Source organism: Leptidea sinapis, chromosome 24, assembly GCF_905404315.1.
Source record: "Leptidea sinapis chromosome 24, ilLepSina1.1, whole genome shotgun sequence".
Taxonomy (NCBI): domain Eukaryota; kingdom Metazoa; phylum Arthropoda; class Insecta; order Lepidoptera; family Pieridae; genus Leptidea; species Leptidea sinapis.
In genome coordinates, this window is record NC_066288.1 from 3,612,260 (window position 1) to 3,900,617 (window position 288,358).

General features: G+C 35.8%; 6 protein-coding genes and 1 long non-coding RNA gene across 15 annotated transcripts; 4 read left to right on the forward strand and 3 right to left on the reverse strand.

The window, feature by feature from the left end:
• Window positions 1-13,941: 13,941 nt before the first annotated feature.
• LOC126971635 (acyl-CoA Delta-9 desaturase-like) lies at window positions 13,942-59,995 on the forward strand. The gene is made up of 8 exons (XM_050817998.1): window positions 13,942-14,019; window positions 40,607-40,740; window positions 43,208-43,320; window positions 45,727-45,889; window positions 53,665-53,838; window positions 55,270-55,455; window positions 56,544-56,704; window positions 58,311-59,995. Exons 2-8 carry the CDS (start codon window positions 40,655-40,657, stop codon window positions 58,514-58,516), a joined length of 1,089 nt encoding a protein of 362 aa, XP_050673955.1. The 5' UTR covers window positions 13,942-14,019; window positions 40,607-40,654; the 3' UTR covers window positions 58,517-59,995.
• Window positions 59,996-60,302: 307 nt separating this feature from the next.
• Window positions 60,303-66,644, reverse strand: LOC126971676 (uncharacterized). The gene is made up of 2 exons (XM_050818065.1): window positions 66,297-66,644; window positions 60,303-62,479 (listed from the first exon to the last, which is right to left on the reverse strand). Exons 1-2 carry the CDS (start codon window positions 66,574-66,576, stop codon window positions 61,956-61,958), a joined length of 804 nt encoding a protein of 267 aa, XP_050674022.1. The 5' UTR covers window positions 66,577-66,644; the 3' UTR covers window positions 60,303-61,955.
• Window positions 66,645-102,067: 35,423 nt separating this feature from the next.
• Window positions 102,068-160,023, forward strand: LOC126971560 (glutamyl aminopeptidase-like). Of its 6 annotated transcripts, none has more exons than XM_050817861.1 (18): window positions 102,068-102,151; window positions 104,526-104,684; window positions 105,350-105,705; window positions 109,979-110,114; window positions 111,303-111,579; window positions 111,877-112,047; window positions 113,212-113,309; window positions 115,007-115,141; window positions 116,156-116,322; window positions 117,894-118,034; window positions 119,075-119,160; window positions 120,458-120,588; window positions 127,868-128,068; window positions 130,466-130,542; window positions 132,744-132,901; window positions 133,623-133,752; window positions 134,680-134,902; window positions 159,858-160,023. In XM_050817861.1, exons 2-18 carry the CDS (start codon window positions 104,526-104,528, stop codon window positions 160,011-160,013), a joined length of 2,802 nt encoding a protein of 933 aa, XP_050673818.1. In that variant the 5' UTR covers window positions 102,068-102,151; the 3' UTR covers window positions 160,014-160,023. The 6 variants fall into 6 exon arrangements, with proteins under 6 accessions (XP_050673818.1, XP_050673817.1, XP_050673816.1 ...); XM_050817860.1 differs by lacking the exon at window positions 134,680-134,902 and adding an exon at window positions 158,068-158,290; XM_050817859.1 differs by lacking the exon at window positions 159,858-160,023 and adding an exon at window positions 136,501-136,666 and having other exon boundaries at window positions 102,076-102,151.
• Window positions 143,536-153,151, reverse strand: LOC126971709 (uncharacterized). Its single transcript, XR_007730959.1, has 5 exons — window positions 153,016-153,151; window positions 149,394-149,594; window positions 146,762-146,838; window positions 144,391-144,548; window positions 143,536-143,668 (listed from the first exon to the last, which is right to left on the reverse strand). It is a non-coding gene; the product is annotated as an uncharacterized LOC126971709 (long non-coding RNA).
• An 8,428-nt stretch (window positions 160,024-168,451) lies between the features above and the next one.
• On the reverse strand, window positions 168,452-196,422 carry LOC126971697 (odorant receptor 85c-like). The gene is made up of 6 exons (XM_050818094.1): window positions 196,297-196,422; window positions 177,511-177,670; window positions 175,083-175,182; window positions 173,665-173,766; window positions 172,162-172,320; window positions 168,452-168,534 (listed from the first exon to the last, which is right to left on the reverse strand). The coding sequence occupies exons 1-6, from the start codon at window positions 196,358-196,360 to the stop codon at window positions 168,481-168,483; spliced, it is 639 nt and encodes a 212-aa protein (XP_050674051.1). The 5' UTR covers window positions 196,361-196,422; the 3' UTR covers window positions 168,452-168,480.
• On the forward strand, window positions 196,374-242,679 carry LOC126971643 (acyl-CoA Delta-9 desaturase-like). Of its 4 annotated transcripts, none has more exons than XM_050818007.1 (6): window positions 196,374-196,523; window positions 196,658-196,827; window positions 221,783-221,996; window positions 233,274-233,404; window positions 238,530-238,735; window positions 241,965-242,679. In XM_050818007.1, exons 2-6 carry the CDS (start codon window positions 196,804-196,806, stop codon window positions 242,434-242,436), a joined length of 1,047 nt encoding a protein of 348 aa, XP_050673964.1. In that variant the 5' UTR covers window positions 196,374-196,523; window positions 196,658-196,803; the 3' UTR covers window positions 242,437-242,679. The 4 variants fall into 4 exon arrangements, with proteins under 4 accessions (XP_050673964.1, XP_050673965.1, XP_050673967.1 ...); XM_050818008.1 differs by having other exon boundaries at window positions 196,658-196,740; XM_050818010.1 differs by having other exon boundaries at window positions 196,381-196,529; window positions 196,658-196,740.
• Window positions 242,680-267,796: 25,117 nt separating this feature from the next.
• On the forward strand, window positions 267,797-274,232 carry LOC126971891 (neuropeptides capa receptor-like). The gene is made up of 4 exons (XM_050818406.1): window positions 267,797-268,544; window positions 270,629-270,726; window positions 272,539-272,646; window positions 274,109-274,232. Exons 1-4 carry the CDS (start codon window positions 267,797-267,799, stop codon window positions 274,211-274,213), a joined length of 1,059 nt encoding a protein of 352 aa, XP_050674363.1. The 3' UTR covers window positions 274,214-274,232.
• The last annotated feature ends 14,126 nt before the right edge of the window (window positions 274,233-288,358 follow it).

A 288,358-nucleotide genomic window follows, 5' to 3' on the forward strand; every position in this document is an offset into this window, starting at 1 on the left:
AGTTTGTTCCGCCCATTCTTCTCAGGTCTGAGGCATTCATTTTGGAATGGGTGGTAGTTTTTTGACTTTCAATAAGTGACATCCTATTTTGAATAAAAATATTTGAATTTGAATTTCAATATAAAGTTGGTCCTAAAGAATCATTACGAGAATAATTATACACTTCAACTTTAGCATCACAATATATTCCTGATAATGTTCCTTTTAAAGTTTGTGTGGTAAAGATTACTATAACATAAATGATACCACAGAGTGGGAATGGAGCAAACGCCGTCAGGCTATTTAAAATAATTGTAGTACTCAATATTGTGTAACTAAATTAAGAAAAAGCTGGATAACGGCTGGATCACTTGGCGTTGCGTAGAGACGTCGCTTCATTGTGTGTCTTCTACCGCATTTATCACGGGGAGTGTTCCGAAGAGCTGTTTAACCTGATTCCTGCCGCCGAATTTCACCTTTGCACGACACGCCACAAGTTAGGATATCATCCCCACCATCTGGATGTGTGGCGGTCCTCCACAGTGCGATTTTCAAGAAGCTTTCTCCCTCGTACTACAAAGCTGTGGAATGAGCTTCCTTGTGCGGTGTTTCCGGGACGATACGACATGTATACCTTCAAAAAAAGCGCGTACACCATCCTTAAAGGCTGGCAACGATTCTGTGATTCCACTGGATATTTGATGATAATAAAAATATAAATTCGAATATTGTATGTTGTAAATACTTAATCCGCTTAACTTTTTATAGATTTTTGTCCTCCTATTCCATAAAAAAAAAGCTCCCATAAAAGGTACCATTACTTTAATGGAATGTGTGTGGATTGATGAATCTACTGTCATTAATAACTCGTGGTTTTTTAATTAATTTACGTGTAATTTGTGACGTTTCATTATTTTTGTTACATCGCGTCACATAGATTGTAATTACGATAATTTGATGATTGAAAAGAGTGGCAATGAGTTTCTTGCCACTTATTTTCATAAACGCTCAACCTTTAAGCTTTACCACTGGAAGGCTCCTTTGCACAGGATGCCGGCTAGATTATGGGTACCATAATGGCGCCTATTCCTGCCGTGAAGCAGTAATGTGTAAGCATTACTGTGTTTCGGTCTGAAGGGTGCCGTATCTAGTGTAATTACTGGGCAAATGAGACTTAACATCTTATGTCTCAAGGTGACAAGCGCAATTGTAGTGCCGCTCAGATTTTGGGTTTATCAAGAATCCTGAAAGCCACTGCATTGTAATGGGCAGGGCGTATCAATTACCATCAGTTGAACGTCCTGCTCGTCTCGGCCCGTATTGGCATAAAAAAATAAAAACCTTTTCTAAAGTTTTGGACATTTAAAAAGTGTAATTTTGACCTTATTGAAAAAATGTGATTTGATTAGATTGTTCCACCTGTGACTAACGCCATTGCGTTTTCGATGCTTTGTACGTGTCAGTACAAAGCATTAAAAATAATTATTATTGTCGTAGACCTATGATAAAAGAGTAGCACTGACTTTCTTGCCACTTCTTCTCATTAAAGGTGAACTTTTGCGTAGTGGCGTTAAATGGTAAAATGTATAACTTTGAAATTCATAAGTGTAGTTTTTTTGATCTACATCAATAAATAACTTTTGATATGTTCATACAAATACATATAAATGATATGTGTGTATAAAATAGTGTGCAACGAATATGCAAAACATAATATTTCCTATAAGCCTTTCCAAATCCGCAGTTCCCCAGGGCACTAGATTTTTCGGGTGCACCGAAACCGAAAGTGCCGTACGGCACCGTACTCCCTCACCAAGTTCTGACGCTTATTTTGTTTATAAGATGGTTTATTTTGCATGGTCTTATAGCTTGTTTCAATAGCTCTCTGATATATTCTAATCTATTGCTACACGTAAAATAATACACATTGACAGAACGCTGCGCGAGCGGCAAAATGAATGCACGAAAATGAGGCATATCGCGCTATCAGAGTTTCCCGAAACAGAATGGCTAGAGAGGCGTGTGTCGATCGGTGTTTCCTGTTGGCAGCTTCGCTCACATCAGATATATAAGACACAAGTAAAGTTCTATGACTTTTTAATACCTTTAAAATAAAAAGGCACTAACGTTTTACAATTTACATTAACACCTACAAACATACATAACAGGAAACAATAATAATAATAATATTGACACACACAAATTATCTTGCCCCAATCTAGGCTTAGCCTGTACTATGGATACAAGATAACGATATATTTAATACAATGTACTTAGTTAAACGTACATAAATACATATAAACATCCATGACTCGGAAACAAACATCCAAATTCATCATATAAATGATTGCACCTACCGGGATTCGAATGCGGGACCTCTAGCTTTAGCAGTCAGGGTCACTAACCAACCGTTCGGCTATATCGTCAATGATATATATAATGATTATTTCAAAATAAATTTGACTTTAATGTACCTATTTGAAAATAATTTATAATTAATCAGTAACAATTCAATAGGACAGTAAAAAACAAAATTATTTTATTATAATAATTTACTAAGTGATCCCCGGCAAGCGTCTTCTGCCGCCACCGCACCGTCCCTTTCTACTTGTATAGCCTATGTTTTACTTAAACATATTTTAATTTTCCGGCACCGCCATCTGCCGCCATGTTAGGCCCACGAAAACGTAACAAAAGTTACTGACCTCACAGTATTCCCTACTTAGCATACCATTCTCAACAATTATTTATTTCTTGCACGAACTCACAAAGATATAATTACCAAATTTTCAAATTAATAGAACCTTGATATTAATCATCGTATTTATCACTATGTAGTGGATCATGCCTAAGAGTGAAAAATTTTATATTTTAGCCAGTACGGCGAAGCAAAACGGACAGTTTTTTTTATTTAATAGGAGGACAAACGAGCGTACGGGCCACCTCGTGTTAAGTGATCACTGCCGCCCATATTCTCTTTCAACACCAGAAGAATCAAAAAAGCGTTGCCCACCATTAAGGAAGTTGTATGCGCTTTTTTTGAAGGTACCCATGTCGTATCGTCCCGGAAACACCGCACAATTCCGCTCATTCCACAGCTTTGTAGTACAAGGAAGAAAGCTCCTTGAAAACCGCACTGTGGAGGACCGCCACACATCCAGATGATGATGATATCCTAACTTATGGCGTGTCGTGCGAAGTTGCTCTTCGGAGCACTCCCCGTGATAAATGCGGTAGAAGACACACAATGAAGCGACGTCTTAACGCAATGCCAAGTGATCCAGCCGTTCACAGAGCACTGGGTCCTCGACAATTCGAGCTGCTCTGCGTTGCACGCGGTCAAATGGATCGAGCTGATACTGGGGTGCGCCAGACCAGAAATGACTATGACTACTCCATGTGTACTAGAATGTGGGCCGGCTTGAATTATTGCCGTGCTCTATTAATGACGCCCAGCTTCTGTTAGTCAAGTTATGATTTTGTCCCGAATCTTCTGTCATAAATGGGTGGGTGGCGCAATAGTTAGAACCGTTGCTCCACACCACGGTGCACTTGTTCGATACTCGCCCGCCACGTGCCAATGTGTATTCGGTTTTAGAATTCATATATACGTTTATGTATGACTTTATTAGGTCGGCAACGCTATTGTAATTCTTCTGGTCTTACATTATGTATGTTGGTTTGTCCTCTGTTAAAAACACATTATTTGTCAAATGAGTTATTCTTGGAAGTTTCTAGATCGTCGGCTGGTAGATGATAAATATTAATAGAATATGCATTACAATTTCAGATGAAAACATTATCTTGTTTTTTTATATTTAGAACGTGTTCCTTCAGTAGTTGCGTTATAGTTTTGACCGTACTTCTTTCTGTCTGTCTGTTTCACTTGTTACCAAATTATAATACTGTGGAAATACGGTTCACGGATTTGGACTCTAAATAAATAAATTAAAACAAATAAATTACCAGGGGAGTCATTCCATCACAGAATGTCAACCACTGATCTATATAAATACCACTGGACAGGCTGGTCCATATTGTTTGACAGCAAATTTATTGTGCCTATTTGAAGCGCCACTCGCGAGCGTCCAGAGAACTAGTTTTGACGTATCACACAAATGACTGCGAAGGAACGTACAATAATATGAAGTATTTTTGCATTTTGAATTACTTTCGTTCGTTTTCTGTGCTATTTATACTTCAAGAATCAACGTAATAAAGTAAACATTTTTTTTTGTAAATAGTTTCCCACCATCTATCGATGTTTGCTGAGGTTGTCATCACTAGTTTTAGTACCGCAGACTCTTGCTACATGGCGCTGTTGCCAAAATGGCAAATATCAAACAGGCACAAAAGTACTTTGACAGCCGCCAGTCCAGTGGTATATAGTTGAGGTAGAGGGCAGTGATGTCAATTAATCTAGCTAGATGGGCATCACAGAGGCGCCTTTTCTGGCGCCAAGCAGTTCTGTTCAAGGACTTAGGCTGAGATCTATAAAGCGTACTTAGACTTTGCTCAGACTTTACTTACGTAAAACTTAGCTAAGTGTGACAAAAAGCACTTTTGCATTGGGCTGTCTTTTATTATAAATGAAAATAAGGGACGAGACGAACAGGACGTTCAGCTGATGGCAATTGATACGGCCTACCTATTACAATGCACACTGGGCACATGAGACTTAACATCTTATGTCTCAAGGTGACGAGCGCAATTGTATAGCCGCTCAGATTTTTTGGGTTTTTCAAGAATACTTAGCGGCACTGCATTTTAATGGGCAGGACGTATCACTTACCTTAAAGATCTTAAAATTAATAATAAGATGAAGCCACTGCCTGAGAGTTGAACAAGTCATATAAAGATATATGCACGTGGCGTCACTCGAACAGTTGGCTCAGTGGAAGAGAGCTCGCACGAAACGCTAGAGGTCGCGGGCTTGACTCACGCATCGTTTATAAATTTTATTTTTCAAATTTAGTTTGTGTAATAATCATAATATTGCACACTTTAAATACAAACTATCTCGCCCTAAAATAGGCAAAGCCTGTACTACTATGGACGCAAGACAACGATATATTTAATACAATATATTTACATATAAACATCCATAACTCCGAAACAAACATCATATAAATGTTTGCACCTACCGGGGTTCGAACCCAGGACCTCTGCTTAGTAGGCAGGTTCACTAACTACTAGGCAATAAGCACTTCATTAAAAACTTTTTTATAAAAAAAACCTTATAACAATTAAACTTATTTAATAATTAATAAATATAATTTGTTAGTAATAGTCGGTGAAATTAATTATGATTGCATTTTATTATCTTTCGGAAATTTCTGTATTTTTAGAAATTTCGAGAATTATTTTAAAATAGCATATTATATTTTGTTTTACTCGATATGTATAAGTAAGCCCCTTATACTGTCCAATAGATAAAGTTGTTTCAATTAACTTTGCTGTAATAATTTATCAGGCGTTATTTTTCTCTGTTACACCAATTGAAATGCATATTGGGATTGCATTTAGAAATAGCATTCTAGTTGTAAAGCTAAGACTTTGTTGAGATGTATTTGTGAACCACCATATAAAACCATAGATAATCATAGTTGATTAACATGAATGAAAAATATCGAATTTACCTAAATACCTGTAGGCCTGAGCTGTCAGCAACAGGTTCAGGTTGGCTTTGAGCCTTCCTCCTTCATTGAAAAACTGGGAATCCAGTGGTACCCTCAAGATTTATTCTTTGAGGGTGAACAGAATAGTTCATCCTCAATGGTAATTGGATATTGTGGATTATTTTAATTGTAACCATTATAAGTCCCACGAGTAGTGGGAAGATAGATCCACCCCTGCAGGGCCTCTTGGAGATGCCTGATTTTCGTCAAGAGGTTTTGGTTAGTATTAGCCATCGTGCACCGAAGAAAAAGGAATAAAATGATCCACACCCATGTGCAGTTCTCAAATCACCGAAAGATCGGCTTCTAGATCATCCAGCAAAAATGAAATCTCGGTTAGAATGCAAACAGGACCACATTTCATCCCAATTTCTTAACTTACAATATCAAGGCCATTCATATCATCCTCACCATCTGGATGTGTGGCGGTCCTCCACAGTGCGGTTTTCAAGGAGCTTTCTTCCACGTACTACAAAGCTGTGGAATGAGCTTCCTTGTGCGGTGTTTCCGGGACGATACGACATGGGTACCTTCAAAAAAAGCGCGTCCTGTGATTTCCTCTGGTGTTGCAAGAGAATGTGGGCGACGGTGATCACTTAACAACAGGAGACCCGTACGCTTGTTTGTCCTCCTATTCCATAAAAAAAAACTAGTTACAGCACTACATTGCTTCAGGCTTCATTATACCTGAGAAGCTGTCCAGATTTGAGATCAACAGAATATCCAACAGTGAATAAGTGTGATGTTCCACATCTGGTAGTTGTTGGAACAGTAACCAGACCATATACTAAAGAAAAGTGGTGTAGAAATCTACAGACATGTGATAGTAGCTCAGCCAGGGTGCTGAGCATTATACATGCCAATAATCACGATCTCTGCGGTGCGAATCTGCTCTTACCATTATATTAGGCACGAGTAGTCCTTGCAGTCTGCGCGCAGTTATAGAACGGATAGGTTAGGTTAGGTTAGGTCCTGTTTTTCAAGTACGGCGTCGAGAAATTAAGCATAATTAAGCACCCGTTGCACGTAGCCTGTTGTATAAAAGAGTAGTCCAGTTTATACCCCGGGTAGGAGAGTTAGGAAGTATTATCAAGAGTAAGGCTGGTTTCACCGTTTAAGATAGCCTAGCAAAAGTCCACCGCAAACATGGAGGGGGTAGTTTGATCCACCTGCTCGGATTGCCCCGAGTCACCGCAGTTTCATCTCTCAGGAGTACACGGGGCATCTGTTTTCTAAAATACTTGACTGGCAACACCCTAGAGTACTCGGGCTTGTTCTCCACGCCAGCTTCTAATCATGCCGGTTCTAGCGTCAGACTTAACGAAACAACAAAAACTAAATAATCACAAAAAATAGAAACATAATAAATTAAAAAGGTATAAATTGATCTACAGGTGAAGTATATAAATAAATAATGTCTTCAATGTAATGACTATTAACTAATACAAATAAAATATAGATTGGAACGCTACTTGACAATATGACATTGTCAATATGCGTATCACTCCGGATAGGTATAAAACTGAATGAACCACATCAATGTAGATGTGGCGTTAAGGTCTTGGGCGTCATGAGTTATCCTGCCTAAAATCAGCAGGCCGTATCAGTCGTCACGCCAGCATTAATGAAGTCATCCGCAGAGCATTTGCCGCTCTTAATATACCAGCTGTTTTAGAGCCAAATGGTTATGACCCGCCGCGATTGCAAGCGTCCTGATGGAATGACGCTGGTGGCTTGGGCACGGGGAAGGGCACTGTGTCGACACTCTGGCTCCTTCTCATGTCCAAGTGACGTCAGTTGGTGCTGGGGCTGCTGCTTCGACTGCTGATGACAGCAAGCGTCGCAAATATGTTGGTCTCAGTGAATTATACATCTTTGTGCCGTTTGGTGTCGCGAAACTTGGCCCGTGGGGCCCTGAGGCGCGGAGAATGTTCAAAATACTATATTCGCGCCTCAATAAGGCTACTGGAAACCCAAGCGCTGGCAGGTATTTCGGTCAACGGATCAGCCTTGCTATCCAACGCGGTAATGCTGCCAGTATTCTTGGTACGCCACGTAATGATAGTTTTAATTTTATGTAGTCATAGTATTGTGAATATTGTTATATGATTTGTTTTGTTTAAATATAGATAATGTTTATTTTAACTCTTATAGTAATTTTTCTGTATCTTCACAGGACATATTTTTTATTTTACTGGAAAATACATAGGGTGTTTTATCCCATTTTTTTAGAAGCTAGAACCTTGCATGGTATTTACTTGTATAGCGTCCATATGCGTCATATCAGATGTGTACCTAGCAATGTAAAGCAAACAACACTGTACGTATATGGCTACTTCCTCCATGACCAAGCGGTCTATTTGTTCCCGTTGAAGAACTCGACCTTCAGAAGTATTTATTTTTTTAAATAATACTTCAATTTCTGCTTAAGTTATTAGACCTTTACTTAGGGTTACTTTGTTGTTAGTTTTTTTGTATTTTCTATCTGTCGTTCTGAAGGAACCCCTTCTACTTAGGCACGTGAATTTGTGTTAAGTTGAAAGTATTGGGAGTTAAAATGTTCAGACGGTTTTTTTTTGGCTCATAATTATGAGCATCGGCAAGGAGTAAGGTTGCATAGCACGAGAAAATCTATCTCTATTATATATTATAGTATCTATTTTTTTATGGATTTTCCTAACTTACTCGTCTCGCCATCAATATTATTACAAAATAGAAACTCCCTGAATTTAATTTTCTTATTATAATTTGGAATCATTATTAATTTAAAAAATTCGATCATTTCCCACCATTTTAGATTTATTATTATCATTTTTTTTTATTTATGGAATAGGAGGACAAACGAGCGTACGGGTCACCTGGTGTTAAGTGATCACCGCCGCCCACATTCTCTTGCAACACCAGAGGAATCACAAGAGCGTTGCCGGCCTTTAAGGAAGGTGTACGCGCTTTTTTTTAAGGCACCCATGTCGTATCGTCCCGGAAACACCGCACAAGGAAGCTCATTCCACAGCTTTGTAGTACGATATATAATTACAAACTTGTACAATGTATTTATAAGACAAAGAGGCACCTTTAATGTGTTAAATTCCTCTGGATCTATCTGTTTCATATAATTTTAATATTGTAATGAAATAAAACTATAAAATAATTACCTATCTTTACAAATAAAATCATATGAGTAAATTAAGCTAAAAACAAAACAGTGATTACTCAGCACACAGTAGGCAAAGAGACATGGGTCATTTAAGAAGACACTTCAAAAGCTTGGTATAAGCAGCATGTATCGTACTTAAGTATAGACGACCTGTATAGCCGAGTGGTTAGCGATCCTACCTACTAAGCTAGAGGTCCCGGGTTCGAATCCCAGTAGGTGCAAACATTTATATGATGAATATGGATGTTTGTTTCCGAGTCATGGATGTTTGAATGTATTTATGTATGTTTAAGTATATTGTATTAAATATATCATTGTCTTGCAACCCATAACACAGGCTATATATGCTTAATTTGGGGTAGGATAATTTGTGTAAAAAGTTATATAATTATATTAATATTATACTAAGTCAGAAAAGCTATTTACAAAATTGATTCCTGGAGAATTATTTTGAAATTAACAAAAAGGCATCCACTTTGTGAACAGATTAAGCTCTGAGAGAGAAGAAACGACACAAGAAATTATCGATGGACATACCCACTTTTTTCAAGATTTATTAACAACAAAGCCTGTACATGCGGTTAAAGCCACAATTATTGAAAGCCTTACAAGCAATAAAATATTATATCACGGGAAATGAAGATTCCCGCTACATAAAACAGTATCTAAGCCACCTAATACTGGCTGATATATGGGACGACCTAAGTCAAATAACAAAAGTGAAAAATAGGATCGATAGAAACTCCTCTCTCCTCCTTATCTCGATTCAATTTGCCACCGTAATCTGTTTTATTCTTTAAAATCCCTAACCCCCAGGTTAATAGCACCTTTATCAAAACACTACCGTATTTTCTTCTGCCACATATATACAATAAACTTTGCCGTATTTTAAACCTGAAAAAGCTTACTACCCCCGATTCAAAACGAAAAATTGAATTATACTTAATGAGTCTAGATTATCACGAAACTGAAAATATCATTCAGACAATTTTATAAAAAGGATTGACAACTTCCTAGTATATTTACAAATTAGTCTTAATCATACGATTTTATGATAACATAGATTGATTAATTTATGCAAAGAGTAATACAACAAAATAGTCAAGCGATTCTAAAGTAAATTTATTCATGTTTTTTATTTATGAAAATAATTGACGAGACGAGCAGGACATTCGGCTGATGGTAATTGATACGGCCCGCCCATTACAATGCACTGCCGCTCAGGAAAACATTCTTGAATAACCTCAAAAACTCTGAGCGGCACTACAATTGCGCTCGTCACCTTGAGACATAAGATGTTAAGTCCCATTTGCCCAGTAATTTCACTAGCTACGGTGCCCTTCAGACCGAAACACAATAATGCTTACACATTACTCCTTCAGGGCAGAAATAGGCGCCGTTGTGGTACCCATAATCTAGCCGGCAACCTGTGCAAAGGAGCCTCCCTGTGTGTGAATGAAAAAAAAAATATAAAGTAAAAAAATCCTCAAGCTATTACTTATTATTACTATACCTTTCATAAAAATTATATGAAAATCGATTATTAATGAGTAAACTCCAAAAATTTCGAGGACAGGATCCCTTTCCCCAGGATTTTGTCACTTGTGCCTATAAAAAAAAACGTTACTTACAACGCAGTCTTGGAATTTTACTGGAGGTCATCAAAGCGTATTAGTAAAATTATGTATTTAGGGAATCTCTCACGGTGAAACAATAGGCTTCGACTTATAATAGGCTTAATAATAGTACTTTAACATGTAGGTACTGATGTTGTAGCTACGTGACAAACACGTCCAAAGGTCACGTCATATAAATAATCACTGTTGTAGGGGTAAAGGCCAGAATGATTGAATTTGAATTTATGCGAATTCTCGAATAAATTCAACATTAGTTCCGCGTCGTACCAGTACTACATAATATGAGGGAAAATTAATTGAAGTAGGCGTTACTTTGCGGGAATCCATACATCAATGCAAATCCAAATATCAAAATGCACGAGTGCCAGAGTTTGGCGAGCCAACATCTCCTGAGGATGCCTCGTGTCGAATTGTTCGAAGACAAATATTGGCGGAATTAACACTAAAGAAAACTCAAAACATTTTGATACTACAAAATATTATAAGACACAGTGCTCTGTCGCTTCAGTCTGTTCGCGATAAACTCAAAAACAGCTGTACCAATTTTCATGCTGTTTCCACCAATGGATAGCGCGGTTCACGCGGAAGGTTTTAGTATATAATTTATTATTTTTTTGTATAAGTTAATGATATTTATGTGTGGGAAAAAAATAAGCCGTCTCTCAAAATTTTTTTCGCGCAAAGTTAGCGAGTATTTTTTTTGTAATTAATTAAAGATTATTAAAGATTATTAAAAAAACAGCACAAAACTATTTTTTATATGTTATTAATTATTTCTATCTTGTAATATTGTTTAATGTGTATTTATCATTGTGATAGAGACAGATTGATATTTAATTTTCCTTTTATGATAAAAATCTAAGTTTTACTATTTTTTTTTTAATTAAAATCAAGCCGTAGGCTAGTAACGGCCGTTCCCAATATACTACCTACACATAGCCATAAATTACTATCTTCTATTTCCTTAATGGAACAATAACGGCCGTTCCCAATTTTCAGTCTATCTCTTACTTGAGATAAAAATCGTAACTATCGTTGACTTTTCTGTCCCAATAAACTTATCGACGGTAACTCACCTTATCCGTACACGCTATCTGTCAATGAGACGACGTATAGCTTACCAGCGATAGAAGTTTGTATGGAAATTGCAATTCACGCGTCCCAATATAAGGCGATAAGAATGACTTATCGGGTATATTGGGACAGCTTCAGATTATTGACAGCTAATTACTGACAGTAGAAGGTAGTAGTTTATCTGTATCTGTAGATAGTATGTTGGGAACGGCCGAAAATGTCTTAAACCAGAAGGGTAAGACTCTACGTTCTTGTGTTCTTTACATTCAGTACATATTTCTTTACGGCGCCTTTTTCTGCCGTGAAGCAGTAATGTGTAAACATTACTGTGTATCGGTCTGAAGGGCGCCGTAGCTAGTGAAATTACTGGGCAAATGACATCTTAACTTAACATCTTATGTCTCAAGGTGTAGTGCCTTTGTAGTGCCGCTCAGAATTTTTGGATTTTTCAAGAATCCTGAGCGGCATTGCATTGTTATGGGTAGGGCGTATCAATTACTATCAGCAGAAAGTCCTGCTCGTCTAGTTCCTAATTTAAAAAAAAAATACATTTTAGTTGCACTACAATAGGTTTCATTCTTCTTCTTCTCTCTTCTTCAACTCAAAAGGTTTAGTTCTTTTGATTCTTCTCAATAGATTCGTGTTGTCGAGGAACTGGATAGCGTCTACGTTCACATGATGGTGAAGTCTTAGCTCATGAGTTTATGAAAATTTTTAAAATATTTTTTCGATTAATGTCTAATTTAAACAACGAAGGCCGAATTTTTATAGTGTACCTGATTAATGGCAATAAAAAGTAAAAAATAAAAAACACTACGTTTAAAGAAAACCGGCTTCAAAAACCGAAAAGTATAAAAAAACTTAATAAGGATTTAATATAATACAACTCTTATGCAAATCCTATATCTTCAATTTTAATAAAATACTATAACTTGATAGGCTTGAAGTCGGTGCCAAGCCAATTGTAATAGCAGGTACTCGCCACGCGTTACTTTGAGCGGTATAGCTTCGTCTAGAACCAAACAACCCAAGAGGGCAAGCACTGAATTAAAACCTATCAATAGGTTACCTACTAATAGTATTTTATTAATATTAATTGTATAAGATTTGCTTAAAAGCGTATAAAGTTAAATCTTTATTAAGTAATTTTATACTTTTCTGTTTTTGAAAAGGGGTTATTTTAATCGTAGTTTTTTTATCAAGTAAGTGTAAATAGTGATCCAGACTACATGATCCAGGGGTCTTGGGTTCGATAATCGTTGGGTGCAAATATTTATATTATTTTTAATGTTTGATTCCGAGTTATAGATCCGGCATCCATAGTACCAGCTATTGGGGCTGTACCAAACTTTTAATTTTATTTTTAAGGTAGAACAGGAGGACCGGTTTATGGTCACTGTCGCAGAACAACAATATACCTAAATATTAGCTACGCAATGTGCATAAAATTAATTAATTATCTACCTCTAGAAATAAAAACAAACATACAGCAGAAACAATTTACTGGACTCCTGTTTAAATGGTTAATCGACAAAAAATTATAGTGTAAAGGATTTTTTTAAATTTTAAGTAATCTTTTTGCATGTTAATTTAAATTAGCCCAATAGAAGACACTACAATAAATTTAAGATCTATAATGTATACTGTACTTGACGCAATAAATAAATTTCATTTCATTTCAGACAAACCTGAAAAAAGGAAAATGTCACCTGAAATTAAGTGATCACCGCGGCCCACACTCTCTTGTGGCATCAGAGGAATCACAGGAGCGTTGACTATTTTGTAAAGCGTCCAATAGGTATACATATGAATTCAAAAACAGAAAACATATTGGTAGGTGATAGGCGAGAATCAAACCTGGTATTCCGTGGAGAGAATCAACGGTTCAAACTATTGCGTCATAGACGCATTTTTTATGAAAATAAGGGATGAGTCGAGCATGACGTTCAGCTGATGGTATAGACACAGCCCATAACAGTACAGGGCCGCTCAGGATTTTTGAAAAACCTCAAAAATTCTCAGCAGCACTACAACTGCGCTCGTCACCTTGAGACATAAGTATTAAGCCTCATTTGCCCAGTAATTAGCTACGGCGCCCTTCAGACCGAAAAACAGTAATGCTTACACATTATTGCTTTATGGCAGAAATAATCGCCGCTGTGGTACCGAAAACTTAGCTGGCATCCTGTGCAAAGGAGCCTCCCACTGGCGAGCTTCAAAATTTGTGTGAAGAGCTTCAATTATTATCATTAGCGGCAATGATAAGTCGCGCCAGCACTTGACCGCGAATATATTTGTGATAAGCATTTAACGAAAAGAGAAATTACGAGATGAGACGTTGGTGGGGAAAGTGTTACGAGAAACCGAAGGTATAAGTGTTGCGGCGAACACGCGGCCGCGCAAAGCTTATCTTGGTGTCTGTCGGTCTGTGTACTGTTGGCCGGCTGTATGTGTAGTGAGTGGTCTTAGCGAAAGTGCTCTCGAACTAACACAGGTAATAGAAACTCAATCATTTATCACACGTCTTATTAACGATTAAACAAAAATATAACAACATTAATGAAATTGTAATTTTGTAGAGAACCGGATGCTGGATAGAGTTATTAATGTTAAAAATAAAAAGTTTTCCGAAAAATGTATATTATTACAATCAATCACAAAATTATTTTTAAATATGATTTGAAAGTGTGTTTTAAACGTATTGTTTGCTATTTGTTGGTACCGAATAAAGTAGAGTTCTCAAATTTAAAAAAAGAGAAGTAACAAATCCAATTTATTTTGAACAACGAAAATTTTTAGTAATATATAAATTTATCTATGTCTATTAATAATAATAATAAATTCAGTACTCATATATGAAATGTGTCAAACAGTAGTTATTATGATTTGGGACTTTTTATCTTCTAATATATTAAATTCTCATGTCGCGGTGTTTGTAGTTAAACTAAACATGCCGTTTCGAAGGAGTTTAACTACACCGATTCTCATGAAATTTTGAGTGCATATTGGGTAGGTCTGAGAATCGGATAACATCTATTTTTCATCCCTCTAAATGTTAAATGTGGTCGCCAATTTTTTTTTAAATTTATTGGACATTTTTTTTTAATTTGTTTGATTATGAGACAACATTAAAAAATATATACAACTTCAAATTTTCACCGATCTACGATTAACAGTTACTTTTGTATCGGAAATACAACGTTTGCTGAGTCAGCTAGTAAATCTATAGAATTACCTACAACTCATATTATAAGGGTACACCTATTTAAAAATGTCTAAATAGAGATTAAGATTGAAAGCCACCAAATTTGAAGAAACCTAATGATGATGATTGTGTTACTGAAGCCGGAAGGATTATATCGAATCTTCTACAGAAACAATGTTTTTCATCTATTTTCGGGCTTTCTCCAAATTATACTGGTAAATAGTCTGCGATTTGATTTAACTACTTGAGCCATATATTAATGGACTTCTTCGGTTCCTAATGACAAGTGGCCAAACAATATTGGTCTCTTTGAAATATCAATATCTCAGGATATATTTGAACGCAAATATCGTGTATAATGTCTATTAGATAACTACAACAACGTTTAGTAAAATATATTTCCGGATACGATCTATTAAAGTTCTTTTCGAAACGCGTATGTGATAAGAATGGCTGGAGACAAATTTTGGAAGCTGCTGAATATTATGTTGATACATTTTCATAACTTTAACGGCCGTTCCCAATATACTATCTACAGATAGAGATACTACTAACTTCTACTGTCAGCTATCAATAATCTGACGCTGTCCCAATATACCCGATAAATCATTCTTATCGCCTTATATTGGGACGCGTGAATTGCAATTTCCATACAAACTTCTATCGCTGGTAAGCTATACGTCCTCCCATTGACAGAAAGCGTGCACGGATAAGATGCGTCACTGTAGATATAAGATTATTGGGACAGAAAACGATGGTAACGATTTTTATCTCAAGTATACTGGGAACGGCCGTATGTAAATACAATTCTTAGATTAGTAATACCATATTAGTAATTATTAACCTGGGTGTCATTCTGTCAACATTGCAGTACTGCACTTATGATCTAATAATAATAATAATAATAATAATAATAATAATAATAATAATAATAAAATTTATTGCCTTGAACTTAATTTAAGTATACAATATCAGCTTATTACAAAACATACATTAAGACAAAAGGGAGTAGGCTCAGCTTATGCTGCCTGAAATAATATTTTCATGCAGCGCTGGTTTTCAGCCATTCCCATCTCCCTAAGATGTAAGGTGGGATACATAGTAAAGAGGGCAAACTAATAACGATAACAATGCAGATCTAAACTTTTTCTAAATGTATCAACCTCTGTATAAATTATGAGTGTGTTTGTGAGTGTGTGTGTTGTATAAATATATGAGTGTGTGTGTTGTATAAATATATGAGTGTGTGTCAATGTGTCAGTTTAAATGTAATATGAAACGAGTTGCAAATATTATGGTTTAATCATGAAAAATATTTATATAAGGGAAGTTCTTTCCATACACAATAATTAAAATTTTCAGCTTCCTGTTGTTTTTTTAACAATGCCATTTTATATTTACCCTTAAACTGATTTATATTTTTTATCATTCTAAGAGGTGGTGGTAAATCATTCCAAATACGGGAAGCCATGAATTTGAAACTGGATCTATATCTTGTTGTTTTGTAGTATGGTATATTTAATAAGTTTTGAGAGGCAAAACGTGTACATTTTAAAATCTACACATGCACACTCAAATCAACAAAGCTCTTGTGAAAATAAAACAAAACGTGTTTGTAAAAAAGATGAGATTTAGCAAGATTGGACTTTTTGTTTCCAATTTTGAGAAAATCAATGCGTTTTTATGCTGGCAGTCCTGGAAAGCAACCCGAATTTTTTGCTGCATTTAACGTCCGTTTCGCGGTCACGTGCACCTAGTAAAACATAAAGATATAGGAATATATAGATATGTCAGGAAATCATAAAGAGTACCATTTTTAATAATTTTGCCAGCGATCAATATAACAAGTATAAGTATAACAAACAACATAAACTAATAAGAACACAAATATTTACCTATATAGATTAATTGTTGATGGATCTGTCCAACACTGTAAGTGAAATATTATATTTTAAATATTAACATAATACCTACTATAGCATCGAGTATTTTATATTATTTTCATAGTTTAAAATTCTGATTAAGTAAATCTTTCAATGATTAACACAAAAACTCACCAACAAATATTCAAGATTCAAGACGTTATCTATACATATAAATAAAATTGGAGTGTCTGTTTGTAATATTGAAATAACCGTTTTTAACTACATGTATATATGAATATAAATACGGTACCAAAATAAAGGTCTGTTTGTTCCGGCTTATCTCTGAAATGGCTGGACCTTTTTTGACGGGACTTTTGTTGGTAGGTAGCTGATGTATGTAATAAGGAGTAACTTAGGCTATGTTTATTTTAGAACAATTCTTTTATTTTACAAAAATAAAGTAATGTTGCAATGTCCAAGAAACGGTCTAACTCTAAAAATAATTTATATGGCAAAACAAGGTTTGCCGGGTCAGCTAGTCATTTTATAAAAATATGTAAATCTTTTATGCATTGCCGGTTGTCGATTGTTTCGTGAAGGCCGCGCTCGGGAGTACTTGTGTGAAGGTTTCTCATGAATGGGATGTGTGACCACAAAATAGCCACCATTCTCAACTGCCAACTGTATGCATGTGTGCTATGGCCCCATGATAAACACCGACTTCACACAACGAAACACACAAACGGCTTCAAATCGTTCGTTAACTCGTTTCAATTTAAGACCGGGAGGTATAATTATTAGAAATATAATTTGACCGGGAAGTAATCCAATTGAACCAAATTACTTTTCTCTATATTTAAAACAAGTATGCGACAATTATTTTATTGAAAAACGATGTACATAATAGTAGAATCTCATTATTGAAAAAATGGAACTGGAATCGGAAACGTGGGTTTCTCGGGGGGTAAGAGAAAGACTTTTCACAACTAAACACACAGAAGGCCTCATATCGTTCGTTAGCTCGTTTCAAGTTAAGTCCCTATTAAGACCGGGAGGTAAAATTTCCTGCCAAGATATATGAAATAAAATGTGTGACTGTACTTATGTATGCACGCAAGAAGTTATACTTCTTTGGCCTAACGATGGATAAACCATTAAAAATAATTTATTCCTCGTGCTATTCTACGTTTTTAGAAAGAACAATTTTGTAAAAAATCTCGCAAAGATGCTTTTTACAATTAATTATTTAATAATGAATACGGCTGTATGGGCTCGAACCCTTTGCCTGTCCTAATAATGGACGGAAAAACCAAAAAAAAAATAACGAATGACACAAACGTCAGAAAATCTTAGGAACCAACTTCACCCTGTTACTTTTGTGTTACAGTGATGCGCGCGCATCTTAAAATTTCACTCTCATAATTTTTTCATAACGCGCCTAAAGAAGTATAATGATTTCGATTACTGAAATGGCAAACATATACACAGTTTTATAGTGTAGATTTAAAATTTCTTATTTGGTAACTTACTTCAGAATATTTAACCTTTAAGTAATAAGACTATGATAAAGTACAAAGTGGTTGTTTTTCAACAAAATATTCCTAGTACCTAAAATCCCTTTAAACTTGTACCTGCAAAACAAAAGTGGCTTTTGTAATTAATCAAATGCTTCATAAGATTGATAATTAATGGCTTCTTTACCAAATACCGATATAAATCTAGGTCAACTTAGCATCTAAGAAAACCACAAAGGTTAACAACTAATGCTAATAACACTTAATAATAATAATAATAATAATAATATTGACACACTTTTCACACAAATTATCTTGCCCCAAGTTAAGCATATATAGCCTGTGTTATGGGTTACATTACAACGATATATTTAATACAATATAGTTACTTAAACATACATAAATTCATATAAACATACATAAATACATTTAAACATCCATGACTCGGAAACAAACATCCATATTCATCATATAAATGCTTGCACCTACCGGGATTCGAACCCGGGACCTCTAGCTTAGTAGGTATACAGGTCGTCACAACTCACAACTTATGCTATAAATCACATGAACAACAGAGAAAATATTTTAAAAGACATAAAAACGAATAAATATAACTTATAAATATGACTTAGCACGTTCAAATTCTCTTATTTTCTTGGCATAACTCTAGATTCCAAATTACAATGGGGCCCCCATATTGAAGGATTGGCGAACAGACTTAGTTCTGCAGCATACGCGGTTTAAAAAATTAGACAATTAACTGACATAGATACGGCGTGACTAGTATACTTTAGTTATTTCCATAGTATTATGTCCTATGGTATATTGCTATGGGGCAACGCTGCTGATATTAAAACAGCATACATAGCACAAATTGCTGCAGAAGAGGGCTATTCGCGCTATTTATAACCTAGGTCCTAGAGAATCATTGAGAGCAAAATTCAAAGAAATTAACATCTTGACTGTTGCTTCTCAATATATTCTTGATAATGTAATGTATGTTCATAGGCACATAAGTGAATTTGCCAGAAACTGTCATAACCATAATGTTAACACCAGGAACAGACATAAACTGATGATGCCTACTACTCGGCTTAGTCGAGTTAGTAAGTCTTTTGTGGGGCGATGTATATGCTTTTACAACAAGATCCCAGAAAATGTTCAAAACAAAGGTGTTACGTTATTCAAAAGAATTGTTAAAAAACGTTTGTGTGGTAAAGGTTACTATAACATAAATGACTTTCTTAATGATACCACAGATTGGGAATGGAGCGACCGCCCTCAGGCTATTAAATAATAAGTTTAATTGTACAATATTACTTTGTAAATGTTACTTTAATTGTAAAACATATTTTTGATGAAAAAAAAAAGCCCGCTGAGTTTGTTGCGCCCATTCTTCTCAGGCCTGAGGCATTCACTTTGGAATGGGTGGTAGTTTTTTTTTTGACTTTCAATAAGTGATTTCACATCCTATTTTGAATAAAAATATTTGAATTTGAATTTGAATTTGAATCTTAGCTGCTATAATTTTTGTAATATATAATCTTAATATATATAAATTACGTGACACGTTGTTTGTCCGCGATGGACTCCTAAACTAATGAACGGATTTTAATAGGGATTACTTCATGGAGTACAGTTTGGTCCAACTTGAGAGATAGGATAGTTGTTATTTCGATTTGGGATCCATAATTATTTTTATTTTCCATATTTATTTTGTATGGACATTTTTCTATGAGAGAATTTAGTGACGCACGGTTTGACAGTTCCGCCGTGAAATAATTTGATTATAACAACAGGGAGCATTTATTACGAAATAATTCTTGATGTTTTGAAATATTATTGGCAAATTCCTATACAACACATTTTTTTTTTATTATCTACAGAACAACGTCTGTCGGGTCAGCTAGTCTTATATATAAATACATATGTATAAAATATGTATGTCGCAGGGATATGATAAAAATAGAGATTTGGTCAATATCCTTAGTGATTTGATCAAATCACGGAAGATGTTAAAATAACAACAAAATTTTATCATTTCTCTTAACAAATCAAGTGATTTGATCAAATACCAGAATTGGTTCCGTGAAATGACAAAAAATCATGACAGCGTTTGTTTTGGTAGCGTCCGCGCATGCTAGTTAATGAAACGATTGGGATAATGTTAGAGCGGCGGCAAGATAAGGAAACACCATTTGGACTCAATCAAATTGAACAATTTAAATCAGCTGCAGTAATGTGGGTAAAGAGGACAAACAAGCAATATTACTACGGAAATAAATATGATGTAATGGAGGTAGGTACTACAAAATATTTAATTTTGAAAAGAAAGTGTTCTTGACGTGACTCTGTGGTGAAAATTGTGCCTCCAGATGAATATTATGTTATACTTCGTGAGAATTACCAATCGACGAGCCACGGCGGCGAGATAAAATGCTGCAAAATTTTGAAATCCAGATATTTAATTCCCACTTCTGTTTTATTGGAATTTTTGAAACTGTGTAACTGACACATCGTGTCAATCCAGAAAGAAATTCCCAAGTAAAGGTATCGTTGCCAATTTTATCTAGTGATTTTAACCACCGCGGTCAGGCTGATTAACTTACAGTCAACCCCCGACATTATTATCATTATTATTTATTAATTAATTAATTAACCCCCGACAAAAGTTATAAATAGCTTTTACATTATCAGGATCACCCAACAAAATTCAGTTTTCGCCTACTAATGATTTCAAAAAGAGCGGCTGAAGTAGCAATCTAATTATTAATAATTTTCCTGAAAGTTGGTTGTCCTCATACAACGTTGCTGTAATGATAAAAATTATGTCAAGTCTTACCAGATAATTCTTTTAAAATATGCCAAAGGAAATATTTTTTGTTATTTTACGGGACCAATTCTGGTATTTGATCAAATCACTAGATTTGTTTAGAGAAATGATAAAATCCTTTTGTTATTTTAACATCTTCCGTGATTTGATCAAATCCCTTATGGAATTGACCAAATCTCTGTTTTAATCATATCCCTGCGACATGTATATGTAACGCACACATTATATTATAAATATTACGCACCTAGCTACAATATTACATATATATATGTACGAAAAACTCGAACGTTTCGTGAATCAATATTATTATATTTCAAAATGCTAATTCCTAGCGTATGAAATTCTAATTAATCGATATGAAGACTACCCATAATAACAATGTTTTATGAAAATAAGGGACGAGACGGGCAGGACGTCCAGCTGATGGTAATTGATACGCCCTGCCCATTACAATGCAGTGCCGCTCAGGATTCTTGAAAAAACCCCAAAAATTCTGAGCGGCACTACAACTGCGCTCGTCACCTTGAGACATAAGATGCTAAGTCCCATTGCCCAGTAATTTCACTAGCTACGGCGCCCTTCAGACCGAAACACAGTAATGCTTACACATGACTGCTTCACGGTAGAAATAGGCGCCGTTGTGGTACCCATAATCTAGCCGGCATCCTGTGCAAAGGAGCCTCCCACTGGTCTCCAATAATACATAGGACTCCAATGTATTATTATATTATTTACGTTTCTATTTTGGTAAGATTCCTGAAAACAGTTTTTTTTACTTACACTCTGTTTTTCCATTGACGGCATAAATAATTTATTAATAGTACCTAATATTTACTTTTTGCCTCATCCATTAATTTAATTATACAATTCCATTCAAAATATATACAAAAAAGTGTCCGCATGAACAAAATAAATATCCATTAATAGGAATTCAATACCTTAGCTACCAAAAAAAGCAGTGCGAAGGTCAACACATACCTACTAAGGTAATAATTTCTAATTCATTCTGAATAATGTCACTACTTAAGATACTGCTAATATATTCATATTAGCAGTATCTTAAGTAGTGACAATAACAATATGTTAAATAGCTAAATTCATGTTGAATTAATGAATAACGAAAAACTAAATGTTTTGCGTAACTTACAAAAACAACATTTTATAACGAAAATATAATGTTTATTGTTTTTCAAAATACTGTCCTTTACATTTTAAACATTTTTTCATGCGATTGAACCAATTTTTTAAAACGAGATACACACATGATTGAAGACTGAAGGCATGATTTCTAAGTGCTGATTGAACGCTATCACTATTCGGAATTCGTGCTTCTCTCCCAAAAGCATTCGGCACAGTCTTGCGGAGAGAGAGAATTTTAAAATAATAAAAATCATCCCCGAAAATCTTTTCGACTTAATTCCATTTTCGTTGCGTCACAGAACTTTGATGTGTGATAAAAAACAATTGACAAATGATTTCCCGCCAATTGTTTTTGTTATTACTAAGAAAATTGGAACGTTTCAAAAAATATAACATTCGAAATAGTTTCGATTAGCTAGAAGTACAAAACTTTTAGTGTGCCCCATGAATTACATGAATTTTTCACTTTCTGCAAACTTAACTTCCATTATTGAATGGTTTTGGGCATGACAACAGTATTAATGAATCAAAGAATAAATTCAATGAAGTAAACATATAAAAAAGGTAATCGTCCTTGTAAACTGACACATGAATGACGTCAGATCTCAACTATCATCCCTGCGTCCATGTTTTGATTGTTAAAACATTTATTTCTGAGGTGTTACTTAATAATCGGCCACTGTGAAGCCTATGCGCGTTAGGTTCGTAAAAACCATTAATTTGAATTATGAATTATGTGGACTTTTCGCGAATTAGGTATTCAGGAATACAGTACGTAGGTTCGTAAAAAACCATTAATTTGAATTATGAATTATGTGGAATTTTCGCGAATTAGGTATTCAGGCATACAGTACGTAGGTTCGTAAAAAACCATTAATTTGAATTATGAATTATGTGGAATTTTCGCGAATTAGGTATTCAGGCATACAGTACGTAGGTTCGTAAAAAACCATTAATTTGAATTATGAATTATGTGGAATTTTCGTGAATTAGGTATTCAGGAATACAGTACGTAGGTTCGTAAAAAACCATTAATTTGAATTACGAATTATGTGGAATATTCGCGAATTAGGTATTCAGGCATACAGTACGTAGGTTCGTAAAAAACTATTAATTTGAATTATGAATTTTGTGGAATTATATATGAATTTATTGGTTAGTAATTTATCTTCGAAAACAATAGAAGTGCTTCCACAATATAATACATAACAAAATAGGATAAATTCTATTTTTTGCGATCGTTGGTATTCGCAATTCTATCGGTACAGTTTCATCGCTTATTAGTAGACGTATTCGGAATTGTAAAGAATCATATTACGAAGAATATATCATATCTATTTCATAAATAATAAAACAATTTAATCGTAGCATGTTACTCAGCTATATGTTTGTTAGGAAAGTTATCTGGTACAAAAGATTGTGAGAAACTTTGTTACGAAATGTGATAATATATAATATACCTATGGAAGAAGGAAAACTCCTCTAGTTCCTCCTTTAAACCTTTATCTTTACCTGCAAAATAGAAGTGGCTATTGTACAATTAATCAAATACTTCATAAGATTGATGATTTAGGCTTCTTCACCAAATGACAATTGGCATTGGCACCTAGTACTTCTGTAACTGACTTCAAACGCAACAAAAAAAATATAAAGTGACCGTTTTCGTCGTTAAATATCAATTCCAATACGATTTTCAAAATTCAAATAATAATAAAAATCTCGCAAGTTAAATGGTGACAAGAGTGCGGGTTTCAATATACTTTTCTCCCAATCTGACATATTTATATAGATACTAACTGACCCGGCCGACTTCATACTGCCTCAATCAATAAATAAAAGAAACAAACAAAACGAATCCTTTTTTTAATAAAAATAAATATTCGGTGTGAATGAAATTATATTATTATTTTCGATTTTTCCTGAAAGAGGTACTGGCATTTTATAAGGGTTCAATTTGATATTGTCAGACACGCAGTTATGATCTTTTTTTTTTTTATGGAATAGGAGGACAAACGAGCGTACACCTGCTGTTAAGTGATCACCGCCGCTCACACTCTCTTGCAACACCAGAGGAATCACAGGAGCGTTGCCGGCCTTTAAGGAAGGTGTACGCGCTTTTTTTGAAGGTACCCATGTCGTATCGTCCCGGAAACACCGCACAAGGAAGTTCATTCCACAGCTTTGTAGTACGTGGAAGAAAGCTCCTTGTAAACCGCACTGTGGAGGACTGCCACACATCCAGATGGTGAGGATGATATCCTCACTTGTGGCGTGTCGTGCGAAGGTGGAATTCGTATACCAAGAGCTGGCGGCTAATTATGCTCTCCATGTTTTTGGAGAGCAGGGAGGTAATAGCAATAGGCCTGTAGTTTGCCGGATCCGAACTGTCTCCTTTTTTTTGGATCGGATGGACAAGGGCTGACTTCCATGAGTCAGGGACTACGTCTTCTAATTAGTTATTCATTATAAACTATTATTTTAATATAATTTCTGAACGACGGGGAAAGAATAAAAATAATTCTAAGGTTTTATATATTTATTCACCTTTCAAACCTTCTCTGGACTTCCACAAATAATTCAAGGCTAAAATTAGCCAAATCGGTCCAGCCGTTCCCGAGTTTTAGCGAGACTAACGAACAGCAATTCATTTTTATATATAGATGTGTGGTAAAATTAGCATTGGTGATACCTACTTATGAATATAATACAAGTGCGATGTTCAGAAAGAGACTCATCAAAATTAACAAATTCAAATATTTTTATTCTAAATCTTAATATATATAAATTACGTGTCACGTTGTTTGTCCGCGATGGACTAATGAACCGATTTAAATGGGGATTACTTCATGGAGTGCAGTTTAGTCCAACTTGAGAGATAGGATTGTTTTTATTTCGATTTGGGACCCATAATTATTTTTATTTTCATTATTTGTTTTGTATGGACATATTTTCTATGAGAGAATTTAGTGACGTACGGTTTGACAGTTCGACTGTGAAACAATTTCATTATAACAATAGGGAGCATTTTTTACGAAATAATCTTGATGTTTTGAAATATTATTGGCAAATTCCTATAAAAGTTTTTTTTATTATCTACAGAACTACGTCTGTCGGGTCAGCTAGTAGGATATAATATCACTTATTGGACGTCAAAAACTACCCACCCATTCGAAAATTTATGCCTCAGACCTAAGTAGAACGAGCGCAAGACACTCAGCGGGCTTCTTCTCTCCTTTAATATTCGTCGTAATATAATTGCGTAAAGTAAAATTATTATTATTATTAAATAGCCTGAGGGTGCTTGCTTTATTCCCAGTCTAAGTCACATATATCTAATAAGTATATAAAATTCTCGTGTGATGGTGTTAAACTTTGAATTCCTCCAAAACGGGTTGACCGATTCTCATGAAATTTTGAGTGCATTGGGTAGGTCTGAGAATCGGACAACATCTATTTTTCATCCCCCTTAATGTTAAAGGTTGTCCACACGAAATTTTTTTAACATTTTTTTAACATTTTTATTTAAATTTGTTTGATTATGAGTCAGCATTAAAAAATACATACAACTTCAAATATTCACCCATCTACGATCTACAGTTACTTTTGTATCGCGATTTTAATATCGGCAATACAACGTTTGCTGAGTCAGCTAGTTATTGTATAACCTTTATAGTTATTGTATAATCTTGATTCCAAATTGCAGTGGGGCCCCCATATTGAAGGATTGGCGAATAGGCTTAGTTCTGCAGCATATGCGGTTAAGAAAATTAGACGGTTAACTGACATAGATACGGCGAGATTAGTATACTTTAGTTATTTTCATAGTATTATGTCCTATGGTATATTGTTATGGGGCTGTGCGGCCGATATTAATACTATCTTTGTGCTGCAGAAGAGGGCTATTCGCGCGATTTATAACCTAGGTCCTAAAGAATCATTAAGAGAAAAATTTAAAGAAATAAACATTTTGACTGTTGCTTCTCAATACATTTTTGATAATGTTTTGTATGTTCATAAGCACATTGAGGAATTTTCTAGAAACTGTGTCATTCATAATGTTAACACGAGGAACAAACATAAACTTGTTGTGCCTACTACTCGGTTGGGTCGAGTTAGTAAGTCTTTTGTTGGGCGATGTATATGCTTCTAAGAAAATGTACAAAACAAATGTGTTACGAAATTTAAAAGAATTGTTAAAAAACGTTTGTGTGGGAAAGGTTATTATAGCATAAACGATTTTCTTAATGACACCACGGACTGGGAATAAAGCGAACACCCTCAGGCTCATTAATTATAAATGTTTATTGTAAGATATTACATTGTAATCCATATTTTATATTAAAAAAAAAGCCCGCTGAGTTTCTTGCGCCCATTCTTCTCAGGTCTGAGAGGCAGTCTCTTTTGAATGGGTGGTAGATTTTGTCGTTCAATAAGTGATTTTAAATCCTATTTTGAATAAAAATATTTGAATTTGAATTTGCCACAAAAAAAGCTACTTAATATAACAAAAATAAAAAGTTAGAAATCGATATTAACAGACATAAGAAAATTACAATAAACTTAAAATCGGTTGACAATATAAAAATACAAAAAATTGTTAACGATAAGTTAAGCTACGTATTAAAAAAAACTAAGAATTATCAGATTCTATATTATGTGACGCAACACACATTTATGTTGACAATAATAATGGAACCATACATATATAATAAATAAACAATACTACGTAAATTATAACAATAGAATTTGCATCAATTGTTGTGGTATGTTTGTCTTTAAATCGCTCGAGTGTATAAAATCGTAGTTAAATTCCCTGTTCCATAATATTATTGCCATTAAGATAAATATGGAATTGTAATCTTACATAAACTACATTTATTTAAATACTAGCTGTACGCTGCGGTCTCGCTGAAGAATCATTAAAAAATATATTAGCTAGATTGTCTGCGGTTAAGCAGTTAGTTTCGACATTATATTATATATTTAGAGTAGTAGTGTTCGTAATAAATATTGTTTGTTTATTATTAGCTAATTAGACGTTCCAAAGATGGCTTTGACAATAAATTATTTAATAATGAATACGGCTGTATGGGCTTGAACCCTAGTAATGGACGAAGAAACCAGAAAAAATAACGAATGACGCTTAGTCTTTGCGTAGGCGTAGTCCCTGACTCATGGAAGTCAGCCCTTGTCCATCCGATCCAAAAAAAAAGGAGACAGTTTGGATCCGGCGAACTACAGGCCTATTGCTATTACCTCCCTGCTCTCCAAAATCATGGAGAGCAACATTAGCCGCCAGCTCTTGGAATACCTAGAGGTTCACCAGTTGATCAACGACTGACAGTAAGGCTTTCGCCATGGTCGGTCAGCAGGTGATCTTCTGGTATACCTAACACATAGATGGGCGGCGGCTATTGAAGGCATGGGGGAAGGCCTGGCAGTTAGCCTGGATATAGCGAAGGCCTTTGATCGTGTATGGCACAAGGCGCTCCTCTCAAAACTTCCATCATTTGGGCTTCCCGAGAGCTTGAGTGGACCTCCAGCTTCCTCACTGGGCGCAGCATACAGGTCGTTGTCGACGAATATTGCTCGAACCCGAAACCCGTGAACGCTGGAGTGCCCCAAGGTTGTGTGCTATCTCCCACACTCTTTCTTCTGCATATCAATGAAATGTTGGACACCTCTAACATACATTGCTATGCAGATGACAGCACTGGTGATGCCGTATACACGGGCCATGCAGGTCTCTCTCGGGAAATCGTCGACGAGTGCCGGGAGAAACTTGTGTCTTCTATCGAGTCCTCTCTCGAGAAGGTCGCGGAATGGGGTAAGTTGAACCTTGTCCAATTTAACCCCCAAAAGACTCAAGTTTGCGCGTTTACTACTAAAAAAACCCCATTCGCCGTATCACCGCTCTTCGACAACACTTCCCTTAAAGCCTCGCCTAGTATCGGAATACTGGGTCTCGAAATCTCGAGCGATTGCCAATTTCGTGGCCATCTGGAGGGCAAAGCCAAATTGGAAGTGAAGTGAATTCGAAGAAGCTGGGCGTCATCAATAGAGCACGGCAATACTTCAAGCCGGCCCACGTTCTAGCGCTGTACAAATCGCAGGTCCGGCCACACATGGAGTATTGCTGTCATCTCTGGTCTGGCACACCCCAGTATCAGCTCGACCTATTTGACCGCGTGGAACGTAGAGCAGCTCGAATTGTCGGCGACCTAGTGCTGTGTGAACGGCTGGATCACTTGGCGTTGCGCAGAGATGTCGCTTTATTGTGTGTCTTCTACCGCATTTATCACTGGGAGTATTCCGAAGAGTTGTTTAACCTGATTCCTGGCGCCGAATTCCACCTTCGCACGACACGCCACAAGTTAAGATATCAGCCACACACCATCTGGATTTGTGGCGGTCCTCCACAGTGCGGTTTTCAAGGAGCTTTCTTCCACGTGCTACAAAGCTGTGGAATGAACTTCCTTGTGCGGTGTTTCCGGGACGATTCGACATGGGTACCTTCAAAAAAAAGCGCGTACACCTTCCTTAAAGGCCAGCAACGCTCCTGTGATTCCTCTGGTGGTCACTGGTGATCACTTAACACCAGGTGACCCGTACGCTATTTGTCCTCCTATTCCATAAAAAAAAGACGAAAATTTTAGGAACCAACTTCAACCTATTACTTTTGTGTTACAGTGATGCGCGCGCATTTTGAAATTTCACTCTCATCATTTTTTCATAACGCGCCTGAAGAACCATAACTTCAAAAAATATAGGTAGTGTACGTTGTGACCTTTAGGGCCTGTGCCTACACGCTCACCCACTTAAAACCGACAAGAAAGGCAGAACCGTTCTGTTTCGGTTGGTCTGTGGACTATCCGGATGCCTAAGTACTAGGTACGAGAACATTTGCATATTTAGTTCAAGATAAATTAGTTTTCGTATGTATATAGATACACATGTAATGTGTCCATTGATCTCACATCATTACAAGTACCTTAATCCACCCATTTAACGCAATTGGCTTATAACATTACCGTAGAAATATTATTAAGAAGATTATAGAAATGAAGTGCTAATTTCTTGTGGTACAACTTCCGTCTATTTAAATTATATTACTCCTTATTTTGACAACCGACAATATGATGCAATAATGGTGTGAAAAATTACGACAATACGATTAAAGTAAGAATCTCACAGAGAAAGATGACCAACATATATTTTATTTGAAAAAAAAAAAGTAACAGTTGTTCGGTCAAATTCGTAATATTTTGAATGGCAGACTATGAAAGAATTGTCAAGTCTTTGGGTATCACGTTAGATAAAAATCTCCAGTGGGGTCCACATATGGCCCAACTAACAGATAGACTCAGCTCTGCGGTATATGCCGTTAGAAAGATTAGAGAGTACACGAATGTTGCTACCGTTAGATTAGTGTATTTTTATATTTTTATTTTCACAGCATCATGACGTACGGTGTTATGCTGTGGGGTTATGCTGCTGAAATTAAAATAGTGTTTGCTTTGCAAAAGAGAGCTGTTCGTGCTTTATATTAGCATGGTTATAGACAGTCTCTGAAAGAAATATTTAAAGAAATAAATATTATGACTGTTCATTGTAAGAAAATTCATGAAAATTTAATATACGTTCACAAAAATTGTCACTTTTATGCACTAAATAGTGATTTTCATTATTATATCACTAGACATAAGGGATTGCTTGTTGTTTCACGTCCTCCGTTCCGATGTATACTAAATCACTACTGACTCTGGTGGTCTTAAAGTCACCTGTGAGATGATTTGATTAGGTTTATATAACTTTATTCTAACCTATTGTCACTTACATGAGAAATTAACATTTTATCAATTAAAGTAGGTACTAACAAACAATGATTTTGGTAGGTACAGAATGCAATACAATGTTAGGCAAATAGATAAGACATAAAACAACCTACATATTATGTTATTGAAACGTTTCATAATTATTGACTATACGCCTTTGAAGACTCGCTTTAAAAGAAGTCAATGTTTTGACATTTCTTATTTCTGAGGGCAGGTTGTTATATATCTGAACTCCCTCAAAGGTTATTGTCTGTTTTCTATAATTACTTCTCACCATTGGCAGCTCAATATGACTAGCTCTTCGTGTAACAATTCTGGTTAAATCCTTTTTCTTAAAGAAGGATGTGTTAGTGTGAGGTTTTTATTTAAAACCATGTAACTGAGTAAGTATGTAGTGTGTGATCGTCATAATTTTTATTTCTGTGTAGATTTTTTCAGTTGAAGTTTTTTATTTATTTATTTTAGATGTACCAACAATACCTCAACTTAACATTAACAATTGATTTGCACTTACATACTAATTCTAGGTTGGTTATTCTAATTAGGTACATCCAAAAGTTTAAATAAGAAGAAATTAAGTAACTTAGTAATAAATCTTAATTCTAGAAACTATACAAGGTAAATAATTATAATGTGTTAAGTGTGAAATTACAAAAAATAAATGTAAAAATTTATAAGTCATTAACAATCTAATACAAATTATTATCTACCGTGGTTGTTATTTTTTCTAAAACTTTATTTCTAAATGACTTAAACGTGTCGTGAAAACTGTCAATGCCATGATCGTTGATATCACTGAATGTTGTAGATATTCTATTATAAGGACCGTATTGTTTCACATTCGTTCTAGAGTAACTATTTAAAAATATTTTATTTTAAGTAGGGATAATGAAAATGTAGATAATTATCACGGCTATGTCCTTTCTGGTACCTTTTATAACTCCACACATAACGACGAAGACGAAGATGAAATGTCACTAAATATTCGACACTTTGAACACTCTTCGATGACCTTAATCACTCATACTTTCACCGTACAACAAAAGATCAGCTAGTTATTGTTGAATAAAATGTGGCTTCTCTGACAATTAGGACATGAATAATCAAATAATAACTACTATTTAACTATCTACTTATGAACATATTTTTTCTTCATTCCCTCTATAATTATTAGTTTTGTTGGTCCCAATTTTTATCTGTATATTAGAATTTAAAACATTTTACATCTAAAAGACTTAGGTTGGGTTAACATGTTAAAGTACCGGTAAAGCAAAAATGTGTTGCACCATTTGACAATTTTTAGATGACGTCATAACTTTAACTGTTAACCGTGACTGTTCAATCGTCGCCTGTTAAAGCTATTGTAATGTTAAATAGCGACCTGTGAAAAGTTTCAAATAATTATGCGATATTGACTTGATATTTCACTTTTTAACTTTAACTAAGTATGCCAATTACGTAATACGATGGTGAAACACATTCCGCAGTCTATGTTAAAGTCAGCGTTACTGATAAAGTTAAAATTGACTTAAATTTTAACTTTAACAGCTAATATGACGCAAACCAACCTTAGGCTGGTATTTATTTATTTAGAAATTCCAATATTTGTTTACATTGATGCGTTATATATTTATAATACAGACTAAATATAAAGTACTTAATATAACAAACAATTACAGGTATCTACCACATGCTTTAATAATTTTCACAAAGTAAATATTAGTTTAAGAGGAAAAAAAATAATATATAGTTGAAGTTATTCGCAATTTTTTATCGATGACATCTATTTATTTGTCACTATTTTGTTTCAATTGACTTCCTCTTCAAATATTAAAGTATTAAACGAGCGATATTAAAATTCTAAATAATATTAGGATTATCGCATCTCGGAGATGACTCTCAAGTTTTTGATAAAATTTAGGTAGGGAACCTGTTGTACCTGGGACAGTTTTTGAGATATCTATTTTTTATTTCTATAAGCCTTTTTAGTGCGAACAGCACGCGAGGTACACAAAGTATGTGTTGATATATCTATCAATAGTAGGCACGATATAAACTACTGACAAATAGATTTTGAAGGCTCTTGAAAATCACCGATGGCTCCATACCCACTTTGTTCAAATTAGCTGGCAATCACTGTAATTATGTTTACTTTATGACCCTATTCCATTATAACAAGTTAATGAATATTAACCTTGAAAATAATATAATATGAAATGGCGTGCAATGATCTAAGTTTCTAACCCATTAAGCGCGTTCCAAATTTGAATTAAGAAAAAACTATGTTTCTAAGCTGTAAGAAAATTTTATGACCAGTTTAGCTATAGGTCTTAAAAAGCTTTTCTTATAAGCTTATCTGAGTGTTTGGGCATAACAATAAGTATTGAATTTTGTTATAAAAAAATTACATTATCTTATGGATCGTAAACAGAAAAATTAGAAAAAGCTGGCTTTACACGAATAATTCTTATTACAAACCTACTTTAGGTAGATATTTCGAACCAGATCATACTTCAGCTAATATAATGTGTCTGTCGTCTAAGAAAGCTGTTGGAAGTATGACAAAAATTTACTCATTTGTTAAAATCAATAAGTAATTTCTAGGCCTTTCTCAGTACCCATACGTAAATATTGTTAATGTTGCTAAATCTACATAGACTAAGAGCTAGCAAAATCTAACGTCAATATAATTTCGACGAAATTCATTAAATTCGAATATTTTGAATAAGTTTAGGTTATGACAACTATAAATAGAGTTGTAATAACTGGTTAGGTGTTTTGATTTTCTTACACATTTTTGTAGACATTGCAGTAGATATTACTACAAATAGCATAAGCTAAGACTGGAGATTATATGAACTTCGAACACTGACATATCGGTCTAATGTTAACACTACCTTAAGTTGATAATATATTATTTATGTTTGCATCAACAGTAATAAATAATAAAAAATATATTAGAGCATCAGATGTCAAAGATGACAATATCCATAAGTTATACGACTTTAAGCATAATACATCAAATTTATTAAACAAAAATCAATCCACGCGCTTAAGGTAGTTTTTATTTCTTTTTTTTAATTTATGGTTGAATTGCAATCCCTCGGTGCTCCAACTCAATGGATGTTACCACATATTACTTATTTCATTTCAATAAATATTTTCTTCAGCTCTTAAGCTATCAGCCGTTTTCTAGCTCTGACAGAGTACACTTTACGACCGTACCTACGTTTCTAGGACAAGAAAACTATAAAACATTCGTAAATCTTTGACTATAACATTGTGAATGCTTTGAGATTCATTGGTACGCATAATAAGTCATCATATTTGAATTCTGAATTTGTCTTTTCCATTTGTACATCATGGCATTTAGGATGTTTACATCATCAAATAGCCTCTTCAATATTTTAATAAAAATACATTAAATTCTTGTTTTTTTTAGCATTGATAAACTCTATATTTTGTGTGCTACATACACTTTGCTATTTGTATGATAATATTGTATAAAAAAATCATGAATAAAAATTATATTATGTGCTTAAAAGTACACCATAGAATTGTAACCTTCGTAAAGAGGAAGTTAATAATACTAAATACAACAATATTCACAAAGCGAGACTCCCTTAGGCGACTAGAGCCCAACTTACCGGAATACATTCAATAAACTTCTTTCATGGAAGAGGGGGCAACGTTAACGAGCGTACAGGGCACCTTATTTTAAGTGATCACCGCCGCCCATGAGCTCCTGTAACACCAGAGGAATCACACCGTCCTTTTAGAAAGGTGTAAGTGCTTGATTTGAAGGTATTTAACCCATATTGTATAGTCGTGAAAACACCGCGCTAGGAAACTCGTTCCTCTTTTTAGTTGTGCGTTGCTGAAACATAGTCCTTGAAAACCGCTCTTTGAGAAACGCCACACATCCAGAGAGTGCGGATGATAATCTAGTTTGTAGCGTGTCGAATCAAGGTGGACTTTGAAGGCAGGATCGGAATAAGATTAAACGTCTCTTCGGGATAATCCTCGTGTCAAATGAGGTAGAATACAGCAATGCCCACAAAATAAAGTGTCCAGCTAGCCCAAAGAATTTTTCACTTAAACAAATGTATGACGAACTTGGACACAAAATTCAAATTCAAATATTTTTACTCAAAATAGGATGCGAAATCACTTATTGAAAGTCAAAAAACTACCACCCATTCCAAAATGAATGCCTCAGGTCTGAGAAGAATGGGCCCAACAAATTCAGCGGGCTTTTTTTTTTTCATCAAAAATATGTTTTACAATTAAAGTAACATTGTACAATTAAACTTATTATTTAATAGTCTGAGGGTGGTCGCTCCATTCCCAATCTGTGGTATCATTAAGAAAGTCATTTATGTTATAGTAACCTTTACCACACAAACGTTTTTTAACAATTCTTTTGAATAACGTGTTACCTTTAACAAATTATCTTGACCAAAATAGGCATAGAAAGCATACCCAGCAAAACAATCGTCGATTAACACTATAATCGTAAGGAATTATTATAATCACTAACTAATTACAATAAGTATTATTCTAAATCAAAGTGTTATTGCACTTACAGGCAACGACCACATGCAAAAGTAAGTGTGTAAGTGTCTATACATAATTTTTGAATTTTAATTGTATAACATAAGAACGAAAACTAAGATACAATATAAAATACAATAAAATTATATAATAAGATATGATGAAATAAAATTATTTATAAACAATCTATTCGATTTATCTGAAAATGTCACAAAATGAAAATCTCGCCATGAAAAAATCTCTCGTGTACCGAAGAATAACTCAAAGATGACTAATAATGGGCGAACACGTACCACAAAAGAACACGGATGTTGTTTAAACCGACAGAAGACAGGAGCGATTGCTTACGATATATTGTTATAGAGACTACTGGGCTATGAATAACAATAACAATGATTTTGAATTAATTTATAGATTAATTAGTTATTAGAAATAATTATATATAATATAAAAAGGTTTATATAATAATATATTAATTACAGTACACAGTAAAATGACATCTGACACGAGAACACACTGTTGCTATCAATATATTGAACTAGTAAATAAAATTATATTTGACTATCACAACAACAATCATTTTTTTTTTACAAGTATATTTGTTGTGTACGCAGAGATGCAAATTTGTAACGTACGAATAAATCTAATCATTCTCTTGCGAATCGTAAACCAACAATTCTTCGTCGTCAAATGTTTTCGTTTTGATTTTGTTACCCGGAAACTTTACCACGAAAAGGTTTTTGCGTTAGATTAAATTTGCTATAAAATTTAATATCATAAAATCGCTGACCCTATTTTTATCATCATCACAGCAGAACGGACGGAAAAGGAACGCACAAATAAATACTCAGATAATCATGTACTTGAAACTACTTGTGATAGTAGAAAAATATAAAGATTCAAATGTACAGATAAAATCTTACCATAGCATGGTTCCATTTAAATGCAGTTTTAGAAACTTTGTTTTCATTAGATTGGAAATATCAAAGCCAAGTGTCGAACAAAACAAGCAAACAGAAGCACAAAAAGAAAGTCCAATCCCTCGGCTAGTAAATATTTGTTTTTGTCAAGAACCTAACGCAAATTTTGAATATATTATTGTAGAATACAATCAGATATTTACCGTTATTGTGATCGTACGGAACGCCCAGAACAAGCGAGCATCAATGTACGCAAAGAAAGATAATAATCATTGCACAAGTGCCGCGGTGAAAGTGGCATTGAACGAGAGACACTGATGTTACCAGCAGAGGTTAAGTGTAAAACAGGTTCTGTTCTCGTAATTCACTTTTCTTTCAGAGGAAGTAAAAGTTTTCGTCAATTTGGATGTTTTTGCAAGTTTACTGTGATGACATACAAATTGTAAATGTTAATTGATTTGCGTAAGGCCTGGTTAACATATACCGAACTAAGACGATAAATGGAACGAAAGAGTAGAAGTGTGGGTGACGAGTGGAATGAAAGAAGAGACAGATATTTTTCTAGCTTTCGTTAACCGTCGCTCCTTGTATAAAGATAAGGCCTTAGATTAAGGATTGGTCTCCGCTGCTCTCCAACTATGTACCGCACTACCTTAGAACAATAGCTTTTTATTACGGCAATTTTAATATTGTACTGAGTATTGGCTATTTGTTCAGATGCTTGTGTGCATTGCATCTTGACACTCAATGGCATCTTTCAAATTTTGTAACTTATATACGCTTCGTGTTATTTTACATTGAAATTAATAATTTCAAAATACTTATTGATGGTATGTGATCCCAGAGTCTTTCTTATTTCTTGTAGTATTATTTTTACAAATATTTTCTACGCACTCCGTCATTTTAGTTTCAATTATTAGCAAAGTTAAACAGAACATGTGGCACGTCAACGTCATAGATACTTCGAGTCTGGCTCGAGTACGCATACTTGGGCGTATTTCAGTATTAATTGCCGCACTTTGCGACTACGCCTGCGGTATCTAGTTGGAGTGCTACTATATCCACATATTGACAGTTTACAGCTGTATGAAAATCTATATCTAACGGGTTCTTATCAATTTCGATAGGTATAATATTCGTCAGTTTTTAATTTATTATCATATTTTACACTAGTTATAATGTACAAGTCATGTGAGTCAACCTCTTTAATCTCTTTAAAGGATATCATAGATACTTCATGTAGCTTTCTTCGTTAATTTCTTAATTATTATCTAGAAAAACATTTTTTTAATTTGTAAGTAGGTAGTATAACGCACTATTTGAAAATATTCGATGAAGAAAATACGATTCCCTCACTCATTGTATTGAGTGCACTAAGTACATCAAAGCATCGCTAAGGGAATTTTGTACAATGTACTATTTTGACTTATATGTTGATATTGTTGCATGCCATATGCTCGTCACTTTTGCCATGACTTTTATAGTCGTTATATATTATGGCCTTTTGTTTTATATTTATTTACAAGCTGTACCCCGCAGTGTCCATATCCATGTATAATTAAGTTTAGTGACATTTTGTCAGGCGGCCAAGATCTAAGATGCAGTGGAGAAGAATCCAAAAACCATTGAAACCTATTTGATAGAAAATGTAAATTTATTAAAAAAAAATGGAAACGATTTTTTAAAAGCTCAACTTTTTTAATTTCGTAGCGAGTCAAATGTCAATTCAAAAATTTCATATTTGAATTGAATATTTTAGTTTTTTATTGCTTTTGTTGGTTGGTACACAGACCCTACAAAGTTGTTAAATTATCAGATTAAAGTAGCTCTCAATTATCTAATATTTTTTATTATTTATTATTCTAAAGAGACATATAACTTCAATAATTTAGTTATAAGGTGCTCTAAATGGCAGCGATACGCATTGTAAAATAAATTCGTTTATTGGTTCCCATAATGAACAGATTCACTCTATAAATCATACAATGTCGAAATATAATCATTAGGTATTTTCTCGTTATCCTATGTTATGACTAAAAAAATAGTAAAAAAATAAATAAGAAGGTAATAAAACTTCGTGCAGGTTACATCTCTAATAACCTGAACCATGTCTCCTTCCCGTTTTCGTAAAGCGTTCGCTAGAAGCTCGGTGCCCTAATCAACTACAACGTAGTAGTAATATTTATAAGTTGAACAACGTGTCTCTAGTCACGTAGGTAGAAAATAGTTAGTATTTTCTTTTATTTATAGGGATAAGCAAACAACTACAAGTTATATAATACAATTTAAGAATTAACAAAATCATTGTATTAAATGTAGTTAGATTTGAATTTTGCTATGTATGACATTCAATTATCCAATTCTAATTATTTTCAATGAAGAAGTAAATAATGTGAAAATCATAAAGTACGCGACATACAAAAAAGAATCAAAGGTGAAAATAACTAACACATAACATAAACTCATAATTATATCGTTATTTCGGGGTCATGGCTGTGTTATGGCGCTTTAGACAATTTTGAGTTATTTATGGTGTTAAGCTAATCGTCAACATATCTACTATTATAATCTGTTCTTGTCAGGCGGACATCTCCCTGCCTCTTCTGCCTCCCTAAATGCAAAGACCTCCCTGGCTATATTTGCTGTATCGCTTTTGTGATCCTCACACCAGGGAACGCGTTCACTACAGATACAGGCTGCTTCGAAAAATTAGAGCAGTGGTATCCTGCTTAGCAGTGCGAGGCTCCTTTCCACATGATGCCGGCTAGATTATGGGTACCACAACGGCGCCTATTTCTGCCGTGAAGCAGTAATGTGTAAACATTACTGTGTTTCGGTCTGAAGAGCGCCGTAGCTAGTTAAATTACTGGGCAAATGAGACTTAACATCTTGTGTCTCAAGGTGACGAGCGCAATTGTAGTGCCGCTCTGAATTATTGGGTTTCTCAAGAATCAAGAATGGGTAGGGCGTATCAATTACCATCAGCTGAACGTCCTGCTCGTCTCGTCTCTTATTTTCATAAAAAAAAAAAACGAAATGGTTTGCCCAAATTTTAGGCCTAATGAGTAGTAATAGGCAATAGTTCTAAATACGATGATAGCTTGATCCTAGTAGAGACGTAAATACAAACTTAAATTTTACAAGAACAACATAAAAAGAAGCTAAACTAACAAAAACACTTTCTAATAGAAATTTACAAATAGTTTTGATGAATCCGGCGCTGTATTCAATACCTACGGTGTTATTTGTGCAACCTCACGGCTGTCTCGGACTGTGAGTATGTAATCAAATAGAGATGTCATGTCGATGAGATACCAATCAGTTGAGGCAGGTATCGAGGAGCAGGTTAATACGTTTGACGGAATAAGGATCTACCATTCACAATTATTAATTAATAATAAATCAAAAGTCGCTTTAAAAGATACTTCCTGAAAAAAAGAATAGAATTTGAAAAAAAAAAGATTTGCATGGCTTTTGGTACCCAGATAAACCCGTGAGGTTTTCGTGGTACTTATTTCATAAAAGTGTATGTATTTGTTCTGTATTGGCCAATAAACAAAAAAAAACTGACGCTCTTTGCAGAAATCATCGACGCCAATCTAGCCTTATTTATGGGTATCAGCTGTTTATCGATATATTTAAATTTTATACCTTATACATATTTAAACATACATAATGTCAAAATAGCCAAAACTCCGAAACGGTTATTCAGAATTATCATTAAAATGTTTTAACTTAAAATGTTAATAGCAAGATCAAAACAGAAGTAAAAATAAATAGATATATACCATGAAAACAAGTCTGTAATGTATGTGAAATTAATATCGTCAATACCGTCTTCCCTTGAGTAAATACTCAATGGTCTCTATGAACGATTGACACTGACGGCTGAGTGTTGATTGTCACATCCTAGCTAATGATTGAGGCTTTCACTAACATTCTGCGGGGTCTTACAATGGTTTAACTTATAATTCGTAAACGTCAAACTTGTCTAGATTGTATGCATTGAAAACTTTTCTTATAGTTTAATTTTTTCACACACTTTTTATTAGCTTCACCTGTATGTATGTTTGTTTGTAACCCACTCGTTTGGGTGCGATTTATGATCGACTTTAAAGGGCCAGATTTAGTTCAAACCTCGTAAATTTATCGAGGTTCGATGACAATACATTTTTCAATTTGCAAAATAAGATTTTTGTTAATTTATAAAATTTTCATCAATCGTCTATAAGGCAGAAATTGATGTTAATTTTAAATTTCTAAATACATTTTCAAATAGTTTAGTTCGGATTTCTATAAGAAGCGTGTTTTTTAGTTTTTTTTAACAACTATTTATTTGAAATAGTCAGTAGGCGTCCGCGTCGTCGGCTTAGACACTATGAAGCCAGAAAATACTACATAATATTATGTCTAGCGTGACCCACATTCTTATTAATATTCGTGCAAAATTATAATTACTTCTATTCAGTAGTATATATACAGACAAACTGGTAAAAATTTAAATTTAATTGGTAACTATAGTCTACAAATGATTCAATTGAGAAAATTATGTCTTACGTAAAAAAGACCCGCTGAGATTCTTGCGCCCGTTCTTCTCAGGTCTGAGGTGCATTTTTAATGGGTGGTAGATTTTGATGTTCATTAAGGGATTTGCAGTTTTCCAATTTCATTTGGGACAGCAAGGTCCTCGATGGGCAACCACGGAAGACGCAGTGTTGGTAAGCCCCCTACTAGATGGACCGACGATCAAAACCGCCGTTAAAAGTTGGATGAGGGCAGCGCATGACCGATTGTCGTGGGGATCTTTGAGGGAGGCCTTTGTTCAGTAGGGGGCGTCTTTCGGCTGATAATGGGGATGCTTGCAATCTTATTTTGAATGAATATTGGAATTGAGTGGTGGATGACATAACATCTGGTTTTTATATAATCCGAAACATAAGATACATTAGTTATTGTAGGCGCTAGTAATGCAATAAAATTAGTTACAATTTATTGCAATATAGCTCGTATGACCAAAGGGGATTGATCAAACGTGGTTTCATTTTGTATCAGATTAAAATTATTGTCAAAAATTTTCTCTCGTATTTTCTCTCGTATTATATTGTCTCTCGCTTCCTGACATAGGCTGTCTACATATGTGACGAAATATAGGACGGATAGGAAATATCAATTTTTGATATAATATATTCAATTTATATATTTTTTTTTATTCCAGATAGCGATAAACATAACTTCGAAGATTGCAACTAGAAATATTGAAGCAATGACTGTTGACACTCAGACGTATTCGTCGATCACAGAGCATCAGGATACGCACATTTACACATCAGGCAAACGAAGAGATTATGAGTGAGTATCGGGAAGTTAAAGAATTACAATATACTGGCGAATAGACGAATAAAGCGTGCAAGGGAGACGAACATCTGTAACGGAGATACAGCAAGATGGAAAAGCAAAGCGAATCTATTTTTACTGTAACTGATTTTTATTGACAAGTTTTAAACAGTGAGCCGAACTTGGCATTAGCTCCTTAGTATTTTTGAAGTGCAAACTTCTTTGACGGCTTTGAGCACTTTTCTTGTGATGGATATAAAATGTTAAACTCGTGTCTCTGAAGATATATGTTTGTCTTTAATTTTCCTAATTAGTATGCAGGTTGTTGTGGTTTTTATAACTGTAATATATTCATAAATTTAGTTTCTTTATAAACTTTCTCTGTAGGTGTTAGAAACGGATAATGGATTATAACGCATAAGTATTTTAATTACTTTGTTTTGTATTACTTGTAATTCTTTTAACTTAAATTTAGCGGCGCTGCCCCTTACTTCTACTACTACTAATATAATAAATTGAATTTTACTAATGAGATGTATATTGTTAAATGGAGCTGCTTTGGAAGACACTGAACAACTCTACGAAGTAAACCAGATAGTGATGATATTTTAGATTTGACGCGGTCGATTTGAGATTTTCAAGTTTAGTTACTTACCAAGGTATTTTTCTTCTCGTTTCTGCTGCAGTTCTATGCCATTTATGGTCTGTGGAGAATGAGACGAAATAATCTTGTTTCTGGCTTTAAAGATAGGCATAAGATATTTTTGAGACGTGAATTGTTAGAAGGTTGCGCATGTGAGGTAATGTCATGAATTCAGGATCCAAAATAAAATAGACATGTGTCGTCTGCGTGTTGGGTGACCTGGCCATGTAAACCTATATCGTGGATGTTGTTTACATAAATAAGGAACAGTACTGGTCCTAATACTGAACGTTGTGGAACTCCACAAGTAAAAGGCACCGACTAACTTTGAATAGCGTTTATTTTTACTAATTGAAATCTATTACTTAAGTAAGATACGAGTGATAAACATATTTAGTGTTGTACCAGTGTTCCCAATACATTTGAGTTTTTTATTAATTGTTTACTGAGTCAAATGCTTTTTTAAGATCTACGAATACTCCTAAAACAATATTTTTACAGTTTATATTAAGTTTTATTTTTGTCTATAGTAGCTGAAAGTATGTTTGATCTTGACCTGAATCCATATTGCCCATTTAAGAGCAAGTTAAGAGAATCTAAATAATTGTATAATCTAGTATTCTAGTGCATAGAAGTTTGTGGAGTATTTTGGAAATCAGTGGCAATACTGACGGGACGATTTTACTTTCTGATTTATGAATGGCACTTTAGCAGTATAAAGATAAATATGTATAGAAAATAGAGATAAACTTTTTAATTTCAAATAATTGTAATAGTTCTGAAATGTTAAATTTTTTATGTAATTTAAATTGTAATTTTTGTGTACGATAAATGTTAAATGGATAAATGAATATTATATTTAACCATATAAATGCTAGTACTTTTATTCTGATAAATACAATTCGTGTGAAATTATTATTAACCATTCCAAAATATTCAAAGATGGACAACGTTAATGTTAAAATTTTCTCTTCTGCCGGCACTCCCATTATTTTTTAATATTAAGCCCTAGCTAACGCACACATTAAGAAATTCAAAATTAGTCACTGAACGTCCTGTTCATCTCGTCCCTTATGGTTATAAAAAAAACCAGAAAATGTTTCATCAGAAATTATAAGAGTAATGCGAACCTTCTAAGGTCGAATAATCGTAGGCATTTATTTTCTCAAAATTTACTCCTTTAGATCTATTTTTGATGTCAGTTCAAGCACTACCACTTACCGCTTCGAAAACAAATGGCGCTCTGAGAGAGAATAAACGGCGCAAGAAACTCTCCCAGCATTCTTTTTTGCGCTCTTTTTAATAAAATATAGAATATTGTAATGTCGTTGTTATTGCTATAAAATAATCATAATCTAGTCCCAAGCCAATATCTAATCTAATAGCTTAGATATTTATCTGTGGAGTAGTAAAATTTATGACAGAGACATTTAATGTTAATGCCTGAACAGTGACTGGGACTTTATTATAGAAGTATACATTTACCCTTAAAGCTACTATGTATCTTATGAAGCCTACTAGAATAAGTTACAAGCAATCCCTTATTTCTTGTGTTACAATAATGAAAATCACTATTTAGAGCAACACATGAATTGAAAACCAAAAAAACTGGTACGTGGCGGACAAGGTTGGAACCCAAAGCTAGCTGGTAAGGTCTATTACGCCATCGTATTACGACCACCATTACACATACCCATAACGGACCCCTAATTTTAAATTTAATGGTTTATTTACGATTCAATATTTTATGATTGAACATCCAAATAAACTACAAAATGTAATTGAAACTATGATGTTACGATATTATGATTACTAACACATTAAAACTTAATGTTTCAGATGGCAAATAGTTTGGCGAAACGTGATAGCATTTATATATTTACACGTTTCAAGCTTCTACGCGCTGTATCTAATATTCACTGGACAATGCAAACTGTCAACTTTTTTCTTCGGTGAGTTTCTATAATACCTTTTTCAAGAATCTATATATATATAAATTAATTGCTGTTCGTTAGTCTCGCTAAAACTCGAGAACGGTTGGACCGATTTGGCTAATTTTGGTCTTGAATTATTTGTGGAAGTCCAGAGAAGGTTTAAAAGGTGAATAAATAGGAAAATGCTGCTAAATTAAATAAAAATAACAAATTTGTTTTTCCTTGATGTGTCCATACATAATTTCTATGAGAGAATTAATTGACGCACGGTTTGACAGTTCTGCTGTGAAACAATTTCATTACGACAGCAGGGTGCATATTTTACGTAGTAATTTTTGATGTTATGATATATTATTGACAAATTCATATAAAAACATTAATTTATTTATTATATACAGAACAACGTCTGTCCGCTCAGCTAGTCTATATATATAAAAATGAATTGCTGTTCGTTAGTCTCGCTAAAACTCGAGATCGGCTGGACCGATTTGGCTAATTTTGGTCTTGAATTATTTGTGGAATTCCAGAGAAGGTTTAAAAGGTGAATAAATATGAAAATGATCGGATTTAAAAAAACAACAACAATTTAGTTTTTCCTTCCCCGTCACTTAGAAATCAAATGGATAGAACAGTTTAAAATGAATAAATATTTGTATCGTTCTAACTTTCTCAGGAGGTAAAAAACCAACTTAATTTTAGCCATAGTTGGTAGAATAACTACAGATGTTAACTATGATGGCAATACAACGTTTGCTGGGTCAGCTAGTATAATATAAGAAAAGTATTAAATTGTGATTATTAAAATGTTGATATAGAGAAAGTGATCCATCATTTATGAACATTTTTGAAGTTTCCACAGCAGTGCTGATGCTTTTAAAATATAACTGGCGTTTGAGTGCAATTAATAATAGCCGTAAACATTTAAATCAAATCATGGTTTCATCTGAATTAAATACCAGAAGAATCAGCAAGAAGAATCTGAAATTGTTACTGCACATAGAGTACTAAAAGATCTCGGAAAATCTGTAACTGTGCGTTACATCGAGAAGTCATTTTTGATTAATAATGTTCATCTGTATCTTCATTGGCGTCTGTGGTAGGCAAACAGTACTTCTTTTTTTATGGAAAAGGAGGAGAAACGAGCGTACGGGTCGCTTGGTGTTAAGTGATCACCGCAGCCCACCAGAGAATCACAGGAGCGTTGCCGATCTTTAAGGAAGGCGTACGGTAGTCAGGCAGTGACAAAGGTGTACTTACAAAAGTGCCTTATCCGTTTTTATGTCTGGCATATCTTTAGTCTCCTACGGCGGTTGATCCATTTTCTATCAGATTATCCGTTAATTAAAGAGTTAACAAGATAACATTTTTAAATAACTGCAACCTAGCCGGCATCATATTCAAATATTTTTAGTCAAAATTGGGTAATCACTTATTAAAAGTTAAAAATGACTACCCTAGCTGCTATTAAGTGACGAGGAGTTAATCTCTAGGAGCCAAACCTGAGCGCAGATGAAGGGTACTCATGTGTAGTTTATCCTGGATACTGATATTCTCAAATTAAATCTGTTCTCAAATTTGCAAATTGCAAAATTTGATTCGATCGAACACACAGTCATTGCACGTTTGGTAACAGTTTGTCAAAAGTGATCATCTTAGCCTAATCTCTATCACAAGACTATAGAAATTACTAGAACAGATCTCAGGTAGAATTAGAATATTATAGTTTTCCTTGTCATAGTGTAGTCAGTAGTAGTAATAAAAACTTGATGGTGCATTTCTCAACTCTCATATTTGTCTTACATTGTTAGAAGATATAGTTACGCTAGTTTCGGGGTTCGGGTCCCCCTTAAGCCAGGGGAAAAAATTAACAAAAACCCACGTAAAATACATTATGAAGAAATGAAAATATAGTTAAAGTATTGTCCGATGTTGCCCACAATCCCTACTAATATTATAAATCAGAATGTAAGTTTGTTACGCTTTTACGCCTAAACCACCGAACAGATTCCGATAAAATATGAAAAAGGATATAGACTACCTTTTATTGCAAAAAAAAATAAATGGAGGGGTTGTTGTAGGCGATGGCAGTTTGCATGAAAATTCGTCATTATCGAAGATAAAACCATGAAACTTTGTATTAAGTCATTTGATAAGAAATAACTTATAAACATTAACCTACATTGGGATGAAATAGGAGTTTAAAGTTCTCAGTGAAATACTTTTAAAGAGACTGTGCACTATGACAGCAGCTGCCAGCAGCGGAAAGAGCAGTTTGTAGGTGTATTATTAGAAAAGTATACTAAAAAATTAAAATAAGATCCCCAAAGTAACCATTCAACGCGGACTTAGTCGCGGGTAAAAGCTAGTAGACCATATTAAACAGTTAAGTTTTCTAAATAATTAAAATACTTCCTCTTCCTTCAGCTATATTCTTCGCATCAACGTCAGCAATGGGTGTGACGGCAGGAGCACACAGACTCTGGGCACATCGAGCGTACAAAGCCAGGTGGCCGCTCAGACTGTTCCTAGCTATCCTGCAGACAATGGCCTTTCAGAATCATATCTACGAATGGGTCCGAGACCACAGGTAACCTTGGAACTCTGAAACAAATAGTATTAATACTTATTATGACATATTTCCTAGTTGTTTTGACTAGGGATGTCGACATCGTAACTACGAACTAATTGTCGATATTTTTGTTCGTACCTTCACTAATTTTAAATCTGTATTAGTATATATTAGACAAATTCACCGCATTAAGCTTCAACTACATTGCAGTAGCTTACAATATTCTTGGGCAATTTGTTATGTTTTTAAAGTGATAATCCTTACTTCTAGGATTAATACACAAATAAAAATTTGAAAAACAAAATTTTATGAACGATGCGGGATTCGAACCCACGACCTCCGGCGGTCCGTGCCGGTGCTCTAACCAACTGAGCTAACCGTTCGAGTACCGCCTCGTTATAAAATTCTGTTTGCTTTGTTCAACTCTCAGGTTGTGGCTTCATCTACAGCACCGGCACGGAACGCCGGAGGTCGTGGGTTCGAATCCCGCATCGTTCATAAAATTTTGTTTTTCAAATTTTATTTGTGTATTCGTGTGCAATACACAATTTAGGAGAAAAGTGTGCTTGCATTGTCTTTAAGCACACTTTTGCCGTTCCGCTATCAGACTGCGAATGATAATGTACTTATATAATACTAGCTGACCCAGCAAACGTTGTATTGCCGATATTAAAATCGCGATACAAAAGTAACTGTTGATCGTAGATGGGTGAAAATTTGAAGTTGTATGTATTTTTTAATGCCACATTATAAAAAAAAAAAACAAAAAATTTCGTCCAATAATTAAAAAAAAATAAGGGTGAACAACCCTTATTACTTAGGGGTATGAAAAAGAGATAGATATAGAGAGAGAATAGAGGTTTGCCGATTCTCAGACCTACTCAATATGCTCACAAAATTTCATGAGAATCGGTCAAGCCGTTTCGGAGGAGTACGGGAACGAACATTGTGACACGAGATGTATATAACGTCATTGTCACGTCTTGTGTATATACTACATATAGCAAGCTTTCTGCCAATAAACTTTAAAATATTTCTTAAATTTTTGCTCAGTGATACCTCTTATACGGTCTTTTAGTTTTTTGTAAAATTGAATACCAAGACCTATCAAGGAGCTCTTAAAACTAGTAAACCTACTACATGGTATTGGTAGGTATAGAAAGAGAAAACAGCTTGTTTGATCATAGCACAGAATAGGGATAGATACTTAGGTATAAGTATATAAAAGCGATGGCAACCTGAAGTCATGTCTCTTATCCTAATGTCATGTACCAGGACTTCATATTTAGTTCAAAGGTTAATCCTAAGCTTGCTATTCAAACCTTTAATTATATTACTATGCTACATAATTACATTCTTTTATTTTGATGAAAATACGGGATGTTCAGCTGATGGTAAATTAATTAAATAAAATTTAGTAAATTCATAAATTTCTTTTCGTTCTTGTTTCTACCTTGTGTTACGGTGGGCGGTTAATGTCCGTCTTTAATAGTGTTTAGTTAATTTATACCTAATTAGTAAATTAATTAAATTATTTCTTTAGTTTTCAAAACAAATGCTTTCACAAGCTCAGTCCCTCACGGTGGGGGGTAGTATTGTATAAGTTTATCATTGTTCCAATTACTTATGCATTATGTATTATCTATTACAGTTTGTTATGTTTAGTTGTAAGCTGTAACTCGTATAATTTAAATTCTAATGTACATTTGTAGTCAAGTTCCATATATTATAATTTAATTTGAAGGACTCGTCCTTGGTGTGCGGGATGTTGAAATTCGTGTCAGGTAAATCTCCAAACAGTTCACAGACTCTGTGAGTCTGTCAATAAAGTTTACGTCCTAGATGCCTAGATGGCGCTAGCTATAGATTAAAACGGACTATGATTGTGCTTTGTGTATTGGGTGTAAGGCTTAGTATTACTATGTTAGGTGTTTTGAATTGGTCGACAGTTAGGTAAGTTGTTTGTTGATTGTTCGATTGTTGTTGTTTTTGTTTGTTGTTTGTTATCGGTTGATTCTGACTCACCGTTTATAGTCGTGTTCTTAACATCTCAGTCTTTTTATGAACTCTCTGCACCCTACACAAAACTAATATTAGCTCACTAGATTAACAATAAAAACAATAAAAAAAATCTTATAGCATTATTTATGTAAGGAGTGCTATAAGATTTACCGGTAGTGTCCGACTTTTGTTGTTTCATTGATTATCTCGGGGGCCGCTACATACATTAGAAACCTGCCTGTCTGCGACTACTCTCACTTCACGAAGTAACCGGATCCCGTCAGCGGGATCCCCCGGTGAAATGTGGTTTGGGGGGAAGTTGCGAGAGTAGAGAGGCACGCATAACTTGCCAACATGGAGCACGAATCCAAAGGTCCATCTGAGGGCAAAACGACAACACCCGCCACCCGCGCTCCGCAAACGCCCAGCGCCGCGACTGTGACCGCGTTCCGCGCGCCCAATGATGCCACGCCATATACCCACGTACCGTGCGCGATCGTAAGGAGCCGCGCTTCATCCAAGTCGCGAGCCGAGCGACCTCGCTCGATATCATACTCGCGACCGAAAACGCCGATCGCTGCACATGCCACCACGACCTCTGAAGTTGGCCTGCCCTGGGTCGACAACAGTCCAGCCACTTGCGAGCGCCCAGAGGAGGAGTCCCCGCATACATCAGCGAACAACAGTATGGTGTTATTAGCTTCCTTACTCACCTCTGGAAATCTGACGACACCTCTGTACGAATACCTCAAGCTGTCTGGGCCTGTGCTCGAGTTCTTCGAATACCAGCAGAGTATTGGCCAACCGCTGACCATGCAGGAATGCACGAAAATACTGCATTCGCAAGGCCCAAGAATGCCTATTGCGCCTGAGCCCGTGACCAGAGCGTCACGCCGGCCACGCCCCTCACCGAGCCCGGAGGCAGTGGAATCGAGTAAGAGGCATTGTGTAATACCTCCTCCGATTGCGATCCTATCCGAGAGCCAGCAGCAGGGGTACGCCGCAACACCAAGGGCACAGAGATACCCCTGCACATTCCGCAGCCAACGTAGCATCGACGTAGAAGCTACGGCTACGCTTACGCCTGCTGTCCCGGTGACATACGCTGCCGTCGTCACCACACCGCCGGCGTCTTCAAGTGCGGTGAGCCCACAGCAACCGTCGACAGCCGGGTCAACAGATACCACCACATTGACCACCGCCGCGCCATCCAGAAAAGTGCCTCAGCCGGCAAAAAGATTCCCGCCGCTCATTTGTGAGATCCTCCCAAACTGGGTGCACCACTTCCGTGCACTGAAAGAAAAGTTGGGAAGGGCTCCTAACGCCCGCCCCTTTGGGGAAGGGTACAGATTCACCCCGGCAGATGAAAATGAATACAGAACCATCCAGAGATACCTAAGCGAACTGGAGAAAAGTAGTAGGATCTCTTGGTTCAGCTATTCGCTGCCGGCGGAGAAAAGCGCGAAGTTCGCAATACGAGGGCTACCTGCGACAACTGAGCCCAATGAAATTGAAGAGGAGTTACGCGGGCTCGGCTTCGAGCCCGAATATGTGAGGAAGATACGGGCCAGACAAGGGCGTCCGGGCTGTATATTCTTCGCAATAATGAAGAGGACGCCCAATCTTACGCCCGGCATATTTGAGATTAACGAGCTACTGTGTATGCCTGGTGTAAAATTCGAAACCTGGAGATCAAAGAGGGGGCCGGCACAATGCCACAGGTGCCAGCAGTTCCGTCATTCATCGCATGGGTGTCACAGACCACTGGCCTGCGTGCGTTGCGGTGGGGAACACACAGCGAAGGACTGCCCCCGCTTACTCTCGGAACCCGCAACCTGTGCAAATTGCGGGGGTCCTCACCCCGCAAACAACTCTCGATGCCCTGTTTTCAAGGAAGAATTAAGAAATAAGAAAGCAGGGCCAATCGCCAAGACTGGCAAAAAGGCCAAGCACCCCCAGCCAGCCCGGGAGCCAGCTCCAGCGGTGGAGCAGCCTAAGGAGGCAACAAGCCTTATGGCCCCGGCAAACGAGGCGATACCCAGGCGCCAAGCACCACCCACGGTTGCTGGGGCCAATAAGAAAAAGAAGAAGAAGGCCAAAAAGAAGGAAAAGAGGAGCCTAAATGAGAAACTGGCAAATGAAGAGGCCAGCTTCGGGACAAGGCCTCAAACTACGGCCACAAAGAAGCCAATGAAGGGCAAGAAAGACCTAATGATCAAGGCCGCTATGGAGATCTTCCAAACGGTCATTCTTGCCCTTCAAAAGGAAGATGATGTGGCTTCAGTCATCCTCAGCGGGATGAACAAACTAATGGATATAATAACCGCATAAATGGACAACTCGCTGAGAATTATCCATTGGAATATTAGAGGCATTAAGAAGAAGCTGCCATTGCTGAAGAACCTCCTTCGAGACCAGAACATAGACATCGCCCTCATCAGCGAAACACTGATGTCGAGGGCGGACACACTTCGGGTCTCAGGCTTCATCACTTACCGCAAGGATGAAGTCGGCGAGCGTGGTCCGTACAGGGGGTTGGTCGTGCTCGTCAGGAGGGGGTTGCTTCACCAACCGCTCCCGATGGTGGACCTGAATAGTCTACAAGCCCTCGGTGTTGAGCTCCAGATCAGCGGCCAGGACTTGCACATTTTCACCATTTACAGGCCGGCAAACGGAAGGCTCGTCCCCGGAGACGTGCGGCAGTTACTTAACTCCCCGAAAGCAACTCTCGCCGCCGGGGACTGGAACTGCAAGCACCCTGCCTGGAATGCCAGAATGGCCAACACCGCGGGCAGAACACTTTTTAACGACTCCTTACAACACGGATACGAGGTCCACGGCCCGGAGGTTCCAACCCACTACCCAGACAACCATGAATACCTTCCGGATGTGATTGATTTCACTGTCCTCAAGAACTTGGACTGCCAGCTGACTCAGGAAACTATTGTCGATGAGCTTCTGTCAGACCACCTTCCAGTACTTCTTACCATAACCGCCACCGCAACGCGAGCACCATCACGACCATCACGCCGGGTCACTGACTGGAAGGTGTTCGCGGAAGAGTTGGCAGCCAACACTCCATCCCGGAAGTTAGAGACAGCTGCCGACGTCGAAGCCCTCGACGTGGACCTCACGGGGAGTATCCAGCGGTCGCTGGCCACCGCGACAAAGGAGACCGAGTCCAGAAAGATGCCGGAGTTGCCCGCAAGACTGCGGCAACTCATCCTCGAGAAACGAGCTTTACGCCGCAGATGGCAGGTGACCAGATGCCCAACACTCAAGACTCGTCTTAATAGGCTGGGCAGCCTAGTCAAGAAAAAGCTCGAAGAGGATGCCGCCGAGAGCTGGGAGGAAACGATTGGCGAGGCCGCAGATGATGTATCAGTTCTTCATCGTCTGTGCCGCCAAATCACAAATCTAGCGCCCCCAGCTCGCCCGCTGCGTCATCCCGACGGAACCTTGAGATACGCAGCGGCAGAGCGTGCCGACATCTTCGCCGAACACCTTGAACGCCAGTTCCAGCCGAATCCAACTGACGACGTATCGCACGTGACAGCACTTGAGAGAGAGATCGCCGAATATCTAGAACGGCCGGTAGAGGCACTAGACGATGCGGTGTTCTTCTCCCCAACTAAAGTGAGAAGTTGCATCCTTCGGACGAGGCCCAAAAAAGCCCCGGGCGCGGATGGTATCACAAACGCCGCCCTGCGTCATCTGCCGCGTCAAACCATCGCGGCGATGACGCGACTCTTTAATGGCATCCTGCGCTCGGGGTACTTTCCAAATATCTGGAAGGAAGGCCTCGTCATTATGATCCCGAAGCCGGGGAAAGACACCGCACTAGCACATAGCTACCGGCCCATCACTCTTCTGGCGACCCAGTCTAAGATATTCGAATCTCTCCTGCTGTCACTCCTAAGACCCTACATAGAGCTTAGGGAAGAACAGTTTGGATTCCGCGCTGAACACAGCACCACGCTCCAGCTGTCCAGGGTACTGCACACCCTCACCGCTTCTCTCAACAAAAGAGAGAAAGCTGTGGCAGTATTCCTGGACATGGAGAAGGCGTTCGACCGTGTTTGGCATACTGGACTCGTGCACAAGTTAGCTGCAACCTCGACACCTCCCCGCCTGGTGAGGATAGTCGCCAACTTCCTTGAAAACCGTCGGTTTCGAGTAAGGGTAGACGATGCCATTTCAGCTTCCAAGATTATCTCTGCTGGCGTACCGCAGGGGAGCTGTCTCTCTCCCCTGCTGTACGCAAAATACACAAATGACATCCCGCTCGAACCGTCGGCGACTCTGGCGCTATATGCAGATGACGCGGCGTATATTACATCGTCACTCAACCTAACGCACGCCGCCGTGAAGATGCAGCGCCAGCTGGACACCCTGCCAGAATGGCTCAAGAAGTGGCGGCTATCGGTGAACGTTGGCAAAACCCAGGCGCTCGCTACTGGGAGTGTGCACACTGGCCAGCATAGGTTGCAGCTAAACGGACAGGACATTTCGTGGTCCCCGACGGTAAAGTACCTCGGGGTCACCATCGACCGCCGGCTCAACATGAACGAGCACGTCACGAAGACCATCGCGTCGACAAACGTCGCGATGGCCTTACTTCGTCCAGTGCTCTCCTCAAGCCTCCCTCTGAGGGTGAAGGTCTTGGTGTACAAGACCCACCTACGCAGCCGACTCACGTACGCCGCGCCTGCATGGTACGCGCTCGTGAATCTAACTAACCGGAAAAGGTTGCAAACCGTGCAGAACAAGATCCTCCGCCGCATCACGGGCGCACCATGGTACGTGAGGAACCAAACAATCCAGAGGGACCTAAGAGTCGAGGGCTTGGACGACTTCACTCGTCGTCTCGCCGTCAACATGTTCGCGCGTGCCGACTCGTCCGATCTCCATCATCTGCGAGATCTGGCCCCCTGGCACGCGCGGCCACCTGACAGCCGCCGCTACCCGCGTGATCTCGTGCGGGACGAGGATGTAGAGTGACGTGTTTGCGCGCGGCTCGGCTGATCGCCCTCCCTCTTCTTCGGGGCTGATCGTCAAGGCCCGCGCAAACCGGCAACAATCACCGGATCTCAGCTGAGGGAACAGGCGCTCCCTCAGCTCCAAAAAGATGACCACAAAGGGGGGGGCGCTCCCCCAACCATACCATAAATTAAAGAAGACGACCGCAGAGAGCAACGACTCTCACCCCCAATGACCCGCCCGTTTCAACGGGCGGCGAGTGATCCTTGCTGCAGGGGACGAAAAGTCCTGATCAGCATTCCCCCACCGCGCCCATGTGGGCGCGGCGAGAGAAGACCACGAAGTAGTTAGGTGTTCGCTAAATCTTTGCCACGGCGGTGGATAATAAATAAATAGAAGTGTTTGTGTGTGTTTCATTGTGAACGTAGATAGTGTATTCAACAAAAATTTGGTATATATATATATATATATATATATATATATATTTGATACGCCCTGCCCATTACATGTAGTGCCGCTTAGGATTCTTGAAAAACCCAAAAATTCTGAGTGGCACTACAATTGCGCTCGTCACCTTGAGACATGAGATGTTAAGTCTCATTTTCCCAGTAATTTCACTAGCTGCGGCGCCCTTCAGACCGAAACACAGTAAAGTTTACACATTATTGCTTCACGGCAGAAATAGGCACCGTTGTGGTAACCATAATCTAGCTGGTATCCTTTGCAAAGGAGTCTCCCACTGAAGCCACACATACACACATATTTTTTGCCTTTAGAAGCTAATAATTCATTTCATTCATGTATTTATACAGGGTTCACCACAAGTTTACTGAAACGGATGCTGATCCTCACAACGCCAAACGGGGGTTCTTCTTCTCTCACATTGGTTGGCTCATGATAAGAAAACACAAGGATGTCTTCGAAAAGGGAGCGACTGTAGATATGTCTGACCTAGAGAAAGACTCTATTGTTATGTTCCAGAAGAAGTAAGTTATATTACTTTCTAAGTATACAAATGATTTAAGTTTTCTTCAGTGTTAATTCCGCCAATATTTGTTTCTAAAACAATTCGACACGTGTTTCGCCTCTACACGAGGTATCCTCAGGACTCGTTGTCTCTCCAAAATCTGGCACGAGTCTCATTAATATTACTTAACACTGAAGAAAACTTAAATCATTTGTATAATTATGGATTTCCGCAAAGTAACGCCTAATTCAATAAATTTACTTTCTAAGTTCTTAAACATATCATTCAAATAACTTTGTGTGTTCAAAAAATCAGTATGAACAATTTGACCACGTCCAACGGAGTACCGCTTGGTTTGTCAATGTAATAAATGTCAAAATACTGGATATTTTGTAAACGGCTTCATCAGCTGGAGTTGCGTAGAAACGTCGTTCATTGTGTATCTTCGACCGCATTTTTACGCGAAAAATTCTACAAACTATAAATTATATAGATGTGTGGCTTTCCTTACCCAAGCTTACAACCAATCTGTAGAATGAGCTTCCATGGGCTACCGTATAAGGGTTTACTCCGATGAAAAGGCCGGCAGCTCTCTTATGAACATGGGTGACCGTGTTCACTTAATCAGGTTCGTACCCGTTCTGTTACGTATAAGATACAAAAGAATAGCTTTAGATATTCTAGAGCTTTATCATTATATCCTAGTGTAGTGCCCGTAAGTGTGAAAGAGTGCGAGATATCAGCAATACCATTTTCTAATCGCGTACTTAGAATGTTACTATAATGCATGCTGTAAACATTGAACCAAGAGGAAAACAAGGTTAAAAGGTGCGAAGATGTGTGTGTGTGTGTGACACTTGCGCGATCCTGGAGCCCTATAACCAAAATGGAAATACGAAGTTTCGGTTGACGGATGGTACATTTTCCTATTTTGAAAGTGTTTCGGATCCGAAATTATTATGATCCCAACTACAACTTCACTTTTTATGGTTATGTCTATGGCTCCCAAAATAAATCCATCCGCACTATTCGTTTCGGACCGAAACTTCGGCTTTCGATTTTTGTAATAGACCTCCTGGACCGTTTTCGCTTTGACACTTGAGGGCTTCATTCACAACCACTGCTTGATAAATAAATAGCGCTCTGAGAGCGAACAAATGGTAGAAGACTCTGCCAATTAATTTCCGATTATATTACATTATTTATTGCTAAAGACAACCACAATCTAGTCCCAAGCTATCATTAGGATAATCTGCAGTTGAGGAATAACCCGAAGGAAAGATATCCATTGGGACAGTATTCAGTAAAGTTCTCGTATAGCGATCACGAACCAGATGACACAGTGCTGGTATACCCCCCAGAAGATGGACTGATGATGTGGTCAAGATAATAGTATAATAGTCTTTCAACACAGCATTTAATACATTTTGGAATCTGTTTTTATTTCCAGAACTTATTTGGTGGTGATGCCGCTACTTTGTTTCGTCATACCCGCTTGGATACCAGTGAAGCTGTGGAGTGAGAACCCATGGTCATCGTGGTACGTCGCTTCTATTCTCCGCTACACAATATCACTGCACTTTACTTGGCTGGTTAACTCGGCTGCTCATATCTGGGGGAATAGACCTTTTGACCAGTAAGTCCTTGACCTTTCTAATCTCTAACTAGCTGATGTTTAGTAAAGCGGCTTTTTTTGGAGAGGGGAAAATACATTTAGACTCCAAAACGGGGCCCATACTAAAATCTTATTTAAGCTGGTAGCCCTTAAAACTACGGCCAGCGTCATAGGACGTTGGCCGTGGAGGCCGCAAATACCAAGCAATAATAATCGCGAATCTTTTTTAAGGAGACTCGAACCTAGGACTGGCTGCGTGCTTAGCGTAAGGTTCAAGACAGCACTGTTTCACTGCGACTTATGTGATCTCTTGTGATAGCCACTGTTAAATATAGCTCACTCATAAGATTGATTCTTATCAGTAATCTTATTATATCTCATGCAGCGAGCTGACGTATTACATATATTGTATTGAAGAATTTGTCTTCCCAAGGAGACTAAAATATAGAATACCATAATGGTATTTTAGTCTTTGACTACTTTATATAATATTTGGTATGTGTTGTTATATGTTCTGTTTGGTAAATATTAATAAATAAATTCCATTGCCACATACGGTATGGAAATACGTACATGCCATATACGTTATGGAGGGCTCTGATAAGTGAGAAAGAGATAATATGTTTACCCATTCTAGGTTTTAACAGACATCATGAAATTTAACCCTGCTCCTCCTGCCGTACCTAAAATTAGACCAAATACACGTTATCAATACCTTAACGTTTGATCTATTTGTACCCTGCCTGCCTAATATTTGGCCAATGCAATTGCAGCAGTGTTAACCTCCATTAGGTTCTCCAGTGTGCAGCTGAGTATTCGGGTATGGGTATTTTCTTATGGAAGAGGGGGATAAGCCTGGTGTTAAGTGATCACCGCTGCCCACATTCTCTTGCAACACCAGATTAAACACAAGACTATTGCCAGCCTTTAAAAATGTTTCAATGTATCGTCTTGGAAATACCGCACAAGAAACCTTATTTCATAGATTAGTTGTGAAGAAAATGCAACATGGACTGCGCTATAGTTGGACTCATAGTATGATTACTCACACCATCCTTCCTTATATAGTTAATCAGTAAAATCAGTTCCCGAAAATTTTGCTATTACAGATATATAGGCGCTACAGACAACAAAACTGTCGCAATTCTCGCGTTCGGTGAGGGCTGGCATAACTATCACCACGTGTTCCCTTGGGATTACAAAGCAGCAGAACTGGGCGACTACAGCACAAACCTATCAACTGCTCTTATCGACTTTGCTGCCAAATATGGTAAGGAATATCCCATTACTAATATATTATAGATCTTTTTTTCCTAACACCCATCATCATCGTCATCATCAGCCGGAAGATGTCCACTGCTGGACAAAGTCCTCCCCCAAAGATTTCCACGACGATCGGACCTGCGCTGCCCTCATCCAACGTATTGGACACCGACCAACATTGCGTCTTCCAGTACGTGATCGCCATTCGAGGACCTTACTGCCCCATCGGCCATCTGTCCGTCGAACTATGCCCTGCCGACTACCACTTCAGTTTCGCAATCTTTTGGACCATGTCGGTAACTTTGGTTACACCCATATTACTTTAATTTATATATTTTTAAAAAAGTGTTACGTTATTATTGTTAGATGTTATTATTGATAAAAGGACCGTCATTTGGGGTGAAACCGTAAAAGCCTCCTCAATTATGTTTCATTCTTCCCAAACTCTTCTACAGCTGTTTCTTCTATATCATCACTCCATATGCCTTGATTTCATTTTCTATTTTTTATGGAAGAGGACAAAGGAGCAAACATAATATGTGATCACTGCGGCCCATCTCTCTTGTAATACCAGATGAATCTCAAGAGCGTCGCTTACCTTATAAAAGACCAGTAATAGGTACTGTTTAGGCCGTTTTTATTAGTATTAGTAAAAACTGCATTGCCCGCGCATACCCGTGCGCAGGACAATGAAGAATATAGGCATTAGGGGTAGGCGAAAAAGGAAAAGCGAAAGAGAGAGGAAGCATTGTGCGTACTAAGCAGGTAAGAGTCAACGGGTCTACCAATTGCGATCTGCTCGTGGGACTGAAATTTACGCTGGTGTAATGACGGGCGGACATTCGGGCGATTTTTAATTTAATGATTATTTTTTATATCATCTATAAGCGAATGAGACTTGACGCATATTTGCTATATTAATAAATTCAGGTCGAAATGCGATATCACCAGTTCACAGTTCTTTCATTTGTATACGGTGTTTCGTTGTCCCGTCGGTAACTAGTAGCCTGTCTTTGAATAATGCCATTTAGGTTCAAGATAACATAAACTATTTGATGGCAAATAACGTTAGTTTCTTCATCTACACCCATGCTTTATTAAAGTTTCTAAAATAGGTAGCTTATTGCCAACATTAAAACACCCAATATCTTAATAACCATTACACGATCCAAACGAGTATTGTAATGAAATTCAGTACAACATTACATCATCCGTTTTCATTACAGCACTCATTTGGATGATGAGGTTACTAGGAATGGCTTTTTTAATGTTAGCAGTAAGCTAACTGTTTCAGAATCTTTTATAGAGGATTCATATTATGGGTGTAGATAAAGTCTTGTATGCAACTATTGATAATTAGGTATTAAAACACTCATGTGATACTATTATCACTGAATCCACATACGCGTTTTAATACCCCTTATTACACAACAGTTGCTTGAATAACTATTACAATACGTCATAACTTTTGTTCTGATCGTGGAATCGCACCCCAAAGGTTCCCTTTGACGTCAATATGTGTTTTATTACAAATATATTTGATTTCTACTTTCGAAATATATTGCTTAACAAGTTAATAGTATTCAATAATAATAGTCTAATGTATATTACAGGTTTGGCATATGATTTAAAAACGGTGTCAATGGATATGATCAGAAAAAGAGTGCTAAGGACAGGCGATGGCTCTCATCCAATGGGAAAAGCGAAAGCTGGCCTTGAAGAACATGAACATCCAGAAAACCCCGTATGGGGTTGGGATGACACTGACATGCCAGAAGAGGATAAGAAAATGGCTGAAATTGCTCACAAACTTGACTAGTAATAAGAATCCGACAAATTCGATTGGAATGCTGGAGTATTATATACTACGACATAGTTTCAACAGAATACTGCAGATGATGACCTGGTGTTAAATGCATGAGAGTCAAACTGATTGATTTTATGACCAAAATGTGCCGATATAATTTATATTTGACACTATAAACAGAGCATTTTAATAAGTTTGCTCCTAGCATTGTTAAGTTTTAAAGTACCATGCATAAAGTACAAAAGGTATATTAACGTTAAGACTGTACTATTAAATTAATGGTGACTCTTCTGTGTTTATATTATAGCAAATTATAGCTCTTATATAGCATAGCAAACGACCATAGACGGTGGCTATAGACATTATAATGTATAGTGCTATATATTTTTTTATAGCACAACAGATCTTTTTGACTGAGATAAATATTAAAGCTACGTATGTTGTCACTCGAATATTTTTATGGAAAATATTATATAATATGTCTTGCTATAACATATTATAGTGCCGATAGTGAAAGCTCAGTGGGAGGCTCCTTTGCACAGGAAGCCGGTTAGATTATGGGTTCCACAACGACGCCTATTTCTGCCGTGAAGCAGTATTGTGTAAACATCACACTGTGTTTCGGTCTGAAGGGCGCCGTAGCTAGTGGAATTACTAGGCAAATGAGACTTGACATCTTATGTCTCAAGGTTTTTCTAGAATCCTGAGCGGCACTGCATTGTACTGGTTGGGGCGTATCAATTACCATCAGCTGAGAGTCCTGCTCGTCTCATCCCTTATTTTCATAAAAAAGTACTCTATACTATTTTCATGATATCAAAGACGATGCTTAAATTCTTTGTAAATATTGTTAGAAGAAAACTATCAGGATGAAGTACAATAAAAGGTATAAATATAACTTTGGTATTAATTAAATGAATGCAACATGTCTTCTTAACCTTAAAATAAATTACTTTAATGAAAAGAAAATTCTAGGTTCTGTGGTAGAGTCTGTGGTTGTTTTTTTATTCTAAGTCTTAAGGACTGGTGGTATATTATGACTGCTTGTACTATACTAAATATATTTTTGTGATATAATTATACTAGTAGGTTTTCCCTTATTTTTGGGTTTCTAGGATAAAGCAGAAATAGGTTTAATCAAATATTAATTATAAAATTAACAGAATTGTAACAGGAAGGATTTCTGAATTTAATATGGATAATAAAACGGTGGATTAGCTTTTACAATTTTATAATTAATTAACACAATATTTTAATACTTATACAAGATATTTAAATGGGTTCTATTTATTGATAGTATTACATATAAACCTTTTATTTATAAATGACTTAATTGAGTATTATATCTATATTTCATTGTCTAGAATCTACTAAGAGTTAGAGTTTCCTCCCATTTTATTTTTAAGGACATACTTATTTTTGTGGAATTGTAAAAATATTTATTCTAGTTAGTAAAAGTAAAGTGTAAATAAAATCAACTTTTGTTTGAAATTGTCTATTATTTTTAATTAAGTAATCATAAGCTCATTAAGTAAATGCTACAAATACTGATAAATAAAGTAAATTAAAAAAATCGTTCTGATTTCGGGCAATATTGTTTATATAATAACATTAATTTATAGTTAGTAATTAAATGTGTTTTTTTTTAATAGGGACAAGATTTTTCTCCATCCTAATTATCTTAATAACTCACAACTTTAAATTTTAATAGCAGTCGATGATCCTGAGCTTACATATTTAAGCACATAGATAAATATGGATAAAAGCAATAAATAGTTGACTATAATAAGAGTCAATAACAATAAAATACACTATAATTTGCAATTCTCGCGTCAGTAGTCTTTTTATAAAAATCTTAATAATTTTAGAATTCGACTAGAAAATCTTGAAGTCCCCAGAAATATGCAGTCCAAGAGGCAATCGAAGTATGAAATATAATTCGAAGTACATTCAGTTCCCCATGGCTTATTAAATGTACCTAAGCAATATATAAAATACGGCTTATCAAACTATCAACTTATAGGTAATTACTGATAATTATAAATGTATTTTTTATTCTCAAATAATAGGCACTATATTATGCACCCTAGCGAAACTCTCTAACGGCGGTTCCCAATATACTATCTACAGACAGATATAAATTACTACCTTCTACTGTCAGCAATTAGATCACAATAATCTGAAGCTGTCCCAATATTACCGATAAGTCATTCTTATCGTCTTCTTCTTCTATCTTCTTAAACTTCAATCGCTGGTAAGCTTATACGTCGTCCCATTGACAGACAGCGTGTACGGATAAGGTGAGTTACCGTCGATAAGTTTATTGGACAGAAAAGTCAACGATACTTACGATTTTTATCTCAAGTAAGAGATAGACTGAATACTGGGAAGAGAATAAGAGAAAAGTGTTTGTATGAAACGTGAAATAATTGATAGATTGACAGATGACGGCTATGTTCTTGTAAAAATCGGACATAGCCACTACGTTTTAAGCAACTGTTCGCTATCAAACTTAGCCGGATTATACTTTGTCACAATGTATTTACTATTTCAAACTAATCTCAAATCACTATACGTTTCATACTAAACAAAATTTCAATATTTACTTATGCAGTCCCGCCCCTTATTATGTAGTATTTACATCCTCTTAGACGATTTGATTTGAAAGAAATATCATCTATAAATGAACTACCAACCAAAGAGGATTCACTACATGATAAAATATTACTGATAGCCGACCTTCGCTGGCCTCAAGAGAGTTCATATTATTGTATCAATTTGGCTACACTTTGGCGTCTAAAGATCCTATAGAAATCTTAAATTCATCAGAAATAGTGAATTATCTATTACGCAATCTCCTCAAAATTATCAATTTAAATATAATTAGTCTAGCCATAAATTTGTAAGGAAAAATTGTTATTTTAAACTTCAATCATTTCCCGACATTTCTAATTATTTAAGATTTGTATTAAATCTCATAAATAAAAAAGAGTGTAAAAGAAAGCAGAACAGCAGCGCTTGACTTGCACAAAATCGGCATGGAGGCAGCGATCATCTTCAGAACTAAAGCTTGTTTTAAGCCGCGGAATTTGTCAAAAAATTCCATTGCTTTTCTACCAAAACATTGATTAATAAGAGCATATAATATTTAGTGAGATTATTTGGATTACTTTACAACTTCCTAACATTTTATGGCCATCGAGTAAAAATAAATATCCAATTATTTTTATTTTAGATTGATTAAATTTAAATTATTTCAATTTTCTGGTGAATTATCAGCAAATGTACTATAGATATCATTTTCTCAATATATTCCATCTACAAAATTGATCAGTAAACCATATTTTTAAAGAATATATCCTCGTTTACGCCACTTTAGTACTGCTACTGTTAATTAGTTTGTTTTCATAAAGTATGCTTTAGGTTCAAATAAAACCTGGATTATTCATTATCATCCATGCATCAGGTTCCAAGCACTTCTCCAATCCATGCCATTGCTTACTTCACCCATTATCTGCACATTTTTAACTTTTCCTTTATTCCCGCTGTTATCTTTCAACCAGTCTTCTATGGCAGGGTAACTTATTCCAGTATTTTCTATTTCAATAAGACGATGATCTTTATTTTTTGTATTTACTGTGTTCACTTTTGAATCAAAATTAATGCTAATGGGATCATTCACTGATCCTTCAGGAAAATGATCATAGTCGCCATAGCCATTGTTGATATAAATTATTTTTCTCCTAGATTTATCGTTGAAAGCATTGTTCCTGAGAAGTGTGAAGACTGCTCCAGTCAGTGCCATGTTATTGAGCATTCCTGCTGCAAGGGTCATCATTTTGAGTCCAGGCAAAAAGAATGGCAGAATCGCAGACATAATTAGTCCCGGTAGAATGATGAGCGGAAAAAAATTTTCAATCATCTTGTCCAATTGTTTCATGCTGCTGCGTCCTGAGGCTTGCTGTTGATTGTTGGCTGGAAACAAATGAACACGATAAGTATACTATAAGTTATTATTTATTTAATCAAAACAAATCTTATTACTATATTTACAATACTACGACTACATAAAATTAAAACTATCATTACGTGGAAGCGTACCAAGAATACTGGCAGCATTACCGCGTTGGATAGCAAGGCTGATCCGTTGACCGAAATAGCTGCCAGCGCTTGGGTTTCCAGTAGCCTTAATGAGGCGCGAAGATAGTATTTTGAACATTCTCCGCGTCTCTGGGCTCCAATGGCCAAGTGTCTCGACACCAAACGGCACAAAGATGTATGACTCACTGAGACCAACATATTTGCGACGCTTGCTGTCTTCGGCAGTCGAAGCAGCAGCCCCAGCACCAACTAACGTAACTTGGACATGAGAAGGAGCCAGAGTGTCGACGCAAGTAGCGTCCCACACCAGCGCCCTTCCCCGTGCCCAAGCCACCAGCGTCATTCCATCAGGACGCTTGCCATCGCGGCGGGTAATACCATTTGGCTCTAAAACAGCTGGTATATTAAGAGCGGCAAATGCCCTGCGGATGACTTCATTAATGCTGGCGTGACGACTGATACGGCCTGCCGATTTTAGACAAGATAACCTGTGGCGTCCAAGAGCATCTACCTGAACGCCACAGTATACTATAATATATATACTTTCTTACTTTCGTCATTCATGGAAAATAACTTTCATAGGCAGAGTTATGTGATGCCTGTTTTCACAAACCGGTAATGAGGATTTTATATGTATACCTAAATATAATCCCTTTGAAGCCTTCACTTACCAAGCAAAGGCTTGCTTGCATTTCCCGAAAATAATCAAGATTTCATCAGCCTTTACAGGTTAACGGGTGTTATCAAGATCTTCATTGTGTTTTATGAAAATTGGTGATGCGACGAGCAATATTATGATACAAATATTGAATTACAGAATCATTTTAATTAAAGACACACTCGAATCTCACAATATTAAATAAATATATTCTAAAATTTTATTGTTAAGGTAATCGTAAATGTTTCAATTTTATTTGATTTTTTTTTTATAGAATACATTTCTTAATATTTATTTATTCAACCCGACTTTTCGCGACCTATGTAGGACACGTTTTCATCCTTTTAAAATGTATTTTATTTAAACATATCACACTCGTGTTAATTAAGGGCGCCGTAGCTATTAAAATTACTAGGCAAATGAGACTTAACATCTTTACTCAAGGTGACGAGCGCACTTGAAGTGCCGCTCAGAATATTTGGGTTTTACAAGAGTCCTGAGTGGCACTGCATTGTAATGGGCAGGGCGTATCAATTTCCATCAGCTGAACGTCCTGCTCATCTCGTCCCTTATTTTCATAAAAAAAAAATCAAAGAAAATGCTAAATTCTAAAATGATTTAAGTACTTTTTTATGGAAGAGGAGGACAAACAAGCGTATGGTTCACCTGATGATCACCGCCACCCATATTGTCCTGTATCAAAAGAGGATGACAGAAGTGTTGCCAGCCTTTTAGAATAGCTGTAAAGCTGAAAAGCTTTTTCAAAGACTGATGCCTTCATACCTAACGCATATATCATCCACGTATTTGACAAATATTGACAATAATATGTCAAGCTCGAACCAATCACCGTAATCATATCATGCCGAGAACCAATCACGAAAATCAAATCGACCTAGATTCAATAACAATAACATTCTTTCTTTTATGCATCAATAATTTATTGACTAGTGACTTAATTGATTGAATTTTTGGCGCTAATTACAAACGGTAGATAGTATGACAAAACTGCTTCCATGTTTTATATGCGTTCAATGACTACACGTTTCATACAATAGAGTGAATCGCTTTTTTCTTAGAGAGTTTCGCTACGCTGATTATGGGAAATGGCGCGCAATTTTTTTTTGCACGCGCCAAATGAAAGGTGATAGATAACATATAGCCATAGCCTACTTCAAAATTCATTTAAGTGATAAAATGCATTGATAATAATGTTTTTTTCGTCTTAATTACGGACACATATATTTATTTCAAAAATGAAAAAAGATTTACAGCGGTATAAAACCTCTTTGTTGTTACGAAAAATCCATATTACCCGGTTAAATTGAAAATGCTCTGTTTACTCTCATATAATTTGCAGTAAGGTACATCTACCTTTGTAGTGATAATTCTATGGTGCACTAGTGTGTAATATTATTACGCTCGTATGTGTTATAGATCGGTTAATAGCCCTAAAAACGATGTAATAAGGCTCACTTTAGAAGCAAGTGTGTTGAAATAGTATATTTCATTACGAGTGCGGAAAGCCTGTCATTGCAAAGAGTTCCGACAAATGTCTACCCGAGCTAAGGCGCAGCCGAATGTGAGTGTTGACGGAACAAGTATGCAATGATAGCTCCGCACGTGTACTGAACAATTATTTTTAATACAGTTGCGTAAAAATAAAGTAATTTAATAGAATAATAAAAACACAATAAGCCCAACGAACTAATCATGGAAAATGGCGCCAACCGTAAAAGAATATAAGCAGAGATTTTTTTTTTGTTTTCTTCACCCATTCTGGGTAGGCAAAGGGAACTATGCCCATACAGCCAAGTCTTCTGTAGACAGAAAATGAAATTTAATGAGATGAAATTAAATGAAACCTCACCTAACTCATTGAATCAAATCATTAAATTTGATATTGAAACAAATTAGTAGCTTATTTTTAGAAATATTTACATGAATCATAAAAACTTCTATGATTTTTTTTTGTAAAAACTTCGTGGTTGGTTTTATCTTTTTAATAGACATTAGTTTGACAGTTGGGAAAGAGAACGCACGAGTTCGGACAAGGTAAAGAAAAAGCACGTGTATGTAATAGCCCACATCCCGAACGATATACGTCCCTGCAATACGTCACTTTTTGAGCCACTGTATTAAAAACTTCTTTATAGAATAATATCTTTGATTATTTACAGTATGTCAAGAGCTCCAAAACACCCGAAATGCAATGTCACTCGCTTGATAGTGGAAAATTGATTTATTTTTATTTTTGTTGAACACAGAGTGCTATTTGTAGTCTGTTTAATAGGCCATTTAAAAAAGAATGAAAATGAAAAATTGTTTGTTTGTAAATTGTAATTGGTCAGTCTTGTAAAATAACAAACATCCAAATAAAAAATAAATGAAGACAACTTGAGAAGGATTTTCATAATTTTTTTCTACGCATTATGATTAATAATTATTTTACTAAGCATGTTCATAGAAGGTTGAATATAAAATTATTTATTCATTTAGCTTCGTAAACAAGCTTGTAAAAGTTTGTTAATATAACACTTTTAACTGTCTACCACACCGTTGGAAAACATATCAGAAAAAAAAATGAAATTCTTTCATATAAAGTAAATATTAAAAACAATTTAAGGAATTTACCTTGGTGAGTCTTTGATCACTACGGAACCCTAAAAACTGTATTCACAACGTAAAAACTTAGCAATTATTTTCATTAAAATAAAAGATATTAAATTAAATACATGGTTATATAAACATTACGTAAGGGCAGCGAACCATGTCTAAGAATTTCGGTTTTATTATTTTTTTGTTTAATAAAATATAATAAACAGTAAATATTACGGTTAGCTTGCCACAATATATCAGTGAAAACATTTCAACTGTTTCTGAGATTAACGTGCACAAACAAACCTCAAACAAAGACCATTTTCAATATATATATATATGTGACAAATTTAAAAAGACAAAGTATCAAAGATTTTAAGCAACAATGAAACGATAATAAGTTTAATATATGATAGTATTAGAAGGTATAATTACCTTTCGAAAGATCCAAGTTAAATTTTCCATCGCCTGTAGACTTGAGCTTTAGTTGGTAGTCACTTAGGTTCATAGTGAGTGAACGCCGCCGGAGTAACATCTCAGTTTCCAAGCAAAGTCTCGAAAACATATCCTCTTGAGTATTATTGACGAACCGACGCCATTGAAATGGGCGATTCGCTTCAAATTCTAGAGCACTTTGCGCCTTCCATAAACCGTAAGCTGTTATACACCTGGACAGGTCAAGATGCTTGTAACAGGACGTGATCTGGCTAATCATTGTATCCGTGTTTGGTTCGCGTTTCGTGTTCACCAGCGAGTAACATTGTGAAAGCGTGAGGAACAGAATCGCGATGCCTGCGCGCATTGTAACTATGGACTGAACTCACGCTGGCAACACAGCGAATGCCCCACCTTTGATCGTAAACACTTTTCCAATAAGAAAAGATTCAACTATTGCCATTATAAAGATATCCTTTCTTTAATATGGTAGATGTGAGTTTAAGTTTGTTTGTTACGCTTTTACCGCGGAGCTACTGCATTGATTTTGATTAAATTTGGTACAGCGATAGACTAGAGCTTGGGAAAAGATATAGGCTACATTTTCTTCCGGAATATTCCATGTATCCCACGGGGTTTGTGAAAAAGTGAAATTCAAGTTGTTGAGCTATAACTATACCAGGTTTAGTTGGGATCAGGAGCGAAAACCTGAACCGAAACTGGAATAGGACATGGGATAGTCTTTAATTCCAAACTTAATGAACTATTGTTTTGAAAAACCCTTAATCTACGCGGATGAAGTCGCAATTCTGCAAATAGAAAGTTAAAACTAGTTGTGAAAATTATTGTAGATATAAATACAAGTAACAAAGAATATCTTAAAGTCAAGTAAAAAATCTTAAAACAAACACGCAAAGTGAAACTGCAATGAATTTGGTAGATGCATTGTGCATTCACAAATTACTTACTTTACGTAAACGTCAAACATTAATGCAGAAATTAGGGGAAAGTTTTCATTGTACTCGGGCAGGAAATGGCCTATATAAATTGCATTGATAAGCGTTGTTCGAGCGGTCACGAGCGAACGACCATGTTCATTCGTTTCACTCTACGTGCGACGACTGCTAACTTAAGACTCACGCCAACAAACTAATTTCTCTAATTATTCAATCGTGGTCATATTATGTGTGGTGAGAAAATATTCAAAGTCATTAAGAATGTCCGGCCTTTGTAAAAAATATTCATCGGAATTGCATTGGTATACTTGAAAAACGCTTGCCTTTATCAACGCAAGTTATACATGTTCTTTCGATTCCTCTACAGCTATTATCTGTGATATATACAGCCACGATCTCTCATATGAAGCTCACTTATTTGAAGTTCTATAATTTATTTATCCAAACAAAACAAATCTTATAACTATATTTACAATACTATGACTACACAAAATTAAAACTATCATTACGTGGAAGCATACCTAGAATACTGGCAGCATTTACGCGTTGGATAGCTAGGCTGATCCGTTGATCGAGATAGCTGCCAGCACTTGGGTTTCCAGTAGCCTAATTGGGTGCAAAGATAGTATTTTGAACATTCTCCGCGCCTCTGGGCCCCAAGTATCTCGACACCAAAGGGCACAAAGATGTATGACTCACTAAGACCAACATATTTGCGACGCTTGTCGTCGTCGGCAGTCGAAGCAGCAGCCCCAGCGCCAACTGACGTAACTTGGACATGAAAAGGAGGCTAAATGTCGACGCAAGTAGCGTCCCAAACCCACGCCGTTCCCCGTGCCCAAGCCACCAGCGTCATTCCATCAGGATGCTTGCCATCGCGGCCTATAATACCATTCTGCTCTAAAACAGCTGGTATATTAAGAGCGGCAAATGCCCTGCGGATGACTTCATTAATGCTGACGACTGATACGGCCTGCCGATTTTAGGCAGGATAACCAGTGGCGCCCAAGAGCATCTACCTGAACGCCACATTGATGTGGTTCATTCAGCTTTATACCAAAATTACCTTATTTCAATAGTTGATCTAGCCCAACATTTACATTTATAAAAACGTTGGTCAAAGGTAGAAAACTATATTAGTTTAAAAATATTTCAGGCCTATCGAACGTTAGATAAAGTCTTGTCATAGTAGTCGTTCGTTAAAACGTGTTTAATAAGTACGGAATATGACTACAATGATGATTTTGGAGAAAAAACTTGATTTTAATCTTTTTATCGAGTGTCCCAGTGTTTCTGGGAAGATACGACATGGGTACCTTAAAAAAAGCGCGTACACCTCCCTTAAAGGCTGAGAATGCTCCTTTGATTCCTCCCGTGTTGCAAGAGACTGTGGGCGGCTGTGATCACTCAAAATCGGATGACCCGTTTGTCCTACTTTTCCATAAAAAATGGTTCATCTCTGAGAATAGAAAACTCACTATGTCAAAATGTTGTCAAATAAATTACCTAATTGTCAAAAATGTGAAATTTAGGCGGGAATCCTCAATTATGTAGATGCGGCTGTCAATTTTACGTTCTCTTCGTAGAGTAAGCATGAGTGATATTCATTTGAAAAGGATACATAAATTAGTAAAATTTATGGATGTGTAACTTTGAAAAGCCATCTCGTGTATATTAATGAGGTAACCGTCACCTACTGACTTAAAATATAGAGCATAGACGACCCGATAATGACCCCACCAATGTGTGACAGTGATGTTATCAATGTGTGCGTTAGCTAGTTGGCTTAATATTCAAAATACGAAGGAGCTAATTCCAATCGTTAATGGCTAAGGTTTTTGCTGACAATTTACGACTTGTCAATCAAAAGACTTGTGAATCATAGTTGAATTTGCTAGAAACTGTCATAACCATAATGTTAACACTAGGAATAGACCTATAATGACAATTACTCGGCTAAGTGCAGTTAGTAAGTCTTGTGGGTCGTTGTATGCCTTTTACAACAAGATCCCAGATAATGTTCAAAACAAAATATGTATTACGAAATTCAAAAGAATTGTTTATAAAAGTTTGTGTGGTAAAATGACTTTCTTAATGATACCACAGTATGGAAATTCAAATTCAAATTCAAATATTTTTATTCAAAATAGGATTTATAATCTCTTATTGAACGTCAAAATCTACCACCCATTCAAAAGAGACTGCCTCAGACCTGAGAAGAATGGGCGCAAGAAACTCAGCGGGTTTTTTTTTTTAAATTTATATAAAATATGGATTACAATGTAATATCGTACAATAAACATTAATAATTAAAGAGCCTGAGGGTGTTCGCTTTAATCCCAGTCCGTGGTGTCATTAAGAAAATCGTTTATGCTAAAATAACCTTTCCCACACAAACGTTTTTTAACAATTCTTTTAAATTTCGTAACACATTTGTTTTGTAAATTTTCTGGAATCATATTGTAGAAGCATATACATCGCCCAACAAAAGACTTACTAACTCGACCCAACCGAGTAGTAGGCATAACAAGTTTATGTTTGTTCCTCGTGTTAACATTATGAATGTCACAGTTTCTTGAAAATTCCTCAATGTGCTTATGAACATACAAAACATTATCAAAAATGTATTGAGAAGCAACAGTCAAAATGTTTATTTCTTTAAATTTTTCTCTTAATGATTCTTTAGGACCTAGGTTATAAATCGCGCGAATAGCCCTCTTCTGCAGCACAAAGATAGTATTAATATCGGCCGCACTGCCCCATAACAATATAATGGAACGATAACCTTATTTTTATAAAAAAAGAAGCCCGCTGAGTTTGTTGCGCCCATTCTTTTCAGGTCTCAGGTATACCTTTTGGAATGGGTGGTAGTTTTCGACTTTCAATAAGTGATATTATATCCTATATAAAAATAATTAAATTTGTTGAAAATCGTTTACCGTAACAATAGATTCGCTTTTCTATCTTTCTGTATCTCTGTTAGACAAGTTCTTCTCTTTTGCATGCATTGTTCGTCTATACGCTATCAGTTATGCTAGTATTTTGTAAGTCAATGACGTCACTGAACGCGCTACAAATTCGTGTCTAATAGCTGTCACTTTCATGTACATTTAGAGATTACGATCGCAAGTGTCTACTTTGAAAGGACGACCAAGGGTCCGTTAATGAATGTACATTAGGCCTTAACTGTAGTGTATAACTGTGTCAAAATTTCTACGGCCCAATCACGCACTGCTTTCTTTCTTTTAGATTTGCCGGCTATTGTCTTCGTCAGGACACTTTATATCCTGCCAATCGATCACACGAAAATCAGTCATACGCAATCACTCGTGCGAGGATCATTATTCGGCAAATTTTATCGTTCGATTAAATCAAACGAAAATGTGTAGAATGTTCGGTGTTCTAAGTTTGGCGTACGTTGTCATTTTCGCGTTTACGGTTGTTAGTTGTGAGAATGTATCAGAGAACGCAGAATTGGATTATCTAAGCACAGGTGAAATATACATACAAAACAATTACTCCTGTTTACTAGTCTACCGTTTGCGAATGTCCTCTTTTTTAATAGAACAGAAGGCAAACGGGACACATACGGGTAACTTGAAGGTATGTTTTCACCATGGCCCATACTTTCTTAAACCATTGGGAGGCTTCTTTGCTAAGGATGCCGGCTAGATTATGGGTACCACAACGGCGCCTATTTCTGCTGTGAAGCAGTAATGTGTAAACATTACTCTGTTTTGGTCTGACGGGCGCCGTAGCTAGTAAAATTACTGGGCAAATGAGACTTAACATCTTATCTCTCAAGGTGACAAGCGCAATTGTAGTGCAAATCAGAATTTTTGGATATTTCAAGAGTGGCACTACATTCTAATGGGCAGAGCGTATCAATTACCATCAACTGAACGTCCTGCTCGTCTCGTCCCTTATTTTGATAAACAAAATCTCAAGATCGTCTCATTCTCATCATCTCTTCCACACCTACATGACCAAACTCAATTTTTTTCTCAATTACTTTTATCTCTCCTACAACAATCTCTAGTTATGTATCTAAATCTGATTCCAAAATTAACTGCACACACATTTTTCACCGCCATTTATTTTGCTTTCTGTATAAAATTAATAACAGAAAATTTTATCACATTATGTAACATTTGCATAACTTCTCAATTGTATAACTATATAATAAGATTTTACTTAAGAAAGTACTTAATTATAGTCATTTTATTTAAATTAAAGGTACGTTAGTTCCAACTGCATACGTTATATTTCTGAGTTTGTGTTCAAGATGTTTTCATCTACCTCGCAAATAGTTTCCGCATGAGATGTTCATGATTTCCACTAATACATTCTTGTAGCAACAATTAAATCATGCATTATTGTTAGTTGCTCTATTTGCGTGCCACTATCCGATTATTTAAATGGTCTTACTTTCTTAGTCAGCCACATTGAATGTCAAGATATAAATCTTGAAGTATTTGAAAGGCATAAAAGGTATTTATTTTCTCAAAATTGATTCCTTTAGAATTCTTTTTGATGTCATTTCTAATATACTAGATACTACTATCGCTTCGGAAACAAATGGCGCTCTGAGAGAGATTCTTCTCTCGGCGCAAGAACCTTTCCCAGCATGCTTTTTTTTGCGCTTTTTTTAATGAAATATACAATATTGTACTGTCATTGCTATTGTTATAAAATAATCATAATCTAGTCCCAGGCTGTCCGATCACTAAGATATTAGTAGTAGGACTTACGACAGAGCCATTTTTAATAAAACAATTAAACAAATGTTTTGAGTGTTTCTTTAATGTTAATTCCGTCAATATTCTCGTGCCAGATCTTGGCGAGTCAACATGTCCTGTGGATGCCTCGTGTAGAGGTGAAACACGTGCCGAATTGTTTAAAAGACAAATATTGGTGGAATTAACACTAAAGAAAAACTCAAAACATTTGGATAATTATGGATTTCCGCAAAGTAGCGCCTACTTCAATAAATTTTCTAAAAACAACTAAATTTTGTTTGTAAATAATGCCTGAACAGTGGCTGGGACTTTATTATAAAAGTGTATACATTTACCCTTAAAGCTATTATGTATCTTATGAAGCCTACTAGAATTAGTTACAAGCAGTCCCTTATTTCTAGTGTTATTATAATGAAAATCACTCTTAAGTTAGGTTATTACAAGTAAAAGAATATTTATTTAATCAAAACAAATCTTATAACTATATTTACAATACTACGACTACATAAAATTAAAACTATCATTACGGGGAAGCGTACCAAGAATACTGGCAGCATTACCCCGTTGGATAGCAAGGCTAATCCGTTGACCGAAATAGCTGCCAGCGCTTGGGTTTCCAGTAGCCTTATTGAGGCGCGAAGATAGTATTTTGAACATTCTCCGCGCCTCTGGGCCCCACGGGCCAAGTGTCTCGACACCAAACGGCACAAAGATGTATGACTCACTGAGACCAACATATTTGCGACGCTTGCTGTCTTCGGCAGTCGAAGCAGCAGCCCCAGCACCAACTGACGTAACATGGACATGAGAAGGAGCCAGAGTGTCGACGCAAGTAGCGTCCCACACCAGCGCCCTTCCCCGTGCCCAAGCCACCAGCGTCATTCCATCAGGACGCTTGCCATCGCGGCGGGTAATACCATTTGGCTCTAAAACAGCTGGTATATTAAGAGCGGCAAATGCCCTGCGGATGACTTCATTAATGCTGGCGTGACGACTGATACGGCCTGCCGATTTTAGGCAGGATAACCCGTGGCGTCCAAGAGCATCTACCTGAACGCCACATCTACATTGATGTGGTTCATTCAGTTTTATACCTAGCCGGAGTGATACGCATATTGACAATGTCATATTGTCAAGTAGCGTTCCAATCGGCGCAGAAGGCAAGGCTTGTAACCAAAAGCCCGACTCATTTTGTGTCACGGCCAAAAGACGAGCACGCTCTGTTATGTCAGTAGATGAGATCAATAGATCATCAAAGGCTGGCTTACAAAGAAGTGCGTCCCATGCTTTTTGACACTTTAAATCGTCTGGAAAATTTTGAATGTTTGCAATATTTAGCCAAGCATTGTTAGCTTCGTTCAAATACACAATCTCTGAGTTACCTGGTACATGATTTACAATTCTAGTAACCAAAGGCTGCGCACTATGAACTGAAGATAGAAATGCTGGTAAGGCAACGCCCGAAATTTTGCGAGTACCCAAACCACCAAACCGTATCGGTAAAGAGGCTTGAGACCATGCACGATCTGTAAACGCGCAATTCAAAACGGTTTCTAAAATATTTTTAAGTGAAATATCAATCACATCAAGCAAATTTGGAAATTTCCATAACGGGCTAGACCTTAAGAGGTACGTAAATTTTGGAACAAATAAACAAGACCGAATAATAGTTAAGGCCATATGAGAATTAATTTTTAATAATCTGTCCGAAACATTATTAAATTTTTTAATGTGATCGTTTAAGATCGTTGGAATTGGAACAGGAAATAATGGAGCTCCAAGAAGGTCAAGTGAATTCTTATCCAAAACTTTAATATTGGGGGCCAGAACATTAAATTTATTGATAATATCAACCCGGTCTGAAATTTGGAAATTTTCGCCGATAAAAAGCTCGCATTTTGAAAAATTTAACTCAAGGCCGATTGAGCTAAAACTTTCTATTACAACTTTCAAATCATCTAAAACAGAGTCCACTTCACCACCCAAAGTACCATCATCCAAGTACCAAACATTAAATTTTGATTTTAGTTTTGTTATGGCGGAATGAATGGCAAGGCTAAATATTGCTGGACCAAGAGGGTCGCCTTGCTGACAGCCAACAGAAGACCAAATATTATGATTTTTGAATAATAATTTGGATGGTTTACTATAACATTGCCAAATATAATGATATATTGAAGGAATTGAATTTTTAACTTCTCTCAGCAGAGCTCCCCTATCAACAGAGTTAAAAGCATTTTTCACATCTAATTTTAAAAAGACATCACCAGAGTTCTTCTCCAAAAAAGTTCGCGCAGCGTGGACTGCAGCTTCGCAACCACTTTTGCAGCCGAAACCCAACTGAGTTGGAATGAATTTAGTTGATAGGAAAGGAGAAATATGTTTACAACAAATTTTAGAAACAAGGCGTCGAAATGTGCAGCCCACGGCTATAGGACGAATACCACCATCTTTTTTCTTAAGAGCACATATATTCGCACCATATAAAATTTCGGTAATTTCGGTATTAACTTTTCCAGAAAGCATGAGATTTACTAAGAGAACAATGTCCTCAAGCAACGCTCTACCCGCATCCCCTGTGGAAGGACATACCAGATCTTTCAGATGCTGGGGTGTCAGTCCATCGGGGCCGCCGGCAGAACCAGTCTTAAAGGACATTATTGCTTTTAGTACATCACCATCATTAGCCCGTAGATGATTATCGGAAAAAGATGGTTCCGGAATAACACAATTAGCATCTGGTGATGGGTGTTTACTTTGTAAAGCCAAAAGTGTTTCATTTGAGTCGGGTGCCAGGATATCATTTGAAAAAAGTATAGATGCAGCACCTTTCACGTCACCGTCATTAACTTTCTGTTCTACTTTTCGAAAAATGTTGAATTTTGAATTTTGGTTACTATTTAAAATATTGCCAAAGATATTTGGGTCAGAACAATTTGATTTTATTTTCTGTGTGAGTGAACTGTGGTCATCTTTTTATTTACAAGTAATAAATTGAAAACGTTATTTATACTGTACTAGCTGACCCGACAGTCGTTGTTCTGTCAATAGGCAAAAATGATGTAAGTGTTCGGGAATAATGAAGTCTAAAGCCATCGGAAATATAGGTATAATCAAAGTTAATGAATTAAAAAAGAAACAAAAACGTATTTCTGAATGATTTTATAATAATATGTAGTTATAAAATGATAAAGATTAACGTCGTATCTGTTTAAATAGTTTTAACATTGCCGCTTTATAATTGCCAATTGTTTAAACTATTACGATGGATAAAGTGATAGAAATATGACATCACGGACTTATCTGCAGACCTTTATAAGATACATAATTCCAGCACACATTATTTTGTTTTTGCTCAAAGTGTTTAGACAGCGTTTTCGTTGAAAGTCCCAGACGGCTTATTTTTTCCGATATCTCCAACAAATACCGTTAATGTTTACAAATAAATATACAAAAACTTGACAAATTATATACTAAATCCTTCCTCGAGAACCACGTTATCCATTAGTGGAAACAGCATGAAAATCGGTGAAGTAGTTTTTTAGTTTATCGCGAACAGACAGACGCGGCGGAGGACTTTGTTTTAGTAGTATGTAGTGATATTTAGTTTTAATTTAGTTCACATATTAACATAACATTTCCATTACATAAAACAAAAAGATTGCAGTGAAGCTAAACATAATGTCGAGCGAATATATTAGTATATCAAAAATATGTTGCAAGAAAATTTCTGACATTGTTATAATTTATTAGAAATCACCACATTTATGTGTTCGTAATGAAAATAACATGCTCTGTTATTTTGGTATCTGTTTGTTTGGGACATAGTCCGACGGACAGATGGCCGTTGGGGCAGTAAAGTCCTCCAATGGTGACCACTATTGATAGGCCCCTCACAAGATGGACCGACGATCTGGTCAAGATCACCGGAATACGTTGCATGAGGGCAGCGCAGGACCGATCATCGTGGAAATTTTTGGGGTAGACCTTTGTCCAGCAGTGGACATCTTTTGGCTTATGATGATGTGTTTGTTTATGCATATTCGAACGTTATTTTCGACCGCTTTAAATTAACATCGGATTAATTAAAAAAAATTATATATTATAAAATTAATTTAATAGTAGGCTGTATAGGTCTGGAGCCCAAGCCTAATATCAATGTCGTAAGATTTAAAAAAAAGCGGCGGGAAGCAGGTCTTCTTTTTCCGTGCGTTTATTGATTTCGTCAATTTTGAACCATTGAAACCATTTTATCCTCTGGTATAAAATGGTTTTGTGGACGAGTTATAAACTCTGCTTTTCATTTCGATTGCGAGGAAATAAAACAGTAGTATAACATGGACGTTTTTAAAAATTTTAGAAAATTTCAATTGGCTCCAGACCTACACAGCCTACTATTAAATTAATTTTGTAATATATACATTTTATTAAATAAATAACCTGCAGTATTTTATCTATCTCTGAACTTTTTATTGTGTTTGGCTGTATTGCTCATTACCTTCGCCTTAATATAGGAGACATTTATTAGTACTCGTAGATACGCTAATGCACTTGTGCACAAAAATCGATTTTGTGCAGCCTATATCGTGCACAAATAAGCAATTTCAGAGCATGACGAGTGAAAAAAAAAATATTCTTAAAACCTATGCTAAAAAGGAAAAAAAAATTTGGTCCAGATCTGACAATGGCATCCATGAGAAAACCATAAGTCTTAAATTTGCTATACATACGTATAGCAAAGTGGATGATAAATTTACGAATAACTCAATACTTATATTATACAAGGAAAAACTTCAAGGATAGTTTGGTTAGGTTCTGATTACGGAATCCATGACAAAGTAACGGAACCCTTCAATTATTAGGTGTAGGCCAAGTAATTGTCGTAGTCGAATATGATGATCAATGGTTACAGTTAGGGTGCGATCTGTGGCAGAATTTCTTACTGTCTGTAATCAAATTGCGATTATCGTAATTTTTGGAGTCGGTGACATCCAAGATAGGTTTGTAACTACATACATAGTTAAAGGTGAGATGTGCTTGAGTTGTGAGGAAGCGAGAGGCGAGAGCGAGTCGCGGCGGAAGGACTCCAAAAATGACAATTATCGTAACTAGAATTATATTAATTAATTAGATTGTATAAAAATACTCAATTATTTTTATAGTTTTTAGTGCATATTATATCTATTGTTTTGAAATAGTGTTTATGAAGTCGGTTGCTTTTTTGTTAATTTTTATGTTTTTTATGAATACAATATATCGAAATTCTTCAATTTTATAAATATTTCCAACTGAACAAAACATAACAATATCAAAACACATTGTTATTTCCTTCCAGAGAGCGGCGTCGGCAGAACGTTCGGTCACAATGCCTTAAAGCGATTGTCATTTATCTTTTTGCCTGTCATGTTCACACTGGGAGTTATATCGACATTGCTGATGGCACTCGCTGTTATTTCCATCAAAAACCTTGCCATTGGAGTTGTTCTGCTCATCGTAGCAGTCAGTCAGGTAAGACTTGTTAAAATTTCCGAGGCATCTATATTAAGATTAATGTTTCGCTTGCACAATATATGGATTCATGGTTGGAAGCTTCTGCTAATGCTTTGGATTGGTCAAGTAGAAGAAGATATATCACAAAATCATACAAATGTGTGTGAAGAGTTTTTTTACGACAACAAGGGATGAGACGAGCAGGACGTTCACCTGATGGTTATTGATACGCCTGGCCCGTTGCAATGCAGTGTCGCTCAGCAATCTAGAAAAACCCAATCATTCTGAGTGGTACTACAGTTGCGCTCGTCACCATCAGACATGAGGTGCCAAGTCTCATTTGATGGTAATATATAAATATAATTGATACGCCCGGCCCGTTACAATGCAGTGCCGCTCAGCATTCTAAAAAAGCGAACCATTCTGAGCGCTACTAAAATTGCACTCGTCATAGTGAAACATGGGATGTTAAGTCTCCTTTGCCCAGTAATTTCACTAGCTACAGCGCGCTTCAAACCCAAACACACACTGCTTACACATTACTGCTTCACGGCAGAAAAAGGCTCTGATGTGGTTCCCATTATATAGCCGGCATCCTGTGCAATGAGCCCTCCTACTGTTAAATGACCTTAGTCGCCTCTTGCGACACCCTTGGGCCTGCGATTTCCCCAAAAATTTTTTATGCCCCGCGAAGCACAGGACATTACATACGCAAATAGCATACAGAGACATGAGACATTCAAGGCCCATGTCGGAGTCCATAAATTACCAGAATTTCATTCCTTTATAGAGGAAATAGCGCATTTTGTGTGATTATATTCTATTATCATTCGATATAGATTGTATATAAACTAATATTTGATACACAGCAGACTAGACTATTCAATACTGTTACTAAAACGAGTGATTAGCATTTTAACTTAACGCACAATAACGTGAAGAAAACTACACCAAAGACTTGGGTAGAAGTAGAGAGATATTAGTAGGAACCAAACTGGTTGAGAACGGGTGAGACACTCTGAGAGAGAGTATTCACACCACTCTAAAACCGGTCGAGTACCTAACATTTTAATTACCACAGCATTTTCCAACTTCACACCGGCGAAAAGTAGTGTAGTCTTTAATAATATGAAGATTAAAGTAATTGCTTCTAATTAGATCATGGTAATATACCCTGAGAACAAAGAAAGTTAACAAATTTAATGTCTTAAGAATGTGAAGAAGACTATATGCCTCATTAAGATCAATTTATAACTTGACTAGCTGGCACGGCAAACGCTGTTGATGATGATGTAAGTATTCGGGAATAATGTGTTCTAAAGCCATCCGAAATGTGCAATCAAAGTTGATTTTTGTATTAAAACATAGTATGTTATCCTTAAAAGATAGACATATGCCATCGCGGACTCTTCTGTAGACTTATTTAAGATACACAATTCCACGATAAATTAACTGGTTATATCTCAAAGGGCTTAGAAAGAAAATCAGACAGCGTTTTCGTTGAAAGTTCCCAAACGTTTATTTTTTTCCAACAATATCGTATACATATATTAACAAATTATATACTTAAACCTTCCTCGACAACCTTGTTATCCATTGGTGAAAATAGCATGAAAATCGGTAAAGTAGTTATATGAGTTTTTTTTTATAATAATAAGGGACGAGACGAGCAGGACGTTCAGCTGATGGTAATTGATACGCCCATTACAATGCAGTGCCGCTCAGGATTCTCAAAAAAACCCAAAAATTCTGAGCGGCACTACAATTGCGCTCGTCACCTTGGGACATAAGATGTTAAGCCTCAATTGTCCAGTAATTTCACTAGCTACGGCGACCTTCAGACCGAAACACAGTAATGCTTACACGTTACTGCTTCACGGTAGAAATAGGCGCCGTTGTGGTACCCATAATCTAGCCGGCTTCCTGTACAACGGAGCCTCCCACTGGTCCATCCACTAGTCCATCGCGAACAGACAGACAGACAGACGTGGCGGAGAACTTTGTCTTATATAGTGATATAAATTTCGTTCTTCTAGATTTGAAAGAAATAAAATATATCAATGTGCGATACAAAAACAATATAATGTTATATATTGTTGTCTATCTACGATATTATGTTATAATAGATATTGTGAGAGGGAAAACGGGAGAAAGCTTTCATTAGGTCCAAGACTACGTAATAATCTTACTTATTACACGCGTCTAGTCAAGAGATCAATTTTCAATTTGAAGAGAATTGTATATAAATACTAGCTGACCCAGCAAACGTTGTATTGCCGATATTAAAATCGCGATACAAAAGTAACTGTTGATCGTAGATTGGTGAAAATTTGAAGTTGTATGTATTTTTTAATGCTGACTCATAATCAAACAAATAAAAAAAAAATGACAAAAAAAATTAAAAAAAATTTTTCGACCACCACTACATTTAGGGGGATGAAAATAGATGTTGTCCGATTCTCAGACCTACCCAATATGCACTCAAAATTTCATGAGAATCGGTCAAGACGTTTCGGAGGAGTTCAAAGTTTAACACCATGACACGAGAATTTTATATATTAGACATTATACATTACCTATCTTCTATACACATTTAAATAAAATTGGAGTGTCTGTTTGTAATATTGAAATAACCGTTCTTTACTACATTTATATGAATATATATACGGTACATACACAAAAATATTTGTTTTTTTACAAGTCTGTCTGTTTGTTCCGGCTAATCTCTGAAATGGCTAGACTGATTTTGACAGAACTTTTATTGGCAGGTAGCTAATGTAATAAGGAGTAATTCTTAGTAATAAAATTCTTTTATTTTAGAAAAATAAAGTAATGTTGCAATGTCCAAGAAACGGTCTAACTCTAATAATAATTTATATGGCAAAACAATGTTTGCCGGGTCAGCTAGTCATATATATTATAAATCCAGTGTCCTGTTTGTTTCCCGTGAACTTCGAATGCAATGAACGGATTTTGATGGGGATTATTTCATGGAGTGCAGTTTAGTCCATCCATCTTGAGAGATAGGAAAATTTATAATTCGATTTGGGACCCATAATTATTTTCCAATACTTGTTTTGTATGGACAAATTTTCTATGAGAGAATTTATTGACGCACGGTTTGACAGTTCTGCTGTGAAACAATTTTTTTATAACAATATGTTGTTACATTTTGTAAAATATTCTCCCTGTTATGACAGGGAGAATATTTTACAAAATAATTCTTGATGTTATGAAATATCATTGGCAAATTCATAAAAAACATTATTTAATTTATTATATACAGAACAACGTCTGTCGGGTCAGCTAGTAGGTACTATTTTAGGTTTATCTAAATTAAAATGCACAAGTTGGCTAACACAACAATTAATAGTTTTAATGATATCCTTCATTTTTGGGATTAAGTATACAAATTTAATTTGAACCAAAGTTTATGGACGATGTGGGATTCGAAACCTCTCGAGTGAGACGTACCCAGCACTCTACCAACAACTTATTTGCATTGCTGAATTAAAAATTCTGTTTAGTATTCGAAAATTCACCTAATATTAGATAAATCGGTCAAAGATAATGGTTGAATTAACATCAAGGCAGGAAGCCTTATAGTATAAGACGATAGATGACTTTTTTTTATGAAAATAAGGGACAAGACTAGGCGTTCAGCTGATGGTAATTGATACGCCCCGCTCATGACAATACAGTGCCACTCAGTATACTTGAAAAGCCCAAAAATTCTGAGACGCACAACAATTGCTCTCGTCACCTTAAGACATAAGATGTTAAGTCTTATTTGCCCACTAATTTCACTAGCTACGGCGCCCTTCAGACCGAAACACGATAATGTTTTATTATTACACGCGTACCAACTAAGCCAACCGTTCTGAGATAAGAACAAAAAGAGTTGAACTAAACATAACAATATTGACGGATCATGCGGCATCCGGACAGTTGGATTCGTTGGTAGAGCACTGGGGTGTAGCCCGAGAGATGTGGATTGGCAACCGTATCGTCCATAAATATTGGTAAAAAATAAATTTATATATAACAATTATTAATAATAGTTTTGTGAACTAACATTGTACGCGATAAGTATTTAATTAGATATGACTAGTAGTAGTTTTTTATTTAAATATTTCTTAATACTTACAAAATATGTCAAGTTATTTTGATATTATAAATGAATACTATAATGATAACTTTGACAGCTTATGATGGTTGGATTTATTTTTAAATTTGTTCCAGGCTGTGTCAAGGCTGTTCTCGGCGGCAATCCCGCCAGCTCCATTAGTGTTCCATCCCAGAGCTGAAGTGTTCCCTCCTGCGATACCTGCGGCGTGGCCAGCCACTGGTCCCCTGCTGTCACCCTGGGCAAGATCTGACAACGATGCTGTCATATCTGACTAATCCGTACCAAAGTTTAAGACTCATATTACACTAGTATTGTAAAAAATTTGAGCAATGTACCGAAAATTCCCAATATCTTTATGATATAATGAAATTTTTGGGAATTTTCCATAAAAATATCTCGACAAACAGTTAAGCGTTGCAAATCCCACCTTCGTCTGTCTTTCGTGAAATTGTGCGAAAAATAGACGACGTTAAAGATTATTATTTATAAGTAATTTATTTGTATTTTAGATTAAAAGTATTAATATACAATTTGATTTTTATTTTATACAAAGACGATTATTTAACAATGATTAAGATTTATTGGATTTCAATCTATTATGTCTCTAAAACCTTTAAACAAGGTAGTTGCAGTGATTTACAGAGACGCTTGAAATCATAAAGACATAAAAGACATTTATTTTCTCAAAATTGATTCCTTAAGAATTCTTTTTGATGTCATTTCTAATATACTAGATACTACTACCGCTTCGGAAACAATTAATGGCGCTCCGAGAGCAAAGAAGCGGCGCAAGAAACTCTCCTAGATTTTTTTTTTATCTATAGTATATTATAAAAAAAAGCTATTCATATTTTGAGTATCCGGAATCGGCTCTTGCGAGTTGCATGAAACACTTTGGTATTTTCAGGGGTAAAATACAAGACAAAAATAGTATTATCAAATGTACAGCATTTGTGGACTGCATTCTAATAATCTTTTTTTCATGGAAGAGGACGTCTAATAACCGTTCAGCTAATATTAAATGGTTCCCACCGGCCACTATTTCTTGCAACATTAAAGGAATAACAGGAGCGTTATAATTTTCAATAAATTCTATTCCATGAATTTTCTTAATGGAGCGTATAATCGAACAATGTGTCTGACAAGAACAGACTGAGTTATTTGTCTTAAGTCTGAATCCTTTTTTTTGATAAAAACATGATGAAGGTAAGTTATAATCCCTCCCCCTCCTCCTCACAGCCATTATAAATTATAATGCAGAACCACTCAGAATTCTTGAACTCAAACTCTGAGCCATAGCGACATATAACTTCACAGCTTCCCGTTGATATCCATTGACAGTATCAAAAATTGTACAACTCAGTCAGTTATTCATGAGCATAACATCAGAATCTACAATGACACGGTACAGTGGCTGTATTGACAGTTGTAATACCACCAAATTACAGAGAAAGGAAAACTATTTGTCACGTACTACAAACTCAGATAGATCATATCGGACCGTGTAAATACAAAAGTAGACAGGATTGTTTCTGGTTATGGAAAATTTAGATTAAAGTAAAACCGTGAATGCATGAAACCTTAGTAAAGGTGTAAGAGAGGTGCTCTTTATTGAAATATCATTAGATCTATATTCCTACTTATTTGCACATAAATGCTAGTAACATATGTAATGTGAGGTTAATGTGCATAAAATTAATAAGCAGATTGTGAGAAAAATTAACATAAACATATATTTTATAAAAAATTGAAATGAAGAATCACACTTTTGCTCTTAAAACTTGAAAGTGCTATACGGCCCTTGTAAATGAATAAATAGTAAAAAGAAAACTAAAAACACACTAAAAAAATTTTAAATATTTCCTACTTTCTAGTTTGGTCTCTTTATAAAACCGATTTTTTTAGTTTTTTTGAACTCTTGTTTGCATTGTTGAATTAAAAATTCTTTTTAGTATTCGAAAATTTACCTAATATTAGGTAAATCGGTCAAAGATAGTTGAATTAACATCAATTCCTGCCTTATAGTATAAGACGATAGATGATTTTTTTTATGAAAATAAAGGACAAGACGAGCTGGGCGTTCAGCTGATGGTAATTGATACGCCCTGCTCATTACAATGCAGTGCCGCTCAGTATACTTGAAAAGCCCAAAATTTCTGAGCAGCACAACAATTGCGCTTGTCACCTTGAGACATAGGATGTTAAGTCTTATTTGCTCCGTAATTTCACTAACTACGGCTCCCTTCAGACCGAAACTCGATAATATTTACACATTACTGCTTCACGGTATAAATAAGCGCTGTTATGATACCCATAATCTAGCCGACATCCTGTGCAAAGGAACCTCCCACTGGTAAATTATATAAAAGAAACAAAAATCTTGTTTTGAAAATTGAAAAATGGAATAATTTCATCAAATTAATGTATAGTCATCGGTCCTTGATAATTCTACGAAGATTGAACGAAATCTGGGCGTTTAAAGTGGGTCGAAATGGCGCCAAAATGAGTCGGTTACAAACAAACATACATACAGGTGAAGCTAATAAAGGCGTGTCAAATCAGTTCGTCACAGAACTCAATGTATATTTTAAAAATAAAAAGTATTTCTACTTTCTATGCCCATTAAGTTAGTTTCCAGTTCTAGTTATGAAATGCACAAGAACCAATGAGACGTGTAATACGCATCTCTGTGACACGACTTGAATGGTTTCCCTTGAAAGTGATCATTGCGCCCTTAAGAGGAGATATTGGCTGAGGACTTTTTTGAGACTTACGAATTCTAATATATGTGAATGTATGTGTATAAGTGTGTGACTATTTTTGTGTAGTGTGTGATAGCAATACACAAAAATAGTCACTAGTCATAATAAGAAACACACATATTTCACCGCACTCGAAGGCGAGTGCGAAGTCTCTTCAAACGTAGAGTCCATTGGACTAACAAATATAGATCGTTAGTGATCTTCTCTCCATCTAGCTTTGCAAATGGTTCGTCCGAGGTTACAGTCTCCTTCCTAGACGCCCCGCCTGTGAACTACATTTTCGTCCCCGCCCGGCTTCGCTGTATGGCTTTAGGAGTGACAGCACAGAAGAGATTTTAGTCGGTATGTTTACACCCGAGCCCGACATATGCTTGACATGAGCTCCTCTCCAAAAAAAATCGAATTCTAAAACAACATAGGTACCGTTACGCTGTCTTGGCTGCAGCTCCGAATAAAAATCTAATGTCTTATATGTCTTTCGATAGTCAAGCAGCAAGTAGCCTATCAGGAACTTTACTGAGACATTGTGAAACAGCCCCTGAGTATAATATGCGTATAGATATGAAAATAAATATGGGGACAAGTTATTGAAGCTGACGATCGCAAATTAACCAATTTCTATTTACTAACCGGTTTATTTCAGGCATCGAATAACTATTATAGCTTGTCTATTATTAACACACTTTCTAGACTTCATAAATATTATGGGAATTCAAGTTTACATTAAAAGGTAACCAGCTAGTCATATTGTACTTTATACATACATATATCTCCTCTTTCTAAATACATTTGAAATAAATAAACATTACATTATCAATGTCAGAAATAAATCTAAATAAAAGCAAAACTTTAGTGGATACTCGTAGTACTCCGAAGAAAATACGAGACATTCCAAAGCAGTTAATTTATTGCGGTGTATTTATGTATATACATAATATTATTTGTGTTGTTTTTGAAAACGTTTCATCTTACGTAAAGATCAGACATAAAACATTGATGTAAAAGACTAGCAACGGGGTTTCTTTCCATTTTGAAATAGATAGTAGGGATCATCAATTCAAGTAAATAAATTTAATCTAAATGATAAATACTTATATGTAGTGATATAGCAACCTATTTATATTTGGTAGGTAATTAAGTAGTAAAAATTTTAATTAGACAAGACAGTAAAGTTGATGGACTAAGTTTTTATTAGGTAACTAGCTGACCCGGCAAACGTTGTTTTGCCATATAAAGTATAATTCACGCGATAGTTTTATAAGTAATAAAATATTGCCTATATTATAGCCTGTACATCATTTTATTCTATTGTCAATAGTTTTTGCAGCGCACGCAAAAATAGGTTTTCGATTTTACACCTTGTGTTACAAAATAGCAATTTTATTACGGATCCCTAATTTTGAAAAAAAAAAACATAGCCTATAGCCTTCCTCGATAAATGGACTACCCAACACTGAAAGAATCATTCAAATCGGACCAGTAGTACCAGAGATTAGCGCGTTCAAACAAACAAACAAACACTGCAGCTTTATAATATTAGTATAGATTAATAAAATTAATATTTAAAAACAAAAAAGGAACACATTTCTTTTAAAGGTTTTATGCATTTTAATCCTATTATGATGTAGTAATACATCTGTGCTATTATATAAAATACTTCACGGGAATGCTAAAGCAGGTAATACAGTGTCAATGACACCAAAACCACCAGGGTGGGTGATTCAATTCAATGAAGAAGGAGCCCACATTGGCAATGGCCGCCACAATGACCGGACCACTCGTTTCCCGCCTTTTACTTTTGCTAACACTAACATGTCTGTGTGCGTTCGTATCCTGCGATAAATCCGAAGATAGTGAACGAAAATTACAACTTGTTGATGGAGTAACAGTGAACATTCCAGCAACGGAAAACGAGACAGGAAGTCTGCTTTCCTTTGACATAGATTTGAATGAGAATGTAGAAACGGGTGAGTCGCTTTCATGCATTTTGATTGAATCTATGATAGTTCATTTGATTAATTAGGTTTGTTTAAATAGGTAATATAATATTATGGTTATAAAAGTTATTTGTACTATTAAATGATTATTGTATTGTACTTTTTAACTGTGTAATCTACCAAACTTAAGTATTAACTGAATGTTTCAATTTTTACAATATTGGCAAGTGAAATCGTCATAAATATTGTATGTATTGTAATGGGCAGGGTGTATCACTAAACATCAGAAACTTTAGTCACTTTTTCTCAGAAAGTGGCTTCCCCACGTAGGTTGAATTTCAAAAAAGAGATAAAAATATCTAAGTCGTCGTCCATATTAGTAGTTCTTGCAAAATCATAAGGAAAACTCCGCGACACCATACCTGTTACAATTAACTCACAGTAACCATTTCTTCCAATAAATCTTTAAATAATATTTCTGTTATTCACGACGCTATTGTCTCGTATTATAAATCCTTGTTAAAAATATATAGATATCTTAAAATCAAAGACACTTAATATTTTCAAGTGTTTTTCTTTCTATGTTATGCTCGTGCGAAGCAAGTACGGGCCACTAGTCTTACTATAAAAGACAAAATTGTTTAATTAAGTTAGATATATTTACAAAATGACTACTCTTACTAATACAATATATCTGTCTATAAAATATTTATAGCAAATGACGTCAAGCACCTCACATTTTTTAAAATTAAAATACCTTAGATAATTTATACATCTAGATCTCTTGCTGTTAGACAACCGATAAAAACAGGTCAGGAATATTAGTTTAGGGTGCGTGACAAGCTTCGTCTTACACTCGCTATTTGTATGACACTTGGTGTAAGTGTGTGTGAATTGCTCAAAACAGATGTTAGTTCATAAGTCTATTTTTTTTTCGAGGTTTTCTCAGTCTATCTAGATGTGTAAATGATCTAAGCAAAATACATTTTTTTATTTCTCATTCACCATTCCTCATTTCAAGTTACTCAAATTTATTTTCTACTTTTTAGTTTATTTTCAAGTAAAGCGTGTTTTTTAGTTTTATTTATGTATTATTTCTTCAAGACATCAGTCAATTCATTCCATTGATGTAAACAGGTAGTAATTATAATTTTGTCGATCAAACAAGATTACTCTCGCACGGCTAATCTGAAGGTAACTTGAAAATTTCAAACAATCTTCAGACATTTCGTTATAATGTGAAGACATTTCACCGGAATCACTTTGATGCCTAGCATTCTATAAAACCGCGCGTTTCTGTTTTTTCGAATGAATCCCGAAAAACAACATTGTTTTCGTTTTTCTTTCGTCGACGATAACTCACGAACGAATCTACCTATTTTGACAGGCTTGGTGTCGATTGACATGGTTTTTTGAGTCTAAGAGCTGATTAGATTTTGGAATCGATCGGTAAAGCTGTTTAAAAGTTATTCCAAAAAACAGCGGGAATACTCAGGCTTCCTAAAACGTAGAAATCTGATAGAAACTCGATTTTCGAAAAACGGGGTGAAACCAATATGTTTCCGAATTTTTGTAAATTTAAAATTTTTATAGCGTGAAAGTAAAAAATTGCCAAGCATTTCTTTTCAATTTTAATGCATTCTATTTCGACTCCATAGAGAGGTCATTATAGATTTCGTTCGTTGGTGAAACTTTTTCTGTTGGTACATGTTGTGAATAACTGAATAGGTTTTGCAATTTTTTGTAGGAGCACAGTTATTTCCTATGCAATATTTTATAAGATACTAGTTGACCCAACAGAGGTTGTTCTGTATATAATAACTAAAATAATGTTTTTTATTAATTTGTCAATAATATATCGTAACATCAAGAATTATTTCGTAAAATATGCTCCCTGTTGTTGTAATGAAATTGTTACACAGCAGAACTGTCAAACCGTGCGTCAATAAATTCTCTCATAGAAATTATGTATGGACACATCAAGGAAAAACAAATTTGTTATTTTTATTTAATTTAGCAGCATTTTCCTATTTATTCACCTTTTAAACCTTCTCTGGACTTCCACAAATAATTCAAGACCAAAATTAGCCAAATCGGTCCAACCGTTCTCGAGTTTTAGCGAGACTAACGAACAGCAATTCATTTTTATATAATATATAGATTATTAGGCAGCACAGATTTTGTTTAAATATGCAAATTAAACAAAATAACATACTTGATATAAATACACATTTATTATAGCATATTAGAGTGAAAACACTTAGTACGCATAATACTTTTGTTTAGTTTTGTGTGTGCGTGTGTATGCGAAAGAGCGCGTGGATGCGTTGTGTGTGTGTGTTCTGGTGAGTGTGTGGGTATGATAATGAGTGTTTGGGAAGTGAAAAACATGGGAGTGTGGCGGGTGATAATATATTTCCTCCCAAATCATCCCTATATCTTTATAATACGATTCTTGTGGGAAGAATTGTCGGATGCGATATCCATATTGATCAAAATGTTCAAATGTTCTCGAGGGTGCAGTGAACGAATTTGGGATAATTTTTTAAATAAAAGATGTTTATATTTGCGGCGATCATGGGATCGTTTTGAAATCTAAGATGGCCGCCGTGCAAAATTATGATTTGAACAATCATCGCATCTCGGATGCGATATCCATATTGTTCAAATCTATATTGATCCAAATGTTCATATTTTCTCGAGGGTGCAGAGAACGAATTTGATATATATTTTTTTAAATACAAGATGTTTATATATCATATTTTGATTAGTATAGTTGCTAGTTGGTTGTAATAGAAGAGTTCCCCAGTTCGAAATACTGAAATAACAGTGTATAAGATATCCATGGGCCGTTGCTTACCACTTCGCGTTTGCTTTAAAAAAGAATTATCGCATTTTTCACCAATAAGAGAAGTTATTTATCAAATAATAGTCTCCGGTCTTCCAGATACTTTGACTTTCACCTGCAATTTATAATTGCACTTATTACGAAAATGATAATAACAAATGTTTGGCCAAATAAATATATAATAAAAAGCGTAATATTATTATTATCTTCGTTACGGCCAGCCTTTGAACGGTACTGATTTATATAAGAAAATTAACAGTGAATTTAATCCAACTCGTAGAATAAAATTTTCTCAGGGTCACGATATCTACACCGTTTCACACAAGTCTTACATTTATTATCAAAGTAGAACTAGCAAACAGTTATAACTGTACTAAATAGAATAAAACATAGGGTAAACCACCTAATATCGGTCATGTCATAACTGAACTTTATGCAGTCTTAAATTATTTGGCTTGTCACATGAAGGCGATACTTATTTTAAGATATAGAAAAATTTCTTCCATGCCACACACATAAAGATACGATCTAAATACATACCCCCTTATTCATAATAGTCTGCTAACTTAAAGCATTGCTTATTCTCACTCTGTCTTCTTCTATTGACAGCTCTCTTAGCAGCTGTTTTAAGTTAGCGGACCATTATGAATAAGGGAGTTAATATATATTCCTAATCTTAACTTAACTAAATATGCTGTGTGGCAAAAGAAAAGGCCGATGCTCAGCTAGTGCTGTAAACCAATACTGGCTACAGTGCTGATTTTCAGCATCTACCTGGTTCACTGTTGGAGTGCCAGTAAACAATAAAATTTAAAAAACGAAAAAAAAAAACACATTAAAACACTAAAATGTCTGTCTATCTATTATATAAAAATAATTTTGTAAAGATATTATATACGTAAAATACTATAAATATAATGATTGTGATATAACAGAATTATATTTTTATTAAAGTACTAGCTGACCCAGCAAACGTTGTATTGCCATCATAGTTAACAACTGTAGTTAATCTACCAACAAGCATAGGTAGCTTTGAGTTTGTTTTTTACCTCCTGAGAAAGTTAGAAAGATACAAAGAATTCTAATTAGTTATTAATTTTTAACTATTATTTCAATTTGATTTCTGAACGACGGGGGACACATCAAAGGATAAAACAATATTGTTGTTTTTATTTAATTCTGAACACTTTCATATTTATTCACCTTTTAAACCTTCCCTGGACTTCCACAAATAATTCAAGGCCAATATTAGCCAAATCGGTCCAGCCGTTCTCGAGTTTTAGCGAGACTAACGAACAGCAATTCATTTATATATATAGATTGTAGGCAATATAGGCTATACCAATTTTTTCCACTTAAATTACATACATATAGAAGCTTGCATGTCCTCCTTTTCCATAAAAATAAAAATAAATGTTATTTCATTATTGTATGGTTGCCTGAAGATATATAATCAACGTGGCCCATATTCTCTTATAACAACAGAACAACCACAAGACCGTTATGACAAACTTATAAATCGTAAAAAATATAAAATAATTTTTAACAAAAAACAACCGTCTTCAAAAGCACTATTCCAAAACAATAGATATAATATGCACTAAAAAGTATAAAAATAATTGCGTATTTTTATACAATCTAATTAATTAATCTAATTCTAGTAACGATTATTGTTATTTTTGGAATCGCAACAACCACACGGGAAGCACTAGCTTTCAAATAAAAAAATAATTAACAAAATCGGTTCACCCAGTCGCAAGTTTTGAGGTAACAAACATAAAAAAGAATACCGACAAATTGAGAACCTCCTCCTTTTTTGAAGTCGGTTAAAATTAAAAAAAAATGTTATTTCATTATTGTATGGTTGCCTGCAGATATGTAATCAACGTGGCCCATATTCTCTTATAACACCAGAACAATCACAAGACCGTTATGCCAAACTTATAAAGCGTCGAAAAACACATACATACCAGTGGGAGGCTCCTTTGCACCGGATGCCGGCTAGATTATGGGTACAACAACGGCACCTATTTCTGCCGTGAAGCAATAATGTGTAAGCATTACTGTGTTTCGGTCTGAAGGACGCGGTAGCTAGTGAAATTACTGGGCAAATGAGACTTAACATCTTATGTCTCAAGGTGACGAGCGCAATTGTGGTGCCACTCAGAATTTTTGAGTTTTTCAAGAATCCTGAGCGGCACTGCATTGTAATGGGCAGGGCGTATCAATTACCATCAGCTGAACGTCCTGCTCGTTTCGTCCCTTATTATCATAAAAAAAAAACATTATGTATTCGAAAACTAAAAATATTGGTATGTCAACCAGGGGCAACGTAGTGAGAGTCAGTACTACCCATTACGTCACCGACTCTAGAATTCGCGGGCAGAATATATACTGCTCATAATTATAACTCTTTTCGTATGAACGCATGCGTATGTATGTTTGTACCAAAATATAATATTACTATCACGGATAGACACCTATGTAGTTCTTACATTATAAGCTTATGACAGTGACGTCGTTCGACTTAAATAAGAATGGCGCTCCTTCGGGCTCACAGAAAGCTATAAAAGTAATACATAATGGGGTAGATACCCTAAATCGTTTTCTGCAGTACTCTTTCCTCCCCTTGAGGCTCCTTTGCACAGGACACCGGTAGATTATGGGTTGCTAGTGAAATTACTGGGCAAACGAGACTTAAGTTACTTGTAGTGCCGCTCGGATTTTTAGTTTTTCAAGAATCCTGAGCGGCACTGCATTGTAATGGGCATGGCGTATCAATTACCATCAGCTCAACGTCCTGCTGGTCTCGTCCCTTATTGTCAGTAAAAAAACAAAAAAAAAACTCTTGACAACATGACGTGTGCAAAATAGCATATTGATCAATTAAGGCGTGAACGCGTAATAAACAAACACAAGATCGTATTCAAAATTTATTAAAAATACTAGCTGACCCTACAGACGTTCTGTATATAATAAATAAAATAATGTTTTTATATGAATTTGTCTATAATATATCATAACATCAAAAATTACTTCGTAAAATATGCACCCTGCTGTCGTAATGTAATTGTTTCACAGCAGAAATGTCAAACCGTGCGTCAATAAATTCTCTCATAGAAATTATGTATGGACACATCAAAGGCAAAACAAATTTGTTGTTTTTATTTAATTTAGCAGCATTTTCCTATTTAATCACAAATTCCACAAATAATTCAAGACCTAAATTTGCCAAATCGGTCCAGCCGTTCTTGAGTAAAACTCAACGAGCGAGACTAACGAACAGCAATTCATTTATATATATATATTAAGTTTCACAAAATAACACTTACTTCCATTTGTTTCAGGTCGAGGAAAACGCAAGAATCTGATGCAGAAACTAATGCCAATGTTTATTTTACCCTTCGTGATCCAATCCACGATAGTGCCGTTATTCTTGGGCATGCTCAAGTTCATGTTGGTGAAGTCCCTGATGATTGGGAAGTTGGCTCTGGTTCTAATCATTATCAACGCTTTTAGGAACAGCAAGTCGTTTAGGAATAGAGATAACATAGCGTCGATTCATTACGGTTTTAACGGTCAAGGAATGGAAGAGTATGGTGCTTATATAAATAAATAACTTAATTAATTATTGTGTGATTGTATTGTATCTCTCATTCCAAACAAAGGCACAGTGGATAGGTATGATCAGGGGCGTGCATACTATCGGCCGTTTTCAATAACGTATCTCTAGTTACGGATACATTTCTGTCACTGTTTTATGACAAGATCTTATCTATACATAGTTATGTCTGATATAGTTATAGTCCAATGCTTTATGTCGATAGGTTATTGAAATGTAAGTAAGCGTAAAAGGAAAGATTTATATACTTCTAGTAAGTTAAAGTTTTAAGCTAAGGATAACTAAGGAAAAGGCTGGTGATGATCTTGTTACCCAGACGTCTGCTTGATGTGTTTTTTTTTTAATTATTATTTCCTTTATTTAGTTATCTTAAAGTTAAAGTTATTATATATTTTATTTTATTAAATGCTCACATAATGCCTCTATTTATTTACGGTATCTGTGGATTGATGCATCTACTGTACTCAATGACTCTTGTGTTTATAAGCATTAATTTTTTTTTCTTTTTTTACTTACTCGTGTAAGCCTTTCAGTTTTTGACATTTGAGTATTTTTGGTTGCGTCATTTTGCATATATTGTAATTGAAATGATTTGTAAAACAATTAAAATGTAAATCTTGATTTAAAAGAGTGGCAATGAGTTTCTTGCTACTTTTTCTCATTAGCTCAACCCTTTACGAAGTAGCGGTAAATTCAATAAGAAAAAATATTTTTATTTTTTGACATTCATAAGTGTCATTTCCGTGACCTACATGAATAAAGTGATTTTGAATTTGAATTTGAGAGATAGGTTATTGAAAACGGCCGTAAATCGGCAATTAGGCAGTGCCTACCTCGTAAACTTTAAGTTTAATTTGGTTCCGTTATTTTTTACCCAAATTTTTATTGAACACCCACTCATTAAATTTTACCTTACGCTAGATACTAAATACCTTCTGTATGCAGACTCTAGACTGCATGATCGATATACAACTTGAATATTTAGACCTCAAAACTTAGTATAGTCCAAAGAGTATAATAATATTATATCTCCTCCTCCTCTCTACGCATTATGAGCTGTCTATTTGTAAACTAGCGCCACCTGGAGATTGGCCCCGAAAATAACTATATATAAGCTCCAAATTATAAAATTCATTTTTAATGTTGTGACGCAATAAAATAACGAACTCTACTTTTTAATGTAGGTATTGCAATTTTTTACCATGTTGAAGTTGCGCGTAGAGTTAGTTATTTAATTTTGTCACAAAATAGAACATAAAGATTTAGTGTAGTAAATATTTAAAATGGAACACGAGAGCTACATACATGCGCAAACGCTAGAAGTAGCCGCCATTTTATGACCAGTGAGCAGTGACACAAATAAAGAAAAGTTGAAAGGTTTCAATGCGAGTGATACCCGACAAAGCTTTCATTTTCGGGCCAACTAACAGATGGCACTACAGTCTTCTGAAAACGTCACTTTAAGGCGTCTGTCCCACCCCTGGTATAGTCCATTTCATAAAAGAAGTCTCTCAGACGCGGCGCAGCAATCATATTTTTGTGAAGAAATGTTGCTGGCCTAGTGACTATATTACACTCTTTGGTCTCATCAGGTTTTGACTCCCTTAAAAATTCTGAAAAGTGGTGCACTTATGGGTAGATATATATAGTGGTTTTATGGTAAAAATATTTATTTACTTAAGGTACTAAATTAATCTATGTCATAGATTAATTTAGTACCTTGTTAAATAACTAGAATAATTAATGGTTCTACTTGTGAGTACGCGGATCTCTACTATTAATTGGTTAAAATGGTAAAAATGCTTACTCGGACCAGTCCTGTAATGGTTATAGACGAATGGTTAATGGTAACTGGGACCGGACCGATCAATGGTTACCCGAGTTCTACCTTACTAAAGGCAACACATGCTTATAAGTAATTTATTTTATCTACTAAGCAATATTTGTAATATAATACTGTTCGATGGATTTACTTCGAACAAAATCAGTGATAATTTTAACATTTATTTTTCTTGATTTGACAATCTACGTAATGGAATAATATTTAATTAGTTCCATTTAATAAAAGGCATAAAAGGCATTTATTTTCTCAAAATTGATTCCTTTAGAATTCTTTTTGATGTCATTTCTAATAACTATTAGATACTACTACCGCTTCGGAAACAAATGGCGCTCTGAGAGAGAAGAAGCGGCGCAAGAAACTCTCCCAGCATTCTTTTTTTGCGCTCTTTTCAATAAAAATATACAATATTGTACAGTCATTTCTATTGCTATAAAATAATAACAATCTAGTCCCAGGCTATCCGATCATTTACATATTAAGCAGTGGAGTAATAGGATTAACGACAGAGCCATTTTTTTATAAAACATTTAAATTTATTTATAGATAATGCCTGAACAGTGGCTTTGACTTTATTATAGAAGTGTATACATTTACCCTTAAAGCTATTATGTATCTTATGAAGCCTACTAGAATCAATTACAAGCAATCCCTTATTTCTAATGTTCTAATAATGAAAATCACTATTAAGAGCAAAAAGGTTAACTGAAATGCCACGGGACTACCATCATGAGATTGACTCTACCTACTGTTGAACTAAAGCGTAACTATGACTAGTTAGATCTACAGTGCCTTTGTACTTTGATAGAAAACCATTGCACGCCTCTTCAGTATTAATCAAACTTAGCTTATTCGATGTTTATTTATAATAATTTCTTATTAACATTTTCACATTATCTGTAACGAAACCAAAAAAACTATTTTTAGAATTTTTATTCGTTTGTATGTTCACGCTAATGGTAGAAACGGCTATGATTTGAATGTAGGTTTGTATTGTAGCGATTTTTTTTACAATTAGCCTGAGATCTTTAGAGTGTAAAAAGACTTTGCTCAGAGTTTTCTCACGTAAAACTCAGCTAGAGTGTGATATAACGTGAAATTGATTTTTGCATTGGGATGTCTTAGCTTGAGTTGAGCATAATTTCAGCTGTAAAATGACTATAAAAAAGAAATCAAAGGTTATTCTGAGCCTCTACTATATACCACTGGACTGGCGGCTGACAAAGTACTTTTGTGCCTGTTTGATGTTCGCCATTTTGGCGCTGTTGGCCATGTAGCGAGAGTCTGCGGTACTAAAACTAGTGATGACAACATCAGCAAACATCGATAGATGGTGGGAAACTATTTACAAAAGTGTACTTTATTACGTTGATTCTTGAAGTATAATTAACACGGAAAACGAAGGAAATTAATACAAAATGCAAAAATACTTCAGACTATTATACGTTCCAGTGGTATTTATACAGGCTAGTGTTCTGAGCTTACACTAAGCAAAGTCTGAGTACGGTCTATAGATTTCAGCTAAAGTATTTTATTTTAAACTAATCGTTTTACTAACAAAACAAATGCGTCACATGAGATTTTATGTCAAAATATGTGCGTGCAAAGTCGCGGGTGTCCGTTAGTATCGTAATCTAATCTAAGTTGCACGGTCTGTCAGTCATTGACGGATGTGCATGGGGCTCATTCGATGGTAGGCTATCACCTCCTTCACTTTAAACTAGTATTGTCACCCCGCCCACCGCCGATCGAATAAAATGTTAACATTGTTATAATATTTCCTAGTAAATCATTTATAATTTATTAGTAATCTAAGCAGTATTAGTGTAAAATGTAAGTTATTTATTAAATATTTTTAAGTGTAAAACTGATTTGTAATTGTAAAACGCCAAATTGTCAAATATTAATCGTTTAAACATCTACGTATTATTTATTTACTTAAACTTGTAAATAAAACAAAAATATTTACCCTTAAGCTATGTTTTGATGATAATGTTTGCGTCATAAACGATCAAGAAGGTTACCTGATAGTAAATGGTACCCTGCCCATTGCATTCTTATTTTTTGAAAGAAAGAAAGAAAGAAAGATGCGAAGAAGGCGCCCTGTTTTACTAACAAAATTCACTAGCGACGATTTCACAGTTTATTAAAAGTTTTACGGTAATGAAAGGCATAGGCGCGCAGCGTAGCGGCATTGTGTGTGCAATTTTTACTGCCCCCGCGCACACCTGTGCGCAGGACAAGGAAGGATATATGCATTCGACGAAATAAAGAACACACTGAAAGAATCTAAGAAAACATAACAATAATATTACCGCATTCTAGAATCTAAATTAAAGTTATGCTGAATTAACAATACAACAAATTAGATGGTTATTATTTTTTTATGAAAATAAGGGACGAGACGAGCAGGACGTTCAGTTGATGATAATCGAGACGCCCTATCCATTACAATGCAGTGCCGCTCAGGATTCTTGAAAAACCCCAAAAATTTTGAGCGGCACTACAGTTGCGCTCATCACCTTGAGACATAAGATGCTAAGTCTCATTTTCCTAGTAATTTCACTAGATACGGCGCCCTTCAGACCGAAACACATTAATGTTAACACATTACTGCTTAACGGTATAGGCGCCGTTGTGGTACCCATAATCTAGCCGGCTTCCTGTGCAATGGAGCATCCCACTGGTAAACTGAGCGGTATCTCGTAATTAAGTAAGTAAAGTCTCATTGGTCCGGCATGGTCACGAACTACGGCGGCCTTCATACCAAAATACATTAAGTTCTTCCACACTCAAGCTTGATGATATGAAAGGCGCCTCTGTGGTACCCATCTAGCTGACATCCTGTGATAAAGAGCCTCCCACTGGGCATTTAAGGCAAGTTTTTTCAAAGGAAGGCCTATTTATTTTAGTAAATATCATATGGAATTGTTATTATTGTTTACATTATAACAAAGTAGTTCTATTGCGTGACAAATTTAATATTTCACAGTTTACTGACTGTTCTACTGATTTTAATATAATGTTCTACCGATGTTATAACATTAAATTATTTATTTGAATTTTATTTACACGTGTGACAGCAAAACAATTGAATTGCGATATATTGTTTAAGTGGCAGTGGGCAGGGCACATATATAGTTCGACGGACAGATGGCCGTCGGGGCATTAAAGTCCTCGAATGGAGACCACGTACTGGAAGACGTAGTGTTGGCGGCCACAAGATGGACCGACGATCTGGTCAAGATCGCCGGAATACGTTGGATGAGAACAGCGCAGGACCCATCGTCTATGTCCAGCAGTTGACGTCTTCCTGGTGATGATAATATTGCTTAAACTTTTGCTAAATAATTCCAAACTATTTTCAATTCAATTCAATGGGTGATTTATATTAATAATTGGAGACCCAGTTTGTTTGTTTGGCAATACCGCGAAAACTACTGAACAGACCGTAATAATACTTATACCATAAGATGCAGCGTGATTAGGAGAAGATATTTCCGCTATCTATCATCAATACTACAAAGTTCAAATATAAATTCAAATTCAAATATTTTTATTTAAAATGGGATATGAAATCAATTATTTAACGTTAAAAACCACCACCCATTCGAATTATTATGCCTCAGACCTGAGAAGAACGGGTGCCAGAAACTCAGTAGGCTTCTCTTTTTAATAATTTCGATACAGCATAATTTATAATATAACTAGCTGACCCAGCAAACGTTGTATTGCCAATTAAGGTAGTAAAAAAAATTCAATAATTGAAATTTTTGGGTTATAAAAAATAGGTGATGACCAATTCGCAGACCTACCAAATTTATCGTACTACAAAAACTGACGACTCATATAGCCGAATGGTTAGTGACCCTGACTACTAAGCTAGAGGTCCCGGGTTCGAATCCCGGTAGGTGCAATCATTTATATGATGAATATGGATGTTTGTTTCCGAGTCATGGATGTTCATATGTATTTGTGTATGTTTAAGTAAGTATATTGTATTAAATATATCGTTGTCCTGTGCCCATAGTACAGGCTATGCCTAGTTTGGGGCAAGATAATTTGTGTAAAAGTGTGTCAATATTATATTATAGTATATAAATAATTATTGTATTCGATTACCATCTTGTAACCCTATTGCTGATCTCTGGATCAAACAGAATAATATAAAAATCGCGATACAAAAATAGGTGTTGTTCGTAGATGGGTGAAAATTTAAAGTTGTATGTTGTATTATCTTTTAAAGTTATTAAAAATACATGTTGGCCGATTCTTAGACCTACCCGATATGCACACAAAATTTCATACAAATCTGTTTACCCGTTTCGGAGGATTTTGGTAACAAACACCGGGACACGAGAATTTTATATATAAGATATAACCTGACGGCTAACGCTGACGGTGGACGCTGACGGTGGAAACATAGTACCTATCTAGAAGTACCGACTAGTACTTCTTCTAGGTAAATATATAATAGAAGAAAAATAAATATATTTCGTGAAATCAGTGATGCAGAACAATATGAAGGTAACTGCACGACCTCATTCTATTGTATTCGTAATCTAGAGCACATTGATCGTTTTTCCAATGATCACAACACATTTCACCAGTGGGATGCTCCTTTGCACCGAATTCCAGATAGATTATGAGTACCACAACGGCGCCTATTTCTGCTGTGAAGCAGTAATCTGTAAGCATTACTGTGTTTCGGTCTGCAGGCCGCCGTAGCTAGTGAAATTACTATGCAAATGAGACTTGAAGTAATGCCGTTCAGAACTTTTGGGCTTTTCAATTATCATGAGCGGCACTGCATTGTCATGGGCAGGGCGTATCAATTACCATCAGCTGAACGTCCTGCTCGTCTCATCCCTTATTTAAAAAAAAAAACAATAAACTACAGAGTCTGTGCAATGATTCAACTGTCTCCTTTCTAGAGATCCCTAATTAAGGCTGGGGACTGAGCCAATGGCCTTGAGGAAACGAGCGGAGCTAGGTTACCTCTCTTGTACAAGATCGCCGTAGTCTTAATTCAGAATTAGAAGCATTTTTAATGTGGAATGGTCATTTTTAGATTTAAGTTTTCTATTTTATTGTTTTATTGCACCTTTGTACATAGCAGTAAGTATTGTTTTCAAAAGGTTGTAAATAAAGGGATTGAGAAAAATTCCCAAATAACAGATGTTTAGTTAAGATATTTTAGAAAGCGTGAGAATGTAAGTATAGTTTTGTCTCGTGTACGAAACGCAAAAATGTACCTTATAAGTACTGAGAGTGTAAGAACGAAGTATGACTGATGCGGGGGTGAGAACCCAGGTAGTAAGTAAGATATAATTGTATGGGACTCAAGCGGGGAGTTCCTACTTAACTTCGATGTACGACAGACCTCTGTCCTTTAACTCTGTCAATTTTTTCTAATAAATATAATCACTTTAAATTAACCACCCCGTGATTCCTTAATAATAACATCTTAATAAACATTTAGTATCCTATCCAATAAATTGCGATACTACATTAATTTATTACAAATAATACTAATTTCTATACAAAAATAACAAAACTATGTCATGTTAAATAGTATTGGTAAACAGTTCATAATTTTTGATGAATTAATGATTAACATGGTGTATCATCATATAACATCAGTATGACATGCGCATCAAACTTGAGATTCAACATGAGAGAGGGGGTGCCCTTACCCGGGGGATGCACGGGAATTTAAAAACTCTACAAATACTTTTTTAACCGACCGTGCGCGGTTGTGCGGGAGTTACCCAACTCTGCGGGATCTCGACTAAAAGGCAATGAGACAATATAACATCCCATATCGTCACGTGAAACCATGGAGGCATAATATATTTTCAATATTTTTCTTCAGGAGAGAAGAAGTGTTTATTAACAACTTCTTCCAATAGCCAAAATTTGTGCAATAAATCATTAGTATTATAAATCATGATAATTAGTAAGGTTATCTTCCGAGTTTTCAATATTGCTAATGATGGTCTCTTCTAGAGATGAAACGGATAGCTGTTTGGCCCGATAACGGATACCGGATATTCGGCCAACCACGTGGCCGAATAGTCGAATATCCGGCCGCCGGATATCCGGCGGAACTTAGCCTTTTTGTGTATCGCACACACAAACACAGACTTGCGTAGGCGGCGCGCGAACGATCGAGTAGACTCGGTTAGATTCGGTTGGGGGAAGCGAAACCGCTTGCTACCTCTCAATGCAGAGAAATTAGTATTTATCCACTATAATTTGCCTTTAGTCCAGTATGAGTACTAATTAATATTTTTTTTTCTATTACATTCATTTACTATGATGTGATTAAAAATCTACATCTAAAACTCATTATATTTCTTAAGTGATACTAAAACTAACTAAATAAAGCAAATAATTACTTAAAATATATTTTTTATACAGATTTTTTTTAATTCGGCCTGATGCCTATCCGGCTGAATAGTAGGTAGTTATCCGGTATTCGGCCGAATAGTATTAAGGCCGCCGGATAGGCCGGATACCGGATAGATACCGGATATCCGTTTCATCTCTAGTCTCTTCCAGGTCATACATAGATTGTTATTTTGTTAAAGTTAGAGTACGGTGATTTCCGAACTGAAATTTTAAAGCACATATACTGAAAGATCCGATAAACTGAAGATTTAATAAAAATAACATGGGTACCTTTAAAAAAAGCGCGTACACCTTCTTTAAAGGCAGGCAACGCTCCTGTGTTTCCTCTGGTGTTGCAAGAGAATGTTGTGTTCAAAAAAATGACTTCCATTTAAAAAAAAGAGTATGAATTGAGCAGTGATTTGATTAAAGTTTGAAATAGTAGTAATTACAGTATCGCGATTGGCCACGAAGTATAATCCGGCTTAGTATGAAAGCGAGCAGTTGCTTAAAACGTAATGGATTTCGGCTATATCTGTTTTTTACAAGATTATAGCCGTCATCTGTCAAACTATCAATGACTGCACGTTTCATAAAATCAGTTTTTTCTTAGAGAGTTTCGCTAGGCTGGAAAATCTATTATTTTAATCTTATATATTATATTCCAGCTTTACCAACCAGAATTCACTATTTCGACTCCAAACAGTTTGTATCTGATCTCAATTTTTATTGATCGCGCCTTCTGAAACACAATATGTCACTTAACATCGTCGCCGAGCCGCCGTCCCATCCACGCTCCTTAGGTAGGATTAGGATAACTTTCGCAAATAATTTTACCACAAAGTAGAGTGGATACTTAAGTATTAAATGGTTTTAGTGAAATGAAGTTAATCAAAATTTGTAGGCAAGTTTTGTCTAAATCAAAACACGCCTCTTTACATAAGTAATTGCCTTGTACCACGAAGCGAGATTTCTTTTCTCCACGTGACTCATTGAAGTTGTGTCACTTACTTCTATTGCTGACCGTTTGTAAAACGTAACTCATTTCACAATTCGCCGTCACAAGGTGGAAATGTGTCGAATAATATTTGGATTTGAAATAAGTACTTAATGTTCTGTGAAGTGTAACTTATGCAACTGTAAGTTTATTATTGTTTTAGGTCGCATTTTAATTTAACGCACGCTTATATTTATTACGACACACCTTATAAATTCAGTCTGAGTTATAAATTAACTCAAAATCACCTTTACCACTACAGAAATACATGGCAAAAAAAAGGCATTTATTTTCTCAAAATTGATTCCTTTAGAATTTTTTTTGATGTCATTTCTAATGACTACTAGATACTACTACCGCTTCGGAAACAAATGGCGCTCTGAGAGAGAAGAAGCGGCGCAAAAAACTCTCCCAGCATTCTTTTTTTGCGCTCTTTTCAATAAAAATATTCAATATTGTACAGTCATTTCTATCGCTATAAAATAATCACAATCTAGTCCCAGGCTGTCCGATCATTTAGATATTCAGCAGTGGAGTAATAGGATTTACGACAGAGCCATTTTTTTATAAAACATTTAAATTTATTTATAGATAATGCCTGAACAGTGGCTGGGACTTTATTATAGAAGTGTATACATTAACCCTTAAAGCTATTATGCCTTATTTTCTAGTGTTTTAATGAAAATCACTATTAAGAGCAAAAAGGTGACGATTTTTGTGAACGTATATTAAATTTTCATAAATGTACTGACAATGAACAGTCATAATATTTATTTCTTTAAATTTTTCTTTGAGAGACTGTCTATAACCAAGCTGATATATAGCACGAACAGCTCTCTTTTGCAGAGCAAACACTATATCAATGTCAGCAGCATGACCCCATAGTAAAATACCGCATGACAGGGAGAAGTAATTTTAAACTTGAAGTAATTAAACATTGCGTTTATTAATAAGACACATTAGGTTTATCAATTATTTTCCCAATGTTTAAAGTTAAGATAAACTCGTTTATCTGAAGTACCTAAATATTTACAATATATTCTTGATAATGTAATGTATGTTCATAAGCACATAAGTGAATTTGCTAGAAACTGTCATAAGCATAATGTTAACACCAGGAACAGACATAAACTTATAATGCCTACTACTCGGCTAAGTCGAGTAAGTAAGTCTATTGTGGGTCGATGTGTATGCTTTTACAACAAGATCCCAGAAAATGTTTAGTACAGAAGTATTTAAAAAAATACATTTTAAATTATCGTTTGGTCTATTTGCAAAAGTTTGCTAGTCGAATTGCCTGTACGGTTCTACGTATCATGATCCTAGTAAATACCTACCTATCATAGCTGCATCTATTAGGTACGTAACATTAATAGACCAAAATTTGTAGATAAATTTAATAAAATAATTTTTAATTTATCAACAAAAATAAACCAAGAAAAAAAACCGCATTGAAATTTAAAATAAATAGATGTATCTGAGTTTGTAAACTATCTTAATATTTATTTAAATAAAAATATACAAATTTATCGTGAAATTTCAGAGAGCCGCTCAAATCTTAGAATAGCGACAGTCTCTGATCGTTTTAAGTATATTTTTCATCTCAACGAAAACTTTATAATTGTAGCGCATTAAAAATTGTACCTTTAACAACTTGTAAAAGGAAAGTAAAAATGACAATTATCAGAAAGCTATAGAGCCTATACTTATACATAAGCCGAAATACTTCCACTGCTGGACTAGGCCTCCCCCAAAAAATTTTCACGACGATCTCCTGTGCTACCCTCACCCTACCTACTCTGGCGATCTCGACCAGAGACATCGCTCCATCTTGTGAGGGGCCTACCAACACTGCGTCTTGCAGTTCGTGTTCTTCGTGTTCGAGCTAAAGCTCCTGCCTACTGCCACTTCAATTCAGTTTTCTTACGGTTCTCCTCATTTCTGATTCGATCTCGCAGGGAAACTCTGGGCGTAGCCATTGCCCTCTGAATGACCATGACCTTTCTAATAAGCCTATCTATTACACTAGAATTATGTAGGTCAGTATTCCAGAGGAGTCTCAATTATACGTAATGTACGATCTGTTATCAATACACTTGAGGTACAACTTAGATAAGATTTGTCTATTTTAAGCACAATATTATGAAGACGGCGACAGTACAAGTGTATTGGTCTATGGATATTGATACAAATATTAAGACCTTCTAAAATAGGAAAGTTTTATTACGTGCTCTTTGCTAGGCTGAGTCTGGTGTTGTAACAGAAAGTGAGGTAAGTGCTAGACATACGCTCTCAAGTGAAATAGCTTTAGCAAAAATTTTGTTAGAAATTATTAATGGACAAATTTCACAGTCACAATAGGTACTTCTACACAACTTGCGAGCCACGAGGCGAGCTTGCTTTGCCGACGTTATGGCCCACTCACGGATTACCTTTCCTTTTGTTCCAAATGGTTACATCTCATATGCGGATGATAATATTAAGGTATATTATAGAGATATTCGTATTGATTACAGATGACACCGAGAACAGTTCATTCTTTATCAAACAAGAAAATATGGATAGTGTTCATCGCAATCACGTTTTTAACTGCGTCAACTTTTGCCTCTTCTAATCCAAATTGCAATAGCAGCAATGCTAATACCAGTCTCTCATCAGAGACATGCAGCGTTCAGGTTAGTACTTAATTTATATACATAATATATTCTCATGTACAATACATAGAGCTTAGATCATTTACACGTCTAAATAGACTATGACACCTGTGAAAACGTTGAAAAATTGAGTTTAGAGCTATCCTCTATTTTGAGCAAATCACGCACAAAGTGTTAAACAAATCGCGAGAATAAGACTTAGCTTGTCACGCACAATAAAATAATATTGAATGTATCTATAATATAATATGGCTCTATCTATATATAATACGTATAAATTATCTAAGACGTAGAGTACCTACGAATCGTAAATGAGATCCACCACCTTGTGTGTGATGTGTAAAATTACAATAATTATCGGAGATGATTAAACTGCTTAACGTCTCTGGGATGATGGACGTATCTATATCGTAACCTATACTGTGCCTATACTAACGATATAGACTTGGTAGAACGTAGTGCTTCGCAGCCTTTTAGATATTAAAGCCATTGAAAATAAGCGAACAACAGCTCCTATTCTAAACAAGTTCGTTCGCAGACACACATCTATCAGAAACATATTATCACGTGCACTGCAATCTTTTTATTATGTTATTATTATCTTATTACCAGACTATATACTACCAGAAGCTAACACTCTACTTTTATTTTTTCATACACATTGTATCTTTGGCCTTATTTTTCAGCAGAACTATAGACTTTCAAGAGATGTCAAGCCCTTAAATTACAAACTGAAACTATGGCCAAATCTGGCAAATAAAACATTCAAAGGTTTCCTGACTATTAAAGTACAAGTTATGAAACCTAAAAGAATAATCTCCCTACATATGAAAAACTTGGATTTATTATCAGTTAAAGTACGGGATATTGAAAATGACAATTTAATTCTAAAGTCCACCGAAGCAAACGAAAGTCTGGAACAGCTGCATCTGAAATTGACACGTAAATTAGCAAAAGGTTCATATTTCTTGGATTTTAAGTTTTCTGGAAGTCTAGACAAGGGGTTGGTTGGATTTTATGCTAGCTCTATACGCAATGGAGAGTAAGTATCAACTTTTTAACATTTTAAATAACACAGATGTAGATAAGCCAATTTTTTTCTATTATCATACTATGTTATTTCCTTTTTTTTTTATATAATACAGCTGTCCCAGAAATTCAATATTTTTGGGCTTTAAAAAATACATGACTACCGATTCTCAGACCTACAAAATGTATCGTACATAAAATTTATCGTACTGCAATAATTATTATATTCGATAGCCATCTTGTAACTCTATTGCGTATCTTTTTTTTTTGTTTTTTTTTTTGTTTTATGGAATAGGAGGACAAACGAGCGTTCCTGTTGTTAAGTGATCACCGCCGCCCACAATCTCTTGCAACACCGGAGGAATCACAGGAGCGTTGCCGGCCTTTAAGGAAGGTGTACGCGCTTTTTTTTGAAGGTACCCATGTCGTATCGTCCCTGAAACACCGCACAAGGAAGCTCATTCCACAGCTTTGTAGTACGTGAAAGAAAGCTCCTTGAAAACCGCACTGTGGAGGACCGCCACACATCCAGATGGTGAGGATGATATCCTAACTTGAGGCGTGTCGTGCGAAGGTGGAATTCGGCGGCAGGAAGCAGGTTAAACAGCTCTTCAGAACACTCCCCGTGATAAATGCGGTAGAAGACACACAATGAAGCGACGTCTCTACGCAACGCCAAGTGATCCAGCCGTTCACAGAGTACTGGGTCCCCGACAATTCGAGCTGCTCTGCGTTGCACGCGGTCAAATGAATCGAGCTGATACTGGGGTGCGCCAGACCAGAGATGACAGCAATACTCCATGTGTGGCCGGACCTGCGCTTTGTAGAGCGCTAGTATGTGGGCCGGCTTGAAGTATTGCCGTGCTCTATTAATGACGCCACGTTTCTTTGAAGCCAATTTGGCTTTGCCTTCCAGATGACCACGAAATAGGCAATCGCTCGAGATTTCGAGACCCAGTATTCTGATACTAGGCGCGGCTTTAAGAGAAGTGTTCTCGAAGAGCGGTGATACGACAAATGGGGTTTTTTTAGTGGTAAACGCCCAAACTTGAGTCTTCTGGGGGTTAAATTGGACAAGGTTCAATTTTCCCCATTCCGCGACCTTCTTAAGAGAGGACTCGATAGAAGACACAAGGTTCTCCCGGCACTGGTCGACGATTTCCCGAGAGAGACCTGCATGGCCAGTGTATACGGCATCACCAGTGCTATTGTCTGCATAGCAATGAATGTTGGAGGTGTCCAACATATCATTGATATGCAGAAGAAACAGCGTGGGAGACAGCACACAGCCTTGGGGCACTCCAGCATTCACGGGCTTCGGGTTCGAGTATCCATCGACAACGACCTGTATGCTGCGCCCAGTGAGGAAGCTGGAGGTCGACTTGCACAAGCTCTCGGGAAGCCCAAATGATGGAAGTTTGGAGAGGAGCGCCTTGTGCCATACACGATCAAAGGCCTTCGCTATATCCAGGCTTACTGCCAGGCCTTCCCCCTTGCTTTCAATAGCCGCTGCCCATCTATGTGTTAGGTATACCAGAAGATCACCTGCCGACCGACCATGGCGAAACCCGTATTGTCAGTCATTGATCAACTGGTGACCCTCTAGATATACCAAGAGCTGACGGCTAATTATGCTTTCCATGATTTTGGAGAGCAGGGAGATAATAGCAATAGGCCTGTAGTTTGCCGTTTCCGAACTGTCTCCTTTTTTTTGGATCGGATGGACAAGGGCTGACTTCCATGAGTCAGGGACTACGCCTTTAGAATAAGAGTGCCGGAATAAACGCGTTAGCCCCGGCGTCAACTCAGGGGCACACGTTCTAAGCACGATTGGAGAAATGCCATCCAGCCCGCTCGACTTCCTGACGTCCAACGAAAACAGAGCTCGCCTTACAGTTTTCTGTCTGAACTGTTCTTCAGGCATAGAGCTCTGACACCGCGGGATGGTCGGCGGTGTTTTTCCGTTGTCGTCAAGAGTCGAGTTGGAGGTGAAAAGAGTGCACAAGAGATCGGCTTTCTCTTTTGCCGCATGGGCCAGGGTGTCATTCCTCATGTGCAACGGCGGCATGGACGGCTGGCTGAAGTTACCAAGAGCAGCTTTCGACAACGACCAGAACTTGCGTGTTCCGGTCAGGTAACTGGAAAGCTGCTCGCCGATTTTGAAGACGTGTTTTGACTTTGCACGGGCGATTTGCCGCTTAAAAAATCTGGAGGCACGGTTGTATTTCCTCTTAAGAACTGTGCAGTTCGGATCCTTTGTGCCCAGCGCCGCAACCCAAGTTCGATACGCCTGTTTTTTGCAGTCAGATGCTGCTTTAACAGACGCATCGAACCAGGGCTGTGATCTGCCACCGATGGGTACTACAGAGTTTGTTATAAAAATATCCATACCCTGTAGTATCACATCGGCTACTGCAACGGCGCAGGTACTAGGATCATCCGAAGGGAAACCCGGTCCTCGACACTAACCTATGCGAAACATAGCGGCACTAGGCCGCTACTTCACGCCGGTATTCTGTGCGAGTGTGGTAATTAACCCGGACGAGTCTGGCCCGATTGTGCTGACGTCAAAAGACGGCAGCGTGACTCTCCCACTTCTAAAAAGCCCTTAGTCGCCTCTTACGACACCCATGGGCCTGGGACTCCCCTATTCTTTTTACGCCCCGGGAAAAGTACAGGGCAAAGTATCTGTGGATGGAATAGAATAATATTAAAATCGCAATACAAAAATAGGTGTTGATCGTAGACGGGTGCAAATTTGAAGTTGTACCTATGTATTATTTTAATGTTGAATCATAAGAAAATAAAAATAAATTCTCAAAAAAATAAAAAAAGATATTTAGGAGTGGGTGTTGTGGAATTTCCTATAAGGAGTAAGATCACACTGCTCGATTCTGCAGGTATCTATTTATTTTGATAAAACTAATAATTATGAACGCTGAGGGAGTATGTTTTTTTTTTCTGCGTATAGAATGTCAAAGTCTTAAATAACTGAACTGTCAAATAATATGAACCAACAACTTTTGAGTTTTGAAGTTTGAACTTGGAAATTAGAATGTTTTGATAAACATTTGAATAGTGAAAACTAAAACTTTATTTACTGTTTAATTAGGTGTAGGTACTTGGTAGTTTTGATGAGTTTGCTTAGTTATTCAAGAAAAGCTCTCAGTAAATTTTTAGTTGTTGATGTCAAAAACGTATTTTTTACTACTCAAAGTAAACGAGAATTGATTCAACAAGCCGTAATGGAATTTGGCAAAATTAAATGCTCTGAGAGACTCTCTTCGTTAATTCGCCCTGTTCACTATGATTTAAAGCTATGTCCCAACATGGAGACAGGAAAATTTAGTGGAAATGTTTGTATCGATATTGATGTCAGGCAAGAAACCAATAAATTATGTGTTCATACGAAATTCTTGGATATAAACAATGTCCAAGTATTCAGCGGTAAAGATGAACTACTTGTCTTAAAATATTTAGAAATACATTCTGTGGAACAACTTTACATACAGCTAGAGAAAGAATTGTTACCTGGAAGTATTCAGATCAAAATGAACTTTGGTGGTGACTTAGCCCGTAATATTGTTGGATTATATTCATCTAAACTCAAACCAGAAGGGTAAAATTTACTTTATAGCTATGTGCCTCTATTTTTTTTACCAAATAATTCAACTAGTAATAAATTGCTGTAGATTTGGGGTTGAGGTTATGGGCTTTTAAAGAACTTAATTTACATAAGTATAATAAATATTAAGCTCATTATATATTATGCATGTTCCATTGAAAAAACAAGATTTAGACAAATCTGTGAATGGCTGGATCACTTGGCGTTGCATAGAGACGTTGCTTCATTGTGTGTCTTCTACCGCATTTATCACGGGGGGTGTGCCAAAGAGCTGTTTAACCTGATTCTTGCCGCCAAATTCCACCTTAGCACGACACGCTACAAGTTAGGATATCATCCCCACCATCTGGATGTGTGGCGATCCTCCACAGTGCGGTTTTCAAGGAGCTTTCTTCCACGTACTACAAAGCTGTGGAATGAACTTCCTTGTGCGATGTTTCTGGGACGATATGACATGGATACCTCCAAAAAAGCAGGTACACCTTCCTTAAAGGCCGGCAACGCTCCTGTGATTCCTCTGGTGTTGCAAGAGAATGTGGGCGGCAGTGATCACTTAACAACAGGTGACGTGTACGCTCGTTTGTCCTCCTATTCCATAACCAAGAAAAAAAAAATTTACTCTTTAAATTGATTTCCACCTGATAATTAATCTAATTTCCAGAACAATGGTGGCCAGTAAATTTGAACCAACATATGCTAGGCAAGCATTTCCTTGTTTTGATGAGCCGGATTTTAAAGCTACATATGACATAACATTGGTTAAGCCTGTTGACTACATTGCACTCTCCAATATGAATGTAAGATCTCTTCTATAAGGTAATCATCATAACAACTAACCACAGTTTGTCTCAAGCCTTACTTGGTTTAACTCCCTTTTTAATATAAATATATATATTCTATTACAATCCTTGAAGTATACCAATTTTCTGATAGCACATATCCCTGGCCTGGCACAAAGCACTGAAAATATGTACCTGCAAGCAATATGCAGCACAAATTGTGTATGGCTCTTCATTATCCTATGAGTTATGACTGGTAGCAGTAGAATATTTTGTATGTGGTATGGTTATCCAGGGTAGTGCCTCTGTAATTACTTTCTGCTGCTAAATAGTGAGTGGTCAGGGTTGTATTAATACAAAATTACCAAGGCCTATATTCCAGAAGATATATCAATGTCTAAACTGTGATTCAGTGAATTTTGTCTCTTACACACAGTTTTCAAGAATCCTGAGCAGCACTGCATTGTAATGGGCAGGACATATTAATTACCATTACCTGAATGTCCTCCTCTTAACCTTATTTTCATTTAAAAAATGTATATATTTTTATACTGGGTGGCCGAGAAGTTGACGTCCAAAGTTAAAATTTGAATTTGGCTCATTTTAATGGCCAACGTTCTGGGAAGTTTTTAAAAATAGTTAGGAGCCATAGGCTCCTATTTTATTTATTTTTTGATACCTTGAACATTTTGATGAATTTAGCTGGAGCAGTTATCTTGAACTTATGACTCAATTCTAAACTAGTTCCTCATTGTCTAAACTATACAAAGTTTCTTATGTGGTTATTGCAACTGTAGTTAATAATTATCAACAATAAAATTAACTAAAAGTGTACAAAAAAATTAGAAATAAGTCCAAAACCACAATTAGGTGAAAAAAGAGGATAAAAGGGGAAAAATCTTATTATCTCCTAAACTACACAAAATCGTAGAACATACATAGGAGTGATTTAAATACTCATCACCATGAGGCTTTCAAATTTTAGCTTTGGATGTGAACTTCTCTTCCACCCTGTATATCCCCATTATGATTCTTAATTGAACCTGAAATCAGATCAGCATCACTATTATGTTTGTCAAAGATTCTTACTTTCACCAGCTGTGGTGTCCACCAATCCATATTTTTATATTATGTGTGATTATATGTTTATCACTGATGAACAATCCCATTATTTTCATTAAACAAAGATAAATTTATTAATTGCAGGAAGTTTCAAAGAAATTGGATAACAAAACCAAAACTGAAGAAGTGAAGTTCGCAACTAGTGTGCCTATGTCAACGTATTTGGCGTGCTTTGTGATATGTGATTTCGATTTCAAAGAGACCAAAATATTGGCAAATGGAATAGGGCATGATTTCAATTTAAAATGCTTTGCTCAAAAAGGCCAGACCAATAAAATTGAATTTGCACAAGATATAGGCAAGAGAGCAACTGAATTTTATATACAATATTATAAAGTCCCTTACCCTCTACCTAAATTAGGTAAGTTTTATACTATAAATCAATTAAAAAGAGAATCTCTCCAAGCACCTTTATTTCCGAAGCGGTAGTAATATCTAGTATATTAGAAATGACATCATTTTGGGAAAAGAAATGCCTTTTAAATTAAAGACTGTTTCTATCAATAGCATTTAGAATACATTGAAATCTCATTAGATTGTTTTGTGCTTACAACTGAAGCACCAGATAAATTTAAATCAAATTTTTGTAGCTATCAATCAATCGTAATTTGATTCATCATTTATTGCAATTACAAGAAAAGTAATTATTTTCCTGTAGATATGATTGCTATCCCGGACTATGTATCCGGAGCAACAGAACATTGGGGACTCATCACCTATAGACAGACGGCATTCCTTGTTGATGAATCCACAGCATCTTCAAGAAACAAAATCAATGTTGCCAACACAGTTGCACATGAACTAGCACATATGTGGTTTGGAAATTTAGGTGAGTAGTTATTAAATTGGGCACTTATGCAGTCTTGCCAACAATGGTATTTATTATTAAATGACTCAATTTATTGTTCTATTATATTTAAACATTAGATTAGAGTATAGAGATTAGATTGAAGTATTAACCCTCTTTATTAACATTTTCATTCTGCTATCATACAGTTCATTTATGGTTTTGCTGTAGAATTCTATGGACCTATAATCAAAGAAATTTCTAAAGGCATTTTGTAGTGCTTCTTAACCCTTCCGATCATGGACTCTGATGTATGCCTCACATTGGAGCGATTTTGGCATTCGCGCAGCGTTCTGTCAATGCATATTATTTTATGTGTAGCAAAAGATCGCTTAAAATTAGGGTGATTTGTGTGCATGTATCAGAAAGCTATTGAAACAAGGTATAAGACCATGCAAAAATTATATTGTGATTATATTTTATTTTACTTTTTATTTAGATCGTTCTTTCGACAAAATATAGGAAATTAGTTGTATTTTTAATGATAACTCCTTGTTTTGTATATGAGTTTTTATGTTTTAAAATAAGCTTTATATGTTCGGTCTTTCTAAAACAAAAAATAAGATATACATGCCTTTATAGTAATATTTTGATATATTCATATAGAACCATACCCACTAAATCCACAATCAACAGAAATTGCATGCATTAGCAGCCATTTTTCATGAAACCATTTATTATAATATAATTAATTTAATATAAATATAATAATAATGGCTTAATTTTCACTCTTTTCACTCAAAGCAACGGACTGCTTCAGAATGAATTTATTTCGTTATAAACCCAGTCAAATTTCACGTGGCTTAATTTTCTAGTAGAGCATATTTTCTCAACCTTATTTTGCTCACTTTGAGAATATGTTTTTTTCTAGAGTATTTTCGTGTATTGTTTTGCCTTTTTAGACTATATTTTTTAATCTACCCAAGCCTGATCTGCGCCATCTCAATGCCCCCTAATGTTCTTTGGGTCTTCTACTGCCCCCCCGAAAGTCTTAAACGCCCACAAGGGGGCGTTATCGCCCACGTTGAGAACCTATGTAGTAGAGTTCTTGCCAAAAAAAAACTTTGTTGATCTAATCATTATCCAACAGGGCCTCTCTGACGATTGCCTGAAAATAGTTTTTATATACATCATTTATTATTTCAGTTACAATGAAATGGTGGGACGACATTTGGTTAAATGAAGGATTTGCAACATATATGCAGGTTAAAGCCTTGAATGCTTTGGAGCCGTCTTGGACAATGGTAATACTTAACAAGATTTTATGAGGAATTCTCTTTTCCATTCATATTTATATTTTATTTTTACTATTTTAGGAAAATATACAGCTACAATTATTATAAACTACTTAACTAAAACTTTTGAAAGCCAATTTCAAGTTTCTGTGGTTAGACTTTCTAGTATACTGTGGTACACTAATTTCAGAAGTGTTCTTCTCAATAAACTTTCATGTATTATGTGAGCACCAATACTGTGATAGCCTTTTAAAAATATTACAATAATGATGAGACAGAGAGAGAGAGAGTACAGATAACTTAGTTCTGATTTATTTATTAAGTAAAATTTTAAGTAAGTCTAAATATTTGTCCATATAAAAACTTATGTTAATAGCATAAAAGGCATTTATTTTATCAAAATTGATTCCTTTAGAATTCTTTTTGATGTCATTACTAATAACTACTAGATACTACTACCGCTTCGGAAACAAATGGCGCTCTGAGAGAGAAGAAGCGGCGCAAGAAACTCTCCCAGCATTCTTTTTTTGCGCTCTTTTCAATAAAAATATACAATATTGTACAGTCATTTCTATCGCTATAAAATAATCACAAGCTAGTTCCAGGCTGTCCGATCATTTAGATATTCAGCAGTGGAGTAATAGGATTTGCGACAGAGCCATTTTTTATAAAACTATTTATTTATAGATAATGCCTGAACAGTTGCTGGGACTTTATTATAGAAGTGTATACATTTACATTAAAATTTTTTGTTACTAATGAATCCATACAAATAACATTATAAAAATTTAAAAGTAATTAAGTAATAGGTATTTAAGTATGACAATTATAAAAAAAATCTAAATACAATTAACAGGGTCAAAAAATGAAGCTAATATTTATTTCTCATTATATCTATCTCACTATATTATCTATCGTGAAATGACAATAATACATTTTCACGCTCCTGATGTTTACATATTTACATATTAATAAATAACCAGTGGGAGGCACCTTTGCACAAGATGCCGGCTAGATTATGGGTAACACAACGGCGCCTATTTCTGCCGCTAAACAGTAATGTGTAAGCATTATTGTGTTTCGGTATTAAGGGCGCCGTAGCTAGTGAAATTACTGGGCAAATGAGACTTAACATCTTACGTCTCAAGGTGACGAGCGCAATTGTGGTGCCGCTCAGAATTTTTGGTTCTTTCAAGAACCCTGAGCGTCATTTAATTGTAATTGACAGGGCGTATCAATAACCATCAGCTGAACGTACTGCTTGTCTCGTCCCTTAGTGTCATAAAAAATAACCATCTCGTTGTATTGTTAATTTAGCGTTACGTCTTAGACGATTCTAGAATGCGCTAATATTATTTTTTTCTTAGATTCTTGCTGTGTTTTTTCGTTTATTTCGTCGGAAAGTATTTCCCCGTGCCATGGTGAATAATTATAATCTTACAAATGATTTAACTTTTCTTTAGTGTTAATTCTGCCAATATTTGTTTTTAAACAATTCGACACGTGTTTCGCCTCTACACGAGGCATCCTCAGGACGTGTTGTCTCTCCAAAATCTGGCACGAGACTGAGACTTAGTCAGACTTAGAAACAAATATTGGCGGAATTAACACTAAAGAAAACTTAAATCATTTGTATAATTATGGATTTCCGCAAAGTAACGCTTACTTCAATAATTTTTTTTTAAATTAATAATCTTCTTTTTCAGCTGGATCAATTCCTCATACAAACACTACATCCAGTCCTGGTGATAGATTCAAAACTGTCCAGTCATCCAATTGTCCAGAAAGTAGACACACCAGACCAGATAACTGCTATATTTGATAGGATTTCGTACAACAAGGTGAATAATAATATAGTTTCCACTAGCTGAACCAGCAAACGTTGTATTACCGATATTAAAATCGCGATACAAAACTGTTGATCGTAGATGGGTGAAAATTTGAAGTTTTACGTATTTTTTTAATGCTGACTCAAATCAAACAAATTTAAAAAAAAAATGTCAAAAAAATTAAGAAAAAAAATCGTGTGGACCACCCTTAACATTTAGGGGGATGAAAAATAGATATTGTCCGATTGTCAGACCTACCCAATATGCACTCAAAATTTCATGAGAATCGGTCAAGCTGTTTCGAAGGAGTTTAACTACAAACACCGCGACATGAGAATTTTATATATAAGATAAGCGCTTATTTATTGTACATATATATTTCAGTTTTTAGTTGTTTTTTCAGTTACTGGTATCGTATTATTTAATTTATACATTTTGATCTAGATGCTAATATATTTTTCCCTGTTAAATTTACAAGACAATACAAATAGTTTATAATATTATCATAGGCATGGCTTCTACTCACCCCAAAAACTTCATAATTATTATTAATTGACTTAAGATGTCGCTAAATAAATTAATTAGAATTAGTACAATAAATCCCCTACCACGAAGAAAATACATTTTAAACTAGTTTCGGGATTTCAATCTAAACACGCATACGAGACGGGATCTATTATAAGAAATGTTCATATAGTCGTAATTTTTGTATGAATTTTTGTAACGGTAGATAGTACCCTAGGGTTATTATAATTTCATGGTTCTTTTATATTTATATTTAATACATAGTTACTAAATTCAAATCAGTATTTATCATTGCAATATAAAAAATGTAACACAGTATCACCTCCAAGTGATGGCATAACAGGGATCTGAATTTTTTTTATAACCTTGGAAATGATCTGCGACGATACTAAAATTATCATAATATACATATAGTTATGTTGTAGTCAGTGGCCCAAACCTTGGCCTGGTTTCGTGTCTGGTCACTGGAAGCACTAGATTAAAATATTAACATTAATTCAGGGTTCGTCAGTTCTAAGAATGTTGGAAGGATTTATTGGTGAAGAAAACTTCCAAAACGGTGTGTCGGACTATTTAAAGAAGTACAAATTCAGGAACACTATCACTCAGGACCTGTTGTCTTCTTTGGAACCATATTTCAAAAAATCTAATCCAGATTTGAGTTTAAAGTAAGTTTCTCACTAGAACAGCAATAGGTATAAGTCCCACAACATGAAAATGAATTAACATTTATAAGATCAATGTTGTTAAAAACAGATTTTTAGAATTGTAACAAACTTAAATACTATTTAACCGTATTTAAATAAATTTCCGAAAATATTATATATTAACTAATACAAAGTTACTATATATGTCTATAAACACCTATATGGAGTATCTAAGGGTATGTTCCGATATGCACTGCGACCACTATACAGTGTGACGTCAATTTAGTTAGTTAGTTATACTGGTTACCATTTAAAACGGAACGCAATCTCGTATACTGTCAGCCGCATTTTTTGACGCAGCATTCAAATGAGTGTATTAAAGTTTTCTAGTTCATTAAAAAAATTATTGTTGGAGTACTGTCAAATTAAAAATATTTGGGGGTAACTGTAGGTATTGTTTATAAAACGTTAGGCACTCTAGTGGTTTTGACTGATCACGTGCTCAAAGTACTGCGAGTACCTTACCTCCATTACGCCAGTGCTCACAGTAGAATATGGCGGCGATTTATGACGTCATATTCCCTGCGGCAGTATACTGGCAGTCCATAACGGAATGAATTTTTCTACAGTGATGGCACTGTGCAGTGCTCGCAGTGCATATCGGAACATACCCTGTGTGTACGATATTTGACAACTAGCATTCAATTTATATATTTCATTCATTCAATATTTCGATATGTCATGTTTAATGGCGTTTTTTTATACTTTCTACTGCACTCGTGTCTCTTTTGTTTTTTTTTTTATGTCATATCACTTTTGTTTTCTTTTTTTTAACTTACACAAGTAAGTCAAAACTTTTGAGTAAGTTGTTGTAAATATAATGTAAACAAATGCTGAAACTGTAAATATAGGTAGTTTTAAAAGAGTGGCAATGAGTTTGTTTCCACTTCTTCAGATAGAAGCTCAACTTTTCCGAAGTGGTGATAAAATCTTTGTCAGTTAGAAGTATCATTTGACCTAAGTGAATAAATTATTTTTCTATGTTGCTTTTTTATGTAGACCAAACGAATATGACAAATATCTCAAAAATCTTTTTAATTTAGTAAAAAATATATTGTTTTGAAATAAGTATTTACAAAACTAAAAATATCAACTGTCTGTTATTAAGGCTTGTAGACGAAAGGTTCTCGTTGGGTTAGCCTTCGGGTGCGGGCCTTTAAAAAATGATTTCTGCACCCGCATTTTATGTCATGTAGTCATATCATATGTCAAATAGAAATGAGACCTAAAAGCCTAACCCACATTTTTAGTTTTAAAACTAACTATAAAAATATGCATTAATTTGCCGTACACTCACAATCTTTCTCGTTTGTTCGTAAGATTTCGTTCACCTTCGTTCGTTATACGTATACGCGGCATTAGTATCTTGTATATTTTACATAATATCTAAGAGATGTATTTTATTGATCAAGTGATGGTCTTCGTCTATTGAATACCGACATAAAAAATATATACAGTAGAATATTAATTAAACATTTTATACGTACTTACAAGATTACTGAATTTTTTTTTTTAAATACGTTCTTTTACAGATATATAATGGATACATGGACAAGGCAAATGGGATATCCCGTCGTATCAGTAAAGGAAGGAACCTCTAACAGCTACCTCCTGACGCAGACACGATTCCTTTTAGACCCGAAAGCCACATATGAGAATGACACGGAATTCAAGTACGCATATTATATATTCTTAGATACATATTAACTAAATATTTTTAATTGGCAGTTACTTTTTTATTTTTTATGACAGTTAGGGACGAGACTAGAAGGACGTTCAGATGATGGTAATTGATAATCCCTGCCCATTAGAATGCAATTCCGCTCAGGATTCTTGAAAAACCCAAAAATTCTGAGCAGCACTGCAATTGCGCTCGTCACCTTGAGACATGAGATGTTCTAATTTGCCCAGTAATTTCACTAGCTACGGCGCCCTTCCGACTGAAACACACTAATGTTTACACATTACTTCTTCACGGCAGAAATAGGCGCCGTTGTGGTACCCATAATCTAGCCGGCATCATGTGCAGAGGAGCCTCCCATTGGTAAATTTTTCTATAATCGCTTTCGCTGAGACTGGAGTCGAGCCTTCATCCCGGGGGATTTGTTTTCTTCTTTGTCCTCCCCTCACTGCCGAGGATCGTTACTCCGTAGACTGTCAGCAGCCCACCTCCATCTGTTATAGTCAGTGCCCTGGTGCAGTGCTACGTTGACAGGGATATCCAGATGTTCGGATATCTGATACGACCATCTTTTCCACCCCACGGTCTTTTCCTCTCTACCTACCCTGTCACCATCAGTCATTACCAGTGGGAGGCTCCTTTGGATGCCGGCTAGATTATGGGCAGCACAACGGCGCCTATTTCTGCCGTGAAGCAGTAATGTGTAACTATTACTGTGTTCCGGTCTGAAGGGCACCGTGAAATTCCTGGGCAAATGAGACTTAACATCTTATGTCTCAAGGTGACGAGCGCAGTTGTAGTGCCTCTCAGAATTTATTGTTTTTTCAAGAATCCTGAGCGGCACTACATTGTCATTACAATGCCCATTGGCAGGGAGTATCAATGGGTCTTTCGGGACTCATTTCGCTTCTGCGAGCAATGTGCCCGAAATATTTCAGGTTTCTTCAGGCGTCTGTTTTATCCCTGTCATATACCACTATTCCGAGTTCATATAATAATATACATTAATTATATCATGTTGCATTATTTCAGATACCGATGGTTCGTACCAATTACATATACAACGAGCAGGGGTAAACAGGAGCATATTGTGTGGTTCCCGGACTCTTCAGAAACTGGTAAGAGCATAGAAATCTACTTAAGAAGGTATAAGAGTAGCTTTTGCCGTTGAAAATCAAGTCAAAGTCAAATAAAATTTATTCAATTAGGCTTAAATGTTTCTACCAAATTACTGAATTTGTCATATGTTTGGAAATAGTTGAGCATAGTTTTCAATCGAATAGTTTTTTTTACAATGGCTGTAATAATACATAACAAATTAGTTTGTAAGGTGCTGCATCCAATATATGATATAAATTAAATAATACAAATTGACACACTTTTTACACAAATTATCTTGCCCCAAGTTAAGCATATATAGCCTGTGTTATGGGTTACAAGACATTGATATATTTAATTCAATATACTTACTTAAACATACATAAATTCATATAAACATACATAAATACATTTAAACATCCATGACTCGGAATCAAACATACATATTCATCATATAAATGCTTGCACCTACCGGGATTCGAACCCGGGACCTCTAGCTTTGTCTACCTACAAAGCTCGCTAACCACTCGGCTATACAGGTCGTCAAAATTAGTTCATAAAAAGTAACTAATAATTTTTTTTATGGAATAGGAGGACAAACGAGCGTACGGGTCACCTGTTGTTAAGTGATCACCGCCGCCCACAATCTTTGCATCACCAGAGGAATCACAGGAGCGTTGCCGGCCTTTAAGGAAGGTGTACGCGCTTTTTGTGAAGGTACCCATGTCGTATCGTCACGGTAACACCGCACAAGGAAGTTCATTCCGCAGCTTTGTAGTACGTGGAAGAAAGCTCCTTGAAAACCGCACTGTGGAGGACCGCCACACATCCAGATGGTGGGGATGATATCCTAACTTGTGGCGTGTCGTCCGAAGGTGGAATTCGGCGGCAGGAATCAGGCAGGAATTTACTGTATATTAAAAATAAATTATCGTATATTGGATGCATCGACCCAATTCATTGTTTGTGTAAGGATGCTTCGTGAACATGATGGTCGTGATTACTGTCATATTAATAACATCCAACAAATGCAATGATTTATTAACTATAACAGGTCGACCTGGCACCATAAACAGCACCCGTTCACGAGTTGACACATGGACTAGCCATCGTTCTCTTTGCTAGAAATATGGCTGATCTCAGTTCAGCTCATATTTCCATAGCAATTATGTCTTCGGTTTGTTGTTGTTGGTTGCTTTGTGGTCTAAAAGAGGTCTAATAGAGGAATTTATACTTAAGACCAAGAGACTCGCTTCGTGAAAAATTTTACCTTCCCTCACAAGCCATAATATTAATTAATATTAATTTATTCAACAGTTGAAATAAAACTGAAGGAGGATGAAGAACTGTTGAAGATAAACAACAACCAGGTTGGATACTATCGAGTGAACTATTCGCTGGAGATGTGGGACACGTTGAAACATGAACTGAGCGCTCGGTCTGAACTGGTGAGTGAACGAATTAAGTTACTTAGTCAATGACGTTCTATACATATAATAATTTATTTATTTATTTATTTACTAATAATCCAACAGCTTTATATACCATTACAATAGACTTACAAATAATTTTACAAATATGCCAATTTAGGATTAAGAATAATAGTTACAAAACTTTAATAGGTATACATCTGTTATTTAATGCTAATATTATTACATACGTTAATAATAATATTATTTAAGAGGTGTGTGTGTGTGTGTGTGTGTGTATAGTGTAGGTGAGTGAGGGTGTAGCTGATTGAGTGTTTTCGTGTTTATGTTATACAATTTTATTTTCGTGTGTTTTAAGTATTGAGATTTCGTGTAAAAAGCGTTGCTTAGACGTCGCAAAAATGTCAGTACCTGCGTACTCGGTATTATATAAGTATGTTATACGTTTTAAAATATTGTTCTGGGCATAATTTGTAGTTACTTGGGGGACGTGAAACAAGGAAGTGTGACGGGTTCTGTAGTCCGGTACGCTTAGATATATAGATTCTAATAATTCCGAACAGTCTATAAGGTTATTCCATAACATATGGAGTAACAGTATATCGCTTTTTTTCCGCCGTATAAACAGAGGTTCCATTCCAAAGCGTACACAGACATCGTAATAGGTGTCGAAATGAGAGTAATCCTTGAAGCACAAGAATCTGACAAACTTCTTCTGTATAGACTCAATTTTGTTTATATGTACTGCATAGTGAGGTGACCAAATACATGATGCATAATCAAGGATACTCCTTACGTATGTTGAGTAAAGAGTTTTTATGCATGTTATATTTGTAAAAGAACTACATGTACGTTTGATAAATCCGAGTCGTTTAAGAGCTCCATTAGTTATAATTTCAATGTGTTCAGACATAGTTAATTTAGAGTCCAGTGTAACACCAAGATCCCGAACTGACTTTACTTCTTTTATTAAGGAGTCTTGTACGTAAATTTAATCGGCCATTTTTGCCTCGTGAATGTTATTTTTTGGCATTTGCTGCCATTTATACATATTTGATTCTTCGTGTAATATACTGTCAGATTATTCAAATCCTTTTGTATGAGATGACAGTCTGTAGTTGAATCAATGGCATAGTAAATTTTCTTATCATCTGCATACATCAAGAAACGTGCGTGTTTAAAACAGGTAAATATGTCAAATAATTATGCGTTATGCAGCAATGGTCCTAAAATAGATCCCTGTGGAACTCCAGATAACGCATATATAAAATCACTTTTGGCACCACCCAGAACTACAGCCTGTCTTCTGTTTATTATGTAGGAGTAAAGCCATCTATGTAAATCACCTCTTATACCAAGCGCATATAATTTTTTTTGCAGAATAATGTGATCCACGCGGTCAAAAGCCTTTTCAAAATCCGTATAGATAACATCCACCTGTTTTCCTTTACTCATTTTATCGACAGTGTAATTAACAAGCACAGACAAGTTTGTAACAGTAGAGCGCCTCTTCATGAAACCATGTTGTTCTGGTGGTATAAATTTATGTACGAGAGGTGTAATACGCTTCTGTATTACAATCTCGAAAATTTTTGCCATCGAGTTGAGGATTGATATAGGTCTGTAGTTAACGATCTGGTTTCGTTGTCCAGTTTTGTATATTGGCACAATGAGGGCCTCTTTCCATTTTGCAGGGAACTCTCCGTAACGATTAACAGACAAGGTAAATATAATTGATAAAGGTAAAGCTAAAGTATCGGCACAATTTTTAAGAAACACTGGAGGTATTCCATCACTGCCCGCGCCCTTATTTATTTTGAGTGATTTCAGAATGCGTTTTATTTCATGTGCATCTACTGATATTTTCGATATAAGTTCGTTGTTTAGGCAACCCGATGGAAGTTCATAATCATCATAGGAATCTGCGGGATTTTCAAAAACACTTTTGAAGTGTTGACTAAAAGCAGAGCATATCTCGGTCTCATTATTGAAATCTTTTCCGTTGTATGACATAGTGTTAGGATGACCTATATTACCCGTTCTTAGGGATTTAACGTATGACCATAAACGATTAGGATCTTTATTGATATATTCTTGCATACGATCGATATAAAATTTATAACATTTTTTTTGTAAAAGTTTTTGTCTTGAACGAAGTAAGCAAAATTCATCGAAATCTAGCGGATTTTTATATTTTTTCCATTTTTTGTGAAGTTTTAATTTATCTTTTACCACGTGTGTAAGTGCTCTACTATACCAGCATGGAAATTTTTTTGATGATTTATTTGTAATTCTAGGTGTGAACAGAGCTATCAGATTATTAATCTGCTTATAGAATATATCAAGTATGTCGTTGATGTTGTCTCCTAGTAGAGTGTTATGCCAGTTTATTTTGGAAAGGCCTTCATTTATTTCAATAAAGTTTGATCTATGAAAATTAAAGCGAGAAATAGATTTATTTTTCAAAAATTTTATATTAAGATTAGTTGTGTCTATTTCTAAGGACGGGTGATAATTATCTTCTGGAACGAGTGACTGCTTAGCTCTCAGTATATCAATTTGGAAATTGCAAAATATTAAGTCAAGAGTATTATGTGCTGTATTAGTAAGAAAGTTGTATTGCTCCAGCCCAGCTATGCTGCACATATCCAAAAATTCTATGGCAGCATTTTGAAGACCTATTGAACCTTTGTTTAAGTGAGTTACCCCCTGTTGAGACCATTTCACGTGAGATAGATTGAAGTCCCCACATTTGTTCGTTTTGATTGTTAACTAAATAATTAGAGAGTGCTGCTGTAAATGTCACAAGATTTGTGGCCTGATTTTTATCAGGTGGCATATAAACAACACCGGCATGAAGCTGACGATGATTACGGGATCCCAGTGTCCTAGAATCACTTTGGATTACCATACCGAGTAGTATGGTAATCCAAAGTGATTCTAGGCCAATACATGACCATTCCGATTTCTCTCGAGCAAGTAGATTTCTTTTACAACAAATCATGACACCACCGCCAGTTTTCTTTGCAGTTGCACGAAAATCACGATCGCACCTAAAAACGTCATAACGGCCATCACATAATTCTCTATTATGAAAACCATCTGTAAGCCAGGTTTCCGTAGCAATGATAATGTCATAGTCATTACACAAAATGTTAAGTTTAATAATATTGACGCACTTTTTACACAAATTATCTTGCCCCAAGTTAAGCATATATAGCCTATGTTATGGGTTACAATACAATGATAAAATTACTACAATATACTTACTTAAACATACATAAATACATTTAAACATCCATGACTCGGAAACAAAACTTCCATATTCATCATATAAATGCTTCCACCTACCGGGATTCGAACCCGGGACCTCTAGCTTAGTAGGTAGGATCGCTAACCACTCGGCTATACAGGTCGTCAACATATTGACATATCATTCGCATTCTGATAACGGAACGGCAAAAGTGTGCTTAAAGACAATGTAAGCACACTTTTCTCCTTAGTCGTGTGTCAGCTGTGTGTCAATCAACAAGCTATAAAAAGTGCTTTAATAATACATTAACGACTCAAAAAAAAGATGGTGTGAGTTATCATCGTTAAGGTTATTTTAATTATATAAGATTGATGTGCAAAATGCGGAAGTAATTTAATGAAACGAATATTTTGTTCATTAAATATGGTACAATATTATTGACAATTCCCCAGACAAGACTAGCTTGTCGAATGGGTCGAATTCGAAGTCTAATGTCGAATTGTCGGGGACCTAGCGCTCTGTGAACGGCTGGATCATTTGCGGCGTTGCGTAGAGACGTCGCTTCTTTGTGTCTTCTACCGAATTTATCACGGGGAGTGTTCCGAAGAGCTGTTTAACCTGATTCCTGCCGCCGAATTCCACCTTCGCACGACACGCCACAAGTTAGGATACCATCCCCACCATCTGGATGTGTGGCGGTCCTCCACAGTGCGGTTTTTTCAGGAGCTTTCTTCCACGTACTACAAAGCTGTGGTATGAGCTTCCTTGTGCGGGACGATACGACATGGGTACCTTAAAAAAAGCGCGTACACCTTCCTTAAAGGCCGGCAACGCTCTTGCGATTCCTCTGCTGTTGCAAGAGAATGTGGGCGGCGGTGATCACTTAACACCAGGTGACCCGTACGGTCGTTTGTACGCTCATATTCCATAAAAAAAATGGGACATTCGAGTTCTAAATTCAAAATACGCAGCTGAAACTGATATATTGTTTACATTGCTGCCTATTGACATAATATTTTAAACAACTGAGTGAACGCAGCAATGTATAGACATAGCTGTCGGAGGTTATTATGGTGTCATTTGTGGCGTGTGCCAATATTTCAGCTGCGATTTTGTATGAGGTGCATTGTCTATATTTATAGAACGTCATTGTACTGTAGTAGTACATGACTTATGAAAGGTCCATGAAGTAGCCGTTAAGGTCTCTTTTTTTAATCTTTATTAATTTAGGGGCTTTTATACGTATGTACATGTCAGCTCTATTATAATCTAAGTATATTAAAAAGACAAAAGAAAAACAAAATTCTTAACTTAACAAACTAAAAAAAAGTTAATAAAACGAAAAGCAAGTTATATCTATGGTGTTCAACAAATAAGACTTATGGATTCAAACAGACTTATGGCATCCTTAGATGCAGGGCGGGCAAGTATATTTACAAACATGCCCGTATTAAATCTGTTCAAACCCATAAGTCCTACAATTTTGTCTCTACTAGACTGAAATCGGACACATTCCTTTAACAAGTGCTCAACATTCTCAATTGTTCCACATGACTCATATAGAGGTGACTCCGCAATTTTCATCAAAAATTTAAACTTATTCAAAGGCATGTGTCCGGATCTCAGTCTGTGAGCAATAGCAATCAACCTCCTTTTAATCTTTACATTAAAAAACCACGGTATATGAGGAGGCTGAGACTGCAAAGTTCTATACCAAATTCCTTTCTCTAAAGATCTACGATCAAAGTGCTCTTCCCATAAATCCTGACATTTCCTTTTATATTTTGGTAAGAATTCAGTAAAATCCGGTTTAAGTTAAGGTCTCTGTTTGTGAACCTTCTTATCAATCCATATTATTGCTGCTACAAAATAACATGTATGAATTCTCTATGAAACGCCTTTTGATGGGCTTAAATTTTCCGAACATTCACCATTGTAATTTATATATTTTTTGCATAATCGGAAAGTAGAAATATTGACGAACAGAACCGAACAGACCAATTTTTTGAAAATAGGTGATATTTTGACGGGTACATAGCTCGGCGGAGATATGACCGTTGGGGCAGTAAGGTCCTCCAATGGCGACCACGTACCGGAAGGCGTAGTGTTGGTAGGCCCCACACAAGATGGACCGACGATCTGGTCAAGATCGCCGGAGTAGGATGGACGAGGGCAGCGCAGGACCGATCGTCATGGCGATATTTGGTGGAGGCCTTTGTCCAGCAGTGGACGTCTTCCGGCTCAAATGATGATGATATGTCAATAAACAAAAGTTGAAGATCTTTTTATTACCTACAACTTTGCCATTTGACTCATTTCCATAGGACTTGTAGGTTTTCCGGAAATCGAGATAAACCATTTTTACCCTTACTCACAACTAACCGCCCGTAATTTATTTTTCCTTTCATTTTCGTTATATTCTCTTCCATTTCCAATGGGTTTCATCCTACTATTATTATTTTGGTTTCAAAAATTATCGACACTGGTCTAAAAGTTTTACATTGTCTTCCTCATCCAAGCCCAACTTTTCTGATTTGTTTTGGCAATTGTGGCATCAGGTAATTAATTATGATTGAATTACATGATCTATTTTTTATATCATAAAATTCCGATTTTTATCTCTATTAACCTTTTTTTTGTAAACCTGCTACTTTAGAGACCTGTTTCCTTCAAACAGTAACCCAATGTGCAAATAATAAAATCGCAATCTTGTGGAGCAATCCTCATTTTTTTTTCGTCTGCAAATCTTGTCACTAGTTTTGGTATACTATTTCTTTTAGAACGAGATAGTCTATTGCCATCTCCCTGCAGTTCAGAAGCTAACTTTTTTATAAGTAGGTCGTCTGACTCGATATTACTTGCGGTTTTATAAATAGTTACTATCATCATTACTTATTATCCTTGCGTTTCAAATCTTTGTATTGTAATGTATTTCTTGTAGTAGAAATCTATAAAAATAAAGTTTTTCGTCCAATCCATCCAAAGTCTCTAGCAGCTAGTTAATGTGCAAACCGTGTACACTATATCTGTATAAATACCTTTAAAATACGAACGCAAGCCGGAAGACCAATAGTCACACGATAAACGTTTAGGTAAAGAAAGAGAGAAACAAGGTCATCTATTTCGTCATGTGGCATAAAAAACAAGGCATGAATGGTATTTATTTTTCATTACTCATACTCGGAAAGTAATGTTGTTTTGATCTGATTATTGGGTGGAAAATGCTGCTTCCCTCCATAGAGAGGGAAAAACTCATACAAAGTACTTCCCACCTAAGGGCCGGAATGAACTTTAAAAATGGAACTGCTGTGAAGAGTTTTATGTAAACAAGAACTAATTAAAAAAAATGCTGCGGCCAAGTGACTTTCTAAATAGCCAGTGTGAAGTTAGCGCAAACTTCTTTGAGCGGAATAAACCGCAACAATTACGCGGTAAGTTCCATATTTGAAATTTAAAAAGACGACATAAATTGGCGGGATACTAATCTGTGCTTAGATAAACAACTAGTTTTATTTTCCTCATATTCGAAATGAAAAGTAGAGTGTTAAACTCGGGTAAAAGTATCAATTCCTACTCGGACTATAGCCGACCTCGCTGCGCTTGGGCGTCTAAATACCTCGGGAATTGATTCTTTCGACCCTCGATTTTCTTCTTCTACTATTCTTGAAAATTGATTCCTTTAGAATTCTTTCTGATGTCAGTTGTCACACTACCACTGCTTCGGAAGCAAGAGAATAATCGGCGCAAGAAACTCTCCCAGCATTATCTATACTCATAATAAACCTATAGAGATCAAATTTCTGTACAAAGAAAAATAATGACCAAAACCAAGTCAGGGGGAAGTAAGAAGAGAAAAAGAACAAGTCCCGATTTTTTTGAATTTTTTTGTTTTTCTGTCTATCTGTTTGTACGGGCTAATCTCTGAAACTACTGGACCGATTGAATTGAAATTTCGCATGATGATACCTTATATCCCCGGTCAACATCTAAGACACTTTTTATATGTAATAAAATGTAAATTTTGTACTGTATTTGTTATTGCAGCTATCCATATCAGATCGGGCCCACATTCTGAATGATGTATTCGCACTGGCAGAGGCCAATCAGTTGCCGTACCGAGTAGCGCTCCAGATGACCACATACCTCACCGTGGAGACAGACTTCGTGCCCTGGTTCAGCGCAGGAAGAGTCTTTTATGCTTTGGACACCAATCTCTTCAACACACCTGCGCGCAAGGTTTTAATGGTAAGTTTTACATTATGTACATTAATTTTACTATACTTTTTTTACTATATAATTAGGAAATAAGATCAAAAAGGGTTTTTAAGCTTCTATGAATAAATTTCAAACAACACAAAGACTAATATTCGAATAGAAATCGGGCAGAGTAACGTACTAACTAGTCAACGGTTGCAGCGAAAATGTGTCGACGCAAAAAAAAATTTCAAATTCCAAATTTCTATATTTGATATTAAAATATATATACAAAATTACTTAAATCTACTTACTAAAGCAATTTACAATTAAGCCTTATATATGTAGCGGTCTGTCGGCTGCAAGTGGGGAGAGGTGACGTCACGTCTTTAAAATTTTCTTGTGTTTCTAAGGATATACATTTTATTTGTGTATTAATCCTAGATGTGAGGGTTATCACTTTAAAAACATAACAAATTGTTTAGATTTACAAGGGGGACATCTCAAGTCAATTTCCTAATATGCAAATATTGGGGTTGAGCAGGTTATCAACTGTTAAGTAGATCCTGTAGAGTGTAGATGAAGCCACAACCTGAGAGTTGAACAAATAATACAAGATTTTATGACGATACGTCACTCGAACGGTTAGCTCAGTTTGTTAGAGCACTGGCACGGAACGCCAGAGGTCGTGGGTTCGAGTCCCGCATCGTTTCTAATTTTTTTTTTAATTATTTACAATGTTTTATATTTTTCACTTTTTTGGTTACATTGCGCTTTCCCAGTAATTTAGACAAACTAATAGTCATAGGTAAGGTGGAGGGCAAAAGACCACGCTAACGATCAAGATACTTACTCTCCTACCACTTACGACCGCGATAAGGAAGGCCGAGGACCGAAGGGAGTGGAAGGCTTTAGTAACCAATGCGTAACGTTACTAAAACCTTTAATAATGGACACGACCTTCACAAATGAAGAATGCGACCAAGAAGAAGATGAGACCAGTGGGAGGCTGCTTTGCACAGGATGCCGGCTAGTTTAAGGGTACCACAACGGCGCCAATTTCTGCCATGCTGCCTGAAGGGCGCCGTAGCTAATGAAATTACTGGGCAAATGAGACTTAACATCTTACGTCGGTTGCGCTCATCACCTGAGCGCAATTGTAGTACCGCTCAGAATTTTAGGGTTTTTCAAGAATCCTGACTGGCACTGAATGGTAATGGACAGGGCATATCAATTACCGTCAGCTGAAGGTCCTCTCGTCTCGTCCCTTATTTTCATTAAAAAAATAATTTACTATTGCTATAACACCACAAAATATTGCATTTGTTCTATCATATTTTGTTGTTAAGTTTGCCGGTGTCATTACAGACACAAGACACACTATGCTATCTAGGGTAAAGGTTGTAGCTTATTAGATCCACCCAGCCTCAAGCCGCATCGTACCATTTCTGCCGTGAAACAGTAATATGTAAACATTACTGTGTTTCGGTGTGAAGGGCGCCGGAGCTAGTGAAATAACTGGGCAATTGAGACGACAAGGTGACGAACGCAATTGAAGTGCCGCTCAGAATCTTTTGGTTTGTCCAGTATCCTGAGCGGCACTGCATTGTAATGGGCAAGGCGTATCAATTACCATCAGCTGAACGTCGTACTCGTCTCGTCCCATATTTTCATAAAAAAAAATATGAGAAGATCAAGAAGATAGGGAAAACCAGAAGAATCTCGCGCTAATCAGAGTGCGGTGGAAATACCTTGGGTTCGATTTTTTCTTATGTAAAGGAGGACAAACGAGCGTACAGGTCACCTGGTGTTAAGTGATCACCGCCACCTACAATCTCTTGCAACACCAGAGGAATCACAGGAGCGTTGCCGGCCTTTAAGGAAGGAGTTTGCGCTTTTTTTTGAAGGTATCCATGTCGTATCGTCGCGGAAACACTGCACAAATAAGCTCATTCCACAGCTTTGTAGTACGTGGAAGAAAGCTCCTTGAAAACCGCACTGTGGAGGACCGCCACACATCCAGATGGTGGGGATGATATCCTAACTCATGGCGTTTCGTGCGAAGGTGGAATTCGGCGGCAGGAATCAGGTTAAACAGCTCTTCGGAACACTCCCCGTGATAAATGCGGTAGAAGACACACAATGAAGCGACATCTCTACGCAACGCCAAGTGATCCAGCCGTTCACAGAGCACTGGGTCCCCGTCAATTCTTGCTGCTCTACGTTGCACGTTGTCAAATGGGTCGAGCTGATACTGGGGTGCAATGTTTATATTATAATTTGTTTCAGGGCATATTTTAAATTAAACTACTTATACCTTTAAAATACAGTCTGTACATATTTCGATTGTACCCGTCTTGTAGTGAAATAATGTCACAGCAGAACTATCAAATTGTGCGTCATAAATGTATCTCATAGTATTATTAAGTACCGATTTTTTCTTTCCAGAATTATGTTCAACATCTTGTGAAACCGTTGTACGCAAAGCAAAGTTGGGAGAAGAGTAAGCTTGATATCATTGAAGGGTAAGTTAAGTGCTCACTATAAGTAACTTTTAATTGTATCTACTATTCAGTCGCGGTTTCATGGTGGATTGTAATTACAGGCAAAATGGGATCGTGACGGTTTGCGTCGCCTTATATAATTTTCTGATGCGTGACGAATATAATGATTTAGTCACATTCATTAGAATATCTGCTCGTTTCGTCATTTACTCCCACATGACCTAAATCTCATTAGTCTATAACATAGTTTCTCAATCTTATTTTGCTCACCGCCCACTTTGAGAATATGTGTTTTTCTAGAGTATTTTCGTGTATTTTTTTGCCTTTTTAGACTAAATTTTTTAATCTACCCACGCCCCATGTGCGCCATCTCAATGCCCCCTAATTTTCTCTGGGACTTCTACTGCCCCCCCGAAAGTCTCAAACGCCCACAAGAGGGCGTTATCGCCCACGTTGAGAACCTATGGTCTATAATATACACCGGTAATCTAAAATCTAAATTACCATCACATTTAAGAGAAAAAAAAAATGCAAATCATTAACTGCTATATACTGCAGGATTATAGAATTCCCAGCTTTATTAATAAATCGCTAGGCAAACTTGACATTGTGTCCAATGCGCATTCACCGCCTCGTGCTTTTCACTCTCTGCAGAATTTTTGAGCTTATAATTTTTGAACAGTTTAATATGACATAATTCTGTTATGTTTTAGAACAAATAAATACTGACAACTTATTGACGATCTTTTTTAGAACTTTTTGGTAATTAAAATTACTAATTATCTATCATAACATTATCTTAACAATTGTAAAGAGCGGTGTCCTCCAATATTGGCATTAATTGCTTACCGAAGGTCATTACTCATTAGCATTAGAAGAAGAGGACAATGGTACACACGTATCATCCTGGAAACAAGGATGCTAAATCCACAGTTGTAGTACATTGAAAACCGCACTGTAGAGGATCGCCACATATCCAGATGGGCAGGACGATATCTAAGCTTGTAGCTTGTGCTCAGTGAAATTCAGTGGCTGGAATCGTGTTAAGCAGCTCCTCGGAGAACTCCCCGTGATAAATGCGGTTGAAGTCACAAAAGCCGTTTATGTATGTTAAACGGCATACATGGCTAGTGTGGCGTTCCTCCACAGTGCGGTTTTCAAAGAACTTTCTTCCACGAACGACCAAGCTGTGGAATGAGCGTCCTTGTGCGGTGTTTCCAGGACAATAAGTCATTCAAAAAAAGCGCGTGCTGTTTTCTAAAGGGCTGACAACTCTATTATGATTCCACTGGCAGGAGAATTTGGGCGGCGGTGATTACTTATCATCAGGTGACCAGTACGCTCGCTTGGCGTCTCTTCCATAAAAAAAATCATAAAGATTTTATTTTATTTTATTGTCTGCGCCCCACAGCACATATTTAATTAAAAAATTTTTAACAAAAAAACAACCGACTTCAAAAACACTATTCCAAAAAAGTAGGTATAATATGCACTAAAAGGTATAAAAATAATTGCGTATTTTTATACAATATAATTCTAGTTACGATTATTGTAATTTTTGGAATCGGTTGTTTTTTTGTTAAAAATTTTTTATTTTTTGATTTTTAGTGAATTTGAAGCACACTAACTAACAACTTGTCTAAATATGTGCAGATATACTATTTTTTTCAATGCACGTAAGCGCTTAATTTAAGAGTTCCGTTACTTTGCCATGGATTCCGTAATCAGAACCTAACCAAACTATCTGTGAAGTATATTCTTTCCCATAAAAAAAATCATCGAAATCGATTGGCGCAATATTGAGTTATTCGTAAATTTATCATCCAATTTGCTATACGTATGTATACGTATGTATAGCAAATTTAAGACTCTTCTGATTTTTCTCATGGTGCCAGATCTGGACCAAATTACAATGGGACCACACGGAAAGCCCAAGCTTTCAAATAAAAAAAGAATTATCAAAATCAGTTCACCTAGTCGAAATTTTTGAGGTAACAAACTTAAAAAAAAAACATACCGACGAATTGAGAACCTCCTCCTATTTTGAAGTCGGTTAAAAATACACACATTTAGATCATAAATAGTAAACTATACGGATTTCGCCTATTGAGGGTAATTAGATAACATGCCAATGGACGTGTGTGGCTATCTGAAAATTTTGCCGCATGGTTGCCGATAAAGTAACGCCAGACATAATAATTGAGTATCGTATGAATTTCTAGACTTCTACGGACAAAAATACTTTCGTTGTCGACGTACTTTGGTCTTCCTGACGCGAATCAAAAAGTGAGGCAACTGTTCCTGGGCTGGCTCAACACTCACAACAGTTCGGACGCTGCCAACATCGAGCCAGACCTCCGGGACTTTGTATATTTCTATGGTAAGCACTTCCCCTAATCACATTCATATCGACAAATTACATGTTTTTACAAATTACCCTCAATCACATGAAATACTTTTTAAAGGAATAAAGGTCCTTGTCTGAATTTATTTATTTATTAAATTGGAAGCTAACGTTATACACAATATTAATCCTTATTTTCTTTATTGCACACTCTAAGTATCTATAATAGAAATTGTACACCTCTATGGCTACCACAATGGCGCCTATATCTGCCGTGAAGCAGTAATGTGTAAGGATTACTGTGTTTCGGTGTGAAGGGTACCGTAGCTAGTGAAATTACTGGGCAAATGAGACTTGACAACTTATGTCTCAAGGTGACGAGCGCAGTTTTGGGTTCTTCGATAATCCTGAGCGGAACCGTATTGTAATGGCCAGGCCGTATCAATAACCATCAGCTGAACGTCCTGCTCGTCTCGTCCCCTTATTTTCATAAAAAGAAACCTCACAAGAAACAAGCATAATACATACATTCTTGAAAGTAGTTATTTCAAAAACTTACATTACCAAAAAATAAAAAATATCAACTTTAATATAATATATATTTAAATGTGAGAATAAAAAATAAAACAAGAAAATAAAACACAAGCAATACAACATTAAAACTAATTAATTTCATAAGTGACACTGACATGTGTCATTTTTTACCATAAATAATGTATATAATTTTGATTTTATTTGAAATATTTCATCGCAACAGGTATGCAATCTGGGTCAGAGGACGAGTGGGATAAACTGTGGCAGATATATCTCCACGAGGATGATGTCCAGGAACAATTGAAGTTGAGAAGTGCGCTGTCAGCACCCTATGATACAGCGATACTCAGGAAGTATGTACCTACTTCTAATCTAATATATAAAATTCTCGTGTCATGGTGTTAAACTTAGAACTCCACCGAAACGGATTCACCGATTCTCATGAAATTTTGAGTGCATATTGGGTAGGTCTGAGAATCGCACAACATATTTCATCCTCCTAAATGTTAAGTGTGGTCCACACATTTTTTTTTTATTTTTTTTTAAATTTGTTTGATTATGAGTCAGCAATAAAAAATAAATACAACTTCAAATTTTCACCCATCTACAATCAACAGTTAGTTTTGTATCGCGATTTTAATATCGGCAATACAACGTTTGCTGGGTCAGCTAGTATTTATATAAAAATCTTGCAGCCTAGGAAACCCTGTAAGAAAAAAGCGATTTACTCGATTGTATGCAGTCACAGATAGATTTACAGATAACATCTATAATCTTTTAAAAAACGGAGACAGTCAAAATCCAGCTCGTTTTAAGCAACTGTTCGCTTTCAAATAACAAGAATATGTAACCAAATGATTGAAAATATAAGATACGGAGTTGGAACTAATAAAAACAATTTCAAATCTTATTCGTTATAATATTGACACACTTTTTACACAAATTATCTTGCCCAAAGTTAAGCATATATAGCCTGTGTTATGGGTTACAAGACAATGATATATTTATTACAATATACTTACTTAAACATACATAAATTCATATAAACATACATAAATACATTTATCCATGACTCGTAAACAAACATCCATATTCATCATATAAATGCTTGCACCCACCGGGATTCGAACCCGGGACCTCTAGCTTAGTAGGTAGGATCGCTAACCACTCGGCTATACAGGTCGTCGGTGTTATCCGTCTCTTTTTCACTGAAATCCTCCTAGACGGCTTGACTAAATTTATTAAATTTGAAAGCATATTTGTATATTTTGTTTTTCTAGGTACTTAGATTTAGCGTGGGATGAGAAGAATATCCGAAGCCAGGATTACTTGAACGTAGTTCAGCTGATCAGTTCAAACCCTGCCGGTACCCAACTAGTGTGGGGCGACGTTCGCGCCCGCTGGCCCCAGCTCGTGGAACGATTTACGTTGAACAGCAGATATCTGGGCGACCTCATACCGGAAATAACTTCCACTTTCAACACAAATGATCAACTCAAAGAGGTATTTACTTCTTCATACTTATCATCAACTGCTATATGCTTATATAATGCTTTTGTGGGGCGATGTATATGCTTTTACAACAAGATCCCAGAAAATTTTCAAAACAAAAGTATTACGTTATTCAAAAGAATTGTTAAAAAACGTTTGTGTGGTAAAGGTTACTATAACATAAATGACTTTCTTAATGATACCACAGATTGGGAATGGAGTGACCGCCCTTCGGCTATTAAATAATAAGTTTAATTGTACAATATTACTTTGTGAACATATCTATTCGATGAAAAAAAAGGCCCACTGAGTTTGTTGCGCCCATTCTTCTTAGGTCTGAAGCATTCATTTTGGAATGGGTGGTAGTTTTTTGACTTTCATTAAGTGATGTCACATTGTATTTTGAATAAAAATATTTGAATTTGAAAATATATTGAACCTAAAACTATTTCCCGCCACGAGTTATGACCACGGATAGAAAAACTGATGGAGGAAATTAAATTTCAAATGACAACAATGCCCATTAGAGTACAGTGCTCCCAAATTAATAATGCGCATACAGATCTTCGCCACTTTTCGGCAACGGTCGTATTTCCCGACCGTCGGGAGACGAAATCTATATAGAGTGGTAAAATGCATTACTTTTGCATAATATAGTAGAATTATATTACAATAATAATAACAAGAGGGGTGTGTAATAGGAGCTCTATATAATTCCACATAGACTGAACACGTGCAGTCGGCACCAATACTTAAAGACGACTGACTGACTGACTACCACAGCCGACCGCCCGATTTGTTTTCGTATTGTGAACACATGATTTGACTCTTATTTCTTTCGCACAAGGTGCAAAATGCAAGAGCATTGTTTAGGGCTCTTACGATTGAATGATTCGTGTGTTTTTAGGAACACGCCCATTAGCGAAGATCTGTATGCGCATTATTAATTTGGGAGCACTTTATATGGGTCTGAAACTAAACTACCTAATAGGTATTTTGTCGGCTCCACGTGCGCTTCGAAACGACCAATGAAAGTCGTGCTCTCGACCATGGCCGGTATCTGTACTTTAATGTTACTGACTTAGTTCTTACAACTGTTTCCAAATATGTTTTAATAATTGTTGTACCCAGGAGAAAACATTTGATCTTCTTCTTCTTTGTGAACAACTAGTTGGTGTCAGATATTATGTTGCCACCACCTTACCGACGAGTTGCCGTCAACTTCTGAATTTACAACCGTTGGCGGCAATTTTTTGATAACTTGGTGAGAAAGTGGGTGTAACATTTCACTAAATTCCTTGATAATCTTGTCGTTAACTTGACATGAAAAAGTTTCAGATAATTATATTTTTATTTAAACTTAATAATATAACAGTGTTAATAAACGAATGGTTTGCTGGTCCACAGTTGAAGTGAAACTTCAACGGACAAAGTTTAAAAACAATTATTTCAAAGAAAAATATTATACAAAAAAAAAACATTCAGTAAAATTTTGATTAAAAAATATATTCAATACAATGTTGTTTTAAAATATTAAAAAAATATCAAAATAGACTACACATTGAACATAATATTATGTGCTCTTTTGTGAAAAAATATTCTTATTTCAGATGGAAAGTTTCTTTACGATGTATCCACAAGCAGGCGCGGGAGAGACTGCCCGCAAACGTGCGCTGGAGACGGTTCGAAACAATATCGTGTGGTCGCAAACACACGCACCGCAAGTGTCGGAATGGCTTCACGAATATGTTAATCAATTAAAATGATAAATCTATATACGATTTGTTTTATTAAAGTACTTAACAGCATTTTCATGATTTTTTCTTGTTTTTTCAACAGAGATTAGATTTCACTCATCTGATCATCTCCTTCCAATACACAAGAGCAAGAAACGTGCTTCCAGATGTTTGGTTTTAATATATATTAAACTAGTGGACCCGACAGACGTTGTCCTGTACACACGTCTTAAATTTGAAAAATCGGTCCAGCCGTTTGGAGGAGTTCACTAACATACACATGAGCAGGAGAATTATATTATATGGACGGAATTGAGAATCTAAACCAATCTCAATTTCAAACAGGAGGGTTCCTGGGGTAAAATCTTTTGAAGATCCTTTTTGAATGGCCACCGGTCCTCGACACTAACCTATGCGAAACGTAGCGGCACTAGGCTGCTACTTCACGCCGGTATTCTGTGCGAGTTTGGTAATTAACCCGGACGAGTCTGGCCCGATTGTGCTGACGTCAAAAGACGGCAGCCTGACTCTGACGGCCCTTAGTCGCCTCTTACGACACCCATGGGCCTGGGACTCCCCTATTATTCGAGGCCGTGAAATTTGTTGTGTATATGAAGAAGAAAAATAACGCAAAATATGAATATTGACTTACATAGTAAACTTAACTAAAAGTTAAGTGATTTAAAAAAAAGCGCATACATCTTTTTAAAAGGGCCGGCAACGCTTCTGTGATTCCTCTGGTGTTGCAAGAGATTGTGGGCGGCGGTATTCACTTAACATCAGGTTACCCGTGCGATCGTTTGTCCTCTCTTCGATTAAAAAAAAATATGCAAAGCATGGTCATCACGCGGACGCACGGATTCCACTCTGATTGTGGGCGATAAAGGAGGAGGAGGGAAGGAACACACTAACCCTGTCGGCGCTTGCGCTTAGCTAACGGAATATTCGCGCCTTTCGGTACTATATTACGAAGGAACATGCTCCGTACCGTACCGAGTACGGATCATGTTTCTTCATCAAAGCTAGCCGCCTGACTTGACGTATGTTACAATAGCTCATCTTTGATAAATAAATGTAAGTACCAGAAGTCCTACCATCAACTTATAATTAGCGCTTGAATTCCGATTATGTTTAGGTAAACTTAACGGAATCGCTAAGATTCGTACCACGAAGTGCCTATAACTGAATGGCGTTTGAATCGCTTATGGAAGAATGAATGAAAGAAATTTGTCTGTGGTCCGCGGTGTGAGAAAGAGATGATGCGCTGTACAGTCGTTGCTTAAGTCTGTCTCTATTACTCGAACCATATGCGTTGCGTTTCGAAACCTATAATGATATGATTTTAGCGGTTTTTTTGCGTAGAAATTACTACAAACACGTTTTAAAATTGCGCATTATAGCGTCAAATTATAAACCATTAAGGCTTTTTAGTATCTACTTATTAAATAATAGAAAAATAAATATATTTCTTTGAAAAGTTTTAAAGTTTTGCTTAGGTGTTTTCGTAAAAATAAACTGTTTAAAATGAGTTATCAACGCACCTTACAGAGTACATTTTTTTTAATTCGTTCTTGCGAACAGGCTATAGCCACGGGCCTTACTACCTTTTCATTAGTATTTTCATTTTCGGTATTTATTTTCAGTATTTCGTTTTACAAAAAAGTCCAATAAAGTACTCTCATCTCGTCTTTCATCAATTCCATTTTCCTTTTCTATATATTTTACTTATGTTTTCACTATTTTTTAAAGTTATTAACAAAACGATTCACTATCCCTAAAGAAATTAGCAACTTTTTTGAATTGCTCACTTTGACACATACCTAAGCTATCCAGTTTAGGTTGAAATATTACCTCATGGTACGAATTAATGAACGAACTAATCGATATCGAACTGCGATTCAATATCTGACTTGATTTGACGACAACCTAAATTGGATAGATCCAATGATGTCGTGGTAAGAAATAGCAAAACAGTTCATTTTAGGTCGTCAATTAAATCGCAATAAGAGTAATAATTTTTGTAGGCATGACGTTGTCCATGAAGTTCAATTAAGTTTACTCAGCAGGTAATGAATTACCTAAAATCTATTTGTTGTTCTTCACACAATATGATCGCCAAATATCACACTGGCGTATCGCTTGTGTCTCACTTAAAGTTGTGCTGCATACATTTAATACAAAGATGGGAAAACGTTGCACGCCCTTGATGCTATGGGGAGGGTATGGGGCAATTGAAACAGTATTATGATATCATTCGCATACCGATTTGACTATCAGTAACTTTTGAGAAAATTTATTGAAGTAGGCGTTACTTTGCGGAAATCCATAATTCCGCCAATATTTCCTCAAACACGAGACTGATACTGAGTCTCGTGCCAGAATTTGGTGAGTCATCATCTCCTAAGGATGCCTCGTGTAGAGGCGAAACACGTGTCGAATTGTTTGAAGACAAATATTGGCGCAATAAGCAACACTAAAGAAAACTTAAAACATTTAGATATCAGTATTTGAACAACTGCAATATAATTTAACTACTGACTCAAAGAAATGTATAATTTTGATATTGTCGTGTCGGGGACCTTGTAAATTAAACCACCGACTCGATTTTTACTTTAGTTTATTACGTTTGCACTCGTGAATTATTACAGAAGTAAGTATACCTACAAGACATCAGTTATCATAATATATATAAATTACGTGACACGTTGTTTGTCCGCTATGGACTCCTAAACTAATTTAGTGACGCACGGTTTGACAGTTCCGCTGTGAAACAATTTCATTATAATAACAGGAGCATTTTTAACGAAATAATTCTTGATTAACATGAAATATTATTGACAAATTCATAAGAATAGTATTTATTTATTATGTACAGCACAACGTTTCTCGGGTCAGCTAGTAATTTATATAATAGAAGTTAAATAAACCACCGACTCGATTTTTTATTTAGTTTATTACGTTTGCACTCGTGAATTATTACAGAAGTAAGTATACCTACAAGACTTATCAGTTATGTTATCAAGTTAATGTCTATGACACTCGCGGGTAAAAGTTAGCGTCTATATTAGCGACTCGCCTCCTTAAAATTTGTCAAGATGGCGTCTATATCTATCTCCCTCTCAAGGGAGAATTCCGCCGAATTCCACCTTCGCACGACACGCCACAAGTTAGGATATCATCCCCACAATCTGGATGTGTGATGTCGTCCACAGTGCGGTTTTCAAGGAGCTTTCTTCCACGTACTACAAAGCTGTGGAATAAGCTTCCTTGTGCGGTGTTTCCGGGACGATACGACATGGGAACCTTCAAAAAAAACGCGTACACCTTCCTTAAAGGCCGGCAACGCTCTTGTGATTCCTCTAGTGTTGCAAGAGAATGTGGGCGGCGGTTATCACTTAACACCAGGTGACCCGTACGCTTGTTCGTCCTCCTATTCCATAAAAAAAAGAGTGATCAGTTGGCACTCAAAGAAATCCTTAGCTGCCAACATAATGTGGATGAAATCGCCACAATATTATAATTTTTGCTGTTACTACCTATTATCCAAATTATTGTTATCACTTTTAGGACTTAGGTACTTATTTATAAATTTCAACTGTGTACCTAATCTACAATAACCCATGTTGGTCGAATAAGTAATACTTACATCTACTTGTATACTTACAAGTAGACTTATTTATTAATTTATTTTATATTGAAAATGCAGAATTGGAGTTCACCTCAGCATAATACTGATCATACCCACAGGTGATATGATGAGCGCTGGTCTTGCGGAGAACCCCAGGTGGTCCAGCGGATTGTCATACTATTTAAAGATTATACATATTATATGAAGGGTTACCATTCTAAAATAATAATATCACAATAAAAATGTAATAACAACAAAACAAAAATTACATAAAATTTTGTGACCTGACCTAATTCAATAATTAGGTAGTAATATAATTAAGAACATCATACATCTTTGTGCCGTTTGGTGTCGAGACACTTGGCCCGTGGGGCCCAGAGGCGCGGAGAATGTACAAAATACTATCTTCGCGCCTCAATAAGGCTACTGGAAACCCAAGCGCTGGCAGCTATTTCGGTCAACGGATCAGCCTAGCTATCCAACGCGAAAATGCTGCCAGTATTCTTGGTACGCTTCCACGTTATTTATAGTTTTAATTTTACGTAGTCAAAGTATTGTAAATATAGTTCTAAGATTTGTTTTATTCGAATAATAAAGTAGTCTAACATTAAGAACACTAAAACAGCAAAATAATAACTATAACAAGTGATTACTAATTGCGTGATTGAATGAGTACTACGTAATTGTGCTGATAGTAATAAGAATCTCTCTAAAAAGTACTCATGACAATAACAGGTCGTATAATTTATTTTATCTACACCCATGCTTTAAATCCTTTATTAAAGATTCTGAAATATTTAGCTTATTGTCAACATTAAAACACCCAATGTTCTAATAACCATTACGTCATCCAAACGAGTGTTGTAATGTTGTACTGTATTTCATAACAACACTCCTATTTTTTTTTCATTCCCTTCATGCTCAAAGAGTTTTAACAGACAGCCACATTCTTATTGCTCGATGCGTGGCATCTGTATGAATTTCAAAATAAGAACATTTTGGTTTACGCGCGTTCCACACCACCAGAACGTCGCGCGCCGTAAAAAAAAGTAGGTTATTCGAATCCCCGCCATTTTTTTACGATATTTTTATTGCTTTTTTTTTTATAAAAAATGAGCGATTAATTACCAAAAGAACATAATATTCAAGTGAATTTTAATTATTGCACTATAAAAAATGTAAATTACTACTAAAATAAATAATTCTTTCATTAATACTTAGTTTATTTGTATATAATCAGTAATGGAAATAATATTATATTACTACTAGGACTGGCTGTTTTAATGTTAGCAGTAAGCTAACTGTTTCAGAATCTTTTAAAGGATTCATATTTTGGGTGTAGATAAAGTCTTGTATGCAACTGTTGATAATTAAGTATTAAAACACTCATGTGATACTATTATTACACTCGGCTTCGCCTCGTGAGATAAATCCACATTCGTGTTTTAATAGCCCTTATTACACAACAGTTGTATAAATAACTATTAAAATTGCACTAGTAGCAAAAAATGATATAGAAATGATGAAAATTAAATAGCACTACTATTTAATTTTAAATACTGCTGTCTATTTCAGACGGTTTGAATGAAATATATACCTGTAAATCGTCTGTATATCTATCTATATATATTTAAGAGATTTCCACGTATATAGTCACTCATCACGATATCTCTGGAACCATTAGAGCTAAAGACTTGAAATTTGGTAGAAATATTCTTTTCACCGAGTAGAGGTCAGCTAAGAACGGATTTTCCAAAATTCCATCCGCAAGAGTTTTTTTTATTATGAACAGAACAACGTTTGTTGGATCAGCTAGCTATAGCTATATTATGGTATTTACAGTGTTTGAATTCAGTCATAATATCGGCTGAATTGAATATAATGTGTTGGTCCTAGAATTGATCCTTGCGGGACTCCAGTTTTAACAGGCGTCTTCTATCTTTAGGTCTATTTTTATGATTATTTACTGGCACAGGTTCATAAATGGGATTGACAGTGAATGTTGAAAGAGCAAAAACGCAGAAGGCTTAATAATTAGTTTGTAATTCAATAAAAAATAAAATCTAATTACTGAAAGTGTTAAGAAACTAATAAGCAATTCTGTTTTTTTATTCTTTACAGCTTTATTTTATCAGGCAATGGTGTTTTTACTTTTCAGGTTTTTGGTATTTATCAGTATTTCTGTTCTTCTATGTTTAATCAAAAATTAAGCGGATAATTCCGTTCCTTTTCAACTTAGATTATTTACCTATACGTCTAGACAGACTATGACAGCTGTGAAAAGTTCGTAATAAATTGAGTTTAGAACTAACCTCTATTTTGAACAATTCGCACACACTAACTCAAAGTGTCATACAAATCGCGAGTGTAAGACGTGGCTTGTCACGCACACCAAACTAATATTCCTGGCTTGTTTTTATCGGTTGTCTAACAGCAACAGACTCTATCTAGACGCATAAAATAAGTTTTTAACATTGTCAAACAGAAGTCAGAACTCAGACGGCAGATGATAAAATTAATTACTTACCAACAGAATAATCGCTTAGAGGTAATATTTAAACGACATAATATAGATACTTACATTAAATTAATTGGCCAATTATCGGATGAATAAAGTGTAATATTATATATTAACTGTATAATTTATTTTATGTTATATTAGATAACATTGTAGTTACTGATACTTGTTAATTTAGATAATCTTTATCTAACCTCCAGTAGTATTTAGGTAGGTCTAAATCTTAGTTTTAACTTTATTTATAATATCTGCATAAACGTTAAGTTCAGAAAACGGAGCCTTGAGAAATGCTACATTAAAATATTTGAAAAAGATTATAATGTGTAATCAACGCTCCATTCATTTTTTTTTGTACGTCTATCTCCCCTTCTATCCTCCCTTTCTGTGACATTTATTTGACATGAAAATAAGACACATTATAGAATTAATGTATCCACATTTGCCCAGTAAGAGATAAGATTCGAAGCCCAAACAAAAAACTTAAGGTTTCCTATTGGGGTCAAAGGTGTTACGCGCGCTGTTAGTCTAAACCGGCTGCACATGCCTCGGGCATCCAATGCGTTCGGTGAAAGAACAACAGTTTACATATTACCTAGACTGATTAATAAACTGCCACGTGACTTGACCGACTCGTTGACTGAGACAAATTTAAAACAGAATTAAAAAAAAATACTTTTTAAGACTTGACTGACCACCGATCAACTTATCGTGTTTAACTATTAATTGTATCAAGAACTTTTACTTTTCATTAGAAGTAGGTACATACTTCCTGAGTATCGCTGTATCATTGGGTGCTGACAGCGCACTTCTCAACTTCAATTGTTCCTGGACATCATCCTCGTGGAGATATATCTGCCACAGTTTATCCCACTCGTCCTCTGACCCAGATTGCATACCTGTTGCGATGAAATATTTCAAATAAAATCAAAATTATATACATTATTTATGGTAAAAAATGACACATGTCAGTGTCACTTATGAAATTAATTAGTTTTAATGTTGTATTGCTTGTGTTTTATTTTCTTGTTTTATTTTTTATTCTCACATTTAAATATATATTATATTAAAGTTGATATTTTTTATTTTTTGGTAATGTAAGTTTTTGAAATAACTACTTTCAAGAATGTATGTATTATGCTTGTTTCTTGTGAGGTTTCTTTTTATGAAAATAAGGGGACGAGACGAGCAGGACGTTCAGCTGATGGTTATTGATACGGCCTGGCCATTACAATACGGTTCCGCTCAGGATTATCGAAGAACCCAAAACTGCGCTCGTCACCTTGAGACATAAGTTGTCAAGTCTCATTTGCCCAGTAATTTCACTAGCTACGGTACCCTTCACACCGAAACACAGTAATCCTTACACATTACTGCTTCACGGCAGATATAGGCGCCATTGTGGTAGCCATAGAGGTGTACAATTTCTATTATAGATACTTAAGAGTGTGCAATAAAGAAAATAAGGATTAATATTGTGTATAACGTTAGCTTCCAATTTAATAAATAAATAAATTCAGACAAGGACCTTTATTCCTTTAAAAAGTATTTCATGTTATTGAGGGTAATTTGTAAAAACATGTAATTTGTCGATATGAATGTGATTAGGGGAAGTGCTTACCATAGAAATATACAAAGTCCCGGAGGTCTGGCTCGATGTTGGCAGCGTCCGAACTGTTGTGAGTGTTGAGCCAGCCCAGGAACAGTTGCCTCACTTTTTGATTCGCGTCAGGAAGACCAAAGTACGTCGACAACGAAAGTATTTTTGTCCGTAGAAGTCTAGAAATTCATACGATACTCAATTATTATGTCTGGCGTTACTTTATCGGCAACCATGCGGCAAAATTTTCAGATAGCCACACACGTCCATTGGCATGTTATCTAATTACCCTCAATAGGCGAAATCCGTATAGTTTACTATTTATGATCTAAATGTGTGTATTTTTAACCGACTTCAAAATAGGAGGAGGTTCTCAATTCGTCGGTATGTTTTTTTTTTTAAGTTTGTTACCTCAAAACTTTCGACTAGGTGAACTGATTTTGATAATTCTTTTTTTATTTGAAAGCTGGTGCTTTCCGTGTGGTCCCATTGTAATTTGGTCCAGATCTGGTACCATGAGAAAAATCAGAAGAGTCTTAAATTTGCTATACATACGTATAATATAAATTGGATGATAAATTTACGAATAACTCAATATTGCGCCAATCGATTTCGATGATTTTTTTTATGGGAAAGAATATACTTCACAGATAATTTGGTTAGGTTCTGATTACGGAATCCATGGCAAAGTAACGGAACTCTTAAATTAAGCGCTTACGTGCATTGAAAAAAATAGTATATCTGCACATATTTAGACAAGTTGTTAGTTAGTGTGCTTCAAATTCACTAAAAATCAAAAAATAAAAAATTTTTAACAAAAAAACAACCGATTCCAAAAATTACAATAATCGTAACTAGAATTATATTGTATAAAAATACGCAATTATTTTTATACCTTTTAGTGCATATTATACCTACTTTTTTGGAATAGTGTTTTTGAAGTCGGTTGTTTTTTTGTTAAAATTTTTTTAATTAAATATGTGCTGTGGGGCGCAGACTATTGCAGATATATTTGTACACAATATATAAACAACAACAATAAAATAAAATAAAATCTTTATGATTTTTTTTATGGAAGAGACGCCAAGCGAGCGTACTGGTCACCTGATGATAAGTAATCACCGCCGCCCAAATTCTCCTGCCAGTGGAATCATAATAGAGTTGTCAGCCCTTTAAAAAACAGCACGCGCTTTTTTTGAATGACTTATTGTCCTGGAAACACCGCACAAGGACGCTCATTCCACAGCTTGGTCGTTCGTGGAAGAAAGTTCTTTGAAAACCGCACTGTGGAGGAACGCCACACTAGCCATGTATGCCGTTTAACATACATAAACGGCTTTTGTGACTTCAACCGCATTTATCACGGGGAGTTCTCCGAGGAGCTGCTTAACACGATTCCAGCCACTGAATTTCACTGAGCACAAGCTACAAGCTTAGATATCGTCCTGCCCATCTGGATAAGTGGCGATCCTCTACAGTGCGGTTTTCAAGGAAACTTCTTCCATGTACTACAACTGTGGATTTAGCATCCTTGTTTCCAGGATGATACGTGTGTACCATTGTCCTCTTCTTCTAATGCTAATATTGGAGGACACCGCTCTTTACAATTGTTAAGATAATGTTATGATAGATAATTAGTAATTTTAATTACCAAAAAGTTCTAAAAAAGATCGTCAATAAGTTGTCAGTATTTATTTGTTCTAAAACATAACAGAATTATGTCATATTAAACCGTTCAAAAATTATAAGCTCAAAATTTCTGCAGAGAGTGAAAAGCACGAGGCGGTGAATGCGCATTGGACACAATGTCAAGTTTGCCTAGCGATTTATTAATAAAGCTGTGAATTGTATAATCCTGCAGTCTATAGCAGTTAATGATTTGCTATTTTTTTTTCTCTTAAATGTGATGGTAATTTAGATTTTAGATTACCGGTGTATATTATAGACCATAGGTTCTCAACGTGGGCGATAACGCCCTCTTGTGGGCGTTTGAGACTTTCGGGGGGGCAGTAGAAGTCCCAGAGAAAATTAGGGGGCATTGAGATGGCGCACATGGGGCGTGGGTAGATTAAAAAATTTAGTCTAAAAAGGCAAAAAAATACTAGAAAATACTCTAGAAAAACACATATTCTCAAAGTGGGCGGTGAGCAAATTAAGATTGAGAAACTATGTTATAGACTAATGAGATTTAGGTGATGTGGGAGTAAATGACGAAACGAGCAGATATTCTAATGAATGTGACTAAATAATTATATTCGTCACGCATCAGAAAATTATATAAGGCGACGCAAACCGTCACGATCCCATTTTGCCTGTAATTACAATCCACCATGAAACCGCGACTGAATAGTAGATACAATAAAAAGTTACTTATAGTGAGCACTTAACTTACCCTTCAATGATATCAAGCTTACTCTTCTCCCAACTTTGCTTTGCGTACAACGGTTTCACAAGATGTTGAACATAATTCTGGAAAGAAAAAATCGGTACTTAATAATACTATGAGATACATTTATGACGCACAATTTGATAGTTCTGCTGTGACATTATTTCACTACAAGACGGGTACAATCGAAATATGTACAGACTGTATTTTAAAGGTATAAGTAGTTTAATTTAAAATATGCCCTGAAACAAATTATAATATAAACGTTGCACCACGGGATCAGCTCGACCCACTTGACCGCGTGCAACGTAGAGCAGCAAGAATTGACGGGGACCCAGTGCTCTGTGAACGGCTGGATCACTTGGCGTTGCGTAGAGATGTCGCTTCATTGTGTGGCTTCTACCGCATTTATCACGGGGAGTGTTCCGAAGAGCTGTTTAACCTGATTCCTGCCGCCAAATTCCACCTTCGCACGACACGCCACAAGTTAGGATATCATCCCCACCATCTGGATGTGTGGCGGTCCTCCACAGTGCGGTTTTCAAGGAGCTTTCTTCCACGTACTACAAAGCTGTGGAATGAGCTTCCTTGTGCAGTGTTTCCGCGACGATACGACATGGGTACCTTCAAAAAAAGCGCAAACGCCGGCAACGCTCCTGTGATTCCTCTGGTGTTGCAAGAGATTGTAGGTGGCGGTGATCACTTAACACCAGGTGACCTGTACGCTCGTTTGTCCTCCTTTACATAAAAAAAAATCGAACCCAAGGTATTTCCACCGCACTCTGATTAGCGCGAGATTCTTCTGGTTTTCCCTATCTTCTTGATCTTCTCATATTTTTTTTATGAAAATATGGGACGAGACGAGTACGACGTTCAGCTGATGGTAATTGATACGCCTTGCCCATTACAATGCAGTGCCACTCAGGATACTTGAAAAACCAAAAGATTCTGAGCGGCACTTCAATTGCGTTCGTCACCTTGTCGTCTCAATTGCCCAGTTATTTCACTAGCTCCAGCGCCCTTCAGACCGAAACACAGTAATGTTTACATATTACTGTTTCACGGCAGAAATGGTACGATGCGGCTTGAGGCTGGGTGGATCTAATAAGCTACAACCTTTACCCTAGATAGCATAATGTGTCTTGTGTCTGTAATGACACCGGCAAACTTAACAACAAAATATGATAGAACAAATGCAATATTTTGTGGTGTTGTAGCAATAGTAACTTCTTTTTTTAATGAAAATAAGGGACGAGACGAGAGGACGTTCAACTGACGGTAATTGATATGCCCTGTCCATTACCATTCAGAGCCAGTCAGGATTCTTGAAAAACCCTAAAATTCTGAGCGGTACTACAATTGCGCTCAGGTGATGAGCGCAACCGACGTAAGATGTTAAGTCTCATTTGCCCAGTAATTTCATTAGCTACGGCGCCCTTCAGGCAGCATGGCAGAAATAGGCGCCGTTGTGGTACCCATAAACAAGCCGGCATCCTGTGCAAAGCAGCCTCTCACTGGTCTCATCTTCTTCTTGGTCGCATTCTTCATTTCTGAAGGTCGTGTCCATAATTAAAGGTTTTAGTAACGTTACGCATTGGTTACTAAAGCCTTCCACTCCCTTCGGTCCTCGGCCTTCCTTATCGCGGTCGTAAGTGGTAGGAGAGTAAGTGCCTTGATCGTTAGCGTGGTCTTTTGCCCTCCACCTTACCTATGACTATTAGTTTGTCTAAATTACTGGGAAAGCGTCGGGCAATGTAACCAAAAAAGTGAAAAATATAAAACATTGTAAATAATTTAAAAAAAAATTAGAAACGATGCGGGACTCGAACCCACGACCTCTGGCGTTCCGTGCCAGTGCTATAACAAACTGAGCTAACCGTTCGAGTGACGTATCGTCATAAAATCTTGTATTATTTGTTCAACTCTCAGGTTGTGGCTTCATCTACACTCTACAGGATCTACTTAACAGTTGATAACCTGCTCAACCCCAATATTTGCATATTAGGAAATTGACTTGAGATGTCCCCCTTGCAAATCTAAACAATTTGTTATGTTTTTAAAGTGATAACCCTCACATCTAGGATTAATACACAAATAAAATGTATATCCTTAGAAACACAAGAAAATTTTAAAGACGTGACGTCACCTCTCCCCACTTGCAGCCGACAGACCGCTATATAAGCGGTAGCAGAACAGTTGGTGACCATTCTCATAGCAAATAGCCAGGTTTTCCCAGTTTCCTGGATTTCCCTCCCCACAAACCTCATGTATTAGTTTTTAAGAATAATAAAGTTTTATCCCCCAACAGGTAGATAGGGTTGTAGAAATAAGTTTTCTGATACCTACATATATAAGGCTTAATTGTAAATTGCTTTAGTAAGTAGATTTAAGTAATTTTGTATATATATTTTAATATCAAATATAGAAATTTGGAATTTGAAATTTTTTTTTGCGTCGACACATTTTCGCTGCAACCGTTGACTAGTTAGTACGTTACTCTGCCCGATTTCTATTCGAATATTAGTCTTTGTGTTGTTTGAAATTTATTCATAGAAGCTTAAAAACCCTTTTTGATCTTATTTCCTAATTATATAGTAAAAAAGTATAGTAAAATTAATGTACATAATGTAAAACTTACCATTAAAACCTTGCGCGCAGGTGTGTTGAAGAGATTGGTGTCCAAAGCATAAAAGACTCTTCCTGCGCTGAACCAGGGCACGAAGTCTGTCTCCACGGTGAGGTATGTGGTCATCTGGAGCGCTACTCGGTACGGCAACTGATTGGCTTCTGCCAGTGCGAATACATCATTCAGAATGTGGGCCCGATCTGATATGGATAGCTGCAATAACAAATACAGTACAAAATTTACATTTTATTACATATTAAAAGTGTCTTAGATGTTGACCGGGGATATAAGGTATAATCATGCGAAATTACAATTCAATCGGTCCAGTAGTTTCAGAGATTAGCCCGTACAAACAACAGATAGAGAAACAAAAATTTAAAAAAAATCGGGACTTGTTCTATTTCTCTTCTTACATCCCCCTGACTTGGTTTTGGTCATTATTTTTCTTTGTACAGAAATTTGATCTCTACAGGTTTATTATGAGTATAGATAATGCTGTGAGAGTTTCTTGCGTCGATTATTATCTCTCTCAGAGCACCATTTGCTTCCGAAGCAGTGGTAGTGTGACAACTGACATCAGAAAGAATTCTAAAGGAATCAATTTTCAAGAATAGTAGAAGAAGAAAATCGAAGGTCGAAAGAATCAATTCCCGAGGTATTTAGACGCCCAAGCGCAGCGAGGTCGGCTATAGTCCGAGTAGGAATTGATACTTTTACCCGACTTTAACACTCTACTTTTCATTTCGAATATGAGGAAAATAAAACTAGTTGTTTATCTAAGCACAGATTAGTATCCCGCCAATTTATGTCGTCTTTTTAAATTTCAAATATGGAACTTACCGCGTAATTGTTGCGGTTTATTCCGCTCAAAGAAGTTTGCGCTAACTTCACACTGGCTATTTAGAAAGTCACTTGGCCGCAGCATTTTTTTTAATTAGTTCTTGTTTACATAAAACTCTTCACAGCAGTTCCATTTTTAAAGTTCATTCCGGCCCTTAGGTGGGAAGTAATTTGTATGAGTTTTTCCCTCTCTATGGAGGGAAGCAGCATTTTCCACCCAATAATCAGATCAAAACAACATTACTTTCCGAGTATGAATAATGAAAAATAAATACCGTTCATGCCTTGTTTTTTATGCCACATGACGAAATAGATGACCTTGTTTCTCTCTTTCTTTATCTAAACGTTTATCGTGTGACTATTGGTCTTCCGGCTTGCGTTCGTATTTTCAAGGTATTTATACAGATATAGTGTACACGGTTTGCACATTAACTAGCTGCTAGAGACTTTGGATGGATTGGACGAAAAACTTTATTTTTATAGATTTCTACTACAAGAAATACATTACAATACAAAGATTTGAAACGCAAGGATAATAATTAATGATAATAATTCTGATGATAGTAATTATTTATAAAACCGCAAGTAATATCGAGTCAGACGACCTACTTATAAAAAAGTTAGCTTCTCAACTGCAGGGAGACGGCAATAGACTATCTCGTTCTCAAAGAAATAGTATACCAAAACTAGTGACAAGATTTGCAGACGACAAAAAAAATGAGGATTGCTCCACAAGATTGCGATTTTATTATTTGACACATTGGGTTACTGTTTGAAGGAAACAGGTCTCTAAAGTAGCAGGTTTACAAAAAAAAAGTTTGAGAGAGTTTGAGAGAGTTTGAGAGAGTTTGAGAGAGATGAAAATCGAAATAGATCATGTCATTCAATCATAATTAATTACCTGATGCCACAATTGCCAAAACATATCAGAAAAGTTGAGTTTGGATGAAGAAGACAATGTAAAACTATTAGACCAGTGTCGATAATTTTTGAAACCAAAAAAAATAATAGTAGAATGTATATATATATATTCTCTAGATAATATAATTCTCTTCCATTTCCAATGGGGTTCCATGGGAGAATATAACAAAAATGAAAGGAAAAATAAATTACGGGCAATTTGAGGTCGGGAAGTGAAAAGGGGGAATGGGGGTGATTAGGGGTAAAAAACGGTTTATCTCTCGATTTCCGGCAAAACTACAAGTCCTATAGAAATAAGTCAAATGGCAAAGTTGTAGGTAATAAAAATATCTTCAACTTTTGTTTATTGAAATATCATCATCATTTCAGCCGGAAGACGTCCACTGCTGGACAAAGGCCTCCACCAAATATCGCCATGACAATCGGTCCTGCGCTGCCCTCGTCCATCCTACTCGGCGATCTTGACCAGATCGTCGGTCCATCTTGTGGGGGGCCTACCAACACTACACCTTCCGGTACGTGGTCGCCATTGGAGGACCTTACTGCCCCAACGGTCATCTCTCCGCCGAGCTATGTACCCGTCAAAATATCGCCTATTTTCAAAAAAATTGGTCTGTTCGGTTCTGTTCGTCAAAATTTCTACTTTCCGAAAGTGCAAAAAATATATATATTACCAATGGTGAATGTTCGGAAAATTTACGCCCATCAAAAGGCGTTTCATAGAGAATTCATACAGAATGCTCACAGACTGAGATCCGGACACATGCCTTTAAATAAGTTTAAATTTTTGATGAAAATTGCGGAGTCACCTCTATGTGATTCATGTGGAACAATTGAGGATGTTGAGCACTTGTTGAAGGAATGTGTCCAATTTCAGTCAGAGGAATCGCAAGAGCGTTGCCGGCCTTTAAGGAAGGTGTATGAGCTTTTTTTTAAGGTACCCATGTCGTATCGTCCCGCACAAGGAAGCTCATTCCACAGCTTTGTAGTACGTGAAAAAAAGCTCCTGAAAAAACCGCACCGTGGAGGACCGCCACACATCCAGATGGTGGGGATGATATCCTAACTTGTGGCGTGTCGTGCGAAGGTGGAATTCGGCGGCAGGAATCAGGTTAAACAGCTCTTCGGAACACTCCCCGTGATAAATTCGGTAGAAGACACAAAGAAGCGACGTCTCTACGCAACGCCGCAAATGATGCAGCCGTTCACAGAGCGCTAGGTCCCCGACAATTCGACATTAGACTTCAAATTCGACCCATTTTGACAAGCTAGTCTTGTCTGGGATATTGTCAATAATATTGTACCATATTTAATGAACAAAATATTCGTTTCATTAAATTACTTCCGCATTTTGCACATCAATCTTATATAATTAAAATAACCTTACCGATGATAACTCACACCATCTTTTTTTTGAGTCGTTAATGTATTATTAAATCACTTTTTATAGCTTGTTTATTGACACACAGCTGACATACGACTAAGGAGAAAAGTGTGCTTACATTGTCTTTAAGCACACTTTTGCCGTTCCGTTATCAGAATGCGAATGATATGTCAATATTGTGACGACCTGTATAGCCGAGTGGTTAGCGATCCTACCTACTAAGCTAGAGGTCCCGGGTTCGAATACCGGTAGGTGGAAGCATTTATATGATGAATATGGAAGTTTTGTTTCCGAGTCATGGATGTTTAAATGTATTTATGTATATTTAAGTAAGTATATTGTATTAAATATATCATTGTCTTGTAACCCATAACATAGGCTATATATGCTTAAGTTGGGGCAAGATAATTTGTGTAAAAAGTGTGTCAATATTATTATTATTATATGTATAGAACGTCATTGACTCAGTAACTTAATTCGTTCACTCACCAGTTCAGACCGAGCGCTCAGTTCATGTTTCAACGTGTCCCACATCTCCAGGGTATAGTTCAGTCGATAGTATCCAACCTGGTTGTTGTTTATCTTCAACAGTTTTTCATCCTCCTTCAGTTTTATTTCAACTGTTGAATAAATTAATATTATGGCTTGTGAGGGAAGGTAGAATTTTTCACGAAGCGAGTCTCTTGGTCTTAATTATAAATTCCTCTATTAGCCCACTGTTAGACCACAAAACACTATGAACATCCGCAGCATTACCCAACAATAACAAACCGAAGACATAATTGCTATGGAAGTATGAGCTGAACTGAGATCAGCCATATTTCTAGCAAAGAGAACGATGGCTAGTCCATGTGTCAACTCGTGAACGGGTGCTGCTTGTGGTGCCAGGTCGACCTGTTATAGTTAATAAATCATTGCATTTGTTGGATGTTATTAATATGACAGTAATCACGACCATCATGTTTACGAAGCATCCTTACACAAACAATGAATTCAAGCTCTAAAGGTTGATGCATCCAATATACGATAATTTATTTTTAATATACAGTAAATTCCTGCCTGATTCCTGCCGCCGAATTCCACCTTCGCACGACACGCCACAAGTTAGGATATCATCCTCACCATCTGGATGTGTGGCGGTCTTCCACAGTGCGGTTTTCAAGGAGCTTTCTTCCACGTACTACAAAGCTGTGGAATGAACTTCCTTGTGCGGTGTTTCCGTGACGATACGACATGGGTACCTTCACAAAAAGCGCGTTCACCTTTCTTAAAGGCCGGCAACGCTCCTGTGATTCCTCTGGTGTTGCAAAGATTGTGGGCGGCGGTGATCACTTAACAACAGGTGACCCGTACGCTCGTTTGTCCTCCTATTTCATAAAAAAAAATTATTACTTTTTATGAACTAATTTGTATTAGTTAATTTATATAATATATTGGATGCAGCACCTAACAAACTAATTTGTTATGTATTATTACAGCCATTGTAAAAAAAACTATTCGATTGAAAAGAGTGTCCGTTAAGTTTCTTCTACTTATGTTCTTCTCACGAGCTCAACTATTTCCAAACATATGACAAATTCAGTAAATTGGTAGAAACATTTTAGCCTAATTAAATAAATTTTATTTGACTTTGACTTGATTTTCAACGGCAAAAGCTACTCTAATACATTCTTAAGTAGAATGCCCTCATGCCCTGTGCTGCCCCGGGGCGTAATAAGAATAGGGTAGTCCCAGGTCCAAGGGTGTCGTAAGAGGCGACTACGGGCTTTTTGAAAGTGGGAGAGTCACGCTGCTGTCTTATGACGTCAGCACAATCGGGCCAGACTCGTCCGGGTTACTTACCACACTCGCACAGAATACCGGCGTGAAGTAGCGGCCTAGTGCCGCTATGTTTCGCATAGGTTAGTGTCGAGGAACGGAGGCCATTTCCCCCCCCCCCCCCCCCAACAAAATATGAGAGCGGTCCTAAAAAAGAAATTACCCCAGGAGGGTGCCGGCTCTTCTAGAGCCGGAGAATCCCTCCCCGAGCATTCGCGCTCGGGCTGCCCCTCGTATTCTGGGGAGGGCACAGTACCGCGTATGTCACAGGACAAACAGGGCAGCAACACCACGGCACCCCTCTCCACGCTTAATGTGGACTTTTGTAACATCCGGGGAATTCACTCCAACTTAAACGCCGTCCACCACCACCTTGAGACGGCGCAGCCGGCCTTGTGTTTCCTTACGGAGACGCAGATATCTCGACCTAGCGATACGTCATATTTAACGTACCCCGGGTACAAAATTGAGCATAATTTTATGCCTCATGCCGGGGTATGTGTGTACGTTAGGGAGGATATCTGCTGTCGCCGTCTCGGCAATTTTGAGGGTAGGGGCCTGTCTACTCTCTGGCTCCGCGTAGATTTAGAGGACCGCGTCCGCATCTATGCGTGTGTCTACAGGTCCCATAGTGGTAACGCAGAAACGCATCACCTCATGGGCTGCGTTCAAGCGGCATTTGATGACGTGCTTGCTCAGATCCCCTCCGCTGAAATCGTAGTCTTGGGTGATTTCAACGGGCACAATGCCGAATGGCTTGGATCACGTACCACAGACTACGCAGGGCGATCTGTGCATAATTTTGCATTGGCGTATGGCCTGTCCCAATTGGTTGAGTCGCCGACGCGGCTCCCGGATGTGGATAGCCACATGCCGTCCTTATTAGATCTTCTGCTGACTACACATCCCGATGGTTACCAGGTCTCTGTCGACGCCCCTCTCGGAACGTCCGACCATTGCCTGGTCAGGAGTGTAGTGCCTATCCGACTCCAACGTCGCAGACCACCAGCGACCCGCCGCGTTTGGCACTACAAGTCAGCAGATTGGGATAGGATGCGTTCCTTTTTTGCATCCTACCCTTGGGGCAGGGTTTGTTTCCCTTCGGATGATCCTAGTGCCTGCGCCGTTGCAGTAGCCGATGTGATACTGCAGGGCATGGATATTTTTATACCAAGCTCTGTAGTACCGATCGGTGGCAGATCACAGCCCTGGTTCGATGCGTCAGTTAAAGCAGCATCTGACTGCAAAAAACAGGCGTATCGAACTTGGGTTGCGGCGCTGGGCTCAAAGGATCTGAACTGCAAAGTTCTTAAGAGGAAATATAACCGTGCCTCCAGATTTTTTAAGCGGCAAATCGCCCGTGCGAAATCAAAGCACGTCGTCAAAATTGGCGAGCAGCTTTCCAGTTACCCGACCGGAACACGCAAGTTCTGGTCGTTGTCGAAAGCTGCTCTTGGTAACTTCAACCAGCCGTCCATGCCACCGTTGCAAATGAGGAATGACACCCTGGCCCATACGGCAAAAGAGAAAGCCGATCTCCTGTGCACTCTTTTTGCCTCCAACTCGACTCTTGACGACAACGGAAAAACACCGCCGGCCATCCCGCGGTGTCAGAGCTCCATGCCTGAAGTACAGTTCCGACAGAAAACTGTTAGGCGAGTTCTGTTTTCGTTGGACGTCAGGAAGTCGAGCGGGCCGGATGGCATTTCTCCAATCGTGCTTAGAATGTGTGCCCCTGTGTTGACGCCGGTGCTAACGCGTTTATTCCGGCACTCTTATTCAAAAGGCGTAGTCCCTGATTCATGGAAGTCAGCCCTTGTCCATCCGATCCCAAAAAAAGGAGACAGTTCGGATCCGGCAAACTACAGGCCTATTGCAATTACCTCCCTACTCTCCAAAATCATTTTCATTTAAATATCATCAAATTATGAGTCGGCATTAAAAAATACATACAACTTCAAGTTTTCACCCATCTACGATCAACAGTTACTTTTGTATCGCAATTTTAATATCGGCAATACAACGTTTGCTGGGTCAGCTAGTATTTATATAAAAATCTTGCAGCCTGGGAAACCCTGTAAGAAAAAAGCGATTTACTCGATTGTATGCAGTCATTGATAGATTTACAGATAACAGCTTTTTCTTCTAATCTTTTGAAAAACGGAGACAGCCGAAATCCAACTCGTTTTAAGCAACTGTTCGCTTTCAAATAACAAGAATATGTAACGAAATGATTGAAAATAAAAGATACGGAGTTGGAACTAATAAAAACAATATCAATATCAAGTCCGCCTCTCTTTCACTGAAATCCTCTTAAACGGCTAATAATAATAATAGAGCGTTTATTACAGTTAACGAAACATAATATTTACTTACTAACTAATACACATAATATAATATTTAATTAATTAACTTAACATACAAATTAAATTGAAAACCGTAAAGGTATTATAGAATAAATATTTAGAGTATTTTCAATGAAAACAATTTGTTTTATTTTATCAGTGATTATGGTTTTATAATCAACTTTATATGTTTTTTCTAAAATAAAACCAAAATATACATGCTTTCATAGTAATTCTTTGACACATCCATATCTCATATATGTATATCATTATTGTTTGAGATAATCATCTTGTGGGCTTGCTATGTGAGCTTTTTAAGATATTGTAGTAACTTTGCGTATGCTACAACATGGTTCGTCATGCTACTAATATGGCACTAGTAGTAGGGATTCGCCGGGTCTGGCTCACAGTAGTGGGGATTCGCCGGTTCTGGCTCACAGTAGTGGGGATTCGCCGGTTCTGGCTCACAGTAGTGGGGATTCGCCGGTTCTGGCTCACAGTAGTGGGGATTCGCCGGTTCTGGCTCACAGTAGTGGGGATTCGCCGGTTCTGCCTCCCCGATTCTGGCTCACTTGTTCGTGATGCCTACTAAAAAAAAAAAGTTTGGTGTCAAACTGGGGGTTTTGATGTATTTCCGAGCGATTGCGCTGATCCGATTCTCGATAGCTCTTATAGTTTCAAAGTTAGCTTTTTAAGTTAAACAGATCCATACTCATTACTAATCAGTGGTAATTAACCTAATGATTGGAGAGCGACTCAATGTCGATTCTTTGAATGTGATAGATGTAATTAGTAAATTACCTCTCACATTCGTTTACTACGATTAAAACGACAGTTTTGTGCTGTACATAATTGTTAATAATATACATAACTATATTATTAACTTAATTATTTGCAGTAACTTTTAAACAGTCTGTGACCTCTTTCTATTAACTGTTAGTGCTTCACAATGGCCTCCTCCAAGGTCTTCCATTCTTTCCGGTTCCATGTTATTCTAGTCCATAGTGGTCCTCCTATAATAATAATAATAAATCTTTATTTGTTGCAAAAAAAAATACAATTTTGCTTAAAATTACCCTCGACCCCCAAACTAGGACAGCCCGTGACATGGGGGTCATCCTATCTGTTTCAGTTCATTCTCCCATCGTATGAACTGTCTTCCTCTATTCCTCTTATCTCCTCTGGGTTTCCATTCAGTTATTGCTCTAGTCCATTTTGGTGTTTCATCCCTCACAAAGTGGCCTACCCATTTCCATTTCAATGTGCGTATTGTTTTCTCTATGCTTTTGAACTTAGTTTTTCCTTTGATCCAATCGCTCTTTGTCTTCGCGCTTAAAACTAAATTTATTACATTTGAAAGTATATTTTTTTCTTCTAGGTACTTAGATTTAGCGTGGGATGAGAAGAATATCCGAAGCCAGGACTACTTGAACGTAGTTCAGCTGATCAGTTCAAACCCTGCCGGTACCCAACTAGTGTGGGGCGACGTTCGCGCCCGCTGGCCCCAGCTCGTGGAACGATTTACGTTGAACAGCAGATATCTGGGCGACCTCATACCGGAAATAACTTCCACTTTCAACACAAATGATCAACTCAAAGAGGTATTTACTTCTTCATACTTATCATCAACTTCTATATGCTTATATAATGCTTTTGTGGGGCGATGTATATGCTTTTACAACAAGATCCCAGAAAATGTTCAAAACAAAAGTATTACGTTATTCAAAAGAATTGTTAAAAAACGTTTGTGTGGTAAAGGTTACTATAACATAAATGACTTTCTTAATGATACCACAGATTGGGAATGGAGTGACCGCCCTTCGGCTATTAAATAATAAGTTTAATTGTACAATATTACTTTGTGAACATATTTATTCGATGAAAAAAAAGGCCCACTGAGTTTGTTGCGCCCATTCTTCTTAGGTCTGAGGCATTCATTTTGGAATGGGTGGTAGTTTTTTGACTTTCATTAAGTGATGTCACATCGTATTTTGAATCAAAATATTTGAATTTGAAAATATATTGAACCTAAAACTAGTTCCCGCCACGAGTTATGACCACGGATAGAAAAACTGATGGAGGAAATTAAATTTCAAATGACAACAATGCCCATTAGAGTACAGTGCTCCCAAATTAATAATGCGCATACAGATCTTCGCCACTTTTCGGCAACGGTCGTATTTCCCGACCGTCGGGAGACGAAATCTATATAGAGTGGTAAAATGCATTACTTTTGCATAATATAGTAGAATTATATTACAATAATAATAACAAGAGGGGTGTGTAATAGGAGCTCTATATAATTTCACATAGACTGAACACGTGCAGTCGGCACCAATACTTAAAGACGACTGACTACCACTGCCGACCGCCCGATTTGTTTTCGTATTGTGAACACATGATTTGACTCCTATTTCTTTCGCACAAGGTGCAAAATGCAAGAGCATTGTTTCGGGTGTTTCCGGGAATACGCCCATTAGCGAAGATCTGTATGCGCATTATTAATTTGGGAGCACTTTATATGGGTCTGAAACTAAACTACCTAATAGGTATTTTGTCGGCTCCACGTGCGCTTCGAAACGACCAATGAAAGTCGTGCTCTCGACCATGGCCGGTATCTGTACTTTAATGTTACTGACTTAGTTCTTACAACTGTTTCCAAATATGTTTTAATAATTGTTGTACCCAGGAGAAAACATTTGATCTTCTTCTTCTTTGTGACCAACTAGTTGGTGTCAGATATTATGTTGCCACCTCCTTACCGACGAGTTGCCGTCAACTTCTGAATTTACAACCGTTGGCGGCAATTTTTTGATAACTTGGTGAGAAAGTGGGTGTAACATTTCACTAAATTACTTGATAATCTTGTCGCTAACTTGACATGAAAAAGTTTCAGATAATTATATTTTTATTTAAACTTAATAATATAACAGTGTTAATAAACGAATGGTTTGCTGGTCCACAGTTGAAGTGAAACTTCAACGGACAAAGTTTAAAAACAATTATTTCAAAGAAAAATATTATACAAAAAAAAAACATTCAGTAAAATTTTGATTAAAAAATATATTCAATACAATGTTGTTTTAAAATATTAAAAAAATATCAAAATAGACTACACATTGAACATAATATTATGTGCTTTTTTGTGAAAAAATATTCTTATTTCAGATGGAAAGTTTCTTTACGATGTATCCACAAGCAGGCGCGGGAGAGACTGCCCGCAAACGTGCGCTGGAGACGGTTCGAAACAATATCGTGTGGTCGCAAACACACGCACCGCAAGTGTCGGAATGGCTTCACGAATATGTTAATCAATTAAAATGATAAATCTATATACGATTTGTTTTATTAAAGTACTTAACAGCATTTTCATGATTTTTTCTTATTTTTTCAACAGAGATTAGATTTCACTCATCTGATCATCTCCTTCCAATACACAAGAGCAAGAAACGTGCTTCCAGATATTTGGTTTTAATATATATTATACTAGTGGATCCGACAGACGTTGTCCTGTACACACGTCTTAAATTTGAAAAATCGGTCCAGCCGTTTGGAGGAGTTCACTAACATACACATGAGCAGGAGAATTATATTATATGGACGGAATTGAGAATCTAAACCAATCTCAATTTCAAACAGGAGGGTTCCTGGGGTAAAATCTTTTGAAGATCCTTTTTGAATGGCCACCGGTCCTCGACACTAACCTATGCGAAACGTAGCGGCACTAGGCTGCTACTTCACGCCGGTATTCTGTGCGAGTTTGGTAATTAACCCGGACGAGCCTGGCCCGATTGTGCTGACGTCAAAAGACGGCAGCCTGACTCTGACGGCCCTTAGTCGCCTCTTACGACACCCATGGGCCTGGGACTCCCCTATTATTCGAGGCCGTGATATTTGTCATGTATATGAAGAAGAAAAATAACGCAAAATATGAATATTGACTTACATAGTAAACTTAACTAAAAGTTAAGTGATTTAAAAAAAAGCGCATACATCTTTTTAAAAGGGCCGGCAACGCTCCTGTGATTCCTCTGGTGTTGCAAGAGATTGTCGGCGGCGGTATTCACTTAACATCAGGTTACCCGTGCGATCGTTTGTCATCTCTTCGATTAAAAAAAAAAGATATGCAAAGCATGGTTATCGCGCGGACGCACGGATTCTACTCTGATTGTGGGCGAGAAAGGAGGAGGGGGGTTGGAACACACTAACCCTGTCGGCGCTTGCGCTTAGCTAACGGAATATTCGCGCCTTTCGGTAATATATTACGAAGAAACCGTACCGCGTACGGATCATGTTTCTTCATCAAAGGTAGCCGCCTGACTCTTGACGTATGTTACAATAGCTCATCTTTGATAAATAAATGTAAGTACCAGAAGTCCTACCATCAACTTATAATTAGCGCTTGAATTCCGATTATGTTAAGGTAAACTTAACGGAATCGCTAAGATTCGTACCACGAAGTGCCTATAACTTAATGGCGTTTGAATCGCTTATGGAAGAATGAATGAAAGAAATTTGTCTGTGGTCCGCGGTGTGAGAAAGAGATGATGCGCTGTACAGTCGTTGCTTAAGTCTGTCTCTCTTACTCGAACCATATGCGTTGCGTTTCGAAACCTATAATGATATGATTTTAGCGGTTTTTTTGCGTAGAAATTACTACAAACACGTTTTAAAATTGCGCATTATAGCGTCAAATTATAAACCATTAAGGCTTTTTAGTATCTACTTATTAAATAATAGAAAAATAAATATATTTCTTTGAATTACAAATTAAAGTTTTGCTTAGGTGTTTTCGTAAAAATAAACTGTTTAAAATGAGTTATCAACGCACCTTACAGAGTACATTTTTTTTAATTCGTTCTTGCGAACAGGCTATAGCCACGGGCCTTACTACCTTTTCATTAGTATTTTCATTTTCGGTATTTATTTTCAGTATTTTGTTTTACAAAAAAGTCCAATAAAGTACTCTCGTCTCGTCTTTCATAAATTCCATTTTCCTTTTCTATATGTTTTACTTATGTTTTCACTATTTTTTAAAGTTATTAACAAAACGGTTCACTATCCCTAAAGAAATTAGCAACTTTTTTGAATTGCTCACTTTGACACATACCTAAGCTATCCAGTTTAGGTTGAAATATTACCTCATGGTACGAATTAATGAACGAACTAATCGATATCGAACTGCGATTCAATATCTGACTTGATTTGAAGACAACCTAAATTGGATAGATCCAATGATGTCGTGGTAAGAAATAGCAAAACAGTTCATTTTAGGTCGTCAATTGAATCGCAATAAGAGTAATAATTTTGGTAGGCATGACGTTGTCCATGAAGTTCGATTAAGTTTACTCAGCAGGTAATGAATTACCTAAAATCTATTTGTTGTTCTTCACACAATATGATCGCCAAATATCACACTGGCGTATCGCTTGTGTCTCACCTAAAGTTGTGCTGCATACATTTAATACAATGATGGGAAAACTTTGCACGCCCTTGATGCTATGGCAACTGAAACAGTATTATGATGTCATTCGCATACCGATTTGACTATCAGTAACTTTTGAGAAAATTTATTGAAGTAGGCGTTACTTTGCGGAAATCCATAATTCCGCTAATATTTGCTCAAACACGAGACTGAGACTGAGTCTCGTGCCAGAATTTGGTGAGTCAACATCTAAGGATGCCTCGTGTAGAGGCGAAACACGTGTCGAATTGTTTGAAGACAAATATTGGCGCAATTAACACTAAAGAAAACTTAAAACATTTAGATATCAGTATTTGAACAACTGCAATATAATTTAACTACTAACTCAAAGAAATGTATAATTTTGATATTGTCGTGTCGGGGACCTTGTAAATTAAACCACCGACTCGATTTTTACTTTAGTTTATTACGTTTGCACTCGTGAATTATTACAGAAGTAAGTATACCTACAAGACATCAGTTATCATAATATATATAAATTACGTGACACGTTGTTTGTCCGCTATGGACTCCTATACTAATTTAGTGACGCACGGTTTGACAGTTCCGCTGTGAAACAATTTCATTATAATAACAGGAGCATTTTTAACGAAATAATTCTTGATTAACATGAAATATTATTGACAAATTCATAAGAATAGTATTTATTTATTATGTACAGCACAACGTCTGTCGGGTCAGCTAGTAATTTCTATAATAGAATTTAAATAAACCACCAACCGATTTTTAATTTAGTTTATTACGTTTGCACTCGTGAATTATTACAGAAGTTAGTATACCTACAAGACTTATCAGTTATAATGTATATAATACAAGTTAATGTCTATGACACTCGCGGGTAAAAGTTAGCGTCTATATTAGCGACTCGCCTCCTTAAAATTTGTCAAGATGGCGTCTATATCTATCTCCCTCTCAAGGGAGAATTCCGCCGAATTCCACCTTCGCACGACACGCCACAAGTTAGGATATCATCCCCACAATCTGGATGTGTGATGTCGTCCACAGTGCGGTTTTCAAGGAGCTTTCTTCCACGTACTACAAAGCTGTGGAATAAGCTTCCTTGTGCGGTGTTTCCGGGACGATACGATATGGGAACCTTCAAAAAAAACGCGTACACCTTCCTTAAAGGCCGGCAACGCTCTTATGATTCCTCTAGTGTTGCAAGAGAATGTGGGCGGCGGTTATCACTTAACACCAGGTGACCCGTACGCTTGTTTGTCCTCCTATTCCATAAAAAAAAAGAGTGATCAGTTGGCACTCAAAGAAATCCTTAGCTGCCAACATAATGTGGATGAAATCGCCACAATATTATAATTTTTGCTGTTACTACCTATTATCCAAATTATTGTTATCACTTTTAGGACTTAGGTACTTATTTATAAATTTCAACTGTGTACATAATCTACAATAACCCATGTTGGTCGAATAAGTAATACTTACATTACATTAATAAGTCTACTTGTATACTTACAAGTAGACTTATTTATTAATTTATTTTATATTGAAAATGCAGAATTGGAGTTCACCTCACCATAATACTGATCATACCCACAGGTGATATGATGAGCGCTGGTCTTGCGGAGAACCCCAGGTGGTCCAGCGGTGTCATACTATTTAAAGGTTATACATATTATATGAAGGGTTACCATTCTAAAATAATAATATCACAATAAAAATGTAATAACAAGAAAACAAAAATTACATAAAATTTCGTGACCTGACCTAATTCAATAATTAGGTATTAATATAATTAAGAACATCATACATCTTTGTGCCGTTTGGTGTCGAGACACTTGGCCATTGGAGCCCAGAGACGCGGAGAATGTTCAAAATACTATCTTCGCGCCTCATTAAGGCTACTGGAAACCCAAGCGCTGGCAGCTATTTCGGTCAACGGATCAGCCTTGCTATCCAACGCGCAAATGCTGCCAGTATTCTTGGTACGCTTCCACGTTATTTATAGTTTTAATTTTACGTAGTCAAAGTATTGTAAATATAGTTCTAAGATTTGTTTTATTCGAATAATAAAGTAGTCTAACATTAAGAACACTAAAACAGCAAAATAATAACTATAACAAGTGATTACTAATTGCGTGATTGAATGAGTACTACGTAATTCTGCTGATAGTAATAAGAATCTCTCTAAAAAGTACTCATGACAATAACAGGTCGTATAATTTATTTTATCTACACCCATGCTTTAAATCCTTTATTAAAGATTCTGAAATAGTTAGCTTATTGTCAACATTAAAACACCCAATGTTCTAATAACCATTACGTCATCCAAACGAGTGTTGTAATGTTGTACTGTATTTCATAACAACACTCCTATTTTTTTTCATTCCCTTCATGCTCAAAGAGTTTTAACAGACAGCCACATTCTTATTGCTCGATGCGTGGCATCTGTATGAATTTCAAAATAAGAACATTTTGGTTTACGCGCGTTCCACACCACCAGAACGTCGCGCGCCGTAAAAAAAAGTAGGTTATTCGAATCCCCGCCATTTTTTTTACGATATTTTTATTGCTTTTTTTTTTATAAAAAATGAGCGATTAATTACCAAAAGAATATAATATTCAAGTGAATTTTAATTATTGCACTATAAAAAATGTAAATTACTACTAAAATAAATAATTCTTTCATTAATACTTAGTTTATTTGTATATAATCAGTAATGGATATAATATTATGTTACTACTAGGGCTGGCTGTTTTAATGTTAGCAGTAAGCTAACTGTTTCAGAATAATTTAAAGGATTCATATTTTGGGTGTAGATAAAGTCTTGTATGCAACTGTTGATAATTAGGTATTAAAACACTCATGTGATACTATTATCACACTCGGCTTCGTCTCGTGAGATAAATCCACATTCGTGTTTTAATACCCCTTATTACACAACAGTTGCATAAATAACTATTAAAATAGCACTAGTAGCAAAAAATTATATAGAAATGATGAAAATTAAATAGCACTTCTATTTAATTTTAAAATACTGCTGTCTATTTCAGACGGTTTGAATGAAATATATACCTGTAAATCGTCTGCATATCTATCTATATATATTTAAGAGATTTCCACGTATATAGTCACTCATCACGATATCTCTGGAACCATTAGAGCTAAAGACTTGAAATTTGGTAGGAATATTCTATTCACCGAGTAGAGGTCAGCTAAGAACGGATTTTCCAAAATTCCATCCGCAAGAGTTTTTTTTATTATGAACAGAACAACGTTTGTTGGATCAGCTAGCTATAGCTATATTATGGTATTTACAGTGTTTGAATTCAGTCATAATATCGGCTGAATTGAATATAATGTGTTGGTCCTAGAATTGATCCTTGCGGGACTCCAGTTTTAACAGGCGTCTTCTATCTTTAGGTCTATTTTTATGATTATTTACTGGCACAGGTTCATAAATGGGATTGACAGTGAATGTTGAAAGAGCAAAAACGCAGAAGGCTTAATAATTAGTTTGTAATTCAATAAAAAATAAAATCTAATTACTGAAAGTGTTAAGAAACTAATTAGCAATTCTGTTTTTTTATTCTTTACAGCTTTATTTTATCAGGCAATGGTGTTTTTACTTTTCAGGTTTTTGGTATTTATCAGTATTTCTGTTCTTCTATGTTTAATCAAAAATTAAGCAGATAATTCCGTTCCATTTCAACTTAGATTATTTACCTATACGTCTAGACAGACTATGACAGCTGTGAAAAGTTCGTAATAAATTGAGTTTAGAACTAACCTCTATATTGAACAATTCGCACACACTAACTCAAAGTGTCATACAAATCGCGAGTGTAAGACGTGGCTTGTCACGCACACCAAACTAATATTCCTGGCTTGTTTTTATCGGTTGTCTAACAGCAACAGACTCTATCTAGACGCATAAAATAAGTTTTTAACATTGTCAAACAGAAGTCAGAACTCAGACGGCAGATGATAAAATTAATTACTTACCAACAGAATAATCGCTTAGAGGTAATATTTAAACATTTAATTTTATGAATTATGGTCAAATTACTTACGACATAATATAGATACTTACATTAAATTAATTGGCCAATAATCGGATGAATAAAGTATAATATTATATATTAACTGTATAATTTATTTTATGTTATATTAGATAACAGTTGTAGTTACTGATACTTGTTAATTTAGATAATCTTTATCTAACCTCCAGTCGTATTTAGGTAGGTCTAAATCTTAGTTTTAACTTTATTTATAATATCTGCATAAACGTTAAGTTCAGAAAACGGAGCCTTGAGAAATGCTACATTAAAATATTTGAAAAAGATTATAATGTGTAATCAACGCTCCATTCATTTTTTTTTTGTACGTCTATCTCCCCTTCTATCCTCCCTTTCTGTGACATTTATTTGACATGAAAATAAGACACATTATAGAATTAATGTATCCACATTTGCCCAGTAAGAGATAAGATTCGAAGCCCAAACAAAAAACTTAAGGTTTCCTATTGGGGTCAAAGGTGTTACGCGCGCTGTTAGTCTAAACCGGCTGCACATGCCTCGGGCATCCAATGCGTTCGGTGAAAGAACAACAGTTTACATATTACCTAGACTGATTAATAAACTGCCACGTGACTTGACCGACTCGTTGACTGAGACAAATTTAAAACAGAATTAAAAAAAAATACTTTTTAAGACTTGACTGACCACCGATCAACTTATCGTGCTTAACTATTAATTGTATCAAGAAGTTTTACTTTTATTTGTAAAATTATAATGTATAGCTAAGTTTCTAACGATTCTGAACTATTTTTTCTTTTATTAATTTAACTCTGTTGGTGTAGACTTAATTTAGCAATTGTACAAGCCTCAGTGGTTTTTATTGCTTTGAAACCGCAATGTCAAATTTGTTTTTTATTAAAGGTAAATGCTAATCTAGTATTACCTACATAGGTACCTACTTGTTGTGTATCAAAACAGAGCTCCGCGGGAACTTGGATTGGCGAAAGGCACTTAACCAAATAATATATTATAGTACATGTAACTGAACTTAAAAAGGAATTTAAAATCTCTAATATATAAATATAAAAACTTTGAACTCCTCCGAAACCGCTTAACCGATTCTCATGAAATTTTGAGTGCATATTGGGTAGGTCTGAGAATCGGACAACATCTATTTTCATTTCATGTTAAGAGTGGTCATGAAATTTTTTTTAAATTTTTTTGACATTTTTTTTTAATTTGTTTGATTATGAGTCAGCATTAAAAAATACATTCAAATTTTCACCCATCTACGATCAACAGTTACTTTTGTATCGCGGTTTTAATATCGGCAATACAATGTTTGCTGGGTCAGCTAGTTTTCTATAAAATTTTCGTTTCTTAGGTTAACAGCAATTAGTTATTATGAAAATTGTTAATTCAATTTAGTAAATTTTATAGTAATATAATATATAGTGAATTATTCGTTTTCATGTAAAACAGCTCAATTAATGAACAATACGATATTAGAAGGTACTTAGGTACATAAAAATAATTCCTGATCAGGCTGATACTGGAGCGTGCCAGACCAGAATATTTCTTAACAACCCAAAAATAAAGTTGGTAAATCTAAGTTTTCTCCTCTGACATGCAGTTCTACTAATGACAACTTTTTTCTTAGTGGTATATAGAAAACTATCAATATAAAAAAATAGTCTTCAAGGCTACTTTCGATTTTACTTCAAAAACACTATAATAACATAAATAATAAATTTACGTTCGACTAATTTATGTTAATAATAACAAGACGCTTCTATTCTTCTTAGCTTTATTTAACTAAGTATTCATCCTTACTCAGCGATATAACTATGGAAATTTTAATAAGTAATTACCACTTACATAGGTTTAGATTGTGAATTATTGGTTTCCGCTGCGCTCAGGCGACAACTAATACTACGCCCAAGTGAGAAGCGAGTAGCGAGTAGGCCACTCAAGCCAATCTTGAACAGTTTGTGACTTTGACGTGCCACATATTCTGTTAAACTTTGCTAATAATTTAAACTAAAATGCCGTGTTGCATAATAAAACTTTGTAAAAAGAATACTATAAGAAAAGAAAGACACTGGGATCTGAAATTTATTAATTTCAATGTAAAATAACACGAAGCGTATGTTACAAAATTTTAAAGATGCCATTGAGTGTCAAGATGCCGCGCACACAAGCATCTAATAGTAGCCGTAATAAAAAGCTATTATTCTAAGGTAGTGCGGTATCTAGTTGGAGCGAAGCGGAGACCAATCTATAATCTAATTAAAAGGTAATTTTCATTGTATCCTTCAACCTAATTGTGATCTATTCGGATGTCTGCCGAAGAACTGCATAGACGCTGTAAGCAGTTCGTACAATCTGAAAACAGAAATAAGTTAGAACTTAGATACCTAAAAGGTAAGCTGGAATACTTATGGTCACTTTAATTATAGATCGACCCAAAGAGAATAACAGTGATTATTAATTATAGTAATTCGCTTCATTGTGTGTCTTCTACCGCATTTATCACGTGGAGTGTTCCGTAGAGCTGTTTTACTTGATTCCTGCCACCGAATTCCACCTTTGCACGACACACCACAAGTTAGGATATCATCCCCACCATTTTGGATGTGTGGCGGTCCTCCATAGTGCGGTTTCAAGGAGCTTTTTTCCACTTACTACAAAGCTGTGGAATGAACTTCCTTGTGCGGTGTTTCCGGGACGATACGACATGGGTACCTTCAAAAGAAGCGCGTATACCTTCCTTAAAGGCTGGGAACGCCCCGGTGATTCCTCTGGTATTGCAAGAGGATGTGGGCGGCGGTGATCACTTAAGACCAGGTGATCCATACGCTCGTTTGTCCTCCTTTTCCATTAAAAAAAAGAGCGTTGCCGACCATGTTCATATATTTAACGCTTTACGTTAAATAAACGTAGGTACATCGTATGAGGTACTTACTACATATACAGGTAAATCGACAAGTAGATACTTAGGTATTATATTTTATTAACATGTTTACGAAGTATTTATGAAAGGTGAGTGTTTATTTTTAACTTTGTATGCTCTTATTTCTTTATCTTTATTCGTACATGCTCTTATAAAATTTAGTAATGTTTTTAATACAAATCATATTTAATAAGTGTAAGTATAACCTTCTTACCAAGCAATGTCTGGTATATATAACAGCTAATAAATTTTAATGCACAATTCAACTCCGTAAAAGTGCTTTGATAATTTTCAATCAAGGATCTAATTTTGTTTGCACAGAGTGGAAACGTACCGATGCTTCAAGTAATCTGAACGCAGAGTTTAGAATAACCGAGCACGTACTAGCTCAAGGCATTAGAAGGGATTTATTGCCGTTGGATTTACAATACTGCTTCAAATAAAATTACCGTCTTCATCAGTTTTAGGTTCGGTAGTGGAATCTATAAAGTCTGCGGGATTATATTAGTAATCTATCTACTACGTATTAGGTTTATTGGTTTATCTGACATTGCTAGCCTTCTCATAAATAGGAAATTAGGCACCTAGGGAGAAAAGTAGGTCATTCTCACCCGCGGAATATTGACAATCGCAGTTGGCATTGTCCTACTTATCTCACGTGATGCGTTTATGTTTTTTTCCCCACCTGAATGAAAAAGCTCGCTTTTAGAACCTGGTATGAGGGACGAAAGTCGTCTTGCAAGGAGAGTCGGTAATATAAAAATGATTTAAGTTTTCTTTAGTGTTGATTCCGCCAATATTTGTTTTTAAAACAATTCGACACGTGATTCGCCTCTATACGAGGCATCCTCAGGACGAGTTGTCTCGCCAAAATCTGGCACGAGACTCATGCGAAACACGTGTTGAAGTGTTTTAAAAACAAATATTGGCGGAATTAACACTAAAGAAAACTTAAATCATTTGTATAATTATGGATTTCCGCAAAGTAACGCCTAATTCAATAAATTTTCTTAAGTCGGTAATTTATATTTCGGCATAGTCTCCATCCATCGATTGTCCAGAGCTTTAATAACAACTCTACAATGGCTTTCCTCAAGTCCTTCAAAATAGCTACCTACTGCAGCCATTACTTCGTCATTGTATTGAAAACTTTGTCGGGTCTGAGTTTGGTAAACAGATGACAGTTTGAGAGCGCAACATCAGTTGAATAGGTCGAGTGTGGAATCAAATCATAGCCCAATTCATGAATTTGGATAGCAGTGTTTCATCTATGAACTTGGTGCAAAATTATTTTTGTTTCTTGTTAGTTCGGATTTTTTTCATGAAGGCAGTTTTGTAGTATGTCAAGCAGGTTAGCGTATAATACTCTCCAGTGATGTAGTCCGTCAGATGTTGTCCGTTAGAGTAGTTCTTTTCTCTCGCAAGATTTATTTGTTTATACACTAGTAATCTGTAAACCTACGACTAAGAACTATGTCGTAATGATGACACTTCTGGAGTTGTGACACTTTTTGGCCGATCTCACCGGTTCCTTGGATGCGATTTTGACACCGTTTAAATTCAGCTACCCTATTGTTTACGGTAGCATACGATGGAGCATTATAACCTAAAACAGCTTTTTATTCATCAAAATTCTGTCTCCCCTTTAATCCTTTCATATTCAAATCGTAATGATGGTTCTTAACTCTATGTTATCCTTGTTTTGATTCAAGAGACGGTATTTTTTATATATTACTATATTTAACTATTACTACTCTAACGACTAGAGCGTAGCCTTAACAATTATTATCCCGCCCAATGACATAATACTTATGAAGGATGTATTTGTAGGGCATCAGTTGAAAATCTTATTAAACTCGGTTGCAATCTAAAAACATTATGTAATATATATATTTTTTTAAATTTAGATTGCGAAGATACACGACTTTAACACGTAGTCTCATTTTGTTTTATATTACTTACATACAGGGAAATATATGGAACCCTAACTTAAGCCTCGGCTCTGACTTGGCTGATTAATTACCATAAGCTTTTTTAATGCATAAATTGCTTTGGTTTATCTTTGGAAATACCGCGGTGTATTTGAGTGAAGAAATAACATTACTATCCGAGTTTTTATTTATTTTATCTGAGGTTATACTTTTATGAAAATTATAACTAACAGTTATCTACATGACTTTTAAATATTTTTGTCTGTGGATTAGTATAGCTATTCAACATTGCAATGCTTACATTTTTTTACTATGTTTGCTATTGCTTAGGAGAATAAAATGAAAATATGTCTTCGATCGTTCAAATGTGTACAAATTTTCAAGTAAGTTAGCTGACGCCTTGAAGCTGTAAAAAAACTGTTACGTAGAGACCGGTCGAACTAATGTAAAGCATACGAAAACCTCGTTATTACATCATTCATATTAAGTATAAAATTACCACCCATTCGGAAATGAATGCCTCAAACCTGGGAAGAACGGGTCCAAAAAACTTCTTTTTTCATATAACATTTCGATACAATTAAATTTGTAATTTAAATAGCCGTCAGGCTTGATTGCTAAAGGTAGTAAACTATATAAAGACTTCTAACAATTCTTTTGAATTTCGTAACACATTAGTTTTGAACATTTTCTGCGATCTTGTTGTAAAATATACATACATATACATCGCCCCACAAAAGACTTACTCACTAACTCGACTTAGCCGAGATGTAAGCATAATCTGAGTTATTAATAAACGCGTAGTAAATTTATTCCAAGTTTAAAACTTTTTATCTTTATCTTACCTTTGTCACTACAGAATTACATGACAGGGAGAAGTAATTTTAAACTTGGAGTTTAAAGTTATGTTTGTTCCTGTTAATATTATGGTTATGGCAGTTTCTCGAAAATTCCAATTGAAAATTCATTAATTCTATATACCAGGCTAATTGCCTATCAATTAGTACTAAGTCCCATGCATCTCCGGTAATTGATTACACACAGGAAGACATGAATACTTGATCACACGAATTGGTAATTAATATTACACCTCAAGGCATAAAAGGTCCTTTTGGATAACATTTTTACCTGTACAAAGGAGAGTAGGTCAAGCGTATTAAAAGGTCCGGCAAAGAGTCTGCATCGTTGTGACATACCGCAGCAAAGAATTGATAGTTCACGACGCACCTTGGGACCGAGAGACCACCAGGCGCATGCAAATGGACCCTCGCCCAGACCAACGAAGCTCTGATATAAGAAAAAAGACTATTTTATTAATCATATACGACCTATTTACGTTACGTTAATCGAAGAAGAAACCGTCTAGGGGTTGAAATTTCAGTTTTTATTTATGGAAAGAGGAGGACAAACGAGCGTATGTCCTGACCTGGTGTTAAGTGATCACCGACGCCCACATTCTCTTGCAACACCAGAGGAATCACAAGAGCGTTGCCGGCCTTTAAGGAAGGTGAAAGCGCTTGTTTTGAAGGTTCCTGTTATAAACGGGTATATCTTTTTTTGAAATAAGTATTTATCTCATCCAAGTAGCTCTATCAGGCGTCCAAATTACAGCTTAGTTCTATTTCCTGAGTCATTATCGTCGCAGGCTCCAATCTATTATCTATTATTAGATGGATGTGATATACGATAAATTTATAAGAGACTATCAAATTTGCGGAGGTTTTTATATAATATTATGAATTAACATATTATACAGTAAAAGCTCTTTATTGGCGGGGATTATATCATCATCATCAAGTAGAAGACGTCCACTGCTGGACAAAGGCCTCCCCCAAAGATTTCCACGATGATCGGTTCTGCGCTGCCCTCATCTAACGTATTCCGGCGATCTTGTCCAGATCGTCGGTCCATCTTGTGGGGGCCTACCAACACTGCGTCTTCCGGTACGTGGTCGCCATTCGAGGACTTTACTGCACCAACGGCTATCTGTCCGTCGAACTATGCGCCCTGCCCACTGCCACTTTAGTTTCGTAATCATTTGGACTATGTCGGTAACTTTGGTTCTCCTACGGATCTCCTCAATTCTGATTCGATGGGGGGATTATATTATGTTCTGTAAATATGGTCTGAATACAGAAACCGTGAATAGATATAGACTTGTAATTTATATGGGATTATAGTCCTAGGTGAAAAAAAGAACAAATTTATAAAAAAAAAACAATTTTAGTGATGTTTTGGACCAATTTTATTAATTTTTAGGTTCAAGCTAAGGTAATGGATTAAGGATTTTGTAATTTTTTATTGCTTGGTAGTTTTTACGGCACCTATACTAGGTTGTAATAAGGTCTATTTTCCTTTTTTATTAGTGCTTTTGACGACGCGTTTACAAAGGATATCTATAATGGATACCTATTGGAATCCTCTTTTTTAATATGTATGTATCGATTAGATCCACGTATAAAGAAGACTACAAGCATTTTTTTAAACCGCAAATAGTGAAAACGCGAATGAAGGAAGCTCGTGTAAGGAGCTTTTACTGTACTCAAATTTCGAAGACGCTTCTATAGTTGTCTACGTTAGTAGTCATCCAAGCCCTATCTCATTATTCAAATTTAGAATATTGTTACTAACCTCATTCATAACAGAATCGCCATAATGACAAAACAAGTAAATCTGTACTAAAGTTGCACTGATGTATTGTAGTAACGATATCATTTGTGTGGCGCTCAAGTCCTGTAAGATAATCAAATCAAAATTAACAATTATCAACTTATTTTTTATGAAAAAGTGACGAGACTAGCAAGTCGTTCATTTGATGTTAAGTGACACCAGCCTAGAATACTCTCTAAGAAAAAAGCGATTCACTCGATTGTATGAAACGTGCAGTCATTTATACATTGGCAGATGACGGCTATAATCTTGCGAAAAAACCGAGATAGCCGAAATCCACTACGTTTTGAGCTGTAAACTCCAGTGTTCCCTTTCAAACTTAGCCGGATTATACTCAGTGGCCCATCGCAATACTGTAATTACTGTTATTTCAAACTTATATCAATTATAGTAGCAATATACTACTGCTCGATGGCAGAAAAAAAAGACGCCTATGTGCAAAATCAAATCGAAATATTTTTATTCAAAATATGATTTAATATCACTTATAGAACGTCAAAAACTACCCCCATTCGAAACAGTATGCCTTAGACCTGAGAAGAATGGGCATTCGTTTAAATTCCTTACAATATAATATGTGGATAGTATCGTACAGTAAAATTTATAATTAAATAGCCTGAGGGTGTTCGCTCAAGAAAATCATTTATGTTATAGTAATCTTTACCACACAAATGTTTTTAAAATGTACAGACATTTCATTTCGGATCAGTTTACAAATAAAAGCATATACATCGCATAATAAAAGACTTACTAACTCGACTTAACCGAGTAGTAGGCACGAGAAGTTTGTTTGATCCTTGTGTTAACATATGCAGTTTCTAGCAAATTCGTTAATGTGCTTATAATGGGATTATCAAGATTGTATTGAGATGCAACAGTGAAAATTTTTATTTCATAAATATTATCTTATCTTGTAAATATCTAAGGTATAATTATATTTCTTATTTAATATGATATACTTACCTTGGATATGGCATTAAGCAATGAAAAAGCAGAACCAAACTTGGTGATCATAGTCCGCTACATAGAATGCAATTTATTGCAAATTATTACAGAGATGCTATAGATATCTTCTGTGACAATATACCCAAAATAAAAAATAAACTATGTACATAGATAAGTTAGCAAGTAAGTTATCTGTTAATATTTTTTTTTCTTGTAATTGGCTGTTAGAATAAGTCCTCTTTGTATCAAGCTTGTTTGTTAAGCGTGTTTTGTTGCGCTGTAGTTATTGTTTCACTTAATCACGCATGCCACGTCCACATCCAGTAGACTCAATTGATAAATAGTATTTTTGTATATTTTACTACTTTGCAATCCATACAATTGTAGTCAGTTTTGTGGACTTAATAAAAAAAAATGTTAAAAATAATGCTTACATATTGAATTTCAATAGCTACGGAACAGAGTGTGAGTGTAGCTACGAAGAAATATACTCCAATGATTGTCCTCAATAAGTAGTTCAGCTTACTGACCATCCTGAATAAAATATGTTTAGTAAGAATTGATAAAACAAATTATTAAGATACAAAAATATCAATAGAAAAAAGTGTGTGTGTGTACTTATGTATGTACGCAAGGAGTTATACTTCTTTGGTCTAACGAAGCGAAAATCATTAATCAAAATCAAATAGGAGGAAAACGAGTGCATAGATCACCTGTTGTTAAGTGATCACCGCCGCCCACAATCTCTTGCAACACCAGAGCAATCACAGGAGCGTTGCCGGCCTTTAAGGAAGGTGTACGCGCTTTTTTTGAAGGTACCCATGTCGTATCGTCCCGGAAACAACGCACAAGGAAGTTCATTCCACAGCTTTGTAGTACGTGGAAGAAAGCTCCTTGAAAACCGCACTGTGGAGGACCGCCACACATCCAGATGGTGGGGATGATATCCTAACTTGTGGCGTGTCGTGCGAAGGTGAAATTCACCGCAATTCCTAATTAGTTTTTAGATAGAACATTTTTGTAAGAATCTTGCAAAGATGGCTTTGACAATTAATTATTAAATAATGTATGGGCTTGAACCCTTTGCCTTATTTTTTTTCTGTTGGCCTTTATTTTCAATCCTAGATACTAATCAGGATTTTCAAAAAACTGTCATAGAAATGTCTGCTCTTCCAATTATATTATGAGGTACTTGATCAGTATTTAAAAGTTTCTTATAATCAGTAACTTTTATTAGTTGATATTCTTATAAAATTACAATTCTTTTGTTTAAATTTTAAATGAATCATTTATAATTAGAAACCACATTAAAAAAATCTAACTTTCATGTGCGTAACAAATGCGTAAATCCTGCAAATATTGTTATGTCACTGTATTAAAATAATTGGTTATCTTATCTTAATATTTATCTTATTATTAGACACTCTCTTGAGAGTGAGGTCTGAGTATGAAAGCCATAAGTACCCATTTGTAATATGTACTGGCTTTAGCTTATGAATCATCCGGTGACCGTTTCACAAAACGAACTAATTATCTATTGATATAGCTCCATGCATATTCAGCGATTTTCAAAGACTGTAAAGGCTTTTTGAAATCGGATTTCACACTAAAGTTTATGAAGACGCTGGATAATACTTTTTCCTAGAGAAATGCATTTCTAAGAATTTGATTCGAATTGGCACTGAATTCTGAACGAGGTATTTTAAAATCTGATCTTTTATAATAGGCTATTAAACATTGTATATGTATATGACATGTATATTTTGTGTAGATTTTAATATAATGTAACATCGAAATATTATGTGCTGTAATCTTAGAATTTTATTATTATATAATGACGTGGAGGTAATGTAATTTGCATGCCCTTATTGGCTAATATGTTGATTCGTATAGGATTTTTTTGTTTACTTGTATACACACATTATGCAAATAAAGAATTATTATTAATATTGTTTAGTTAATATTTTATATTTCCTTAGACACGTCATGTTTTTCTAGTAATGGTGGATAGGAATTCCCGGGCTATTTTTCATTACTCGACGTCAATGCGTCTACAAATAATTTGCGTGAGACTCCCCTGGGCCCTCGTAAGCCCAGTGGGAGTTGATGAATTATACACACTCCCTCCAAATTTTTTCGCAGGTGTGCAAGGTTTCCTTACCTTGTTTTCCTTCACAGTAAGACCTTTTGTTACTTATTTTTTTGTTGTTAAAGTGCGTTGATTATTCTGGGATTAATAAACTCAATAGAACCTATTCATGTGCAACGCGAGACTATCCTTACTTCTATTATTAAACTTTGAGAATCGCTTGTTTCAAATCAAATCAAGTCAATACAACATTACTTTATTAATGTAGGTCACGGAAATGACACTGTCAAAAATTTATTTTTCTTATTGAATCTACCGCTACTTCGTAAAGGGTTGAGCTAATGAGAAGAAGTAGCAACTCATTGCCACTCTATTATATCAAGATTTACATTTTCATCGATTTACAAATCATTTCAATTACAATATAATATGTAAACCGATGCAACAAACATACTCAAACGTCAAATAGTCAATGCCTTACACGAGTTAGTCAAAAAATTAAATGTAAATTAATACAAAAGTTATTGAGTACAGTAGCTGCATTATCTATACACACCGCAAATAAATAAAGGCATTCCGTGAGCATTTTATAAGCGATTATAATTAATCAATCAATTATAGAGAACATGAAGCCTTAAAACATTGACACGTCATTTTCATTAAATTTATCTCTTTAAATAAACCCCTGGGACCTATGTTGCAATATTAGTGAAAGTTCTACGAAAGATTACATTATTGTAGCGAAATTTATAAGAGTCTTAATATACTCTTACCTAAGTATAATAACGTGATATTTATGACATAATTTTATTCTATAATGAGCTCGAGAATCTCGTCTGTTACTATGACTCAACATGTTGCCTCTACCACCAATTCGGAGGCAGTAATCTCTGAGCAAAGAGAATTGCCCACAAATTAATATCATAGATCCAGCTGAAAAACAATCGAAGATAATATGTATCACTACACAGTATACAGAGGCTATGAATTCAATGAAAACCATCACCAAATATCCACAGAAGTACTCATCAAATGGAGCCCACATTGGCAAAATATGCGGCAGTGGAAAATCTTCATTTTGAGATTTGTATATCGCATACTCGACGAATGGTGACGCAATATAGACAACGCATGTTACTAAATACAATTTTGACAGTAGAGCAATTGTAGAGTGAAATTTGCTAGTATAAGTTGAAATATTTTCAATTATTATGTTCTCTTCGTCATCGTCGGAGTCGTAATCAATATCGTCGGATTCAAATGTCAGCTGATCATTTTCTAAATCACGTGCCTCATTGAGCAGCATGTTCCAATCTTCTCTTCTAAAATGCAAGGAACATAACTTTGCAAAACCAATTCCACAGAATGATAGAACGCTTAAACAAGCAAAGAGCTGCTCGGGATTATTTCTTGCAATAATCAACGCTATAAATTGCATCACGTTGGTAACGAAGAAAAATCCGATTGAAATCTTTGCAATCCAGTGAATATTGTACGATGTTTCTTGCCAAAGTCCTGCTTTTTTTATCCAGTACCGTATAAATTCTTTCAAATTTGATTCTTTCTTTATATTTCGAAATTCGTTTACCTCGCGTGGTTCGTTTCTCTGTTGAAAATAATTATAAATGTTAACTTGCATAGACTCCTGTTAAACTTAAAAGTAATTGTCTATGCTATGATTATACAAATTAAATTTGTTAACAAAATTTATGAATGATACGGGATTCGAACCCACAACCTTACCAAACTGGGCCGATCGTTTGAGTTTATTAGAGCGACTAAGGAGCGACATCTCAAATCAATTTTCTAAAATGAAATTATTGGGGTTGAGCACAAGCTAATAATAAGCCACAAATTGTTGAATAAGATATATCAAAATTATGATCCATGCGTACTCGAACAGTTGGCTCGGTTGGCTCAGTTGGTAAGAGCGCTCGGACGGAACCCGAGAAATCGTGGGTTCGAGTCCCACATCGTTCATAATTGTTGCTTACAAAATATTTAATTTGTATAATTAATCCCAGAAGATTATGTAATAATTACTTAATGACAACAAAGTATTTTATAGTTGAAGTAACTATCACTTTTAAAAAAGGGAATATATGCAGGAAGTCTCTTTTTGTATGTATACGTGGGTAACACTGAAAATGTTTAGAACTGGCCAGTTAGAAACATTGCTAATGAAAACTTTCTGGAATTTCAATTTTAGAACTCTTTGGTAACCTAATGTAAGTATATTGCATTCATTTTTCATTTGTTTTTGGGAATTGGCGGCAAATCTAAATTTCTTGTTACACGGAAAAGGAACCTAACGCGAGAAAATTTTATTTCAATGATTTATTATGACTTTCGTTGTGGGCTTAATCAACAACAAAGCTATGATAGGCTGCGATTTGCATTTCTTAATGAAGCCCCATCTCGTGCCACTATTTACAATTGGTTTAACAATCTCAATGATGATCCGCTTGAGGGACGTCCTTTAACAGAGACTACTGAAGATAACATCAGTGCTGTGCGACGCATGATAAACGAAGATAAGAGAGTGACCTATCAGCAGATACGGGCAAGCCTAGGCATTGGTTCATACCAATCACTCATGTCGAGTTCAAAAAACATTACACGAACATTTAGGCGTCAGGAAGCTTTGCACCAGATGGATTCCCCATACTCTATCCGACGACCAGAAACACCTTCGCATGGACTGGTGTCGCCAAATGTTAGATAAGTTCAATGGCGGTGACCTAAATTCAAATTCAAATATTTTTACTCAAAATAGGATGTGAAACCACTTATTGAAAGTCAAAAAACTACCACCCATTCCAAAATGAATACCTCAGACCTGAGAAGAATGGGCGCAACAAACTCAGTAGGCTTTCATTTTTTTTTCATCAAAAATTTGTTTTACAATTAAAGTAACATTTACAAAGTAACAAAGTAACATTGTACAATTAAACTTATTCTTTAATAGCCTGAGGGCGGTCGCTCCATTCCCAATCTGTGGTATCATTAAGAAAGTCATTTATGTTATAGTAACCTTTACCACACAAATGTTTCTTTACAATTTTTTTTTTATTTATTGACTAGGGTACTACATTATAGATACATTATTTAAATACAGAGAGCTAAAGCTCTCCAAGTCGTGCCCGTTATTGAGCATACAAATATTTGACATATAGATATTATAAACAAATCATAATAATTATCATAAAACAAAATTGATTACATCATGAAATAAAGTTAAATTAAATTAATTGCATCATGAAGTTAAAGATAAGAGCGACCATATCATTATTAAGAAAAAATATTATAAATGTCATAGTTAAATTAAAAATTATGTTCAAAATACGCAGTTACTAAATACTTATTTGTCAATGTTACTTCAAGGCTTCAAAGTCGTTTTCTATTAAAAATTCACTGATCTTATAATAACATTTATGCGCTAAATATATTTTAAGTTTATGTTTAAATTCCCTTTTAGGCCAGCTTCTCACATGCTCTGGTAATTTATTATAAATTTGTTGTGCCATGCAGATTATACTTTAGTGTTTTAAAGTAGTGTTTGATTTCTCCAGACATAAGCGATTTTCAAAACGTAAATTTCTGGTTTGGCCTTCGGATCTCGTTTTGTAAAGGTGGGGGTTGTCTTTTACGAAGACAGCTACTACTAGAATATATAGCGCAGGTAACGTTGAAATACTGTGTTTTTTAAAGTAGGGTACGCAACTTTCTGTCCTTTTTAATTTAAACATAGCTCTTATACAGGTTTTTTTGTGAAAGAAGTACTGCATGGCCTCCGCTATTGTTGCCCCAAAATATAATACCGAAGCGAAGTATAGATTCAACTAACCCGTAATATGCAGACAGTAGGGCTTTTATATGGGTAATCTTGGATAGCTGAAATAGTGCGTACGCCTGCGAGTTCACCCTTTTTACAATTGTGTCCGTCTGTTGATTCCAGGTTAGTTTATTATCAATTGTTATACCTAAGAATCTAGCTGTTCTGGATGCATTTGTATATTAATCTTCTTGTTTGATTTGGAGGTTCCCAAATTTATTATTTCTTAAATAAAATTGCAAAAAACTAGTTTTTTTTAGATTTACTAATAATTTATTTGCATTAAGCCACAATATTGTTTTGTCTTAATGCAAATAAATTATTGAAGCTGAAGATTGATATGTGATTTCATTTGTCGTTTTTTCACAGATGCGCTTTATCTCCGTATGCTGCTTTCTACCACATAAATATGACTTTAACAAGTTAAAAATATTTCCTCTAAGACCATATTTCTCTAATTTATATAGTAAAATTTTATGGTCCACTAGGTCAAAGGCCTTGGTCATATCCATATAAAGCTTTTACTTAATACTTTTGTTTTGAACATTCTCTGGGATCCTGTTGTAAAAGCATATACATCGCCCCACTGTATATAAAAAGACTTGTTAACTCGACTTAGTCGAGTAGTAGGTGGTTCCTGGTGTTAGCATTATGGTTATGACAGTTTCTGGCAAATTTACTTATGTGCCTATAAACATACATTACATTAAATGCTGTATTTGACATCACAGGTGATAAAAGCTAGATATATTGCTACGAACCCGAAACCAAAACACAATCAGCTCAGTGTGTTTCCTTTCGAGGATCGGGCAACTAAGGTAATAAAGGACGAAGTCAAGGAAAAAAGATGATTGCCTCATTCTTTGGTCGGAAAGGTCATTTCGCGCACAACTGTCGCGTAGAAGTTGGAAGCTCAGTTACTCCAGACCGGTATTTGCTTTTTGTCTTGGAAAAAATTCGACAGCAGCGCCCTCAGCAGGATCCTACTTCACCACGACAATGCTCACTCCGCAAAACGGACTGTTGAAAATTTGACTATGGCAGGTGTCGGGATAATGAGTCATCCGCCATACAGTCCTGACCTGGCGCCCTGCGACTTTTATTTATTCCCAAGACCGTACGTAAGCGGTGAAAGCGTACGAAAATGTGATAGAAGAGACCCCTAAGGAAGAATGGGCCCAGTGCTTTTCTCAGTGGTTCCATCGAATGCGACGATGTGTTGAGAGGAATGGAGATTACTTCGAAAAACAATAAAAGTATTGGTAACTTTCTACATTAAGCTGTTTTTCATTTTCTTAACATTGTCACCTAGGTATTCTTATTTGAAAATTGCAATATTAAAAAAACTTATATTTCCAGTACATGTACATCAGATAAGGTTTTACCTTACCAGGAGAACCAAAGTTGAAACGTTATTAAGTAATATTTTTTAGAAATAAGTCATAGTATGTGCTTATATTTTGAATAAACGCAAATGTTGACTAAAACGTAAATTACCAAATTCATTTACCATGATAGGTGATAATTTTGTGAAAGAAAGTATCGGCTTTTAAATTTATATACAAAATAACCAAAACATATTTAAGGATACGGATAATACAGATAAAAAAAAAACTAAAAAATCGCAACATTGCGCATCATGTGTAAATTCAAATTCAAATTCAAAAACACTTTATTCATGTAGGTCACGGAAATGACACTTATGAATGTCAAAAAAGAAATATAAATATTGTTTCTTATTGAATTTACCGCTGCTTCGTAAAGGGTTGGGCTAATGAAAAGAAGTAGAAAGAAACTCATTGCCACTCTTTTAAGTCAAGATTTACATTTTAGTTGTTTTACAAATAATTTCAATTACAATATATGCAAAGTTACGCAACAAAAATACTCAAATGTCAAAAACTGAATATATATATATATATAACTCTTAAATATTGTTGATTGATATTTTACTTTCAAGTTTCCTTGTTAAAATATGAGTATAATTGGTGTAGCTGTTTTCAGGAATAAGCTGATATAACGTGGTGTAATTATAAATATAAATTTGAGTAGTTTTCGCAAAGAGAGCACTGTACCTTAAAAACTTGATAAATTTAAGTAAGTTAGTACTAGTACTTCAAGATATTCGTCTTACAATTTGATAATGTACATACACTAGTCATTAGCAATATATTTATCAACTTACATAACGTTGAAACGCGAAATATTTATTTATTAAAGTGAAACTTTTATTACATCGTCTCAAACTTTTTCGTCTGTGTGTTGCATGTCGCGTGACAGTCGGGCGGCGCCTATAGTTCGCAGCAGCTGACCGTGTAGTGTATAGATTATTACTGATTTAGTTGGAAACCTAGTCTACTTTTATTATTTACCACTATCGTTCCAATTTTCCAAGTATAAAATTAAGATTGATAAAACGATTTTTATACCCTTAATGGAATATTATTCCAAAAATTTTTAGTTAAATGTCTATAAAGTGAAAAAAAGTTTCACTTTTACCGTGGTTTCATAAAACCACACAATCCTTTTTTTTATTCATGTAGAGGAAACAAACAGTATTACAATAATAAACATTAACAGAACTTATAATTAACACATTCACCAGTGAAGTTTCCAAAAATTATGCAAAAGTTTTAGTCTAATGTGTCTAAAAGAAAAAAAATATAATATGAACAAAGTAATTTTAAATTTACCTGTAAGGATTTGAAACATTTTGAAAACATCATGAAACCTTCGCCGGAACTGTAAACTGGTAATGATGTCATATTGAAAGCACGCGGTAAAATAAAGTTCACTTTAATTATGTTGCCGTCATGTTTTGAAAATACGACAATTTACATAACATCTGTGTTATATTGACATAGTATTTTATATCCATTGTAATGATCAGGGGAATATAATGTGTATAGAAGATTCGGCAGCGAGATTCGCAAATGTGTTTCTAGTTTCTCAAAAACTATATCCTGAGGAACCGTTCTCAGACAATTCTAATTAACAAGCTGTAAATAAACCTACAACGGATAGTAGTATTAAAATTGTTACAAAACATTTCCTTAGTTTCAACACACTATCCTCTTATTATAATTTTTTCATTTCTTCTGATTGATCCGAACTTTATGTTTATAAATAAAAGTTAACTGTAACTCATAAGTTACGCTTACTTTTTTATCGGTGAGCGTGATGAGAGAGGGTCACCTGGTTTTTTATTTTTTGGTTTTTGTAACCCCAATTTTACATAATTCTCTCTCTCTCTTGCTGTCAGACAACCGATAAAAACAGGCCAGTAATAGTTATTTAGTGTAGTGCTTAGATAATTTATGCGTCTAGTCTCTTGCTGTTAGCAACTGATAAAAACAGGCCATGAATTGTTAGTGTGCAAGCTACGGCTTACACTCGCGATTTGTATGACACTTTGTGTTAGTGTGCGTGAATTGCTCAAAATAGAGATTAGTTAATCAATTTTTTTCGACGTTTTCATATCTGTCATAGTCTATCTAAGGCCTCAATATTGATAGTAATACCGTCTATTGGTACATCATAAATATTTTAAGTGTTTAATAAGTAATTTAGCAATGTTTCGGACCAGTGTGTCTTCCTGTTTCATAATAGGGTTGTTATTGAAGGATAAAATATGTCTCTAGTACCTTTTGTTATCCTGTTTGTGGCCCAAAATATGATGAAATAAGATAATCCCTAACAGTCTTATTACGAACAATGAAAGAATGTGTGTTCCTACAACATCTGCTTTTATATTTAATTTTGCGTTCACTTTTTCGTAATGAAGTCCGTAATTGTCGTTTTAATTAGTTTTGAAACTTTATTTGATTGTCAATATTAAATTACCAATCATAATAGATTTATTATTATTTGTTTGTTTAACATGCATGCGATCGGTAAGATCTTACTTAATTTGAAATATTATATCTATCTATATATATAAAAATGAATTGCTGTTCGTTAGTCTCGCTAAAACTCGAGAACGGCTGGACCGATTTGGCTAATTTAGGTCTTGAATTATTTGTGGAAGTCCAGAGAAGGTTTAAAAGGTGAATGATGAAATTAATATGAAAATTCTCGAAATTAAATAAAAACAACAATTTTGCTTTTCCTTTGATGTGTTCAGAAATCAAATTGAAAGAATAGTTTAAAATAAATATCTTATTAGAATTTATATCTCTCTAACATTCTAAGGAGGTAAAAAATAAACTTTATACAGAACAACGTCTGTCGGGTCAGCTAGTTTTTGTATAAATCAAAATTCGTAAAAGAATAATCAGAACAATAGCTTGAATCTATAAGTAAAGGTGGTATACTCAAATTATATCTCCATATCAATTTATTAAATTTTTTTATCATCCATTAAATGAAGGAAATACAAGATGACTACATTAATTAATATCGACCATAATTTTTAAATGATAAATATATTTTTACTAAATATATTACATAATTGACGCGAATAAAACCAACCGAATTTAAATCTTTGAAATGATAATGGCGCCATTGAACTAATTTAATCATAAATCATTTATACGTCTAGATACACTGTGACAGCTGTTAAAACGTCGAAAATAATTGAGGTTGACGATTAACCTCTATTTTGAGCAATTCACTCACACTAACATAAAGTGAGAAACAAATCGCTAGTGTAAGACGTAGCTTGTCACGTACACTGAAGTAATAAACCAGGCCTGTTTTCATCGTATGTCTAGCACCATGAGGCTCTATCAAGACTTATAGATTTTTTTTATGGAATAGGAGGACAAACGAGCGTACGGGTCACCTGTTGTTAAGTGATCACCGCTGCCCACAATCTCTTGCAACACCAGAGGTTTCACAGGAGCGTTGCCGGCCTTTAAGGAAGGTGTACGCGCTTTTTTTGAAGGTACCCATGTCGTATCGTCCCGGAAACACCGCACAAGGAAGTTCATTCCACAGCTTTGTAGTACGTGGAAGAAAGCTCCTTGAAAACCGCACTTTGGAGGACCGCCACACATCCAGATGGTGAGGATGATATCCTAACTTGTGGCGTGTCGTGCGAAGGTGGAATTCGGCGGCAGGAATCAGGTTAAACAGCTCTTCGGAACACTCCCCGTGATAAATGCGGTAGAAGACACACAATGAAGCGACGTCTCTACGCAACGCCAAGTGATCCAGCCGTTCACAGAGCACTGTGTCCCCGACAGTTCGAAATACTCTGCGTTGCACGCGGTCAAATGGATCGAGCTGATACTGGGGTGCGCCAGACCAGAGATGACAGTAATACTCCATGTGTGGCCGGAATTTAATGATGAAACCGGCAGATAGGCGTCGGTGCTCTTTTATTATGAAAATAAGGGAAGATACGAGCAGGACGTTCAGCTGATGTTAATTGATACGCCCTGCCCATAACAATGCAGTGCCGCTCGGGATTCTTGAAAAACCCAAAAATTCTGAGCGGCACTACAATTGCGCTCGTCACCTTGAGACATAAGTGATGTCAAATGTCATTTGCCCAGTAATTTCACTAGATACGGCGCCCTTCAGACCGAAACGCATAAATGCTTACTCATTGTGTAAGCGCCGTTGTGGTATACCCATAATCTAGCCGGCATCCTATGCAAAGGAGCCTCCCACTGGTAAATGCTCTGCTATTATAATTCAGCTGCTTGCATGAATCTGTAAGCTGTACTGTAGTAGTAGTATTATTGAAAACCCGCTGCCAATAGACTATAGAGTTTATTTGAGCCTCAACTAATGGGAAGGATACATACAAAAAAAGGGACCTAGATAGGGGATAATATAATTAATAATAATAATATTGACCCACTCTTACACAAATAATCTAACCCCAAACAAGGCATAGCCTACTATGGATGCAACGACGATATATTTAATACAATATACTTACTTAAACATACATAAATACAAATAAACATCCATGGCTCGGAAACAAACATCCATATTCATCATATAAATTATTGCACCTACCGGGATTCGAACCCGGGCCTTCTAGATCAGTAGGCAGGGTCACTAACCCCTGGGCTATATTTAGTCGTCTATGCTTTGGTAATTTAATTGAGATTTGTTAAAGATAGAAGAAGCCTGTCTACAGAGACAGATATCTTACAAAAGATACGGATCTAAATAGTTATCTTTTACATCGTAGTGGCAATAAATATAAGTTTTTAAACGAAAATTATTTGATTATCTTAATATATTTAAATTTATTTTGTGCGTATGTTGTAATTGAACTTTTCCTAAACGGCTGGACCGATTTTGATGATTCTTTTGTGTTCCAGTGAATTTGAGATTTGTGTGTGTCTTCAGGTGGATTCGAGAATGGTTTAAATTCACAATTGAACTACCTCCTGAACAGTTAGACCGATTGTGATGATTTTTTTGTGTGTTCCAATGAATTTGAGCTTGGTGTAGATTCTCATTTCCGTCCATATAATATAATTCTCCTGCCCATGTGTATGTTAGTGCACCCTCCTAACGGCTCGACCGATTTTTCAAATTAAAGACGTATGTACAGGACAACGTCTGTCGGGTCCACTAGTAGTTAGTTAAAAATGTACTGGGCTTTTAAGTAAAATGCCAACATTGTACTGACATGTAACATAGTTATTAAATTGTCTAGGAATAGTTATTTGTTGATAAATATGACAAATAGAGCAATAAGTATCAGGCGTGGAGTAACAGATCCACCTCTTTCGTGTTACAAAAGCTTATTAATTTTTAAACTAATGTCGGCAGGAAAATTTCTTATAAATGTTGAATAATGGCAAAATACAGGCAATCCCAGAAGGGCTAATTGAAACGGCTTCATTTTGTTTATGAAAGCTACGTTTATTGAGAAATTATTCATCGATAGGAATCTATTATTGTTTTATGATAATATAATCTATATATATATACATAAATGAATTGCTGTTCGTTAGTCTCGCTAAAACTCGAGAACGGCTGGACCGATTTGGCTTATTTTGGTCTTGAATTATTTGTGGAAGTCCAAAGAAGGTTTAAAAGGTGAATAAATAGGGAAATGCTGCTAAATTAAATAAAAATAACAAATTTGTTTTTCCTTTGATGTGTCCATACATAATTTCTATGAGAGAATTTATTGACGTACGGTTTGACAGTTCTGCTGTGAAACAATTTCATTACGACAGCAGCGTGCATATTTTACGAAGTAATTTTTGATGTTATGATATATTATTGACAAATTCATATAAAAACATTATTTTATTTAATATATACAGAACAACGTCTGTTGGGTCAGCTTGTACTGAATAAAGTAAACTGAGTGACAGGATAAGAAATAGTGACATAAGAAAACGCTGTGGCCTGAAAGAAGATGTAGTGACAAAAATTGAGAAAGGTATGCTGAAATGAACGATTGACCAAAAAAGTGTATAAGGTGAGTGTGAATGAAAGTGTTGGAAGGGGTAGATCCCGGTGAAATTTAGAATTTAAAAAGTTTTAACCAAATAGAGACGTCTTGAAAATAGGCCAGGTCAAGAAACCCTATACCGAAGATCATGAATGAAGGGAATAATGAAAGTGAACGAAGCGAAACAAGTATGTAAGGATCGTAGCAAGTGGAAAGAAGTGATATCTGCCTACCTCTATGGGAAAGAGGCGTGATTATATAAAAAAAAATATGTGATCACCGCCGCCCACATTCTCTTGCAACACCAGAGGATTAACAAGAGCGTTGCCGGCCTTTAAGGAAGGTGTACGCTCATTTTTTTTGCCCCGGAAACACCGCACAAGGAAGCTCATTCCACAGCTTAGTAGTACGAGGAAGAAAGCTCCTTGAAAACCGCACTATGGAGGACCGCCACACATCCAGATGGTGGGGATATCCTAATTTGTGGCGTGTCGTGAGGTGGATTCTTGCTTTTCCTATCTTGATGTATCTCCGTTAGGGATGTTTATCTCTCTTATACGGAGTAGATTTGCACTATAGACGTCCTTTGCCGACCTTGGAGATACGGTAACTTAAGTCAAACAAGTTAAAGTTATTTTTGTACCGAGCCTGGACGACCTGAATAGCCGAGTGGTAAGCGATCCTACCTACTAAGCTAGAGGTCACGGGTTCGAATCCCAGTAGGTGGCAAGCATTTATATGATGAATATGGATGTTTTTTTCCGAGTCATGGATGTTTAAATGTATTTATGTATGTTTATATGCATTTATGTATGTTTAAGTAAGTATATTGTATTAAATATATCATTGTCTTGTAACCCATAACACAGGCTATATATGCTTAACTTGGGGCAAAATAATTTGTGTAAAATGTGTGTCAATATTATTATTATTTGAAAAAGGTGGCTATTCGGCTAGTCCTAATGAGTCTTTGTAACACCGCGTCCAGAATTGAACTATTGTGTTCTCCACTCATACTTACAGCTCGTCGTCAAGCCCTGCCGCGTTTACAAACCGCAGTATCTACTTGAGGGGAGTATTGCAAAAAGCAGCAGGGTATAGTCGCCAAGTATGGTGTGACGCTTATGTATCAGGGCCGCAATTGCAGAGGAGATGAAGAGGCGTTTCATCAGCCTCAAGGCAAAATCTGCAAGTTAAAGTTAGTCCTGTTGGAATATTGCTAGACACAAGTGATGCGTACGTAAATGATATTGAGGAATTTTGTTTTTAAACACGAAAAAGAAAAAAAATATATGTATCTAGAAATTCTATAACTAATTCCTAAACCAAGCTCCACCTACAAGTTCCAAATGTAAATCGAAGTGTTCCAAACAATAAGTGTAACAAAACTATTTCAGTTTACCAAAAACGAATTAACCAGTTACGATAAAATAATTGAGATAGACTCGTACCAATGATACATGAAAGATGTTTTATATGATCGTGTACAATAATATGGCATGATATGAGATGACCACACACCCGTATTCAGTCACTCTGCGCTACGGATATTGGTTATTGTGCAATTTATTTACATTCACAATCGCCAATTTAAAATTATAATACCCTTTATGACTAGCCTGCCATTCTGTATGATGTAGATGACAATTGTGGACTTAAAAAAGGTTTCAGGTGACAGAGTGAATATAATATTCTGAATTCCTCTGAAAGTCGATTTTAATTACATAGTATTTTTAGTAATTTTAAGGGCAACAATTTTTTGCAACTAGGAAAATATTTGGAGAGGAATTAATTTTTTCGGCGAAGAATATAATAATGGGTAATCCAAAACTGATATAGATTAATAGTTGAGTAATGGTAGAGAATATGCAAAACAGAAACATTACAAAAGCCACAAAGACCAGGCTTAAGCGAACGCTAATCTTGCCATTTCGCTATTGCGAGAGATTGAAAAGAAGAAGATAGACTCTCTGGAAATGTGGTGCTGGAGAATGATGCTTTGTGTATCGTGGACTGATTTTCACACAAACGTTTCGATAATTCTCCAGTAACTAAATAACAAACAACGTGTATCTTAAATAGAGCAGTACTGCATACTAGACTTCTTTCGACAAGTAACGAGACGAGGCAGCCAGTCCATAGATCGCCTTGTCGTCCAGGCGATGGACCGATCAGATCAAATCTGCTGTGTATGAGTGCACTCGAATGACCACTAACAGAGTGAGATGGCGAGAAATTGTAAGGCGCATTATATGCCCCTATTGAAACTTCTCGACAATAATGACCACTCTGTCACGTATCTACCTATCCACCGAGAAGAAGCGAATATGCTAAGCACGTCAATTCAACTCATAGGTGGGGAATTATAGAATGGTAAATATTGTCTTTGATAAATCTTTAATTTCAAACATAAAAACTTATACGCCAGCTGTAAATATGGAATAAACATCTAGTGAATAATTATTAAGTGTGTATTTGATCGTTTTAAATCATTAATTAATGATAACGGTGAAATGGGATGACTATGCAATGATAATGAAATGTTTTGCCAAAATGAAGAAGTAGCTTAGGTTGAGTTAAAACTGAAAATATAAATATCCCTGAGCAACTTTAATTATTTGAGTAAAAGAGGCGGTATTGTCTAAATTTTAATGCCTTTATAATTTTATTAAATAAATATCTAATGATATTTTACGTCTTAATCATTTTTTCTCACCTTAAGGCCGGCTTAGAATTAATTTGTAGATAAATCATATTAATTGTATATTATCTTAAGAGTTATTAAAATTTGGAATAATAAATATTTTTAAAGATATCGTTGATATTTACGACAGAAAAATTTTGATATTTTCTAATGTACAATTAACATGAATATTGTAATGCTGAAAGCGTATTTTCTGTTTGATTATTATGTGCACCGTTTACTTTTTTATTGCCAAAGCCGCTGCATGCCTCCGAACAGACCGACGTGGATTTGTGATAACTGCATCACTAACTCGTTGCACGTTTTCTTGTGTTGAAACAGATGGAATAGGTCCCATGTTTTTTATGCTCATGGTAGATTCTGTTTCCCAAATTTTTTTATCCATTTCTTAATTAAATTTTTACTTGGTGCATTTTTACATATCGTGAAGAGATCAAATTTTGCGCCTGGCTTCGGCGTACGATTTGCCACTCGTCCAATAAATATGCTTCGATTACAAAAGCGTTATGTGGTCTACTCCAACGGTCCATCATGATTAAGCAACGTCCGAGCCGTCGTCCAAGCCTCCTCTCCGCTTCCTCGCCTCAGCCGTCCTTCTAAACATTTTTTAAATATTAACTTCCCTAGTGGACACCGTGTATTTTTCATACAAATAAATGATTTGTTTAAAAAGTATTTACAAATTACAATTACTTACGAATGTCTCTTGGAAGATACTAACTTTACATTTAAATTATTGTCTATTTCATATTGTATCAGACAAATTTCAGTCACAAAGACTACTTAATTAGGAAGATGACATTTGTTTTAATGTTTTATTTTATTACAAACAAATATTGCGAAACAAAATGATAATAAGTGGAGTAAAATTGAATAAACAAAAAAAGCGTGATTATGCAAAATTTAAAGTACGCCATTTTGTTTTTATACTTTACAGAAACTGGCTGCCAGTAAGTAAGTACCATCAAAAACATAACTTGTGAAAAAAAACAAGTCTCGCAACTCAGTTCTTGTACCGTAAAAAGTTGTGAGATCCACGACTAAGTCGGTCAATTTATTTAGTCTCTACTTAAGGGTTCTTCTGTTTTAACTTATTATATAATTATCGAACATAACAACATCTAACAGTGTCCATATCAATTTTACAAATATTATAAGTTCTAAAGAAATAGATTTTTTATTTTTATTTTTTTATTTATTTCTAGCTGACCCAGCAAACTTTATTTTGCCATATAAAAATCGGTCCAGCCATTTCAGAGATTAGCCGGAACAAACAGACGGACAGACAGACAGATAATTTTGGTGTATTTACCGTATATATGTTCATATACGTGTAGTAAAAAACGGTTATTTCAATATTACAAACAGACACTCCAATTTTATTTATATGTATGTATAGATGAAAAATAGCATTACAATTTATCAATATACAGGTGGCCCACCCGAACCGGTCAGGATTTTAAAATATGTAAGAGATAGAAGAATATCTTCTAAGGAACCACGATATGGATTTTAGAGAAAACAAAAACTGCATTCATAGATTTTCAAAAAAAAATCATACACGACTCAGAAATCGAACCTGGTCATTTTGAAAAAAAAAAAAAAGACATTTTTGTTTTATTGCCACATTGATAGTGTAGGTTGTAAGAAGTGATTGTTGCGATGTAACCTTGTGTCTAAAATTAAAAGAAATTTATTTTTTAAATATTATTTTAATTATTTTAGTAAATGTTCAAAATGGCAACCATTTTCTTAAATGCAATAGTCAACTCGTTTAGGTAACGATTTTGTTATGGCGTTTTGTACTTTGAAGTTGTGAATTGGGGTTAAAATAGGCTATATAATCTCTATGGCTATTTTTAGATCTTCAATGATGTCGTAGCTAGTTTTGTAGACTTCACCTTTAACGTAACCCCACAAGAAATAATCTAGTGGGGTTGAACCGGGTGACCTCGCGGGCCATTTGATAGGTCGATTGTGTGTCGGTGCTCCATCCTGTTGGAAATACACTCGTTCTCTTTCTTCTACCGACATTTCTCTCGTGACATCTAAAACATCTTCTAATATTTCGATGTACTTGAATCTGTCCAAACGTCCATCATAGATTTTTAAGAAAATAACTTTATTGTGAAGAAGTCCAACCCAGCAGTTAAATGAAAATCTAACTTGACGTCGTCCTTCATGAACTCGTAAGGGGTTTTGACGAGACCAAAGTCATTTTTTTGTGGTTGTAAATCCCGTTATTGGAAAATTGTGTCTCATCAGAAAATATTACTTACTTTAAAAAAATTCTGTCTAAATCTATCTGCTCTTTTAACCAATGACAAAATTCAAGTCGTCTGCCGTCATCACCTGCATGTAAGGCCTGAACCAAACGTCCACTTCGATAGCACTTGAATTTGTGTTTTTTTAGAATTCGTTGAATAGTGGTACGTGAAACGCCAGGGATATTACGTTCTGCATCACGAGTGGAGGCATCTGGTGAAGCTTCGAAATACGTTAAAACATTTATTTCTATGTCAGTGTCATAACTTAGTGGACTTCTCTGTTTTCGTTTCTTGAAGCTTCCATAATTATTTAAATTCTCAACTATTTTCGGAAATATCTTTCGAGTTGGTAAAATCTGTGAGGGATTTCATTCGATACCAATCTAGTGCACGGGTGCAATTTCTGTCATTTTTAAAGTAAGCTTCTAATAAATCTAATTCTGTAATATATAATACTCACCGTTTGTCAATGGCATATTTAGAAATTACACACAAACAAACAACACAGCACAAAGAAAAAAAATCTGTAAAATAACAAATGAGAGTTAAATTTCCCGTCATACGATCTTTTTACTGGTATACCCAGACAACATGACGATTGGTTATTGCCTACATTTTTTAACGAGTAAAACCGACAACTTACATGAAACAATATCAAATAAAGCAATTTCTTTTAATTTTAGACAAAAGGTTTCATAGCAACAATCACTCCTTACAACCTACACTATCAATATGGCTATAAAACAAAAATGTATTTTTTTTCCAAAATGACCGGGTTCGATTCCCGAGTCGTGTATGATTTTTTTTTGAAAATCTATGAATGCAGTTTTTGTTTTCTCTAAAATCGATATCGTGGTTCCTTAGAAGATATTCTTCTATCTCTTATATATTCTGAAATCCCCATACTGACCGGTTTGGGTGGGCCACCTGTATAACAGACCATAAACCACAGAGGTTTGTCTGGCATGTTAGAAAAATACTATTACCGTCTACAATTAATATAAATACACAATTTAGTAATATACTATAAAAACGATTTAATTGGCTTTAAGATTAACTTGGCCATTGCATAAAAACACAGTGTATCTTCTTATTAATTAAAACAACAATGTATCTCACAAGTAATACATTGATAGATTGTTTAGTGCGATGGCCAAGTCAATTAATATATTTAAAACATAATTTATTTTCAATATTGATATGGTCACTATAAGGTGTTATCAGGTTAGTTAATTATGTAATAAGTAAAAACAGATGGACCCTTAAGGTGAAAGGTAAGCAGAAAACACGCAAACAAGGCATTTTTAGACAAGTTTATTAGTGAAATTACACCATTTGGAGCTATGAACACTATTTTATCATATAACACATACCCTTAAGGCTTATTTGTAGGTTTCTAATGTTTGCTGTTGGTTATAAGTTAACACTCCAGAGCTATTTTGAAATACCACTTTTCATTGCAGTTAAACAAGTTTTTTCTCGGCATGACGCATTTGTTTAGTACTATTCTCAGAAAAGGTATTTATATAGCTTGTACTTTTTTTTGTGTAGGCTCATTTATTCAGATTAGTAATCAATAATGAGAATTGTAAGCATATAAACTGTTTGCGCCTGTTACAATATTACGATTTCCACGCAAGAATTTAGAAAATGCTGGCTTTGTTACATAGATGGCGGGCCGGCAGCCGTGAACTCATATCGCTCAAGATCGCTAGCATTTAGTGTCGCCTTAAGTTGGGACTAAATAAATTGACTGACTTGGTATTACATGGATTTACAACTTTTTACCGTAGAAGAACTGAGTTTCGCGACTAGGGTTATTTTACAAGTTATGTTTTTGATGGTATCTCATTTCTTTTGGTAGATAATCCAACTTTATTCCTTTACGGCACTTTCTGCTTCTTGAATACCAACAACGGATTAACTTAAAGCCCACTCTCTGTCTTATGAGCTTTTCTTATTTTTGTAGGTAGTCTTCCTCTTTTTCTTTTCCCGTACTGCTTATTGAGCTTCAGCTACAGTTTTTCTCAAAGCCCATCAATGTCTTTGGTTTTTCTCGGAGAATTTGATGTTACAATTTTTCACAAATCTGTGTGGCTAATGCTTCTTAGTCTATTGTATTCACAAATTGAAAATTCCTGCATCTTAATACTTTCAAAGTCGACATTAGTAACATGTGACTCTCGAAATTGTCACACGACACAAAAACACCAACTGCATAAATAAGTTTGTAATGTCGTATAAAATATATCAGATTACAAAGTTATTTATGCAGTTAGTTAATGCAGAAAACTGGACTGAAATTGTAAAATATTTTATATACCTACCTTCTTGATTTATACACTAAGAACTATATCTTTTTATGATCGGTTCATTCAGTCAGTCAGTGTTTACTAAATTATGAAACTTTGAATAGTTATAATTCTTAAACTACTGGTTCAAATAAAATGAAATTTGAAATACACCGTGTTTATACAATGTCTGCTTCAGGCTTCTAATTTTATTCACAAAGAAGTTATAGGGGGCGAAAATTGTCTGAACTGCTTCGATAAAGGCTGGTACGGCCATGCCGCTTGTTTTTTCTTGACTTGGCGAGGGCACTTCCGTGCTTCCAGGTACTGAGGGTTTGTTTCTAAAGATGTGAGTAAAGTTACGAATAGGCTACTTATGAGATACCAATCCTAATAATTAGCGTTATTATTCTAAGTATCTGTCTATCGAATACAAACATCGCTCACGTTTCAAAAACGTTTCACAAAATTTTTACTGGTACATATCTTAATATATATACATTACCCCCCTTATTCATAATCGTCCGCTAACTTTAAACAGCCGGTAGGGGTGTTTTTTCTCATTCTGACTTAGGTCATTAGAAGAAGACAGAGTGAGAATTAGCAATGCTTTAAGTTAGCAGACTATTATGAATAAGGGGGTACGTGTCACGTTGTTTGTCCGCGATGGACTCCTAAACTTCAACTTTAGAGATATGATATTTTTTATTTCGATTTGGGACCCATTATTATTTTTATTTTCAATATTTTCTTATTTTTGTGTGGACATATTTTCTATGAGAGAATTTATTGACGCACGGTTTGACAGTTCTGCCATGAAACAATAATTTCATTATAGCAACAAGGAGCATATGTTACGAAATAATTCTTGATGTTATGTAAAAATTATTGACAAATTCATAAAAAAACAGTATTTTATTTATTATGTACAGAACAACGTCAGTCGGGTCAGCTAGTATAATTATTAATAAGCGTATATAATAAATAAGAGAAATAGACTTATTAAATAGCTACTAACAAGAAAATACTCAAAATAATGCATCATTATTCATTAAATAATGAAATGAACGTAAAAAATAATAAAACATACCAAATATCTCGAACACGGCTGTAATTTGGTTATGACTTATGGAGCGAATGTTAAAATGACGCATCAGTTTTGTGCTGGTCTTCGCGGGAACACACTGATTTCCTCGTCAACCGAAAATAGTTTCGCAGCTATTGTTTACGACTTTGCCGGCCTGACTTGATAGTGATACATTTGCATAAAAAGTAATTAAGATTGATAAGAAGCCAGAGGAGACATTATTACTGTCAGTGAGTGTAAGCCTGGTGATTAGCACGTCATTGTAAAGGAAATTATTGATATGAATACGCCATATTATATAAGCCACCTATTAACCTAATGTCAAATGTTTAATATATATATAATAGCTGTAATCAATTTTCAGCGTGCAGTCTTTCGTGGAATCTAAATCAGAATAGAACTCGTTCAGTGAAAATTTTATTGTCGTAAGTGAATACGATTGAAAAGGTAAATAACTTATTAAATGCTAATACATTCAATATTTGTGGTTAACTTTGTATTTATTCTGTTATGTTTGACAATTCTGTTTGCCTGGTAAGTTTATTTATATAAAAAAATATTTCCTGTTATTGTAATAAATTTTTGTTATGTGATAAATATATTATATTACTTATTTATTATTTAAAGTATATATTGTGTTAAATCCGAAAAAAGTAACAATATTTTTGTGACAAGTATTTTTTATTTTAATTTTGGGTTAAAATTCTTAATATTTTCTATATCAAAATATTTGCGACTTTCTATATGATTTGCTTTTTATAATATATCGGCTTAGTACAAAAAAATAATCATAATATATATTCGAAAAATATTATGATGCACAACAATTTAAATTTTCATAAAATAGTAATCAAATTATACCTTTATTCAATAATTTTCATGACATTATTTTTGTAAGAAAACATGCAAACTGTCATTTTGTCATTAAAATGATTATCATTACGACCATATTTACGAGACTACAGCTGCCTGCGACTTCGCACGCCTGGAACCAATCATATCTTTGTTTCTCCTTTTACTAGTCTCATTAATATATTATTTTTTTATTTTATTTTAATTTATTTATTCACATACAAAGAAGTATTTTACAATTTTACTTAAAACTAGGTACAAACATAAACCCTTTCAGGTTTTATAAGTGCAAGTGCACCTACTACAAAAATTAAAAATATTCTAAACTACATAATATCAGTAGGTACTTAAAACTTAAAACTTATAACTTCAAAAGTTTATTTCATTTATTAACATTAAAAACTTATTATAATTTTACAAACTTGCTGAACATAATCAAAATTGATCCATTCTTTACTTCTACCCCGAATTAAGCCATAAAAAATAATTAAGACACAAAGGATACTTTCATATTTCAATATAACATATGACTCGTATATCTAATATATAAAATTCTCATGTCGCGGTGTTTGTAGTTGAACTCCTTCGAAACGGCTTAACCGATTCTCATGAAATTTTGAGTGCATATTGGGTAGGTCTGAGAATCGGACAACATCTATTTTTCATCCCCCTAAATGTTAAGGGTGGTCCACGCCACATTTTTTTTGACATTTTTTTTAAATTTGTGTGATTATGAGTCAGCATTAAAAAATACATACAATTTCAAATTTTCACCCATCTACGATCAACAGTTACTTTTGTATCGCGATTTTAAGATCGGCAATACAACGTTTGCTGGGTCAGCTAGTTACTCGTATACATAAAATCTATATATAAATGTTCGTTTGCTAATCTCCAAAAGTTCTTCTTTTGAAATTTTTACGCCTTGTATCAATATATGCATGTATATGTTTTTATTAAACTACCTAACCCGACAGACGTTGTTCTGTACATAATAAATAAAATACTGTTTTTATGAGTTTGTCAATAATATTTCAGAACATCAAGAATTATTTCCAAAAATATTCTCCCTTTTGTATTAATGAATATGTTTCACGGTGGAACTATCAAACCGTGCGGCAATAAATTGTTTCATAGCAAATTTGTCCATACAAAACAAATATTGGAAATAAAAATAATTACGGGTCCCAAATCGAAAATAAAACAATCCTATCTCTCAAGTTGGACTAAACTGCACTTCATGAGATAATCCCCATCAAAATCCGTTCATTAGTTTAGGAGTTCACTGGGAACAAACACCAGGACACTGGATTTATATATATTTCTAGCTGCCCCGACAGACGTCATTCTGTAGATAATAAAAAAAATACTGATTTATAGGAATTTGCCAAGAATATTTCAAAACATCAAAATTATTTCGTAAAATATGCTCCCTGTTGTTATAGTAAAATTGTTATAAAAACAGCGGAACTGTCAAACCGTGTGTCACTAAATTCTCTCATAGAAAATATGTTCATTCAAAACAAATATTGAAAATTAAAATAATTATGGGACCCAAATTGAAATAAAAACTATCCTATCTCTCAAGTTGGACCAAACTGCACTCCATGAAGTAATCCCCATTAAAATCGGTTCATTAGTTTAGGAGTCCATCGCGGACAAACAACGTGTCACGTTTTTTATATATATTAAGATTAAAGATATATAGATGACAGAAAATGTGGCCGGGCTTATTAATATTGCTTACTAGTTGACCCGACAGACATTGTTCTGTAATATAATAATAATGTAATGTAATAAAATAATGATTTTTATTAAATTGTTAATAATATATCATAACACCAAGAATTATTTCGTAAAATATGCTCCCTGTTGTTGTAATGAGATTGTTTCACAGCAGAACTGTCAAACCGTGCGTCAATAAATTCTCTCAGAAAATATTATGTCCATACAAAACAAATATCGGACGACGGGGGACACATCAAAGGAAAAACAAAATTGTTGTTTTTATTTAATTCCGAACACTTTCATATTTATTCACATTTTAAACCTTCCCTGGACTTCCACAAATAATTCAAGACCAAAATTAGCCAAATCGGTCCAGCCGTTCTCAAGTTTTAGCGAGACTAACGAACAGCAATTCATTTTTATATATATAGATTGCAATAATATAACTTTGTACATAGGAACTTTAAAAAAAAATGAAACACAATTTCAAAACTTGTCAAAATCTCTTTATTTATGATGCAGTGTCTGCTTATTATATTAAAAATATAGATACATAATAGGTATGAATGTTAAGTGCATTAGTTTTATCAGAACAAATTTTTTCTTATGAACATATTTAGTAAACTAAAAAATATTTTTTGTAATTTAGAAAAAACTGCATCACTTCTAATTACTTACAAACTATACTTTTAAAAGATAATGTAAGGAAATAAGTGTTATTATAAGACACAAAGGTAGATTAATATTTCAAGTGTTTTCATCATTGCTTATTGATTGATTATCTAGTGGTGATAGATAGGGTTGTCAATCGTACTCTAAAATGGACGTAATTATAGAAAAACGTTCCAAGCCACAACCATCACATTTTAAGGAATTCGTGTTTAAAGTTTAACAAATATAAGTGTATTCCATACATGTGGGTTGGTTTACTAAGATATGATATCGTTTAAAGAGTGGCAGTAGGGCTGCCATTTTTTGTTAGTCCGTTAATATGAATCATGTAACCAGTTTTGTGTTCTTAACTCAATTTCGATATGATTGCGGTTTGGAATGTTTTTCTGGAATTACGTCCAAATAGAGTATTGCAAAGAGGATGTAAATACTACGTTATAAGAGGCGGGATTGCCTAAAATAAAATGGAAATTTATTTGAAATAAGTTTGAAATAGTAGTAATTACAGTATTGGGATTGGGCACGAAGTATAATCCGGCTAAGTTTGAAAGCGAACAATTGCTTAAAACGTAGTGGATTTCGGGGATCTCCTTTTTTTACAAGATAATAGCCGTCATCTGTCAATCTGTCAATGACTGCACGTTTCATATAATCGAGTGAATCGCTTTTTATTAGCTTCACCTGTATGTATGTTTGTTTGTAACCTCATTTGGGAGCGATTTTGACGCACTTTAAACGGCCAGATTTCGTCCAAACTTCGTAGATTTATCATAGAGCGATAACAAAACATTTATTTGATAAAATGATTCCATTTAGTATTCCATGGGGTATTAAAACACGAATGTGGGTTTATCACACGAGGCGTATATAATTAGGTGATAATATCACATGAGTGTTATAATACCTAATTATCAACAGTTCCATACAAGAGTTTATCTTCACCCATAATATGAATCCTTTAAAAGATTCTGAAACAGTTAGCTTACTGCTAACATTAAAAAAGCCAGTCCTAGTAACCATAATATAATCCAAAGGAGTGTTATTATGAAAACGGATGATATAATGTTGTACTGAATTTCATTAGAACACTCGTTTGGATGATGTAATCCATATTTTCCTATTATCGTGGGCAAAGTTCGATTTTGCGCAAGCATTTGCGTTCGCAAAGTACCACTTTCCCGCACGTTGACACGAGCGTGCGGGCATGTAGCTGAGCGTGCGGGAATATGACGAGCGTGCACGAAAAGTGGTCGAACTTTGCGCAACTTAATAGGAAAAATCGTACACGATACTCGTGCGCACGTAGATCATCCTGCACTAGCTTCGCTCGTACGGGAACGACCGTTTTTTGCGCCCTTGTATTGTAATGTACTATAGGACTTTGGGTATTTTAATGTTAGCAATAAGGTAACTGTATTAGAGTCTTAAATAGAGGGTTTAAAGCATTGGTGTAGATAAAAATATGTAGTATCGGAATTTATTGGATAGGATACTAAATGTTTATTAAGATGTTATAGTTAAGGAATCACGGGGCGGTTAATTTAAAGTGAGTATATTTACTAGAAAAAATTGACAGAGTTAAAGGACAGAGGTCTGTCGTACATCGAAGTTAAGTAGGAACTCCCCGCTTGAGTCCCATACAATTATATCTTACTTACTACCTGGGTTCTCACCCCCGCATCAGTCATACTTCGTTCTTACACTCTCAGTACTTATAAGGTACATTTTTGCGTTTCGTACACGAGACAAAACTATACTTACATTCCCACGCTTTCTAAAATATCTTAACTAAACATCTGTTATTTGGGAATTTTTCTCAATCCCTTTATTTACAACCTTTTGAAAACAATACTTACTGCTATGTACAAAGGTGCAATAAGTGATAATGGAGAAAGAGGTCTTAACATGATAGCATTTATCTTCCGATAATCTACACAAATTCTAAGCGTACCGTCCTTCTTTTTAATCAAAACAATCGGACTTGCATATTCCGAAGTAGAGGGACGAATAATACCCTCTTCCAACCATGAATTCATCAAGTCATTTACTTCTTTTCGCTCTGAAGGAGCCAATCAGCGCGGTCGGCTTATCTGATGTCAAGATTATTTTCGCCCGTATACCAATATCACGCGTAGCTTCCGGTTTATAGTTTAAAACGATCTTTTTAATTTCTTCCCGATAATGCTCCTCCTTAATGTGCGATACTTCAAGTTCTTTCGTCTCGTCTATGGTGTTTATTTTATAAATGTGAGGCTTTGTCTCGTCTTCTGGACTTTCATCAGCGTCTTATTTAAAAAGGGTAACTGTGCCCCGTCTAACTCTAAGTTCTACCTGGTCTAAAAAGTCAGTGCCTAATATAACCGAACGTCTAAGTATTGAGTCGGGTACAACATGAAAATCTACATTAAAATTACAATTTTCTGCCATCATGCTGGTAGTAAACATACCTAAGGTCTCAGTCATCTCAGCTCCCAAACCTTCAAAACATACCTGTTTGTCACACAAAGGTGGTGATCCTAGATTGTTATACTCTTTCATACTCATTAACGTTAAATCGCTACCAGTGTCTACTAATGCTAAAATCTTACTGTCTTTAATCTTGATTTCCTTCTGGTATTTTTCCTTAGCAGGAAGCGACACTAAATACACTTCCTTCGACTTCGGTGGACACTCGGAGGCTATATGCCCAAATTCTCCGCACTTAAAACACTTTTTCCCTTTTCCTTTTTCGGGACACATCACACTCACGTGTCTTCTCCTCCGCAGTTGTAACACTTGGTACTCGTCTTCTTTCTTGAAGTTGAAACGGCACCTCCTGGACTTCCTTTTCTTCCTTGGTTGAAGCTCTGTGGTCGTCCTATCTTCTCCAGTTTCCTCTCTGGTGGTCGTGCTTTTGATTTGGACATATCCTGTTTCATTTTCTCGTACTGTCCAATTTTCTCTTTAACCTGTTTAAAATCTTTAGCTCCATATAGCGCAGCTTTATTTACGACATACGTCAGGAATACCCTCTATTATGTATTCTATCACATCTTGAACCTTTAACTTCGCTGGTGATGCAATCTGCAACATTTTATATGCGTATTCCTGCAGAGTTTCCTCACTCTTCTTCTTTCTCTTACTCAGCTCTCGATGAATTTTCAAACAATCGACAGCTTCCTCCAACTCTTCTTTTAAAGATTCTTTCAGCTTCTTCCATGTTTTCGCGCACTTTTCATAGCTCACGAACATTTTTGCTTATCTGTCTAATAACCTTTTGGCGTATGCAATCTTTTGGATCTCGTTCCACTTGCAAAGCTCCGCCATTTCCTCAAAATCATCCAACCACTGCTGGACGTTTGTGTGGTCATCCCCACTGAATTTCTCTAACGAACCTTCAACGTCTTTAAAGGTAAGTAATACTCGTGATTCTTCACGTCTTCGAATCACTGGAGTACGATTGGCACGCTCATTATTTGCGCCATCGTCGTCGTCTTCGTCGTGGTGTCCTCGGCCATCATTCACAGGATTTCGAATACGTACATCACGGTTTCTTCTGCCTGGGAGTCCCTCAACATTGACAGCTCGAGCGTCTTCAAAGTCGTCTTTTTCTTCGTCGTTTACAAGGTCAGCAATATTTTTTTCATCATCGTCGGCTACATGATCCCGTTCCACCAATAGTGCAGCTCTTAGCCTCGCCAACAACTCTGGTTTTCGACCTGTCACACGGAGGTTCCGGCGCCTTAGCTCCTCTCTGAGCTGTGGGACTCTCAGTCGCGGAAGTTGGTCATCTTCCAAATCCGCCGCGGCAACACCTCTTACAACCTGGTCAATTACGTCTTCCATGGCTTACTAACTCGCGCACTTATACGAAACTTTCACACAACACCGACGCGTCTATTACACACCTTTAATTTTCCGATTTTCCGTAATCCCGGACGAGCCCCCAAAGGTAGTATCGGAATTTATTGGATAGGATACTAATTTATGTTTATTAAGATGTTATAATTAAGGAATCACGGGGCGGTTAATTTTAATTTTGCGAGTATATTTACTAGAAAAAATTGACAGAGTTAAAGGACAGAGGTCTGTCGTACATCGAAGTTAAGTAGGAACTCCCCGCTTGAGTCCCATACAATTATATCTTACTTACTACCTGGGTTCTCACCCCCGCATCAGTCATACTTCGTTCTTACACTCTCAGTACTTATAAGGTACATTTTTGCCACGAGACAAAACTATACTTACGTTCCCACACTTTCTAAAATATCTTAACTAAACATCTGTTATTTGGGAATTTTTCTCAATCCCTTTATTTACAACCTTTTGGAAACAATACTTACTGCTAAGTACAAAGGTGCAATAAAACAATAAAATAGAAAACTTAAATCTAAAAATGACCATTCCACAAATATAAAATGAAAGATGCTTTTTTTTGGAAGTCCTTTCTCTTTGCTTACCTATTTAAAATCAGATGTACTCTATTTCTTCTAATAAACGATGGCAACCCTAAGTGGTGACCTACCGCCTGCCTTATCATTAATTACATATATATTACGCACACAACATAATATTTATGCAATTAGTACTTACATACAGAATACAAGTATTATCCGATAATAATCTTAATATTTTCCACTAGTCCTGACATTTTTCCCTCTCAGGGTGCTATTAGTTTCCAGCAAAGATGATTTTGTTACGGAATCAATTTTGAGGAAATGCATTTCCCTCCGGACTTCCTCCTTGGAAACAATCGGTTTAGAAACAATTTGTTAATGCAACATAATAGACGAATCTATAATCTGCGATTGATCAAAATATAAAATAGATACAACATCGCATTTAATTTAATGCGTAATATGAAGATTTACCCAACTTATACCGAAACGACTAGTCGGATTACGATGGGGTTTTCATTGGCAATTTTTATTCTGATGCGTAATATTGTAATTCGTGTTATAAAGATTGTGCAAAATATCATATTTTCCTTTATTATATTCTCAAGAATCATATATTAATATCTTTTATATTATATGATATACAGTAAGCCTTCTTTGTCAAAGAAGCTTTCTTAGATAATTAAATTATACGTCTAGAAAGAGTCTCTTTCTGCTAGAAAACCAATGAAAACAGGTCAGACTTAATACTTTAGTGTGCGTGACAAGCTACGTCTTACACTCGCGATTTGTATGTTACATTGTGTAAGTGTGCGTGCATTGTTTCAAATAGAGGTTAACTGCTAAGACTTTCTTGTAGCACCAGATGAAATACAACATCATTGACGACCTTTTAAAGCATCCAATAAACATAATTTATATGAATTGAACAAAAAACCAAAAACACGCGACGGCTTAGGATTGAAACGTATTCGTGGAAAGAATCAATGGTTCAAACAATGCTTTAAGATAAATTTAATATATACAAATAAAAATTTGAAAAACACGATTTTATGAACGATTTGGGAATCAATTTCCTAATATGCAAATATTGGGGTTGAGCATCTTATCAACTGTAAAGTAGATCCTGTAGATGAAGCCACAACCTGAGAGTTGAACAAAATACAAGATTTTTTGACGATACGTCACTCGAGCGGTTAGATCAGTTGGTTAGAGCACTGGCACGGAAAGCCGGAAGACGTGGGTCGAGTGCCGCATCGTTCATAAAATTTTGTTTTTAAAATTTTATCTGTGTATTAATCCTAGAAGTGAGGGTTATCACTTTAAAAACATAAAACATTTAATATATATTTGAACACTGAAAAATTTAAACCAGACGACGCAAGAAACATCATTATTGGATAAAATTTGATAAGAAATCGTAATGTTGTTTGCATACTTAAAATAAATATTGTTAGAATTAAGACATTATAGAACCAACCAACTGTGCTATTAAATCTGTTTAAATAATAGAATATCAATCGGTCACTATTGTTCGTAATGATATCGATTATATTATATTTATGAGTCACAGTGTTGTGGCTTTCGATAAGATAAATTTTTCTGAGTTTATTTACAAATACATAACTGTTAAGCCGCGAGGTTTTATACCTATTCTATAGTCTATGACCGAGCGCGCGGACATGGCGTGATGTTAGATGTATTCTCATGCGCACAATTGACAAGGATCACGCTCGAGATAAACACATTGGGTCGTGACCTTTGCATGCGATACTTATTGTATTATCTCCATAACGATGACGTTTGAATTGTCCATTGATCGGGATTAGAGATACATGCAAACGTTTGGTATATTTATATTATCACTAGCTGACCCAGCAAACGTTGTATTGCCGATATTAAAATCGCTATACAAAAGTAACTGTTGATCGTAGATGGGTGAAAATTGTTTTTATTTCGATTTGGGACCCGTAATTATTTTTATTTCCAATATTTGTTTAGTATGGACATATTTACTATGAAACAATTTATTGCCGCACGGTTTGATAGTTCCACTGTGAAACATATTCATTATTACAACAGGGAGCATATTTTTGGAAACAATTCTTGATGCTCTGAAATATTATCGACAAATTCATAAAAACAGTATTTTATTTATTATGTACAGAACAACGTCTGTCGGGTTAGGTGGTTTAATAAAAACATATACATACATATATTGATACAAGGCGTTAAAATTTCAAAAGAAGAACTTTTGGAGATTAGCAAACGAACATTTATATATAGATTTTATGTATAATATATATAAAGTTGTATTGCCGATATTAAAATCGCGATACAAAAGTAACTGCTGATCGTAGATGGGTGAATATTTGAAGTTGTATGTATTTTTTAATGCTGACTCATAATCAAACAAATATAAAAAAAAATGTCAAAAAAAATTGGCGTGGACCACCCTTAACATTTAGGGGGATGAAAAATAGATGTTGTCCGATTCTCAGACCTACCCAATATGCACTCAAAATTTCATGAGAATCGGTCAAGCCGTTTCGAAGGAGTTTAACTACAAACACCGCGACATGAGAATTTTATATATTATATTCAATTCAAGAAGGAATAATAAGCTGTGTTTCGGTCTGAAGGGCGTCGTAGCTAGTGAAATTAGTGGGCAAATGAGACTTAGCATCTTATGTCTCAAGGTGGCGCAGTTGTAGTGCCGCTCAGAATTTTTGGGGTTTTTCAAACAAACTTAAGCGATTTAACAATCTTAATCTTGGGCAGGGCGCATCAATTACCATCAGCTGAACGTCCTGCTCGTCTCGTCCATTATTTCTATTAAAAAAAAATGTCAAATCACTGCACGTTTCATACTCAACTAAATTACAATTTTTACTAAGTCAGTCCCGTCTCTTATTACGTAGTATTTATATCCTCTTTGCAACGACAGCCTAGAAAGTGTCGTTGAGATTATAAAGGTAAAGTGACGTTTGATTATTTGTCAAATTCGAATTTTATTTGTGACTGACATTTACAACTATGAGTAGGGTTAGGACCGATATCGAATAATGTTTCGTTCCTTCGAATTCTTTTCCAAAAAGAGCAAAGGTCGCTTTCTATTCGGAACATAAACTATAAGTTATTCGAAACTATTATGTCAGGTAAATGAAAAAACCACCACGTATTTGATTATACAAATAACTGTGAGGAGATAAATTGGTATATATTATCACTACATGATCATAATGATGACAATAGCATTAATATCAACGTTACTCGATAATATCTGAAATAAACACTTTTAAATTGTCAATTTTTTTATACTAAATAGCATTGGAAACTCACTACAAAACGCAAATTTAAATTATATATACTTATTTTAATAAATATCCAATGAACAAAAAACTCTACTGCAAAGTATGCAATTAATAAAAATGATTGCCATTGTAAAAAGTAATTGAGATATTTATTATAATCTAGGTATTGCCCACGATTTCTACTGCATTAAATGCCTATGTTGATCCCTCGGGAACTTTTAATAAAATATTATGTTATATTTAAAAAAAATTGAAAAAAGGCTGCTTTAGACCAACACGGCTTAAGTAAAACAAAATATTAATTTATGATTTTTTTTGAATAAAATGAAATTACGAAGTAATAAAAAAATCACCCTTCGCGTAACTCTAGCGTTCGTTTGTAACGCTCTCGTCACGCATTCACCAGCTTACTCCTCAAAGCATACAACTTTCTAATTAATATAAAAATTATATTATTAATTAATAATTATATTATATAAACTATTATATCTCTCTATATCATCTTAATATATATAAATCTCGTGTCACAATGTTTGTCCTCAATGGACTCCTAAACAAAGAACGGATTTTAATGGTGATTACTTCATGGAGTGCAGTTTGGTCCAACTTGAGAGATTTTATTTCGATTTGGGACCCATAAATATTTTTATTTTCAATATTTGTTTTGTATGGACATATTTTCTATGAGAGAATTTAGTGACGCACGGTTTGACAGTTCCGCTGTGAAACAATTTCATTCTAACAACAGGGAGCATATTTACGAAATAATTTTTGATGTTTTGAAATATAAAACAGTTGTTTTTTTACTATCTACAGAACAACGTCTGTCGGGGCAGCTAGTAATATATATAAATTACGTGACACTTTGTTTGTCTGCGATGGACTCCTAAACTAATGAACGGATTTTAATGGGGATTAATATATAGAGTGCAGTTTGGTCCAACTTGAGAGATAGGCTAGTTTTTATTTCTATTTGGGACCCATAATTATTTTTAATTTCAATGTTTGTTTTGTATGGACATTTTTTCTATGAGAGAATTTAGTGACGCACTGTTTGACAGTTCCGCTGTGAAACAATTTCATTATAACAACAGGTAGCATTTTTACGAAATAATTCTTGATGTTTTGAAACATTACTGACAATTTCCTAATATATATATATATACTATTATGATCTAAATTCGGGACTCTCATTGGCATACAGGTAATAAATACTGTTTTAGACTGCCTTTGTATTTTTTATGCGAAATTAAGAAGAAGGTGATAAAGAAACACTTCTTCCTGGTTTACGTGCCGTCTATGCCACCATTTTAATACCGTCCTAAGTCTCTTTTTGTTTTAAATGACGAATTACCGTTTTGCGTTTAAAGTCCCTAAGTCAAAGTTTTTATTTGCATAAACATGATTGATGTTACATAAATATTATTAAGTACATGTTTGCCACATTTATGACGTGCAAATTTTATAAAATACATTTCTAAATCATTAGTAACAATAATATCAATTTAACAAAAGATTAGTAGCAGTATTATATAGTATATAGTCAAGTTTTTAGTTGAAAATATTCGTCTAATGAATATAGCAGTTTTTACTTTTGTTTTTACTTTATATTTTCAATTTAGATGAGAAATTCCTATTTGACGATACCTCTCTTATTATTTGTCCACGAAATTGTCCTACACGTGCGATGTCTTAGCGGCCTATTTCTTCTAAACTCCATCAAAATATCTGTATCCTTCTAAGCACTGAAATAAAATTTATTTAATGCATCGAGTACAGTAAACATTATAGATCTTATAATTTATTATAATGTCTTCTATTCGGCTAATTTACATTAGCATGCAAAAACTTTACTTAAAATTTAAAAAATCCTCAACACTATTTTTTTGTCGATTAACCATTTATACAGAAGTCCAGTTAATCATTTCTACGGTAAGTTTTTTATATCTAGAGGTAGATGATTAAATATTTTATACACATCGCGTAGCTACTATTTAGGTGTAATGTTGTTCTGGGACAGTGACCATAAACGGAGACTAGTGATACTAATAAGTACATATATAATAGTATGCACAAAGGATTATAAGATATTAAACAGTTTAATTCATTGGAGATAAGACATAAGTATTAAATATTTATTACAAACTAGCTGACCCGACAGACGTTGTTCTGTATATAATAAATAAAATAATGTTTTTTTATGAATTTGTCAATAATATATCATAACATCAAGAATTACTTCGTAAAATATGCACCCTGCTGTCGTAATGAAATTGTTTCACAGCAGAACTGTCAAACCGTGCGTCAATAAATTCTCTCATAGAAATTAAGTATGGACACATCAAAGGAAAAACAAATTTGTTGTTTTTATTTAATTTAGCAGCATTTTTCTATTTATTCACCTTTTAAACATTCTCTGGACTTCCACAAATAATTCAGGGCTTAAATTTTCCAAATCAGTCCAACCGTTCTCGAGTTTTACGAACAGCAATTCATTTTTATATATATATAGATGTAATAAAGAAAATTCAACAGTTCATGAAATTCAAATATATGAAATACTAGCTGACCCAGCAAACGTTGCATTGCCATATAAAGTAATAAATAAAAAAATCCATTGCCATCTTGCAACCCTATTGCGGATCTGTGGATGTAACAGAATAATATAAAAATCGCGATAGAAGAATATTGGTTTATCGTAGACGGGTGAAAATTTGAAGTTGTATGTATTTTTTAAAGTTGCACCATAAAAAAATAAATAATTTGTCTAAAAATTAAAAAAAAAATTGGGGTGGACTACCCTTAACATTTAGGGGATGAAAAATAGATGTTGTCCGATTCTCAGACCTACCCAATATGCACACAAAATTTCATGAGAATCGGTCAAGCCGTTTCGAAGGAGTTTAACTACAAACACCGCGACACGAGAATTTTATATATTAGATGTTATAGAATAGCAAATATGGCCGCACATAGCTGCGTTTACATCTTATTCAAATTCAAATATTTTTATTCAAAAAAGGATTCAAAATCACTTTTTGAACGTCAAAAACTACCACCGAACGACGAAAAACCTGAGAAGAACGGGCGCAAGAATCTCAGCGGGTTTTTTTTTATTAAAATATGGATAACAATCGATTATTGTACAATAAACATTTCTTATTAAAGAGCCTGACCGTGTTCGCTTCCTTCCCAGTCTGTGGTATCATTAATAAAATCGTTTATGCTATATTACCTTTGACACACAAACGTTTTTTAACAATTCCTTTTAAATTTCGTAACAAATTTGTTTTGTACATTTTCTGGGATCATATTGTAGAAGCATATACATGGCCCAATAAAAGACTTACTAACTTGACTTAACCGAGAAGTAGGCATAACAAGTTCATATTTGTTCCTCATGTTAACATTACGATTGTAACAGTTTCTAGAAAATTTCTCAATGTGCTTATGAATTTAAAGAACATTATCAAGAATATATTGAGAAGCAGCAGTCATTTATTTCTTAATTTTTTTCTCTTATTGATTATTTTAATGATTATTTATTATTGGAAGTGGGATAAAAATTTATACTTATTTAGATCGCAAAAAATGGATCTGGAATACAAGAATGTTTTGGCATTACGCATGCAACTCTCAAAACGTTTGATCCTCCATAAGGAGGGAAGCAGGTACCAGTGGTCCATTTACCAACTATAATTGATAATACTAAGAACTAGAAGTATTGTAGAACAAAACAGGTCAAGGCAAGATTACAGGTTTTATCTGCATAACTGTCATGTAATTACGTGGGTAGGTACAAATTAATCAAACTAAGCAAAGATATATCTTTAGGTACGGACATAATGAGAAAATAATTGATATTCTAAATCATAAGTTTCTCATAAAGAAAAATCACGCCTTAAGGCGAAGGGTAAGCAGAAAACGCGCAAACAAGGCATTTTTAGACAAGTTTATTAGTGAAATTACACCATTTGGAGCTATGAACACTATTTTATTTGTAGGTTTCTAATGTTTGCTGTTGGTTATAAGTTAACACTCCAGAGCTATTTTGAACTACCACTTTTCATTGCAGTTAAACAAGTTTTTTCTCAGCATGACGCATTTGTTTAGTACTATTCTCAGAAAAGGTATTTATATAGCTTGTGCTTTTTGTTGTGTAGGTACATTTATTCAGATTAGTAATCAATAGTGAGAATTGTAAGCATATAAACTGTTTGCGCCTGTTAAAATATTACGATTTCTACGCAAGAATTTAGGAAATGTTGGCTTTGTTACATAGATCGCGGCCGGCAGCCGTGAACACATATCGCTCAAGGTCGCTAGCATTTAGTGTCGCCTTAAAGGGAATCAGTCTCATCCCGATATGTTCATTATTTTTAATGATAATTTACCCTCAGTCCCATAGATAAACTCAGTAGTCCTCAATAAACCTATCTTGGATGACACCGACTCCAAAAATGACAAATGACAAAAATAATTTTATAAAAATACGCAATTATTTTTATACTTTTTAGTGCATATTATATCTATTGTTTCCGAATAGCGTTTTTGAAGTCGGTTGTTTTATTGTTAATAATATTTTGATTTTTTGATTTTTAGTGAATTTGAAGTACACTAAACAATAATTTGTCTAAATATGTGTAGATATACTAAATATTCAATGCAACAATGAAAAATCTAAAAATAAATGTAAATATATCATCCATATACGCATAGCAAATTTAAGACTTTTATGGTTTTCTCATGGATGCCATTGTCAGATCTGGACCAAATTAGATGAGAACACATGGGAAGCACCGAGGTTTCAAATAAAAAAGAATTATCAAAATCGGTTCGCCCAGTCGAAAGTTTTGAGGTAACAAATATAAAAAAAAAGAATATACCGACGAATTGAGACCCTCGTCCTTTTTTAAGTCGGTTAAAAAGTTGCACAATTAGTTTTATTTTAGGTCGCTAGTGAAAGTGTTTGTGATGACGTTAGGATAACAATAGATGCATTACTTCAACATAAATATTATGATTTTTTAAATGCACAAACTACGGCGATAGGTAGCTGAGAAACGAGAGAGATATAAATATGATACAACATCATTAGTACTTGTAATATCAATAACATTTTAATTTAATTAATATCTATTCAATATCTATAACTACCACTGACCTGTATAAACACCACTGGACAGGCTGTTCCATAATATGTGTGACAGCAAATTTTTTGTGCCTATTTGAAGCGTTACTCGCGAATGTCCAGGGGGCCTACTCCTAAAATCGATATTCGATAAATCGTGCTATTAGTCGTGTCCAATCCTACTCTTAGTTACATCGTATTCAATGTCGAAACGATGATTGAATGAACGAAACATTATTCGATATTATCGGTCCTAACCCTACTCTTAGTTGAAAATGTCAGAGACGAATATTCGAATTTCTCAAATAATCAAACGTCACTTTTACGATAATCTCAACGATACCTTCTAGGCTGTTGATACTAATATCGTTTCAAGTTGTATAGATATATTTGCCATACAATATACATACTTAATAAATATTATTGAAATAATTATATGTGATTTACTATTCAACAGGTTTTTTTTACTAATAAGTCATTTAAGTCATTTTGTTGATCGTTTATGCGTAGAAATAATGCAAATGGCCGCCTGAGAAATAGGAAGTCGACGAAAAGGGTTGAGTTACTTTTTTTACATTTTATTATCTGCGAGTTTTGTATTATTTAATCAATTTTAAATGGTCATATTATATTCATTACATATTTTTTTAACATTTACATTATGTGTTAATGATACCAAATTGGTGGTGCAGAGTCTGGCATGGTCCTTAGCGCCTAAACTATGTTTCGACTTTTGACACTTAACAGCGACGTAGCACAGATAATGTTTACGTTTGAACATATTTCATTCACATAAACATCTTTAAAAATTCAAAATATTAGTCTATGGTAACGATAAACGATAAGGAATTCGAACATTTGTTAGAGTAGGATAGTTGCGATATATTCGGAGTATTATCGTATCGTTCCGAATGAATCGTTATCGATTTTGCGAGTAGACCTCCAGAGAACTAATTTTGGCGTATAATACAAATGGCTGCGAAGGAACATACAATACTCTGAAGTATTTTTGCATTTTGAATTAATTTCGTTCGTTTTTCGTGTTATTTATACTTCAAGAATCAACGTAATAAAGTACACAATTTTTTTTGTAAAAAGTTTCCTACCATCTATCGATGTTTGCTGAGGTTGTCATCACTAGTTTTAGTACTGCAGACTCTCGCTACATGGCCAACAGCGCCAAAATGGCGAATATCAAACAGGTACAATAGCACTTTGACAGCTGCCAGTCCAGGTGTATATAGTAGAGTCATTGATATCTCTGCACACAGTTTTTTTTTGTAATTTAACTAGACTAAATATGCATACAGAAAATATCTAATTTCTATAATTAAATACAGTGAGATTAGTAAAGTTTTGATTTCACAGCAGCTTACAATAATATTATACCATTACCATTTTATTAAGTTATTGTAAAATATTTTAAGTTGAGTGTTCTTATTGAGTTATTTTGCTCTCTACAATATTTATTGTGTGTATTATTAATGTATATGAATACTTGTTGACATTATAATTAATTGTTAACGCTTAATTTTCCTCATGTACCTAATAATTACACAAGTTATTATGAATTCTGTTCCAAGAGTTTGTAAAAAGATTTTATCATTAATATATACTAATGTACGAATAAAATCGAATACTTGATTTATTTTTGTATCAATATTACTTCTTTTTTTTACCGGAAGACGCAGTGTTGGTAGGCCCTCCACAAGATGGACCGACAATCTGGTCAAGATCGCCGGAATACGTTAGATAAGGGGAGGGCAGGACCGATCGTCTTGAAAATCTTTGGGGGAGATCTTTGTCCAGCAGTGGACGTCTTCCGGCTGATGATGATGTTGATGAAAGTAGGAATGTAATATTCACAAAACTCCTTACTTGACAATTTAACATCTTTATTTGTAAATACTTAATCTGGCCATAAATACTCTTAAAATAAAAAATAAACCAAATATTACATTTGAATTTGGAATCTGTCATTTTAATATGATTGTCCAATGAGTTTTCTCATTTTGGCGCCAATACATTGTACTATATTTTGCGATATTTAAATGGAGTTGGGTGATAAAGAGAACCGAATCGCTGTGATTGCATTACACATTGTAGGTATGGAGCCAAATGCAATTTTTAAAACTCTCCATACGCTTGGTATTAGTAAAATGTTTTTGTACCGGGCTATTAATAGGTACAATGAGACCTAAGACCGCCTCTGTTTGTGACAGAAAAAGATCTAGCCGTCCACATAGTGTTCTTACGAAAAAGGTGGTCAATGCAGTAAGGAAAAGAATTCTGAGGAATCCTGTCTGAAAGCAAAAGATTTATATAGGGAGATGAAGATAGCAACCTAGAGCCATGTCGCGTATTTTAAAAGATGACTTAGGACTTGCAGCCTATAAAAGACGTACTGGTCATTTCTTAACTGATAATTTAAAAAAGAATAGGGTGGTATAATCGAAACAACCACTGAAGAGGTACGCAAAGGGAGGTCATAGAAAAATTTTGTTTACGGATGAGATTTTTTTACAATTGAGCAGGATTGTAACAAACAAAATGACCGTATTTATGCTCAATGCTCTAAGGAAACTTCCCAATCAGTCGATAGAGTGCAACGTGGGCACTATCCGACTTCAGTGATGGTTTGGTGGGGTATTAGCTATGAAGAAGTGACTGAACCATACTTTTGTGAAAAAGGAATCTAAACATCGGCACAAGTGTATCAAGATACCATTCATGAGACGGTAGTGAAGCCCCTTAACAACACAATATGCGATAACCACGAATAGTCCTTCCAGCAAGACTCGGCGCCAGGTCATGAAGCTTGGTCTACGCAGTCTTGGTTGGAAAGGAACGTTTCTGACTTTATCAGAGATCTTAGTCCGCTGGATTATGACTTATCGTCAGTTTTAGAGAGTACGGCTTGCTCTAAGCGCCATGATAATTTGGAGTCCCTTAAACAATCCGTACGATTGACAGTGAAGAATTCTCCCATAAAAAACGTTAAAAGGACTGTATTGCAGCCAATAATAATAAAAAGCTTATTCGAAGTGGTCCCCACTTCGAATAAGCTTTTTATATTTTAAATTTATTATTCAAACAAAACAAATCTTATAACTATATTTACAATACTACGACTACATAAAATTAAAACTATCATTACGTGGAAGCGTACCAAGAATACTGGCAGCATTACCGCGTTGGATAGCAAGGCTGATCCGTTGACCGAAATAGCTGCCAGCGCTTGGGTTTCCAGTAGCCTTATTGAGGCGCGAAGATAGTATTTTGTGCATTCTCCGCGCCTCTGGGCCCCACGGGCCAAGTGTCTCGACACCAAACGGCACAAAGATGTATGACTCACTGAGACCAACATATTTTAATTTTTTTTATATTCATGTATTAAAGTAACACACTGCAAAAGTACCTAATAACTATTATAAGTTGCATTTGAAAATTTTTGGTTTTCTTTGTTTCAGTATTTATGGTATGAATACCTAGGTATTTATATAGAGTACATTTCATCCCAAAATTTTTTTTTGAAGATGTATGATTACGAATTGAATGCGGATCTGGTTAACTTCACATTTAAATGATGTCATAAAGAAACTTTAGAATCGCATAATATGTATTTTTCATTGCGTGATCATAAGACAATGATTATATGAACACAAAATATTAAAATTGGAAGACAATTTCATAATAACGGTTTATTTCTAATGTCCGTACTTTTATACAATTTTCTTTAATTTGTTGAATTGATCAATCATAAGGCAAGGTTTTAATGATAGGAATGAAGTTTAAGTAAAATATTTTTTTAATAAATAAATGAACATCACATATTATATAAGACTTTTATCTGTAGTCTAATAAAGCGTTATTCAAAATGTGACCAAGTATAAAATTTGTTAGATTTAATCGTCATCTCGAGTTGTTGTCAGTTCCGTGGTCATCTGGGCGACAAAGCCAAATTTTCTTCCAATAATCTGGGAGTCAATATTAGAAAAAGGCAATGTTCTCAATTCTTCGATCTGGTGCACCCTAGTACCCATTTGGACCATTTGAACGCGTGCAACACAGACCTCTTTGAATTGGATGGGATCCAGTGCACTGTAAACGGCTAGATGAGTTGGCGTTGCGTAGAGACGTAGCTTTATGCACGACACGCCATAAACATGGATATTATCACCACCATTTGGCGTATCCAAAAAGAGTGTGTGTGTACTTATGTATGCACCCAAGAAGTTATACTTCTTTGGCCTAACAAAACAAAAATCCTTAAAATTATTTATTCCTCGTAAATTCTAAGTTTGTAATATAATATATATAATAATGTAAGAAATAACAATATTGTAAAAATATTGCAACGATGGCTTTGACAATTAATTATTAAATAACGAATACGGCTGTACGGCCCTGAACCCTTTGACTATCCTAATAATGGACAAACTAACTAAAAAAAAAATAACGAATGTCGCAAACGTTAGAAAATTTTAGGAACCAACTACATCCTGTTACTTTTGTCTGACAGTGATGCGCGCGCATCTTAAAATTTCACAGTTATTTTTAAGAGGTAGTATAGTTTTTAAGGCACCCTAGTCTTACGCCCTCCATGGATTCTGAAATATTGAAGTACACTAGAAAATCCCTGTTTATATATTATATAGTAAACTTAATCGTGTAAAAGGGAATAGATATTAAGTTGTTATCAGCAGATTTAATAGATAGGTGTTTGTTTTGATTTGATATACGTTTCGAATGTACAAGATAATTCAATATGACTCGCGGTAACCGATTACAACCTATAATAAGATCTTAGATATAACCTTTATATCAAATATAATATACCTTTAAAGTATAATCATAAGCATGCTCTGTGTGTATATTAAATATTAAAAATAAAAACAAGTTATACTCACTGTACTTCTGTTCCCGGTTCCAAAAACTATGGAGATTATCTCAAAAATAGCTGGAACGATTTGAATGTGACTGTCACTGATGTAGTGCCATAACATTTAACGTTTAAATATACTTTTTAAACTGTGTGTCAATGATTTTTTTTTATTTGGATAACAAACAGTACCTACCATCTAATATATAAAATTCTCATGTCGCGGTGTTTGTTGTTAAACTCCTTCGAAACGGCTTGACCGATCATGAAATTTTGAGTGCATATTGGGTAGGTCTGAGAATCGGACAACATCTATTTTTCATCCCCCTAAATGTTAAGGGTGGTCCACGCCATTTTTTTTTTTAATTTGTTTTAATTTTCACCCATCTACGATCAACAGTTACTTTTGTATCGCGATTTTAATATCGGCAATACAACGTTTGGTGAGTCAGCTAGTATAACTATAATAAAATCAACTATAAATAAAAGAAAAGCATTTACATGGTTTCGCTTAAGTTTTGAAATATTACTACTGCATGCAAGTAATTTAATTAAAATTATGTAATTCTTCAATTACAATTTATAGAAAAAGAAAAATATGTGAACTATTTTCTTAGATCATAATAATTTATGACTGATTTTTTATAAGATAAAATTAAATAAATATTAGAAGACTGCGCATTCAACCTGGTTCATTACTGTTTTTCACAAATGTTTGGGGAGGTAACAAATATAAAAATAAATATAGTTATTAGATGATATTGGTGACGCTTCAACAGCGAAATTCAATAGTGAAATTAAGTCGCATATCTTATTGAATATTAATGGCCTTATAAATACACTTGATATAAATTTATAACTGAGAAAAAACCAGGAATATGCAGACTGTTGACTATATCGCTGACAATCTTAGAATTTGTGTCAATATTCTAAGATGGCAGCACTGTCAATACAATGATCATTTTTGGCCTATGGACTTGCATCCCGTGCCACTAAATAAAAAAAAAAAAAGATCATTTTGATGTTCTCCGTATGTCAAGCAGCCTTGCAAATAAACGCGGGAAACGTTATACGTCCGAATAAACCAAACGTAAGCAAAATGTCTATTTGTAAACATTTTGCTTAATCCTGGTTTGTTCTCAGGTGTAGCTTTATGTAAGTTTTATTTGTTAGCCCGTAAAAATCTATTAACAGGGGGCCTACCATCAACTTTTAATAAGCGACGCGATTCCGATGCAATTCAGTTTAGGTACCTAAGCTAAATCACTAAAATTCGTACCATGAAGTGCCTTTTTCTGAATGGCGTTTGGATCGCTTATGAAGAATGAACGAAATAAATTTGTCTTTTATCTGCGGTGTGAGAAAGATATGATGCTCTACAGTCGTTGCATAAGTTTGTCTCCCTTACTCGAAGCATATACGTTGCGTTTCGAAATCTAAAATGATATGATTTTAGCGGTTTTTTTGCGTAGAAAATACTAAAAATACATTTTAAAATTGCGCTTTATAGCGTCAAATTATAAACCATTGAGCCCTTTTTTGTACTTATTAACCTTTCTTGTGGTATATCGTGTAGCTTGTTGTACTCTGTATATATTTAACGAAAAAAATATCTTTGCGCGCCCCCCGCGAGCAGACATAATATTTCTGCTTGCCACTCAAAGGTAGTTTTTTTAACAGACAATGAGACATTTTTAGCTCTAATCACGTCGTGGTACGAAATAGCAAAGCAGTTCATTTTAGGTTGTCAATTGAATCGCAATAAGAGTTGATGGCAGGCCCGCTGATCAAAAAAATGTACCTTATCCAACAGCTCATCAAATTATTATCAAATAATTATATGATTTATCACTATATCATATCAATTAAGTTGTATCAAATTTTATCAATATTCATTGAGTAAAAGGAATTATAGATACCTCTATCCGTTACAATAACATGATATTGGAATGATTAATTAGATTATATCTGAAATTAAGTTATCTGCGTGGATTAAATAAACAGTAAACATAACATCCTTGAGAGTAATTTTAATAATTCTGTTTAAATCTGTAGTCTTAAGATTGCACTCAAATTTAGTTTTAACAGTAAATTATCTTAGCAATGCTTATAAACGAACTGACTACTTTGTGATCTCTAAAACTAAACTGGAGCTGATAACTTTTACGCCAATGTTCTGTAATACATAACATATCTATATTTCAGCAGCTCAAAATCAGTTCATTCTCTAATTCCTTACTTGAGATACCTGGTGTGTTCTGGTGAACAATATTTACTTTGATATTGAGTTTTTTATAATATGTTACGCTAAGCCCCGCACTAACATCCGCGAATATTAAAAATGATTAATAATAGATGTATATAGACATACTATATAGACATACCATATAGCCGTCCCATACAGCCCATAGCTTAGTTATTCTGCATACTGATCTAGAGGGTTCGAATCCGGTAGGTGCACACATTAGTATGATGAATATCGATGTTTATTTCTGAATCATGGTTGTTTAATAATTTAAAAAAATGCATGTTTAAAAATTTTATTATCATATTGTATATATCGTTGTCTTGCACCCATAGCACAGGCTATGCCTAATTTGGGGCAAGATAATTAGTGTAAAAGTATGCCAATATTATTTTTATTTTGCATATAAATGTCAGTCAATCAAAAAAGTCAAACTTATAATAAATGATCCTTAGTCTGACCATAGTGGGCAACTTATAATAGTAAATACAAGATTGGACAATGTCAGACCAAAAAAGGTAACGATTATACCAGTTACTGGTAGCCGTCTTGAGAGGCTTAGAAATAATTTGGTAAATACTAATGGTAGTGGTGAAGTAATAATGGTACTGGTGAAACTGCTAATTTTCACTAAAAAAATAAACTTAATAAAATACCGTTCAATTGGTTCCTCTACCAAAATATGTTATATCTTCACTACGGGCTCAAAGCTCTCTCGGAAAAAGCGATATAGGTCGAAGAAAATTCTCTTGAGAAGGCCTTTGCAAAAAAAAAGTAGATAAAATATATCTGTTTGTTTTAAGTCAGAAAAGCCTTAAGGTTTAAAACTAATAATTTAGATTGAATGTTGCAAAAAGTATCTGTTCTCGAGATTTCGAGGGTCTGCAAAACTCATGCAAGACGAAGGTAAATTGACTTTCAAAGTTAAAAGATTTATACTTTACAGTATGTTTATAAGGCTTAATATCTTTATTTTCTAAATCATCAACATCATCATCAGCCGGAAGACGTCCACTGCTGGACAAAGGCCTCCCCCAAAGATTTCCACGACGATCGGTCCTGCCCTCCCCTTATCTAACGTATTCCGGCGATCTTGACCAGATCGTCGGTCCATCTTGTGGGGGACCTACCAACGCTGCGTTTTCCGGCACGGCAGTACCGGGTAAAGTCCTCGAATGGTCGAAAACGCAGTGTTGGTAGGTCCCCCACAAGATGGACCGACGATCTGGTCAAGATCGTCGAACTGAACTGCCACTTCAGTTTCGCAATCGTTTGGACTATGTCGGTTACTATTTTCTAAAAATTCTAAACTAATTCCAGGACATGAAAATCTCGACATGAGTACCAAAGTACTAATTTTAGTGTTCTAATTTAAATTTTAGTGTACGGGATGAGTCATTGCTATTTCGAGTCACTCATTATCAATCTTTTGTTACGTCAGTCCGTGTAAGCGATTTTCTACGCTAATATAGAATCTTATCTCATATCTATGAATGATTCAGTAGTCATTAACAGATGTATAACCTCAATGGAACCCCAATTGTAGAAGTTTTAGTTTGTTTATTGGTGAATTGAATCTGTAGTTTTATAAATTTTCAATAGACTACAAAAAGGAGATTTTCTATTTGACTGGATTTTTTGTATGTGAAAAATTCTTGAGGCACTTGAAGTACTTTTAGTATCTAGGAAGATATGTAGCAAGTAGAGTTTGTTTAATAAAACACTGATAGCACAAATGATTGAATGATTTGAGCTCCTGTTGTATAATATCTCTAACTTGGATTAAGGATTGGTCTCCGCTCCAACTAGGTACCGTACTACCTAAGAACAATAGCTTTTTTATTACGGCAACTGTATATTGTAGTGTGTGTTGGCTATTTGTAAAGATGCTTGTGTGCGTGGCATCTTGACACTCAAAGGCATCTTTCAAATTTTGTAACTCATATACGTTTCGTGTTATTTTACATTGAAAGTAATAAAATACAAAATGCTTAGGTACTGATGATATTCGCATGTGAACCCAGTGTCTTTCTTATTACTTGTAATATTATTTTTACAAAGTTTTATAACGAAACCCGGAATTTCAGTCTCAATTGTAACAGAACGTCAGACATTGTTCGAGACAGGCTCGAGTCCGCCACTTGGGCGTAGTATTAGTTGGCGCACTTTGCGACTACGCCTGCGGTATCTAGTTGGAACGCAGCGGAGACCAATCCTTAATCTAAGATCTTAAACCAGCACATTAGGTGACATTTATGACTTACGTACGTGAATTCTGTATTGTTCCAGAAGGAAATGCCGCCACATAATCAACAAACAGCATCGTGGGCGTTATTTGAGTCAGATATGGCCAAAGAAGCGGCCCCTGTGCTGCCCTCGGCGGAGAAACGGAAATGGCAAATAGTTTGGAGAAATGTCATCCTATTTGCATTACTACACATAGGAGGTGTATATGGAGGCTATCTCTTCCTCACGAAGGCGATGTGGGCCACTAGAATATTCGGTACGTTATTTAAAACCAATTAAAATATTTTTTTTTTTGGAAGAGAAGGCCAAACGAGTACATATTATAAATACCTGAGTTCCAAAGATCAATAGTTCAGAAAAGGGTTCTCAAACGAAATTCAAAAAAGTGTCTGTTACATACAGACAGACAGACAATATGACGATTCCATAAGGAAACCGTTTTTTGCCATTTGGCTACAGAACCATACAAACGAAAATATCCTAGACTAATGAAGATATATAAAATTTATATTCAATCAAAACTTCAATCTTATAACTATATTTACAATAATATGATTACATTAAATTAAAACTATCATTACGGGGAAGCGTACCTAGAATACTGACAGCATTTCCGCGCTGGATAGCTAGGCTGATCCGTTCACCAAAATGCTGCCAGCGCTCAGGTTTCTAGTAACCTTATCATTAATAGAGCACGGCAATACTTCAAGCCGGCCCACATTCTAGCGCTGTACAAAGCGCAGGTCCCGCCACACATGGAGTATTGCTGTCATCTCTGGTCTGGCGCACCCCAGTATCAGCTCGATCCATTTGACCGCGTGCAACGCAGAGCAGCTCGAATTGTTGGGGACCAAGTACTCTGTGAACGGCTGGATCACTTGGCGTTGCGTAGAGACGTCGCTTCATTGTGTGTCTTCTACCGCATTTATCACGGGAGTGTTCCGAAGAGCTGTTTTACCTGATTCCTGCCGCCGAATTCCACCTTCGCACGACACGCCACAAGTTAGGATATCATCCTCACCATCTGGATGTGTGGTGGTCCTCCACAGTGCGGTTTACAAGGAGCTTTCTTCCACGTACTACAAAGCTGTGGAATGAACTTCCTTGTGCGGTGTTTCCGGGACGATACGACATGGGTACCTTCAAAAAAAGCGCGTACACCTTCCTTAAAGGCCGGCAACGCTCCTGTGATTCCTCTGGTGTTGCAAGAGAGTATGGGCGGCGGTGATCACTTAACAACAGGTGACCCGTACGCTCGTTTGTCCTCCTATTCCATAAAAAAAAAAAAGTTTATTGAGGCGCAAATATAGTACTTTGTACGTTCTCCACGCCTCTGGGCCCACGGGCCAAGTGTCTCGACACCAAATGGCACAAAGATGTATGACTCACTAAGACCGACATATTTGCGACGGTGGAAGATATTGGAAGAAACAACTAAACTGCATTCAATTATCGACTTGTTTCTCTTATATTTATATATATATATACCATATTTTTATTAAAAAAAAGCCCGCTGAGTTTCTTGCGCACGTTCTTCTCAGGTCTCAGGCAGTCTATTTTGAATGGGTGGTAGTTTTTGACGTGCAATAAGTGATTTTGAATCCTATTTTGAATAAAAATATTTAAATTTGAATTTGAATTTAGGTAATGGTGGGCTATCGTTTATAGAAGAATTTCTCATACTTATCTCCACTTATCTCAAACTTACTGAATTACATCTCACATGTTAAACTTTGAAACTGAGGTATCGATTCATATCGCCTGGTGTTTTGTCATTCAAATTACTCAAATAAATATATTAAATATTCAAATATTTTATTCTTCTTAGGATTTTAAATCTATATTGCTTCTTTTTTTTTTAAATTTAAAATTACATTACAATAAAATTGCCTGAGAGCGGACGCTCCACTGAAAAAAATGGCGCATTTATACTATGCTTACTATTGTTAATGTAATAGTTCCATGAAATTTTCATTTACTTGCATTCAACAACATTAATATTAAGCATTTAATGTTAAAAATACAATCGTCTGGGTTATGTCTGCTTTAAGGGCTATATTTCACTCGGACACCACGGTGACGCAACCAGTCGCTGCTACCAACAAAATGTGCACAGCTCTATAGAGAGTTACTCATCTGAGGGCCTACCATCAACGTTTAGTTAGCGAATCAATTCCGATGCAGTTCAGTTAAGGTACCTAAACTGAATCCCTAAGATTCCTACTATGAAGTGCCTATAACTGAATGGCGTTTGAATCGCTTATCAATGAATGAACAAAAGAAATTTGTCTGTGGTCCGCGGTGTGAGAAAGAGATGACGCTGTACAGTCGTTGCATAAGTCTGTCTCTCTTAATTTTCGTAATTCATTGTGTATTAATAATTCATATGCGTTGCGTTTCGAAACCTTTAGTGTTATGATTGTAGCGGTTTATAGCTTCAAATTATAAACCATTAAGCCCTTTTTATCACTTATTAAATAATAGTAATTTATATAAAGTTCTTTGAATTACAAAATATTAAAGGTTTGCTTAGTTGTTTTTATTTATTTATTGAAAAGACCAACAGCATTAATGTTACAAATGAGTCTTAAAAATTTGTGTACATAACATAACAGGCAATTACAGGTCTCTCTATATTAAAAAAATCAACTAATGAATTTTAACTTTAATTTACTAATAATAATGTGTACATATAGTTTAAAATCATTATCAGCCAATGTATAAATATTTTCGTAAAAATAAACTGGTTAAAACGAGTTATGAACGAAACTCATGTTTTATTTGACAGCAGCACAGAGTACATTTTAAATTCGTTATTGCGAACAGGCTATAGCCAGGGGCCTTTATGATTTGTGGTTAGTATTTTAATTTTCGGTATTTAATTTCAGTATTTTGTTTTACCTAAAAGCAATAAAGTATTGTCATCTCATCTTTCATCAATTCCATTTTCTTTTTCTGTATGTCTTATATATGTTTTCAATAATTTTTAAGAGTTATTAACAAAACTTTTCACTTTCCGCTAAGAAAGTAGCAAATTTTTTTAAGCCGCTCACTTTGACACATATGCTATCCAGTTTAGGTTGAAATCCTCATGCTAAGAATGAATGAACGAACTAAAACAGTTTGCGATTCAATTTACGACTTGATTTGACGTCAACATAAATTCCTAAAAAACCTCTAATGACCTCTAGCGACCAGCTCGGACTCGTCATGACTCTGGTGTCTGTATGGTTCTAGTTTGGCAGCTTACGGACACCACAGTGGCGCTACCGTGGTGTCCCGGTGAAAAATTGCCCTAAGTAACAATTTAAGTGTATATACGTAAATATTTAATAGTGTTTTGTTATTTTTGTAGAAAAGACCTTGCATTGTTAACATGATGCATAAATAAATAATCAAATAACCTTAGAGTGCCCCATTTCACGTTGTCTTACACTAACATGGTTCGAGGTCAATACCAAAATTGTCAATAATGACGTGATAGACACTGACCTCTACTATATACCACTCGACTGGCGGCTGTCAAAGTACTTTTATGACTGTTTGATACTCGCCATTTTGGCGCTGTTGGCCATATAGCGAGAGTCTGCGTTACTAAAACTAGTGATGACAACCTCAGCAAATATCGATAAATGGTGGGAAACTATTAATAGTGATTTTTATTATTATAACATTAGAAATAAGGGATTGCTTGTAACTAATTCTAGTAGGCTTCGTAAGATACATAATAGCTTTAAGGGTAAATGTATACACTTTTAAAACAAAGTTCCAGCCACTGTTCAGGCATTATCTATAAATAAATTTAAATGTTTTATAAAAAAAATGGCTTTGTCGTAAATCCATCACTCCACCGCTGAATATCTAAGTAATCGGACAGCCTGGGACAAGATTATGATTGTTTTATAGCGATAGAAATGACTGTACAATGTGATATATTTTTATTGAAATGAGCGCGAAAAAAATGCTGGCAGAGTTCCTTGCGCCGCTTCTTATCTCTCACAGCGCCATTTGTTTCCGAAGCGGTGGTAGTATCTAGTATATTAGAAATGACATCTTTTTTTTTTTCATGGAATAGGAGGACAAACGAGCGTACGGGTCACCTGTTGTTAAGTGATCACCGCCGCCCATACTCTCTTGCAACACCAGAGGAATCACAGGAGCGTTGCCGGCCTTTAAGGATGATGTACGCGCTTTTTTTGAAGGTACCCATACCGTATCGTCCCGGAAACAGCGCACAAGGAAGTTCATTCCACAGCTTTGTAGTACGTGGAAGAAAGCTCCTTGTAAACCGCACTGTGGAGTACCGCCACACATCCAGATGGTGAGGATGATATCCTAACTTATGGCGTGTCGTGCGAAGGTGGAATTCGGCGGCAGGAATTAGGTAAAACAGCTCTTCGGAACACTCCCCGTGATAAATGCGGTAGAAGACACACAATGAAGCGACGTCTCTACGCAACGCCAAGTGATCCAGCCGTTCACAGAGTACTGGGTCCCCGACAATTCGAGCTGCTCTGCGTTGCACGCGGTCAAATGGATCGACTGGGGTGCGCCAGACCAGAGATGACAGCAATACTCCATGTGTGGCCGGACCTGCGCTTTGTACAGCGCTAGAATGTGGGCCGGCTTGAAGTATTGCCTTGCTCTATTAATGACGCCCAGTTTCTTTGAAGCCAACTAGGCTTTGCCCTCCAGATGGCCACGGAATTTGCAATCGCTCGAGATTTCGAGACCCAGTATTCCGATACTAGGCGAGGCTTTTAGGGAAGTGTTGTCGAAGAGCGGTGATGCGACAAATGGGGTTTTTTTAGTGGTAAACGCGCAAACTTGAGTCTTCTGGGGGTTGAATTGGACAAGTTTCAGTTTACCCCATTTCGCGACCTTCTCAAGAGAGGACTCGATAGAAGACACAAGTTTCTCCCGGCACTGGTCGACGATTTCCCGAGAGAGACGTGCACGGCCCGTGTATACGGCATCACCAGTGCTGTCATCTGCATAGCAATGAATGTTGGAGGTGTCCAACATATCATTAATATGCAGAAGAAACAGCGTAGGAGATAGCACACAGCCTTGGGGCACTCCAGCATTCACGGGCTTCGGGTTCGAGCAATGTCCGTCGACAACGACCCGTATGCTGCGCCCAGTGAGGAAGCTGGAGGTCCACTTGCACAAGCTCTCGGGGAGTTGTCGTCAAGAGTCGAGTTGGAGGCGAAAAGAGCGCACAGGAGATCGGCTTTCTCTTTTGCCGTATGGGCCAGGGTGTCATTCCTCATGTGCAACGGCGGCATGGACGGCTGGCTGAAGTTACCAAGAGCAGCTTTCGACAACGACCAGAACTTGCGTGTTCCGGTCGGGTAACTGGAAAGCTGCTCGCCGATTTTGACGACGTGCTTAGACTTTGCACGGGCGATTTGCCGCTTAATCTGGAAGCACGGTTGTATTTCCTCTTAAGAACTATCCAGTTTGGATCCTTTGTGCCCAGCGCCGCAACCCAAGTTCGATACGCCTGTTTTTTGCAGTCAGATGCTGCTTTAACTGACGCATCGAACCAGGGCTGTGATCTGCCACCGATCGGTACTACAGAGCTTGGTATAAAAATATCCATGCCCTGTAGTATCACATCGGCTACTGCAACGGCATCCGAAGGGAAACAAACCCTGCTCCAAGGGTAGGATGCAAAAAAGGAACGCATCCTATCCCAATCTGCTGACTTGTAGTGCCAAACGCGGCGGGTCGCTGGTGGTCTGCGACGTGGGCGTCGTATAGGCACTACACTCCTGACCAGGCAATGGTCGGACGTTCCGAGAGGGGCGTCGACAATGACCTGGTAACCATCGGGATGTGTAGTCAGCAGAAGATCTAATAAGGACGGCATGTGGCTATCCAAATCCGGGAGCCGCGTTGGCGACTCAACCAATTGGGACAGATCGTACGTCAATGCAAAATTATGCACAGATCGCCCTGCGTAGTCTGTGGTACGTGATCCAAGGCCATTCGGCATTGTGCCCGTTGAAATCACCCAAGACTACGATTGCAGCGGAGGGGATCTGTGCAAGCACGTCGTCAATTGCCGCTTGAACATATTGAAGCTATTGCAAAAGTCCACGTTGAGTGTGGAGCGGGGTGACGTGGTGTTACTGCCTCGTTTGTCCTTGGTCATGCGCGGTACTGTGCCCTCCCCAGAATACGAAGGGCAGCCCGAGCTAGAGTGCTCGGGGAGGGATTCTCCGACTCTGGTAGAGCCGGTACCCTCCTGGGGTACTATCTCTTTAGTGACCGCTTTCATAATCTTTGTTGGGGAAGGAGGGGGGGGGGGGAAATGGCCTCCGGTCCTCGACACTAACCTATGCGAAACATAGCGGCACTAGGCCGCTACTTCACGCCGGTATTCTGTGCGAGTGCGGTAATTAACCCGGACGAGTCTGGCCCGATTGTGCTGACGTCAAAAGACGGCTGCGTGAGTCTCCCATTTCGTCAAAATTAATTCTCTTTTCGCTCGCAAGTGGCGCTTCAAATAGGCACAAAAAATTTGCTGTCAAACATATGGAACAGCCTGACCAGTGGTATTTATACAGGTGGTGATAGACGAACGAAATTATACGGTGACGTTACGAAATCATACACTTATAATATACTAATGTTTAGACTAACAAATCGTGCTAGGGAGAAGATCATCTCTAACGGATATACAGTAAGATAGAAAAGCAGAGTGAATCTATTGTTACTGTAACCGATTTTGATAGATATTTTGAATATTGAACCACAGAGGCCATCGAGCATATTTCTTAAGTCTTCCATGGTCTCAGCTACGATTAAGCTCCCCATTCACGGGCACGCCATCGCTCCAAACGGCTCGTGAACTCTCAAAAATCCGCTCGTGAATGTCAATCTAGATGGAGTGTTAAGATAAAATGGAATTCCAAACGATCGAAACTCCATCGCTCCACGCCAATTGGCACGGCTCGTCCGATCGGAGTAGCATGCTCGTGAGTGTGAAAACCAGGCGCCATCGCGCCGAGCCGGTTGTCCCACTCGTGAAAGCGAAAACCCGCGTGCCATTTGTCTCATACCGCTTCGAGTTGTGGGATAATATGCACGGTTGCACACTGCATCGTCCCAGAGTATTATTTTTTGCTGAGTAATCGGAAATTCGTAATTGAGTTTATTTCGAAATTTTGGGAATTACATTGTTTGTGGCAAAATTTTCTCTGTGTGTTTTTTTGCTTTATATACAAACAAAACAGTTGCAGTTGTATAAAACTGATCATCAGAATCAAAACTCATTATTCCAAAGGGCAATTATTGATACGAAAGCACCGACCCCTAGTGTGTATGCGAATTGGCATGGCGCGTTGGCGCACCCGTCAGTACGCTAAATTTTTTTTAAAACGCTCCAAATGGCGTCGCACCAAACGGAGCGGCGCTAAATGGCGTGCCCGTGAATGGGGCTTAAGATGTCGGTTGCGGACGAAGATGGGTGATGACGAATTGCCCGTTGATATTAATGCCCAGCTCGTTCCAGTCCAGAATCTTAAAGAAATCTTCCAACATAAAATATATTTTTATATCTGTTAAAAATAGCACATAAATCAGCATAATATTCGAAAGATAATAATCAAAGTATATATATTATGCTTTACTTGTTCATAAAATAAAAATATAATGTAACAAAAAAAGCGGCCAAGTGTGAGTCGGACCCGCCCATGAATATGGGTTCCGTAGCAGCAAGGAACATAATCTAAAAGTTATATAGAAAGGAAAATTATATTATTTAAATGGAAAAGGCAAATAATCTTTGCTCAAAATCATACAGTGCAAATGAGCTCTTATCATTTATAGTTATTTTTAGTTTTATCATTCTTTTATTTTAGAAGTTACAGGGGGACACACATTTTACCACTTTGGAAGTGTCTCTCGCGCAAACTATTCAGTTTAGAAAAAAATGTAATACAAAACCTCAATATCATTTTTATAGATCTATCTATAGATACACGTTGATGAAAAAAAATTTTTTAGGGTTCAGTTCTAAGTATGGGGAACCCCTAAATATTTATTGTTTTTTTTATATTTTTGTATGAAAATGTTAATGCGATTCACCGACTACATCTGCTTACCAAGTTGCATCAGTATAGTTCTTACAGTTTTGGAAAAAAGTGGCTGTGACATACGGACAGACATGACGAATCAATAAGGGTTCCATTTTTTGCCATTTGGCTACGGAACCCTAAAAACCATTGTCGATCCAGGACTTGAAGGCAGTAGTTGAAGTTAATGATTCATTAAACTTGACCCCTACACCGTTGACGTCTGTATTGTAAGATGCGATAGATGATGAGGCGAGCAGGACGTTCAGCTGATGGTAATTGATAGGCCTTGCTCATTACAATGCAGCTCAGGATTCTTCAAGAGCCCAAAAATTATGAGCGGCACTCCAATTGCGCTCGTCACCTTGAGACCCTAGATGTTAAGACTCATTTGCCCAGTAATTTCACTAGCTACGGCGCCCTTCAGATCGAAACACAGTAATGTTTATACATTACTGGTTCACGGCAGAAATAGGCGCTATTGTAGTACCCATAATTTAGCCGGCATCCGGTGCAAAGGAGCCTCCCACTTTTTTTAATAAGAGCTTACTTTATTGTCGCTATTAATGGTAAAAAATGTAATAAAAGTTTCACTTAAAAAACATATTTTTTATTCAATCCTAAAGCCGTAATGTATTAAAGTATTATAGTTTATTACATTAAATTTGATTTATCGTTGCCATTTTATTCATTAGTTTGACGTCAGTTGGTTATGTCTACATCTGAGTTTAATTATAATAATGAAGAATAGATAAAAAAATGGATTGCGTGGTTTTATGAAACTGCAAGATCACTCCTCTATTTAAGTCGGGAGATAAAGCTGACCCCACCAATTTTAGACCCATATCAGTACTACCAACCTTTAGCAAGATTTTCGAAAAAATTATGTTAACGCAATTAATTAACCATTTTTACAATAATAACCTCATGCATAATAAACAATATGGTTTTACTCAAGGTCTTTCAACCACAGATGCTAGTATCGAGTTAATAAGAAATATTTTGGATGCTTGGGAGGATTCATGTGACGCGTTAGGAGTGTTTTGTGATTTATCCAAGGCATTCGACTGCGTCCATCATGAAACCTTTCTTCAAAAATTTCACCACTATGGGGTTAAGGATGTTTCACTAGATTTAATAAAATCATGCTTGTGTAATAGGATTCAAAGAGTAGACGTTAATGGAAAAAGATCAACTGGCTCTATCATATCGATGGGTGTACCGCAGGGCTCAATCTTGGGTCCTTTTTTGTTCCTGGTTTACGTCAATGATTTACCATACCTTATTCAAAATAAACATGATATTATTCTGCTTGCTGACGATACATCTTTGTTATTTAAAATAAAACACCAGCAAAAAACTTTCTGTCAGGTTGGCGACGACATTGTTGAAGTAGTAAATTGGTTTAATGTTAATAACTTACTTTTTAACGAAAGGAAAACAAAATGTATAAGGTTTACACTTCCAAATATAAAGCACCAACCAACACCTATAAAAATTAATAATGACAAACTTGATGTAGTAGAAACGACAACATTCCTAGGCATTACATTAGACTTTAAGCTACAATGGGGTGCTCACATAAAATACTTATGTAATCGACTTAGCTCTGCAGTATTTGCGATAAAAAAATTAGGCAGCTGACAGATGTTGAAACGGCTAGACTTGTATATTTCAGCTACTTTCATAGTGTCATGTCTTACGGAATTATATTGTGGGGTAGGGCTGCAGATATTGAAAACATATTTGTGCAGCAGAAAAGAGCAATTCGAGCAGTTTATAAAATGCGTTCAAGGGATTCATTGAGAGAAAAGTTTAGTGAAATAAATATTATGACAGTACACTGCCAGTACATTTACGAGAACCTCCAATACGCCCATAAAAATATTAGCCAATTTAAAAAGAAAAGTGATGTACACAGTGTCAATACTCGAAACAAACATAAACTCGCAATTCCATCTACTAGGCTCCGTAAAATTGCTACATCTTTTAAAGTGGATTGTGTTGTATTTTATAACAAACTCCAAAATTAAATTAAAATGTTACCTATTAAAAAATTTAAATGTATCGTAAAAAATAAATTAACATCTAAGGCGTATTATAGTGTAAAAGATTATTTGAATGATAAAGATAGTTGGAATTAATGTTCTAAATTTTGTTAATGAATATTGTTATACTCATTTGAATGCTATTGTAACTTTTGTACTTCATCCTGACTTGCACTAAATAACTTATAAAGTTTTACAGTGAATAAAGATTTTTTGACTTTGACTTTAACAAACTACAGTAAAAATGAAATTTTTTTCACATTATAGATATTTAAATAAATTTTTTCGGAATAATATTTACATAAAACACTGACAAAATCAAAGAAAATAGCGTGGAATGCACTGCGGTGAATGGCACAAATGAGTAATAGTCTATACACTACACGGTCAGCTGCTGCGAACTATAAGTACCGCCCGACCGTCACGCGACGTGCAACACACAGACGAAAAAGTTTGAGACGACGTAATATAAGTTTCACTTTAAAACATATTACAAAATTAATTTTATTATTTGATAAACTGAAACCCGACTGTTTATTGCCTAAATTTTCCTCTTGACGGGAAGGGTGTCTACAGTGTGTGTCATCTACAGATAGTATCATGTTATATCTCCCCTTTTTTGTAATAAGCCTTTTAAATTTGTTACTTATTTCATTTTTCTTTACATTTCTTTCTTTAATAGACATTGCGAAAAAAGTCACCAAAGTACTCGTACCACTAACTTTTACAGTTTGAGCCATGTTAATCATTCAAACTAGATCAAAATTGTATAAAAAATTATTTACCGTTTACCAATACTATGTAACATGACATAGTTTTGTTATTTTTGTAAAGAGAATTGTATCATTTTTGTAATAAATTAAAAATGTTTCTAATGATGAATTAAAACAATCTTGTGCAAGAGAAGTAACCTAGCTCCGCTCTGATTGCTTAAGGCGACACTAAATGCCAGCGACCTTGAGCGATATGAGTTCACGGCTTCCGGCCCGCCATCTATGTAACAAAGCCAATATTTTCAAAATTCTTGCGTGGAAAACAGTTTATATGCTTACGATCTTCGTCATTCATTACTAATGTGAATAAATATACATACACAAAAAAGTACAAGCTATAAGAATAACTTTTCTGAGAGTTGTACTAAAATAATGCGTCATGCCAAGCCAAAAAACTTGTTTAACTGCAAGGAAAAGTGGTAGTTCAAAAAGGCTCTGGAGTGTTAACTACAACCAACAGCAAGCATTAGCAACCTACAAATAAGACTTAAGGATATGTGTAACAGGATTAAAAAGTGTTCATAGCTCGAAATGCTATATTTTCACCAAAAAACTTGTCTAAAAACACCTTGTTTGCCGCTGTATGCTCAATAAGCGGTATAATTTAATCTTCATTTTTATTTTACAGCTGTGGCACTGTACCTCGCTTCAGGCTTAGGAATAACTGCAGGTGCTCATAGGCTCTGGGCCCACAAATCCTACAAAGCCAAGCTCCCACTCCGCATAATGCTCACCGTTTTCAACACTATTGCTTTCCAAGTGAGTGTATTGAATTGCATCAATTTTTTTTTTGTGAATATTCGTTAAAATGCTAAGCTTATTCAGCTTGATTCTAGACAGTCTCTCAAAGAAAAATATATAGAAATAAATATTATTACTGTTCATATTCAGTACATATTTTATGAAAATTCACAGAAATCATCACCTTTTTGCTCTTAATTGTCATTTTCATTATTATAACACTAGAAATGCCTGAAACTAATTCTAGTAGGCTTCATACTCGTAAGATACATAATAGCTGTTCAGGCATTATTAATAAATAAATTTAAATATTTTAAAAATTGCTCTGTCGTAAATCCTATTACTCTACAGCTGATTAGTGATCCGAGAGCCTGGGACTAGATTATGTTTATTTTATAGCAATAGCAATCACAGTAGAATGTTTTATTTTTTATTTAAAAGACCGCAAAAAAAAGAATGCTGGGAGAGTTACTTGCGCCCCTTCTTCTCTCAGAGCGCCATTTGTTTCCGAAGTGGTAGTAGTGTCTAGTATATTAGAAATAACATCAAAAAGAATTCCAACTGAATCAATTTTGAGAAAAAAAATGCCTTTTATGCCTTTTATTCACTTGAGGAGAAACATTGGAAATAAATAGATTAAATCCATACAAACGTGGTTTGATCACGTAGTAATTCATTCACATTCACAATACAAAGGGAAATATATGGCATACATATTATATAAGAATACGTACAGATAATAGGTACAGAGGGAAAGCTTCTTAAGAGCGGGCAAAATTGTTACCTATTTTGGTAGGGTTGTCACAAAAGTTAATTTTCTTTTATTAACGCGAGTGTTACACATTTAAATAAAACACTTTTAAAGGATTAAAACGCGTCTAATTGTAAAGGTTCTTACATTTTTATTTGTGTAAAAGTTACATTTTTATTTTACTTAACCCGACGTTTCAAGACCTTTCCAGATCTCGTTTTCAGGGGGACTGCAGATGAAGTGAGTCAAAGATAGTATTTGCCAATAATGACAACTGTGACAAATACTATCTTTGACTCACTTCATCTCACTTCACAGATAAAAATGTAACTTTTACGCAAACATCTAATGTAAAAACCGTTACAATTACACGCGTTTTAATCCTTTAAAAGTGTTTTATATAAACAAAAAGTTAAGATAAGTTTAATTAAAATTAAGTGGTCGTCCTCGTTGACGCATAAATAAAAAGATGACTGCACCAATACGCTGCACTGGGCCACCCACACCGCATTAAAAGTGTTTGTTTCTACGAGAGAATTTTATTTATTAGACCTCCTTCTTCCCAGAGTTGACTGCAATTATGAAACATACAATGGCAAATTATTGGATGTTTCCAACAAGGATCCAACAGTCACCCGTTGCTCGATAAGTATTCGTAACCACTATACCAAAGGGCTCATAGATTTAAAGTGTATATTAGGAAGTGAAGTGTATGAAACATAATATGTAATATATTGTTATCAGATAATGGAGCTTAACCTTCGACCACCGACTATAATTTTTAATTATAAACAAGTCAGTAAGTAAATAATTCCATCCAAAGATAAAATGCACGGCTTGTTATGTAAAATTTTCATGCAGCATTACGACCTCTGACATAAATTATCTTTGAACTTGTACAGACAATAATTGCTTATCTGTGCATGCGGAACGTGAGCGAATACTTTCTCTGTGATCAGTCACAATACGAATGATCGCGTACTTTTGTCAAACGATAAATGAATAATAAGATTATTTTGGCATTTGAATGACATTGACAGGGGGGCGTTAGTGTAGTTTATGGGCTGCCAGCTAATGAAGTCTTCTTAATTGTAGGCAATTTATTAACGTTGAATAATCAAGTAAGTTTTGTAATAAAAAGGCATAAAAGGCATTTATTTTCTCAAAATTGATTCCTTTAGAATTCTTTTTGATGTTATTTCTAATATACTAGACACTACTACCGCTTCGGAAACAAATGGCGCTCTGAGAGAAGAAGGGGCGCAAGAAACTCTCCCAGCATTCTTTTTTTGCGCTCTTTTCAATAAAAATATACAATAATGTACAGTCATTTCTATCGCTATAAAATAATCACAATCTAGTCCCAGGCTGTCCGATCATTTAGATATTCAGCAGTGGAGTAATAGGATTTACGACAGAGCCATTTTTTTATAAAACATTTAAATTTATTTATAGACAATGCCTGAACAATGGCTGAGACTTTATTATAGAAGTGTATACATTTACCCTAAAAGCTATTATGTATGTATAAATAATATACCCGTAAGATGCAGACCAAATATATATCCTGCAAATTCTTCTCTATTTAATGGATAAAATATAGCAGTGTGGGTCTAAAACGAAAACAAGCCGTTTACTTTTAGATTTGTTCCAATTAAACTATACAAATAATTTAAGTTTTCTTTATTGCTAATTCCGCCAATATTTGTTTTTAAAACAATTCGTCGTGTCGAATTGTTTTAAAAACAAATATTGGCGGAATTAACACTAAAGAAAACTTAAATCATTTGTATAATTATGGATTTCCGCAAAGTAACGCCTAATTCAATAAATTTTCCAATTAAACTATATCAATGTTTGTATATTAAAAACTGCACTTTTATCATATTTACTGGAATCATCATGGAGGCCGCTACTTTCTTCATCTGAACATAAGTCTTCATTATTTTCTTTTCTTTGGGCCAGCTTTCATGAGCCAGATCTTTAATATTCTAAGAGCCAGCTATCACTTAGATTAAGGATTGGTTTCCGCTGCTCTACATCAGCTAGATACTACACTACCTTAGAACAATAGCTTCTTTATTGTAGCATCTTGACACTCAATGGTATCTTTCAAAATTCGATACATAAGCTTCGTGTTATTTTGCATTGAAATTAATAAATTTCAGATCCCAATGTCTTTATTATTTCTTGTAGTATTCTTTTACAATGTTTTACTACGCAACCTTTCAATTATTAGCAAAGTTTAACTGAACATGTGGTACATCAACGTCACACATTGTTCGAGACTGCCTCGTCCATTTGGGCGTAGTAAAGGCTGCCGCACTTTGCGACTACGCCTGCGATATCTAGTGGAAGCGGAGCGGAGATCAATCCTTAATTTAAGACTTTAATATTCTAAAAGCCTCTATCAAATATAATACATATTGTTATCATAGCAACGATTATTACTGGTAAATATAACATCGACACTAAAGTTCATTAAATCGTGTTGTTGTATTTTTGGGTAATCGAAAAACAAATGCACACGAGATAGATAATATTATCTGTTTTAAAATAAGCGGCAATATTATTCTGATATGCCTTGAATTACTGTTATCGTCGCACCTTGTTGTCAATCACTATTTTGATTACAAAGTTATAGTTATAGATGTTATGAGAAAAATATGCATTTAATTTATAACAATTATTGTGTCCTACGCTTCACCTCTGCGGCTGGATTATTCAGCTTAATATTTGAACACAAATAAAATTTGAAAAACAAAATTTTATGAACTATGCGGGATTCGTACCCACGACCTCCAGCGTTCCGTGCCGGTGCTCTAACCAACTGAGCTAACCGTTCGAGTACCGCCTCGTTATAAAATTCTGTTTGCTTTGTTAAACTATCAGGTTGTGGCTTTATCTACAGGATCTACTTTACAGTTGATAACCTGCTCAAACCCAATATTTGCATATTAGGAAATTTACTTGAGATGTCGCTCTTGTAAATCTAAACAATATGTTATATTTTTTTTAAAGTGATAACCCTCATTTCTAGGATTAATACACAAATAAAATTTGAAAAACAATATTTTATGAACGATGTTAGAATATATGTTAGAATATTTTATGATAGATCTATTATGTGATGTAAAATAAAATCGAAAGTGGACACACTCATTCGGTAGTAATTATAAAATTTTCTGTCGTATTGACGTAACACTGCGTGGTGATTGAAAAAAGCTCCTTTTATCGTCGGTCGACCAAGAGATTTGCACCCAGAATTCTTTACTTCTTCTGCGCCTTCGTACGTATAATAGCATTGCCAGAAGTTGTCGTCGACTGAAAGGATTTATGATCAACGACGTGAATGCTCTGGTGTGGTTTCGCCTAAAATGCCGCATGCCAAAAAGTGGCCCCTGAATTGCTTGGAATTGGATAAGAGATCGGACTAGTGCGTAAGCAATATCCGAATTCAGTCCGAGATTTCTTGACCTGTTTTTTTCTCGGGTAAGGATCGGACGTAGTGCAAAAGCGCTCTCAAAAAATTTCAAATCCTTTTAAATTCATACCATAAATCATTTCGCGCCACCCTTATAAGTGTAAATAAGAATCGCGTCATTTATAGAACTAATGTAATCCAATATTATAAAAGCTTTAAATATTAAAATTTCGAATTACTTAATTCATTTTATCTTGAAGGAACAGGATAAATTATTAAAAGTTTTACGTTTTTTGTAATTTTAAAGTGATCATATTGTTATGATTCTAGCTCTTATGGTAACCTAGGCAAAGTAACAAATAATATTTCATACATTACTTGGACGGCTCCGGTATTATATTACTCAGGTTATATATTAAATACAAGAGCTCACCGTCGGTAACACACATCAAACCAGTGGGAGGCTCCTTTGCACATGATGCCGGCTGGATTATGGGTACCACAACGGCGCCTATTTCTGTCGTGATTTAATGTGTAAGCAATACTGTGTTTCGGTCTGAAGGACGCCGTACCTAGTGAAATTGCTGGGAAAATGAGACAACATCTCACTTAACACACAACAGACTTAATGTCTCAAGGTGACGAGCTCAATTGTAGTACTGCTCAGAATATTTGCGTTTTTCAATAATCCTGAGTGGGACTGCATTGCAATGGACAGGGCGTATCAATTACTATCAGCTGATCGTTTTGCTCGTCTCGTCCCTTAGTTTCATAAAAACACATACATCACAACTTTATATTATAACAAGTTTATTGATGTGTAAACAAAACGGACATTTAGCGCCTACAAAATGTTGATAGCAAGAGTGTTTTCTCGCATCAAATGTCTATTACTGTGGTTCATCAAATTGTGAGCCAATAAAGAGCCCTCTAATACAAAAAATAATAAAATTCTAATCTTTTTGCAGGATTCCGTACTAGATTGGGCTCGCGACCATCGAATGCATCACAAATACTCGGAAACTGACGCAGATCCACACAACGCCACTCGAGGCTTCTTCTTCTCCCATATTGGCTGGTTGCTGGTCAGAAAACACCCCGAGATCAAAGCTAAGGGACCTACAATCGAATTGGATGACCTACGAGCTGATCCTGTATTAAGATTCCAAAAGAAGTAAGTCTTCAATAAAACGCAGTTTGCTCAAAATAAATTCACGGTAGTATGAAAAAAAATAGGAAGAGTGCGACAAGCGAGAATGCATTGGTCACTTGAAGGTATTTAATCAGCACGTTTGAGTCTTGGTAATGGTGGTTGGTTTTATAAAACCAGGGGGCCTACTCCTAAAATCGATATTCGATATATCGTGGCATTAGTCGTGTCGAATTCTACTCTTAGTTACATCGTATTCAATGTCGAAACGATGATTTAAAGAACGAAACATTTTTCGATATTATCGGTCCTAACCCTACTCTTAGTTGAAAATGTCAGAGACGAATATTCGAATTTGGCAAATACTCACACGTCACTTTTACGATAATCTCAACGACACCTACTAGGCTGTCGTTGCTATTATCGTTTAAAGTTGTATAGATATATTTGCCATACAATATACATACTTAATAAATATTATTAAAATAATTATCTGTGATTTACTATTCAATAGGATTTTTTTACTTCCAAGTAATTTAAGTCATTTTGTTGATCGCTTATGCGTAGAAAGTAAAGCAAATGGCCGCCTGAGAAATAGGAAGTCGACGAGAAGGGTTGAGTTATGAACTTTTTTTTATATTTTATTATCCGCAAGTTTTGTATTATTTATTCAATTTTAAATGGTCATATTATATTCATTACGTATTTTTTTAATATTTACATTATGTGTAAATGATACTAAATTGGTGGTGCAGAGTCTGTCATGATCCTTAGCGTCTAAGCTATGTTTTGACTTTTGACACTTAACAGCGACATAGCCCAGATAATATTTAGGTTTGCGCATAATTCATTCGCTCTAACATCGTAAAAAAATCATAATATTAGTCTATGGTTACGATGTTGTTACGATAAAGGATATGGAATACGAACATTTGTTAGAGTAGGGTAAGTGCGATATATCCGGAGTTTTGTCGTATCGTTCCGAATATATCGTTGTCGATTGTGCGAGTAGACCTCCAGAGCAGTCACAAGAGCGTCACCGATATTATAAAGCTAATAAATACAGGCGCGGCCTAGTTTAATGCTAGTGACAACTAAAATAATGTTAATCATTTTAATTAATTATTAGAAGCACTACTTATGTAAAACTATAATTTCTTTAGTTTTTCGTTTATTTCTTGTGATAACATTCATATAAAATCTTCACAGCTATAATATTTTACGTTTTATTTTTGTATTTTTCAGCTGTTTGTATTAAATTTACAAATTTTTATTGTTAAAGTTGTGATTAATTAATTATGGTTAGTGTAAGATTAATAGTGTATCTAATATTTAATTCAATTGTATCGCTGAAAGATTTACAAATGAATAAAAAAAAATCAATAACAAAATTGAAAACCTTCAACATAATAGGGTATTCTCTGATTTATTTTAATATATTAAAAAATGATCGTAAAGATATGATAACCAACTGGTACTTTTAATTTCTCAAAATAATTACACTTTATGCCAGGAAAAGTTGTTTTAAACTTAAACGATAAATAGTCGCGCCAAAAACGGAGCCACCATAATCGTGACGTCATAATAACATAAACAAAGAAACGTTGAATGTACAGTGCAATCCAATTGATTTAAATAAAAATAAAAATGTTCTTTCATAGACTGTATCAATGGTGTGTTGCTAAAAATATATTGTTTCTGCTATAGTGACGTCACAAAATGGCGGTCGGCGTTTTCGGTCACGTGACATACACATATAAAGCTTTGATTTTATTTTGGAAAATATAAATACATCTCATGTTTTTGTAACAAATTAGTATTGAATTCGTATTTCTTGTGATAAAAACACAATAAATAACAAACTTTCACAATTTCATTTTGACAAATGAAACTAGCCTATTAATAGCTTATTCTACTCAGCTCTGAAGGCAGTCTATTTTGAATGGATGAATTGACGTTCAATAAGTGATTTTGAATCCTACTTTGAATAAAAATATTTGAATTTGAATATGATAAGTGGCGGGCGAGATTGAACCGGGGGCAACGCGTTGAGAATGGACGCACGAGGCTCACTTGGTGGTTAGGTGAACATTCGCACTGATCGCATCATTTTTTTTTTAAAAGTACATCCACTAATAAGTAATTACCGCCGCTCACACTCTCAATCAACACCAGAGGAATTACAACGTCTGTTGTCCTGTTCAAGTATATTCTAAAAGTTATTAAAGAATCATTAATAGAAAAATTTAAAGAAATTTTGACTTTTGCTTCTGAATATATTCTTGATAATGTTCTATATTATGGTCATAAGCATATTGAGTAATTTGCTAGAAAATGTGACAATCATAATGTTAACACGAGGAACAAACATAAACTTGTTATGCCTACCGCTCGGCTAAGTCGGGTTAGTAAGTCTTTTGTGGGGCGATGTATATGCTTTTACAACAAGATCCCAGAAAATGTTCAAAACTACAGTATTACGATATTCAAAAGAATTGTAAAAAAAGAGTATAGTTTGTAGCGCCCATTCTGCTCAGGTCTGAGGCATTCTCTTTGGAATGGGCGGTAGTTTTAGACTTTCAAAAAGCTATGTCACATCCTATTTTGAATAAAAATATTTGAATTTGAATATTACTATTGAGCCCTCCTATACAGTTTTTAGTAAACTTCAAGAACAATTAGTAAAAATATATAAGATTTTGTATAGATTTTTAAGAAGGTAGTTCTCATGCAACTTTCAATAGCTTTAATAGGATGACAAAGTATTCTCCATATACTTTATTATAATCTTATTGATATTCTGTTGTATTTAATCCATATCCTCTGTGGTATTAGTAATTAATCCGATTGCAATCCGAATATTAGTCTACCAGAATACGTTGCTCGGGAATATTTGTGAATGTGTTGATGCCAATAAAAGGCATAAGAGGCATTTATTTTCTCAAAATTGATTCCTTTAGAATTCTTTTTGATGTCATTTCTTATACTACTAGAGACTACTACCACTTCGGAAACAAATGGCGCTCTGAGAGAGAAGAAGCGGCGCAAGAAACTCTCCCAGCATTCTTTTTTTTTGCGCTCTTTTCAATATATACATACATACTAATTCTCTTGTCTATATTAACAACCATTCCATCGCGTACAAGATGTTTATTTTCGCATACTTTGAAAAAGCAATATATTAGAAATTCCTCTCGTTGTTTGACAAGGGAATTTAATTTACAGTCGCGTAATTTACAATATATTGTTTCAGGCACTACTTGATTCTTATGCCACTGGCGTGTTTCATTCTGCCCACCTACATTCCGACATTATGGGGAGAGTCCATCTGGAATGCGTACTTCGTTTGTGCAGTATTCCGATATGTCTACGTACTGAACGTTACGTGGCTGGTCAACTCTGCAGCCCATAAGTGGGGGAGCAAACCGTACGACAAAAACATCAACCCAGTCGAAACAAAATCAGTGTCGCTGGTCGTTTTAGGTGAGGGCTTCCACAACTACCATCACGTTTTCCCTTGGGACTATAAAACTGCCGAGTTGGGAAACTATTCTCTGAACCTTACTAAATTATTTATTGATACGATGGCAAAGATTGGTTGGGCTTATGATCTCAAGACTGTATCCTCTGAGGTCATAGAGAAACGAGTTAAGAGAACAGGTGATGGCTCGCACGAAGAATGGGGATACGAAGAAATAATTGATACGAATGATAAAACCCAATAATTCCATGTAATATTTATATATTGCACGATACCAAATACAGGAAAAGTATTCTTATACAAGTTCCACGATGTGATATTATAGATTATTTAAATTATTGTTGTCTGGTTTTGGATTTGTAATACATTGATAACTTATTTATTTGTGTAAATACTAAGGCCAAAGGTGATGATACCTATATAGATAAAAGATTGTACGGACAAGACTTTTAATATGAGACTCTAGTAATAAAATAATAGATATAGATTATTTCTTTTATTTAACAACCTAAAAGGATTCAACATATATAATTTACCAGTGGGAGGCTGCTTTACACAGGATGACGGCTAGATTATGGGTACCACAACGGCGCCTATTTCTGCCATGGAGCAGAAATGTGTCAGCATTACTGGCTTTCGGTCTGAAGGGCGCCGTAGTTAGTGAAATTACTGGGAAAATGAGACTTAACATCTTGTCTCAATGTGACAAGCGCAGTTATAGTGCCGATCAGAATTTTTGGGTCTTTCAAGAATTCTAAACGGCACTGAATTGTAATGAGTAGGGCCTATCAATTACCATCAGCTGAACGTCCTGCTCGTCTCATACCTTATTTTCCTATACGTATTCATGTTTAATACGTATTTTGTAGTGATTCCGGATTAATATATTATATTTTGATATGATACACATTATAAGCTTTAGTGATTATAACATACGATGGGAGTGAATCATAGGTTTCTCAAGACACACGCACTGAATGATGTCCATGTGCGTATGTGGAGATGAACAAAGCGAGCGAGAGAGACGAACATATCTAAAGGAGACAGCGAGATAGAAAAGGATAGCCAATCTATTGTTGTTGTAAACGATTTCGTTGGACAAGTCGTACAAAATCAGCCACGCTTCACACAAGCTCCTTAGTATGTTGATTATTAAACCACTAGCTAACGCACATATTGTCAAACCAAAATTGGTCACCTAACAGTTTCCAATCGGTGCGCTGTCCCAAAATCTCGGATTTCCATAAAATGAATTAGGGTCATTTGCAAAATATGAGATGGCCGCAGCGAAAAATATACCTATGTAGTATGTTATATGGATGATCTCGTTTTAAGGTTTTCAGGGTTTCAAAGGACTTATTTGGGATGGGTTATTAATATACTAGATTGCTACAAAGCGACTATGATTTCTACAATATGGTTTTGTTCAAGGTTCTGTTGTAAATAAACAACGAATTCAAGATTCTATATGAATATTGTTTTTATAGTTCTTGGGGTAAAAGAGAACAAAGTTGTGATTACCTACTTCTGAAATCTAAGCCTTGTAAAGATATTGCAGCACTATGAATATGGTTTCCAAGGTTCTCGGGGACTCACAGAAGGAAATTAGAGAGGTTTAAATTCTGGATACACAACAAAATTATTAAATATTTCCGCAATATTGATGAAAGGTAAATGTCTGATGCAAAAATTTAAAACACGTTTGGTAATAATATAAATATAACTGGTTTATAATATCAAATATCTTAATGTTACTTAGCTCGAATTAGATTCAAATGATATTAGTCGTGCAGACATAATAATAATACTAGCCAAAATCTTCATTTTTATTATTATTAAGTTTATCAACATCATCATCAGCAGAAGATCTCCCCCAAAGATCTCCACAACGATCAGTTCTGCGCTACCCTCATCCAACGTATTCCGCAGATCTTGACCAGATCGTCGGTCAATCCTACCAACACTCCGTCTTCGGGTGCGTGGTCGCATAAAGGAAAGGTAAAGTATAAAATTATAAATTTAAATTAGATACTTGCCTCATAAACCAAATTATATTCCAATCTTTATTACTTATCACCGTATCATCACTTCATTAATGTTCGGATGGGAACGAGCAATTAATTTACATGATATATATCTCTATAAGATGAAGGAGCGAAGTATTCTCATCGTTACGAGTACCTATTAATTAATTTCGAGCTTTATTAACAAATAATTGCTTTGCCTTAGTTTTTTAAAATTATGTTCACGTTTACGACGTCACTAAAATGGCGGCCAGCCATACTCTACGCGCTATCATACTAGGGAACTACACAAAATTTTTTGAACATGTGTCTGTCACATGTAAATACATAGTTTCAATGTATCGGTTTTGTTTTGAAATATTATGTGAGAAAAGTGTTGATATTCAGTAAAGTTTTTTTTTTCAAACGAATTTATCAATGTATTACTATTTATTAGCACAAGTTTTTAATTTATGTTCTTTTACACGCTTTATTTTAGCTTCAGCTGTATGTATATATGTTTGTACACACTTTGAACGGACAGATTTCGTTCAAACTTAGTAGATATATCGAGGACCGAAGACATTGCATTATTTTGATAAATTTATTCCATTTTTCATTCAGTTTAGTGCTGTGTCGTAGTTGTCGCTTACCTTATCATATGTATCATATCTACTAAAGATTTTTTTAAACATAAGAGGGGACAAACGGGCAAGTGCCTCACGTCATTGATGGTGGTGAGGAAAACGCTCATGGACATCCTCAACACCAGAGGTCAAGGGATACGTTGCTGGTCAATGGGACCATCCCATCCCTTTGAGACCACTATTTCAACAATAATTTCCGATGGAAAATTGGAGACACGCTGCAATGTTTAATATTATTGCTTTGCAAATTGCTTATGAAAAAAAAAATTTACCGATCAGAAAGCTCGACGTCTCACACTGCTAACTTCATTTGTAATATACCTATTTTAATTATAATATAACTATAGTGTTAAATTGTAAGATAAAGTCGATTGACAATTTACCGTTTTATTATAATATCACAAGTGAAATTATAATATCGCGAGTGGTTAGCGATCCTACCTACAAAGCTAAAGGTCGCGGGTCCGAATCCCGGTAGGTGCAAGCATTTATATGATGAATATGAATGTTTGTTTCCGAGTCATGGATGTTTAAATTTATGTTTATATGAATTTATGTATGTTTAAGTAAGTATATTGTATTAAATATATCATTGTCTTGTAACACATAACACAGGTTATAAATGCTTAACTTGGGGCAAGATAATTTGTGTAAAAAGTGTGTCAATATTATTATTATTGTTATTATAATATACCTACGATATATACATATAGTAAAAAACAGTATTACATCTATATTAATTATTAGAAAGAAAACAGCATTTTCAAACCAAGTCGACGTAAGATAAATTTACATGCCAGCTCTACTAAAAAACGTAAGAAAACCTCTGCAATGACATTTATCTATCTGTCACGGTTGACTCAGTGTAAACATTTCTTTCATTAAAACTTTAATTAAAAGTCACAAACGCAACTTGCGATGCTATTTACACTCTGTTGTAATAGTTGTTTTACATTAATTCATTCTAATGAATACTTAAGAAGATATCAAAGGTTAAGACAACCCACACATTTAAGGCGACACTAAATGCCAGCGACCTTGAGCGATATGAGATCACGGCTGCCGGCCCGCCATCTATGTAACAAAGCCAATATTTTCAAAATTCTTGCGTGGAAAACATTTTATATGCTTACAATCCTCGTTATTCACTACTAATCTGAATAATTGAACTTACACAAAAAATTACAAGCTATATGAATAACTTTTCTGAGAGAAGTACCAAAAAAATGCGTCACGCCATGCCAACAAACTTGTTTAACTTCAAAGAAAAGTGGTAGTTCAAAAAGACTCGGCAGTGTTAACTATAACCACCAGCAAGCATTAGCAACCTACAAATAAGACTTAAGGATATGTGTAACAGGATTAAGTAGTGTTCATAGCTCCAAATGCTATACTTTCACCATAAAACTTGTCTAAAAACACCATGTTTGCGTGTTTTCTGCTAACTCTTCGCCTTAACATAGCGGAGTTTGACCGGGGTTTTGAGTATTTCTTTCAAACGTAGCCCTTACGAGCATCACTTCGTAGCACAATTATTCGTCTTCTGTAACGATAAGCAAAGCAAACAATAAAAACTTTATTATCACACACAAAACAAATTATAACAATAATAATTCTACAGAATTTATACCATATTGAATTAGTTAATAAGCCACTGAAAACGACAAAGAATTTTTAATTTTTGTAATTACAAAATGCAAAGGGGTTAAGAATAGAAACACAGGCAGCGGCAGTGTTTCTAAACACAATAACAATAATTCAGTGGCAGGCGTTCGTGTAAGACCGCTGTCCCGATGTTACGCCATTACTGGCAATACGCCAGAGGCTACGTTGTTCTTTTTTTAATAAGAGCTTACTTTATTGTCGCTATTAATGAAACAATTACATAACTTTGGCTAGGTATTACATTCCTACAGTCCTAGTTATAAAATGTGTAAATGCTTCCCATTACTTTAACGAAATATTCACAGATTCTGCAAGAGATTATTATTATTACATTACGATTTTTATTATTTTATGATTTTTATTATATTACGGAGGAAGAAGGCTAAGATTTAAAAATATCTTGTACTCACAATAGGTTTTAAGTTACTTTGTTACTAACATATTATGATCCTTTGTTGAACGAAATAAATAATTTTATTAGTCCATATATGCGTAGTGCTTTATGTATATAATATAATACTAGCTGACCCAGCAAACGTAACTGTTGATCGTAGATGGGTGAAAATTTGAAGTTATATGTATTTTTAATGCTGACTCATAATCAAACAAATTTAAAAAAAATAGTCAAAAAAATTAAAAAAAAAATCGTGTGGACCACCCTTAACGTTTAGGGGGATGTAAAATAGATGTTGTCCGATTCTCAGACCTACCCAACATGCACTCAAAATTTCATGAGAATCGGTCAAGCCTTTTCGGAGGAGTTCAAAGTTTAACACCATGACACGAGAATTTTATATATTAGATGTTATTTTGTTACCCTGTCTGTTACCATTGGAGACCATCATCATTTTTCGACAATACACACAATACCAATGTGACATAATGTGTCACACTTGATCCGATCCCTCTTTCGAGACTGATTTTGTAGTTATGAATTAATTTGTTTTATATAAATTCTACAAAGTATTATTTTCGAATTAGAACTAGAATAAATTTCCTATCGTTCAGTATCTTAATATATATAAATTACGTGACACGTTGTTTGTCCGCGATGGACTCCTAAACTAATGAACGGATTTGGATGGGATTACTTCATGGACTGCGGTTTGGTCCAACTTGATAGATAGATAGGATGGATAGTTTTCATTTCGATTTGGGACCCATAATTATTTTTATTTCCAATATTAGTTTTTTACGGTCATACTTTCTGTAAGAGAAATTATTGACGCACGGTTTGACAGTTCTGCTGTGACACAATTTCATTAACAACAAGGAGCATAATATGTTACGAAATAATTCTTGATGTTATGAAACATTATTGGGCAAATACATAATTTAGTACATACAGTATTTTTTTATTATCCACAGAACAACGTCTGTTGGGTCAGCTAGTATAAACATAAAGTCTAGATACTAAACATCTATTCATAAAAGGAATGAAAGTACATTATGAAAATATGGTAACCAACGCATGCAAAAGTTTTAAAACTAACTTAAAAAGGTGATTGTAAAACCATACAATTTTCTTTCGGCTGAAGAGAAAAACAATAACTAACAAATAAAACGATTTTTTTAAATACTCATTTATTCTAAAATATAACAATTTTTATTTTTTCTTAAGAAAGATCTGTATAAAATAAAAAATAAACATAATACCGACCTGTATAGCCGAGTGGTTAGCGATCCTGCCTACTAAGCTAGAGGTCCCGGGTTCGAATCCCGGTAGGCTCAAGCATTTATATGATGAATATGGATGTTTGTTTCCGAGTCATGGATGTTTAAATGTATTTATGTATGTTTATGTAAGTATTAAATATATCATTGTCTTGTAACCCATAACACAGGCTATATATGCTTAAATTGGGGCAAGATAATTTGTGTAAAAAGTGTGTCAATATTATTAAAAAAAAGCCATCAGTCTTCCGTAATATATAAAAAAAGAATAGTCTGTTGCAGAATCTGTGAATATTTCGTTAAAGTAATGGGAAGCATTTACACATTTTATAACTAGGGCTGTAGGAATGTAATACCTAGCCAAAGTTATGTAATTGTTTCATTAATAGCGACAATAAAGTAAGCTCTTATTAAAAAAAATAACAACGTAGCCTCTGGCGTATTGCCAGTAATGGCGTAACATCGGGACAGCGGTCTTACACGAACGCCTGCCACTGAATTATTGTTATTGTGTTTACAAACACTGTGGCTGTCTGTGTTATATGTAGCTTTGAATGTTGATGCAATTTGAAATGACTAAAGAGCTAGATAACAATGTTTTTTTTGCATATTAAATGCTTTTTATTAGCTTCACCTGTATGTATGTTTGTTTGTAACATTTCGCTCAAACTTCGTACATTTATCGAGGACTGATTACAATAATTTAATTTGATAAAATTATTCCATTTTTGAATTTGCAAAATAAGATTTTTTTTAATTTACATAATTTTTTCTTTCGCGTCTTATCTGCCTTATGGAAGGAATTGATGATTTAAAATTCCAGTCATTATCTTTACAACCAAGGCGTGTTTATAAGTTTTTGTAAGCTATTTCTATTAATTATTAATTAATTGATAATGAATTATTGAGAGATAGTAGTATGTTTTAATGGCAAGGGATTATTATATTAGATTACATTTATCCATAAAAATAAATACACTTTTATTTATTACCCCAAACGTATGGTCAGATTTGATGGTATAATTACGAGTATGTAAAGTAAACCAGATAATAATAATAATATTGACACACTTTTACACAAATTATCTTGCCCCAAACTAGACATAGCCTGTACTATGGGTATGAGACAACGATATATTTAATACAATATACTTACTTAAACATACATAAATACAAATAAACATCCATGGCTCGGAAACAAACATCCATATTGATCATATAAATGACCCGGCTGACCCGGCAAACGTTGTTTTGCCATATAAATTGTATTGATCTTGTGCTTGCTAGTTGATAAGAGATGGCGCTAGTTGTATTCATTAGTAACAATCACACTTCTTTTATATTTTGTATAATTCACACTATAGTTTTATAAATTATAGCCTATTTGTTATTCTGGCGTGTAAGCTATACTATTGTAAAGTTTCATCAAAATCTATTCAGTAGATTTTTCGTTAAAGAAGTTCAAACATACATCCAGACATACAAACTTTCACATTTATAATATAAGTAGGATTAAGAACATTCAAAAAGATTGATTTAAAATGATGTTACCTAACTTTAAGGGAATGAATATTAAATTCAACATCGTGAAAAACCAAAATATACAGATTCAAAATAGGAAATAAAATCACTTATTGCAAGTCAAAAACTATTCGGAAATGAGCCTCAGACCTGTAAGAACGGGCGCAAGAAACTCAACGAGCTTCTTCTTTTTTGTTAAATATTTAAATAGCCTAATGGCTCCATTTCGATGTGGAGTTTCTTAGAATTTGAAATAAATTCAAATTCAAAAATTCAAAAACACTTTATTCATGTATTTCACGGAAAAAACACATCATTTCAATTACAATATATGCAAAGTGACGCAACAAAAATACACAAATGTCAAAAACTGAAAGGCTTACACGAGTAAGTCAAAAAAAAAGAAAAAAAAAGTAAATTAATACTTATAAACACAAGAGTTATTGAGTATAGTAGATGCATCAATCCACACATACCGTAAATAAATAGAGGCATTATGTGAGCATTTCATAAAATAAAATATATAATAAATTTAACTTTAAAGGAAATAATATTATCGATCCCTAGCAAAATGATATAAAAATAGAATTTTACCAACCATTATCCCTGTACTTACCAGAAACGAATGAACGAAAACAGGAAAGAAAATATCCTCCATTATTCATTTATTCTTTCTTGGCACAAAACAATCAAATGAAGATTTGGAATGTGATAATATTGATAATGGGAAAAAAAGTTAGCTTTGAATTCTATTCCTAGTTCAACAACATGAGTTTGAAATAGAATTAGATTAAATGCTTAGATAATTAACACGTCTAAATAGAGCCTCTTACTGTTAGACAATGCATGACAACAGGTCAGGTTTATTACTTTAGTATGCGGTCACTTTGTTTAAGTGTGCGTGCGTTGCTGAAAAAAGAGGCTAACAATTCACCGCAATTGTTTCAACATGTTCATATATGTTACAGTCTATCTAGCCGTATAAATTGTCTAGTCTCTTGCTGTTAGACAACCGATAAAAACAGGCCATGGATATTACTTTGATGTAAATGACGTAGCTTACGTCTTACACTCGCGTTTTGTATGACACTTTTGTTAGTGTGCGTGAATTGCTGTCATAGTTTATCTAGACATTTAAATGATATAAAAAAATATGTAAGACTAAATGTATGTCCATTGACATAAGGTTTTTTTTATCCATATTGCAGCTAAACACTTGTACCGAAGTGTCTTCATTCGTAGGATGACGGGCGCAAAGTCATGTGATCAGGAATGAACATTACTCGTCGCTTTAGGTTGTTTTGGGATGTGTTTACTATATTTATCTACACCCATGCTTAAAATCTTCTATTAAAGATTCTGAAACAGTTAGCTTATTACCAAAAAAAAAACACCCAATGTCGTAATAACCATTACATCATCCAAACGAGTGTTGTAATGTTGTACTGAATTTCATAACAACACTCCTTGGTTTTTTTTTCGATCCCTCCATGCACAAAGAGTTTCAACAAACAGCCACATTCTTATTGCTCGATGCGTGGTATCCGTAGGAATTTCAAAAAAAGAAAATTTTCGTTTACGCGCGTTCCACACTACCAGAACATAGCGCGCCGTAAAAAAAATAGGTCATTCGAAACCCCGCCATTTTTCTTGAAAAAATGAACGATTCAAGTTTTGACAGCACACCGCCGGATATTTTAAACGCTGCAAAATAACATAATATTCAAGTGAATTTTAATAATTGCATAACACAAAATGTAAATTACTACTAAAATTAATAATTATTTCATTAATACTTAGTTTATTTGTATATAATCAGTAAGGGATGATATTAGGTTACTACTAGGGCTGGTTGTTTTAATGTTAGCAGTAAGCTGTTTCAGAATCTTTTAGAGGATTCATATTCTGGGTGTAAATAAAGTCTTGTATGCAACTGTTGATAATTAGGTATTAAAACACTCATGTGATACTATTATCACCCACATTCGTGTTTTAATACCCCTTATTACACAACAGTTGCATAAATAACTATTTATTATTTATACCTAATGGCTTTACTCAAAGTTCATCGGTGTAGGCACGGACTGGTTCCGCACTATTCGGAGGTTCTTCATCAGAGTGAGTGGAGTGAGATCTATATTATACTAGCAGACCAGACAGACGCGGTTGTAGCGGTCGGTTGTTGCGGTGAAAAATCGGACCAACCGTTAGGAGGAGTTCACTAACATACACATGAGCAGGAGAATTATACATGGACTGAATTGAGAATGTAAACCATTCTCAAATTAACTAGAACATAGAAAAAATCATCAAAATCGGGCCAGCCGTTTAGGAGATGTGTGAATCTAAACCATTCTCGAATCCACGTGGAAGACACTAGAAAATATCATTAAAATCGGTCCAGCTGTTTAGGAGGAGTTTAGTGACAAACACCTGCACAGAAGAAATATATACATAGAAATATAAAGCACAAGTTACACCCCATCGTTGGAAAGTTCTTGATGAGATAAGCAAATAATAAAATAGTTGAGTTTCTAGATGGTCCGGATCAAAAGCATTTCAATTTCTAACAATACCCATAGAATTAGCGGCGGCTATTGAAAGCAAGGGGGAAGGCCTGGCAGTTGGTCTGGATATAGCGAAGGCCTTTGATCGTGTATGGCACAAGGCGCTCCTCGCAAAACTTCCATCATTTGGGCTTCCCGAGAGCTTATGCAAGTGGACCTCCAGCTTCCTCACTGGGCGCAGCATACAGGTCGTTATCGACGGTTATTGCTCGAATCCCAAGCCCGTGAACGCTGGAGTGCCCCAAGGCTGAGTGCTATCTCCCACGCTATTTTTTCTGCATATCAATGATATGTTGGACACCGCCAACATGCATTGCTATGCAGACGACAGCACTGGTGATGCCGTATACACGGGCCATGCAGGTCTCTCTCGGGAAAACGTCGACCAGTGCCGGGTGAAACTTGTGTCTTCTATCGAGTCCTCTCTCGAGAAGGTCGCGGAATGGGGTAAGTTGAACCTTGTCCAATTTAACCCCCAGAAGACTCAAGTTTGCGCGTTTACCACTAAAAAAACCCCATTTGCCGTATCACCGCTCTTCGAGAACACTTCCCTTAAAGCCTCGCCTAGTATCGGAATACTGGGTCTCGAAATCTCGAGCAATTGCCAATTCCGTGGCCATCTGGAGGGCAAAGCCAAACTGGCTTCAAAGAAACTGGGCGTCATAAATAGAGCACGGCAATACTTCAAGCCGGCCCACATTCTAGCGCTCTACAAAGCGCAGGTCCGGCCTCACATGGAGTATTGCTGCCATCTCTGGTCTGGCGCACCCCAGTATCAGCTCGATCCATTTGACCGCGTGCAACGCAGAGCAGCTCGAATTGTCGGGGACCCAGTACTCTGTGAACGGCTGGATCACTTGGCGTTGCGTAGAGACGTCGCTTCATTGTGTGTCTTCTACCGCATTTATCACGGGGAGTGTTCCGAAGAGCTGTTCAACCTGATTCCTGCCGCCGAATTTCACCTTCGCACGACACGCCACAAGTTACGATATCATTCCCACCATCTGGATGTGTGGCGGTCCTCCACAGTGCGGTTTTCAAGGAGCTTTCTTCCTGTGGAATGAGCTTCCTTGTGCGGTGTTTCCGGGACGATACGACATGGGTACCTTCAAGAAAAGCGCGTACACCTTCCTTAAAGGCCGGCAACGCTCTTGTGATTCCTCTGGTGTTGCAGGAGAGTGTGGGCGGCGGTGATCACTTAACACCAGGTGACCCGTACGCTCGTTTGTCCTCCTATTCCATAAAAAAAAAAAAAAAAAAAAAGAGTTACATCTATACATATAAATAAAATTGGAGTGTCTGGTACGGTACACCAAAATAATTTTTTTTTACAATTTTTGGCTGGACCGATTTTGACGGGACTTTTATTGGCAGGTAGCTGATGTAATAAGGAGTAACTTAGGCTACGTTATGTACGGTTTATTTTCGAGAAAATCTTTTATTTTAGAAAAATATAGTAATTTTGCAATGTCCTAGAAACGATCTAACTCTAAAAATAATTTATATGGCAAAACAACGTTTGCCGGGTCAGCTAGTTGAAAAGAAGGTTTGTGTACCAGGTGTGCATAAACGGGTAGGAGAGACGCGGGGCCCGAGCGGGTCGTCACAAGTAATGAATAAAGTTTATAATGTCCTGCGAAAGCTTTGATAAAATTTAATATGTTACTATGGCAATATCATTTGGACCATCGGCGCATTTCTCTCAAACGTCCATTAGTCCATTGAAAAGTTACATTTAGGATTGCGTTTTTAGAGGACGCAATTATATTTTTTTTTGATGTGTAGGGGCCCCCCCTAGTGTAAAGCTAAAACCAAGTTTGTGGGGTCGCCACCCTTGTCCCACGGCCGCCATCTTGAAAATAGGTTTTGAAATGGTTTTCACGATTTATCTCTTAAACTTTGATCTGATAAAAAAAATTGTTAACATTTTTTGTTGCAAATTAAATTAACTTTGGTTACAACTCAAGGTTAGGCCTAAAAAATGTAACATTTCATTGGACTACATACATAAACGGTGTAACGGTTAACAATCTATCAGATTATTTTTATGTAGATAGAAAAATCGTAAGTTTTGTTACAAATCAAATTTCTAAACACAACTATAATATTTGACAACCAACAGCAATAAGTTTTGTCACAGTTTTAATTTCTGAACCTAACCATTATTTTTGACATTTGACAACCAATATGTCGATCTATCTTCTATGTCGATTGATACCTTAGACAAAAAGGGCATCCTTCTATCTTTGTGAGTGACGATTACCGTTACGTGCGCGAGAATGTTCTTTTCTTCGGTTATGCTTTATGATAGTGACATTTCAAGTTATGTGATATTTATGTTGATCTTTTGTGATAATGACACTTCACTGCTAAGTGCGCGAGAACTTTTCTCACTTAAATTAATTACAATTAACGATGCCGAGGAAAAGACGACCTGACTTACGTCTATGTCAGAACGACATAGCAATACGACTATTAACGAGCAACGAGTTCGTGTACATCAAACATAACAATCTCGAGCACGACATATTGAAATTGAGCGATTCTGCCAAAACGTCATTGGGTTTCGCAGACGGAGTGCTCCTGTAATTTTGGAACGAGCTGCATTCCACTATGATTCGGCGATAGATTATAGTGCCGACAAAATACAGTTATGAATGTAACTAAAATATACAGTTGCAAAGTAAAATTGCCACAATTGATCCCACCACCAGATCCTTTACGCTCTTTAGTTTATGGGATTGGAAATGATACTAAGTACTTCTTGGCCAACATTTAGAAATATAGCAGCTGTTTTCAGATGACATCGTTTGGCGCTACACTTTCATGTCCACTTTAAAAGTACAGTGAATCTTGGTTAAGTGGGACCTGGATAAGTGAGAAACCTCCATAACTGGAACTCATGCTGAGGTCCCAACACTTTGGCACTGAATTACCTCTGTTAGTTAGTCTCTATATCTGGGATTTTTCTTGGATGTTTGTTTGTATTATACCATAATATCTAATATTTAAAATTCTCTCAATAGGGTTGCAAGATGGCAATAGTATTCTATTAATATCTCAATAATTGTAGTACGATACATTTTATGTACGATGTATTTGGTAGGTCTGAGAATCAGTCGTCGTCTTTTCTTAATACCCCAAAAATTTGAATCATTGATTTTTTTTATTACCTTAATTGGCAATACAACGTTTGCTGGGTCAGCTAATATTCATAAAGTTTTATATTGATTATTATGAAATTTATGACTTTGTATGAAAATTACTTCGGTCAATTGTACTCTAATTAATCATGCTCCCTAAGTCGTTGTAGCTGAACTTAAACAAACGGTTCAATCCCTTTCAAGAATAGCAAAATACACAAACAAGGTTTATTCACATCAAACTCTGATTCATGTTTGTCAATTACAGGCATGTTATACCTATACCTTAGATAATTTATACGTATAGATAGACTATGACATCTGTGAAAGCAACCAAAAAAAATTGTATTTAGAACTAACCTCTACTTTGAGAAATTCACGAACAGTAACACAAAGTGTGATTAAAATTGCAAGTGTAAGACGTAGCTTGTCACGCACACTAAACTTATATTCCTGGCCTGTTTTTATCAGTTGTCTAACAGCAAGCAACTCTATCTAGATGTATAAATAACCTACGACCTAGCTATTGCAAGAAATCACCAAAAAAGCGCATCAAGGTTGTTATCAACGCTGCATGCTCCGACTTAAAACCCATAAACACTGGTGTCCCGTCCCACAAGGCTGCGTGCTATCCCCTACACTGTTTCTTCTGCATATCAATGATATGCTGCAAATCAGCAGTATTCATTACTATGCAGACAGCACAGCACAGGGTATGCTTCCTATACCGGCCGTGCCAACATGTGCCGGGATAAACCGGGATAAAGCGTCGACGAGAACCGGAATAAACTGGTGTCTGAAATCTAGGCTTTGCAAAGTCTCGGAATGGGGCCAACGAAATTTGGTCCAATTCAACCCCAAGAAGACACACGTTTGTTCGAGATCACTCCTAACTGCCACAGCCTGTATTAGCATTTTTGGCGTCGATATATCGAGCGACGTTCAGTTCCGTGGTTACTTAGAAGAGAAGGCCAAACTGGCCTCTGAAAAGCTTGGTGTACTCAGTAAGGCGAGACAGTACTTCACTAAAAGCAACTTTATAAGGCGCAAATTCAGCCTCACATGGAGTACTATTCTCACCTGGGGCGGGTGCTCCCCAGTACCATTCACTAAAAGCAACTTTATAAGGCGCAAATTCAGCCTCACATGGAGTACTATTCTCACCTGGGGCGGGTGCTCCCCAGTACCAGCTTTGCCCCCTCTTATATAAAAAATTCTAGTACATAATATTTGACATAGAACAAACTTCATACATTCAAATGTTGATAAGTTGAGAAGATTCATCGCACATTGAATTTATATTGAATTGATATTTTTATCGTTTTATCACAACTAAGTATTAGATAATTGCTCTTTAAGTATTCTTAAGTTAAGTCTAATGCAAGTTCATTATAAAGTTGAAAGGAAATTTTCTCTAGCTTGAAAGTTTAACAAAGCGTTTTCAAAGTGGAACAACCTCCAGCTCGTAAATAATCTTGTTTGTATTTGTTAGCTGGTAACTGATATCGGCGAAAAATTTAATTAAGGATCAAAACTTGTTTCTTTAATGAAACTGGTGTGATTTTTTAAATAGCATGACAACAGTGCAGAGTTCGATTCAGGCAGGCAACGCGAGCACACGTGCCGCGTTATCTGTCCTCCTTCGAATATTTTTATTACCTGCGTTATCGCACTACCTGCTCAGGCCACCTGGGCTAGCTATTGTTATCGCGCGCTATTGTTCGGGACTCTTACCACCTGTTACGTTCCTTCGCGGAACGTAGCTAAGTGATTATAAGTGTTAATTACCCGGTTTTACGATCGTGTTAGTTAGCACCTGTGCTGTGTTTCGCGATTCTGCACGCTAATCGTGTGTGTTGTGAGTGTTGCAGATCGTGCCGTGTGTGTCTTCTCCGTGGGGGCCTGCACAGCGTACATCGGGGTTCCGGCCCAGCCAGTCTACATCCAGCAAAGCTAAGTCTTAGGCTTAATTATTATTATTAATTTCTTTTAATTTTGCATACTTTATTATTATTAATAGTATTTTATTAATGTGCAAGTGCACAACTAAACTATAGTTGTCCACTTTATCATTATATTCCCCCTCTGCCTGACTCGGGCAGCGGGGGTTGTCACCCGCTTAACTTTTAATAACAACCATGGCTTCACCAATGGTTGCCGACGAGGGCCTTCTAAGCGCCCTGCTAGATAAGCTATTTACGGAGAAGATCGCTCCGTTAATTAAGGAAACGATAGATATCCAGACAGCGAAATCCAAATCTAAAAAATACAGATCGTCATCTGACGTTTCGAGTTCCGACGGGGAATCCGAAATGGAGATAGGCAATGCGTCCGACGCAAGTTCCGTGGCCTCGGTCAAACCGAGGAAAGTGATCACCCGATCAGCCCGCCCGCCTGTCCTTCAGGCGTACTTTGACGCGCAGGCGACCCCTAAGGTCCCCGCGGTCAGTCCTGACCGCACGGTAGCCCCTCAGGCTTCCAGTGCTTCACCGGCCCGGCCGGAATCCGCTCTACCGTTGAGAGCGGAGAGTGTCGCGTCGGATGCTGACGGCTTCATCACCGTCAGTCGCAAGAAGAAGCGCGGTCGTGAATCGCCTTCTCTGGATAGCACACCCGCGTAGAAAGCCGCGGCCACGACTGGCTCCGCTCCCGCGTCCGCGCCCGCGCCCGCTAAAGCCCGCGTACCGCCTCCGACCAAGCGCCCGCCTCCTATTTTTATAGGGGACCGAGGCCGATGGTTATCCATCAAAAACAGGATCCCGAAGACGCTCTCCTTCCAGGCGAGGGCGTACCAATCACTAATTAAACTAGAGACCAGAGAGGTAGCGGACCACCGCGCCCTGACATCTCTTCTTAGAGAGCTGAGTGTGGGTTTCCACACGTACGCCCTGCCTGAGGAGAAGCGCCTGAGGGTCGTTATTAGAAACGTCCCCAAAGAGTTAGACGAGGCCGACATTCTGTCGGACCTCAAAGAGCAGGGTTACCCTGCACACGAGGTGCACCGTATGCGCGGAACCAACAATAAACAACCATTTAACATGGTTCTCGTAGTCCTCGACCTCACGCAAGAGGGAAAGGAAATCTTCAATATAAAATCGGTTTGTTCCCTTCAGGGCATCCGTACCGAAGCTCCTCGCAACCGCGGGGGGCCCGGTCAGTGCCACAGATGCCAATTATACGGGCACTCAGCACGAAATTGCGAACACACCCCGAGGTGTGTGAAGTGCCTCGGGAAACACGGCACGCCAGAGTGCCCTCGACCAGCGCAATGCGCGGAGCCCCCGGCCTGCGTCTTGTGCGGGGAGAAGGGGCACCCCGCGAGCTATCGCGGGTGTCCCAAGGCACCCAAACACAAGCGTCACCCAGGGCGCCGCCAGCCGCAAGGCAGAACAGAGAAGGTGGAGTTCACTCCAACCTTCAAACCTGCGCCGCCTCCAAAGGTTAACGCCTGGCAAGGTCTCCTCCGGCTGCCAACGCTCCCACATAGGCCACTTTCGCGGCCCCCGCGCCCCTCCGGCCTCCGCTAGCGTCCCGCCCGGCGGCGTCGGTCCCGCGACCGAGGCCACCGGCACCCGCGTCCGCGGCAACAGGTAGCAAAGGCGGCAGCACCTTTGCTTTCATGTTCGAACTGTCAGAGATGTTCGACATTGACGAAATAACAGCCCTGGCCAGCAGGCTCGATGCTGTCCGGAAAGACCCGCCGTCGCTCCTGCAAGTTATGGCAGACAACGGCAAAATATTCCGTGCCCTCACCGATATAGGGCTAAAGTATAAAAACAACATTCGCGATGCCTAATTACGTAAGCGGACGGGTTAAACCACATACGCTCCGTATAGCGTATTTTAACGCCCAAGGCCTTAAGCCTCAACTAGACTTGGTGAAGGAGTTCGCTCACGAACATCAATTAGACCTATTCTTAGTGCAAGAGACATTTTTAAAACCACGTATACGCGATCCGCGTATCGCTAATTATAACTTAGTTAGGAATGATCGCACCACCCGTATGGGCGGCACCCTCATTTATTTTAAAAGGTCTCTACACTGTATACCTATAGACCCTCCGGTCCTCACTAACATCGAGGCCTCTGCCATCCGGGTCAGTATGGCGAATCACCAGCCGATCACTGTTATTTCAGCTTATCTTCCGCCGTCGAAACAAATATTAGACACAGATATAGAAGCATTACTCGGCCACGGGGCCGCAGTCATAGTGGGCGGCGATCTTAACGCCAAACACTCCAGCTGGAACAGTAGAGCCACAAATAGAAACGGAATTTTATTAGACTCTCTCACAGACACGCGGAACTTTTCAGTAATAGCACCCGACGAACCAACACGTTATCCGGATAACGTCGCGCACCGACCCGACATTCTAGACGTTGCGTTACTTAAAAACGTAACGCTCAATGTAAATTCAATCGAGGTCTTTCACGAATTAGAGTCAGACCACCGGCCCGTCGTCCTAAATCTAGGCCCACCGGTTAACTTTCAACCACCGACGAAAACAGTGATCGACTGGCAACGGCTGGAAAAGGATCTCGAGTCTATCAAGTCCAACGACCTTGACCGTATACCAGACGTCATCGACTCGGTCGACACGGCTCACAGTGCTATCTCTCATGTGACGTCACACATACAGAGTAGGATCAAGGCCTGCTCCAGGCAGGTTCCGACGATGCAACCGCATCGCCTAAACCTGCCTCCAGAGGTCAGGAACTTACTCACACAGAAGCACAGAGCCACTAGACTTTACGACAGGTATCCGTCGGTCGAGAATAGGCGCCACCTCCGCTACCTACAGCGGGTGGTACGGGAACGTATCGCGGAACTCCGCGGCGAACGTTGGGACCGCTTGCTCGGCAACCTTAAGCCATCACATGTGGCTTTCTGGAAGCTGCCTCGCGCGTTCAAACAGGAGCCGCCCACTGTTATGCCTCCTTTGGACAGACCGGGACTGCAGCCGGCGCTCGATGACGATGAGAAGGCTGAATGCCTCGCCGATAGTCTCGAGAGTCAGTGCTCTCCAAATGCAGCAGCCGACCCGACACACGTTGACGAAGTTGATCGTGAAGTTGAACGTCGCTCCGCTCTGAGCCCTTCAGGCGACGTAATAAAACCCACCTCTTACGAAGAGGTGAAACTAATCATTAAGGAGCTTCACTCCAAGAAGGCCCCGGGGCCCGACACTATAAACAATAGGGTTCTTAAAATCCTACCCTCGACTCTTATTACTTTATTGGTTACCATTTTTAATATTCTATTGTCTAATAGCGCGTTCCCCGAACAATGGAAGGATTCCATTGTTATCGGTATCCCAAAACCCAATAAACCTAAAGCTAATCCGAGTAGCTATAGGCCTATTAGCTTAATTAACTCGATCGGGAAACTTTACGAAAGATTAATTCTCGCGCGTCTTAATCATTACATCGCGGAGCTTAACCTGATACCCGACATACAGTTCGGATTCAGAACCGCTCACTCGTGTCCCCAGCAGGCTCACCGACTCACCGAGTACATTCTCATACGGCGTCAATTTCACGCTACCACGGCAGCCGTGTTTTTCGATATCGCGAAGGCCTTCGACAAGGTATGGCACAACGGCTTAGTATTCAAGCTGTATCAACTGGGAGTGCCAGACAGGCTCGTGCGCATCATACGAGCCTACCTTACCGATCGCTCCTTCCGATATCGAGTAGAGGGCACCCTATCCTCACCCAGACCCATCAGGTCTGGCGTGCCACAGGGTTCGGTCCTCTCTCCCACTCTTTTCTCGCTCTTCACGAGCGACATTCCCAAGTTTCCGAGTGTCCAGCTCGCTCAGTACGCTGACGACACGGCACTCTACTTCGGCTCCAACCGCTCAACCTTGAGCAAGAACATTAAAGTGCTTCAAGCCGCCGTCGATGAACTAGGCAACTGGTTCAGAAAATGGCGGATTGAAGTGAACCCCACCAAGAGTGCAGCGGTACTCTTCGGTAACGCGAATAGCATCCGCGCTAAAAAACAACCGACTGACGTTATTAAACTGTATGAAACACCCATACCGTGGGTGAAGGATTACAAATACTTAGGAGTCACGTTCAACAGCAATATGAACTTCAAGAAACATATTGATACGGTATGCAATAGAGCCCGATTTGTCCTCAGTCGCCTTTATCCACTTGTGTGTGGGCGAAGCAAACTTCCGCTCAAACACAAAGTGACGCTGTACAAAACCATCGTACGGCCCATACTGTCATACGCAAGCGTCGTTTTCGCGCACACCCGACCGAGCTACTTACGTCGTTTGCAAGTAGTTCAAAATAAATTCACGCGCATGGCAACCGGAGCCCCGTGGTTCATCCGAAACGTTGACCTTCACCGCGACCTAGAGCTTCCGACAATAGCTCAACACTTTAAAGAGATCTCGCGACGCTTCTTTGACAAGGCGCCTAACCATCCCAACATCTTGGTTAGGAAGGCATGCGGGTACACCCCCCTTCACCATAGTCTCAACCCAATAAGACGTCCCAGACATGTAACGGTAGACCCGGATGACGACATCACCATCGCGAACGCGACACCCACACAAACACCGACACAGACACGCACACACCGCCTTCGCAGGCGTAGGCGCGGTCAACCACCGCAAACCACTGGCACTCGTCACTCTGACGATGGCCAGCGGCCCGCACCCTAGATACACCACACATTCTTTTGATACCCGACGAGACGTTAGTCCTCGTCCTGTAATCGCTTCACTACACTCACTCACACACGGACTGACTGACGGACTGACATACACCACGTACACAATCACAAACACACTCCACAAACAGACACAAACACAAACATACATGCACACAAACATTTACACTACGTACATACATACAAACACACATACTTGCAATCATAAACACATACATACACACTTACATACATTACACAAAACATCACCACACTCGCCGGCGAGTATGCTCTTATCACCTTTTCATCTTTCATCTTCATTTCATCTTCATTTTCATTCTCTCTCCTTCCCACAAGCACACAGCCGGTCTGAGGTTCGAGTCTCCTTAGGAGACGCCCCGCGACTGTTGTTGCGTAGTCTTTGCGGCCTCCACGGCCCACGTCCTACTTCGCTGTGAAAGCCAGGGCTGCTAACAGCACAGAGGAGGTTTTAGTCGGTATGGGGTGTCCGCTTACGCGGACACTCGAGTCCGACATATTACGCCCCGTTCCGGGGCGTAAATACGTAACAGTATTTCCTCCTCTCAAAAAAAAAAAAAAAAAACAAAAAAAAAAAGACCACAGTGCAATTCACCGTGTGAGGAGGCTTCATTGCACAGGATGCCGGCGAGAATATGGATACCACAACGGCGCCTATTCCTGCCGTGAAGCAGCACACATTATTGTGTTTCGGTCTGAAGGACGCCATAGCTAGTGAAATTACTGGGCTGTGAATTACTACTCAACATCTTATGTCTAAAGGTGACGGGCGCAATTGTAGTGCCGCTCAGAATTTTTGGGTTTTTCAAGAATCCTGAGCGGCACTACATAATAATGGGCAGGGCGTATCAATTACTAACAAATGAACGTCCTGCTCCTCTCGTCCCTTATTATCATAAAACAAATGTGTTCACCGCTGCCTACGATTTCTTGAAACACCAGAGGAATCGCAATAATATGGAAGTAACTATTCAGAGTTTGTATGTAAAAAGGGGTACTGTGCATCAATGCGAGGCTTTCAGATGAAGCCGTTGGTATTTGGGATCATTTTAGACATCACCATCGGATTACATGAAAATAATTTTCGTTACATACCTGTATTAGATGTGACAGAAGACGCAGACGGCGACGTTTAAAAAGCAACGTCTATACGCAACTTTAATATATAAAGTGAATTGCAGAGTACTGAATACACTTGTAACATTCTTGAAGTCCATTCTACCTTGAACGCAATGAAATGGATATCTTTGAATAAAATACCACGAGTGGGGTTTTGCTAGTGATGTACTTGCAATGGGCACGGTTAGGGGTTTGTGGAAGTTGCCAAGAACAGCTTTCGATAGTACCTAGAGTCTTAATGACATACATGGATGGATTTTATCCTCGCAATTTTCCACTTAAAGTATCCAAAGCTTGTTTGTAAATCAACTTCTGACATTTTGAATCTTAAGTGCCACGCAATTAATATACTTCTTATGTTTGCAGCCATCTTTTAGTGTATGTGACACATTGAACCAGGGATGATTCGCTGTTTATTGGTACCGCGCTTACTTAAGACTACGATTAGCAAAAGAGTTACAAACATGTCGTGAATTGAACGTGTTTCACAAGACGAGTCGGTTTTCGGTCAGTGTCCGGATAAATTCTACGACTATAACAGAGTCATTAGCCTCCTGCTTCACGATCTCATGCAGGAGCGCTGTCAAATCAAATCAAAATCAGTTAATTCACGTAGGTCACGGAAATGACACTTATGAATGTCAAAAAAAAAAAAAATCTTATTGAATCTACCGCTACTTCGTAAAGGGTTGAGCTAATGAGAAGAAGTAGCAAGAAACTCATTGCCACTCTTTTATATCAAGATTTACAGATCATTTCAATAACAATATAATATGTAAAATGTAAAATGATGCAACAAACACACTCAAACGTCAAATAGTCAATGTCTTACACGAGTAAGTCAAAAAAGTAAATGTAAATTAATACAAAAGTTATTGTGTACAGTAGCTGCATCATCCACACACACCATAAATAAAAAAAGGTATTATGTAAGCATTTTTATAGCGATTATAAATAAATAAATATGTATATATCCATACATATATATACACACAATAACTTTTAAGAATCTGAAACCAAGTCTCCAGCAACAGGATCATCCTGCCACCACAAGCAGCGCCCGTTCACGAGCATGACGCATGAGCCAGCCATCGCCTCCCTCAACCATATTTTAGGGAAGGGGACGACCCGTCCCATGTCGCCGCTACAAGCAGTGACATTTAAGCGAGCATGACGAAACCTGTTACGAGAACTCAGCAAACAACAATAAAATAATCCTAATCTACATATCATGCAATACTCACCAAATACCTCTACTTACAATTTGACAATTCTGCTTAAACTTGTAATTAATATTATATTTTTACTAACAGTAATCAAAAGCTCAATCCTTTAGGGTAATCAAATCAAAATCACCTTATTCAGGCAGGTCAAGGAAATGACTTTTCTTTTTATATCCACCTCCTTTGAGCTTTAATAAGATGAAGAGGCAAGAAAATCTTTGTAACAATCACTCACTCACAAATCATTTCAGTTACAATATATATAAAGTGATGCAGCAATAATACTCAAACTACAAATACTAAAAAAAATGTCCACACACACCGTAAATGTCATATATTAGAAAGGGCTTGAATCAACGGTGCACCCGTGCGCCAGCAAAACTCTCCCACATTCCTGTCTCTTCGTCTCGAGTTGCCTCTTACGGTTCTACTTGACCTGTTTTAAGATTTTATAGTATTTATATGTTATACAGCCATACATAATAAATAGGCTAGGAGACTACGATACGAGCCTCAACAAAATTATCTAATTTTCTTTCGAAAAGATAAAATATCCAACGAAATGAATTCATTTGTACATACATAAAATGTTTCCTTAAATATGTGAAAAAATTGTGTTTTTCCGCTCGCCGATACTGATAACCAAAACATTTTAGTTATCAGTAAATTGTCAGTCTTAAAATAATTATAGAAATAAACACAGCATGATTACTTACCCTCAGGTGACCTGCGGACTTGTTCGTTATCGTTGAAAACAATAAATAAAAATTATTAACCTTTTTAATTGGTTTTATACTATCAACAACAAATTTCACGTACCTATAGCGTGCTCGAATGGACAATCTTCGTTGCTAAGAGCTTCCTAAAATTAAACATCTTCTAGTGAAGGTACTAAGATACTTAAGTACTGACTGGTGCTCCTAAGACATTGTTAGTGGTAGCTTGAAGGTGCACTCTGTTCTCCCATTCATTATTTAACGTGGTTGCGGCAGTTCGTGAAGAAGCATGCAAGAATCAATGTTTTCTTAGTGCCTCCTGGGGTATCTAGAAAAAGTCTATATCCTGTAACTAGCTGACCCGGCAAACGTTGTTTTGCCATATAAAGTATAATTCACGCGATAGTTTTATAAGTAATAAAATATTGCCTATATTATAGCCTGTACATCATTTTGTTCTATTGTCAATAGTTTTTGCAGCGCACGCAAAAATTGGTTTTCGATTTTATACCTTGTGTTACAAAATAGCAATTTTATTACGGATCCCTAATTTTGAAAAAAAAACATAGCCTATAGCCTTCCTCGATAAATGGACTACACAACACTGAAAGAATCATTCAAATCGGACCAGCAGTACCAGAGATTAGCGCGTTCAAACAAACAAAAAACACTGCAGCTTTATAATATTAGTATAGATTTACCACACTATGAATAATTGCATCATAATCTTGTCTTTCGTAAATTTTACGTTGACATGAACTGACAACTTATTAATTATCGTACTCATATCAGTATATGGATATCAGGATGCATTACTAATTATTTGCTACAACTTTGGACCTCGTTGGAACGTGCAGCCCTCACCCGTTCATCTTACAGCGCCTTTTCTTCTTTTATTTAAAAAATAGATTATGAAAATAGTAGCTACTTTTTTTGGCAAATCCGTTTTCAACTATTACTGATGTGTGGATATTACACGTCAGTAATACTTGAAAACTGCACAGCTATTACGGATTGATATGTAAGTACGTACTTTGCCAGAGTTTTTGAATAACGTCCTCACGTTCAAGAAGTGATTTGTAAATCCTATTTTAAATAAATTTATACTTCTAATATTTCAATTACCTTCTTGTTTACATTTTCAAACTCCAAAGAAAAACTTAAACAGGGCAAGTGCTAACGAAATCTGGCTGCAAACTGTTACTAAGACAGATCTGTAGTGAAAACAGGAGAGATGCCCAGAACCGATCGGGATGGAGATGCACTGTGTACGCCCTCTGCCCCAGCTAGGGATTACAGGAACTTAAGGCAAGAGAACTAAACCAAATATTCATACTTTAAACATAAAATATTGGTTCTCGTTTGATTAATAGTGACATGGCAAATATGTACGTTATAAGTTTACATCAAGTTTGTTGTTTTGCATCATAAAAATGTGTTTGAACTGCAAAATAGACGCGTTCAAAGTAGCTTTGTTTACTAACGAGCTCACAAACAGACACACCCACATCATTCAGTATGCAGCAATTTCAATTAGGGCTAACTGGCCGCTACTCTATGGTTTCCGTCAATTTCTGCTCTTGTTTGGATACAATCAATTACCATCATCTTGATGGTGCTCCGAAATGATCTTGCATATTTCTTGTTTTTATTATTATTTTTGAAGTGAAAACTTATTTGCATCGATGTGATTTGATACGAATAAGCGGCAGAAAAAGAGGAAGACACAAGTTCAGAAGATTTGACGTGGGAGAAAATGAGATAGGATGCATTCTACAGTGTTTTGGTACCAGGCTATCATAACTGAAGAAGAGATTGTTTTATGTATAGACACCATACATAGATATGATATGATAGCACCACCAGCACCAGTAATGTGTAAGTATTATTGTGTTTCGGTCTGAAGGCTCGTAGCTCGTGAAATTACTGGGCAAATGAGAATTAACATCTTACGTGTCAAGGTGACGAGCGCAATCTGGTGCCGCTCAGAATTTTTGGATTTTTTAAAGAATCCTGAGCGGCACTGCATTGTTGACGGCAGTATCACTTCACCAAACACATCACACACCATCACCTAAACGTCCTGCTCGTCTTGTCCCTTATTGTCATAAAAAAATGGGATCGAATTGTGTGATTAGTTCAAGCTTTGTAAGTTTTTATACGTTTTCCGGATTAAAAACATATTTGTACAATTTTTTACTGTTATGATATCAAATGGAAATTTTCGACTTTCCTTTTATATTATCATCCGTTTGTGACAAAATAATTGTATTACTATAACATCTTTTAGTGTAGCCTAAGTCTAAAAGCAATTTCTAATCATATACAACATAAAACGTATGTTAAGAGCATCCTCTCTAACATACACATCTTAAAATATTTTTTTTTAATCATAATAAATATAACACAAAACTTCCATTACAGCTACGTGAGGTACAAAAATTGTTATTTAATTGTAGATTTGTTACATGACAGATGTTTTCATACACGCAAATATCGACATATTCGTTTTTCTTGAAACACCCTGTACAGTACACTTTAATATTGTGAATCCTTCAGTTTCTTTACCGCGCTCGAAGAAGCGTCAAGTTCGTTTCTGTACTTAATAGAATATACGAGAATGACAAACGAGAGTAATAATTTCGAAAACGACACGTACTCCTCTTACGGCATAGGCTTATCATTTCATGATGACATCAGTACTTTCGAAGAATCTTGCTTAGTTAAATCTATTGTAAGCACATTCCTGGGCGTGTCTATGGTATTAAGTTTAATTGGAAATACATGTACTGTTGCAGTTATAGCCCGAGAGCGATCGATGAAAACTCCCATTAATTACTATCTCCTTAATTTAGCTATAACAGACTTAATGACAGCGCTTTTCATACCCATAGAGATATATATTCTCTGGGTACCAGACTATTATCCTTTTGGTGAAGAAGGGTGTCAAATGCACTTCCTAATTTGGGATCTTCTTAGCAACTGCAGTGTATTAACTATTCTGGCATTCACTATAGAACGATATTTAGTTATTTCTAAACCATTCTTACGACAGCAACTGGTGATAAATTCGCGGGTTTTCAAAATAATTACAATAAATTGGATATTATCTGCCATTTTTTCGATTCCGAACGCTTTCTATTCGTACTTAGTTCAGAGAAAGAGCTATGTGTATTGTTTCTACACTGTTCGTGAAAGTGAAAAGATAATTTTAATCGCAGCTAACTTGTTGATGTTTTATATATTACCAATGTCGGTAATATTTGTTCTGTATGTCTTAATTGCTGTTAAATTGAAAGAGAAAACGTCAAGGACCTATAACCCGGCGTATGGAGTGCAAAACAAAAATAAAGCAGTTAAAATGCTAGGTGCGTAAGTATTGTTATAAATAATTGTACAGTTTATATTATTTAATGAGAATATTTAAAGTTTAGCGGGATTTAAGAAAATTTTCAGGTGAAAATTAATGATGAAATGGTATTCTATTTTTTTGATTTATAACTATATCGTTCCCGATATATCGCATTAATTTGTGTTTTAATATTGGCCAAGTAAATTAAATATGGAATTGTTAAATAAACTAAAATGATGTTTATAAAACACCAAAATAAAAAGTTGAAAATTAATATCAATACGCTAAAATTAAAAATAATGTGATTAAAAAAATACATTATCCTGATCTTGTAAACACAGATTCTAAAATAGATTTTAATTATTTCATCGCCATCGGACCCTGATAAGTGTGCAAAATTCCAATTTTCCAACTTTTCGAATTTGAAGTTAAACAGCAAGTTAAAAAAAGTGGGAAATATTACATGAGAAAGAGACGCAGATACTGTATATTATACCAAGTTATAAATGCGTGTCAAACTAAGTGTTGCCTTAATATTTTTAAGTCGTTGCCAATTTAAATATTCAAAACTTATGTTGATCTTTTAATAGTCGTTATCAATCTCAAAAGGTGGTATTATAGTATATATTTTAATGGGTTTTAAAGAAGAATTTTTGTCAACAATATGGGTAGGTAATGCGTTTCAATAAAATTTCAAGAAGCCCAAACACGACTAACATACATTATTTCATAACGAAGTTGTTAAGCTAATATTTCTTGAGGCCTGCCAACTTTTTGCTCCCATGGAGTTTTGTCGTTCCCTGACGCCAACTTTTCTATGCCTTCCACCACATCAAATAATTCCTTGGACTTCAATATAATCTTTTTTGAAATTTCCAAGCGGGAATTTTTGAGTTTTATAGTGTCTTTTTCCATTTTTTAATGATTCCTCCTTCACATTCAAGGTTATGACCACTCGGTGTCTATTACTACTAACCGTATACTTGGATGTCTATAATTTATCAGAATATTTCTTGATTTGATTTGTGGTCTGGGCCCATTACCTGTTCGAGATTGTGGTGGTAAAGGAAGAAAAGACTATTTGAGCATTTCTTTACAGAAGTCCCGAACCCTTCCTTCCGCCTTTATGGCCATACTTTCAGTTTCATTGAATTATGTTCTCTAATACCCATAATATTTGCTGGGTGTTAGTGTACTCCAAACTCAACTTATTTAAATATAGTGAAATTATATTTTTATGGATATAAAATTTATTCAATATTAATTTGTTTATTGCAGTTAATTAAATTAAATATTATCTCTCGACGAATCAATCTGTGTTACAGTTTAGTTGTGAAAAATACCTCACAGTGATAACATAAATTAACATTAATTATAACAATTTTCCAATCACTTCAATTTTATACGTCTTATGATCAACAGTTGTGTTTTAACAGCCTGTATTTTTTGTAAATTTTTCATACAAAAATTACGGGTTCCAAAATAATCCTTGTATTTTTTATATATTATAAAAATACATTTATAAGTGGTTTAAAATTTTGAGTTAGCGCCTACTCGATTACGAAATTTATTACTATTTTACTTTCATTGAAAGAAAAAGGTATTTAATACACATTCCAGTTTCTTATTTAGTAAGTAAGTTAACTCAAAGGTTTTTTATGTAATCTAATGTTAGATTTCGAATTACATTATCCATGTGATTATTTTGCAAGGGAGAATAGGCGGTGATCATTACAAACCACCAGGTGACCCAAATTTTTGTTATTTTGTCCTGGTTCACTCGTTAGTAACCCGTTTATCATTAAAATTAGAGAACTCATTAATATTTCGCTTCCTACGACCGTCACTTCTTACGTCTTCAACGTATAATTATGTCACTACTGTACTCAGTAATATTTTTAACAATATTAGAAGCCTTCATTAATTTTCAGATGGTAATAAGTAAGTTAATATATCAAATATTTCGGTAAATATTTCTTAATTTTATCAAAGAGCGACGCACGATATCATGAATATTAATAACTTACTTTCAGTCTTTATTAAGTTATAAGCGACTTATTCTTAACAATATATCATAATATATTTTTTTTAATATTTCAGCGGCTGTTGCTTTTTCATTCTTCGTCTGTTGGTCACCATACAGCATCCTACGTATTATTCTGTTGATACCAAAACAAAATCCAGATGATTACTTTAAGGTAAGTGAAAAAACATACAACATTCTAGCATTCAGATCGGTACATAATATTATTAGTAACAGAAAGTTACGCTCATATTTTTAGGGTGTTTAATAGAGGTTATACTTTTTTAACTTTCGGCCATTCTTGCATCTCGTGCCACTAAATAAAAAAAAATGGTGGCCATTTTGCAACCGCCAAATGATTTATGTTTAGTTTAGTTTGACATTTCTACATGAATAGACGAACGTCTGAACAACGCTTCCAAATTATTGTGAATTTTGAAAATCATGGTCCGTAGGTACTATGTAAGTCGGTACTGCCTAGGAGCCGATCTCATTCCTAGCCAACAGATATGTTTGAAGCGTTTAAGGCGAAGAGTAAGCAGAAAACTCGCAAACATGGTGTTTTTAGACAAGTTTTGTGGTGAAAGTATAGCATTTTGAGCTATGAACACTACTTAATCCTGTTACACATATCCTTAAGTCTTATATAGTTAACATTGCCGAGCCTTTTTGAACTACCACTTTTCTTTGAAGTTAAACAAGTTTTTTGGCATGGCGTGACGCTTTTTTTGATACTTCTCTCAGAAAAGTTATTCTTATAGCTTGTACTTTTTTGTGTAGGTTCATTTATTCAGATTAGTAATCAATAATGAGGATTGTAAGCAATTAAGCAGTTTGCGCCTGTTAAAATGTTACATTTTCGACCCAAGAATTTTGAAAATATTGGCTTTGTTACATAGGAGCCGTGAACTCATATCGTTCAAGGTCGCCGGCATTTAGTGTCGCCTTAAGCAAAATGCAGTCATATATCGTGAACTTATAATGTCAAAAAAAATGGTTTTATTCGAAATAATATGTATCGCACACTTCCAATTTACGGTCAACATAATCGCCCATCAGAACAATTAATTTAACTATGGAAGTTTTTTTAATTATTAATTTAGTTATTTAAATATTTTATTTTATGATGGGTATTTCCTGTTTTTTATTGTAAATATAATGGAATAAAATGTTGGAACATTTCTTAATATGCAACATTCTTAGGATTCCATATATTGTAGAACTGTGCGTAATGCAAAACATGCAAAAAAATGCATCTCATGCATGCATGTGCTGTATTACTCGAAAAGCCATCACATAATTTTCGGCTTTCGTAAAGGCTGAAATTATTATTTAATTTTGTCGACGAAGATAATATACAAGGAATGACTTGAAACATGGATCAACTAGTCTTCATTGTTCGGATTGGATCTCTCTGCGTATTCTACTGCATATTTCACGGGGAGTGTTCGGAGAAAATGTTTAGACCTAGAAAAGGAATGAATGGAACTTGTTGTCCGTCCGTACGACCACTGACACGTCTGTCTGTTGGCCTGTGACATACCAAGATTTACGAAACTTTTGGCAACGGTTGGCTCAGTTGGTAAGAGCGATTGGAAGGAACCCGTCAGGTCGTGGGTTCAAGCCTAGCGAAACTCTCTTAGATAAAAGCGATTCACTCTATTGTATGAAACGTGCAGTCATTGATAGATGATGACTGTAATCTTGTAAAAAAGGAGAAAGCCAAATTCGACTACCTTTTATGCAACTTTTTGCTTTCAAACTTAGCCGGATTATACTTCGTGGTCAATCGTGATACTGTAATTACTACTATTTCAAACGTATGTCAAATGACTGCACGTTTCATACTATACTAAATTTAAATGCTTTTACTATCCCGCCTCTGATTACGTAGTGTTTACATCCTCTTTGGTGAGTTCCAGTCCCGCATTATTCATAACTTTTAGTTACAAATTTAATATGTATTATCAACTTTTCTTCATTTCAGTTCGAGAGAGTTTTGTTGTACGTCAGTGTCATCAACAGCTATGTGTATACAGTTGTCAACCCTATTCTCTACAGCTTAATGTCACGGAAATTCAGAAATGCGTTTAAGGTATGTCAACTTATACGATGTTATGTAATGAAAATTCTTTTGCCAACAATATCCTTGCTAAAAGCCTATGTTTATACTTTGATATTTAATAAAGTTAATTAATTTTACATTTGTTATTGTATTGTGAACTTTAATATGTGAATTTTAGATTGATTTTAGGTATACTCACATTAGTTTACTTAATTAAAGCTAAATAAAAAAGGATAACTATTTATTGCCTTTTATTTATTTATTAGGTTTTTTTATAATTTTTTGTGGCTTTGATCTACTAATTACTTCTTGTTCAAATTCTCTATTACTTTAACAATAGCTGACTACGCTGGAAGTAATAAGTAGAGTAAACTTATTTTTTTAAACGGTTTTGCTTTATCCGATCTAGAGGTAAGGTATTACACACACCTCACAATGACGACCTTTAACAGGATCGCAGAGACTGACACGTCTACACACAACAGACTGACACGTCTACACACAACAGACTGACAGGTCTACACACAACAGACTGATAGATGTACACACAACAGACTGACAGGTCTACACACAACAGACTGACAGGTATACACACAACAGACTGCCAGGTCTACACACAACAGACTGACAGATCTACACACAACAGACTGACAGGTCTACACACAACAGATTGACAGGACTACACACAACAGACTGACAGGTCTACGCACAACAGACTGACAGGTCTACACACAACAGACTGATAGGTCTACACACAACAGACAGACAGGCCTGCACACAACAGACTGACAGGTCTGCACACAACAGACTCACAGGTCTCAAGCACATGCGTCGTGAGTTTTTTATAATACACAAAACATTCTTATCTGTGAGTGAACAAAAAACCATTCCTCTTTCCACATCCTTAGGGTAGGAATTTATAGGATTTAAAATTTTGGGGAAAATAAATGATTGCGAAACTGAAGTGGTAGTGGGTAGAGCACATAACTCAATGTACAGATGAGCGGTGGGGCAGAAAGGTCCTCGAATGGCGACCACGTACCAGAAGACGCAATGTTGGTAGGCCCCAAGACCGGTGTATACTCTTTCCAGAAAAAAGAATTATTAAAAAAACTCTGTAAAAAGTTGTACGTGGTTTTAGATAAAAATATATATACGCGTCGAAGTCAGACGCTCTTAAGGTTTTTTTTCATCGGTTATAAATAGACGAACGTGATATAGGCGTGACTCAACGGTGATTCCTGACCCATAGAGATAGCACATACGTTAAATGGTCAGTAAATAACTTACGTACGCACCTTTAAACTTATACTTGAGGAAAATATCTCTCCTTGGTACTTCTTCTACCTACCAAACTATCTTTTTAAATATGACATTTAGTATTAGTGAAATAGTAGAAAACGTGGCGCTAAGATGTACTTTGTTGTTTAATTTAATATGAATAAAAAATTCAAGATAATCTTCTTTTGTTAAATTACTACTTTATTTTCAGAGGTTACTGAAAAGCAAGAATACTCAGTGTAGATCCAGAAGTGGGGAGTCCGAACACGCCAACACTGGAATACCACTTAGTAACCTAAAACTTCACTATATTTAATTAAGTATATTAAGGCTGGTTTGCATCATATTAGCTGTTATAGTTAAGATTTATGTCAAATTTAACGTTAACAGTAACGCTGACTTTAACATAGACTGCGGAATGTATTGCACCATCCTATTACTTGGCATAGTTAAAGTTGAAATGTGTATTAATATCAAGGCCATATCGAATATATATTTGAAACTTGTGACAGGTCGCTAATTAATATTAACATTAGCTTTAACGGCCGCGGCCGTTTTCAATAACCTATTTATCCTTAGTTTAACTTACTAGAGGTAGACAAATCTATCCTTTTACGCTAACTTAAATTTCATTAACCTATTGCAGCGAGCATTGGACTATAACTATATTGGACATATCTATGGATAGATTAGATCTTGTCACTAAACGGTGACAGCAATGTATCGGTAAGTTAAACTAAGGATAGATATGACATTGAAAACGGCCGTAAACCGACAAAAATTGGACGGTAACGGTTAACAGTTAAAGTTATGACGTCATCTAAAAATTATCAAATGGTGGTGGTCTTTTTTTGATTAACCGGTACTTTAACATGTTTGTTATTGCTAAAGTTAGTCAGTGCAACCCAGCCCAAGTGCTATTTATCTAGTCAAGTTCTGGTCAATAGGTAATTTAATTATTACTAAAGCTTTCAGTACGAAAATTTTAACTTGTATTTTATAATCATCACCGACTTGAGTTTTGCTATTCTAAAGTCACTGAATTTCCTTAAATATAAAAAAATACAATATCAAATCTTGTAAAGTGAAATATATGACAATGAAAAATATCGTGACATTTTCGCGATTGTAAAATTTCGACATTATGAATTAAGTTCCTTATACCCTGAGTATCTTAACTTAGTAAATTTATTGAATTAGGCGTTACTTTGCGGAAATCCGTAATTATACAAATGATTTAAGTTTTCTTTAGTGTTCATTCTGCCAATATTTGTTTTAAAAAAAAACAATTCGACACGTGTCTCGCCTCTACACGAGGCATCCCCAGGGCGTGTCGTCTCACCAAAATCTGGCACGAGACTGAATCTCTCTGAAGTGAGAGCAAGACACGTGTCGAATTATTTTTTTTAGAAACAAATATTGGCGGAATTAACACTAAAGAAAACTTAAATCATTTGTATAATTATGGATTTCCGCAAAGTAACGCCTAATTCAATAAATTTACTAAGTAAAGATACTCAGGGTATAAGGAACTTAATTCATAATGTCGAAATTTTACAATCGCGAAAATGTTAAGATATTTTTCATTGTCATATATTTCACTTTACAAGATTTGATATTGTATTTTTAATATTTAAGGAAATCCAGTGACTTTAGAATATTGGCGGAATTAACACTAAAGAAAACTTAAATCATTTGTATAATTATGGATTTCCGCAAAGTAACGCCTAATTCAATAAATTTACTAAGTAAAGATACTCAGGGTATAAGGAACTTAATTCATAATGTCGAAATTTTACAATCGCGAAAATGTCAAGATATTTTTCATTGTCATATATTTCACTTTACAAGATTTGATATTGTATTTTTAATATTGAAGGAAATTCAGTGACTTTAGAATAGCAAAACTCAAGAATGAATCGTAATTTAGGCATAAATCACGATGTACGGTAAAAATCATATCTGATGAATTAACTGTTTTTTTCTATACAAATACGAAACAATTACCAAATTACAGTTATCTCTTTTTTGCTTGCGATTATTGCATTTACTATCCTTCTTTGACGTGTATTCGTAATGTAGTGGGCTATTGCAATGTTAAATTATTCATGTGTGCGTTAGTGTATCATTTTCAAACACCGAATGTTGTCTTATTAAAATAATTGAATTCTATTGACACTAAATTTTTCTTCGCAAAATTATCCACTTATTACGTTGGTGGCTTCGATAACATAAGATGCATTTAAAATCAATGTCACGTTCATGCGGTGATTAAATCATATAAACATTGTATTAAACATGTGTATCTTAAGATAATAATGTTCGCTAGAGGTCGACTAGAGGTCGTAATTAGATATGTGCATAGATACATTAGGATGTTAATGAGTGGTTTTATTCAAATAAGACGTAGGTATAACCGACAAAAGTTGGTACTAAATACGTAATCGAAATGTGATTTTAGACATGTTTTTTTATGTATACAGTTTTTCTTGTCACTAAAATCCTAAAGACAGTATTTTATACAAAAATATTTATAAAATCATTTTATATTAATTTATCTTATATTATTGTATTTATATGGTTTCAGCAAATAAAGTTAAATCTTCTCGTCCCAAATACACACAGTGTCTGAAGACGAAGGTTTTCAACCAGTGTGCGTTGTCAGTGATGACTTACGGTACGCAGACGTGGTCGCTAACTATGGGCCTTATGAGAAAGCTCATGGTCGTTCAGTGGGCAATGGAGAGGGTTATGCTCGGAGTTTCCCTGCGAGATCGAACCAGAAATTAGGAGATCCGTAGGCGAACCAAAGTCACCGACATAGGCCAAATTATTGCGAAACTGAAGTGGCAGTGGCAACTATAAATTGTTTAATAATTCTCCTATCAATGTTTATTTCTAAAATAAGAGATTCTCATTAATTATTTTGTATAATGTTAATAAGAGTTTTATTACAATCTTATAATTTGATGTTGTAAATTTGTTTTCATCTTTATGGAGTTAAATTGAGCATGCCATTTCAAAGGCATAAATAATTGTAATAGCAAATAAAGTCATTTGAGTACCTAACTGATGCTTTAATTTCATATTATCTTATATCTTTAAACGAGCAGTTCTCATATATATATACTAGCTGACCCTGCAAACGTTGTATTGCCGATATTAAAATCGCGATACAACAGTAACTGTTCATCGTAGATGGGTGAAAATTTGAAGTTGTATGTATTTTTGTGACTCATAATGTTATGCTGACTCATAATCAAACACTGGAATACCACTTAGTAACCTAAAACTTCACTATATTTAATTAAGTATATTAAGGCTGGTTTGGACATAGCCGAAATGATTGCGACACTGAAGTGGCAGTGGGCAGGGTACATAGTTCTACGGACAAATTCCCGGTGGGGCAGAAAAGTCCTCGAATGGCGACCACGTACCGGAAGACGCAAAGTTGGTATGCCCCCCCCCCCCCCCCCCACAAGATGAACAGACGATCTGGTCAAGATCGCCGGGATACGTTGGATGAGGGCAGCGTAGGACCAGTCGTCGTGGAGATCTTTGGGGTAGGCCTTTGTCCAGCAGTGGACGTCTTCCGGCTGATGAAGAAATTATGATATAAATAAAATAACTTTACAACTTAAAAACTGTTTTATAATTCTCCTATCAATGTTAATCTATAGAATAAGAGATTCTCATAACTTATTGTATATCATGTTAATAAGAGTTTTATTACAATCTTATATTTTGATGTTGTTAATTTGTTATAAACTTTACGGAGTTGAATTGAGCATGCCATTTCAAAGGCATAAATAATTGTAATTCTAATTAAAGTCATTTGAGTAACTGATGCTTTTATTTCATTTTATGTTGACTTTATACGATGAAGCCTCGTGTCGTGATAATATGGACATCATTGGATTTTTCTCTTCAAGGATCCAAGAGCTTTTTACCGTACTGTTTGACGAAGCTTATAAATGTAGGAAAAATAATGGTTATTTTCTTTTACTGATCATAAGTCCTGCTACGAATAAAAATGCAATAATTTTAAAAGAATTACTTAATGTAATCTTAATAAAATTTATATGAATTTATTTATTGAGGTTTCAGCAAATAATAAAAAATATTATAAATCTTTGATTTTAATGAAGGTCTTTAATCCTAACTAATTTATGGACTTACGCTCTGTTTCTATGGGAAATTTAGTCACTGCTTGTTCTCTCGATGTCAGCATATTTTATTTAAATACCATTATAGATTTCTATTATAGTAATAGTATTTAAGATCAAGATTATATAAGAAGTATAGGCCCCATTTCTTTACTTTGCTTTGTATAGCGACCAACAGTGAGTATGTAGTACAATAATAGTAATATAAATAGTATTCAATGTAAATACGAACGTGTACATCTCTAATATATTTGTATCTTAGCTCCTGTTTTTAAACATGGGGTTTTTTATTCACTATGAAATCTATTCGTATTGCTGTCATTTTATACACCATAACTGAATAAGTCCCTCAATATCCGGAGCGTTACAAGCGTACGTAGCAGCAATATGTTGGCACCAGTCATCCTGCTAAGACTTAGCACTTATAATACTATTTATTACGTTACATTACTTATAATAACTATTACTATTACCTTACATTACATATAATAACTATTATTATTATTATTACTATTACCTTCTTATTTAGATTTCTGTGACTTCAATTCAAATTCAGTACCTGGACGACCGAGCTTTGCTCGGCTTTTTAAGAAAGTACAAAATTTTAACAAAAAACAAACTAATAGAATATCTTGGTTCTCGAACCATGGTCTTCTACTTTCCGGTTCGCCCGGCAGCTATTATAGTCTGGTATATAGTGGCGAAATTTACCATTGTATTCTAATATTATTTGTAGCAGTTTCTCATTAAAACACGGATAAAACATTTTTTTTTAAATTGAAACCTTGCTAGATCGATTTCTCGCCCCCGAAATTTCCGGTATACTAAATTTCATTAAAATCGTTGGAGCCGTTTCCGAGATTCAAATTATATATATATATATATATATATTTATACAACAATTGCTCGTTTAAAGATATAAGATTTAAGATTACTAATTGTGGAACGTCAAACACTATCACCCATTCGAAAAAGTATGTCCCAGACCCGAGAAGGACGGGCAAGACAAGAAACGCAGCGGGCTTCTTTTTTTATGACAATAAGGGTGAGGCGAACAAGACTTGCAACTGATGGTAATTGATACGCCCTGTCCGTTACAATGCAATGCCACACAGGATTGATGAAAAATCCAAAAATTCTGAGTGGTACTAGAATTGCGCTCGTCTCCTTGAGACATAAGATATTTAGACGACCCCTACAGCCCAGTGGTTCGTGACCCTGCCTACTGAGCTACAGGTCCCGGGTTCGAATCCCGGTAGGTGCAAACATTTATATGATGAATATGAATGTTTGTTAGTATTTATGTATGTTTAAGGAAGTATATTGTATTAAATATATAGTTGCCTTGTAGCCATAGTACAGGCTATGCCTACTAGGGTTGTTGCAGATGCAAATATTTTGACATCCGAATAATATTTTGACGTCTGAATTAATACGAATATTCCGCATATGCAGATGCGGATGCGAATATCCGTAACACCCCTGATGCCTAGTTTGGGGCGAGATAATTTGTGTAAGAGTGTCAATATCTTAAAAAAAATTAAGATTATTAAGTCTCATTTGCCCAGTAATGCTTACACATTACTGATTCACGGCAGAAATAGGCGCCGTTATTGGTACCCATAATCTAGCCGGCATCCTGTGCAGGAGCCTTCCACTGTTGAATTAAATCTGAATAATATCTGAATCTTTTTTACAAAATTTAAATCGTCCTCGAAATGAAATTAATTCTGATTTATTCATCTTCCTTACACGAGTGAACATTAACAATTAAAATTCAGATTAAGTTATACATTTAGATGTAGTATGAATATTACAATTTCCGACAAATTTAACAAATTTCTTAACTTTCAGCCATTCTTCTTCAGTCTTATTTCATGAAAGTTTCGACACGAATTCAAAGTGAGACATATTTCAAGTTGGCAAATCTCTCAATCTGTTTTACAAAGTAGGATGCTACGCTTCGTGCATAACACACCGTTCTGAAGTGCACGATGGGTGACTTATTGCAATCGAATTATATCATGATAAACTATTTCTATTCAAATATTTTTATTCAAAATAGGATATGACATCACTTACTGAAACTCAAAAACTACCACTCATTCCAAAACGATTGTCTCAGACCTGAGAAGAATGGGCGCAATAAACTATTGTTTTATACCTCACAATATATACTCATATTAGTATGTGAATAGATTTGAATTTTTTGAATGTGAAATATTTATAACAAAGAAACTAAAGAAATATTAATTATTATGACGGGTACTCCCGATATCGTAATATACATTAATAACGTGTCACGTTGTTTGTCCGCGATGGACTCCTAAACTAATGAAATGATTTCAATGGGGATTACTTCATGGAGTGCAGTTTAGTACAACTTAAGAGATAGGATAGTTTTTATTTCGATTTGGGACCCATAATTATTTTTATTTCCAATATTTGTTTTATATGGACATATAGATACAAAATCTCGTGCCAGATTTTTGCGAGACAACAAGTCCTGAGGATGCCTCGTGTAGAGGCGAAACACGTGTCGACGTGTTTTAAAAACAAATGTTGGCGGAATTAACTCTAAAGAAAACTTAAATCATTTGTATAATTATGGATTTCCGCAAAGTAACGCCTAATTCAATAAATTTTCTTATATGGACATATTTTCTATGAGAGAATTTAGTGACGCACGGTTTGACAGTTCCACTGTGAAACAATTTCATTATAACAACAGGGAGCATTTTTTAACGAAATAATTCTTGATTCCTATAAAACAGTTTTTTATTATCAACGTCTGCCGGGTCAGCTAGTATAATATATATTTTATTAATGTGTAACCGTTCTTAGTAGTTCCGCCATGACCACGATCCATGCAAATCGTGAGTACCCGTTATATAAAAATAACTATGTTAGAGTTCCGCAATGATAAAAATTTACAAAGTTAAAAAAACAAGTGGAACGCGAAAACTTGTAAGAGTTATCTTTACTGAACATTATTTAAGCCATTGCGTTCCTCCAAGAGAAATCATTCCAAACGAAGTCTGCTCGAATTATCGTTGCATACAGACTCTCTCTTCAACCGCATTTATCACGGGAAATGTTCCGGAGAGCTGTTTCACCTGATTCCTGGCGCCAAATGCCACCTTCACACTACATGCCACCAATTACAATATAATCCCCACCACCTGTATATGTTTCCTGATTGAGCTTCCTTTGTTTGGTGTTTCCAGGATGATACGACATGGGTATCTTCAAAAAAAGCGTTTGCACTTTTCTAAAAGGCCAGCAACGCTATTGAATAAGTAAGTAGTTATTTAGTATTAAACCTAAATGTAGACATGAAGGAACGCGTCAATATGGTGTAAAACTCTAATCTATCTTACTTTGGTAAATCAGTTTTCTTAAAAAATATTTTGTATCTTAGCTCTTGTTTTTAATGTTTTTTGTGCGGTGTTTCCGGGACGATACGACATCTGTATCTTCAAAAAACGTGCGTATACCGTTCTAACTGTCTGTGACTCTTCTGCATCTGTTGACTACAGCTGGCCACAACTCGTGTTACAAACAATGGACACGTGTTCTCTGGTTGAGTACGTATCATTTATATATACTCAATTTCAATACATATTTTAATTTTATAATTGAAACCACTAATCTAACACGTAAATCAAGTTGTATTTATAGAACATGGGCAAAATTAAAATATTTGTACTTTTGTACTCAGTGGTTGTGCACGGTAGGTACAACTATTTTACTTTAGTTATTTTCATAGTATTATGTCCTATGGTATATTGATATGGGACAGTGCTGCCGATATCCATACCATCTCTGTGCTGCAGAAGAGGGCTATTCGCGCTATTTATAACCTAAGTCCTAAGGAATCATCGTAAGGAATTGAAGAAAAATTTAAAGATAGTAACATATTACCTGTTGCATCTCATCTCAAATTCTTGATAATGATAACATTATTATTAATGATATTATTATTATTATTATATATGTAGGTACATAAACACATAAGCGAATAAGAAAACGTGATAATCATAATGTTTACACCAAACATAAACTTATTATACCTCGGTTAACGGCCGTTCCCAATATACTATCTACAGATAGAGATAAATTACTACCTTATACTGTCAGTAATTAGCTGTCAATAATCTGAAGCTGTCCCAATATACCCCATAAGTCATTCTTATCGCCTTATATTGGGACGCGTGAATTGTAATTTCCATACAAACTTCTAGCGCTGGTAAGATAAACGTCGATTGACAGACAGCGTGTACCGATAAGGTGAGTTACCGTCGATAAGTTTATTGGGACAGAAAAGTCAACGATAGTTACGATTTTTATCTCAAGAAGGCCACAACCGGCGAAAGAGTAAATATTGGGAACGGCCGTTAATACTACAGATTGGTAATGGAGCGACCGCCCTCAGGCTATGAAATAATAAAGGAGGATGGCGAGAATGGACCCACATAATCTAAAATTAAGGAAGCATCGTACAAATACATGTTTATATTAATTATAAACTGAAGTGTCTACGATGTTTATACAAAAAATATTGAGGCACTAAGATATGGGAGTCAAAAGAAATATATTATTACAATTTATTAAAAAATAAGTCACCTTGCATAACGGAACGTTTTTCGCAATTGATTATTGACATCTAAGTACATTTTTTTTTAACATGACATGTCATATTTTATATGGATGTTAAGACACCATCAAACTATCTATACCAACTCAAATCAGTAATTCAGTAGTAATTCACAATAATATTCGATAAGATTTTATCGTTTTTAATACTAAAATCAGTAGGTAAGTATATTTTAACGAATTGATACCTGCTTGAAAACATAATGAATTGTGAATGCTTAATTATTAGCTGCTGGCCAACCTTCCACATATATATTATTATATTATCTATTATAGACATAAGATACAAATTATTGATTGAACAATAGATACTGAAAAATAATTTTAGGTTATATTTTACTTTTAGGTATATCTTTTTTCTCCCACTTTCTTAGACTTACTTACGATTTGCTTTTTCCTTAGTTTTGTTACGTTCAACAATTATTAAGGCGAAGGGTAGGCAGGAAACACGCAAACAAGGCATTTTAAGACAAGTTTATTATTGAAATGACACCATTTGGAGCTATGAACACCATTTTAACATATAACACATACCTTTAAGGCTTATTTGTAGGTTTCTAATGTTTGCTGTTGGTTTTAAGTTAACACTCGAGAGCTATTTTGAACTACCACTTTTCACTGCAGTTAAACAAGTTTTTTCTCGGCATGACGCATTTGTTTAGTACTATTCTCAGAAAATATATTTATATAGCTCGTACTTTTTTTTGTGTAGGTACATTTATTCAGATTAGTAATCATTATTGAGAATTGTAAGCATATAAACTGTTTGCGCCTGTTAAAATATTACGATTTCCACGCAAGAATTTTGAAAATGTTGGCTTTGTTACATAGATCGCGGGCCGGCAGTCGTGAACTCATATCGCTCAAGGTCGCTAGCATTTAGTGTCGCCTTAATAAGTTTCCATGATGTATGCCACTTCTTTCAGTGGGTCCCAAAATATATGGATTTGAATAATAAATTTATTTTTTAAATTATAAAAAACAACATTGTTATTCAAATATAAGGAGAGGCTAAAAACGAGATTAAATAAATAATCGTACCATTATATTGTTAATTTATATTACAAAAACAGGAAAAGGAATGTTTCGCTTCACGGATCATTACTTCGAAAATACTTATCAAATCACCCTCTAGAAATAAATACAGGTAATTATATTAAAAACTTTATTAAAAGTGTAAGCAAAACAAATATCTACTTTTGACTTTTTCATTGATAATTTATTTAATTTATGTCAAAACATTACAACAGACAATTTCACTAGCTACGGCGCCCTTCAGACAACACAATAATGCTTACACACTTACACTTTACCAGTGGGAGGCTCCTTTGCACTGGAAGCCGGCTAGATTATGGGTACCACAACGGCGCTTATTTCTGCCGTGAAGCAGTAATGTGTAACATGGTCTGAAGGGCGCCGTAGCTAGTGAAATAACTGGGCAAACGAGACTTAACATCTAATGTCTCAAGGTCATCAATGTCTCAACGAGCGCAATTGTAGCACCGCTCAGAATTTTTTGGATTTTCAAGAATCCTGAGTGGCACTGCATTGTAATGGGTAGGGCGTATCAATTACCATGAGCTGAACGTCCTGCTCGTTTTGTCAAATATTATCATAAAAAAACATTACTTGCTTTAGCGGCAGAAATAGGTGCCGTTATGGTACCCATAATCTAGCTGGCATCCTGTGCAAAGGAGCCCCTCACTGGTAAAAAAGATGTACATAAAGTTTTTCCTAATATAGAATGTCGCCAAAATAAATCAAACGCACCGTCGCGCAGGAATAATGTTGCTTTGTGTTTAAAAAAGTTTTTTTCATCAACATGGATAAAGTTTTTCCCTATGCGGAAACCTACACCCCAAAAATACCTTTGTTTGTGACAAACGGAGGAAAAATTCCAGTAGTTTCAAAGGTTTTTTACGTACATGCAATCATAAATTTTCCCTCGTATTATATTTTGTTATCAATTACCTACTTAATATGACTCTAATAAATAAAATAAAAATATAATGTTCCAATGCATTTTTAGGTTGCTATAACAAGAGTGATTACATTTTGCATAAAGTATACCTGAGAATAAATGTTTTCAAATAGAAATTTTGTCTATGATTGATTTATTTGGACGTATAACGTTTCCCGCGTTAAATTGCAAGGCGGCTGGACATTGGATATACTTCAGAATTGCCATTGTATTGACAGTGTTGTCAGCGATTTAGTCAACATTTAGCATATTCTTGGTTTATTCTGAAATAAACCTTTATGGTAAGTTTATTTGTAAGGCTGAGCTTGTTTAACATATGGCAAATAACTTGAACAGGAATTATTTACAAATTCTGAAAATATTGACATCTTATTATTCTGAACATTGGCGCAAAGGAAATGAACTCATATTCAATTTAGGTCTACTTAGTTTAGCTAGCAACGTCAGCACTAAACAAAAAACTAAAGTGTAATGAAAGAAAGGATATTGTCTCTTAAAGTATGCGTATACAGGACTGGATTCCAGATTTTAATAAATTAGAAAAAAACAGTATATTATGGTACTCCTTTTCTCTATGTAGACTCTTTAAAATGAGATATATACTCTACTTCTTTCATACAGAGTTTGCAATCGTAAATCAGACAGACAGGCCGACAAAAATTATAAAATATATATTCTGGTATAAGTAAACGTTAAAATTCAATATGTAAAAAGTAGTTATTTTTATATTAAACATACTTTTCTTGTATTTGTAGATATGTATACATAAAATATAACTTAAAACAATTATTGATTTTATGTCACAAAATAATATTTTATTCAAATAAAACAAATATTATACCTATACTTGCTGACCCAGCAAACATTGTATTGCCACAAAAAGTAATTTAAAAAATTTTGGGGTATAAAAAGATATACGTTTTATACCCAACTGATTCTCAGACCTAACAAATTTATCTTACTACAATTATTGTATTCGATTGCTATCTTGCAACCCTATAGCGAATTTGTGGATGGAACACAATGATATGAAAATCGTGATACAAAAATAGATGTGGATCGTAGAAGGGCGAAACTTTGAAGTTGTATCTATTTTTTAATGCTTAATCATAATAATAAAAAATTAAAAAAAAAATACAAAAATATGAAAAAAATTTTGGGGTGGACTACCCTTAACATTTAGAGTGATGAACCTACCCAATATGCACACAAAATTTCATGAGAATCGATCCGTTTCGGATGAGTTTAACTACAAACACCGCGACACGAGAATTTAATATATTAGATTCAAGCAAAACAAATCTTATAACTATATTTACAATAATATGACTACATAAACTTAATACTCAGCAATAGGCAGGTAGGGAGAGCTAGGCTGATCCGTTGACCGAAATAGCTGCCAGCGCTTGGGTTTCCAGTAGCCTTATTGAACCGCGAAGATAGTACTTGTCACAAAATTATACACAAATTTTATTCCTATAATCCCTTTTAATTAGTTTATCAATGAACAGCTAACTATATTGTGATAAAAGCAGCATTAAATTTTAAATAAGTACTAATTCTGCAAGAAACACCCACACAGCTTAACGTAATAACATAATCCGTAATCCCTTCGAACGCTATCAATACACAACAAAACCAGGTTAAATGGAGCACAAGTAATCGTGAAATACAATCTCACTGTATTCACATGTTTGCGTCATTTAAATTATACGGATTAAGGATGATTCAAGCCTTCAGACAGGCGTTAAGGATATTTTTTACTCGTTATCTGTCCCACGAGAGCGATTTGTTAGAGATTATATTGCCGTATTGAAGATAAAATAAGAATAAATTCCTATGGAATGTCCTTGTACGAGATTCGCGTATTTCGAATTAGTCAGTACTAACTTTTTCTACTGAAAAATAGTTAATATTGTGTACAGAATGATTTAAATTTTACAGGTTCGCAAGAACCTGTCTTATCACCTTCGCTACTAACACTCTTTAAGTGCTCCATTAAAGAATGGACCTTCCCTAAACGTTGGAGGGAAGACTGAATTGTTTATGATCATATTTATAGAAATAGCTTACAATGCATCCCTATTAACCAATACGGTTTTATTAAATCTCGTAGTGTCTTAACATACTTGCTTGAGTCTACTCATACGGTTAAGTGAGACATGAATGATAGAACAGAAATAGATGTAATATACACACATTTTGAAAAGGTATTTGATAGAGTCAATCACAGAATACTACTAAGAAAGCTTTACGCAGTTGGAATCAGAGGGAACCTTCTTAAAATCGGTGAAGTTGAAGTGTGGCTCGGGTATCAAACGCCGTAATTCTGTAATAATCTCTTTAATGTCATTTCCCTATCTTCCAGATCACTCCTCTAACTGCCACATCACGTGTCGGCATATTCGACGTCTATATATCAAGGGACGTGGACGTAGTCACTTGTAAGAGAAGGCCAAATTGACCTCTAAAATGCTTGGCGTACTCAGAGTGGGGCGTGACAGTACTTCACTTCAAGCCACCGACTGCAACTATAACGCGCAAATTTGGCCTCCAATGGTGTACTGTTCTCTCCTGTAGGCGGGTGCTCCTCACTAGCAGCTTCTTCCATTAGACCGCATACAACGACGAGCGGCTCGAGTCAGCTCCGATTGGCTTGATTCTTTGGCGCTGCATAGAGCAGGGGATCTCTGCATCTTCCAACGCATATATCACGGGGAGAGTTATTCAGGTTGATATCAGCAGCCAAATTCCACCACCAAACTTTACGTTAAAATACGAAATATCACCAGCATCATGCCGCATTCTTCAACCGCACGTTTAGCGAGAACTTCTTGCCTGGCACAGCCACTTTGTGGAATCAATTATCGGCTGCGGTTGTCTAGAACCGATATGCCTTTAAGGGACTTAAGGCTGGCAAACGCATGTCTTAACTGGTGTAGCGAATGTCCACGGTTGCCTCACCATTCCCCATCACGTGGGCCTCTTCTCCGTATGCCCTCTCATACTTAACAAAAAATTTAACAAAAAAAACAACCGACTGTTATTTTATCGGTGTCCTCATGCCGCGGCCCCGCTCTCGCCTCTTGTCTCGTCACGTCGCGCGTGTGACATAAGCACATCTCACCAGCTGTTTTTATATGTTTGTAGTTATATAAGGTAGTCTAATATTTCAAATTTCATTTTATTGTTTCGTTCATTTAAAATGGCTGAAATTGTTCTCGGTAGTGACACTTAGGACTGTCAAAAGTTTTATTTTATTTTTACCACATCGGAAAAGGTTTAGCTTTAATGAGAAGAAGTGCCATGAAACTCACTTCCAAAATGAGGAAATGTTTTCTGAATAAATAAATAAGTATTATTGAGTAAAGAGATAATGCATCAATCCATACATACCGTTAATAAATAAAGGTATTATGTGAGAACTTTATCAGCGATTGTAAAAATATAATGACTTTAACTTTAACTTTTAAAAACTTGAATCTTGAAAAATAGCAGTAGAATGCAATTGAAAACTATTCAGAAACATGGGTGTCTATTGAATTGATATTCAATATAAAAGCAGACCTAGAAATTCAAGTTTCTATGAAGGGTTTTCCTTATTGTATAGAGAGCCATTTGAAATATTTTTACTATGAAATTAAACGTTCAATCCAAG

Coding starts and splice junctions, on each gene's coding strand:
- LOC126971635 (XM_050817998.1), top strand. CDS start 40,655: ATGACTGTTGACACTCAGACGTATTCGTCGATCACAGAGCATCAGGAT. Junction 45,890..53,664: donor GAATGGGTCCGAGACCACAG/GTAACCTTGGAA, acceptor GTATTTATACAG/GGTTCACCACAAGTTTACTG. Junction 55,456..56,543: donor GGGAATAGACCTTTTGACCA/GTAAGTCCTTGA, acceptor TTGCTATTACAG/ATATATAGGCGCTACAGACA.
- LOC126971676 (XM_050818065.1), bottom strand. CDS start 66,576: ATGATTAGCCAGATCACGTCCTGTTACAAGCATCTTGACCTGTCCAGG. Junction 62,480..66,296: donor TAACTTGGATCTTTCGAAAG/GTAATTATACCT, acceptor ATTTGTTTCCAG/CCAACAATCAACAGCAAGCC.
- LOC126971560 (XM_050817861.1), top strand. CDS start 104,526: ATGACACCGAGAACAGTTCATTCTTTATCAAACAAGAAAATATGGATA. Junction 111,580..111,876: donor TTACCCTCTACCTAAATTAG/GTAAGTTTTATA, acceptor ATTTTCCTGTAG/ATATGATTGCTATCCCGGAC. Junction 113,310..115,006: donor TGGAGCCGTCTTGGACAATG/GTAATACTTAAC, acceptor CTTCTTTTTCAG/CTGGATCAATTCCTCATACA.
- LOC126971697 (XM_050818094.1), bottom strand. CDS start 196,360: ATGCGTCATTTTAACATTCGCTCCATAAGTCATAACCAAATTACAGCC. Junction 173,767..175,082: donor TAGCTATTGAAATTCAATAT/GTAAGCATTATT, acceptor ATTATCTTACAG/GACTTGAGCGCCACACAAAT. Junction 168,535..172,161: donor ACCTACTCTCCTTTGTACAG/GTAAAAATGTTA, acceptor TTCTGTTTTCAG/ATTGTACGAACTGCTTACAG.
- LOC126971643 (XM_050818007.1), top strand. CDS start 196,804: ATGTTTGACAATTCTGTTTGCCTG. Junction 196,828..221,782: donor TTGACAATTCTGTTTGCCTG/GTAAGTTTATTT, acceptor GTATTGTTCCAG/AAGGAAATGCCGCCACATAA. Junction 233,405..238,529: donor TCAACACTATTGCTTTCCAA/GTGAGTGTATTG, acceptor ATCTTTTTGCAG/GATTCCGTACTAGATTGGGC.
- LOC126971891 (XM_050818406.1), top strand. CDS start 267,797: ATGACAAACGAGAGTAATAATTTCGAAAACGACACGTACTCCTCTTAC. Junction 268,545..270,628: donor TAAAGCAGTTAAAATGCTAG/GTGCGTAAGTAT, acceptor TTAATATTTCAG/CGGCTGTTGCTTTTTCATTC. Junction 270,727..272,538: donor ATCCAGATGATTACTTTAAG/GTAAGTGAAAAA, acceptor TCTTCATTTCAG/TTCGAGAGAGTTTTGTTGTA.